Here is a 288,358-nt window from a genome sequence, read left to right on the forward strand (position 1 = left end):
TTGAAGGATTCTCGGAACTGAATCTGTAGATTGATATTTGCGCTGTTTAAGTGTGTGCTAAGCTGCACCTGGGGTTTCCGATTACTTGCTCTGCTTACTTTCCGATTACTTGAAGACTGTATGGTTTGTGTTTCAAAACAGCAAAGTTTTGATCCTGGCTGTTTCTATAAGCAGTTTGTACCAAAAGATCGGTTTCCGGATATCTTATAACTAAGAACTCCACAGTTCTAGAAGAGAGGAAAATTCAGTCTTTAGAACACGGGGTGCATTGCCAGCTGCGCACACTAGGGCAGGTGTCCCATTACTGCCCCACTGCACAGGGCTGTTTTCTCTGTGAAGAGAGAGACATAAGGGAGACGTAGCAGGCAGATCCATGAAGTTCTGTGATTCTGTTTGCCCCTGCATTACCTCCCTGCCAACACTAACCCAAATGCAAAGAGTTAGCACTCTAGATGACAGGCCCCTGCTCTAATACCCATCTCAACCTGATAAGCTGGCTTCTTCTTGGGAATTTAGTTTGGTTTTGTCAATTCCCAATATGTTTCCCTTGAGACTTTTATTATGAATATCTTTAAAGTTAAGTTAGTTGTAATCAATAGTTCTCATATTTTTTAAAATTTTTTATTTCAATAGTTGTGATTAATATTTATAGAAAGTCCACAGTGCTCACTTTCATATTTAAAGTTATATTAAAATTTATTCAAAGATAAGATCACCAAGTATTATTGGAGAAGACTACATAAATAGAACTGATGATTCAGACCCGCATTTAATAATTCTGTCCCCATATGATTTGCATAGGTTACAGAAATGCTTTTTCTTAACATAGTCTTTCTGCTCCTCCTCTCCACTTTGACATATTAACTTTTGCTCTTCCTGGAAATGTTTTCTATTGCAAAAGATAAAATTTCAGCCATTTCAACATTAAAAATAACCATAAAGTCAACCAAAAGTGATCACATTTAATCAAAGTACCTGGAATCAATGAAAACAGTTTTGTTTTATTTTGTTTCATGAATTAAAAACTGCCTTACTATTCTTAGGATCTTAGTGACATTTCCTCAGGCAATTTGAATGTGATTTGAAAATTACCAAAGTGGATTATACTCTATGTATCAATCTGTTCTTATCACTGCAGCTGAGACACTGAGATGACAGTCGAACCTTATATTTTTCAATAGTTGAGTAACACCATGCTTGTTTTTACTAAACTTGATGAAAGAGAACGTATGGTAAACTGGATGCATATCACAAACATGGGAGGTCGTAATGTTTCCAGCATATGGCATCTTGCCATTGACCACAGCCTCTTGGAACAAGATAAAGTCGTTGAAATAGTTAACAGATGTTAGCCATACTTGAAATATAAAAGTTCTATTGCTAAAAATTATGTACGGTCAGATGGAGATTTGGCGCTTGGTTCATAATTTAACTGACTTGGCAAATGGAAAGTTGAGATCCAGAGGCATAACGCATAGGACTGAGGCCACACACTTTGCACACTATGCAGAAGCTCATAAACCACTGACAATATGTATACTGTGCTAAGCCAGCTTGATTAAGTATTAACACAGTATTTGATACTTAGGGAAACCTGAAGTTAATTTTCACATCTACTAAATTAAAAAGTTATTTCTATTGGAGCAAAAGAGTAGACTTTTCTCCAAGTTCAAAAGCATATCTACAAATTGTAGTGTTTTACTTCAGCTTCCAATTTACCGATGACTGCATATTGCTTTCCACTGATTTCATAATTTGTCCAGTAATATACTTTAAAATTACATCTTTTTTTCCCCCACTCTTGTCTATTACTTCACATTTCAGAACAACTTGATAGTAATGATTTTCAGATGAGTATCTGTAGATGAAATGGATCTTCTCAGCCTTAAGTCACAAATTTATTCAAGTCAAGCATTGAAGGAGGCTTGTGCTACTTTAGAGTTTGTGGTTTTATTCACAGCTTTGCAAATAAAGTCACCAGCTTCCATCACTTTGTAAATATTGACACCCTGATAAAGAAAAGAAGGGAGACCAGTTGGATTAGGGAGAAAGAAGACAAAACAGATTTCCGTTTATTAGTAGTTAATTCACAATTTGAAAATTATTAAACAAAATGTTGTTCATTGTTGATCTGAAGACAACATTTGTCTCCATGAATCCTGCAGTCAGCATTTTAGTTTCTTATGTTTTAATAAAGCATATATTGAATCTGCCCTTTCTATAAAATCATAGGCTAGCCATACCTGAAAGACCTCAGTGTAATTCAAGGTTGTACCTAAACTCTAGGAAGGACAGTAACAAAACTAGAAACAATGTACAAAATACCAGTGAAGGGCAATTAAAATTAGAATGGTTTGGAGGAGTTCATAGATAAGGACTTAAGACAGAAAATCTTTTTACTATGTAAAGAAACAAACTTGATCAACCTATAGGAGATAGAAGAAAAGTGAATGCATGATTTTAACCATATTCAGAAACACTATCAGTGTGATATTGAAGGAAGTAGTTGTAGGTCAAATAAAATGAAGTAGTATTTAGTACACATCTGGAACTTGTTTGTGAGGTTGTACTGGCTGAAAGCATAAACAGGATCAACAAAGGCTTAGATAAATCCACGAATGACAGATAGGCAGTTGGGTATGAAGGCCAAGTTCGGGGCATACCCCTCATCTCTTGGGCTTGGTGTAACAAAAGGTCCCTATCAAGGTATCCACCCAGCACTTCTGCTGTCACTAGGGGAGACAGAGAATTAGGTAGATTACCCAGAGGTTGCCCTCAGGTAGCATTTCATAAACTCTCAAGTCCTCCCTTAACATGGACTAGAAACTGTATGGACTTAAAATCGAATAGACTCAGGCTTTCGTGCTATTAAGTAATTCTTTTTTTTTAATTTTTTAAATTGTTTTTATTTATTTTTGAGACAGAGACAGAGCATGAGCAGGGGAGGGGCAGAGAGAGAGGGAGACACAGAATCCGAAGGAGGCTCAAGCACACAGCCTGACACGGGGCTCGAACTCATGGACTGTGAGATCATGACTCGAGCCAAAGTCGGACGCTCAACTGACTGAGCCACCCATGCACCCCACTATTAAGTAATTCTTAATATTTATGTACAAGTCCCTCATTTTCTTAAAATAGACAAATATAAATATTCACAGGGCCTTCTCATAACAAGACTCATAAGGAGATCATCATTTTAATACAACCGATTCCTCTCTAGAAACTTGTAGAGCAATGTTTCCTTTGTAGTTTACTTGTTTGTTTTTGGGGAATGATCAAGAGAAATATTTTGTAAAGTGACACTTATAAATGATTTTAATTTTAATTTTGCTATAAAGTTGTTCTAGGGTACCAACATTTGCTTTGGTCTGAGTTTATTGGTTGCGTCCTGAGAATGGCTTTAGGTGGAACATGTTAGGCACATCTTAGTTGATATCCTAAATCCAGTGCTATTTAAGTTTTGTGAATAATTAGCTACATGTGTCTTTCATTTTTGAATTACACCCAGGAAGGAATAATAGAAAGATAACCAGTCTTCTTTGCTCCCCAAGAATTCCATTGATAACAAGTATGTACTGGAATTTGCTGACATTTTACCCAAAAATTTCATTTTGACCTTTCTCTCTCATTTTACTTAACAGAGACCATTATGAAATAACATTGCATGTTAAATATTGAGTCATTTGTCAGATGCTTAAATAGGTCTCATGTACTATGATATGTTCTGGGGTTTCAAGAACCTCATGGAGAATAAAGTTTCTGTCCTCAGGTTGTTTACAGTAAAGCAGGCAATATGGAGTCCTGTTGAGGGGAGGGGGGGACCCTGTATTATAATTAAAGACACTGACAGAGTAATGCCCAGCTGATTACGAGGGCAGAGGGTGAGTTAGTCAACCCACTGAGGATAAGAAAGTAGTGAGGAATGTGTCAGGAAAGTGTGTCAGGAAGGGTAAATCCTGACTTGAGTGTTACCTGGGGAGTATAAGTCTTTGAGAAGGAGGACCAATGGGGCACTGCAGGCAGAAGAACAGTACAAAGTACCTGAAAAATGGATACTATATATGTAGGATGATAGGCAGAGATGACTTGAAAAGTTATGACTAGGCGCTATGAGGTGACAGAACACAGCTTTGCTTTTCAGTAAATGAGAACCCACTTCTGGGTGCTCGAGAAGAAACCAGGCATATTCACATTTGTATTTTGGATGAAATCCTCTGATGGCAGCATGAAGACGGATTTAAAGGCAAGTCAGAAGCCTGCACACCAGTGTAGAGGATGAATACCCAGAAAAGAGATAAGGGATTGTGCTGACATAGTAAGGATATTAAGGAACAACCAAAGTAACTTACAAGTGGCTCTTGGTAATTGATTGGACATGGGAGCCATGGTGACACGGGAATTCTACAGAGAAGCTTGGCTTATTATCTGGGTAGCTGGTTGAATTGCAACTCCTACCCAGTGTAACAATCCTCTCCTTAAATTGTGAATTCTTCTGAATGAAGCTGCGGCTTATTTGCATTTCAGCTCCCAAGGTCTAGAACATGACCTGGTACATAATAAGCATGAAAGCATCAGCTAAGTTCAATTTGGTCATCTAAGTCATGGCCATACATTTTTACTGGAAATGATTAGGGAATTTTGTAAATGAAAGAGTTTCTCCTAACCAGGGAAGATAGGTTAAGTCCCAGGTGATATTACCTATCACCCAGTAAATGTCACTGGAGCATCTCTGTGTAAAAGGAACCGTTGTAATAATCATTCACTGGCTGCAGGGAGAGCTAGACACATTATACATTATACAACCTCAGGGTAGGTTTAGAGGTAGTAGCACACAGGTTGGCATGGAAACCCAAATGTGAGGAACCCAACAGTATGGACCTGGGGATCAAGCAGGGAGACACTAGAAGAGTTTTTGAAGATGGTAGCACTTCACTCTTCAGGTGAAATTGAGTATGGGGAGTAAGGCCAACCAAGTGGTGGTGGCAAATGGTGCTGCAGGACCTTTAACATAAGTAGTGTGAGGAGAGAGAAAAGATGAGAGAGAGGAGCAACATTCCATTTTGTAATCCAGATGATGCTTTCAAGTAATGTTAACAAGCATGTGGTGGGATGCCTGGGTGGGTGGCTCAGTCAGTTAAGTGTCCGACTTCAGCTCGGGTCATGGTCTCACCACTTGTGAGTTCTAGCCCCATGTCAGGTTCTGTGCTGACAGCTCAGAGCCTAGAGCCTGCTTCAGATTCTGTGTCTCCGTCTCTCTGTCTTTCAAAAATAAATAAAGTTAAAAAAAAAAAAAGCATGCGGCAAAACTAATCAGTAATTTAGGTGAATATTGTAGAGGATGTGACTTTCCAGGTACTTTTTTTTAAAGAGACTATTCTTGTTGTCCAGTGTCTCATGCCCTAAGTACTGTTAAGCTCTCCTTTTTCCTGACCATTTCAATAGTGCCCTGGGCCCTTTTCCAGAAGCCCTAGTTGTCAGTGCAAGAAAATCAAGATCTCCATTTCCTCCTAGGAAAACATCCATCCAAAACAAAACGGCAAAAATAACAATCCTAACAGCAAAGACACAGGCTCTGACTCACAGTGTGTGAAATCAAATCAGATGATACATGAAAAAGTACTTTGGAGGTCATGAAGCACCATAAAAATGTGACATGGTAGCATTATTGGTGATGGGGCTATAGCAATAAGTTACTTTATAAAGCCCCCTAAAGAGTTTTTATTGTGTTTTCCCACTGTGCATTTTAGCAGATAGCAAAAGTGTAGTAAAACTTTGACCTCAAAATTGCTTCCCAAATCTGAGACACATTCCCCTTTGTATCTGCAAGGCATGCATGAATATTAAAATATGTTAAATTACTTACTGTGTTGAGCCCCAAGCCATTAAGCATATATATCAAATCCTCAGTGGCTACATTCCCAGAGGCACCTTTTGCATACGGACAACCACCTAATCCTGATACTGCGGAGTCCACCACATTAATTCCCATCTGGAAAACAAACCAGAACACTCAGGGCTTGTCTATTTATGGCACGCAAATTGTTGAATTTCTATTTAACCTGTTCCAAAGAGCAAATAAGCGAAATCTAAACCCATTATGCAAACATACTCACTTACTCACCTGCTGCTAGAACAGTCCCTGGGGTGCTGATTTCTTTTCTATCTAATCTTGTCTGTTAGGCTAATGGAAATTCTAAGGATCTCAGGAAGGAGAATAATCTTAGATAAAAATTAAAATGGTGTTATTCAGAGGGGGTGAAGCTTGAGGTAAGATGAATTCACTCTCAGGTCATATATATTCTCCAACCAATTCTCTAGCTCTATCCTAGTAGTATTATATAAACACAAAGTATTTCCAACATCCCAGCTCAAAGTCAGTGTGCCTTGGCAGACTGGTCTTAGTGGTAGGGTCACTGTATTTGAAGTAGTATTTTAATGGACTCAATTCACCTATTCAATTCACTCGATCTTTATTGAGCCACTATTTTGCATACCCAAACCTGCTGCTTTGGGAGAACTGAAGAGACACTTGTAAGGCAAGCCATCCACCGCCAATGCTAGCTCCATCTCACAGTTATTGGGTCCTCATTAAGTGCTAGATGTTACTCCTAACATCTTAGGAGTATTAACTGCTAACCCTCACAAAAAAAAACCTCATAAGGAAGATATTCTTCTATCCTCGAATCACAGATGAAGAAACTCAAGTACAGCAGGACAACAGAATTTGCCCAAGGTCACCTCTGTCTCCAGAGAATTCGACACTGGGATTATGGTCTCTGGAAACATGCAAATTGGTACAGGTTATGCATGTAGGGACAGGAAAGTTAGAAGGTGTGTGTGCTGGAGGTGGTTTGGAAGACATGATCACAGTGGGGTCTGAAAGGGGTGTTGGAGATCGGGATTGGAGAAGACTGAGAAGACAGGGAGGCATGTATGCTTCTATAAAATGTGACAAGTGGATAATCACATGCTACCAAGAGGCCTAATCTGATTCTTCATCACCTGGGAATTGAAGAAAAAGTAACATGGTCTTAGCTAAAATGAGAAGCACCTGAAATCAGAGCTCTTGGGTGGCCAGCTGGCTTGATAATCTGAATGTTTCACAAGATCCCTGATGCTGCCCTTGCTGCTACTCTGGGGATCACACTTCCTTTTGCTTTTCTTTATCTTTTCTGATAAACTTTTTGTTTTAGAATGGTTTTAGATCTTCAGAAAACTTGTGAAGAACAGAGCATTCCCATATCTTATGCACCTAATTTCCTGTGTTATTACATTATCTTACACTATTAGGGTAAATTTGTCACAGCTGATGAACAAATATTGGTATGTTATTAAAGTCCATTCGTTCTTAGATTTCCTTAGTTTTGAACTTAATGGCCTTTTCTGTCCTTTCATTTGGGTTTGTCTGATTTTTTTTTTTTAATGGTTAGACTAAAATTCTGAAATATTTCAAGAAAGACAACAGAAGTAAAATGCCCTTCTCAATACATTGTATCAAGGGTACATATGATCAACATGTTTTATGACTCATATGCACCTTGATCACCTGGCTGAGGTTGTGTTTGTCAGGGTTCTTCTGCACCAGGAAGTCCCCACTCCCCACTTTCCAGATTATGCTCTTTGGAGGAAAGTCATTATGTGCAGCTCGCACTTAAGAGGTAGAGAGTATCTACAGAAATTATTTGGAATTCTCCCATTTGGGGGATTTGTATATTCTCCTCTATCTATTCAAACATTATTTTTTGTCAGTAGGGACTCATGGTATTTTTTTCAGTTTGGTGTACAATATTACTTTCTATATTTGTGGCTCAAGTTGCTTGAGATTTGGTTTTTAGCTCCTGGGTCCCTTTGTCATACCAAGGGGAGGGGACTGTGCTTTTTGAATCACTCTTCTAGATATCCTCTTAAGTGTTAAGAGGATATCTACCAAGGCCTACAAGTTTAAAAAAAAATTGTATGATAGACCAAAACGTTTAACAGTGGTCATCACTGGGTGGTGTGATTACAGGTAAATTCTGTTTGTCTTTGTTTTCCAGTTTCTCCACAATGAATGTTAATTATATATAAAGAAAAAAAAAAAGGCTCTGTAAACCGTAGTCTGTAGTAGAATGAGAATGAACATAAATGAATCTAAGATTCGTTTTCTTGATTAACATCATTATTTTGCAATTAACTGATCTTCCTAGCATGTGAGACTGCAGGGTTAATCTGCATACAAAATCATTGAATACAGACATGATCTGAGTGAAAGGTTACCTGAAAAATTGCCTTTACCTCTTTCCTAGCATCAGAATAGCTGTAGACATGGATTTTCTGTTAGTAAGCTCTATTCCCAAATTAATTGAATCAATCCTATGCAATATGTGACTTTAAAACAAAGTTGAAGAAATTATTAAAGTATACATTACCTGCGAAGGAGAACATTAAGATATTAGTGCCTTTTAAATTGTCTCTCCAAAATAAAAAAATCACAGTACTATTTTAAAAGTATTTTTTTACGCAGTATCTCTTACATTCTGGTCTCTATTAAATGTGCAGTTCTGTTCCCTAGAAATAACTCTTAATGAAAAATGTTGACCATATACTAAGATTTTTAAACAAGCTGCTTTGGAAACTTCTAGTCTTAGTCAACTAAGAAAATTTGGTTTTACTATGTATGTTTTCTTTACTTCCCTATTCCATTAGAAATGATACATACTATCATGTAAACAAGTTCTTGACCCAGTAGGAAGAAAAATATTTGATTCTTGATGGTAAATAGAAGGATGTTTTTGTACTTAATTATTGAAATCATGATATTATAGTAAATGTCACTACTTTTACTATATTACTATCATGTATTTGAAAATAATAGATAGGCTCTTAGATGAGTTTATCATAAAGAGATTCTTTGCATTAAAAGATCATTCTTAGAAACCCCCTTCCCAGGTCTCCAAACAGAAACCACTACTTTCTGGTTCTTTGAGGTGTGTGTGTGTGTGTGTGTGTGTGTGTGTGTGTGTGTGTATACACATGTGCGTTCCCGGGGTGTGTGCACAAGAGGTTTTCTTGCACCATAGATCACAAAACAAAGCATTTGTTTTTTGTTTTGGAGAAAAGGTTATCTTTAGATGAATAGCCACAAGGTGGCAATGCAGCTTCAAAATCCACCAAGTTAAAGTTAAGCATTTACAACCCTACTGGGTTCCAGCCCCCCAAAATGGCAAACATGTAAATAAATCACTTTATATTATACAAATAAATATTTTCTCTTTAAGAGAGGAAACTTACAAACTGTGGTTCAATATATTCAGTGTATGTTTTATTAGTCTTCCATTGAATAGAACATATTTATGAAGTGCATTCTATGTGCCAGGAACTTGGAATACATACAAAATCCTGTAGCTCATGGGGTTTAGCGTTAGAAATTAAAATTATTATATATTTTGTCACTGAGAAGTTATCAAACTAGAGGCCATTTTCTCTAGGGTAAGAGAACTAATTCTCCCTAAAATAAAACTCAGAACTCAAAGGGTGGAGGTGTGCTTGGCTCCCACATTTCTCCAAGCCTATGCTTAAAGCTATTAATCCAGTGACCAGGAAATGATAAACTTGTTGAGTTCAGTTACATGTGCTCTGTCTGCTTGAGCTCTGCAGTTACACGCTTGGACTTAAGGGCTGAGAAAAATGAATGAAATATTAGTACCCACTTTTTCTGGAAAATGGTAAATTATAGATCTACCATGAGCACATCACTCTGTGCTACAATCTTAGGTAAGCTCTATGGAGTAGTAATCTTGTGTACTGCTTAGATGCCCAAACCATGCTGATATTCTAACAAAAAGTACACCTTGACTTTTTCTTCGTGCTTGCTGTAAGAACTTACTTCCCAAACAAAACTGAAGAATACCTTAAGAGGTGTCAAATCATTTTGCAAAATTTACAATGTCCTATATGTTCATGATTTCAAAATATCTAATGGAATCTAAAATTTTAGGTATTGAGGATACTCAAATCTTAACATACCAAAATTCTGTATATTCCTTAAGGTTTGAAATGGCATTTAATTTCTTTACCCCCTGAGATCAACTTTCTCTTTAAAAACAACCGTTATGTTAGATTTAATTTAAAAATAAGGTAATTTCCGATGGTGTAAGCTACACATTTTGGATTTAAGTTACTCAGGGAAAAGGCAAATATTCATGTAGGATACCTATTAAAAATATACTCATTTTTCTAATATTTGTCTCCTTAGCCATTCCTCATAGCTAGTATCCCCTCTAACATAGGATTGCAATTTTCCATGCATGAGGGGCTACTTGTCTTCCAGGGGTCAGACCAGATAGCACTTATGGACCATGACATTCTTTCAAATAAGCCCAGATCTTGCCTTGAGATACTTCTCAACCAGTACTCTAAACAATTAGTATATATTGAGTTATGATACCATCTGAGAAATAGCACTCTATGCCATTCATGTGCACTGTGAATATATTACATAAATCACAGATAATGAACACTTAGCATACATGAATAAAGTCCAGTGTTTTAATTAAGTGACATATATACCAAAACTGGTATGTAAATGATAATAGGCATATAAATTGCTGTTGGGGGATAACTAAGCCATTGGTGATTGGTTATTAATACTTTCATATAATATCCTTTATCTTTGAACAGATTTTCTGACATCATTTTTTTTGCCTTACTATACATAATGAGATAGATTATATTCTTACCTTCATTTAGTATATTTCAAATGGAGATAGAAATGGGACTGTGTACATGGGAGGGGGTAAGGAAATGGAAAAAGAGATAACAAGGAAATTATCAATTGCGGTAAGACAAAATAATAAATACTATTAGTGAAAATTTATTGAATGTTTATTTCGTCACAGATATTGTGTCATATGCTTTACATATGATAAAGTCACACAAAGTTAGTGTGAAATGGGTGGTAACCCAGGCCCATTTTATTGATGAGGGAACTGAGCCTCCAAGAAGTCAAACACTATTTCTTGCTTTTTGCAGTAGCTGTGTGCTACTGCCAAATACTAATTGTTAACGTTTAATGAGCCTGGACTATATGCAGGGCCGATGACTAAACACTTTCCATGTAATCCTTGTAATAACTTCAGGAGGTGACGTGTGAATTAGGAAAAAAACACTGACAAATCAAAAGCCTTCCCGTTTCTTATGACGCTTTCTTCAACTTTCTAAAAAGTCTGTACACAATTTAGTAACGAGAGATTTGAGAAATTAAATGCTGTCCAAAGGTTTTTTTTCCCCTATGAAGCTAGCCCAAGAAAATAGCCAGAAATGTTAATATAGATTTATGTTCGAGTAGATATTCTTTGTAGCATGATTTGTAACAGGAGAAAGAAGGCCATAAGTTAAATGTCTGATAATAGTGAAGTAGTTAACACATTAGATAAGATGGACTATTTATTATGAAATCATTAGATACCCACTGAAAAAACACATTCAGTGAGGAACAAACCTCCATATGTTTGAGTCACTATTCATTTTGAGGTGTGCAGTAATGTTGGCACAGCCAATTAGAGCTGATATACCAGCTGATGAGATAGGTTAAAATCTACCATTTTGCAGCTAGTTTCTATTCTATCTTTTCTTTTGTTAATGGAGCATTTCTTAATGATTTTATTTTATCTCTTGAGATGATTTCTCTTGGCATCATCTACTTTTGCCTGTTCTTGAGTAGACGGTGCTACTATACCTCACTTCTCCAGTAACCTGTAGAAAAGGACAGAAAAATGTCCTTTGAAGTAGAGTGAGGAGAGGATGGACAGAGGTACAGAGATGTGTTAAAGCAACACAGACCTCGACGTTTTCAGGAAAATAAATGATCAGTAATCTACCTCTTTAAATTGTTTAGTAGTTACCCTATGGTTTACAATAGAAATATTTAATAAGTACCTTCAAATATCCATGCCACATATAATGAAAGACCTTAAGACAGTAGATTGTCTATTCCATCCAACCACCCTTTGTGCTGTAGTTTTCTTACGTTTACTTTTATAATCCCCTAATACATTTACATACCCATAACATGTTGCTACTCTTTTTGCTTTAGGCAATTATCTTTTAGAGCAATTAAAATAAGGAAAAGAATTCACTTTGATTTACTCCACTTTGAGTTCTCTGAAGAAACTTGACAAGAACATCAGAGATTCAGATCACAGTATTCAGTTAACACTTTTTGGAGGTGGATGAAGGAAGATGAGTTACTGAAAGAGACAAGGAGTTCAGGAGGAGGTCCAATGTCACAAGCCAGAGTGGGAAAATTTTCTCTAAATACTTACACCACAGTAATGAAGGCTTCACAGAAGGAGAAGTCTTTCTATTTAAGGAAAATAAGAGCCTAGAAAAACTACTGGATATGAAACTGACAAATTTTGAAATGGATTGTTGCAGCATAGACAGGACAGGGAGAGCTAGCAATTACTTGAAAAACAAATGGAGAGCATACAGCCTAGTACTTAAAAAACCAGTTTAGGGAGACCTGTATTTGAACCTGTTCTGCCACTTGTTAACTGCATGATGTTGATAATTTTACTTTACTTCTCTGTCCCACCAACTGTAGAATGAATATAATAGTACTAAATGATGGCTTGTTTACTATTTTGTGAGATCTTCCATGGGAAGTGCTTACCACATAGTTTGGCACATAACACTCTGCAAATGTTGGCTTTAACAAGAATAGGTCAAGAATATAGAGACAGAGGGCATGTGGTCTTAAAGAAAATTAGGGCATAATTGGGGGTATGTGAATGGAGAGATAAGGGGAATATCTGAGACCTATAACTTGGAAGCCTTAAGGGACAAATTAAATGAAGTAAAGAATGATACCAGGGGTGCCTGGGTGGCTCAGTGGGTTGAGTGTCCGACTTAGGCTTAGGTCATGATCTCACAGTTCGTGGGTTTGAGCCCAGTGTTGGGCTCTGCACTGGGATCCTCTCTTCCACCCCCAACCCCACCCCCATCTCTCTCTGTCCCTCTGCCACTTGCACTCTCTCTCAAAATAAATAAATAAACTTAAAAAAAAAAAGAATGATGCCATACATAGAAGAGAAAATTCACAGAGCAAAACCCTTAGGGGATGTGGATGAATTTGGGATTAAGGCAGAAACATGGAGTTGAGCTAGAAATTAGTGGAGAAAACTGTCCTTTGAAGTAGAGTGAGGAGAGGATGGACAGAGGTACAGAGATGTATTAAAGCAACATGGACCCTGAAGTTTTCAGGAAAACAAATGATCAATAATCTCAGAAACACAGTGACTGAGTTTATCTGCTGAGATTTCAGAAACGAGTTATGTCATTTCTGGCTCCCTGATACTAGCTTCTCTTAGACCCAGCCCTACCCTGCTCTTCCCACACTCTTTGATGTGTGCACAAATAGGTAGATAGATAATGGGGAGGAAGAAAAGTGGACAGATCAATAAATAACACTGGAAACAATAAAAATTGTACCTATACATTTTTCGTAAGAATCTGTAAACTATTTTTCATAAGGATCTATAAATTCAAGAGTTTTACAACAATACAATTTAGTCTATTTCCCCTGTGATTAATTGATTTAAAGGGAACTAAGCACCTGAGTTCTTTGTGGGGTTACCAAAAGTCACAGAGGTCATTAGTTCTTGAGGTGGATCTGGATTCTAGAGGTGGATCTTGTCTCTGGAATTTCACTAGTAGGAGGTAAATAAATTCTAGTTCCAAATGAATGTTAGTGGGAAGACTATCTAATGGTATAAATATGCAACTAAATATTAAGTTTTAAAAAAGTTAAAAGAATGAAAGCACAGTGATGCTGACAAGAATTAAGTGTCAATGTTATCAATACTCATAAAGCAAGAAGGGCTTGGGATAATAGGAGGACCAAATTTGGGGGGCAGTGGAGAGTCAAAACAGCAAGATATATATATTAAGTGTATGAGGACAAGAACGTTCCTCTATCTCACTTCATCATAGGCTCAGTATATGGCATAGCTCTTAGAACATAATAAGTTATTACTCAAATATTTTTGAAAGAATTGGACAAGTAATGTATCTAAAACAACAATACATGCAATACCAAGACCTGGTGTAAGTATAACTACACATGATAATAAATGAACTTGATACAATTCAATTGGAAACACAGAACTACATAAGGAGGACACTAAAATAAATGAAATGATTCAGTGGTTCACTACCTATGTTGTTTGTTCCCTAAACCTCCTTTTCTTAGAACCGTCTTCTCATAAAGATGGGTTCCTGGAACCTGTTTGTGTGTTCAGTGACTCCTTATTCAGTGCAGTTGATGGACCTCAATTGAGTCAATCACAGTCTCCTCTCCCAGAACTCATAACAGACACAAAGATAGAATTCACCTTTCTAAAAGGTCAGATGTACAGCATATAAACTATGGAGAAACAACTTTTTATATGAGCAATGGAAAAGCAGAGAAATTCAGTCTGCAGTAAGAGGGAACAGGAAGCATCACTGAATCAGAAATGTCACCTGAATTTCAGACAGCTTCTCAGTCTTTCTGAGGTCCAGTTTCACTTCTTCTTTACCTTTGTTTTTGAAATAACTTTTAATCAGAGCTATGTCAAGTGTCTTCAACCATATAATATTCCTAGGAAGTAGGTACTATCATCATTTTATAAATGAGAAAACTGAGTCACAGAATGTTTAATATGACCATGCATAGTGTTACATATTTGATAAGTGATTAAGCTGAGATGCAGGATTAGGTGAAAAAGTCTCCAAATGTCTGCTCTTGTGTGTGTACTTCTTTAGGAGGTTTTCATGAGACATCCCTGTATCCTCATAACAAAGGGTCCTTTTTGCTTAAGGTAGTTTGAGTTGGCTACTGTGGCTTGGAAACAAAGAGTAGTAACTAACACATCATTAAGTTAATGACCTGGCAGAGAAGATATTCATAAAAACAAAGAACTATAATACAAAGTATAGTGTGGTAGTTATTATGAGAATTACAAACAGAGCTATTCAGAAACACCAGTGAGACGGTTTCTATATTTTGTAAGGGAGCAAGGAAGGAGGGGCAGGGTGAAAAGGTTGATGAATAGTTTGGCTCAGCTTTGGGCCTTGAAGGATGTTGACAAGTGGGGGATGGTGAGGGAAAATATATTCTACAGAGAAAGAACAGCTTGAGAAAAGGCACATATGATGAACAGGCCAAGGATGTACTGAGAATATTTTAATGAGTCCTGTACTGTAGGGGCTGTTGAGGTGTGGAAGGAGTGCGGTTCCAGATCATGATAGGCCCTGAATGCCTTTCTCTGGGGTATGAGCTTTATTTCCTACAAAATAAAGAACTACTTAAGGTCCATGAATAATCATGGCATCATAAGCATTTGTTTCACTCAAAGTTTGTTATCAGGGGAGCAATAATGGAGATGGATAGAGGTTAAGAAATATGTAAGCAGAAGTACTTGTTAGAAAAATTAGGGCAGGGGCGCCTGGGTGGCGCAGTCGGTTAAGCGTCCGACTTCAGCCAGGTCACGATCTCACGGTCCGTGAGTTCGAGCCCCGTGTCAGGCTCTGGGCTGATGGCTCAGAGCCTGGAGCCTGTTTCCGATTCTGTGTCTCCCTCTCTCTGTCCCTCCCCCGTTCATGCTCTGTCTCTCTCTGTCCCAAAAATAAATAAACGTTGAAAAAAAAAAAAAAAAAAAAAAAGAAAAATTAGGGCAATGCATGAAGTCAATGGTGATGAGTATTTAAAATGAAGCTTTTGTCATTGACTTCTAGCTTAACAGCTAATAGAAGGATGATCCATTAGCTGGAATGGGATACAGAATCAACTCCAGTAAAAAGTAGAAAATCATTATAGATATTTAAAACAAAACTGGATATTTAACATGTCATTTCTTAAAGCATTCATGCTTGTTCAAAACTAGCATTAATTCTTCTTAATCTTTAATTGTATACCTATTTCTTCTTGCTCACTTATATCTGGGGTGATCAATGGCTTTGGTAATGTTCAAATTAATGGTTAAGCATTCTTATAATCCAAAGAATTGACCTCTCTTGGGCAGTGAAACAATTAAAAAAAGATATGGCATCGTGCTTCCTGGTTTGAAGATTTCGCCTCTCTGTTGAGTACTAGGGGTGTAGTTGGGGTAATGGGTGATAGAAATTTCAGATAGGTTAAGGGAAACCCTAGAATGCATGAGAGTGGTCCTGCTTATAAAAGTGTATTCTGGGAGTGTATAAGACTCAAAAGCTCCCATCCAACTGGCTGGAATGCCAGCTCAGCAAAGGTGAAGTGAGGAACCTGGCAAGTGGGACCCAAGGTAGCCTCAAGGACAATAGAGCACTCAATCCGGCCACAGAAAGCATACAACAGTTTTGTATATCCCTCACCAGAGGTAAGAGAGCACAAGCAAATGTGAGAGAACTAGGATAATGACCAGGAAGGAGCCAAGTATGAGCCAACATCTATACACCATGATTACCTATCACAAGGGGCAAGGCTGAACAGGATGGAGAGATGCATCAGAGGAGATGAGTGAGGACTGAGAATGCCATAAAACCAGGTAACCCCTGACTAATGGTGGATGGGTACTCAAACTCCCTTCAAGTGGACAAGCTCATAGGAACAAAAGGCAAAGAAGAGCAGGGGAAACTTGAAGCACTGAGTTTTAAATGGAAATGATTCAGCTGATTTGACTTCAGCCATTTATTAGGAGATATTTGGAGCATTTAAACTGGAGGGATTATTAAACTGAACATTGTCACTTATTTACATAGAAAGTTTAAAACATTTCACAATGTTATATCACTGTATGATTACCACTCACATCCTTATTGTTCATTTCAAATAGTTCAAGTTCATTCTGATTCCCAAATGACTTACCAAAAAACTTGCTTACTCTAGAGACACCATTGATCAGAATATCTCACAAGATATCTATGGTTATAATGGTGTTAAGTTTTCTAAGCAGTGAGTATAACTTGAAAAGAGAGAAAGCTGAATATACATGAAATCAAAATGGATTTTCCTCCAGTTGAAGCCAATTATTCAGAGAAGGTAGGAAAACAAAAGTATACACTTAAATATATAGCAGGTGAAGTGGGTTTGGAGCAAACCAACATATCTGGAAAACATGATAGGATCAATGGTTGAGGCAATTGTGAGCATTTTGGATAAGGCTCAGAGGTAGATAATAGTTGTAGTTACATAGTTCAAGATCATTATGTGGTCAAGAAAGTAGACATATTTTGTATGACTCCCCAGGAAAATGGACAGAAGTACATTTTGCTTGATTATGAGAGAGAACTCGGTAGCCATTTAAGGCTGCCCCAAATTAAATGGTTAACACTCAAAATAATTATCTCCATGCCACTGAAACTATTAAAAGACGGTCTAAAGATTGTAGAAAGAATCCCTTCTCCAGTGAGTGAAGCTATTGGCTTTGAGGCTCTCTAGGATTTTATCCAATCCTAAGGCTTTCTATAAATGCACATTTAACTTAGCTTGCTCAATACCATCTAATTTTGTCATAAAGTTATAAACGTAGATCACATTAAAATATTAAGTGTTTCTGCTATTGTGATTTGAGGTAACACATTCCTGTGGTAGGTCCATTCCTTGGCATCTGTACATGACAGGCAAATTCTAAGCAAAGACACAGTGACTTCTTGGGATGGTAACATTCAATAATCTTCTAGATGGCATACAACTGTGTGTCCAGTGCTAATAGCCAAGAAAAAAGACTTTTAACACACAGTTTAAGAAAAAAACTTGAAGAGTCTCCTAAAAGGTGTCAAAACCATACATACTTGGTGTATATGGCAAGCCTGCCAAATACCACTACAGTTACAAAAGCTTAGGATTTGTTTTAACTTTAATACTTACAAGCACCTAAGATTCAATGCTTAGTTAAGAGTTAAAATAGAGAAGCAGACAGGAATTTTTAGATATGAGTCCAAGTACTATTCCCTCTCTTGGCTAGATAACATTCAGAGAAAAAGAAATCACTTATGAAATAAGTAGGAAAATACAACATTAACCATGGGAAAAATGGATTGATATGGCCATATATCCTGTTTGGGTGAGAATAAAGTTAGACTCCTCAACTTTTACAACAGAACAAGAAACCTTCCACCTGCATCTCTGATTCCAAAGTGTGTAGCCCAGTGATACTCAAGTGTCTGCTTGTCTGCCCCTTTTTGGTTCCTGGTTTTGTTTTGTTTTGTTTTGTTTTATTTTGAGAGAGCGAGAGAGAACATGCACATTGGCAGGGGAGTGGAGGGGGGGAGAGAGTGAGAGAGGGAGAAAGAATGAGAGAATGAGAATCCCAAGCAGGCTCCATGCTGTCAGCACAGAGCCTGATGTGGGGCTTGACCTCATGAACCATGAGATCATGACCTGAGCCGAAATCAGGAGTCAGAGGCTCAACCAACTGAGCCACCCAGGCACCCCACCCTTTTTGGTTCCTTAACACAGGGGACTGAGATGTGTAGCCTGCATTCCCCCAACTTCCATGTCAGCTAGATTCCAACTGGTTCAGCCAACAGAAGGCTCTGATGGAGGAAGAAGCTAGAACATTTCCCCCTCTGTTTCAGGTGGTATTTTTAGCACAGCCTGTTTCCTCATTGTCTCTAAATGTTGACCATGGACAGGCCCATCATGGTTCCACTTCCGTCCTGGTGACTCTGGATGGTGGGCTTCTATAACAATGTCTTCTTTGTCCAGCCTCATGGCCTCACCGATGTTGCAGTGTGATTTCCTGTTGTTGCTAATCTCAGGAGTGCCACCTTAAAAGTGAGAGCACCAGGGTGCAAGATATAAGGAGATATCCACTCTCAGGGTGGAGCAAGTACAGTTAACACGTGAAAATGAGTGCACCCTGGGCACTGGGTTACCCTGCCCTAACCCAGATCTCACTCATCTTTGGTTGCTTTGCTGCCTAATGTTTAGTTTTATGGTTCTCCTTTCACCTGTACACAATTTCCTGGATTCAGTTGCTTATATGGCTCCTGCTTTCTGGCTGCACCCTGAGAGACTCAAGCATCCTTTTCATAGAGTTCAATCTGAATTTGTTTCCACTTAGCTGTTGTCAAAGGCAGATTGAGAAAATATTAAAGGAAGACCTTTTAAGAAATATACAGTCCCCCCTCTTCTAAGTATTTGAATTCTAGTCTTCAATGAATTTATCAGAAAGTTCTATACCAGGATCTCATCAGCTCAGACTCCTGCAGAGATAGCTTCCCTGAATCCTATTTTAAGGTTATTTTCTTTCATTTACTGATAGTCCTTATAAAACATAAAAAATAAGTCTCGTGATGGACAATTTTCCCCCACATATATCTTAAAACCTCCTGATGAATATACCATTCATTAATTTTACTATATTGTATCCTGTCTTAATCAGGATGATCAGGTTGAATTCCTTAAGGGAATAAAAATAGGGGAAATGTGTTGGTTCACTTAAGTGGACTGCGGAGAGTTTGGAGCTAATCTTGGGAAAGACTGGACCCTTTCTGTTTCTTTCTCTCTGTCTCTTTCCCTCACTTCCTCCCTTTGTCTTCACCCACCCCCCATCATTTATTTTCTGTGTTGGCTTTATTTTTTTTCATATATTCTATACCAAAGGTCACAGAATTTTATGTAAGAAAAGTGAGCACTTTTTCGTGAGCTCCAACCAGGAAACTACTGGGAAAAGGATATTCATTGAGCCCCCTTGAATCATATGTCCGTTTGTAACTAGTTATTGAAGCAAAGTGCACTAGAGTACAAAGATTTCTTGTAGGAGGGTCATGAGTGTACCATTTCCTATACTTAGGAGGGGTGGTGTGTGTGTGTGTGTGTGTGTGAGGATGGAGAAGGTGCTGTAATTTCTCTGCCCTCACAAGAAGTACATGGTCAGCCTGGTAGGGAAACGGTTTCTTAGAAGAAGGAAGGTGTTATTTTCACAGATCAAACAAGAACTCTTCAGTAAATTGCTTTTGTGGAAGCCACTCATTATATTCCATTTAAGTGTCAATACCATAACAAGATTTGTGTAACTCTTTAGGTCTTTGTTTTTAGAAAACTTGCAACATCATTTAATGCTCAGTAGTGGCAAGTGTTCATCACGTCATTTAACAAACATTTATTGAGTTCCTACATTGTTCTGGGTGTCAGCTCTAGAGTAGTGGAAAATAACATGTACATAACATGTACAAATATATGCTTTTATGGAGCCATCTTTCTGATGGAGGAGAAAACACTTAACATGGTTAAACCACAAGATAAGAACGATGCAGGAAGCAATTTACAGGGGAGAGATGCCAATGTACACCATTATTCTTCTACAGAACACTGCTTGAGAAAGGAGTATTTGAGCTGAGACCTGGGTGAAGTAGGAAAATGAACTAAAGAACTTATATGAAATAATTGCATGTAAGGCAAAATGAACAAAGTCAGAACAAAAGCCTTGAAAAGGGATGATGCTCCGTGTGTTCAGAGCAGTGAGCAGACCACAATGACAGAGTAGTAGGAAACAGGGAGACAGTGTTAGAAAATAACACCAGACACTTACCAGGGCCAGATATTGTAGACAAGTATATTTTAATAAGGTGTGTATCATTAGGATAGCAGATGGGAGTCTCAGCATTTTTTCAATGATAGGAATAGAATGGAAAACATCTTGGGGCATTATACTTTTTTTCCATATCACAAAACATTTTACTTTATGATAGGTTATGATGTTTTGGATTAATAAACTACAGTGGACTAGGGAGAATGTTACTGGCCAAAGCTGATGAAGCTATTAACAAATTAATTGAAGACATGTTTGTGCTTTCCTGTCAAATAAAACATGTTTACTTGAATAAAAGTCTCCTGTAATTGACTACAGGCTATGTAGTTTCTTACTTGGATGATACAATATGAATTTCATGAATATCCATTAGTTGAAATAGTTCTGATTTCACAAGGAGACCTCTTTGATCAAAATTACTATGAAATGATAGCTCTTATGAACATATTCAGTATTGTCAATCAACCAATACTTACCAAATACACACTTACAAAGGCTCGGCATACCAGTATATTTAAGATACAGTTCTTTATAGAAAAAAAAAAACAAAACCTTATAACCTAGTAGGGAAGATATGATGTACATATGAATACACAGAAGGACGACTGTGAGAAGTACTAATTCAAGTCAATTAGGAAAATATAAGAGTTCAAGGAGGAAGGAAATTATTTCAGGCCGTGTTAATCAGGGCAGGTTGCATGGAGGAAATGACATCTGAATCTGGCCTTGAAGAGTAGGATGATTTTACAGAGTATGGCACTTGGGAGTAGTCCTTCAAAAAGAACTGAAAACAACACCAATGACTGAACTTGTTAATAACAGTTTCCTGTTTATTGATATTTAACATGAGCTCGATTCTTCCCACGATGTAGCCCAATTTTGTAGAAGTATCCAAAATATTATTTACTATGAAAACATTTAAGTGGTTTCTATGTACAACTCACTAAAGGGGACAAAAATAAAGGTTATATGCAATATTATAAGTCTAGATGCTTAATGGAATGGGTTCTTAAAGGATTGTGATACGTACATACACATACTTTTTAAATTTCAGTCAAATGCTATGTTATTGAATATGTTTAAGATAGCTTATATATAAATATAGGAGATATACATATCCATATATAGCTATCAGTGTGTGTGTGTGTGTGTGTGTGTATTTCAACCATATTACATAGTTACTATTTAATTTAGAACCTCAGCATCTTCTTTACAGCTAATGTCCATGAGATATCTGTAAATACTATTGCATTTCTTAATAGAATTACATCTGTTCTTTCTCAGTATTTCAGGCCAGTGCCTAATCTTGTATCAATTACTCACATCATCTCACATGTCCAGAAGGAACCTATATCAAAGTTTGTAAGCCATCTAACAAACGCATGAATGCTTCTCTAAAGTATAGCTGTATTTGAAATTTTACAGAGGAGGAACTCTTCCAAGCATCATATCTCACTAAGGATAAAAGAAATCCAAAACTTTACACAAAATAAAGTACATCATATAGTTGTCTATGGAAAATGTGCTAGTTATTTATTGCGATATATGTAAAACTAAAAATATCATGTCAAGTTGGTATTTAACTCAAAACTGAACCAGGGGTGCCTGGGTGGCTCAGTCGGTTAAGCAGCCCACTTCGGCTCGGGTCATGATCTCGCGGTCCGTGAGTTCAAGCCCCGCGTCGGGCTCTGTGCTGACAGCTCAGAGCCTGGAGCCTGTTTCGGATTCTGTGTCTCCCTCTCTCTGACCCTCCCCCGTTCATGCTCTGTCTCTCCCTGTCTCAAAAATAAGTAAAACGTTAAAAAAAAATTTAAAAAACAAAACTGAACCAGTTACGTGAACAAATAACTCATTTTTTTCTTAACTGAAGATGAATGACAATTGAGAGTCATAGCACTGAGGTTTAATTTTACCCAAGTTTTTGTCCCTTTCACCAACCACATATTTATAAACGTCATTTGCTACCAGACAAGGTTTGGGGGAACACAATAGACAGGGGCTTTGGCTTTGCTTTCAGTTCTTCAGTTACTAGATATTTGACTTTGGAAGAGTTACTTTGCTTCTTTGGGTCTCACTTTCCATATTTGAAAAGTGAGTTGGTAAAATAGTTCCCTCTTGAGGTCTTACTTTTAGAGTATATAAAAATATTCTCTAAAAAAAGAGGAAGGATAGAGTTCATGGTTACTTTCCTAATTATAAAGGAAACGAGAGATGCTTAAGAGCTCCCTATAAAGTTTTAATAAAATGGCAATCAAGGTACTGATATTATACCTGCCAAATATCATACATTTATAGCAAAGGTTTGTACATGGTAGGCAGACAGTCTATATGTGTTAGGTGATTGGGTGAGCATATTTTGTGCTTCTAATATATTATTCTACTGATAAAATATGTTACAGTTAAAATGCATATTTAACATTAAGGGAATAACATGTTTATTGCACTATAAATCATCATGCTTCTCAATATATAAAAAAACTCTTCTTCTAAGTCACAGTTCCAAATGTTTTACAAGTCATAGATTCCTTAAGGAATCTGAGGAATCTGAAGAAAACATTATAACCTTTTGCTACAAAAACTCAAAGACACACATTCAAAACTGAATATACTGATCCAATCCATGGGCTGAACACTTTTCTAAAACAAATATATTGAACTCACTTGTCACTTTTATCCAAGGGAGAAAAAATACTCCATTGTTACTAGTGAGCTGTATAGCCCATGTATCTGCACATTTTTGTGTGTCACTGTTTAACCCAGAAATGTCTGAAATTTGGTATGAAGATAGGTTTTAATATCAACGTTTCTTATTTATTACTAAAACACTAGCAACATTTAAACATTTATCTGACCAAGTAACATTAAGTAGGAAATCTCTATGAGACATAAAATATAAGATGTAATATCTGCTCATGAGAAACAACTTAATGTGTTTTATTAAGACTTTTGCCCTTAGGGTGCTGCTACAGGACTTGGAACCAAAATCATTTAACTCTGTGCCCTGAATATGGAGGAAAAGAAAAAGAAACACAAAAATCTAATTTGTAAAATTATTCTGTTGTGCTTTGTTGGCAAGCAGTATAAACATCCTAAAGAATAATGATCTGTTGTATTTTTTAGTCATCTAGACATTCTTTAAGGTAGTAAAGATTTTTTTTTTTATTTTGAGAGTAAATTGTTTTTTTGGAGAGTCAAAAAAAAGAAACATGTGGAACACATTCCTTGGCTTTCCAAAACCTCCAACTGTGAGTGACACATGTACAGTATTTTAAAATTTGCAAAAAAAGAAAAGAAACAAGAAAGGAAAATCATATTATAATTCTCCAAATAACACTGTGTTTACCAAGCAGTACTGGTTTTGCAAAGGTTTAGCTAGTGTTTCAATGCCTCATAATCAGTAAGGTAGTGGGAAGGACTAAAACCAAATAGGCAGAGATTTGCTAAATTTGAAACACCCTTTGAGTAGAATACTTGGCACATAGTAAGAACAAGAACATAACTAATTTCTTCCTTCATGTTACTTTAGTAAATTTACTTAATGAAAATTAATGTATTTTGGTATTTCCCTTAAAACCATCCTTTGAATAAGAGAAACCAACCATCACTTTATCAGAATTTCAAAAAACCATCAAATTAGACCATCATTTTGCAAATTAATATTTTATATTTTAAATGTACTTGGACTCTGAACTTAAACTGAAGAAGTACTCAAGACAGTCAATAATGCCACTCTGGCAGCTGCAAAACTACCCTAAATACGTGAATAATGAAGTCATCCTATTTATAACTTAGAAACATTAAATAGTAGCAAAATTTAATAAGAATATAAATGGCTGTGGGGAGCCTGGATGGCTCAGTTGGTTAAGTGTCTGACTCTTGATTTCAGCTCAGGTCGTGATCTCAGGGTTCGTGAGACTGAGGCTCATGTTGGGCTCTGTGCTGACAACATGGAGCCTGCTTGGAATTCTCTCTCTTCCTCTCCCTCTCCCTCTGCCCCTCCCTCACTCCCCACTCCTCTCTTTTCTCTCAAAAACAAACATTAAATATATATATATATATATATATATATATATATATATGTGTGTGTGTGTGTGTGTGTGTGTGTGTGTGTGTATGTGTGTGTATACATATATATATGTGTGTGCATATATATGGCTCTTTACTAGTAGGGTATAAGAGGGGCACCTGGGTGGCTTAGTCTTAAGTGTCTGACTTCAGCTCAGGTCATGCATGATCTCATGGTTCATGAGTTCAAGCCCGGTATTGGGCTCTGTGCTGACAGCTCAGAGCCTGGAGACTGCTTCGGATTCTGTGTCTCCGTCTTTTTCTGTCTCTTCCCCATTCACACTCTGTATCTCTCTCTCTCAAAAATAAATAAACATTAAAAAAAAAAACTACAAGGTTAGAAAGTTTGTATGATTCATTGTGATCCATATGAATGACAAATACATCAAATCAAGACATTCAGTCCCATCAGATATGCAATATACGCATGTGATTATGGGGCCTTTGGGGCATAACTAATACAAATCTCTGCCATAATTAGAGTCAATACTTTAGAAACTTTAAAAAAGACATAATAGGTAGGGTGTTTTGTTTCTCTATGCTTACTTTTCTAAGAGAATTACTTCCTTTCTCAAAAGAGGCTATTTGCTCTCTTGGGACCTTGCCTTCCTCAAAACCTTCACCTTTATATATTGGAACTGTATACAAAATCATTTCCATTCTTCCTGTGCTAAACATGTATGCTCTCCTCTTAAACTTTGTTTTGTTCTCTTCTTCATTTATACGGCATCCTAGCTTTCTCCTCCCTGCCCACTCTCCCCCCATGACTTCCAAAACTCTCCTCTCTCCACACATCTGCCTTCATCCTCTTCAAGCTGGAATAACAACTATATGATTTTAATTTCATCTAGAGATTTAAGTTTCAAAATGTAATCCATAATATGCCAATATAGAATCTTATAAATTCTTTTGATCAGTTTAGATCAATTTAAAGTAGAGCATGCAAATGATCAATGAAAATGCTAGTCTTCTTTAGCTGTACTTGGATAAACTATTGTAAAATGGTCTAAGGATTATTTTGAATATCACCTAAGACCAAAACTGATTATGCAAAGTTCCCTTATTATAAGCATGCCTCAGATGCTTATCTCATATTGCTGCTATATATTTCATCTGGTAGACTTCTCAGAAGTAACGTGAAAAATGGGTACACCTAACACGACTATCACAATTAAAACATGGCTCGTGAAGGAAAATTGTGCATGGATGGTACAAAGAGTCTCTTCCCACATGGAACAATACATGTTGTCAAAAGTCACAAAGAGATTATGTTCGGGTTGGGTTGGGGTGTTGAGTCCATACAGTCTTTATCTGAGAAAAGAGATAAAGATATGTGGGAAAAAATGGCCTTTGCAATGTAAACAATTCTGTAACTCTTTTAAAGCAAATGAAAAGAAATGTTATAATTCCTAATTTAAATTACTTACTGTTAGGCCTTTCTTTTCATTGTTTCATTGTTTCTCTTTAATAGTTAGAGGGGTGTCTGGGTGGCTTAGTCAGTTGGGAGCCACTGACTTTGGCCCAGGTCATGATCTCACGGTTCACAAATTCAAGCCCCGCATCAGGCTCTGTGCTGACAGCTCAGAGCCGGGAGCCTGCTTCAGATTCTGTACTTCTCTCTTTCACTCTCTCTGCTCCTTCCCAGCTCATTCTCTCTCTCTCTCTCTCTCTCTCTCTCTCTCTCTCTCTCTCTCTCTCAAAAATAAATGAAAACATTAAAAATTTAAAAAAAAGAACTATTAAAAATTTCTAGAAAAGTTACACTAGAACATAGAACTTTCCAAAGTGCTCCTATGAGACAATAAAATATATTTTGATACAGGCATTTCAAAATATAATAATAGATACAAATTTTTGGTCTAAAACTGTAGGTCAACAGCAGATTTTCTAATATCTCAAAGTATCTACTTCTGTTACCTAAATGTAGTAACCCCCTGGCACTTCTCCAGATGGAATCATCGCTGAAAGAAAGGGAGCTTTGTCTTTTGTTCTGTTTCTGATTGAGCTGTTCATCTTTCTACTCCACATACTCTTGTGTTCCTGACAGAACACATGGGACATGCTTTCAGTATAAAATATTTCCAATCTCTTTTGAATGCCTTGAGTCTCACCTTTAGGGCCATACTGTGTATGTACAGGCTCATTAAAAAAAAAAAAAAAATGAGTATCCAAAACATGGGAATCAGGAACCACATAAAACTTATTAGATAAAATGTCTCATTTTATTTTTATTGTAGCTTGTTTTATTCCTTAATTTTTATTTACTTTAAATATTGGTAATGAGACTCTTATATAGTCTCCTAGGATTAAAATTTCTGTCAAGACACACATTTCTAGAAACAATGACTGTGAACAATATTAACACTAAATTCCAAGAGAAATTAATTCTCAATTGTTAATATGTGATAGCAACTGAAAAAACGTCTGTATCATTACAGTTTCATGAGGATGATTTGCTGATTTAAAAAAAAATTGAGATTATATAGGAAAAAATATTAGACTCCGAGCTGCAGAAATCAAATTTTAAAAAGACAAAGTAAGAGATGTAAAAGTCTTATTCTGCAGCCATAACAGTGATAATGTGACGTAGTGATTTAATGTTTTAAGAAAGCCCTCTACTGTCAGGCCTCTATATACCCACCTGGATATACATCTATAGGGTATTTTTAATAGATATAAGCTAAAACAAAGTTCTCCAAATATAAATAATATGGCAGTAGCTGAGCCTGACATTTGGTTCTGTGACTCAAATTCATTCAGATTAATAACCTAGTGAGGATTAAAGATAAAGTTTCCTCTGTGTGGATTACCATAGGTAAAACCAACAGCCTCTCCTACTTTGTAGCCTTTTAGAATTAATTAACTGTTGATCATTGTCTCAAGCATTCTGATCCTATCTAAGCTCCAGATAAAATCAGTCCTGAAGGCTTCTGTGTCATAAAGAAGTCTTTCCTGACTGGAATTTGATAAGGCAATTTCTCCTATCTTGTTCTAAAACTTTTCTTGTTTACTCTGCCTTTTGTTTTGTTTTTCTTATTACATTAGCTTTATTGAAAGATAATTGACATGTAACATTATGTAAGTTTAAGGTATACAACGTGCCAATTTCATACATTTATGTATTGCAAAATTATTACCACCATAGCATCACCTAATACCTCTATCCAGTCAATTACCATTTCTTTTTTGGGGTGACAATATTTAAGATCTACTCAAGTAACAACTTTCAAGTATATAATATAGTATTATCAGCTATGGTCACCATACTGTACATTAGATCCCCAGAACTTGTTAATCTTACAACTAGAAGTTTGTACCATTTGACCTGCCCATTTCCTCCACCTGCCAGTGTCTGGTAACCATTGCTCTACTCAGTTTCTCTGAGTACAGCTTTTTTAGCATTCACATATAAGTGCCATCATACAGAATTTGTCTTTCTCTGACTAACCTAACTAACGTACTATGATGCCCTCAAGGTGCACCTAAGTTGTCAAAATTGTCTTTGCCATCACTGAGTGTGTGTATCTACACCACATCTTCATCCATCAAAGGACACTGAGGTTGTTCCGTATCCTGGCTATTGTAAATAATGCTGTAATGAGCATGAGGTATAGGTAGGTCTTTTTTTTTTAAATCTTTTATCAGAAAAAAAAAATACTGCATAGGCCTTAATACCTGAACATCAAGTATATTCATGAATAGTGAGTATCTTCTCGTAAACAGTTTTAGGTATGAGACCCAGATGGTACCCCTTAGGGTAAGAGTTTTAGCCACTACCCCAATAAGCCCCATCCCCTCACAGCTCAACTCTGCAGTACACATTGGGGTGCAAACCAAAGGTAGCTCCCAGGAATATTTTTTCTTCAGGTGCCAAAGATCCCCAAGTGATCTCAACATCCACCCCTTCCTGTTTTTACATTCGCTTGTCTGCAAGATAGCTGCTTAGCACAGGTCAGTAGTGAAGCTCTGATCAAAAATACATAATATACAAAAACAAAGAAGAAACATATTTGGCCCCTTAAGACAAACCACCTCGATGACCTCCCCATCTCTCCAGGGCCACTCCTAGGAGCATAGATGTCTTGGAGAGGCCAATGCCACCCAGCTGCTTTCCTGGCTCTGTCACACCGCTGTCGTCTTAATTGTCTGTAACAATAAAAATAAGCATGTACAACATACACATCCACCCAGAAGTCTGGTTGGCCCCTAAGCCTTTGTTTCATGTTACAGTACTGGGGAGCATGTGCCCCCAAATGGTAGCCACCTGAACATCGCAGTAAGCTTCCTAGGAAACACAGTGTTACCCCCCCCCCCCATCGTCCTTCCCTCAGGTGGCTGTTGTCCGTTTTCTAACACACAGGCATCAATTCTTCAGGTCCTGTCTGTCCATGTCCACCCCAAAAGTTCAGTTATGTGTGTCATGGGGGTAAGGTCGGTCCCCAGATCCATGTTCAAATCTCCTCAATGAGCAGCTGTTGGGAGCTGTACAGATTTTTCTTGATGATTCAGAAGCCCATGCCCAGGGTCTGGGACTGGCTGAAGCCAGAGATGAAGGGAGAGTTGGCAGAGCTGAACAGCCCCTGGATCTTAGGCCAGAGGCATTAGTCCACATGCAGCACGAGGGTCAGCTGGAAGGTGGGTACCAGGATGGGGTTGAGGGCCATCTGACCAATGCTGTGGCAGCTCTTCCCCTATTTGACGCAGACATCCAGCAGTGCTCCTCACCAATCACTGGGTTTGTTTTAGGCCATGTGCAGTAGTTCCTTGCCCACCTGGCTCACCAGCTGGCTGGACATTGATGACAGCCATTTTAACAGGTATGAGGTAATATCTCATAGTTTTGATTTGCATTTCCCTGAAGATTAGTGATGTTGAGCACCTCTCTCTTTGTATCTGCTGGCCATCTGTGTGTCTTCTTTGGAAAAATACGTGTTCAGTTCTTTTGCCCACGTTTATTTGGGTTGTTTGCTGTTGAGTTGCATGAGTTCTTCATGTATTTTTCTTATCAATCCTTTATCAGATATATGATTTGAAGATATTTTCTCCTATTCCATAGGTTGCCTTTTTATTTTCCTGATTGTTTCTTTTGGTGTGCAGAAGCTTTTAAGTTTGATGAAGTCCCAAATAGCCTTATAGTTTATTTTCTGTTTTTGTAGCTTGTGCTTTTGATGTCATATCCAGAAAAATGCTTCCATGACCAATGTAAAGGAGTTTTTCCCTGTTTTCCTCTAGCAGTTTTAGGGTTTCAGGTCTTCTAAAGTTTCATCCATTTCAAGTTAATTTTTGTCAGTGGTGTACGATAGGAGTCCAATTTCATTCTTCTGCGTGTGGTTATCCAGTTCCCAACACCATTTGTTGAAGAGACCATCCTTTCCCCATTGAGTATTCTTGGCTCCCTTGCAAATAATAGTTGAACACATATGTGAGAATTTATTTCTGTGCTATGAATTCTGTTCCATTGGTCTATGTGTCTATTTTTATGCCAGAAACATACTGTTTAGCTTTGTAGTATAGCTGTATAGTAGAATTTGAAATCAGGCAGCATGATGCCTCCAGCTTTGTTCTTGCTTCTCGAAACTGCTTTGGCTATTTGGGACCTTTTCAGGTTTTTTTTTTTTTTCCTGTGAAAAATGCCACTGGAACTCTGATAGGGGTTACATCAAATCTGTAGACGGATTCAGTATGCACAGTGTGGACATCATAACCATATTAATTCTTTTTTTTGATTTAAAGATTTTTTTACTGTTTATTTACTTTTATATTAAATATAATTTGTTGTCAAATTGGCTTCCATACAACACCCAGTGCTCAACCCAACAGGTGCCCTCCTTAATGCCCATCACCCACTTTCCCCATTAATTCTTAAAATCCACAAATACAGGATATCTTTCCATTTGTTGAGTTTGTTCAATTTTGCTTATCAAAGTCTTAGAGTCAGAGTAGAGGCCTATTACCTCCATTATTGAATTTATTCTCAAGTATTTTATTGTTTTTGTTCATATGAATGGGTTTATTTTCTTTATTTTTTGGATGTTTTGTTGTTAGTGTATAGAAACACAATTGTTATCTTTTGATTTTGCATACTGCAACTTTGTTGAATTTAATAATTCTAGTCATGTTTTGATGGAGTCTAGGATTTTCTGTATGTAAGACAATAGCATCTGTAAACAAAGACAGTTTTCCTCCTTTCTTTATTTCTTATTTGATTGCTCTGGCTAGGACATCTAGAATTATGTTGGGGTGGTAAGGGGGCACTCCTGTCTTGTTCCTAATCTTAGAGGAAAAACTTTGAACTTTTCACCTTTGAGCATGATGTTGTTCGGGTATGTCATAAATGACATTTATAGATTTTGTTTTTAAGTTTCATGAACAAAGCTGTTACAATCATTTCAAAGAATATAAACTTAATAAATCAATATTGGGATACTTGTCATCTTTAAGACAGTGAATTCTCTCCCCCATGAACATTATATATCTAGCTGCTTATTCTGATTTCTTTGTATTTCTTAAATATAATTTTTAATTTGTGCAGGTTTTCATCAAAAGTTCAGTATATATTTGTTTTGAACACATATTTGGTTTCTTCTAGTATTCTATAGATTTTTTTAAATTTCTAACATGAATATTTTATTTAGTCTGTTATATCTTGATTGATAATTACTCTGTGTAGGAACACTACTATTTTGAATATTTTTTAGCCTGAAACTTTGCTGAATACTGTTAATACTATATATATTCCCATTCCCACAGCCACACAACGGTTACTACATATGATAGGACTGTCTACATGAAAATCCAAGAGAATATATATTCCATCACTATAAATAACCATTTGAAAATACATATGATTTTTAAAGTCCTAATTACTTTTTATTTCTTATTGTATTGGCTAAAATCTATACAGTGCTAAAACAGCAATAGACATCTATATTAGAAACAGGATCAATCAAAAAATAATCATTTTGTATAATATTCATTGTAAGGTTTTGGTAGATAATATTCATGAACTCCATCTAGGAAGGTATCCATCTACTCTTAGTTTAAAGAGGGTTTATCACGAGCAAGTATTTATCAATTTTTGTCTGCATTTCTTAAGAAATTGTTTTCTAATCTATATATGTTATATATGTTATGTTCACTTTCCTGTTATTGAAATAATCTTTCATTCATTTTTGGTATAAACGTTGGTGTCTTAGTTTGGGCTGTTACAATACTATCAACCATGTGGCTCATAAAACAACCATTTGTTTCTCACAATTTTGGACTCTGGGATATCCAAAATAAAGGTGCCAACAGATCTGATGTCTGGTGAGGTATCTCTTGCTGATTTTCAAATGGCTGTCTTCATTTTGTATTTTTACATGACCAAGACAGAAATCACCTCATTTCTTCTCCTAAGAGCCTAGTCTTTTTCATGAGAATTCTACTCTTGTGACCTAAGTACTTACCAAAAGTTCCTATCTTCTAAAAATATAACATGGGCTTTGTGATTTCAACATATGACTTGGCTGGGAGTGGGACACAAACATTGAGTTCATAAAAATTGGTCATGTTCTATTTATTCTTACTGCTTAATTTTGTAACAGTTTAAAATCTGTGGTGTTAAAAGTCTTCATGAGATTTTTTTCTTATTTTGTATTGGCATCTATACCCATGTATGTTTTCAGGTTGGTCTGGCTCCAAAACACTGCACTTAATCTCTATGCTGCACTATCATGAGTAATGGAAGTTGTTAAATAGCAAAAATTCAACAGAGTAAACTTTAAAGATCCAGTTTGCTTTATTAACGATTAATGAATCAGGCAGCATCCCATCTAGCAAGTAGATGGGAGCTCCAAAGAGTTACAGGGGGAAAGTTTTTAAAGGTAGGGAGCAGAAAAAATGAAATATTATTAGCAAAGAATCCACTGTTTTGGGCAAGGTCAGCCTCCTAAGGAGAATAGAAGGGGTCTATCAGTAAATTTCCCATGTTGACTGGTTAAAGGTTTTATTCCTCGGGGGTTGAAACTGCAGTTAAGTTAAGAATTAAATCTTGATTTACTGACTTGGGGCTTTAAACTAAGTGATGCCATTTTGGGCCTGTGGTTTCCTTTTTAACAGACTATAAGATTCTTAAGGGCAGAATCTATTTGTAGACCCTCTGAGCCTCAGTATTGAGCCCCAGAACCCTACTCCGTAAACCTCTGTGGTTAGTGGGCCAGACATTTGAGCAAAATTATGCCAGATGAGCCAAATTATTTTCACTAATCAAGAGGCAGTATCACCAGCCAAGCAGGAAGAAAACATAGTTTTGTAGGAAGCTGATAAGGGATGAACCTTTAGAATACTGGTAGCTGAAAGGAATGAAGTGCCAAGTTAAGAACAAGAGCTTTGTCAGTAAGTGCCTCAATAAACAAGGGGTGAGATTTCACTTTGTGAGCTAATATGACAACCTGAAATGATTCCTGTGCTTTAACTTGTCTCTTTCCACTGCCTCTTCCACAGTTCAGGCACAATAGTTCTCTGCTCTGAAGGAGAGCAATAGCAGTTTAAATGTATCTACATGACAATACATACGGTTTGATCATTGACCATCCCATCACTCCTGCAAAAAACATGGGGATCAATCAGCCTCCTCTCCCTTTTTCTCTCTTTCTTGCCTTCCTAATTTAGCCAATCATGAGGTCCTATTAATATTGGCTCCTAAATAAATTTCCAATAACCCCCTTCTCCTACTCTGCATTGTATATGCCCTAGACACAAACCCATCAATATCTCTTGCTTGATTCAGTAAAAGAGACTATCACCTGATCTGCTCGGTCCTATGTTCCTGGAATCAACCCTTTACAGATCTGCCAGAAAATTTTTTCTAAAGTACAAACTTAAAGTTCAAATATCATTTCCTTGTTTAAAATCCTTTGTGGCTTTCCATCACCTACTGGATGAAATCCAAGATTGTTACCATTGCTAGGGAGGCCCTTCATGTTTTGGCATCAGGATATGTTGTACTGCCCCATCTTTTATCATTGTCTTACATTATGTTTACATGACCATTTTCTTTGTTACCATTATCTTGAAGTTCATATTTCAACAACTTAAAACTTCTGGTAGATTCCCTCACAATATCTGTAACTTCCTTGTTCTTACCACAATATCTTTTCTGCCTGGAAATTTGCCTATATATGAACTAACTCTTCCTCATCTGAAATATTACTTATTCTAAGAAACTATGTTTTTGGAATAAAATTATGACTTCAACTAATAAAGATATCATTTTAAGGAGTTCTTAGACACATGTGAAAACATTTATTTCATGGATTTCCATGCCTGTAGTTTAAACTGTACAGCCTATATTCAATATAGAATATATTTCCTCTTTGTATTTTTTTCATATTTTCTTTGCAAATGTTTCAACAAGAGTCATATCAGATTTCTTTTGTATAGGCATCTATAATTAAGTTGTCATGTTACCTGAATGGATATTACCTAATTCCTGTTCCACCTTAGATCTAACACCAATTAAAATTGAATTAAATAATTCAACCAGAGCTCACTTAAGGAAAATTAGCAGACTTAAACAAACAAACAAACAAACCTCAGTTTCTGAATTGTTCACTGATTCACAGACTCCCCAAGTATCCTCACTGAATACAGGTGTTTTGTTCTTTTTGTACCCTTAGGTACTATAGTATCAGGTAGTTCTGTTTTCCACAAAGAAATCAAGAAAAAAATTCCTTTTTATATAAGAGATAGAGAGTTTCTATTGAAACTGTATATGTTTAGCAATATTTAGTCTCTATGACACACACAGTCTTTCTCCTAAAAAGTGGAACACTGACATGTAAATCAGCTGTGGATAATGCTGCAATAAACATGGGGGTGCAGATATCTCTTCAATACCCTGTTTTCAGTTCCTTTGTATATATACCCAAAAGGAGGATTACTGGATCATATGGTAGTTCTATTTTCAATTTTTTGAAGTACCTCCATACTATTTTCCACTGAGGCTAAACCAATTTACATTTCCACCAACAGTGCAGTAGATTTCCATTTGTTCCACATCCTCACCAGCATTTATTATCTCTTGTTTTTTTGATGGTAGCCATTATATCTCATTGTGGTTTTGACTTGCATTTTCCTGATAATAATGACATTGAACACTCATTATGCATAATAGTTAATATATAAACACCTGAATGTCCATGAACAGATTAATGCATAAACAAAATATGGAATAAATATGCAATGAAATATTCTTCAACTATGAGAAAGAAATCTCTCATTGCCAACAACATGGATGGACCTTGAGGTCATTATGCTAAGTGAAATAAGTCAAACAGAGAGGGGCACCTGGGTGGCTCAGTCAATTGAGCGTCTGACTTCAGCTCAGGTCATGATCTCACAGCTTATGAGTTCAAGCCCCGCGTCGGGCTCTGTGCTGACAGCTCAGAGCCTGGAACTTGCTTCAGATTCTGTGTCTCCCTGTCTCTCTGACCCTCCCCTGTTCATGCTCTCTCTCTCTCTCTGTCTCAACAATAAATAAATGTTAAAAAAATTTAAAAAAAAATAAACATTAAAAAAAATTAAAAAAAAAAGTCAAACAGAGAAAGACAAATACTGCATGGTATCACTTGTATGTAGAATCTTAAAGAAAGAAAAAGAATATGGGGCTCCTGGGTGGCTCAGTTGGTGGAGCATCCGACTTCAACTCAGGTCATGATCTCACAGTTTGTGGGTTCGAGTCCAGCATCGGGCTCTGTGCCGACAGCTTGTTCAGAGCCTGGAGCCTGCTTTGGATTCTGTGTCTTCTCTTTCTGCCCCTCCCCCACTCGAGCACTATCTCAATATGTCTCTCAAAAAAAATGTAGAAGAATTTTAAAAAATTAAAAAAAGAATAGAAAATGGTTAACAGAGATAGGGTGGGAGTGAGGGAAATAGGGAGAAGTTGGAAAAAGAGTACCAATTTCTAGCTATGAGTGAGTTCTGAGGATCTGATGTAAAACATGGTAACTATAGTTGATAATATTCTATTGTATAATTAAAATGTGTTACGGGCACCTGGGTGGCTCAGTCAGTTAAGCATCCAACTACTGATTTTTCCTCAGTTCATCATCTCACAGTTAGTGCATTTGAGCTTCAAATTGGGCTCCACTCTGACAGCATGGAGCCTGCTTTGGATTCTCTTACTGCCCTTTCTGCACTCATGCTCTCACTCTCACAATAAATAAATAAACTTTAAAAAAATGTGCTAAGACAGTAGAACTTACGTTCTCTCTGTCTCACACACACACACACACACACACACACACACACACACACACACAAAGTTATGTGAAGTGGTGGGTGTGTGGGGAATCCTTTCACAATGTATGCATATATCAAAACACAATGATGTACACTTTAAACATATATTTTTGTTATTTATATCTCAAATTTAAATTAAAAAGAAATAAGCAGTGGAAATACTGTGTGAGCAGCAGAACTGGGGATATGCCACGTGTGTGGTACAGGAACATAGTCCAGAAACACCTGTTAATGAAGTCTGTGTAAATTGATACTTAGGAGACAACTAGAGATTGTCCAGAGAAGGAGGCAGAAGTGTACCGTAAAGACCAGCCTGCCTATGTGAGGCCTCCAGCCCAGGGGATTTGAGTGAGGGGGAGCATGACAAGCAGTATGGTTGTGGTGGCAGGCCTAGGGCAGCCTAACAAGGGGTTGGAGATCTATTTTGAGAACTTAAGGCTACAGTGAAGTCACTAAAGACTTGAAGAAGAATGTGAGATCTTAGGTCTAATAATATACTCCATAAGGTAGCAATAGATTCAAGTTGAATGATTTTGAAATTATTGGAAAATTAATGATCAATTATCCTCTCACAATTACACAATTAAGTTCGATAGCAACCAATTTCACCACTTAGTAAAGTACAATATCTTTTTTCATTGCAGTATAATTAACGTACAATGTTATGTTAGTTTCAGGTGTATAACCTATTGATTCAACAACTCTGTACACTACTCAGTGCTCACCACAATAAGTACAGTCACCCTCTATCACCACACAACATTATTAAAACATTATTGACTATATTCCCTATATTGTACTTTTCATCTCCATGACTTACTAACTTTGTAACTAGAAGTCTGTACTTCTTAATCTCCTTTATCTCTTTTATCCATCCTCCCACTCCCCTCACCTCTGGTAACCACCAGTTCTCTGTATTTCAGAGATTGTTGTTTTCGGTTACTTTGTATTTTTAGGTTTCACATGTAAGTGAGATCATGATTATTTGTCTTCCTCTGACTTATTTCACTTGGCATAATACCCTACAGGTCTCATCCATGTTTTTGCAAATGGAAAGATTCCATTCTTTCTTATGGCTGAATAATATTCCTGTGTGTGTGTGTGTGTGTGTGTGTGTGTGTGTGTGTGTGTGTGTATGTACAACATCTTCTTTATCTGTTCATCTACTCATAGACACTTGGGTTGCTTCCATATCTTGACTATTATAAATAATGCTATAATGAACATGGGGACGCATATATCATTTCAAATTAGTGTTTTTGTTTTCTTTGGGTAAATACCCAGTAGTGGGATTACTGGACCATTTGATATTTCTATTTTTATTTTTCTGAGAAAACATGACTGCACCAATTTACATTCATACCAACAGTGTATAAAGGTTCTTTTTACGCTACAACATCACCAACACTTGTTATTTTTTGACTTTTTTCTTTTAGCCATTCTGACAGGTGTAAGTTGATGTGTTACTGTTGTTTACAGGTGAGGAAACATGGGGCATATGGAAGTTAAGTAATTTCCCCTAGGCCACAGGGTCAAACTTGGAACCTAAACATTTAGATTCCAGAAGCCCTGCTTGGAACTAGTGTTCTATATTCTCCCACTCAGGAGCTAAGATGCTATAGATTAAATCAGGAAAAACAATGAGTTGGCTTATCAGAAGCAATAGCTATGCTATATTTTTACATTAGGTATTTGTGTATTTGCATATTTATTTTGATTAGGGACCACATAGGATGTTTGAGGATAGAGAAAGCTAACCTCTTGTGTAGCATGGATTTATAGACCTATATTTAGTCATGTATATTTCTTTTATTTTCTAATTCATGTTATGAGTTTCAATCGAGGCCTTTTAGGATAGTATTTTGAAATTGGGACAAATATATTAATGCTGAAAAGAGGAACTTAGTGGAAGTAAAACACACACACACACACACAAAGATGTAAAATGACAAAAGCCCAAGCCACGAAATAGCAATTTTAAGCAAGGGTACATGACGTCAGGAGCAGTAAGCAGACTGAACCCACACTGAAGCTGAAGTGGGGAATAAGAAGTCCAAATCCTGGCTATGTTTTACTACTTTTCTGTATGCCCTATAGATACTGCAAGATATAGATGCAGCTATCGCCTAGTGATCTTGAAACCAGACATTCATGCAGTGACCCTAAAGGTGACCGATAACATGCAAATATATATTTGAAAGTAGTTGTGTTGTTTTATTCCATTGATTATTTGAAATATTTAAAGTAAGAGCAGGAGGGGTGCTTGACAGCTAGTTAGCAGAGAGGGAGGGACAGACAGAAAAGGGGAGAGCGGTGAAGGAAGGAGAGGAAGAGGAGCAAAAACTTGCTACTGTTTTTAATTTTCACTGGTCAAATGGCACCAGTGTAAAGGGGGCAAATTACTAAACCCAAGTATAAACAAAGAATCCAGGGGACTTCTTATATCACGGGATTGACACAGGTGCATATTCATCTTTCGGCACATTTGGGAAATGAAAGTTCGACTCTTTATTCAAATACCATGAGGTTATTTACAACTAGATCTGGAGGCTTCACATTTATTATCATGAAGTATAAAGCCAAATGTCCCTTTTTCAGGAGCACCAAAGATTAACAGATTAGAATGTTTTCCACATGTCCATTTTTACTGTCAAGAGAATTTTAAAGAAGTTTTCCAGCTTCCGCAGCTGAACCAGATGTCAGTGGATCCCACAGTGAAATAAAATTGGCAGAGTAGCCTTCTCATGACCCCGGTGTTGTTTTATCAGGGATCGGTTTTATGTCTAAGATCCATTCCTTGCTGAAGACTGTAAAGTTTTTGGGTCCAGTCTGCCACAATTACTGAAATCCGCTGATTTGTTTGAACCACTGAAACTAAGCAATATTTCTTGTAACTTTTCTCACATGATGCTATAATTGTTGTTTGTGTTGGCACAAGAAAAGTAAAGGGTCTTATTTCCACTGTGAGTTTCTGGTCTCTGGTTTCAGAAACATCAGTAGAGAATATTTTACCAGTCACATTTTTTGTTATGTAAATAAGTCCTAGGGATTTACACTATAGGCTCCTCCATTGTGTTCGCAAATGACCATGGGCTGAAAGACAGTGGATAGACACTTTGTAAGATAACTGTAGGAGGTAACGCAATACAAAAAAAGGTATTTTATTTTCATTGCTAGCTTTGGTTCAGGATTTCATGACCAGAAGTCCAAATGCAGTTATATGGATATATTTCATTCTTTTCTTTCTTTAATTTGTAATTTGTCACTGTTAATTTAAAAAGCATAAAGTAGACATGTAGTTTAAAACATAATAATATGAGGGGTGCCTGGGTGGCTCAGTCAGTTGGGCATCTGACCTTGCCCAGGTCATGATCCCGTGGTTTGTGTGTCTGAGCCCCATCGGGCTCTGTGATGACAACCCAGCCTGCTTTGGAGAGCCTGCTTTGGAGTCTGTAGCTCCCTCTCGCTCTCTGTCTCTGTCAAAAATACACAAACATAAAAAAAAATAATAAAATGAACATCCTGCTTACCTTACAGTTTAAGATAAAGCATCACTAATATTTTTTTTTAATTTTTTTGAGAGAGACAGAGAGAGACAGAGCGTGAGAGGGGGAGGGGCAGGGAAAGAGGGAGACAAAGATTCTGAAGCAGGCTCCAGGCTCCAAGCTGTCAGCACAGAGCCTTATGTGGGGCTTGAACCCACAAGCTGTGAGATCATCACTAATATTTTTGAATTCCCCTGCAAGCTCTACTTGATGACATGTGCCCTCTGCAAATCATGCTTTTGTTTTTCTTTATAGTGTTAAAATGATAGCTAATTTTGTCTATTTTCAAATCTCACATTTTTACATAACAAACATTACTTTAGGTATTCTTCAATAATTTGCTTTTTTCACCCATTATTAATTTTTGGAGACGAATCCTATGATTACACGTAGCTCTTAGATATTCCTTACCATAGCATATTTCATTATGTGAATATGCAATACTTTACCCAATTCATTTGAGATGGAAATTGGAGCTGATTCAGTTTTTATTATTAACATTTTTGCTATAAACTCACTGTATCTCCTGCTGTACATGTACAAGAGATTTTCTAAGTATATATCTCAATGAATTTCTGGATCATAGGGCAGGTACATGTTCAAAATTACTATAAAGAACCAACCTTATTCAAAAGTGGTTGTATCACTACATAGTCTCATTAGCAGGATGTGAGATTTTCTGTAAATCAACATTATTACCAGCACTGGATATTCTGGATATCCAACCCTGGATATGTCTGACTTTTAGCTGCTTGGCAATATACAAGGAATAAAATGGAATTGCTTATTTTCATCTGCATTTTTCTGATTAATAACACGGCATTTGTGTTCCCTTTTGTGTGTAATACCCAATGGAGTCCTTTGGCCATTTTCCTACTGGTTTCTTTCTTTCAAATATACATAGAGAAAAGAGCACAAATCATAACTGTACAGATCAACGAGTGTGCATAAGACCACCCACATCAGAAAACAGAATATCACCAGTCTAAGATGCCCTTCTCACATCACCCCCCCCCCATTATGCTATTCCCATCTTAGCATCTATCACTAATGGATGAGTTTTATATGTTTTCAAACGTTACATAATACAATATACACTTCATCATGTCTGTCTTCTCTTGATCAACAACTATTCTTGAAATTCAAACATGTTATATGTAGTAGGGTTTTGTTAATGATCATAAATGATAAATGCAGATACCACCATCTATATACATTCAATTGCTGACATGGATTTGAATTGCTTCCAATTTGGGGCTATTACAAAGAATACTAGTGTGAACATTCTTGAACATATTTTTTGGTGAACGTGTGTACATTTTGTTAGTATATATTTAGGAATGCAGTTGCTGAGTTTTAAGGTATGCATATGTTAAAAAGTGGTGGTATCAATTTAAACTCCCACCAGCACTGCTTAAGAATGTCATCTGTTCAAAATTCTTGCCAATACTTACCAGACTCTATAATTTTAGCAATTCTTGCAGTTATACAGTGGTATCTCACTGTGGCTTTAATTTACATTACTCTGACGATTAATGGAGTGAGTACCTCTTCATAGCTTATCAACATTAGTATACCTTCTGTTGTAAAATGTCTCTTCAACTCACTTGTTCATTATTCTATTGGGCTTTTAATCTTTATTTTTTTTCATAGATTAATAGGAGTTCTACATGTCGTCGGTATAGTATACCTTTGTCAAATATATAAAGTGCAAATATCTTTCCCCATGTCGTGGCTTGTTTTCTTTGTTGCTGTTGTTGTTTAGTTTCATAATGTATCTCTTTTTTGTTTTAATAAACTTAGTATTTTAGGGCAGCTTTAGATTTTCTGAAAAATGTGAAGATAGTACCGAGAATTACTATATTAACTGTACCCAATTACCATAACCAGTTAATCCTATTATTGATATATTTTATTAATATGTATCCTACTCTCTTTGGGTGGAAAATTCTACAAATATCACTTAGAATAAATGGGTTGATACTGCTATTCATATCAATTCTAATTTTACTGATTTTCTGCTTGCTTGTAATATCAATTACTGAAAGAGGTATGTCAAAGTCTTCAAATGTAATAGGCAATTGGTCTATTTCTTGTTTGACTACTGCCAGTTTTGCCTCATAAATTTTGATGCTGTGTTGTTAGACGCATACATATTTACAATTGTTATTTCTTCTTAATTATCCTTTTGTCATTATGTAATATGGAAATTTATCCCTAGTACTTTTCCTTGTTTTGAAGTCTGCTTTGTTGGAAATTAATATTGCTACCCCAGCTGTCATTTGATTAGTATGGGAGCCTTCATGTATAAAGCAGATTTCTGGTAGACAAAAAGTAGTTGGGTCTTATTTTTATCCACTCTGACAATCTCTGTCTTCAAAGCAGTGTAGTAATACTATTCACATTTGAAATGATTAGAGATTATACGTAGATTATATCCACCATGTTTGTAAATGTGTTTTTCATTACCTTTTTTCTTTTCCTACTCCCTTTTTTTTCAGGCTTCTCTGGTTTTAACTGAGCATTTTATGATTCTATTGTATCTCTTAGTAAATCAATCGTAGTTCTTTCAAGAGTTTTTAGTCATTTATCTAGACTTTCCAACATACCTTTTTAACTAGTCTAAATTCACCTTCAAGTAATACGATACCATTTCATGTGTAGTGTTGATACTTTATAACAGAGTATTCCCAATTTCTCCTCCCATCCCTTCTAACATTGCTGTCATTCACTTAATTTATCATTAGGCTAATATTACTCTATCCTTTGTAACTATTTCTACTTTGAACCAACAGCTGTCTATTAGAGGAATTAAGAATATTTTTAAATAAAAGATTGTATTTTACATTCATTTATTGCATCTCTGCTCTTCCTTTCTTATGTAGATCTGATTTTTTCTGTCATATATAATTTTCCTTATCTATGAAGAATGTCTTGAACATTTCTACAGGGCAACTTACTGATGATGAACTCCCTCAGGGTTTGTCTGAAAAAGCATCTGTTTCGAATGGGGGCCAAGATGGTGTAGCAGCATGGAAGTTCTTGGCTTTTTTCATCCCTGAAATGCAGCTAGATAAGTACCAAACCATTTTGCACACCTAGGAAATTGATCTTTGGAATAACACAAAAATCTGCATAATGCAAGACATAGAACTCAGCAGGTATGTAGTATGGAGAGGTGAGGTGGAAGAGAGAGGCCTCAGAGAAAAGGGAGATGTTTTTGTGGAGAGAGGACAAAGAAGAGGGAGAGAATGTGGCACATCGGAGAGTACAGGAAAAGGACTCCTCCCAAAAGTAGCTGGAGAGAAAGAGTGGAAACGCTCACAAGGGAATGAACAAGAAATCTGTTCCCCAACACCACTGATGGGGAGAAAGGAGAGGGTTGCAATACCATTAGGACCCTATAAACTGGGGAGCGCAGAGTTGGAAAATCTGGAGCTCAATACCTGGGGGTGCTCTGGTAGGAAGGGCGAATCCTTGGGAACAGGCAGTGTGAGGTCTGAGGGATCCATGGGCCACACAGGGAGAAGCGGTTTCCCTTTTTGGAGGGTATTTGGTAGAGGCCACATAGCCTCCTCACAGGCAAAAGTCCCAGCAGACCCCAGAGAGCAGCCATGTTTGCTGGTATTGGAGCAAAGGCACCAGAGTGTGGTGAAACCTGGTGCCAGCTGTGTGTTGTGATTTGACATAATCTCTGAACCACTGCTGCTATGCAATTGCACACACTTTTTTCTGGGTAAGCCAGCACCAACCACAATCTCTGAACCTCTGCCACAGCATGATCACAAAAATGTTCTCTGGGGCAATGTGGCCCCCAGCCATTGCTCTGTGAGATCCTCCCCCAGAGGGATGGAGTGGGTCCAAGCTGCAGTGTTGTCAGAAGTGAGGGGTTTGGAAGCATTGCCCATCTGAGATAAAATTCGGGAGGGAGGTGCCACTTGGCAGGCTGATGGCTTGGATATTGTGGGGAAGTGTGGATACAGTGTAGAAGTGAGGAATGGACAAAAGCCTGAGACAAAAGAGAGATGTTTAGTTGTGGGTCAGTGAGAAACTCACAACCAGTGAAGAAATTGAATCATTAATCAAAAATCTCCCAACAAATAAAAGTCCAGGGTGGATGGCATTCCAAAGGAATTCTACCAAACATTTAAAGGAGAGTTAACACCTATTCTTTTGAAGCTGTTCCAAAAATAGAAATGGAAGGAAAGCTTCAAACTCATTCTATGAGGCCAGCATTACCTTGATTCCAAAATGAAAGATCCCGCTAAACAGGGGGACTATAAAGAATTTCCCTGATGAACATGGATGCAAAAATTCTCAACAAGATACTAGCTAAGTGGATATAATAATACATTAAAAATTATTTACCATGATCAAGTGAGATTTATAACTGGGATTCAGGGCTGGTTCATATCCACATATCAATCAATGTGATACACCACATTTATAAAAGAAAGAATAACAACCAAGTGATCCTCTCAGTTGGTGCACAGAAAGTACTTGACAAAATACAGCATCCTTTCTTAATAAAAACCTTAAGAAAGTAGGGATAGAAGGATCATACCTCAAGATCATAAAAGTCATATATGAAAGACCCACAGCTAATATCATCCTCAATGGGGAAAAACTAAGAGTTTTTCCCCCTAAGGTCAGGAACACAATAGGGTTGTCCACTCTCACCACTGTTAATTCAAAATAGTATTGGAAGTTTTAGTCTCAGCAATCAGACAACACAAAAAAATAAAAGGCATCCAAATACACAAGGAGGAAGTCAATCTTAAAGTCTTTGCAGATGACATGATACTCTGTGGAAAACCCAAAAGATTCTGCCAAAAACTGCTAGAACTGATCCATGAATTCAGCAAAGTCGCAGGATATAAAATCAATGCATGGAAATTGGTTGCATTTCTATACATCAATAATGAAGCAGAAGAGTGCTGCTATAAACATTGGGGTACAAGTGCCCCTATGCATCAGTACTCCTGTATCCCTTGGATAAATTCCTAGCAGTGCTATTGCTGGGTCATAGGGTAGGTCTATTTTTAATTTTCTGAGGAACCTCCACACTGCTTTCCAGAGCGGCTGCACCAATGGTTTCACTCTTAAGTGGATCCTGAGAAACACCAGAAACCCATGGGGGAGGGGAAGGAAAAAAAAAAAAAAGAGGTTAGAGTAGGAGAGAGCCAAAGCATAAGAGACTGTTAAAAACTAAGAACAAACTGAGGGTTGATGGGGGGGTGGGAGGGAGGGGAGGGTGGGTGATGGGTATTGAGGAGGACACCTTTTGGGATGAGCACTGGGTGTTGTATGGAAACCAATTTGACAATAAATTTCATATATTAAAAAATAAATAAATAAAAAAATAATGAAGCAGAAAAAAGAAAAATCAAGGGATCCCATTTACAACTGCACCAAAACCAATAAAATACCTAGGAATAAGCCTAACCAAAGAGGTGAAAAATGTATACACTGAAAACTATAGAAAGCTTATGAAAGAAATTGAAGAAGACACAAAAAAATGGAAAAATATTCCAAGTTCGTGGATTAGAAAAACAAATATTGTTAAAATGCCTATACTACCCAAAGCATTCTACATATTCAATGCAATCCCTATCATAATAATAGCATTCTTCACAGAGCTAGAACAAACAATCCTAAAATTTGTACTGAACCAATCCCAGACTTTAGCCTCTATTACAAAGCTGTAATCATCAAGACAGCATGGTATTGGCACAAAAACAGACACATAGACCAATGGAATAGAATAGAAACCCCAGAACTAGACCCACAAAAGTATGGCCAATTCATCTTTGACAAAGCAGGAAAGAATATCCAATGGAAAAAAGACAGTCTCTTTAACAAATAGTGCTGGGAGAACTGGAGAGCAACATGCAGAAGAATGAAACTAGACCACTTTCTTACACCATTCACAAAAACTCAAAATGGACAAAGGACCTGAATGTGAGACAGGAGACCATCAAAACCCTAGAGGAGAAAGCAGGGAAAGATCTCTCTGACCTCAGCTGCAGCAATTTCTTACTTGACACATCCCCAAAGGCAAGGGAATTAAAAGCAAAAATGAACTATTGTGACCTCATGAAGATAAAAAGCTTCTGCACACCAAAGGAAACAATCCACAAAACTAAAAGGCAACCAACGGAATGGGAAAAGATATTTGCAAATGACATACTGGACAAAGGGCTAGCATCCAAAATCTATGAAGAGCTCACCAAACTCCACACCCGAAAAACAAATAATCCAATGAAGAAATGGGCAGAAAACATGAATAGACACTTCTCTAAAGAAGACATCCAGATGGCCAACAGGCACATGAAAAGATGCTCAACATCGCTCTTCATCAGGGAAATACAAATCAAAACCACACTCAGATATCACCTCATGCCAGTCAGAGTGGCCAAAATGAACAAATCAGGAGACCATAGATGCTGGCGAGGATGTGGAGAAACGGGAACCCTCTTGCACTGTTGGTGGGAATGCAAACTGGTGCAGCCACTCTGGAAAACAGTGTGGAGGTTCCTCAAAAAATTAAAAATAGACTTACCCTATGACCCAGCAATAGCACTGCTAGGAATTTACCCCAGGGATACAGGAGTACTGATGCATAGGGGCACTTGTACCCCAATGTTTATAGCAGCACTCTCAACAATAGCCAAATTATGGAAAGAGCCTAAATGTCCATCAACTGATGAATGGATAAAGAAATTGTGGTTTGTTTGTTTTTTTTAATTTTTTTTAACGTTTATTTATTTTTGAGACAGAGACAGAGCATGAATGGGGGAGGGTCAGAGAGAGGGAGACACAGAATCCGAAACAGGCTCCAGGCTCTGAGCTGTCAGCACAGGGCCCGACGCGGGGCTTGAACCCACGGACCGTGAGATCATGACCTGAGCCAAAGTCGGCCGCTCAACCGACTGAGCCACCCAGGCGCCCCAAGAAATTGTGGTTTATATACACAATGGAATACTACGTGGCAATGAGAAAGAATGAAATATGGCCTTTTGTAGCAACGTGGATGGAACTGGAGAGTGTGATGCTAAGTGAAATAAGTCATACAGAGAAAGACAGACACCATATGTTTTCACTCTTATGTGGATCCTGAGAAACTTAACAGGAACCCATGGGGGAGGGGAAGGGAAAAAAAAAAGAGGTTAGAGTGGGAGAGAGCCAAAGCATAAGAGACTCTTAAAAACTGAGAACAAACTGAGGGTTGATGGGGGGTGGGAGGGAGGGGAGGGTGGGTGATGGGTATTGAAGAGGGCATCTTTTGGGATGAGCACTGGGTGTTGTATGGAAACCAATTTGACAATAAATTTCATATATTAAAAAAAGAAAACCCATGAAAGAATTTCAAAGACTCTCTCTTCTTTCCTGGCTTTGGGAAATGTTAGAGTGCAAGTACTGTGTTGTTTGGTTTTGTTTTTCAAATTCAAGCTTGTTTATTATTTCAGGAAAAAATCCTATAATAAATATAAATTAAAAAATAATTTGTAGTGAACCAGAAGAGACCTCGAATAACCAAAGAAATCCTGGAAAAACAAAGAAACAAAAAGCCAAGGTTAGAGGCATCACAATTCCAGGCTTACAAAGCTGTAATCATCAACACATATGGTACTGGCACAAAAACAGACACATAGATCAATGGAACAGAATAGAGAACCCATAAATGAACCCACAAACGTATGGCCAACTAATCTTTGATGAAGCAGGAAGGAATATCCAGTGGAATAAAGGCAGTCCCTTCAGCAAACAGTGCTGGAAAAACTGGACAGCATCATACAGAAGAATGAAACTGGGCCACTTTCTTACACCATACACAATAATAAACTCAAAATGGATGAAAGACCTGTTAAGACAGGAAGCCATCAAAATCCTTGAGGAGAAAGCAGGCAAAAACCTCTTTGACCTCGACCATAGCAACTTCTTACTCACTATGTCACCAGAGGCAAGGTAAACAAAAGCAAAAATGAACTATTGGGACCTCATCAAGATAAAAAGCTTCTGCACAAAGAAGGAAACAATCAGTGAATCTAAAAGGCAACCAGTGGAATAGGAGAAGATATTTGCAAATGACATATCAGGTTAGTATCCAAAATCTATAAAGAATTTATCAAACTCAACACCCAAAAAACAAATAATCCAGTGAAGAATTGGGTAGAAGACATGAATAGACACTTTGCCAAATAAGACATCCAGATGGCCAACAGACCTATGAAAAGATGCTTAACATCACTCATCATCAAGGAAATACAAATAAACACTAAATTGAGATACCACCTCACACCAGTCAGAGTGGCTAAAATTAACAACTCAGGCAACAACAATGTTGGCAAGGATGTGGAGAAAGAGGAACACTTTTGTACTACTGGTGGGAATGTAAACTGGTGAAGCCAGTCTGGAAAACAGTATGGAGGTGCCTCAAAAACTTAAAAATAGAATTACCCTATGACCCAGGAATTGCACTACTAGGAATTTATCCAAAGTATCTAGGAGTGCTGATTCATAGCACATGAACCCCAATGTTTATAGCAGCGTTACCATAATTGCTGAAGTATGGAAAGAATCTGAATGTCCATAAACTGATAAATGGATAAAGAAGATGTGGTATATATATTGTATGTATACATGGTGTGCACACACATACACAATGAATATTACTTGGCAATCAAAAAGAATGAAATCTTGGCATTAGCAATAACATGTATAGAATTAAAGGGTATTATGCTAAGCAAAATTAGTCAGAGAAAGACAATTGTCATATGACTTCACTCATCTGTGGAACTTAAGATACAAAATATATGAACATAAAGGAAGGGAAGCAAAAATAATATGAAAACAGGGAGGGGGATAAAACATAAGAGACCCTTAAACACAGAAACCAAACTGAGGGTTCCTGAGGGGGTTTTGGGTGGGGGGATTGGCTAAATGGACAAGTGGCATTAAGGAAGATACTTGCTGGGATGAGCACTGGGTGTTATATGTAGGGGATGAATCACTGATTCTACTCCTTAAACCATTATTGTACTATATACTAACTAACTTGGATGTAATCATTCAATTAAATAAATAATAAATAAAATACAGCTAGATTCTCATATCTTCTTCTGTATCCAGTCTTTTTTGATGTGACATTTTATAGGAGCACATGAAGAAAAGCTAGCCTTATTTAAATATGTAGTTGGAAAAGTAAGACTCCTAATAACCTAAAGTTTATTTCAATGTTGAGTCCAAAATCATGTCAATAAGTTTTTTTAGTCTGTTACCTTTAAATATGTTGGAATATTTTTCACATTGAATGGATATTTTTACCCATGTGGAATTTTGGAACGTCATGCATTAGTCACTTGGTAAATGTTGGTTCACAGATACGTATAGATCTTGGCAGTGTTCACACAGTTATATAATATGAAAGATCAAAATGAAAATTAATATTTTTTAAAAAAGCATTTGTTTCTCCAATTCCTTTGAGGAATAATTCTGTTGAATACATAATTCTAGGATTCTTGGGTTTTTTCCTTCAACATTTTAAATGTTATTTTTTGAGAGAGAGCGAGAGAAAGTCCCTGTGCATGAGGCCAGGCTGGGAGACAGGGAGAGACAATTCCAAGCAGGATCCACATGGTGAGTGCAGAGTCCAACATGGTGCTCGATCCCATGGCTATGAGATGATGACCTGAGCCAAAATCAAGAGTTAAAAGCTTAACCAACTGAGCCATCCAAGTGCCCCTTTCCTTTATTTTTAATATTTCACCCTACATTCCTATTGGTGGCACGATTTCTAATGAGAAATCCAATGTGATTCTTATCTATGTTCCTATATAGGTAAGAAGTTTATTTTCCTTTGGCTTCTTTTAAGGTTTTCTCTGTCTCTAGTTTTCTATAACTTGAATATGATGTGCCTAGGTGTAGATATTTTTATATTTATCCTGATTGGTGTTCCCTGAGTTTCCCGGAGCTGTGATTTGGTGTCTGCCATTAATTTCAAAATGCCCTCTGATATTGCTTTAAATATTTCTTCTACTCTCCTTTTCTTCTCTTCTCTTACTCTAAGAACACATATGGTGTACCTTTCAAAATCATCCCACAGTCGTATAGTTTTTTTCTCTTTGCATTTCAGTTTTATGAAGTTTCTATTGACATATTTTTTAATGGTTATTTTTTGAGAGATCAAGAGATTGTGAGGGGGCAGAGAGTAAACGAGAGAATCTCAAGCAGGCTCCACATTGTCAGCACAGAGCCCAAAAAGGGGCTTAAACTCACAAACTGTGAGATCATAACCTGAGCCAAAATTGAGTACAATGCTTAAGCAACTGAGCCACCCAGGCACCCCTCTATTGACATATTTTTAAGCTCACTGATTATCTCTTTGGCCATGTGCAGTCCACTGATGAGTCCATTCTTCATTTCTGTTTCTTTTTCCCTCCTGCAATTCCTTTTAATATCTTCTTAGATTTTCCATCTCTATGCTATATTCACATCTCTTTTTTGCATGTTTCTACTTTTGCTGTTAAAGCCCTTAATATCATATTCATAGTTACTTTACATTCCCTCTCTGAATATTCTAACATCTGTATCATATCTGAGTCTAGTTCTGATGTTTTGTCTCTTTAGGCTTTTTTTTTTTTTTCCTGTTTTCTGCATGGCTCTTGGCTGGTTTTGTGATTTTTTGTTGTTGTTGAAAGCCAGACATTTTGACAGAAACTGAGGTAAATAAGCTGAACACATGTGAGAATTTGTGAGTTTAGCTAGGAGTTTGGCTATTTTGAATGTTGTAGCTGTAACAGCCAGAGGCTTTAGTTTCCTTGATTTGGTCTTACCTCTTTATGTAGAATTCCCTAAGTGTTCCTTCTCAGAGAGAGTTTACTTGATGGTGTGATGATAAGGTGTAGGGGAAGTGAAAGACTTTATAATCTTAAGACTCTTAGACTTTTAGTGGGCCTGTATCTGAGATGACCTTCACAAGTGTTTCTCCAGCATTATCAATTTTTTCTACTCTCTTAGTAAGGCATGAAGTCTAACAGGGAGTGCAGTGGGATGGATGTCCTTCCCCAGCTGGGATAAGTCTCTGGTAATGTCTTTTTCCCTAGAGAATAGGCTTTTGTAGGGAGAATGTTTTGGTAATATTGCACAGTGAATATTCTTCCTCTCTCCTTGCCTAAACCACAAGATCTTTCTCAGCTCCTCACTATTGGAACTTGGTGAAGTTCCTTGAAGTAAAACTCATGAAATTGTGATGACTCCTTCAAGTTTGGAGCTAGAGTTTCTCCCTCTCCTTCTTATCCATGCTTCCCCTCCAGCAGCTGGTCAAAATACCATTTACATGTTTCTACCGGATAAGGGGACCTCAGCTGTGCAACTCTGGATTTGTCTATCTATCTCCAGATTTCAGGATAGAGATTTGCCCTGAAATCTCAGTTCTCTGATGGTTTCAAGAAAAGTCATTTATTTTCAGTTAGATTTTTTTTCTTGTTTTAAGAATAAGGGTGATGATTTCCAAGCTCTTTACACCGGACACTGATAACAGAGTTTTATATCTTTTTTACAGACAGAAAATTCTAATTTTAATGTAATCTACTTACTGATCTTTTTCTATCTTGTTAGCTCTTTATTAAATAATATACCACTGTCTATGAAAATCATTTTCTCTCATGTTATTTGCTTCCATGCTTAGAGTTAGGAGGCATCAGGACTTGATACTATGTACAATGTAAGATAAGGATTAGGATTTTTTCCCCCATGTGGATATCTAGTTGAATAAGCACCATTTATTGAAAAGATCACACTTTTCCCAGTTTCAGACTTGCTTTTAAATTTAAGGCAAGAGAAAAAAAATTGAATAGTGAGAAACACTGAGCATCAAATGTATGGTATAGATACATTATACACTGAAATAACCATGTCTTTTTCTTTTTAAACTGTAAAGTAGTGATTTCTAATACATTTTCTAATGTTGAACCTAACTTGAATTCATAGAATAAAACAAAGTTCTCAGTTTATATGTTACCTTCTTATACATTATTGTATTTTGTTTATTAATTATTTAGGATATGGCATCAATGTTCATGAGTGAGACTGGCCGTTATTGTCCTTTTATATACTGTCCTTGATTGATTTGGGAGCCAGAAGTATATTACTTGTAAAATGAAATGGGATTTCATTTCTGTATTTCAGTATTGTCTGAAAATGTTTGTGTAATACAGAAACGGCTTCCTTTATGTTCAACATAACTCACCCATAAAACCATTTGTGTCTGATGTTTTCATTGTGGGAAAAAAAAACAAACTATTGTTTCAATACAGATCTATTTCTTTTTTTCCATTTCTGATCATTTATATCATTCCATGAATTTTCTTTTCACATTATTTTTCAAATATGTTGATGTAACAATTTCTTACATTTTGATCTATGCTACATCTATAATAGTGTACATTCCTTCCATCTTCTCATTTCTCCTTATGATATCAAAAGTGAGATAATTTAAGCCATTCAAAGTTTCACAGAAAACTAATAAACTCTTAACAGAAGTTAGGAAGAAACATAAATTTCCATATGAATTTAAAATAGAGAAGTGAAAAAAGAGTACATATGAATGAACGTAGGAATTTATCTGTCAGATAATGATAGAGAGGTCTTAAACATTTACAGACCAGCAACTTCTTTGGGTGAATGGATTATAAAAGAATAAATATGTGTTAAAAAGAGATTACCTAAATATTACATATAATCAAAATAGTTCTTAAAGATTAAAATATTATTTAAAGAAAATATGAAAACAGACATGAATCTAGGTTAGTAACCACACAGATGTTTAAACACTTTACATATATGTTTAGTTTTTTAATGACGTAGCAAAACTCTCAAGTCATTAGTGAGGCACCATTGCAGGTCAGTCTCCTGGTCTTATGCAGAGTCAAAATTTGCATTTGAAATGACATCTTGTTTAATTGTCATTAAATTAATGTTTTCTGGCTTTATTGAGAAATAACTAACATACATCACTGCATAAGCTTAAGGTGTACAGTATAATGACTTGACTCACATTTATTAGGAAATGATTACAGTAAGTGTAATTATCATCCATCATCTCATAGAGACACATTAAAAAGAAACAGCCAAAAAAAGAATACAACTTTTCTTGTGATGAGAACTCTAAGGTTTTACTCTTAATTCTGCTGTATGATACATAGGAAAGTTGTTAACTATAGTCCTCATGCTATACATCACCAGTACTTATTTATCTTATAACTTGAAGCTTGCACTTTTTGAAGATATTTTCCCAAGTTCCCTTCTCCTCTTCCCACACTTGTGATAACCATAAAACTGATGACTTTCGTCATGAGCTTGCTTCCTGCCCCCCCCCCCCCATGCCCCTGTGTCTTTTTTCTTTTTTTAGATTCCATATGTAAGTGAGTTTATACACTATTGTCTGTCTGCCTTATTTCACTTAATGTCCTCAAGGTCCATCCATGTTGTCACAAATGGTAGAATTTTTTTGTTTTTATGTTTGAGTAATATTCCATATTATATATTATAATATTCCACATTATATATTCCATTTTATATATAATATTTACATTATATATTCCATATTATATATTCCATAGCTTCTTTATCCACTTATCTGTTTTTTCCATGTCTTGACTATGGTGAATACTGTTACTATACATGTGGGGGTGCACATGAGAAGGTTATGCCAACATTTTTAAAAAGTTAGATGAAAGTAAAATTCACATAATGATATAAATGATCAGAAATGGAAAAAAAGAAATAGAACTCATTAAATGATAGTTTACATATTTAATTTCTTTGACTATATTCTCAGAAGTGGAACTGCTGGATTATAAAATAGTTCTATTTTTAATTTTTTGAGGATACTCCATTCTTTTTTCTATAGTGGCTGTATCACTTTACAATTCCAGCAACAAGACAAAAGGATTCACTTTTTCTCAACATCCTCACCAGTACTGGCTATCTCTTGTCTTTTTGGTGATGGCCATTCTAACAGGCATGAAGTAATCTCTCATTGTGGTTTAGATTTGTATTTCCCTAATGACTAGTATTCCCTAATGAACAGTGAGTATCTTTTCATGTACCTGTTGGCCATTTGTGTATTGCCTTTGGAAAAATATCTGTTCAGCTATGTTGCCCATTTTTAAAATAGGATATTTTTGTTAGTTTTTTGCTATTGAGTTGTAGTTCTTTATATATTTTGGTATTAACTCCTTATCAGATATGTTTTGCAATTATTTTTTCCCATTCCATAGGTTGTCCTTTTACTTTGTTGAAAGTTTATTGGGCTGTGCAGAAGCTTTTTAGTTTAATGTAGCCCAACTTATTTTTTATTTTGTTGCTTGTACTTTAGGTGTCATATCCAAAGTGTCAGTGCCAAGATCCATGTTAGGGAGATTTCTTTCCGGTTTTCTTTCATAAATTTCATGGTTTCAGATCTTATATTTCAGTCTTTAATCTGTTTCAAGTAAATTTTTGTGAATGGTATAAGACAAGTGTCTAGTTCTGTTCTTTGACATGTGCGTATCCAATTGTCACTGCACCATTTACTTCAGAGACTGTCTTTTCTCCAGTAAGTATTCTTGGAATCCTGATCCTATTAGTTGAACATATTTCTTGGGTTTACTTCTGGGCTCTCAATTATATTCCATTGATCTATATATCTTTTTTTAAGTTTATTTATTTTGAGAGACTAAGAGAGTAAGCAGGGGGTGGGGCAAAGAGAGAACAGGAGGATCCCAAGCAGTATCTGTCACAGCAGAGTCCAATGCAGGACTCAAATGCACAAAACTGTGAGATCAAGACCTGAGCCAACATCAAGAGTTGGAGGCTTAACCAACTGAGCCACCCAGGCACTCCATCTGTATGTCTTTTTTAATGCCAGTACTATACTCCTCCTTTTGCTGTTGTATTTATTTTTTTACTTGAAGTACGGCTGACAAACAATGTTACATTAGTTTCAAGTGTAGAACAGAGTGATTTGACATTATACATCATGCTCACCACAAGTATACCTACCATCTGTCATCATACAAGACCATTACAATACCACTGAATATATCCAGTGCTGTGCCTTTTATCCCCATGACTTATTCATCTCATAACTAGAAGCCTGTATCTCTCACTCCCTTTCACCAATTTTGCCCATCCTTCCACCCCCTCTCTCCTTTCACCATCATCAGTTCTATTTAGGAGGCTGTTTCTGCTTTTTGTTTTGTTTTTTAGATTCCACATATAAGTGAAGTCATATGGCATATTTCTTTGTCTGACTTATTTCACTTTACATAATTCCCTCTAGGTCCATACTTGTTGCAAATATACCTCATTCTTTTTAATTGCTAAATAATATTCCACATCTTATTTATCCATTCATCTATGGAAGAACCCTTGGATTGCTTCAATATCTTGGTTATTGTAAATAATGATGCTATAAACACAGGGTCCATATATCTTTTCAAACTAGTGTTTTCATTTTCTTTGGGTAAATAGTACTGGAATTACTGGATGATGTGGCATTTCTACTTTGTACTTTTTGGGAAACCTCCATAATTTTTTCCACAATGGTTGCACCAATTTGCATTCCTGCCAACAGTGCACCAGGGTTCCTTTGCCTCCACATTCTTGCCAACACTTATTTCATGCCCTTTTGATTCTGGCCTCTCTGAGAGGTGTAAGGTAATCTCTCATTGTGATTTCAATTTGAAATTCTCGGATGATTAGTCATGTTGATCATCTTTTTGTGTGTCTGTTGGCCATCTGTAGGTCTTCTTTGGAAAAAGGCCTATTCAGGTCCTCTGCCCATTTTTCATCTGGATGATTAGCATTTGGTTTCGAGTTTTATACGCTCTTTATTTTAATATTACTTTTTTATCAAATATTTATGAATATCTTCTCCTATTTAATAATTTCCTTATCAATTTTTATGATTTCTTTCGCTGTAAAAAAGCTTTTTATGTTGGTGTGGTCCCAATAGTTTATTTTTGGTTTTATTTCCCTTGCCTGAGGAGACAATCTAGAAAAATATTGCTAAGACTGATGTTAAAAAGATAACTGCCTTTTTTTTACTTCTAAGAGTTGTAAGGTTTCAGGTCTCACATTTAGCTCTTTAATCCATTTTGAGTTTATTTTTGTGTATAGTGTGAGAAAGTAGGCCAGTTTTGTTCCTTTGTGTGTATTTGTCCAGTTTTTCCAGAACCGTTATACAGATTGTATTTTCCCTATTGTATATTCTTGATTTCTTTGTTGTATATTACTTGACCATATAAATGTGGTTTTCTTTCTGGACTACTTTGTTCCACATATTTATGTGTCCATTTTTTGTGCGAGTACCATACTGTTTTGATTACTACATCTTTGTAGTTTATTTTCAAATCTGGCATTGTGATACCTCCAGCCTTGTTCTTTCTCAAGTTTGCTTTAGCTATTTGGGAACTTTTGTGATTTATAGAAATTTTACTATTATTCTAGTTCTACAAAAAATGCTGTTGGCATTTTGAAAAGGATTACACTGAACCCATAGACTGCTTTGGGTAGTGTGGACATTGTTACAATATTAATTTTTCAAGTCCATGAATACAGAATATCTTGACATTTGTTTGTGTTGCCTTCAAATTCTTTCATCAGTGTTTGAGTTGTCAGAGTATAGGTCTTTTACCTTCTTGGTTAAGTCTAATTACTTAGTACCACATTGTTTTGATTTCTATGGCATTGTTGTATAGTTTGAAATCAGGATGTCTGAACTCTCCTATTCTGGTCTTCTTTTTAGGATTGTTTTGGAAATTCAACATCTTTTGTGGTTCTGAATAAATTTTAGGATAGTTTTTGCTGATTTTGTAGAAAAAAATGCCATTAAGATCTCAATAGATCTTGATAGATCATGACAGGCATCACACTGAATCTATAGATCGCTTTTGGTAGTATTGACATTTTAACAATATTCGTCTAGTCTATGAACAGATGATACATTTCCATTCATATGCATATTTGCTTTCATTCATTAATGCATTTTGGTTTTAAGAGCAGAGATCTTTTTACTTCCTCAGTTAAATTTATTCCTAATTTTTTTGTCCTTTTTGATGCTATTATAAATGGGAAAATATTCTTTTTCAGATAATTTGCTGTTAGTGTATACAAATGCTAATGATGTTTGTTCAGTTTGTATCCTTTAACTTTACTGGATTTGTTTTTGTGTGTTCTTTGGGATTTTCAACATATAAAATCATGTCATCTACAAAGAGAGACAATTTTACTTCTTCCTTTTCAATTCTCATTAATTTTATTTCTTTTTCTTGACTAATTGCTCTGGCAAGGATTTCCAATACTGTGTCGAATACAAGTGGTAAGTGGGAACCCCTGTTTTGTTCATGATATTAGAGAAAAAGCTCTCAACTTTTCTGCATTGAGTATGTTATCTGGAAGTGTGTCATATAAGACCTTTTTACACTGAGGTTTGTTGTTTATATCCTAATTTAAGTGGTTTTAATCATGAATGGATGTTGAATTTTATCACTTTTTGAATTTCTCTTGTAATGGCCATATAGTTCTTCATTTATTTTGTTAATGTATCCCATTGATTGATTTGTGGTGGTTGAAACATCCTTGTATCCCAGGCATTGTACCTATTTGATTATGGTGAGTGATCCTTTAATGCCCTGCTGAATTCAATTTGTTAGTATTTTATTGGGAATTTTTGCATCCATATTGATCAAGAAAATTGGTCTGTAGTTTTCCAATAGAGACTGGTTCTGGCTTTGAAATTAGGGATATTTTGGCCTTATAAAATGAGTTTAGAAATGTTCTCTGCTTATTTTTTTAAATGTTGAGGATTGGTGTGAATTCTTACATAGTGTTTGATAAAATTCATCAGTGTAGCTTTCTGATCTTGGGTTTTCCTTTGTTGGGAGATTTTTGATTACTGATCCAATCTCCTTACTATTGACTCAATCTCTTATTAGATTTAAAAAATTCTTTCTGATTCATTCTTGTAGGCTGTATGTTTCTAAGAATTTTTCACTTCTGCTAGTTCAGGTTGTTGCATATGTTGATGATAGTGGACTCTTATGATCATTTATTATATATTTAAAGTTTATTATTTTGAGAGTGTGTTCATGTGAGTGGGGGAAGGGAAGAGAGAGAGGGAGAGAGAGAATCCCAAGTAGGACCTGAGCTACCAGTGCCTGGCCCATTGAAGGGCTTGACCCCACAAACTATGGGATCAGACCTGAGCCAAAATTAAGAGTTGGACGCTTAATCAACTGAGCCACCCAGGTGCACTGATCCTTTATGTTTTTATGTTAGCTGTTGTAATGTCTCCTTTCTCATTTTTAGTTTTGTTCGTATGGGTTCTGTCTTTTCTCCTTGGTTAGTCTAAATTAAAGTTTGCCAAGATGGTTTACATTTTCAAAGAAATGATTCTTGGTTTGGTCAAACTTTTCTTTTGTTTTCCTGTGTTCTTATTTTATTTTTATCTACTTTAATTTTGATTTTTTTTATCTCTTCCTAATTCTGGGCTCATTTTGTTCCATTTTTTAAGGGAAAGAGTTAGGTTGTTTACTTGGGATCTTTTTTTGTAATGTGGGTATTGTTAGGAACTTTCCTCTTGGAACTGCTTTGTTGGAACATATCCTATGTTTTGATATTTGGTGTTTCCATTTTTGTTTGTCTCAAGATACTTTTTTATTTGTCCTTTCATATTTTTTTTTTATCCATTGGTTGTTTAGGAGAAAGTTGCTTAACATACATGCATTCTAGAATTTTCTAGTTTTGGTCTTTTTATTTATTTCCAGTTTGATACCACTGTGGTTAGAGAAGACACCTGGTATGATTTCAGTCTTCCTGAATTTGCTAAGACTTGTTTAGTGGCCTAACATGGACACACCCAGTTAATGTTCAATGTGTACTTGAGAAAATGTGTATAGGCATACCTCATTTTATTGTTTGCTTTATTGTACTTCACAGGTAATATATCTATATCTATCTATCTATCTATCTATCTATCTATCTATCTATCTATCTTTCTATAGAAGGTTTGTGTAAACCCAGAGTCAAACCAGTCTACTGGCATCAGTTTTTCAACAGCAACATCACTTGGTATTTCTGTTATATTTTGGTAATTCTCTCAATATTTCAACTTTCATGTTAATACTTTACTTGCTATGGAGTCCTATCACCAGTGTTTATGACTCCCTGAAAGTTCAGAAATTTTAGTGATATTTTTTAACTAAGGTATGCATTTTTTAAGACAACATGCTATTGCACATTTATTAAACTACACTATAGTGTAAACACCACTTTCATATACACTGAGAAACCAAAAATTCATTTGACACATTTTTCAATATTCACTTTATTATGGTGATCTGGAACTGAACCCCAAATATCTCCAAGATATGTCTGTATTCTCCTGTTATCAGATGTATGTTCTGTATATGTCTGTTAGGTCCATTTGGTCTCTAGTGTTGTTCATATCTGCTATTTACTAATTGATTTTCTGTCTGGTTGTAATATTCATCATTGACAGTGGAGTATTAAAGTCTTTATTATTGTACTGTTATTTGATTTTCCTTTTAGCTAAGTTTATGCTTTATGTATTTAGGTGCTCTGATGTTCAGCACATAAATATTTAGTTGTTATATCTTGGTTGACACCATTAGCATTATTTAATGACTTTTATTGGATCTTTTACTATTTTTACAGTTTATTTGGTCTAATATAAGTATAGCTACATCTGCTTTTTCAGTGGTTAACATTGAAATGAGTTTTTCCATTACTTCGCTATGTTGGTCTTTAAAACTAAAATGAGTCTCTTGTTGGCCGCACCTTCTTGGATCCTGTTTTTTTGTTTTCCATTTAGTCATTCTATGTCATTTTAAAACAAGTTTATTTATTATTTTTGAGAGAGAGTGTGAGCTGGGGATGGGCAGAGAGAGAGGGAGACACAGAATCTGAAGCAGGCTTCAGGCTCTGAGCTGTTAGCACAGTGCCCAATGTGGGGCTTGAACTCATAAAACGTGAGACCATAACCTGAGCTGCAGTTGGAAGCTCAACCAACTGAGCCACCCACGCATCCCTCTATGCCTTTTGATTAAAAATTTTAATACATTTAGGTTGAAAGCGATTACTGAAAGGATTTACTATGAACAGTTTGTTTATTGTTTTGTGTTTTTTTGTGAGTCCATTGTTTATTTTTTTTATCCCACTCTTCTTGTGTTTTGATATCTTGTGGTATCAGTATGCTTTGACTTATCATATTCTTTTGTCTGATTATTACAGGTTTCTATGGTTATAGTGAGGCTTACATCATAACCTTCTATTTTAAACTAATAACTTAATTGCAATGGAATTTCTATACTTTTGAGTTTACTTTTACTTCCCTCACTTTTTTAGGTTAGTGATGTTAGAATTTACATATTTTTATATTGTCTAATAATATAATATTGTCATAAAAATAAACATAACTACATTTAATGTTATTTAAATAGAGTTGTAACTGAATTATATACCCTCATTACCATAATACAAAATTCAACTTTCACTACATATTTCCATTACCAGTAACTTTTATATTGCCTTCTAATGTTTTTTTATGACTCAATTAGCTTCCTTTTTATTTCCATTCAATTCTATAGCTTTTTTTATAGGCAGGATTAGAAGTGATGAATTCCCTCAACTTTTTTTTTTTTTTTTTGGTGAATACTTTCCTTCAGAAATTGAGACAGAAAGTTTTGACATGCATAGAATTCTTGGTTGTTATTTTTTTTTCTTTCAGTATTTTGAATATTGTCATCTTCTCTGGACTGAAAAGTTTCTGTTGAGACATCTGTTGACAGTCTTATTTTGAGGGTTCCCTCATAAGTAACCTCCCTCTTTTCTCTTGCTGTTTTGTCAGAAGTCAAAGAATTTTAAATTAATTATGTCTTGGTATAGCCTTATCCATGTCTCCATTGGGTTGTTTGGGCCTCATGAAACTCGATGTCTATTTCCCTCCTCAGCTTTGAGAAGGTTGTCAGCTAATACTGTTTAAAATATACTTTCTTTCCTTTTATCTTTTTCTTCACCTCCTGAAATTCCAATGATGCAAATATTGTTTCTTTTCATTGTGTTCATAAGTCCCTAAGCTTTCTTCACTTTTGTTTTGTTTTTCTTTTTACTGCTCTGATGATGGATAATTTCAAATGCTTTTTCAGGTCAGCACTTCTTTCTTCTGCATGATCAAATCAGCTTTTGAATCTCTCTAAGTAATAGATTAGTTCATTTACTGTATTTCCTAGCTCTAGATTTATATGTATGTATGTGTGTGGATAGCATCTCAAACTTCTAACTTTGTTCATGCATTATGTTCCCAATTTAGTTTGTGTTCTTATAGTTCACCGAAGATTTAAAAGAAGATTATTCTGAATTGAGACTTCATACATCTTCATTTTAGTATCAGTTATTACAGCTTTTTAAATTTCCTTTGGCAGTGTCATATTTATCTCATTTTTTCAATATCCTTGATCCCTTATGTTGTTATTTGAGCATCTGAGTAAGTGGTCTCCCTCTTCCAGACTTGGCAGGTTCTCTTTGTCAGAGACAATTCTCTACGAGATGGTTCAGTTTCGGTTCTAAATAGGTCTAATTGTAATGTCCTTGGCCAGGTGGCACCCATGACTACTGTCTATTTCAGGGCAATTCAAATGGTCACTCTTGAGGTAGAGTGTGAGAGAGTGTGTCACTGGCTGAAAAGAGTTGGATAGGACTGCTAGTTTGGTCCCTTGCCCAAATGAGGCTGTAGAATGGGTTCATCAGTTGCCTTAGTCATCTGTTCAAATTTATTAGATGGTCATGTCTGGGTAGTATAATCAACATTATGTGAAGCTTCCCTGAATGGGCAGAGCAGCAGCAGAAGACCTGGGGCCTGTATGGCTTGTTGTTTGTTGTTTCATGGCTCTGATCAGGCAACAGTGTATACTGAATTCCCTGATCAAGTGAGACCACCAGTTTTGCTCTGCAGGTGGGGAGAACCACAAGCTGTGTTCTCTGTTAAAGTGCCACTGTAAGCAGGGCTATTGGATGGGCCTTGCAGCTTTCCATTTGCTATGGTAAGGTTCCCTAGCTGGAAGGTCTGAAGCTGTACTCAGCAATAAGTTGGGCTAAAAATTAATTATCCAACCTGGGTACAGTAGAAGCAGCAGCTTCAAGGCCACTAATACTTTATGTAGGTGAATTTTTTAAGAAAATTATTTTGAAAGGATTACAGGTGCCATATTTTTAATATAAAGTATTCTATTTATTTAAACTTATAAAGACAAAACCCAAATATTCCAGTAATCTCCAACAATCACCCATATATTCCTGTATCTATGAGGGTTTCTTGTTTGTTTGTTTTTTTACATTCCACGGTATTTATCTCTACCTGACTTACTTCACTTGGCAAATGCCCTTGAAATCCATCCATGCCGCAAATGGCACATTTTAACTTTTCATGGCTAAATAATATCCTATCATATGTATAACATCTTTATCAACTAATCCATCAGTGGGCACTCAGGTTGTTTCCATATCTTGGCTATTGTAAATAATGATACAGTGAACATGGTGGTGCATATATAATCATTTCATGTTAATAATTTTATTTTTTTTTCAGATAACTTCCTTCCACTTCTTCAAAGTGGAATTGTTGGTTCACATGGTAGTTATATTTTTAATTTTGTTGAGGTACCTCCATACTGTTTTCTATAATGTATACACCAAATTACTTTCCCACCGACAGGAATGAAGGTTACCTTTTCTACACATCCTCATCAACACTTATTTCTTGTATTTTTAATAATAGCCATTCTTACAGGTCTGAGTAGATACCCCATTCTGGTTTGATTAGCATTTCCCGAATTAGTGATGGTGAGGATCTCTTCATTTACCTGGTGACCATCTATGTGTAGTCTTTGGAAAAATGTCTATTCAGATATTTTGCCCTTTGTTTAATCAGATTGTTTTTGTTGTTGAGATATGTTACATATTTTGTCTTATTAGTCCCCTATCTGATACATAACTTGTAAATATTTTTTCCTACTCAGTAGGCTGCCATTTCATGGATTTCTTTGCTGTGCAGCAGCTTTTTTTGTGTAATGAAATCTCACTTGTTCATTTTTGCTGTTGGATTCAAAAAATCATCACCAAGGTTCATGTCAAGAAGATAACTGCCTATGTTTTCTTCTAGAAATGTTACGGTGTCATGTCTTACATTAAGACTTTAATCAATTTTAAAATTTTGTTTTTTATATAAGATTGTAGTTTCATTCTGTGGTTTGTGGATATCTAATTTACTAATTTATCAGCTCCTGTGTCATAAATTATTTGACCCTACATTTGTGGGTTTATTTATGGATTCTCTTCCGTTCCATTGATCAATACATCTGTTTTTCTGCCAATACCGCTCTTTTAATTGGTATAAGCTTATAAGACAGTTTGAAATAAAGGAGTATTATACTTCTGCCTTTATTCTTCTTTCTCAAGATTACTTGGACTACTTGGGGCTTTAAAAAACTTATTTTTATGTTTTTAATATGAAATTTATTGTCAAATTGGTTTCCATACAACACCCAGTGCTGATCCCAACAGGTGCCCTCCTCAATACCCATCACCCACCCACCCCTCCCTCCCACCCCCCATCAACCCTCAGTTTGTTCTCAGTTTTTAAGAGTCTCTTATGCTTTGGCTCTCTCCCACTCTAACCTCTTTTTTTTTTTTTTTTCCTTCCCCTCCCCATGGGTTTCTGTTAAGTTTCTCAGGATCCACATAAGAGTAAAACCATATGGTATCTGTCTTTCTCTGTATGGCTTATTTCACTTAGCATCACACTCCAGTTCCATCCACGTTGCTACAAAAGGCCATATTTCATTCGTTCTCATTGCCACGTAGCATTCCATTGTGTATATAAACCATAATTTCTTTATCCATTCGTCAGTTGATGGACATTTAGGCTCTTTCCATAATTTAGCTATTGTTGAGAGTGCTGCTATAAACATCGGGGTACAAGTGCCCCTATGCGTCAGTACTCCTGTATCCCTTGGGTAAATTCCTAGCAGTGCTACTAGGTCATAGGTCATATGCTGGGTCATAGGGTAAGTCTATTTTTAATTTTTTGAGGAACCTCCACACTGTTTTCCAGAGCGGCTGCACCAGTTTGCATTCACACCAACAGTGCAAGAGGGTTCCCGTTTCTCCACATCCTCGCCAGCATCTATAGTCTCCTGATTTGTTCATTTTGGCCACTCTGACTGGCGTGAGGTGATATCTGAGTGTGGTTTTGATTTGCATTTCCCTGATGAGGAGTGATGTTGAGCATCTTTTCATGTGCCTGTTGGCCATCCGGATGTCTTCTTTAGAGAAGTGTCTATTCATGTTTTCTGCCCATTTCTTCATTGGATTATTTGTTTTTCGGGTGTGGAGTTTGGTGAGCTCTTCATAGATTTTGGATGCTAGCCCTTTGTCCAGTATGTCATTTGCAAATATCTTTTCCCATTCCGTTGGTTGCCTTTTAGTTTTGTGGATTGTTTCCTTTGGTGTGCAGAAGCTTTTTATCTTCATGAGGTCACAATAGTTCATTTTTGCTTTTAATTCCCTTGCCTTTGGGGATGTGTCAAGTAAGAAATTGCTGCAGCTGAGGTCAGAGAGGTTTTTCCCTGCTTTCTCCTCTAGAGTTTTGATGGTTTCTTGTCTCACATTCAGGTCCTTTATCAATTTTGAGTTTGTTTTTGTGAATGGTGAAAGAAAGTGGTCTAATTTCATCCTTCAGCATGTTGTCCAGTTCTCCCAGCACCATTTGTTAAAGACACTGTCTTTCTTCCATTGGATATTCTTTCCTGCTTTGTCAAAGATGAGTTGGCCATACGTTTGTGGGTCTAGTTCTGGGGTTTCTATTCTATTCCATTGGTCTATGTGTCTGTTTTTGTGCCAATACCATGCTGTCTTGATGATTACAGGTTTGCAGTAAGAGGCTAAAGTCTGGGATTGTGATACCTCCTGCTTTGGTCTTCTTCTTCAAAATTACTTTGGCTATTCAGGGCCTTTTGTGCTTCCATACAAATTTTAGGATTGCTTGTTCTAGCTTTGAGAAGAGTGCTGGTGCAATTTTGATTGGGATTGCATTGAATGTGTAGATAGCTTTGGGTAGTATTGACATTTTAACAATATTTATTCTTTCAATCCATGAGCACGGAATGTTTTTCCATTTCTTTATATCTTATTCACTTTCCTTCATAAACTTTCTATAGTTTTCAGCATACAGATATTTTACATGTTTGGTTAGGTTTATTTCTAGGTATTTTATGCTTGTTCGTGCAATTGTCAATGGGATCAGTTTCTTTATTTGTCTTTCTGTTGCTTCATTATTAGTGTAAAAGAATGCAAATGATTTCTGTACATTGATTTTGTATCCTGCAACTTTGCTGAATTCATGTATCAGTTTTAGCAGACTTTTGGTGGAGTCTGTCGGGTTTTCCATGTAATAATATCATGTCATCTGCAAAAAGTGAAAGCTTAACTTCATCTTTGCCAATTTTGATGCCTTTGATTTCCTTTTGTTGTCTGATTGCTGATGCTAGCACTTCCAACACTATGTTAAACAACAGCGGTGAGAGTGGGCATCCCTGTCGTGTTCCTGATCTCAGGGAGAAAGCTCTCAGTTTTTCCCCATTGAGGATGATGTTAGCTGTGGGCTTTTCATAAATGGCTTTTATGATGTTTAAGTATGTTCCTTCTATCCCGACTTTCTCAAGGGTTTTTATTAAGAAAGGATGCTGAATTTTGTCAAATGTTTTTTCTGCATCGATTGACAGGATCGTGTGGTTCTTTTATTAATGTGATGTATCACATTGATTGATTTACGAATGTTGAACCAGCCCTGCAGCCCAGGAATGAATCCCACTTGATCATGGTGAATAATTCTTTTTATATGCTGTTGAATTCAATTTGCTAGTATCTTATTGAGAATTTTTGCATCCATATTCATCAGGGATATTGGCCTGTAGTTCTCTTTTTTTACCGGGTCTCTGTCTGGTTTAGGAATCAAAGTAATGCTGGCTTCATAGAATAAGTCTGGAAGTTTTCCTTCCCTTTCTATTTTTTGGAACAGCTTGAGAAGGATAGGTATTATCTCTGCTTTAAATGTCTGGTAGAATTCCCCTGGGAAGCCATCTGGTCCTGGACTCTTATTTTGGGAGATTTTTGATAACTGATTCAATGTCTTCACTGGTTGTGGGTCTGTTCAAGCTTTCTATTTCCTCCTGTTTGAGTTTTGGAAGCGTGTGGGTGTTTAGGAATTTGTCCATTTCTTCCAGGTTGTCCATTTTGTTGGCATATAATTTTTCATAGTATTCCCTGATAATTGCTTGTATTTCTGAGGGATTGGTTGTAATAATTCCATTTTCATTCATGATTTTATCTATTTGGGTCATCTCCATTTTCTTTTTGAGAAGCCTGGCTAGAGGTTTATCAATTTTATTTGTTCAAACAACCAACTCTTGGTTTCATTGATCTGCTCTACAGTTTTTTTAGATTCTAAATTGTTTATTTCTGCTCTGATCTTTATTCTTTCTCTTCTGCTAGGTTTGGGGCGTCTCTGCTGTTCTGCTTCTATTTCCTTTAGGTGTGCAGTTAGATACTGTATTTGGGATTTTTCTTGTTTCTTGAAATAGGCCTGGATTGCAATGTATTTTCCCTTCAGGACTGCCTTTTCTGCACCCCAAAGCATTTGGATTGTTGTATTTTCATTTGTTTTCACATATTTTTTTTAATTTCTTCTCTAATTGCCTGGTTGACCCATTCATTATTTAGTATGGTGTTCTTTACCCTCCATGCTTTTGGAGGTTTTCCAGACTTTTTCCTAAAAAAAGTTTTTATTTTAATCCCAATATGTAAGTATTATATTGGTTTCAGGTGTACAGTATAGTGTTTCAACATTTGCATATATCACTCAGTGCTCATAAAGACAAGTGTGGCTCCTTAACCCCCATCACCTATTTAACCAAACCCTCCACCTACCTCCCCTTTGGTAACCATCAGTTCTCTATAATTAATAAGAATCTGTGTCTTGGTTTGTCTTTCTTTTTCCCCTTTGCTCATTTTTTTTTGTTTCTTAAATCCCATGTATGAGTGAAAGCATAGGTTATTTTTCTTTCTCTGACTTACTTCACTTAGCATTATGTTCTCTAGCTCCATCCATGTCATTGCAAATGGTAAGATTGCTTTCTTTTATATGGCTGAATAGTATTTTATGTGTGTATACCTACATACGTACATACATATTCCACATCTTTATCCACTCATTAATCGTTGGACGCTTGAGAGGCTTCCTTATCTTGGCTATTGTAAATAATGCTACTATAACATAAGGGTGCCTATATCCCTTTGAATTAGTGTTCTTGTATTCTTTTAGTAAATAAACTGTAATGTGATTGCTGGATTTTGGGTAGTTCTCTTTTTAACCTTTTGAATTACCTCCATATTGTTTCCCACAGTGGTTGCACGAGTTGTGGGTCCACACAAATTTTAAAATTGTTCTATGAAAAATGCCATTAGAATTTTAATAGGGATTAAAATGAGTCTGTAGATCACTTTGGGTAATACAGACATTTTAACAATATTAACTTCACAATCCATGAACATGGGATATCTTTCCAATTACATGTATCTTCTTTAATTTCTTTAATCACTATCTTATAGTTTTCAGTGTATAAGCCTTTAACTTCCTTGGTTAAATTTATTCCTAGCAAATTTTTATACTTTTTGATGTAATTGTAAATAAGATTTTCCTAATTTCTGTTATTCATGTGTAGATATGCAACATATTTTAGTACATTGATTTTGTATCCTGCAACTTTATTGAATTCATTATTTCTAAAAGTTTTTTTTTTGGTTGAGTCCTTGGTTTAATCTTTTTGGTTCTAACAGTTTTCAATATGTGTAGGTCATCTACAAATAGGGACACTTTTCCTTCTTCTTTTACACTTTGGATCCCTTTTATTTCTTTTTTCCTGCCTTACTACACTGGCTAGGACATCCAGTACTATGTTAAATATAAGTCAAGAGAGTGAGCATGTTTGTCTTATACCTAATCTTAGAGAAAAAGCTTTCAACTTTTCACCATTTAGTATAATGTTTGCTGTGGGGCTGTCATATGTGGTCTTTATGGACTTCTCTTTATTCTACACCTACTTTGTTGATAATTATTATGAATGGATGTTAAGTTCTGTAAAATGCTTTATCTGCATCTATTGAGATGATAAGATGTGTTTTATCATTCTTTGTGTATATATTTTATATCATGTTGACTGACTTGTGAAAGTTGAACCATCTTTGCATCCCTGGAATAAATCCCACTTGAATAGGTATGTGATCCTTTTGATGTGTTGTTAAATGTAGTTTGCTAATATTTTGTCGAGGATTTTTGCATTTCAGTTTACCAGGGATATGGCTTGTAATTTTCTTTGCTTGTAGCCTCTAATCTGGTTTTTATATAGGATACTGCTGGCCTCACATTATGAGTCTGGAATATTTCTTTCCTTTTATAGCTTTAGGAACACTTAGACAAGGGCTAGAATTCTTATTTCATTGTTTGATAAAACTCACCACTCAAGCAATCTGGTCCTGGACCTTTTTGTTTTAAAATTTTTTTTTAACATTTATTTTTGAGACAGAGAGAGACAGAGTGTGAACAGGGGAGGGGCAGAGAGGGAGGGACACACAGAATCTGAAACAGGCTCCAGGCTCTGAGCTGTCAGCACAGAGCCCGACGTGGGGCTCGAACTCACAGACTGTGAGATCATGACCCGAGCCGAAGTCAGCTGCTTAACCGACCGAGCCACCCAGGTGCCCCTGGACTTCTATTTGTTGAGAGGTTTCTAATTACTGGTTCATTCTCCTTAATAGTAATTAGTCTGTTCAGATTTTCTATTTCATTGTAACTAAGTCTTGGTAGGTTATGTATGTCTTTAGGAATTCATTTCTTCCAGGTTGTTCATTTTTTTGATATTCATAGTAGTCTCTAATCCTTTTTTTTAAAAATGTTTATTTTTGAGAGAGAGGAAAAGAGACAATGTGAGTGGGACAGAGGATCTGAAGCAGGCTCCACAGTGACAGCAGAGAGCCCAATGAGGAGCTCAAGCCCATGAAATGTGAGATCATGACCTGAGCTGAAGTCATATGCTCAACTGACTGAGCCACCCAGGTGCCCCTCTAATCCTTTGCATTTTTTGTAGTATTGGTGATTAGTATCTCCTCTTTCATTTCTGATTTTTAGTCTTTTTTTTTCCTTTCAGTCTAGCTAAAGGTCCATCAATTCATTTATCTTTTCAAAGAATCAGCTCTTAATTACATATATTTTTTCCTATTGTTTCTTCATTCCCTACTTAGGAGAGCTTAATTTGTTCTAGTTGCTTGAAGCTTAAAATTAGAATATTTATCATTATGAACCTCCTTGTTAGAACTGCTTTTCCTCTGTCACACAAATTTTGGTATGTTATCTTTGTACCTTTGAAATGTTGTCTTGACACAAGGAGACCTATACCATGTTCCATGGCTGAATAGAGCCACTGGCTGTGCTGGGCGTGCGATTAGCTCTGTCCACTTGCTTGCCTTATAGTTTGTAGGTGTTCTCATTTTTACTGTCATATGTTGTTTGTGCCACACTGGGTGGTCTGTGATGGCCCACTTCGGATTCTCAATTTCCTGAATATTCTTCCTAATTGTGAGGGGCCAGAAATCATAATCAGTAGGTAGTGAGGTTATGACTCAGCTCTTCTGCCTCGGCATGGGCAGACCAGGGTCTAGAGCAAGCAAAATTCTTCATTTGGGGGCTCAGAATAGTCAGACCTGCACCCCCACTGACTTCCCTGGTTAAAGCATATCACCAGCTTGGATCTGCAGATGAAGAAAACTTATTGGGACCAGTACTTGGACTATATGAATAGAAACTCGGCCTGCTAAGATCCATGTACTGTTTGTTGGAAGCCATTTCTTTCTAGCACAATTAGTTTCCCAGAGATTGATCCCTGAAGCATCCACTATGAGCTCTGTAAGGTGAAATCAGAGTAGAGGCTAGAGGCATTCACGATGCTGGGAGAAGGGTGACTGGAAGTGACACATAGGCTCTGTCTTCCCACTGGAGGAATGAGAGGCTGAGAGGAGACCTATTGCATGGTGTTGTGTTAGCCCTAGAAAGGGGAAATGTGCTCATCGTGTAGCTGTTCAGTTTACCCTTCTAATATAGTCTGTCTTTGGTCTCTCAAGTGGATGGTGGTGCCTCAGCCTAATTCCTGTGTTCTACAATTTTCTCAGTAGTGTCTTGCCCATAAATAGTTGTTAAGTGATTCCTGACTTTGCTTTCTTTCACAAGTAGAACTATGTCACCATTTTGACAATGACGACCCCTAAACCCACTCTTGTTCTGGTTATTCTCACATAGAACTATTTCTTTTTGTGGTAAATTCAAAATCTTCCTTTAGAAAGTTATTCTCCACTAATATGTTTCCATAAATTTTCAAAATATGAAGACAAATGTCCTTATGTGTTAATTTGTGATATTTCTTCCTTATCTTCTCTTTAACTTTAAACAAATCACCCAGGCCACTCTCCCATACTATAGCGCAAGACACTGAGTTTATGAATGTAGGGTTCATCCTCCACAGGCTTGGGCTTTGTATATATGCATCATTTTTACCAGCCTTTCCATATTTTCCGTGGGAGACTCTGCTGCAAACAATTTACCAGCCTGTTGTTCTTAATTAGCACTCTTTTCCTTGCATTATATTTGCATTTTGTGCTGTGTATGTGTTGAAATATGGACACGTAATTTCCTCAAAAGTTTTCATTGAATGTGAAATTACAAATCCCCTGCCTCTCTCACCCTTTTCATTTATAGAACCCCAAGTGATCCTCATATAATCTTACACTGTATATGCATACTCATTTTCCCCCAAGTTTTGTATTGGTATGGGATATCAGTACAATGTATAAGGACAGTTAAGATTTGTGTAAAAAGCCTGCAGGTTAAAACAGTATACAGAGAGGTAATTATAAATATACATGTGCAGATATACTGCTTTGATTCATTTTAACCCCCAATTTCAACTAATCTAATCTGCAATTCCCATACCTACTAAAGACCACAGACTCCATTAGAATTCTGGATTAGTAAGGAGTTTACTATTTCTTACCCCATGCAACTACAATCTATTTAAAACATTTAGAACAGGATTCTAAAACTTAAATTCTTCCCGGGGTTAAATAAGTAAGTGGGATACAAGATGCAAATCAGATTTTAGGGCATGTCTTCTTTCCAGAACTCAGTTCCAGCCTATTCTTGTCATGCAAGAATATAAAGTTAGCACTTGAAGAAGTTAGCTTCAATAAATCCACAGCAAGATTTTTTTTAAGAAGGTAAGTAAATCAACACATTTATCTGCTCATCTAACATTGTGCAACAAGATTGAAGGGAACAATAATGAACATATTTGTCAGATAGTTCCTTACAAATCTCCTCTTTTCAACTTCCTTTTCAGGCCAAATGGCCAAGAGAAGCTATTCTTCATCTGCCTCTCCCCTAATGTTGTTTTTACTTTTCAACTTCTTCCTAATTTAGTAACATCTTCCTACCCCTACCAAAAATGAAAACACTCACCTAGAATTTCAGATAGGAATACACTATTTGTTTCCATAGCTGCAGTAAATACCATGGTTTTCAATAAGCAAACACCATAACCACATTGGCAAACATAGTCTCAGACACAGTGGAGATCCTTAAGTGCCTTCAGATTTAAGCAAATGAGTCAAAAATAAAGTAGGATAAAATTAATAAAGTCACATTTAATTTTTTTAGTAGATTCAGCTATGGAAAACTGTTGGCCTTCTCATAGCTGATATGAATACTAATACATTTCACTTGAAGGTCTGTTATCCATAAAGTCTTGTGTATTTTCAAGGGGAAGTGTTCCAAAATGTCTATGTAGAAAAATAAATAGGATTTTCTTTTCTTACAGAATAGAAACAGTATTTTTTTAATTTAGACCTTCAATGAAAACAGTGGGTTTTGGTTATTGAAGTAAATGTTTCCTTTAAGAATGTTTACTGAACTGAAAACATTTACTAAGAAATGTGAGCTTTATTTAGTTATCTGTAGTTATTATGCGATCAAAGTAAAAGGAATCTAATTCTCAAAGCATCCTTTTCAAACTTCAACTTTTTACCTCAGGAAATTGATGTTGTAAACATTTTCCATATCCTGTAAGGAAAGTTTTTTCCCCAACACAACTAAATACTTATTAATGAGGAAATGAGCCTTGGGGAAAACTCAATTTGTGAATAAAGAGAGAAAAAGATTGATAAAATACAAGGAAGAATTCAAAATCAGGAAGAAAAAATAATTCTCATCCAGGGTAGAAATCTCAATTTGTAAGCCATAACAGAAAGAAAATAAGCAACTTTCATTTTAATACAATTTGTTAATGGAAATATGATATTCTTAAGTCAATCCTTTCTAAATTTTTGAGGATGAGGTTTTGGATAAATTCAGTTAAATATTTAAAAATAAGAATGGTTTGATAAAAAGACTAATATAGGGGTCATGACATATTTGTATTAGATTTAAAATCTAAGTCCCATTAACATATGACACTTGTATGAAATACACAGGTCAAAGTGACATGAAAAGCCAAGATAACCTAAGTTGTTATCCTGGTTCTACAATCTTTCAAACAGGCAGCTTTGTACAACTGATCTAACCCTGGTAAGCCACAGTTGTCTTTTGTGAGAGAAAAAAATGTAAAAATATAGCACTTGTCATAGCTGAACATTTGCTACTGGTGAGGAAAGAAATTATGCAATAAGTGGATAACAATGTGCTTATATGAAAATTATTACATCATAAGAGTACAGCTGGATTATAGATTTGAATATAAAAAATGAAGCCAAAGAAAAGATAAGTACGCAAGTAATAAAATTTTAGAGTAGTAAAGGTTCTTCTAAGCACAATTCCAAAGGCAGAAGCAATTAAGAGAAGACAATATGATCAATATGTGGTCTTCATCTTACTTTTCCCAGCATTTAACATAATCAATTACCTCTTCCTTCTTGATTTACTTCTTCCTTGAGATTCGAAGACTCAAGAATATCTTTTCTCCTACCCCATGAGAAACTCTTTCAGTTCATTCTGGTGCTCCATCTTTTTTTTTCTGGTTAAACAGTTTTATTTTTTTTCCCAATATATGAAATTGTCAAAATGGTTTCCATACAACACCCAGTGCCCATCCCAAAAGGTGCCCTCCTCAATACCCATCACCCACCCTCAGTTTGTTCTCAGTTTTTAACAGTCTCTTATGCTTTGGCTCTCTCCCACTCTAACCTCTTTTTTTTTTTCTTTCCCCTCCCCCATGGGTTTCTGTTAAGTTTCTCAGGATCCACAGAAGAGTGAAACCATATGGTATCTGTCTCTCTGTCTGACTTATTTCACTTAGCATCACACTCTCCAGTTCCATCCACGTTGCTACAAAAGGCCATATTTCATTCTTTCTCATTGCCACGTAGTATTCCATTGTGTATATAAACCACAATTTCTTTATCCATTCATCAGTTGATGGACATTTAGGCTCTTTCCATAATTTGGCTATTGTTGAGAGTGCTGCTATAAACATTGGGGTACAAGTGCCCCGATGCATCAGTACTCCTGTATCCCTTGGGTAAATTCCTAGCAGTGCTATTGCTGGGTCATAGGGTAGGTCTATTTTTAATTTTCTGAGGAACCTCCACACTGCTTTCCAGATGGTGCTCCATCTTTTATCCTCTTTTCCCTTGGACTTAAAAATAAATTCCAAATTTGCTTCTCACCCAAAACCAATTCTTAAACATACAGGTATGTGTACAGGTGGTAATAGTGAGGTACAGGTTTTTTAGCTTAATACACTATCAAAAGCATTCTTTAATTATGCATATATACATTATTATATATGTATGATTGAGGATGCCCTATTTTAATAATTAGTAATTTCCCCTGCAGGATGGGATTGTAGGTAAAAACAATTTTTTATTCATTGTTAGCTAGAGTGTTCAAATATTTAAAAATAAATGATTTTTTGGTTGTTAACACCCACCCAATAGTAGGAATGATATCACCCAGATGGTGACATCAGTTGTTTCTGACCTTGCTCTCCCTTACAAGAGTAACTACTCATGGACAAGACACTCCTAAGATAATCCTAGAACAGAGGAATGGGCCTGAAGTACCCTCATGCATCAAAGAGATGAGGGGATACTCTATTAGAAAGGTAAGAGAAGCAGCTACATGGTGACTCTATCATCTGTCTGCTAGTTCAGTGCAGTACCATGCTGAGAGGTCTGCCCTGAGCCTCTGGTCCTGCTAGAGGAAAAAATATAATAGCCTAGTGGTGACATCAGCCTGGGTAACATTCGACTGGGATCTTGCACTATATGGATTGAGGGGAATCTGCCTATGACTGAGGAAGGGGGAGTGGCTTGTAATAGCCACACTCGTTTCTTGGCAGAGTGAGTTCATTCAGGAAGTATCCCAACCAGCTAACTGCAGAACCAAGTTAATGGTGCACTCTGACCAGGGAAATCAGTGCAATCATTTCTGCCTGATTCAAATCCTCAAGGAATTTTACTGGCCCTAGAGCTTGGTTTGCCCATGCAAAGGTGCTAGATGATGGTCAAACCTGCTGCAGCCCAACCTTGCCCCAGCTGACCACAAGGGCTGACAAAAATACCTAGAAGCTACTCAAACTAGTCATGCTCTTGTCCTGTTGCCCAGGCCACCGCAGGGAAAATAAGCTTAGTGTACCACCACATGTTGGCTATAGTACCCAGGGACAACCATCCAGTAACCATATGAAAGAACCCCCCAAACCAGTGAGACCATCCTTCAGCCTCACTGGGGCAGGTAACCAAGCCAAATATCTAATCCAACTGCATTTTATCTTGAGGTCAAGGGTGGGAGTAAACAACTGGCTTGCATAAAAACAGACAATAGTAAGAGGCCCCCATGGCCAAGGACACTACCAGCAGATACTTCAAGAACCCAAACTGATTGGCACAGGACTATTTATGATAAAGCAAAGTTTGGAAGAGCAACCTTCTTATTAAGATACTTACATAAGGGATCAAGAACCCCCCAACAATAAGGTAAAGATGACACCACCAAAAGAAATGAATAAAGCTCCAATAACTGCAATGAAATGGAGATTGATGAATTGTCATAGGATTCCAAATAATGCTTTCAGGAAGTTTAGTGAACTACAAGAACATGAAGACACGTAATCAAAATTAGGAAAACAATGCCTAAGACAAAATGAGAAGTTCAACAAAGAAACAGAAACCATAAAGTCTCAGAACTGAAGAATCCATTAACTTCCAATAGGTTCAAAAGCAGACTTGACCATCTTTACTATGAGTAATTAATTCCAATAAAAATAGATGAAAAAGATATAAAATGAATGGATTAAAAGTAAGATACATCAATATGCTATCTACATGAAAACGCAATTACCTTAAAGACACATTGACTGAGATTGAAAAGATGGAAAAAGTATTTCAAGCAAAGCAAATGGTAATTAAAAACAAAACAAAAGAAAACAAAAAACCCCGGAACTTAGGTAAAGGTCATTACATAATGTAAAAGAAGTCATCCCATCATGTAGATATATTAAGCAAAAAGTAACAAAAGGCGACAACAGTAATGAAATAATATTTAGGGACTTCGATATTCCACTTCAACAATGGGTAGATATTCCAGAGAATCAAGATGAAAACAGAGGATTTGAGCAACACTATAAACCATAGGGACCTAACAATACATACAGAACCTTCTATACAATGACAGAATAAGATATACCATAGGTTAGGCCACAAAACAAGTCTTAGCAAATTCAAGAAGACTGAAATCATACCAAGTGTCTTCTCCGACTACAACGTTATGAAACTAGAACTCAATACAGGAATATTTATGAATAAGTTAAACAACACACTCCCAAACAGTTATTTGATCAAAGAAGAAGTATCTTAAAGATGGAAACACAAAATCCACAAACTGGATGCAACAAAATAAGTTCTAAGATGGAAGTTCATTGTAACAAATGCTTACATTAAGAAGAACAATCCCCAAGTAAATTCTACACCCTAAAGAACTAAAATAAAAGAACTAGGTCCTAAGTTAGCAAAAGGAAAGAAAAAAGATTGAAACAGAAAAAGACCAAACTCGGGATTCTTTGAGAAGATAAATTTGAGGAACTTTTATCTAGACAAGGGAAGAAAAAAATGAACAAGAAAGCCTTACAACTGATACCAACAAGAGGGGATAAGAGGCTACCATGATCAACTATATGCCAACAAACTGAGCAATGTAGAAGCAGTGAAATAATTTTTAGAAACATACCACCTATAAGACTGAATTAGCAAGAAATAAAAATCTCCCAACAAAACAAAGCCCAGGAGCAAAAGTCTTCAATGATGAAATTTATTAAATAAGAGTACTGCAAAGAACAGTAGACAGTCCCATTTTTTACAAGGCCAGTATTGCCCTGATAACACAGCCAGAAAAGGACACTACCAGAAAACTAGTTTCAATCTTGATGAATACAGATGCCAAAATTCTCAATAAAATATTAGATACTAAAAACTAAAATAAATTGAATTGAGAAGTCCATTAACAGGATCATCCACCACGATCAAGTGGGTATGATACCTGGGAGGCAAAGATGGTTCAACATCAATTACATCACACTGTAATGAAAGAAAAAAAATCCCATCATCTCAATAGATGAATGAAAAGTATCTGATGAAGCTTCATTTACAATTGTAAAAAATAGCAAGTTACATATAGAAGGAATGAATCTCAACATACTAAAATCCATATGTGATATCCTACAGCTACCATTGTACTCAGTGGAGAAAAATTGACAGCTTTTCCTTTAAAAAAACTTTTTTTTTAACGTTTATTTTTGAGACAGAGAGAGACAGAGCATGAACGGAGGAGGGTCAGAGAGAGAGGGAGACACAGAATCCGAAGCAGGCTCCAGGCTCTGAGCTGTCAGCACAGAGCCCAACGCGGGGCTCGAACTCACAAGCTGTGAGATCATGACCTGAGCCGAAGTCAGACGCTTAACTGACTGAGCCACCCAGGCGCCCCTTTTTTTTTTTAATTTTTTTTTAACGTTTATTTATTTTTGAGACAGAGAGAGACAGAGCATGACAGCTTTTCCTTTAAAATCAGAACTAAGACAAGGGTTCCCACTTTCCCCACTGCTATTCAGCATAGTACTAGAAATCCTTGCAAGAGAAATCAGGCAAGAGAAAGAAACAAAGTCACCAGAATTAAAAAGGAAGAAGTACAATAGTCTATATTTGTAGTTAATATGATTTTATATACTGAAAATCCTAAACCGTTAGGATTATTCATCAGTGAATTATATGAAAAAGAAATCAACCCCATTTATAATACCTTCAAATAAAAAAATACTTTAACGGAGAAGATAAAAGAGCTCTACACCCTGGAAACACAGATAAATGCAAAGTATCCTGTGTTCATATATTGGAAGAATATTGTTAAAATATCAACAGTACCAAAAGCCATCTTATGGATTTGATGCAATCCCTACCAAGAACCAATGGCATTTTTTACAGAGGTAGAAAAACAATCCTTAACTTTATATGGAACTGTGGGAGGCATCAGACTTCTAATTTCAAACTATTTTACAAAGCTACAGTCATCACAATAGTATGGTATTGACCTTAAAAAGATCAGGGGCACCTGCATGACTCAGTGGGTTCAGCATTGATTTTGGCTCAGGTCATGATCTCACATTTCTTTTTTTTTTATTATTCTTTAAAAAAAATTAACATTTATTTATTTTTTGAGACAGGGGGAGTCACAGATTCTGAAGCAGGCTCCAAGCTGTCAGTACAGAGCCCCACCCGGGGCTTGAACCCATGAATCATGAGATCATGACCTGAGCCAAAGTCGGCCGTCTAACTGACTGGGCCACTCAGGTGCCCCATGAGCTCATATTTCCTGAGTTTGAGACTGCATCAGACTCTCTGCTGTCAATGCAGAGCCTGCTTCAGATCCTCTGTCTCCCTCTCTCAAAAATAAACATTAAAAAAAAAAATCAATGCAACAGAATCCAAAGCCCAGAAATAACCTCGGGAAATAGGTTTAACATTTGACAGGTTATTCAAGAATATTCACTGGAAAAAAGATAGTCTTTAATAAACAGTGGCAAGAAAACTGGATATTCACCTGTAAAAGAATGTAACTAGACCACTATTTTACACTACTCACAAAAATTAATTTGAAATGAGTTTATGTCTTAAATGTAAGAGCATGAAACTTCCAGAAGTAAATAGTAAAAACTCCTGGACATGAGTCTAGCAATGATTATTTGCATATGATATCTAATGCATAAATAACAAAATAAGAAGTGTGGTTACATCAAACTAAAAAGCTCTGTAGCAAAAACAGTCAATAACATGAAAAAATAATCTACAGATTAAGAAAAAAAAGTTGCAGAACATCTTTGATAGCAGACTATGTATAGAACTCATATAACTCAATAGCCAAAAAATAAAAATCCTATTAAAAAATTCGCCAAAGATCAGAGTAGGCATTTTACCAAAGACAATATGCAAATGGTCAAGAAGAACATGAAAAGATCTTACCATCACTCATCAGTAGGGAAATGCAAATTAAAACCACAATGAGATATTACCTCCTGCCCTAGAATGGCTATCAGTGAAAGGACAAGAAAAAAATGTGAAAATGTAGTTAAAGGGGAAAACTTGTGCACTGCTGGTGGGATTGTAAATTGGTACAGCCCTTAAGGATAACAGAATGAGGGATCATAATTTAAAAAAAAAAACATACTAAAAATAGAACTATGCGATTCAGCAATACCACTTCTACAAATATATCCAAAGGAAACTGCACCTCATGTTCATTGAAGTATTATTTATAATAGTCAAGACCTAAGTTAAGTGACCATTGATGGATGAATAGGTAAAGAAGGTTTGGTATATATACACACAATGGAATACTAGTCAGCAGAAAAAAAAAAAAAACACAGGAAAATTGTGCCACTTGTAACAACATGGGTGGACCTTGAGGAAATTATACTAAGTGAAATAAGTTAGACAAAAACTTACATGCACTGAATTACATCATTTACATTTAAAACACACACAAAACCCCAGAGATATCAGATTTTTGGTTACCAGAAGTGGTGGAGAGAGAGGGAACTGGAGCAAGGTGGTCAAAGACCCCCACTGCTAGTTATAAACATGTACTCGTGCTGTAATATACATTTTGATACTGTTGTATGATATATATGAAAATTGTTAAGTCATAAATTCTGAGTTCTCATTACAAAAAAAGTTCCTTTTTTTCTAGTTCTTATTGTCTATATATGAGATTTGGATGGTAACTTATTACTGAAATAATTTCACAAAATATGTATGCTTTACACCTGAAACTCATAAAGTGATGTATTTCAATTGTATCTCAATAAAAATGGAAAACCCCCAATTAATATGCCCCTTTAAAACCTGCTTTAAACAATAAAAAAATGTAGAATTTAGTTTTGACTGCACTTTTAAATTATTTGGCAGAGAGGCCTTCCAAAAGTCTATTTGCCTTAGGGATTGAAGCAATCCTGAGGAATTATTTTGCTGTGGTCATGTTGAACCATGAGTTCATGAAATATGGATTACTATCATTAACAGGTGACTGCATTTGTTCTCATAAAACTGGCAATGTCTTGGAAAGATAAAATATCCTAATCACCTACTTTCTAAACTTGCAGTCTTGGAGTCATTATTCTGACTGCCTGAATCTACCCTTACTCTTTATTACCCTCACCTAGAAATACTCATGAGCAATTCCTAGTCCCACTGAGTCTGCATTGGAATAATATGTCCCATATGTATCCTTCATTCTCTTTTCCCTCCTATCATTTATCACCAGGAAGTGACTATTGCAGTAGTCTTCTCCCTAGTGTCTGTGTCTCTATAACTTTGCCTTTTCATCTCTGCATCACCCCAAATCCCACTAGTTCATCCTCCACATAGAATTTGGAGTGAGCTTCCTGAAACAAGGCATTAATCAAGCTGTCCTGATTTGCAAATATCAAATACTGTCAACTGCCAGTAAAGTGTAACAAAATAAAAAGCTCTCTCATTTTGGTGCATTCATGGTCTCCTGTGGGTTCCTGTGACACTTACCTGAAATTCCCTCTGCTCATACTGCAAACTCTACAAGGTCAATTAGTAACTGAGCTTACTCTTGCATGCATTCTTCCCACAACTAGAGTACTCACTGTTCAAATTTTATACACACACACACACACACATATATATAGACACAGACACACACATACACACATATATATAGTCAGCAATAGTCAATAACCGTCAGAGCAAAGCTAGTACCGAGTATGGTGGGTTGGTTTTCTTGCTACCTCCAGGCATGGAGTTAATTCATAGCATCATCCATCGCTGGGTGTAGCTCCTGGCCTTGCCTACCACTTCTCCCCAGGCAAGAAAGGTGTCATAGCCCTATTCACTATAGAGCATGCTTGTTAACCCCATTTTGACCAGAAAGTCTGATAAGAATACATAAATATTGTGTAACTGACCAATGCTTGAGCTGACAGCAGACAGAGCTGATCACCCACAAACTAAAGCCCATGGCACTACTGGGCCAAGGGAACATGGAATGTGCATCACCACAAAGAAGCTTAGTGGTCTTTGAGCCCTTTATCTCAGTAACCCTATGAAGAAAACTAATTCATAGTCCCTCTTACAATTGAATACAGCTTCAGCCCATCTGACAATTGTGAGAGTACTTCGGAAGCTGTGCGGCTCATCTAACAGCACTGCTTACAGTGGCACTTGAACAGACAGAACACCTAGCTTTTCCATATGCAGAACAAAACTAGTGGCCTCACCTGACCAGTATATCCAGTGCACACTCTTGCCTTACTGGGGTACCCAAACAACGAACTATGTATGCCTTGGATCCCACTGAGTTACCATCTCAGGGCAGGGAAGCAAATTCATACCCTCAGCTACCAGTGAATATAGTACCCAATCACAACCATTTAATAAGTCTAAGCAAAGAATCCCGGCAACCACAGAGCCCATTCTACAAAGTTATTTGGGAATGGAACCAAGCCTGAAGTAGTTTCCAACTATTCTCGACCAGTAGCATATCCCCAACCCTGACCTCTGAGCTCAAATAATTGCCTTTTCCAAAAATAAATCCTAATGGCAGGACCCACCTGCCCAAGGATGTTACCACAGAGACATTCAGAAACTCAAACTGAACTGACTGGTGAAGAACTTTGAAGCCAACCTTCAAAGTCCAGAAGAGGAGACTGTTTACTCAAATGTGCAGATAACCACGTAAGAATTCACAGATCTTGAAAAGTCTGGTAAATGTAACACTGCCAAAAGAAATTAATAAAGCTTCAATAACTGTAAACAAATGGATATCTACAAACATAATCCAGAGTAATCCTCTTGAAGAAGTTTAGTGAATTATAAGAACACAAAGACAACTAAACAAAATCAGGAAAATGAGAAGTTAAATAGAAACCACCAAACCAAACAACAAAAAAATTCTTAAGCTGAAAAATGAAATAAATGAATTCCAAAGAGAGTTATAAAAGGAGACTCAACCATGCAGATGAAAGGATCCACAACTTGTAGGATAGGACATTTGAAATTATCAGTCAGAGGAACAAAATGAAAAGGAGTGAAGAAAGCCAACAGAATTATGAGATACAATGAAAAAGCACCATGTTCTCATTATGGGAATTCCAGAGGGCATGAGAAAGACAAAAGAAAAGTATATGTACCACAATATTGGCTGAAAACTTCCCAAATATGGGGAGAAAATAGACATATATATCTAAGAAGCCCATGAGACCTAAATATTTTGAGCCCAAAAAATGCTTCATAGAGATACACAATAAATTGTCAAAACTTAACAACAAGAATGCCAGTCCAAGATGGTGACACGAGAAGACCATGAACTCCCCTCCTCCATGGACACAGAAAATCTATACCTCTTTGCAAAGCAATTCATCCTGAAGAAGAATGGAATGCTGACTCAAGAGCTTCTGCACAAGACAGAGATTATATAGAGAACCAACAAGAGAAATACAAACATGGTACCAAGGGCACCTTGATCCCCTACACTGCCAACTACAGTAGGGAGAGATGATACTGAGAGAAGGCAGATTTGTCTTATCTAGGGCACAGAGAAAAGCCAGGGTTTATAAAGGGCAACTGTAATAAAAAGAACTTGCCAAATGACAGGGGAAGTGCTGAAATTCTCTGGGTCTGAGGTCCTGAAAAGGTCCATGGTTTAAGTTCCCTCAACACTGCAATAGCATAGAAGGAAGCAAGGTTCCAGGTGCAATAGCTAGTCAGCCACCTCAGTGAGTCCTAGGTCCCTAACCAACACTAGTCCTGGACACATGGGGGCACAGGAAAAAAAAGTCATGGTTTAAAGAGCAACTAGAATATAAAGGGACGAGCACTGGAACCCTTCCAAATGACATAGAGCCACTGGAACTCTCTCCAGATTGAAGGGGTTAGTGGTTTAAGTTCCCCTCCACAATGACAGAATGGATGGGAAAAGGATACATACAGGCACCCTAGCTGGCCTACTACCTCAGTGAACCCTAAGCCCCTAGCCCACACCAGACCAGGGCATCCCACTGGACTGGCCTCAGCATGGCACACTGGGACACCCCTGGTTAGCACTCACTTGTATTCCCACCAAGGGAATACTGGCATCAATCACATTCCATGCCCACACCACTTTGTCTCCAGGTGGCTTGCTAGGATACTTTTGGTGCACAGTTCTCCAAGACCTGCTGGCTTAGGGTCTGCTCAACCAACCAACCAACCAACATGGCCTAGGCATGGAGAACCCTGGGAACTCCCAATTTGTGCCCATGTGGGTTTCAGGCCCCTATCTCTTCCATAAAGAAACTCAGGAGAATGGAGAGCATAGTGGAAGAACTGAGAACTTTGACAAAGAGACAGAAAAGAAACAATCAGAATTAAAAAAAAAATAAAGTGAAAAATACACTAAAGGAAATTAACAGATACAGAAAAACAGACCAGTTGAGCTGGAAGACACCACCTATGATGACCAGAAAGAAAAAGGACACCTTAAGGGTTGAGTTTGGTCAATGTCAAGCAAACCAACACTGCCATTACAACGGGTCTCAGAGGGAGATGAGAGAGAGAAAGGGGCATAAAACATCACTATAGACATAATAGTTGAAAATTTCCCTGACCTGGCAGAGGAAATACACATCCCTGTTTAGGAAGCAAAGACACTTCCAAACAAGATGAACCCAAGGAGGTCTAAATCACAACACATAATGATTAAAATGTCAAAGGTTAAAGATCAAGAGAGAATTAAAAAGTAAAAGGGAAACTTCATAAGGCTATCAGCTGATTTTCCAACAGAAACTTTGAAATATATCATGCCAGTCCCTGTGACCTGCAAAGAGCTGAAAAGAAAAAAAAAACAAAAAACATCTACCTGGTAAGGTTATCATTTAGAATTAAAGGTAGGTATAGTTTCCCTAACAAAAGTTAAAGGAATTTATCACTACTAAACCAGCCTTCCAGGAATGCTCAAGGGACTTCTCTAAGTGGAAAAGAAAAGGCCATAATTAAGAGAAAATTATGAAAAAATATGTAAAATAGGACAAGATATACATAAAACATGGACAAAGGAGTACAGAAAGTTCTTTTATTATTTATTCATTTTTATTATTTTTTTCTTTTTTTTTAATGTATATTTATTTTTAAGAGCAACAGAGCCTGAGTGAGAGAGGGGCAGAGACAGAAGGAGACACAGAATCCTAAGCAGGCTCCAGGCTCTGAGCTGTCGGCACAGAGCCCGACCTGGGGCTTGAACTCATAAGCTGTGAGATCATGAATTGAGCCAAAGTCAGATGCTTAACTGACTGAGCCACCCAGGTGCCCCTCATTTTTATTTTTTTAATGTTCATTTTTGAGAGAGAGAGAGAGAGAGAGAGAGAGAGAGGGATGGAGGGGCAGGGAGAGAGACGGAGACACAGCATCCCAGGAAGGCTCCAGGCACTGAGCTGTCATCACAGAGCCCAACACGGGGCTTGAGCCTAAGGACCACAGGATCATGACCTGAGCCAAAGTTGGATGTTTGACTGAGCCACCCAGGTGCCCCAAGAAAATTCTTTAGGAATATGTTTAAAGTTAAGTTACCACTGGGGCGCCTGGGTGGCTCAGTCGGTTGAGCGGCCGGCTTCGGCTCAGGTCATGATCTCACGGTCCGTGAGTTAGAGCCCCGCGTCGGGCTCTGTGCTGACAGCTTAGAGCCTGGAGCCTGTGTTGGATTCTGTGTCTCCCTCTCTCTGACCCTCCCCCATTCATGCTCTGTCTCCTTCTGTCTCAAAAATAAATAAATGTTAAAAAAAATTAAAAAAAAAAAGTTATCACTAACTTAATCTACATTGCTATGTACTTAGGGTGCAATAAATGACCTTCATGATAACCACAAACCTAAAACCTATAAAAGATACACAAAAAATAAGGAGAAAGAAATCCAAGAATAACACTACAGAAAGTCACAAAAGGAAAAGGCAAGAGAATAAAGGAAAAAAAGAGGTACTACAAAAACAACCAGACAATAATTAACAAAATGGAAGTATATACCTATCGATAATTACTTGAGGAGCACCTGGGTGGCTCAGTCAGTTGGGCCTCTCTTGATTTCCAGTTAGGCCATGATCTCTCATGGTGCATGATATCAAGGTCTGCATTGGGATTCTCTCCCCCTTCCTCTGCCCATTTGCATGCTCTCTCTCAAAGTTATAAAACAATTACTTTATATGTAAATAGTGTAAATGTTCCAATTAAAAGATACAGGGTGGCAGAATGGATTTTTAAAAAAAAGTCATCTATATGTTTCCTACAAGAAAATCAATTCAGACCTAAAGACACATACAGACTGAAAGTGAAGGGATTAAAAAAAATATACGCTAAAGGAAGGGGAAAAAAGCCAAGGTAGCAATACTTACAACACACAAAATAGGCTTTAAAGCAAAAACTGTAACAAGACTGGCAAAGGGATAAATCCAAGATGGTTACAACAATGTAAATATCTATGAACCCAACAATGGATCATGTAAATACATAAAGCAAATATTAACAGACATAAAGGGAGACATTGACAGTAATACACTAATAGTAGGCAACTTTAACACCCCACTTATATCAATGGATACATCGTCCTGAGAAAATTAATAAAGAAACAGTGTCTTTCAATGACACATTAGCAGGGATGGTCTTAACCAATAATACAGAACATTCCACACAAAAACAGAATACACACAAGTGTATTCTTTCAAGTGCGCATGCAACATTCTTCAATTTAGATAATATGTTAGGCCACAAAACAAGTCTCAATAAGTTTGAGATTGAAATCATAAGTATCTTTTCCAACCACAATGGTATGAAACTAGCAATCAATCACAAGAAAAAACAAAAAACATAAACACATGGAGGCTGAACAACATGCTACACATCCAATTGGTAAACGAACAAATTAAGAGAAAACCAAAAACTACATGGAGACAAATGAAAAGACAATGGTCCAAAAACTTTGGAATTTGGAAGAAGCAGTTTTAAGGAGGAAAGTTGTGATACAGGCCTACCTGAAGAAGTAAGAACAATTTCAAATAAACAAAATAACTTTATGCCTAAAGGAACTAGAAAAACAAAAAAGCCTAAAGTTAGTACAAGGAAGGAAAAAATAAAGATTAGAGAAGAAACAAATGAAACAAAGGTTAAACAAAACAAACCAAACAGACAAAAAACAATGGAAAAGACTGATGAAACCAAGAACTGAAAAGAGAAACAAAATTGATAAATCTTTAGCCAGACCCATCAAGAAAAAAGATATAATCTAAATAAAATCAGAAATAAAGAAGTAACAACTGACGCCACAAAAATACAAAGGATGATAAGGGAATACTATCAAAAATTATATGCCAATAAAATGGATAACCTAGAAGAAATGGTCAGATTTCTATAAATATGCATTCTTCCAAAACTGAATGAAAAAGAAACACAAAACCTCAACAGACCAATTAGTAGCAACAAAATTGAATTGATAGTCAAAAACTCTAAACAAGCTAACATCCAGGGCCAGAAGGCTTCTCAGGGGAATTTTACCAACATTTAAAGCAGAGTTCATATTTGTTCTCCTCAAATTATCCCAAAAAATAAAAAAGGAAGAAAAGCTTCCAAATACCTAATTACCCTGACACCAAAACCACATAAGGACTACAAAAACAGAAACCACAGGCCAATATTTCTGATGAATACTGATGCAAAATCGTCAACAAAATACTAGCACATCACATTCAACAATATAATATTCACCACAATTAAGTGGAATTTGTTTCAGGGATTCCAGGATGTTTCAATATTTGCAAATCAACCAATGTGATAAACATCAACAAGAGGAAGGATAACAATGAGATTATCATCTCAATATATACATAAAAAGCATTTGACAAAATTTAACATCGGTTCATGATAAACCTTTTAACAAATTGGTTTTAGAGGAGACACACCTCAACATAACAAAGGCCATACATGAAAAACCCACAGCTGATATTACACTCAATGGTTAAAAAATGAGAACTTTTTCAGTAATAATACAAGGATATCCACTCTCCAGTTTTCTCAACATAATAATGTAAGTTCTAACCACACTATTCAGACAAGAAAAAAGAAGCAACTAAATTGGCAAGGACATAAACTATTTGCTGACACTATATGTAGAAAACCCTAAACACTCCATCAAAAAACTATCACAAAATATGAATTCAGTAAAGTTGCAGGATACAAAGTCAATACACAAAAAGTGTTTATGTTTCTATACACTAATAAAGTAGTAGAGAAATTAAGCCAACAATTCTATTTGCAATTCCACTAAAAAGAATAAAAAAAAAAAAACAAGGAATAAACTTAATCAAGGAGGTGAAAGACAAGTACTCTAAAAACTATAAAATGTTGATGAAAGAAATTGAAGACTCCACAAAGAAATGTCAAGATATTCTATGCTCATGGACTGGAAAAACTAATACTGTTAAATGTCCCCACTACCCAAAGCAATCTACAGATTCAATGCAATCCCTGCCAAAATACTAATAGCATTTTTCACAGAACTAGAACAAATAATACTAAAATTTGTACAGAACCACAGAAGTACCCAAATAGCTAAAGCAGTCTTGAGAAAGAAGAACAAAGTTGGAAGTATCATAATCCCAAATTTCAAGATACTCTACAAAGCCATAGTAATCAAAACAGTATGGTGCTGGCACAAAAACAGACACACAAATCAGGGAAACTGAAGAGAGAGACCTGAAATAAACCCTCCTTTATATGATTAATTTATAACAAAGGAGGCAGGAATGTTACAATGGGAAAGGATAGTCTCCTTAACAAATGGTGCTGAGAAAACTGGATATCCATATGCAAAAAATGAAACAGGACCACTTTGGTATCATACACAAAAATAAAAAATAAATACCTAAATTTGAGAGCTGAAACAATGAAAATCCTCAAGAAAACAGTGATTTGACACTGGCCTTGCCACATTTTCTAGATATGTCTCCTTAAGCAAAAGACACAAAAGAAAAAAAAAATAGATTTAAATTACACCAAATTTAAAAAGCGTTTACAATGCAAAGAAAACCATCAATAAGACAATAAGGCAACCTACAGAATGGGAAAAAATATTCACAATGATATATCTGATAAGTGGTTAATATATACAATAAGGAACGCATACAACTCAAAACCAAATAATAATAATAATCCCACTAAAATGGGCATTTTTCCAAAGAAGACAAAGGTGGCCAATAGTCAAATCCAAGATGTTCAACGTTACAAATCATTAGGGAAAAGCAAATCAAAATCACAATGAGATACTACTTCATACCAGTCAGAATGGCTGGAATCAAAAAGACAAACAAACAAACAACAAAAAAAACTGTTGGTAAGGATATGGAGAAAAAGGAACCCCAGACCACTGTTGTTGAGGATGTAAACTTCTGTAGCCACTGTGGAAACAGTACGGCGTTTCCTCAAAAAGGTGAAAATAGAAATACTATATGATCCATCCACCTTGCTACAAATGGGCAGATTTCATTCTTTCTCGTATGTGGATCCTGAGAAACTTAACAGAAGACCATGGGGGAGTGGAAGGGGGAAAAAAAAGTTACAGAGAGGGAATGAAGCAAACCATAAGAGACTCTTAAATAGTGAGAACTGAGGGTTGATGGGGGGTGAGAAGGAGGGGAAAGTGGGTGATGGGCATTGTGGAGGGCACCTGTTGGGATGAGCACTGGGTGTTGTATGGAAACCAATTTGACAATAAATTTTATATATGTATATAAAATTAAAAAATAATACTATATGATCTAGTAATTTTACTAGTGGGTATTTACCTAAAGAAAATGAAAACACTAATTCAAGAAGATTTATGCACTCCTATATTAACTGCAGTATTATCTACAATAGCAAGATATGAAAGCCACCGAAGTGACCATCAGTAGATAAAGAGATAAAAAAGTGGTATGTATACACAATGAAATATTACACAGCCATAAAAATTGTTAAGATCTTGCCACTTGCAACATGATGTAACTAGAGGATATTATGCTAAGTGAAGTCAGAAAAGGTCAAATAAAATATAATTTCATGTACATGTGGAATATAAAAGAAGAAATGAATAAAAAGCAAATGAAAAGTAGAAACAGACTCATACAGAACAAGGTGATGGTTGCCAGAGGGGAGAGAGGTAGGGAGATGGGCAAAATGAGTGAAAGGGAATGGGAGATACAGAGGCCCATTAGTGGAATGAATAAGTCACAGGGACAAAAAGTAAACCACAGGGAATATGGTGTTATGGTAGCGTCTTATGGGACCAGCTGAAAGTCATACTTATGAACATAGCATAATGTATATACTTTGTATATGTTGTACTCCTGAAATTATGTAACACTGTATATCAAATATATTAAAAAAACAAGTCAAAGACCAAAAAACAAGTTTAAAATTAGCAAAGAAAAATAGAGAAGTACATGCAAGGGAACCCACAAAAGACTATCAGTGGATTTCTCTATAGAAACTTTTCATCAGGCCAGAAGACAATAAAATTATATACTCAAAATATTGAAAAAAAAAAACTCAACCAATATTTCTATACCAGCCAAGCTGTCCTTCAGAAACGAAGGAGGGATAAAACAGGTAAAAGCAGAAGGAGTTCATCACCACTGGACTTGCTATACAATAATCTAAAAGGGAGTTCTTTGATTGGAAATAAAAGATTTATTAACATCATAACATTTTAAAAATGCATTGTAAAACTCATGGGTAATGGTATACACATAGTTAATAATTCTGTAATTTGGTAATGGTAATGCATAATTCATTTACAATTCCACTTTAATATTTTTTAATATTTAGGTTTTTTTTGGGGGGGGATGGGGGGCAGAGAGAGACAGAGACATAGACAGAAGCAGGCTCCAAGCTGTCAGCACAGAGCCCAACACAGGGATTAAACTCAAAAACCATGAGACCATGACCTGAGCTGAAGTCAGATGCTTAACTGAGTGAGCCACCTAGGTGGACCTACAATTCTACTTTAAAAGTTAAAAAACGAATATAGTAAAATAACCATAACTTAAATTGTCTGTTATTACACAATATAAAAAATGTAAATTGTAACATCACTATCCTAAAATGTAAGGGGAAAGAGAAGTATAAACTGTAGAAATCCTATTGAAGTCATTAGTTGAATTAGTTTAATTCGTCTAACCAATGCATTCAGTAAAATTGTAGGATACAAAATTAACATTCAATAATCAGGATTTCTATACACTAACAACAAATTATCTGATGAAGAAAAACCAATTCAATTTACAATAGCATCAAAGAAAATAAAATACTTAGAAATAAATGTAACCAAGAAGGGGGAAAACCTCTATAAACTATGAGATATTGACAAAATAAATTGAAGAAAACACAAAAAAATGGTAAGTATCCTGTGTTCATACATTGGAAGAATATTGTTAAAATGTCAACACTACAAAAAGCCATCTATAGATTCAATGAATTCCCTATAAAGGTTCCAATGACATTTTTATAGAAGTAGGAAAAAAGCAATTCAAAATTTATAGTCCCTTAACAGCCAAAGCAATCCTGAGAAAGAACAAAGCAGAAGGCATCATACTTTCTGGTTTCAAAGTGTACTATAAATCTGCAGAAATCAAAACAGTATGGCCCTGGTATAAAAAGAGACACAGAGATTAGTGGAAAAGAATTGACAGCCCAAAAATAAACCAAGCATGTATCTTCTTCAACTAATATTTGACAAGGGATTCAAGAATACTCAATGAACAAATGATAGTCTTTTCTATAAATGATGCTGAGAAAACTGAGTATTTACATGTAAAAGAATAAAAGCTAGGGACACCTGGGTGGCTCAGTCAGTTGAGCATCTGATTTCAGCTCAGGTCATGATCTCACAGCTTGTGAGTTCAAGCCCCAGGTCAGGCTCTGTGCTGACAGCTCAGAGCCTGGAGCCTGCTTCAGATTCTGTGTCCCCCTCCCTCTCTGCCCCCTCCCACTTATGCTCTCTTTCTCTCAAAAATAAATAAACTTTAATTTTTTTTTAAAAAAAGACTAAAAGATAGATCTCTGTCTTACCTCACTCTCTCACAAAATTGACTCAAAATAGATTAAAGTTTGATATGTAAGATCTGAGACAAGGAAACTCCTGGAAGAAAATATAAGGGAAAAAAAGCTCCTATAAAAGCAAACGTTTTTTTGGGGGGAGGATGAAATGACACCTACAACACAAACAATAAAACCAAAAATAAATAAGTGGGACTATATCAAACTAAAAAGGGTTTTCACACAAAAGAAACAATTGACAATGTGAAAAGACAACATATGGAACAGGGAAAAAAATAGCAAAACATTATCTAATAAAAATATAAAAACCCATATAACTCAATAGTTAAAAATAAATGATTCAATTAAAAAAAGGACTAAAGACCTGAATAGACATTTTTCCAAAGATAATATACAAATAATCGACAGGTACAAGAAAAGATGCTCAACACCACTAGTCATTAGGGAATTGCAAATCAAACCCATAATGAGTTATCACCTCACACCTGTACAATGGCCATCGTCAAAAAAGACAAGAGATAACAAATGCTGGCAAGACTGGAGAAAAGGGAACTCTTATGTACTGTTGGGATTGTAAACAGGTATAGCCACTATGGAAAACAATATGGATAATCCTCAAAAAAATTAAAAACAAAACTACTGTAAGGCCCAAAAATTTCACTCTGGGAATATACCCAAAGGAAACCTAAAACACTATCTTGAACAGATATGTGCATTCCGTGTTCAGTGCAGCATTATTTACAATAGCCAAGATGTGGAAATAATGTAAATGTTCAATGACAGATAAATGGAAAAAGAAGTTGTGGCATACATACACATAATAGAATAATATTCAGCCATAAAACATGAGGAAATCCTGACAACCCTGCCAACATAGATGGATCTTGAGAGCACTATGCTAAGAGAAATAAGTCAGACAGAGAAAGACAAAATGCTGTATGATCTCACATATATGTGGACTCTAAAAACAAAACACCCCACGAAACTAAGAAAAAACAAGATTCTAATTTTGGTTACCAGAGGCCAGTGTAGAGGGAAGGGGAATGGATGCCTAGTGGTCAAAAGATACCAACTTCCAGCTGTAAGATAAACAAACACCAGGGAATGTAATTTACAACATGTAATATACAATATACCACTTCTGTATGATACATGGAAAATAATATAGTAATAAATCATAAAATTTAGAGTAAATCTCATAACAATGGAAATTTTTGTTTTCCTTTTTAGCTTGTTCTTATTATATCTGTACGAGATAGTTGTTAACTAAGCCTGTCATAGTAATAATTTCATAATAAATTTAAGTATAATCATTATGCTATATATCTGAAGCTTTGCAGTAATGTATGTCAATTATATCTCAACAAAATCATAAAAAGATAATCATAGAATATCTTTACTAAACTTGAGAAGTCTTTAGTAGAAATGTGTACCCATAACCTGATTCTTAATTATTGTAATTTATACAGATTTTTAAAAAATTAGGTCTGTAGAACTTAAATTTGTAACCTAGGTAAAAATAACATTACCTAAGCAATTTGACATGATTTCAGTATTTTGAGAGATGAAAACATTGAGTAAGGTGATGGTATTTTATACTACTTCCTATTATCTATCATACCTAATAGATTGTCACATACAAGGTAGATAAGTTTTTGGCTAAATGAGCATTTTAAAATTAATTATAAAATAATTCTAAATGGTCACAGTGGTACCCATAATTTCCATTTTATATTCTGCTCTACATTAAAGAAATTGATAAATAATGGGGGAAAAAAAACCTTTTATCTTCTTGTTTGGGATTCCATGTTTGACATGCACTTTATTAAGTTTCTCTTCCTACCCTGACTATTCTTGAATCTAACCTTTACAGAGAGTACCATTAACAAGTTTGGTATTCTAAAGTGAGTAGTTTTATAAAAATGAGACAATGTGATCTAACAACTATATTAGGAACATATATTACTCCCATTATGTTCAAACCCAGAACTAGAAATCTCTGTAACATATGAGACAGTTGATTGAACAACAAAGTGGAAGGATTCTTGACTTTGGCTATTGGTGTTATCAGTGGTTCCAATTTTCTGTGTGTGTGTGTGTGTGTATGCTTGTGTGTGTACTTGGTTTTGGTTTTGGTTTTAGTGCTGGGCATATAACCATCAACTGATTACATTCCAGTAGGCCAAAAACCAGTCAAGCGAATAATACTTCATGTTAATACCAAACTAATCAATTTCAAACCAATATTTCTAAAGGAAAATAAGTATTCACATTACATTCAGTGGCAAGAATATATATGTATATAAAGTTTCCTTGTAAACATGAGCTTCCATAAGACAACAAAAATTGAGAAAAAAAAACTTGGAAGAAATTAGAAAATGAAAATCTGAATGTGTTTTTATACAAACAGGGCAAAACAGCAAGATTTCCAAATTAAAACCATATGTGTTGAGAGAGAAGTGATGAGTACTTGGTTGAAAACAAGATATTGAAACAAAATTAAAACAATAAGATGAGACATTTACAGAATGAATAAGGGAGGTGCTTGAAAAGGTAGTGAGTTTTGAAATTTCCATCTGTTATGCCAAGAAAAGAATATCATATCATATCCTGGCCCAAACAGCCACCATAATAATATAAAAGCCAAAGTTAAGTACTAAAGAGAACAAAGACTAGACCGGGAAGAAGATAATTTTATGAACAGATGATGTTATTTTTTTCCCTGAAGGTGATAACAGCAACAAGGATTCATTTTAAACTAAAAATGGTTATTTTTTAAAAGCCGCTAAAATTTACCAGGGTGAGTCTGTCCTCCTGATTCAAAACTTGATTATGTGCAAAGAAAATGAAATCACAGCTACGGCCCAGGATTTCTGTCTTACTCGGTGCACTCAGATGCGAAGACAAAGAGACTTGCGTTAATCTCATTTTTGGAATAATATGATCATGCTAATAAAGTCAAAATATCCAAGAAGAGCAAACAAGATATTTTGATTAACTATATCTGCTACGAATTGATGAAAATTTTGTGAATGAGATACCTTCATAAAGAGAAACCCTCATAAAGAGATAGCTTCCAGGGTGACAGCTTTTTTTTTTTTTTTTAATGTATCAAGAATTGGGAATCTGGAAAAATAGGAGTCTTTCTCAATATCATATTTTATTGTTATGGGAAAAATGTGTGTCTCAGCATCATGTTGTTTTAAAGTCTTAAGTGAAAACAAGGAGTACCCACTGGGAGAACTCTAGGTAATTTTAAGAAAATGAAACAAACAGCACGACATTCAGGCTCATGGGCCGTGAAAAGACATCAAGCAGATCCACTCTCCACTTTCTACTCCAAGGTGCATGGTGTTTGAGTCTACCTTTCTGTTTACACCTGCTCTCCACCAGGGCTGCACCTCCAACCTACTCAGCCTCTGGGGCCCGAGAAAGATTGTCTAACTGACTAATAAGTATTAGGGATTTTCCTGGATCATCAAAGTTGTGACTTCTGGGAATGGAGATCTCAAGGATAAATGTGGTTCCCCACGAATACCCCTTTATCCCAGAGAGTCAATCAACTGTAAATTAAATGTTCTGATATAGTTGGGGAAACGTTGATTTTTTTTTTTTTTTTGGCAAAGCTAAACCATAATTAGAAACAAAATATTCTGATGAATTCAGTGTTCTTTTTACTGTCTCACAGAACGTTTCTAAGTTAAAAAAAAAAAAAAAAAAAAAAAAAAGGCACTGATAACCAATTTAATCAGCATGGACGCGTTGCTGTAGAAGAGGCAGACTATTTTTGGACATATTTTCCTTCTTGGTAAGCTTCAAGCTTATGATCTAAGCATAATCCATTGCATAAAGATTGAATACTTGCATTTTTAGCATATTACAGAATTTCATGTGTTATTTTTATGTATTAATTGAATGCCAGTTTAAAATGCCATCTAACTCCAGAAATATATAAAAATTATATTATCTCTGAAAATAAAAACTAATTGATCACCTATTGCTAAAACAACAGAGAAGTTTATATTAATAAAAAAAAATGGTGGGGGGCGCCTGGGTGGCTCAGTCGGTTAAGCGTCCGACTTAGGCTCAGGTCATGATATCACCGTCCATGAGTTCGAGCTCAGAGCCTGGAGCCTGCTTCAGATTCTGTGCCTCCCTCTCTCTCTGGAACTCCCCGTTCATGCTCTGTCTCTGTCTCAAAAATAAATGAACATTAAAAAAAATGTTTTTAAAAAGATGTTGATGGTAAACAAAAGCAAGCTACATTTTTTTCAAATATTTAATCATTTTCATCACTGATAAAAGCAATCCAACCAGCTGAAAAAAATATAGGAAGCTACTTTGTTCATCTTTTGCACACTGACTTTTATGGCCCAGGAGCCCTTCTTCTACACGTTGGAAATGTGGACATTAAACTTTTGCTGGAATTCTTGTCCTCTTTTATTTATGTATTTTTTGATAATTTATATATTATCTCACCTTCCAATAAGAATATTTTCCAGCAGAATACTGTGATGGAACAAGTTTATTGTGTAGAAAAAAAGATTATCATAAAAAAAATTTGAAAATACGAATTTAAGCTAAGACAATTTTCTTTATAGCAGTACTGTTCAGAGACTTTAACAACTAAATCTAACATCTACAAGAGTGTCTGATAAAATGAGTATCTATTAAAAATTAATGATACTTTTTTTTTTAATTTTCTTTTTACGTTTATTTATTTTTGAGACAGAGAGAGACAGAGAATGAATGGGGGAGGGTCAGAGAGAGAGGGAGGCACAGAATCTGAAACAGGATCCAGGCTCTGAGCTGTCAGCACAGAGCCCGACGCAGGGCTCGAACTCACGGACTGCGAGATCATGACCTGAGCTGAAGTTGGTCACCCAACCAACTGAGCCACCCAGGCGCCCCTAATGATACTTTTTTTTTTTTAACACCTCTGTAAGAGCATCAAATTTTCACTTTTTAAAATTTTCTTTCTAGCTCATTCTATTTAGTTCTTTATTTTTTTTTAATTTTGTAAATGTTTTTGTTTGTTTGTTTTTTGAGACACAGGGTAAGTTGGGGAGGGGCAGAGAGAGAGGGAGACACAGAATCCGAAGCAGACTTGAGGCACTGAGCCTTCAACACAGAGCCCAATGGGGGCTCAAACCCACGAACCTTGAGATCATGACCTGAGCCAAAGTCAGACATTTCACCGATTGAGCTACCCAGGTGCCCCTAGTTAGATCTTTATAGATGTTAAAAAATGAGTAACATGTATTTACATGTATTTGTAATGCAACTCTGTTTCCTGGCTCACAAATAAACTGAGTAAGAAGTTATTTTTACTGTTACTAGTTTTAATTGCAATGACTATAATAACTATTAAATGCAGTGTTACCAAGGCAATTGTTCTAGAAACTCTACATTGCATATCAAGTATGCCTAATTTCAGGAGGCAGACATCATTGTATGCATTGTATAGATACAGAACTGACAACAGAGAGACTCCTCTGGCTAGTGATTAGAATTTTCAGAAATTCTCCCTGAGAACGTCCAATACAAACTGCATAAAGAAATATTTGCTGTTTGGTAGCATTGAAATATGGTTTAGCAAAAGTTAATATAAAAAATGCTTTGATATAAACATTAGGAAAACAATTTGGTTTTTCTAAAAGAGAATAATAAACATATGGAAAACATTATGAAGAAAGGCACATTAACTAAAAGTCTATTAAGTTTAAGGAAAAGAGACACAAAGTATTTCTTTAGGAGAAAGCTAAATATTGCCTATTCTGTTTTGTCTCCATGCTACCAATTAACATGTACTGTTATTTGTGGTACTGGATCTCATTTGTTTTATTGTGTTTGTATCCAGTTATGAAGACAAATCATTTGAATGAAAAAAAATAGGCTCTCCAATTGTCTGATATTAAGTAGATTAAATAATTTGTTCATTGGCATTTTACTCGGGTACTTGGGAACATGAGAAAGGTGAAACTAAATTTTTTTATAGAAAAAATTAAGACAAGTATATTGGTCCATGTACATTTCTTCCATTACTAAAATGTTGCATGTTTTCTCACCTCATTTTCTTGCTCTTTCAATTTTGAGTGGTTATAAATATGCCACACTTAAAGCTATAGTCTCAGAATTATTTCTCTATGTTAAATATCTGATAATTACGAGTTCTTGACTTGCATACAATTATGTACACTTGAATAAGTCATATGTTCAAGTAATAAAAGCACACAATAAAACCTGGGAACCCAAGAAAGATCTTTCTACTACATGATTAGTATGTGCTTTCCAGACTGAGGGGGGATGTTCCATTTATAACTCATTTGTTTCCTACAATTGTGGCCAAGTTTCCACTTATTATATGTCTCCTTGCCTTAATATTAACTTCCAGTTTAGAACACTGTAAACTGTTTCTCAAGCCCCAAATTAAAGCAAATGATATCCACTCCACATCCACCACCAATTTTACTAGAAGCCACTTCAAAGATTCCATTTTTAAAAATGAAGTAGAGCCACTGCTTCCCGAAGCCAAGGTTAGTCCTGTTAATAATGAAGTGGAACTTTCTCTGATTTCCTGTCTATTTAAACACGGGCAGTTTTTTTTCCAAGACATTTTTTCTCCTCCACTAAAGGTAAAAGTGGTCAGTTTGTTGTGGCTACTGCTATTGGGGAGGGGATGTGAGATGAGAAAAGGAAAACATCCCTGGAGAACTCAGCCTTACTCAGTGTTGCTGGAGACCAGTATATGTGTGTTTGCAAGGACAGTCCAGAACCACATTCAGGTCGATTTATGAGCATAAAAGTTCCAAAACATTTAAACATTTTCTCAGCTACACTCAGTTTCAAAGAGAGCAATAGTGTAGACTGTCAGGGACATCAAACTGGATAAAAGTGGATGGCAAAAAAGACAAAACTTTACAACTTCAAATGTTAGATTCCCCAGCAGGTTTCTGCTTTTTGGCCACGTACTCACTTGTTCATTTCAACTAGCCTCTCCAGCTTTACATCATGTTGTTTCCTAGACAAGCCACTGTTACCCTCTTCTCTACCAATTTACATGGTGACAACAACTTATGATCTGGGGCAATGGAAGACCAGGCTGGAAATATACTATTGCTTTCCCAGGGCCCTGCCTCCATTCTACCCTCCTATCTCCCATACTTACCTGGTGCTTATGCACATAGTACAAGAATAGAACACATAGTTATAGAAAGTGGTAGATATATTTCCTACTAAGTGCCACAGGGGCTGCTGAAGACAACATCCACCACCTTTGCCCTTTTCCTCCCCTGACACACACAACACAACACAACACAACACACACACACCAAAAATAGTTCAGCTTAAGTTGAAGACGTGTTCTTTCAGAAAAAAATTTAAATCATTCCTGGCACCTCAAGGTGCCACTAACCCACAACCAGTTAAAAACAATTTATCGGCCTGGGTCTTTCACTGCACAGGTGATGTGAATTTGAACCCTAAGTCCACACAGGGATTGGCAAAAAGTTATGACGTATAAAGATGGACTTAGTATTTCTCCTGTATACGTAGCCAAAGCCATGAGAATGAATACCCTTGCCTTTTTCTCTCGTGAGGAGGAATTTTTGCTGGTTCACCTTTTGAGAGCATGGCATTTGGGAGGGGTCTCCATCTTATACACATTCTCATTCATGTTACCATCTTGCTTGGGACCAGGGTTATTTCCCAACCCTTTGTATGGCTGTTTCAGGATGGGAAAATGCCCCAAGATTTCAGTCCTCACCTCTTTGCAAGGAGATGCTCTTCAATTAATTCAGCCTATGTCATAAAGCTTAGCTTCTCTTATAAATTATTTGTCTTCTCTCAGTTCCTAGGACAAAATCTTCCCCCCTCCCAAGGCCTTTTGCCTAAGTGGTGTTTCATCTGCTTGAACTATTCTTTTCACACACTGGCATGTGCACATGCATGCACACACAGATACTTACACCCCTTATAGGGGTTAGTTCTCATGTTTTATATCTGATTTTAAACATTACTTTCTCAAATAGGCCTTGTTAACCATTAAAATCACATTAGGGTATCAGCAATATTTTGCATTTGGGCATTTTCAAGAGGTAGTTTCCAGAAGAAGTTTGGATTCTCAGATTTTGCACCATACTCCTAAATCCCAAAGAACTAAATTATCATTCATTATATAGTAACTGTGCTACACAAATAAACCACCACCCAAAGTGTCACCATGCTTAGAAGATATACCCATATAGTGGGATGAGAAAAGGAAGGGGAAGGGAAGGAGAGAAGTGAGGGGAAAGAGGGGGAGAGGGAGAGAGAAAGGGAATATCCACACAGAGAAGTCAGAGAGGGGTGGGGGAGGCAGATGTCTTCAGGAGCTGGCTGGTCAGGAACACTTAATAAGTTACAGTTGTAGCTGAACACAGAATCCTGAAGTGATCCCTACTTGTCTATTGTTTTAGAAGCTAGAATACCTAGGAAGGGAAAATTGTAAAAATTCCCACGCCCAAAAGTCCATGGGATATCATTTTCTGTTGTAATTCAATACAGTGTTCCTTGCCTGCTTCCAGAGGATAAACATGGATTTGTGCACATATGCTACAAAGTCAAAATAAGCCCTTTGTCGGGCTTGATCTTCACATAGTTTTTTAACTTCTGCCAAACAACTGTATACTTTAGGACTATGACATACAGTTTTACAATACGGATTTTCAGCCACACTAGAAAGTTTTGATACAGTCTTGTTTTGTCAAAATCATGGGTTCTATAAACATCACACAAACCTATTTTTAACTAAGGTTAACAAGCTACCACTAATTATAAGATATATCCATAAACACTATTTATATGTAGTGTTTTAAATAAATGCATTAAAAATAACTAAGTTATTAGAATTTAGTAAGTAATTTTTCATCACCTAGCTTTCCAAATATCTTCATTTTGACGACCTAAAATAATGTACTTGATAAAAAAAAGCCAAGAGTCTCTGAAGAGGATGCCTGCAACATCACAAAAACTTGTTAAACAAAATATAGGTACAAAAATCAGATAAAGGCACTATTAGAAAAGAAAATTACAGGCCAATGTCTCTGATGAACATAGACACAAAAATCCTCAACATTATCAAACCAAATAAATAATACATTAAGGATCATTCACCATAATTAATTATTACAGGGATGCAAGGATGGTTCCATATCCACCAATCAACATACATGATATACCACTTAATACCATGAAGAACAAAAATCTTATGATCATATCAACAAATGTAGATAAAGCTTTTGACAAAATTCAACGGCACTTAATAATAACTCTCAAAAAAGTGAGTTTAAAGGGAATATTCCTATACATATTAAAGGCCACATACGAAAAACCCACAGCTAACATCATACTCTATGGTGAAAAGAAGAAAGCTTCTCCACCAACATCAGGAACGAGACAAGTATATCCAATGTCGCCAGTTTTATCCAGCATAGTACTACAAATCTCAGCTTTAGCAATCAGACAAAAAAAATTATTATGGAGGAAGTAAAACTGTCACTCTTTGCAAATGACATGATCTATATAGAAGTCCCTGAAGTCCACACCAAAAGCACTGTTAGAACTACAAAATGAATTAAGTAATGTTGCAGGATAGAACATTACTAAAGAGAAATCTGTTGCATTTATATACAGTAATAACAAAGTGGAAGAAAGAAAAACTAAGAAAACAATTCTATTTACAATTGCATCAATAATAAAATACCTAACAATAAATTTAACCAATCAGGTGAAAGACCTGACATTTGAAATCTGTAAGTAATTAATGAAAGAAACTGAAAATGACAGAAAGAAATGGAAAGCTCTATCATGCTCATTGATTGAAAGAATATCATTAAAATGTCCATACAATCCCATAGTAATCTAAAGATTCAATCCAGTCCTTATCAAAATACCAACGGCATTTTTCACATAACTAGAACAATAATCCTAATATTTGTAGGGAGCAAAAAACACCCTGAATAGCCAAAGCAATCTTGACAAGGAAGAACAAAACCAGAGGTCTCACAATTCCAGATTTCAAAATATACTGCAAAGCTAAAGTAATTAAAAGAGAAAAAAAAAGACACATAGATCAAGAGAACAGGATACAGAGCCCAGAAATAAACCCATAGTTTTATGGTTAATTCATCTGTGACAAAGGACTTTGGAAAATACAAAAGAAGTGAAGAATATACATTAGTCAGTTTAATAATGATGTTGGGAAAAATGGACATCTACATGCAGAAGAATGAAACTGGATCACTCTGTTATGCTATACACAAAAAGAAACTCAAAATAGATTCAAAAACATAAATATGAGACCTGAAACCATGAAACTCTTAAAACAAAACATAGGCAGTAATCTCTTAGACACTGGCCTCAGAAACATTTTTCTATACATGTCTCCTCAGGCACAGGGAACAAAAACAAAATTAAAGTATTGGAACTATTCCAACATGAAAGGCTTTTGCACAGTGAAGAAAATCATCAACAAAACAAAAAGGCAGCCTACTAAGTGGGAGAAGACATTTGCAAATGATGTATCTGATAAGGGGATAATATCCAAAATATAGTAAGAATTCATACAATTTAACACCAAAAAAATCCAATAAAAATAGGAAGAGGACTTGAATATTTTTTAAAGGAGACTCCAGATGGCCAACAGACACATTAAAAGATCCTCAATATGACTAATCATCAGGGAAACGCAAATCAAAGCCATAATGAGATATTGGCTCACACCTGTCAGAATAGCTGGTCTCAGACAAGAAATAAGTGCTGGTGAGGATGTGGAGAAAAAGTAGCCCTCATGCACTGCCGGCAGAAATTCAAACTGGTACAGCCACTGTGCGCAATGGTACAGAATTTCCTCAAAGAATTAAATATACAAAGACCATACAACCCATATTTCAACTTTTGGGCATTTACCTGAAGACAACAAAAACACTAATTCAAAAAGATATATGTGTCTATCCATTCTGTGGCAGCATTATTTACAACAACCAAGATAGTGAAGCAATCAATGTGTCCATCAATAGATGAAAGGATGAAGAAGATGTGGTACATATATACACAATGCAGTATTACTCAGCCCTAAGAAAGAATGAAACCTTGCCATTTGCAACAACATGGATGGACCTAAACGGTATTCCACTAAGTGAAATAAGTCAGAGAGGAAAAAATAAATACTACATGATTTCTCTCATATGTGGAATCTAAAAACCAAAACAAGCAAAGAAAAAAGCAGAAATAGACTCATAAATACAGAGAACAAACTCTGGATTGTCAGAAGGGAGTAGGGTATGGAGAATGAGTGAAATAGATGAAGGGTATTAAGAGGTATAAACTGCCAGTTATAAAACAAAGTCATAAGCATGAAATGCTCATGGAATATAGTCAATATTGTAGTAAGTTTGTATGGTGCAGAGGGTGACTACACTGACTGTGGCGATCGTGCATATAATTACTGAATTACTATGTTGCACCTAAAACTAATATTGAACTACCCTTTAGTAAAAAAAAAAAAAAAAAAAGAGAAATTTTATCAAATAAAATTAACAGGAAAAGGAGACATCATTGCCCTAAAAATAAATGCGCAATTTGCAGATGTTTCCTGAGTACTTGTCATGGGGTGGGTAGTTTAAATATTATATTTGTAGCAATTTATAAATATTACCTCACTAAACCCTTTAACATGTTTATATTATCATTAAGGATACCCATTTTACACTTACACACAAATAACGCAAAATACCTGAAGGGCCGTAAGGATATTTGCTAAGGCTTGTCCATATGTGTCATGGCAGTGAACAGCAAGTGCACTGGGTGGGACTTCTTTCATGACACTCTCCAACATTCTTTTCATGCTTCCTGGAGTTCCCACTCCAATAGTGTCTCCTAGAGAGATCTCATAACAGCCCATGCCATACAATCTTTTAGATACCTGTTGGGAAAGGTGAGAAGCTAGTAAAAAAAAAAAAATAATAATAATAATGGAAATGAACAAATTCAAACCCTGTTACTCCTTAGCAGACATCATCTACAAGTAAAAGTCATACCTGAGATCAGTTATGTATTCATGGGAAACACATATTTTAATTTTCTGGTCCTTTTCCTTGGTTATTAAATCCCAACTATTATATAAAAGTTTTAAAGACATTACTATAATTATCTTTTTCTAATATTCAAGTTGGCCTTAGAATCATAACTGTCCATCTCCTGTTCAGTTATGCAATTATAAGCTACAATTTCAATTATGGGAGGCTTACTTTCTCAGCCCTTTAAACAAACAGAAGCATTACAAATTTACTTTGGAAGTAGTATTTCTCAAGGCATGAGATTTGAGGTCACGTGATATCAAAAATACTTTCAGCTTTGTCACTAAGTAGTTGTGTGATTGGTAGAGTCACTTAGTATTTCTAACTTAATACTTCTGGTTCATGAATGGTTGCCAAGTAACCTGCAAATTCCCTTTATGTTGGATAACTAAGGTTAAGTCTAGATGACTCACTTAAGGTTGCTGGTCATGCATTCTTAATGCTTCCAATCTGCCTGTTACGCAGTTCTCTTCAGCAACTCCTCAGACATCCTCAGACATGGAGAGCCTGAGGGTATGTGTGGTCCATCCATAGACCTCATCCATGAGGCAAAAGGCAGCAAAGCAAGGGGCTTGGTGGACAGGTAGATTTGCAGCCTAGTTTTTGTGGAGCCTGAAGTTCTATCGTTTTGGAAGTGTTTTTTAAGAAAATAATATGTAATTGTGAATGCAAATTTATAAGGAGTTTTAGAAGGGTACCATATAGGTGAAGGACTAAAATATTTAAGCTTCTTTATTTTACAGTATATCTGCCTCTGTGTGCAAAGGTCTTCCTTAAATAGACTGGGATAGCACGCATTTGAAAAATCTGCAGCAAATTTCAAAAGTTCAAATGAAGGCACAAAAGAGGAATGGCTTTAGCCACATCAAAGGTTTATCCTAAGTTCTGAATTTCTAACAATGTCATCTTTAAGGACTATTATCTATTCCTGCAAAACTGCTCTCTAATGAAAGGAACTGGAGTCTCAGGATGAAGTAGAGGATCTCAAAGGAATGAACAGTGTACAGAAAAAGCAGTGTATACACTCTGATACAAGTGCCCAAGTATGCAGGACAAGAACACGGGATGATACCTGAACAATCAAAGCAAAGTTTAAGTGTGCATGTACAAACTTCCCTGACATTCTGATGGAATGTGGAAAGGTCACCCACTAAGTTCCACCCATGTAAAAATGTTTCATCTATGAACCCCAACATGAGCAGACTCAAATGTTATTTAACTTTGAATAGTTGTAGCCAATATATACATCTTCAGTGTCAAAATGAAACTACTGGTTAAGTGATCGATCTTGTCTTCCATGGTTCTCCTGAAACTTGGTTGTGCAGATGCAATCAACAGTAAGGAGAACAGCCTGCTTTTAAAAATATTATACATCATTTTACCAAGAACCAGAAAACCACAGGTATATCTTACTTCTGTCACTTTTTGTGGTGTGATGTTTCCTTCATACGGACAGCCCAGGGTGCAAGACACATACCTAAATTTAAAATATAGAGCCATATAAATATATAGATGATTTAAGTCATTTCCTAATTTCCATTTTATAAAAATGAATAGCTAAAAAGTCACCAAAAATATTTTTTACCCTAGTCCATTATTATTCTTAGAACAAAGAAAAACAATTTTGGAACATTTTTAACTTAACTCATTTTTTTTCTAAGAATGACAATTTGATAAATGTTATTTGATGGCAGATGGAGTAACAGGTGTTTATCTTGTGGAATTATTTATACTATAGCAGCATATGAACATTCAAAGCAGAAAATACCAGTGAACTACATAGTTTTATTTAAGTAAGTACACACATCCAACTGTTAAATATCTAGTTCTTTGGAATCATAGAGAAATAGCGAGTAGATGACTAACTGAATTTCTCTTCACTCCCATCTGGATCTTTTGGCCTCATTTAGATAGAGTCATTAATCACCCCAAAACTCCTAGAGTTGGCCACAACCTCAAAGTTCATCTTGTTTATCTCTCGTGGGTATACCTAAATCATCCTATACAGAAGAGCGTCTAGTCTACGTTTTAAAGGCTCCATATAAAGATATTCTGTAAGCTTCTTCAACAATTTACTCTAATAGAAAAAGTCAAGCCTTTCCTGAAATGATAATGATACTTTTCCATCTTAAAGTATTAAGCTTTAGAAAAAGCCTGTTTTAGCTATTTTCAGCTCAACACCAATCCCATTTTATTAAACTTTCCTCAGAGATTTTTACAACACTTGTATTAAAATAATGCATCATGTGTCTGATTGTCAGGGATGAAGCAATTCACATGAGTGAGAGAGGGGTGGTAGGAAATGAGGCTGGAGATCCAATTCTGTGAGCCAGAATATAACAGGCTTTAGATAATAAGGCCCTTGGAATGCCATGCCAAGGAGTCTGAACTTTGAGATCACTCAAAATTATTAGGTAACGTAGTGACAAGATCAGAGTAGTTTTCCAGAAATGTTAATTCTCCGGGAACTCTGGAGGTGGTTGCCAACAGAAAGGTGGAAGCAAAAACAAGACAAAAGATAATACCATATTTCCTTGATTCTAAGATGTTGTCCATTATAAGATACACTATAAATTTTATAACAGGTTTTGGAGTAAAAAAAATATACATATTAAATATATACATATATATTCAATGATTCAATACATACTCATTGATTCTAAAACCATAATCTAATTTCAAAAGTATTAAAATGTGAATAAAAGTTGTGTTTTGGAATTAAATAAACAATTCAGTAAGTCAAGTAAGCAGTAAAGAAGACAGAGGGATAAATAGGATAATTCAAGTACAACTTGAAAGTTATGCAGGAAATCATTTCTCTGCTCTTGCAATTACTATAATTATCTTATTTGAATAACCTGTATAAATTTAAACAAAATATGTAGAAAGAAAATGTTCTATAAACCTAACACTTGGAAAAGGTGGCTAAAGATGGAAAAGAACATTTTCGATTCAGATATAATGATTACAGATAAATAAATGAATAATTACTTCATTCTGAACCCAAAATATCTAGATGTGGTTCAATACAAAATCCAAGCCATCCATTTACATGCCATCCCTCTAAATATGAAAAACAATGTAAGAAAAAAAACAACAAATTCAAAACGATATAAAGCAAACCAACCTTTCTTGCATTCTTTACTATCTGGCCGTAACTACCCTTTGGTAACATAACCTGCATTTTCATTCACTCAAGTTTTCCCTCAGACTCCTTCCCAGGCCTAAGGTTTGCCTGGTCTCCATTCTTCACTGCATTTCATCTTCCTATTTTCTATTCCATCCTTGTGAGCCACTTCTCTCACCTATTTACACATGAGGCTACTTTCCCCCCCAAAACAAATGTGATGGTTCTCTACTACGTTCATTAGCTTACTTTAACATCCTATAAGCACAGGTTGGCAAACGAAGACCCATAGGCCAAATCCTGCTCATTAGTCTTTTGCAAGTCAAATTTTATTGGAACAATGCCATGCCTATCTGTTTACCTATTAACCATGGCTATTTCTGCACCATAAGAGTTGAATAGGAGCACAGAGATTATCTGACCCACGAAACCTAAAATATTATTATCCAGTCTTTTACAGAAAAAGCTTGCTGCTGGTAAAAAGTGAAACATTTTCATGAGTATGAAATGGCCTCCCCCATGATAAAAATAGTCTATATTGTCCGCTTTGAATAGTAGCTAAAGTCAATTTCTATAGCAATCTATTAGAGTGGTTCTCAAACTTGCCTGCACAGAATCACCTGGGGAGTTTAAAAGCCAAAACTCTAATGGTTGACACACTCCAGGCCAATTAAATCACAAACCTGAGGAACTAAATTCAATCACCAATAACTCAAAATAATTTCTAAAGTTCCATTTAGAAACTTGCCAAAATTGAAAACCACTGAAACATCAGCAATACTACCTCCCCTTGAACGCCTGATTTATTCCCTTGTAAAAAGTGTTAATACACCGATTTTAGTCTCAAGAATCTCACTACTATGCCCCAGCACTTTTTATCTATTTTCAATTGGCTGGTAGTTCAACTTCTCACAGATCTATCTTGAATCATTTCTATTCTGCTGAAGCCCCAAACTGCAACCTCTCCATTTCTTATTTTATCCCATTTCTTACTTCTTTTTTACTGAACTACACCGTTTAGTTCTTTCAGTAATGGTAAAGTTTTGCAGACTATTTTGTCACCAAATAATTTTACTTCACCTTCATTAATGTTTAATAGTTTGGTTAGGTATAAAATTCTAGGTGAACAGTCATTCTGCTATTTTGAGCATATTTCACTAGCTCTGGTCTCAGTTTTGCTGACGAGAATTTTGCTATTTAATGGTAATTCTGTTATAGCAATTTTAAAGTAATTTGTTCTCTACTTTTTGGATTCTCTGTTTATATCTAATATTCTGCATTTTACTATGAGAATGTCAGGACTTATACTCCTTTAATATTAACACTGATGTTTTTCCTCAAATCTAGAAAATCCTCAAGGTACTAGTTCATCAAATCTATCTAACATTTACTTTCCCTGCTTTCTCCTTCTGAAAATTCTGTGAGGCACTCTCTCTTAACCTCACTTTGAAAAGTTCTATTACATTTTTCTGTGTTTTATTTTTGCAGTTTCCTTGAATACTACTTCTAGTCACCAATACCCCTTTCAACTGTATGTAATCTGCAGCTGAATGCAATCATTTCCTTTATAAATGTATTTGTCATTTCAGGAATTGTTCCTTTTTGTAAAATCTTCATCATTTTCATAAAGATCTATTATGTTCTTCCTTTGCCTCTGTATTTTAAGGGGTTAATTTAAATTCTTCAGATTGTTCTATTTCCTTCTTTTCTGTTAAAGTTTTCCTGCTTTTTCTTTTTGCTTCTTTCTCTCCTAGGGTAGTTTGTATCGTCATGTGGTTTGTAATTTTTACTGTATCTTTTCATGGTGATTTTAGTTTCTATGGGAGTTTCATGAGACTCTTGAGTTATTCAAGTGTCTCTATAAACAATATATGACTGCCTTTTGTCCTTGCCCAGTGGACTTTACCAATTCTTGGACAAATTTCTACCTTAATTTCTTATTTGGGGTTTCCATAATATTCCACAAATTCCACTGACTTTGCATTGGCAAAGAGGAGATTCCAGGCTCCAAGAATCATCACTTTAAAATGCATGTTTTAGTAGAACATCTATCTTAAATCATGTCGACGTTAAAATCCCATTTTCGAGCCACTAGGAATTTTATCTGAAATAGATACCTCCAGGTGCTAGTGGCATCAACCTGCAACCTCACCACACTTTCTTTGATGAATCCTGAGGACTTTCTTTTCTGAGTTTAGCTATATGTTTCAAAAATGGTTATTTTCATATGTTTGTAATGGGAACAGAAAAGGGAGTCTTTGCATCAGTTCAGTCCCCCATAGTCTCTGTCTTTCATCATTATGCAGATAGATAACTCAAGGAACAACTCCAAGTCTCAGGAACATTACAAATTGGTTTCCTGACACATTGACATGACATGTTAAGCTCAGCATGTCAAAAATGATGCTCATTCTTGCTTCCCCTGCATTTGCCATTAAAAAAAATGCAGTCATTTTCAGAGTCTGTCCTGCCAAATCACTTAAAGGTCACCTTTGAGAACATATTCAATAACCCAGATACCCTGGTTCTTCCCTTCCAGCCTCTGTTGCATGTGATGTCTGCTAGTGCCAGTCCAAACATACAGAACAGTCCCTGAGTATTTTCTTCAGGACAGCTGCATACATCTGCCAAGCGCTCTCCTTGCCTCTGGTCTCACACCACTCACTTGTACACTAATACCTATTGACAAAATACGAGGACTACAGCATAGATCTGATTAGTTTTACACTTCGAAAATCTATAGTGACTTGCCATCGTCTACCAAGTAAACTTGGTATTCAAGTTCAGCAGTTTGTGAAACCTCTTTCTACCCCTCTCCCACTATACACCCTGAAAAACTCCCCTCTCAGTGGAAGTAAGCTCTTTCCTGTTACCTAAATGCTTTTTGAGATTTCTCTTCACTATGCCTTTGCTCTTTGTACATTTCTTACCCTGCCTGAAAAGACCATTATTTCTGATTATGTTTCCCTATATTTACCTATCTTTAATGACTTCATTTTATTGACACCTTCTGCATTAAGTTTCTCCACATAACCCCCGAGAAATTTAATATAGTATTACTTTAAACTTGAATAGGATCTGTCTGTATGTCTCTTAATGTATTTGCCTTTTTTGACAGTTAAATAACAATTTCTATATATACTATTTTCTCAGTCTGCTAGAAACTCTTTGAAGTTTGGCTACTTTTTCATTTTCATATTCCATACATTATCACTAGACAGTACATTATATAAAACATTCAGCATTTCTTAAATGAATTCATGCACAAATTTGTTATTTAAGGTGCCATTTTCATTATTTAATTAGTTTTCTATGAAATTCCTGATCTTTACTCTAAATATGTAGCTACATCCAGGCTATTAATGCACTTACTTCTAAATCCTGTAGCTAATGATAGTATATGAGTTCAGACTTAGAACAAAACCTTAAACACTATATAGGATGACAGAATAAAAGAATGGCCAATCATACTGAAGCTAATTGTGCTAACATTAAAGGCATGGTGTTACAATAAATTCTGTGGATGGAAGGGTGAGTTATTTTTATTTGTGCTTGTGAAGGCCATTTATCAATATTGTGCAAAATCATGATAAAAGAGAAACTGAGGCAATCAAGTCTTAACAACTTTATCTGGTGAAACTGAGTCATGAAAAAGCACCTACATTGAGGCCTTACCCAAGGCCTTCCCACTATTATCCTCTGTCCTTTAAAATCATTCTGGCAAAAAGAAACAAAAACGATGAGCCTGGAATAAACGTCACAAATACTTGCAATGGAAACAATCAATGACTGCTATCCTCAGAAGAGAAAAACAATGCCAAGATTGAAGAGGTGACATGTAATGTCAATTAAACATAATTAAGACGTTTAAATGTAGGAGCTGTTTTGATGCAGTCATGCACAGTATGTCTGCCTATAAACAATACAAAATAGCATTCCATTACTAATAAGCCAACCGAAAACAGATTGTGAGAGCCTGCTAAGCACTTAACACTACAGATAATGTAAGAAATAAATACTGTCCCTGGGTCTCAAGGAGCAATTCTGCTAATTCTCTTTTTGCCCTGAAATGCTAATTTCATGAGAAATGACAAAACATGCTCTTCAAAGGCTCTATATGAAGGCTGTTTAGTGATGACTACACAACACAGCTTACACATATTAACTATTGCTGGGTAGGTGTTATTCTGATACACAGCAGTGCCAGATTAATATGTAAGGCTAAAAAAAAGTATACCTTCAAACAAACCATATGTATGACAGAAAATAGTTTTAACAGATGTCTCATTTTTAGAGTTTTATGTACCATGTTTTGGTAAATGAGGTTTTGAATTGCTCTTCAAATTTTTTCTTCCAGGCCAATAGAAAGTTCTCAGTCTAAGATATTGGAAAGGAACTTGGCCAATCAACTGTACACTTGAAAGATGGTGCCATATATGCAAGTGAATTCCCCTGGGGTAGACTGTCCAATGGAAGGTATTTGCTACATTAGTCATGAGAAACATGGTGTATTTAAAACACTGAGACTTAAATAAGGAAACTCACTATCACGCTCACCAATATTACTACTACCTTCAAGATCAGCATCAGAATCCATAATAGCATGTTGTATTATGCAGAGGAAAAATAAGAAATACATGTGCAACATAACGTAAATAGTTTGGCTAAGAAACAGGTTGCAAGTTCTTAAATAAGTTTGTGTTCAAAATTATCTCTTAACGGGAAAACCAATGAAAACTGGCCACTTTGAGGGAGAGGAATCTGCACTTACTTCATGACCATTTTATAGGTTAGAAATTATACAGAGCTAAGCAACTCATCAAAAAATAATTAAGCACAAGAATTTCCTAATATTAACATTAATTTCATCGAAGAAATTGGCCACTAATACACATAATACAATTTTATCCAGAAGCTGTTAAACCAGACTGGATTATTATTTCTATGGGATAAGCAGAAAGCAGGTGGTGATGGTCATAGATCAAGAGATGCATAAAATATGCACTTTAGAAAAACAAAAGTGAAAATGACCATTGAGACTATCCCAACATAAAAAGCTTTTTTCATTGTATAGTAAATCATCAACAAAACAAAAAGGCAAACTACCAAATGGGAGAAGGTATATGCAAATGATATAACTGATAAGGAGTTAATATCCAAAATATATAAAGGACTTATACACCTCAACATCAAAAAAAAATCCAATTAAAAATGGGCAAAACACCTGAATACCTTTATCCAAAGAAGACATACAGATGGCCAAGAGACTCATGAAAAGATGTTCAACATCACTCATTACCATCAGGGAAATGCAAATCAAACCACAAGGAGGTATCACCTCACACCTTTCAGAAGAGCTAGTATGAAAAAGATTTAAAAAATAGAAAGTGTAGATGCTGAAGTGGAAAAAAAAGACCCCTTGTGCACTGTTGGGGGGGAATGTAAATTGAGGGTCACTGGAAAAACAATATGGAGGTTCCTCAATAAATAGAAATTCCATACCATCCAGTCATTCCACTACTGGGTATTTACCCAGAGAAAACAAAAACACTAATATGCAATGTAAACCATTACCACATCCTAAAATGATCTTTGGTTTTTCTGTATCTAAAAGTTATATATGATTGTCTATATTAACTACTAATTTGTCTTTTATTCCTTGTTCTCATTATTTTGCACATTTTTTTCTGGGAATTTGAGGAATCCAGCAGTTACGGTTCATAGTTAAATATTTTTGCATTTTGTAGTTTTTTAAAACAAAGTATGGTAATTTTGTTTGGCTTCCAGGAAAAATGGTACAAAACTACCTTCTTTCAACTTTTAGTAGGCTCAACCTTTCAGAGTAATCATGGTTCAGATCATTTGAAGTCATTTTACAGAAGAGACCTAAGATATAATTATGTAAAAAGTTTTGCTTTGATATGCACAACTGCTGACCTTTTGAATTTGTAATGTATATTTCTAAGCCTTTTAGTAGTGAAGTTAATAATGGCTCCTTAGTGATAGTTTCCTTTTTAAAAATAATATTCTCACAAAGAGAGTATGTGATTCTTGTGACCTCATTTAAGGTAGGTCAATACTCAGACAAAAAGGAATAAAACTAAATGTCTCATATATTAGTGCACTACTTCATATCTTGAAGACGTTTCAATTTTGGAAGGATCTTGACAAACCAAGAGATAATAATTTCAGGAAATGCATTGATAAAAATAGAGAAAATCATTACATGTATCACAGACTTTTATTTTTCTTTGCCTTTTTAACTTTTTAAAAATTTTGATATTAGAAAAATAACCTAGATATTTTAAACATGTCATATGAATTACACATTAAAAATGAAGTCCAAAATGTAGACATTTCATTGCTCATTCATATATAATGTATATTCAGTGGTAGTTAGCTGACTTTGCATTTTATGTCAATGATCTGGCATGGTATGTTTTTGCAATGTGTCCCAGATGTTATGTAAAGTTCTGAGCACATATAAAAAATGTGTACACATGCATGTGTATATGTGTGTTACAGGATGGGGGGGAATCAAACCACAGCCTTAATAACCTTAATAAAAGCTGCTATTTAGACCATATGAAGGTTTACTATTTTTATTAAAATTTAAATGGTTTTAGTGAGCATTTATAAAATGTGTACTGCCTTATGGCCTTTAAATCTGACAGCTGATGACATAAATTTTCTGGACGGTGATCAAGTACATGTTGACGCAGCTGTTGCCATGTTGCCATAGTAAGATGCTGAGGTGTCTGCTTCAGTTTCAACTAGTTGAACATGATTCTTTTTCTTAACTGAGTACCAATGACCTATGACTTCTAATATTGCGTATCTAAATTCTAGATTGCCAGCAAAAATAAAATCTAATTTAAACTCTATTAACATTTGGGGGAGTAGGAAGATAATTCTCATCTGCACAAAGAGGGAACTCACATACTAAAAGGCCTATTTCTAAAAATGAATACTGTTTCAGAAGATCTAGGAGTTGTGCTCAAAGGAACAAAATCTGCATTGGAAAACACACATTTATTTATTGTATACTTCTGCAGTAAGTCTCTAAGGTACTCTGCTGATGGCATTGGACTGTGAGTCAGTTTTTGTCCATCTTGCACTTTGTACCCTTCTTATTAAGGCCTGGCAAACTTTTTAAGTTATAGCATGGTTAGAAGTTTCTTTATTGGGGTGCCTGGGTGGCTCAGTAGGTTTAGCATCCAACTCCTCATTTCAGATCAGGTCATGATCCCAGGGTGGTGAGATCAAGCCCTATGTCAGGCTCCATGTTGAGTGTGGAGCCTGCTTGAGATTCTCTCTCTCTCTCACCCCCTAACCCCCTCCCCAACTCACACACACTTTATTAAAAAAAAAAGTTTCTTTACTGATGGGACAATATTAGTTGCTCAAAACTCAGTATTCAAGAGGATTTAAGATTTCTATTAAATATATTACCTATTCTACTTTATAAGAGAAAAACAGATAATAAAGTATGATATTAAACAATTTATGTTTACATCCATCTTCTAACATTAAAAAAACTTCCTATTTGAAGTGCAAGCTGCACATGCACTTTACTTTGCACAGTTATGTGTTTTCAAATTTCCAATGAGTGACTTTACTGTAAAATCTATACTCCATATTTAAAGATGCATTAAAATACAGTAGCTTCTTCATTTTTCCCATTCTTTAAAAAGAAAGAGACAAAACAGCTTATATATGTTTGAATTTAGAAACTTGTAATACATGGTTTTGTAGTTATTCACTTTTTTTTTGCCTTAAGAATACACATCCTTTATTTTCTGTCTATGGATACACATTTCTTGGTTTATAAATTTTTCTTGCATGTGCTTTCCATGATGTGTATATTTTAATTACAAAAACAATTTTGTATCTTTAAAAACTCATGCTGAAAACTATTGCTATGGAGAGAGGAAAAATAAGCTAACAAAAGTAAGCAAACCAATAAGACAGTTCCCCATGGTGTGGTCTAATTCTATTTGCTCTCCAAAGGACCTTGGTTGAATTCTAACCCTTTTCTAATGTTGTCACTCAAAATTGGATCCACTTGTCTTTCTCATTAACCACTAAACCTCTCCCTGCCACTACGGATTTTTCTCTCCTCAACTGAAGGAAGTAAACCTGTATCCAAATCTAATTATAGCTATCAGACTTGTCTTATGAATGCTATACGTCTTAATTGATTTCCATGAGAAGACTATCATACCACTATAATTATAAAAAGCAATAGAAAATTAGCTAATGTCTTAGAAACAAATTCCTTCTTAAGTGATCATTTATTATACATTTCATAGAACATGGGTCTGGGAGTAGAGCCTGTTTGCAGTACATGCTCCAACTGCTGGTTCTGGAAGCAGGTAAGAATCAAAGCAGATCTTCTCTCTCTTCCTCTTCCCCATTTACCTTTGCTTTTGGGTCACACAGAGAAAACAGGGAAATCGACTGTTGAAAGGGATGTTGAATGAGGGGAAAGATGGGCCGAATTTCCTGGTGCAGCTTGAAGGTTCAATTTTATGTTTTAAATACTCAATTGAAGGTCTACATAAAATAATTTTGGAACAAAAAGTCATAGGTCTTAAAAATTTTTTAAAGATGTGGAAACCACATTAGAGGGTTCCTTTGCAAATGGTACTACGAGTATACACAAATTGATCAACCCAACAGTAGGCTGAGATGAAAAGATAGTTGCATTTGGGTAAGTGTTAATAAGATGAGTAACAATGTCAGGTTTGCAAAGTCAAGTTGGCCTCTGATCTTGGAGCACTATACCCTCTAGGCTAGATAAACTCTAATAATTATTAAGGTATTCACAAGACAGATCACTATACAGTGATGGCCTGATCATACAAGGTACAAAAGACACCCTACATATATTATGAATGCTAAAATAATAACTACATAGTTCATATACGAACTTAAACAATAGATAGTAACTAACTAGAATTTGTGGAATTTCATAAATACCCTCGTGCTGGAATATTCATGTGCCTTGCCGACTTAACAACCTCCTCAAACTTTTCCATGCTTTCTTCAATAGAACAGTTAATATTCTTCTTGCTAAAGGATTCAGATGCGGCACCAAAAACTGATATCTCGGTGGCTCCGGCAGCAACCTGAAAAAAGAGAATTATGGGCAAAAACAATTAACTTAAAATATGTAAATGATAGCAATAGAAGAAATATTAATTACTCAATAAAGGCATACATGTATTCATTAACATTTGCCTTGGAATTCACAATTAGAGTCTTCTCATCTTGCCACATAAGCTCTTTTCAAACTTAAAAGTATTTCGTGATAAAATAATTCCCCAAGCTGCAACACTCTATGAATCTATGAATCTATGAATCTATGAAGTACAGAATCTATGAAGTACAGAAAACAGTGATGATGTTCCAATTTAATTTCATCTTTCCTAAATTATGTGTAGGTATCAAAAATATTTTAACTGTAATTATGGAAAATACTGGCACCCCAATAAAGCCTTTTAATATCTATGGAAAACATTATTTTTAGACCAATTATTAAAGAGTAGTAAATGCTTTCTGTACTCCTCTTCCTATAACCTAACAGAAAAATGTTTTCCAATTCATCATTTAGAGTTTGCGCCAAATTTTTTTCCTGTCTCTTAAGCTAGCTTCCATTGTTTCATACCTTGACTGCTACAACATACTCTTGCATGTCTAATGTCTTAATCTTCTTGCCTAGTCTTTAAATCCAAAATATTAACCTAATATTTTTCCCTTTTGCCATCTTAAGTCCTTTCCCCAGACTTCTCCAGTGATCTGTTTTCAAATATCACATTTCCTCATTTTCCAGCTGGATTTTTTAAGACTTTCTATTAATGTATCTGTAGCGCTGTGCCTAGATTCTCCTCTCTTTCGGATACCCTATTAACGTATTAAGAAAAAAAAATCTTTTTTTTTAATCCAACATTTAAAAAACACCAATTGGCTTCCAGTCCTCCACCAAAAATAAATTTTTAACTTCTAAAATCAAAATTCTATTTTAATACTTACTGTGTGCCAGAATTTTAGTACTTTTGTGTGTTCTATCTGTAACCCACAATCTTACCCATTTTACAGATGAGAAAACTGTGGCTCAAAGAGGCTAAATAACTAGCACAAAGTCCCAAAGCTACTATAAGTTATCAAGTCATGCTTTGAGAACAGGCATGCCTCACTCCCAAGCCATGTGTTCCATCCCATTATTTGCCCTTCCAAGCTATTGTTGAGGGTGTACTCTCAGTTCTTGTCTTTTTCAAGGTGGAGACATTCGTTACTTTGTTAGGACCAACGACAGCAATATTTATAATTTCTTAAAATGCCTCTTTCTTTAGAGTAGAATAAAAAACTTACACCAAAATTAACAAAAGAAGAATGGTTTTAACAAAGATACACAACAGGTGATATATCAATGAGCATCTACAACCTCAACTTTATGCAACACAGTCCCAAATACAAAAGTGAAAAATAATAATTAACACCAGAAATAGCTGGTGAAAAACTTTTACGACAAAGCATTTAAGCACAACACCTCAAGCCTTCTTAATATTGCCTTGATTCCTCTTGTATGTGTCATTATCAAAGATTTTTTTTTCACATATAAATTCTTAAATCACATAGGATTGGGAGAAACAAGCCAGAAGGGGAGAATAGGGAAAGTTGTTAGAGGCAGTTGTAAGTAACAGTGGTTAGCTTCACCTACAGGGAGGGAACATCAGCAACAAAAAGCTGATCCAAAAAAGTTGGCAAAAATGATCCACTACAATAACACTAATATCGTACTGAGAAATGTTTAAGTTAAATTCTGTATTCCTTATTTACAAAGGAAACACAAAATATACTTTCGAAAGAACTTCAGCAAAATGGATAACTATTTTTGTGTTTTGATTCCTGAATGGTTAAAATGGAAGGGCCATTTATGTGGAACACTTTAGTCCATACCAATACCATGGAGTTACAGATCACCAGGTATTCGTGTGCATACATTAGCATTTATGCAGGGTAACAAGGGAACCACATTGGATACTGTTTTAACTTTGTAAAGATCCTTAAAACAGCAAGAAGCATTGATTTTAAAATAATTCGCAGCACACTTACAGCACGGTGAAAACCCTGAAGATTAGGAGTAAGGACAGGATATCGAACTCCTGGGTATTGATGAATGCCTTTCATCACTTCAGTGTGATCAGCCATCTGAAATATGTAATAGTTATATACAAATATTTAACTTTAAATATTTTGTCAAGCAAATGTTTCATTTTTCAAGAAGGTTATAATTACTCATGCAATTATATTCTAAAATTAATGTCAGAAATAATAAAGCTCTGTCAAGATAGCTAATGATAAGTAGTTCGTAAGGTCATAAATACATAAAAACTAGATCTGGGTTTAACTTATTCACATAAGAGGATCTGGTTAAATGAGTGATTATGAATAGTCAGCAACTCTCTACTATTTTCACTTGGCTGATCTTTGGTCTCCTGCTTTTATTTCACAGCCCAACCTTCAAATACTCCTGAGACTGGGGAAAATTTTAAAAGCAATATGCCATGCTTTTAACTTCCATGTGAAAATCTCACATCCAGATAATTTTCAGTGTATGAAATTTTACATTATTTAGTAAAAAATTACATATCTTTTAGAATACTTTAACAAGGCTGAAATCATAGTATATACGTTATTTGGCTAGCATGGATGTTTCAGTAAGAGTCATAGTGCTCTCTGAATTATCAGATTTACTATTTGTTCTTATAATGCAAACAAATGCATACAATGGAGTAACAAACAGGAAAATTTAACCCATCTCTCCAAGACTTTATTTTTCTATATTTTCTGTGATCCTATAAAAATCAACTTTATAGAATCAAAGTTACTAGTTTGCCACAAAGTCTATTATTTAGCCTCCTAGAGCAAATAACTGATGATCAAATCTCATAATCAGCACATAGACAAATTATCACTGACATACCATGAGCTTTATATAATTCAGAATAAATTATGGCATAAACAATAAATATAAGGAATAATACAGAAACAATGAAAAGTATGAAAAATGAGCATGGGGAAAGCTATAGAAACATACACCAAACCAAAATCTTTACCTTCAATATGGGAATGGATAATGAAAGACTTGTTTTTTACCTATATATCTTGGCTTGTTACAACAAGTATTTTTAATTTTAAAATGCAGTAAAAATTAATCAAAGTACAAATGCTTTTCTTAATAGAACTACACAGTTTAAATATATTAAATATTACAATATTTACTCCTATTAGCCCCTTAGTCTTACTCTCAGTGAAATGCCAGTGGAATTAAGTAAATGAGTTTTAAATACATTTTAAATTGAAAATTAAATATTTAAGATGCAAAAAAAGTGCCTCCCATTGACTGCCATCCTACCTTATTGACATTTAAGTCTCCAAGTTTCATACAATCCCAGCACATTTACTTCTGTCTAAAACATGATTCTTGCTTACTTATTTCTTAGAGATCACATCCACTGTCTGCCAACCAATAACTGCATTCTTTACAACGACTATCCCCGATGGTCATCTACAGTGCATAAAAGCCAATGCTCTAATTTCATGCTGAGACTATTTGACTTTAAACCAGATGTTTATTAAGCACCTACTGTGTCCAAACCCCTATGCTAGGCCTTGTGGTAAATATAAATACAGGAAAGTAAGGTCCTTGCACTAAATAATTTGCTTTATAGTTGGGGAGATAGCACAGATGCACACACAAACATAACCATTCAAAGGAATATAGTGGTTGCCAGTCAGAGCACAGGTTATAAGAGTTCAGAATGGGGAAAGGTTAGTAGGACCTTTAATAGCCTAGAAAAATTTTAAGAGGTATGGAATACAAACTGCAGAACATGACTATAGCATATTAAAATTTAAAAAGATATGGCCACAACAGTATTTGTAATTCCACATACTCTTCCAGAAGTTCAACAATTCCTATCAATAGGTGAACTATATTTACTTCCCACTTGAACCTGGGCAGATTTGTGATTACACCAAGCAATAGAATATAGCAGAAATGATAATATGTGACTTCAGAGCCTAGGTCATAGAAAAGTACACAGCTTCCACATGGCTTTCTCTTTGGGGGAAGCCACTGTGGGGAAATCAGCTAACAGGCTGTGAAAAAAAAAAAAATTAGCTCATGCAGAGAGGCCATGTGTGGCAGCTCATGTGGAAAGTAACATGTGAAAAGAAACTAAGGCCCCCAGACAACAACCAGCATCACCCCTAAATTTATTACTGAAGAAGCATTCAGATGACCTTAGCCTCCAGCATTCAAGTCACTCACATGAAGCCCCAGACCTTGTGGAACAAACAAGGTGTCCTCCTGGGCCCACCCTCAGATTTCATGAGCAAAGCAAATGCTTATTTACACCAGTAAGTTCTCAGGTAATTCATTACATAGCCATAGAAGCTGAAACACAGAAAAATCAATAGGGTTGGAAAGGAGGGAGGGGTGGGGCAGCGGTAGCAATACATAATCTGGCTAGAGAAGATTATGGGTAAATAATGTGGGAATGGATTATAAATGAAGATAGGGGACTATACACTGGGATGTGTCCTTGAGTTAGGTTCACATTATTCTAAAAATACAGCATTTATCATGAGGTCAACAGGAAAGCCATGGGGAGTGTGTGTTGAATTAGCCAAAGATTGGGATAAATGCAGTATTTTTGGAAAGATACATCCGGGAGAGATGCAAAGGGCAGTATGGAAAAGAAGTGACGCAATTGTCGGGCACTTGTGAGAATGCAGCATGCAACAAGTTCCAGAGAAATGGTACTGGGAATAGAAGTCCCAAGAAAAATTAATAGGATACAGTGCGATATTAGTGTAAGGAAGAGGACTTTACTCAAAAATGTAATCCTCATTATTATACAGCCTTCTTTTTATTTTAAAAAAAAATTTTTAATGCTTATTTATTTTTGAGAGAGAGAGACAGAGTGTGAGCAGAGGAGGTGAAGACAGAGAAGGGGACACAGAATCTGAAACAGGCTCCAGGCTCCGAGTTGTCAGCACAGAGCCCGATGCGGGGCTCGAACTCATGGACCGTGAGATCATGACCTGAGCTGAAGTAGGACGCTCAACCTACTGAGCCACCCAGGTGCCCCATATAGCCTTCTTTTTAAATTATTTAGCATTTGTGCATATTTCAACACAGTCCTTCACTACATATCTATGAATTTAGCCTTTAGGCCTGATGCTACAGGGTGAACTCTATCTGTATCTCTCTCTCTCCCTCTTTCTCTGTCACACACACACATACATAAATGCACATGCTAACATATACATACAATTTACAATAAAAAATTAGAGTACTACTAATTTCAATCAAAGAAAAGCAAAGTTACTACTAGTTCTAGGGAAGTGTAATGAAATCTGAAACAATACTCTTACTAGAGAGTAATATTAATCAATCCTACTAGTGCTTATGGTCTAGAATGTTTAAATGTTCATTAGAAACATTTATATTATATAACAGAAATGAATAAATTGTTTCTGTAACCAATATACAGATTTGGTTAACGTATGCATCATAAAGTAGCATAAAGAGCACAAAACAAATTTTAATCTTTAAGAAATACAGATCATATTGACCTGTATGCTAGTATTTCATTCTACATGTAAATTAACCAAAATATTGACTCACGATGAAAAAGCAATGATTTAACAGATGTTTTAATCACTAAAACTAGAAAGCAGAGATGATAGTATCAAAATTCCTATGTGATAAAAGTTAAGCTTTGATAATCACTGAAGATACCTTAGTAAAATTATAATACATGAATTTGAATCCAACAAATCAGTACTTTTTCCTTCTTTGAAATAGCCACAGTATAATGAGGTCATTCAAGAAGTAATAGCAGTCTATCTAAATTTGGTCAATAAAGACAGTTATATAAAGAGCTTTAGAAAATCCTGATGGGGTGTAATTTTATTACAATGAATAAAATAGAACAGGTTTCAGTTAAAGTATATACTTTCAGCTGAAGGTATAAAATTCTTGCCTTTTTTTTTCCCTCTTAGGAAGTTTATGCTATACTTCAATCTTGATGTTATTTTAATGTCTCAGATTTAACTGTTATTCAAGCAATAATGGAACGATTCCTTTACAGCACTATTTTGACAATTTAACGAAAACTTTCTACATCTGGTTTGATTTAACGTATTTTAAAGATTTTCCTATGACTTTTAAGATCATAAAAATCCCATAATTTGGTTGATAACATGCTTTGCTATCACCTGGCCACAGTCTGGAAATGGCAACACCTATGTCTATCTGGCCAACAAAACAGGTTATACCATGGTTAATCAATTTCTTAGGCATCCACATTTTTATATATGAATTGAAATAATATTTTGCAACATGTTGCAAGGGCATTATAGATATGAAAAAGTTCATAAAGATTAGAGTGTAATAGGCATATAGTTTAGAGATTGCATTTGCTACTGTCATGGGTTAATTAAATTTAGACACTCCACATAATATATGTTTAGATATCTTATTAATATTTTGTCATTATCTGAATTCTATAATCTCCCCAAAATACACAGTGCCCTCATCCAAATTCCCTGAGTTTACTGGGATTTCAAGATATTGCACATGTATATAGTCATAAACAATAACAAAGTTTCTCATAAACTTAGAAAAAAACAGAAGTTTCAATTATATCTTGTACACAAACTATTACATTTATATTGATGGCATACCAAAGTTAATTTTAAGAAATCCTAACACCTTAAAAATCATTTTTAAAATTTCATGATTTTTATATTGATTCAGAATTTCATACACTTACTACATATTTAACATGGCATAGATAAATGAAGCAGACAGTCCATACACACTTAATACACAGGCCAGTGGGGAAGGAAATGTGTGTATATGTGTACATAACAAATCACAAATGTCCTGTGATCTGGAGTTTTAAGTAGCACAGATAAGAAAGCATTTTTCTTGGTAAACTGAACTAAAATAATGACAAATAGTTAAGTGTTGTCTAGGCTAAATGTAAGTAATTCAGGGGTCTGGTTTTTAACAGAGGAAATTATTCATGAGAGTTTGATGAAGCAAAACTATTCATACAGCTTGAAACTATTCAAATATATTCATAGAATGAGACAATTCACATATATCTATTTACATATTTCCTATGATAAATTCAACTTTCTGTGTACTGTAAAAGGAAAGAGTTTAAAAAGCCTGAACTTAATTTTTTAATAAAATTCTTCAGATAATTATGGAGAGAAATATCATACAGAATTTCTTTTTTAAAATCACACAATTCTTTCATTTTTCAAGTCCAATGAAATGAAAGTAAAAATACCTATTACACTTTATCTCTCTTCCAAGTAACAGCTGACAGAGAAAACAGAATATTCACTAAGTAAATTTTGTTCAGTTCCAAATGAATATATGATGTCTGAGATGTTCAATCAATTGAAATAAATATAATTAATTTTAGATAAAACTGCAGAAAAATCAAGAAGTTCTATTCTTGTTTACAATAACTGATTCCTATTCACTTAGCAATGATTAACATCTTTTTTTCTTTTCCCAGAACAAATGCAATTATGAAGATAACATGTGGTACAGGTTTTTCAGTTCCAGAGCTGCATTATAAAATTTTATGTGAAAGTCTTTTATACATATTGATGACATATAAAACTGCTACATTTATTATTTTAAGTCAGTAACAGTTTAGTCACTAACAAGATTACAAAATAAATGACTTGAGTTGTTTTGTATCACCATAGAAACTATTCAATTCTTCACTGGCTCTGCTAAAGGTGAGGAAATTGTACCATGTTATGGGGTGGACATATTAAGAATTTAAGTTAGCATTGTGTTTTTAAATGGCAAAAGTGTGTAGAATAGAATCTAAAATTCATCTGAGGAAAAAAAAAAAGATGTTAAGAGATTCCATCTTTACAGTGCTATCTACAAAATGGTATCTGGTATCTGTAAAATTATATAATTTGACCACGTCTTATAACTAGATCTTGTAACCTAAATAAAGAACTCTGCTTTCACTCTTTTTTTTTTTCTTTGTCCTTCTCCAGTGGATATGACCAAGTCAAGCATCATTAAGGAGTGAGCATTGCCCATTGTCCCTTCTTTCATTTCATTCAACTGCTAAAGAAGTCAAATTGTTTCCTCCCCTTCACTCTAACAAGAATCCTGCACCTGATTTCTTCTCACAGTATTTTAAGAGGTCAACTGTTGAGTGCTAGAAGCAAGAGGACAAGAGAGTGAGAAAGTCTAAATAATCAAAATAGCAATAAAGTTGGACGAAAACAGGATGGGGGGTGAGAGGTATGTCTTGGTGGCAAGATGCTTGTACTGCTCTGGAGCAATGAACAAGTATGAGAAGAGAAGACAAATGGGAAATGATACAAAATATTGCTTTAATCTATAGAATGGGTCTGCTGTAATGGTCTCCAAATAATGCACATTAGGACTGGAACACCATTTAATCGCTTTAAATTGCTATTTTATATTTCTTTATGTATGAATTCAGGCACAAAGTTTGCCACTAGGGAGAGCTCATGATGGTTGCCTCTTCAATAATATTGGTGTAAATGTTCTCATATGTTTAAAACACATAAATATTATATTACATATAATACTCAATTACACCTCCTATTAAAACTGTCACTGTAGGGTTAAGCAAAGAGTCCATATTCACAATGTCCTACAATATCTGGGACCAGACGTATATAAATATTTAAGGAGAAACGAGTTTCAAAATGTATAGAGCCAGAAGTTAGTTTAGAAAATTCTTCTAAACATTGTATGTGTAAAATTCTAAGTGATAAACCAGTTTTCACCAATGTCAAATTAAATGAAGTCTTTTCTTAACAGAAATATATTCAAAACACAAGATATAAAATTTTAAATACATCATTCATATTGTTATCTTTTACAAAAATCACAGAATATATATCAAAATTATTCATTGTGAAGGGCACAAAACTGTAGTAATTCTTCTCAAGCAGTGTGTCTGTATATAAGATTACATATCACATACAAAAAAAAAAACAAAAACAAAAACAAAATGAAAAGCAAAAATAAAAAACAAAAACAAAAACAAAAAAACAAAAAACCCTAAACACCAGAAAAGACTGAATCATCTTTCTAGCTTCTCTAAAGAAAGTATTGTAAAGTGCTATTATGAGAAAGGCTTCAAAAAATGAAGAAAAGGAAAATCAGTTTCAATCAGTTTTGAACAAAACTACAACTAGTAATGAGACTGAATCAGTAATTTAAAAATCTCTGAACAAAGAAAAGCCTAGAACCAGAAGACTTCACTGGTGAATTCTACCAAACATTTAAAGAAATCTTAATGCCAATCCTCCTTCAAACTCTTCCAGAGTTTCAAGAGAAGGGAATACTTCCAAACTCATTTTATAAGACCATGCATTAGGAGCTGGTCTTATAAGACCTTGATACCAAAACCAGACAAGATGCTACAAGAAAACTATAGGCCAATATTCCTAATAAACACAGAATAAATAATCCTCCAAAGACTACTAGCAAACCAAATTCAATAGAACATGTAAAGGATTATACACCATGGCCAACTTAGATTTATCCCTGAGATGCTAGAAAGATTCACATGCACAAAGAAATTAATGTGATATGCTACAATGACAGAATTAGGGATGACCATGTCAATATATGTCAATATTTGACCAAAAATGCTTCATCAAAAAGCAGATGACAAAATTCAACACTATTTTATGCTAAAAACTCACCAACAGACAAAACTTTAGGAACAGAGTGAAACTACCTCAGCATAATAAGGACCATATATGAAACCCACAGCTATCATCATATTCAGCAGTGAAAAACATTTCCTCTGAATCAGGGATACAACAGTATGCCTACTTTTTCTGTTTATATTCAATATAAAATTAGAAGTCCTAGCCAAAGCAATTAGGCAAGAAAAAAAAATAAAGGCATGCAAAGAAGAAGAAGTTGTAAAAGTATTTATGTTCACAGATGACATGATCTTATATGTAAAAAAACTTTAAGGGCCACATTAACAAAAACAAAAGCCTCTTAGAACTAATAAAAAATTCAGTAAAGTTGCAGGATTCAAAGTCAGCATACAAAAATCAGTTGCATTTATATACAGTAACAACAAACCATCCAAAAAGGAAATTAAGAAAACAAGATCATTTACAATAGCATCAAAAAGAATAAAATACTTATGAACAAAGTTAACCAAGGAGGTGGAAGAACTGTGTACTGAAAACTATAAAACATCGATGTAAAAAATTAAAGCAGCTAGAAATAAACAGAAAGATATCCCATGTTCATGGATTCTAAGATTTTGTACTGTGAAAATATCCACATTTCCCAAAGTGATCTATAAATTAAACATGCAATCCCTACCAAAATATCAATGGCATTTTTTTTTTACCGAAATAGAAAAACAATCCCAAGATTTATATGGAACTATGAAGAAATTCAAATAGCCAAATTAATCATGAGAAAGAAGAATAAAGCTGGATATATCACAATTCCTGATTTCAAAATAATTTTCAAAGCTATAATAATTAAAACAGCATAGAAGACAGATATATAAACTAATGGAGAAGAATAGAGAGCTAAGAAATAAACTGATACATAAACGTTCAATTGATCTTTGACAAGGATGCCAAAAATACACAATGGAGAAAAGATAATCTCTTCAACAAATGGTACTAGAAAAACTAGATAACAACATGTAAAAGAATGAAATTGGATCCTAATCTTATGCCATATACAAAAATGAACCCAAAATGGACTGAAATGTAAGATCTGGAACTGTAAAACTCCTAGGGGAAAAAAAGAGAAAGAAAGAAAATAGTTTCATAGCATTCATCTTGGCAATGATTAATTGTGTATGACACCAAAAGGACAAAAAAAGCAAAAAAGACAAGAGGCACTATGCCAAAATAAAAAGCTTCTGCACAGCAAGGGAACAATTAATAGAGCAAAAAGGGAACCTCCATGTTGTAAGAAAATATTTATAAGTCATATATAACAGGTTAATATCCAAAATATGTAAGGAATACAGCCAACCTTATAGCAAAAATAACAACAAACCAATTAAAAAATGGACAAAGGATTTCCATAGACATATCTCTAAGGCAACAGACATATCTCATATGGCTAACAGACATATGAAAAGATATTCAACATCACTAATCATCAGGGAACACAAATCAAAAGTACAGTAAGATATCATTTTATACTTGTTAGGATGAAAAACAAAGAAGATAACAAGTATTGGCAATAATGTAGAGAAAATGGAACTCTTGTACACTGCTGGTAGAAATGTAAAATGGCACAGCCACTGTGGAACACATTATGGAGGTTATTCTACTAAAAATAGAAATACTGTATGTTGCAGCAAACCTACATCTAGGTATTTATCCATAATAATTAAAATCAGAATTTCAAATAGATATCTGCATTCCTGAGTCAGAGCAGCATTATCCACAATATCCAAGATGAAATAATCTAAATCTCCAAGGATGAATGGATAAAGAAAATGTGGCAAAACCCACCACGAAATATCATAAGCATTCATAAAATAATTCTGCCAAATGCAACAAAGATAAACCTTGAGTACATTATGCTAAATGAAGTAAGCCAATTACAGAATGATAAATACTGCATAATCCCACTTATATGAGGTAGCTAATATAATTAAACACATAGACCCAGAGAATACAATGGTGACTGTGAGGGGCTGAGGATAAGGGAAAAATGGGAAGTTGTTATTCAATGGGTACAGTTTCAGTTATGCAAGATGGTTAAGTTCTGAATGTGCTGTACGACATTTTGCCTATACTACATTGCACCTTGAAAAATTTGTTAAGACGATAGATTTCAATTGGAACAGTTAAGATGATGGAACAGCATGGAGACCCTGAGCTTGTCTCATCCCTGAAACACAGCTAGATCAGCACCAAACCATTGTGAACACCTAGGAAGTTGATCTAAGAATTAATACAACAATTGCATAACTCGAGCCACACAACTCAACAGGTACGTGGTGTGGAAAGGTGAACTGGGGGAAGAAAAGCTGTGAAGGGTAGGGAGCCATTTTCACAGGGAGAGGACACAGAGATAAAGATAAAGGGGAGAGGGGTGTGCATAGGGATTGTGCAAGAAAAGCATTCCTCCTGAAAGTGACTGGAAAGAGAAACAGTGAAAACACTCACAGGGGACTGAATAAGAAATGTCTTCCCCAAAACCACTGACAGGAAGAAAGGAGAGGGTTGCAAACCACGAGGTTTCTATAAACAGTGGAGCTCAGGGTCTGAAGTTTCAGACCTCGGTGCCTGGTGATGCTCTTGTGAGGAAGCAGGGCAAATCTCAAAGAGCAGGCAGCGGGATCTGAGGGGTCGGTGTGCCACACAGGGAGAAGTGGTTCCCCTGCTTGGAGTGCATTTGGTAGAGGCCATAGAACCTCCCTGTAGGCAAAGGTCCCAGCATCCCCTGGAGAGGAGTCATGTTTGCTAGTATTAGGACAAAGACACCAGAGTGAGGTGAAACTTGGCGCTGGCTGTGTAGTGTGACTGGCAATATTCTCTGAACCTCTGCTGCTGCATGATCACATGAATGTTTTCTTGGGCAAGCCAGGACCTGGCCATTGCTCAGGGAGACCCTCCCCCAGACAGTTGGCATGGATCCAGCCATGGAGGTCTCTGAAATGTGGGGTTTTGAAACACAACCCCATCTGAGATAAAATTCTGGAGGGAGGTGCCGCTTTGTAGGCAGACAGCTTGAACACAGGATAGAGGCAGGGAATGGACAGAGGCCTGAGACAAAGGAAGGGTGCTTGATCACAGGTGAGTGTGTGAAGTTCCTGTTCAGAGACTAAAGACCTGGGTGAAGCCATTTCCACTTCTCCCTTGCACACTCATTTTGCACAGGTACACTTATCCACCACAGTAATATAAGCAGTGCCACCTAATGGAGGTCAGAGCCAATTACATGAAGCCCCTCCCAAACACATCGACAGAAGACATAGCACAAGTCACTCCACCTGCTTAGTGTAGAGACTATAGAGTGCTTCAAAGTTTCAGTTCTATGGAAAAAGGGATATGGAAAAAGGGAAAAAAGCTCCTGTTTTTGCTTAAATTGTTTTATTCCTTCATTCTTTCTCTTTCTTAGATATAAAGAGAAAAATTTACTTTTTATTTTTAAAATTTTTATTCTACTGGATTTTATTCTATTTATTCTATTTTATTCTATCATTTTTTTAATTTTTAAATTTTTCTCAACTTTTTTCCATTCTTTTCTTTCTTTCCCTTTTTACTCTATTCTATAAAGCTGCTTTCAACAAGCAGACCAAAACATACCTAGGATCTAGCTTCATTTATTTTTTTGTGTTGTTTTTTTTAATTTTATTAATTCTTTTCTTCCTCCAAAATGACAAAATGAAGGAATTCACCACAAAAGAAAGAAAAGGAAGAAATGACAGCCAGGGACTTAATCAACACAGATGTAAGTAAGATGTGTGAACTAGAATTTAGAACCACGATAATAAGAATAATAGCTGGAGTTGAAAAAAAAAGCTTAGAAGAGAGCAGAGAACCCCTTTCTGTGGAGATAAAAGAAATAAATCTAGTCAGGCTGAAATTAAAAATGCCATAACTGAGATGCAATCTTAAATGGTGCCATGATGGCAAGGGTGGACAAAGCAGAGCAATGAATCAACAATACAGAAGATAAAATTACGGAAAATAATAAAACAGAAAAAGAAGGAATCAAAGGCAAAAGATAGTGATACAAGACTTAGTGAACTCAGTGACTTATTAAAAAAGGGTAACATTTCAATCATAGGAATACCAGAAAATGAAGATCAAGAAAAAGGGTCATAAGGTCTGTATCAACAAATTATAGCAGAAAACTTTCCTAATATGGGAAGGACACAGACATTAAAATCCAAGAAGCACAGAGAACTCTCTTTAGATTCAACAAAAAACGACCATCACCAAGGAATGAATTATGAAAGCAGCAAGGGAAAAAAAAAAGTCCTTAGCTTATAAGGGAAGACCGATCAGGTTTGCAACAGACCTATCCACAGAAACTTGGCAGGCCAGAAAGGAGTAGCAGTATATATTCAACGTGCTGAATTGGAAATATGCAGCTAAGAATTCTTTATCCAGCAGGTTGTCATTCAAAATAGAAAAAGAGATAAAGGGTTTCCCAGATAAACAAAAACCTAAAGGAGTTCATGACCACAAAACCAGCCCTGCAAGAAATTTTAAGGGAGACTTTTTCAAAGGATAAAGGACAAAACAAAACAAAAAAGACAAAAAGCAACAAAGACTAGAAAGTACCAAAGACCATCAATAGAAACACCAACTCAACAGGCAACACAATGGCACTTAATTCAGATCTTTCAGTATTCACTCTAAATGTAAATAGACTAAACATTCCAATCAAAAGACACGAGACATTAGAATGGATAAGAAAACAAGACACATCTATATGTTGTTTATAAAAGACTCATTTTAGACCTAAAGACACCTTCAGATTAAAAGTAAGGGATGGAGAACCATCTATCATGCTAATGGTCACCAAAAGAAAGCTGTAGTAGCCATACTTATATAAAACTAGATTTTAAAACAAAGACTGTAACAAGACGTGAAGAAGAACATTATATCATAATTAAGGGGTCTATCCACCAAGAAGATGGAACAATTGTAAATATTTATGCCCCCAATGTGAGGCAACCAAATATATAAATCAATCAATCACAAACATAAAGAAACTCATTGATAATAATACAACAGTAGGGGACTTCAACACCCCACTTCCAGCAATAGACAGATTAAGCAGAAAATGAACAAGGAAAAAATGGTTTGAATGACACACTTTATGTGAGCAAATTATAGCAGAAAACTTTCATAATCTTGGGAAGGATTATCTGTTATATTTATCAGATATATTCAGAACATTTCATCCTAAAGTGGAATACACATTCTTAACAAGTGTACATGGAACATTCTCCAGAAAAGATCACATACTGGGTCACATATCAGCACTCAACAAGTACAAAAAGATCAAGATCATACCATGCATATATTCAGATCACAACACTATGAAACTTGAAATCAACCACATGAAAACTGGGATGCAGCAAAGGAGATCCTAAGAGGGAAGTATGTAGCATTCCAGGCCTTCCTAAATAAGGAAGAAAGGTCTCAGATACATAACCTAACTTTCTACCTTAAAGAACTGGAAAAAGAACAGCAAATAAATCCTAAAAACAGCAGAAGAAGGAAAATAGCTAAGATTAGAGCAGAAATCAATGATATCAAAAACAAACAAAAAACAGTAAAATAGATCAACAAAACCAGGAGCTGGTTCTTTGAAAGAATTAACAAAAATCAATAACCCCTTAGCCAGATTTATTGTCAAAGAAAAAGCAAATGACCCAAATAAATAAAATCACAAATAAAATAGGAGAGATCACAACAAACACTGCAGAAATATAACAATAATAAGAATAAGAATAAACAATCGAATATTATGAGCAATTATATGCAACAAATTGGGCAATTTAGAAAAAACAGACAAATTTCTAGAAATATATCAACCACCAAAACCGAAACAGGAAGAAATAGAAAATTTGAACAGAACCATAACCAGTAAAGAAATTGAATCAGTAATCAAAAATCTCCCAACAAGTAAGAGTCAAGGACTAGATGGCTTTCCAGGGGAGTTCTGCCAAACATTTAAAGAAGAGTTAACACCTATTCTTTTGAAGTTGCTCCAAAAATAGAAATGGAAGGAAAACTTCTGAACTCATTCTACAAGGCCAGCAGTACCTGGATTCCAAAACCAGACAAAAACCCCAGGGAAAAGGAGAATTACAGACCAATTTTCCTGATGAACATGAATGCAAATATCCTCAACAAGATACTAGCAAACTGGATCCAACAACACACTAAAAAAATTATCCACCACAATCAAGTGTAATTTATTCCTGAGATGCAGTGCTGGTTCAATATCTGCAAATCAATTAATGTGATAAATCACATTTATAAAAGAAAGTATAAGAACCACATGATCCTCTCAATAGAAGCAGAAAAGGCTTTTTACAAAATACACCATACCTTCTTCATAAAAACCCTCAAGAAAGTAGGGACAGAAGGATCATACCTCAAGATCATTAAGGCCATATATAATAAAGACCCACCACTAATATCATCCTCATTGGGGAAAAACTGAAAACTTTCCCCCCTAAGGTCAGCAACACTATAGGGTTGTCCATGCTCACCAACAGTTATTCAACACAGTGTGGGAAGCCCTAGCCTGAGCAATCAGACAACACAAAGAACTAAATGCATCCAAATCAGCAAGGAGTAATTAAACTTTCATTCTTTTCAGATGACATGATACTCTATGTGGAAAAACCGAAAGACTCCACCAAAAAACTGCTAGAACTGATCCATGAATTCAGCAAAGTCACAGGGTACAAAATCAATGCACAGAAATCAGTTGCATTTCTATATACCAATAATGAAGAAAGAGAAATCAAGGAATCAATCCCATTTATGAGTGCACCAAAAACCATAAGATATCCAGGAATAATAAACCAAACCAAAGGGGTGAAAAATCTATACATTGAAAACTATAGAAAGCTTATGAAAGAACCTGAAGACGACACAAAAAAATGGAAAAACATTCCATGCTCATGGATTGGAAGAACAAATATTGTTAAAATGTCTATACTACCCAAAGAAATCTACATATTCAATTCAATCACATCAAAATAACACCAGCATTCTTCACAGAGCTGGAACAAAAAATTCCAAAATTTGTACGGAACTAGAAAAGACCTCAAATAGCCCAAGTAATGTTGAAAATGAAAACCAAAGCTGGAGGTATTACAATTCCAGACTTCAAGCTGTATTACAAAGCTGTGATCATCACAACAGTATGGTATTGGCACAAAAACAGACACACAAATCAACGGAACGGAATAGAGAAACGTACCCATAAACATATGGCCAACTAATCTTTAACAAAGCATGAAAAAATATCTAATGGAAAAAAGGCAGCCTCCTCAGCAAATGGTGTTTGAAAAACTGGACAGCAACATGCAGAAGAATGAACCTAGACCACTTTCATACACTAATCAGAAAAATAAACTCAAAAGGATGAAAGACCTAAATGTGAGACAGGAAGCCATCAAAATGCTGGAGTAGAAAACAGGTAACAACCTCTTTGACCTCAGTCACAGCAACTTCTTACTTGAGGTGTCTCCACAGGCAAGGGATACAAAATCAAAAATGAACTATTGGGACCTCATCAAGATAAAAAGTTTCTGAACAGCAAAGGAAACAATCAAGAAAACTAATAGGCAACTGATGGAATAGGAGAAGATATTTGCAAGTGACATATCAGATTAAGTGTTAATATCCAAAATCTACACAGAACTTATCAAACTCAATACCCAAAAAATATTCCAGTGAAGAAATAGATAAAAGACATGAATAGACACTTTTCCAGAGAAGACATCCAGATTGCTAACAGGTGTGTGTGTATGTGTAACATCACTCTCATCACATTTTGTATAATTTGTTTCATGTATCTCTCTCCTTGACTAAATTATTAGCTCCTTGAAAACTTTGCATAAAAGGAGCATTTAATAAATGGTTGTTAAAGGGCGCCTGGGTGCCCTAATCAGTTGAGCATTCAGCTCTTGATTTGGCTCATGTCATGATCTAAGGATCATGGAATTGAGCCCCACTTTGGGCTCCGCATTGAACATGGGGCTTACTTAAGATTATCTCTCTCTCCTTCTGCCTCCTCCCCCACTCACTGTAATACAAAATAAAATACAATAAATAAATGGTTGTTGAAATGAACTCAAATTTCTTTCCTGCCCTTTATTCTATTTTGAATTCGACCCATCTTGAACCATGATTCCTTTTCTCTACTAATTCTTCTAAGATTTTACTCTTACCAAGAATGGTAATACAAACATTTACTTTATGCTCATCTATATGTTATGTCTGTATGTGTTGAATTATTTATGCACATTATCTCTTTAAACATTTTTTTGTAATGTTTATTTTTTTTAGAGAGAGAGAGAGAGAGAGAATATGGAGGGGGGGGGGTGCAGAGAGAGAGGTAGACACAGAATCTGAAGGAGGCTCCAGGCTCTGAGCTGTCAGCACAGAGTCCGACGTGGGGCTTGAACTCACAGACCACGAGAGCATGACCCGAACCAAAGTCAGATGCTCAAATGACTGAGCCACCCAGGCGCCCCATCTCTTTAAACATTTTTAACAAACCAATGAGGGGGCAATTTTTGTAGAAGATGACTAGAGATACTAAGGATGAGGGAGATTATCCAACTAGTGACTGGGAGAGGTGAGATGGGGCCCAAGTCTACTTGCCTATACGCCCATTCTCTAATACCTCTTTGATAAGTATATCCCCTATAGCATCTATTTTCTACATCTTTATCTTAGCCATTGCTAAAGATTTTGTGTGTCACAATGTCAAGGGAGTAGCCCCTAGAAAGACTCCATCCTCAAGCTAAACAATTTGGGTGGGGAAGCATGGTTTAATTATCTAAACCAGGTTCTCCCACACTAGATTCACTATCAGAACGATTTGATATACTTTAAAAAATATATAGATTTTGGTACAGATTCTGATTCTGTTCTGCTGCGGGACCAAGGAATCTATAGTTTCAAAACTTCTCAGGAGATGCTAGACATCAACAAGACAGAATCACAGTGGATTTAAGTCACAAAGGCTGTTGCTGGCTTCTGCTCAAAGGAAGACAAATCTGTACACTTCAGGACCTCACTCCTGCTTCAGTAAAGAACATTAATTTCATTTTTATTCAGAGGTACATGCAGGCTATGTGGACCTAAAATGACTGCAATATGAGAGGAAGCTTCTATAAGATAAACAACACAAAAATATCTAACTTTTGTAAATTTCCCTGAACTGTATGGCCAGTTGAGTACATTGCTAGTGCCCTCCCAGGGCCTTGGGAGACAGCTATACAAACATTTTAAGGTAATTTCCTCTCTGTAGCACATATTGAGGTTCTAAAAATGTTTCGTCTAGGGTGGAAAAATCCCATGGATTAAAAAATAAAGTTTGGAAAGTACTAAACTTTCTAGTTTGCTCTTCACAGTTATCAAGATAGTTAAGGATCTTCCTGAAATACACATTTATGGTGTCTATAGTATTGCTTTTCCTTACCACTCCAGAAGAAAACTCTCAAGAAAATAGTGACATCAGTTTGGAATGTCTTATTCTTGATATATCATTATTTCTGGATCTATGTTTATACATTCTCTGCTTAATCAACCAATTTATAGTTTCTCAGGAATGAGATTTAAACTCATGGATTTATAACCCTCATTTTCCCGTGCTTGCTAGTATCATTTGCCAAATCATTTTAAAAAATATTTTTGAAGGATTCTTTTTGTTTGCCCCACCAGCACCACCATCGCCCAGGACAACATTCATTTAAGTTCAAAACAAGGAAATGTCAGAAGGCATTTCCCTACCATCTCCACTTGACAGATGAGACATAACTGATGGGATTACTTTTTATATGCAGGAGTACAGCAGGAAAGACAGATACAGAAGGTGCAATTTCTTCAACACATGCCATCTATTACTATAAACATGTAAATAATGTGGTTTCAGACACTAAAACTCAGAATTCAATTTGAGCAGTAACTCCTCTTAAATGTAATACTTTTGTAAATTCAGTAATGAGAAAAAATGGACTAGAGCTGTTCCTGACAATTCTGGGTGAAAATGCTCTAACCAGCTATGAACAGCATTGTAGCCTGGGTACTATAACCCTGTCTCATTCACAGACTCTTTGCACCAACCCCATATATCTCAGCCTCAGTAGCACAAAGGAAATCTTGATCTGCTTGAAGAAGTAAGACAGTTTTAATAAATCACCATCTTATAATAATAAACACAGGAAATCTCTGGAAAATTGAACATCTAGTGTTTTTTTTCTTTTTTTTTTTCCTACCCAATACCCTGTTTTGGCTGCACTACTAAAATGGTCTGACACCACACTTAAAAAACTTCTTAAGTCCAGAAGCCTTAAAACTAATTTGGTCTGGTGTATAATTTCCTGTACTTCCTTGTTTGGCATTGCCTTTGTGTTCTAAGGACTTTTGTGCTGCCCTGTATTGGATGGAACACACATGCTTATTAAGAGTGACCAAATCAAGTAACATATGACCCCTACTCTTTTACTACAAATGCAGGCAGGACATTTTAATCATAACCCATTAATGTGTATAAATATTAATTTTTAAATTACAAAACAAATCCAATCTACCCAATGGATTTGTGGGCTTTAGACTGGAAAACCAATGTTTCAGACAGAGAAACCAGTAATTTTATTTAATAGCATTTCCCAGTTTCCTAAGATAAACTTAACAAATACACATTAGTTATTCTTTGTTCAGGTCAATGCCTTTGTGACCACGCTCCTGGTCTTCCCAAGTCAAAACAATCATGTTCCCAACATCACTCTGAAGTAGGGGCAAGAAGTCTCAAAGCTCCCAGTATATAATTTTCTTTCCATTCAACTGTGCTACCTCTCATAGATCATGCCTCTGGGTTTGATAATAACACTGTCAACATTGTTATTTTCCATACATGGAAGAAGTCACTTTTAAAATACTAAATTTAATTGTACTCATTCTATACTGACAAACAGAGCTTCCCTTCTTCTTTATATTTCTTTCTAGAGGGCACCTCTGCCCACAGTGGATAGCCACACTGATGAGAAGAGGGTAAGCCTGAGTTGTTTGAGGGAGATCACCTTGCTGGCAATAAGGGCTGTAGCAAAAAGGGTCTTACTACTCTGACAAGGAATTCCATCATTGTTAAAGTTGTATGATCATATACAATGATTTGGCCATCACATGGATCAGAAGATCTATTTTTTAGTCAACAGTACAGAACACAGAACTTTAAAAAGTTAGAGCGACCAATGGCCAACTGCTTAATGTGTTCTGGTTACCAAGTTCCATTTTATTGTAACTAATTTACAGATATTCACTTGATTTTAAAACCTCTAAGTTTTAATTGTTTTTAGTAATTACATTCTTATTAACTCTACAATTGCCTTATTATGTCAATATCATGACTACTGTTAGTAAATATGCATTATTCAATTTTTAAGCTCAACAAAGAACTCAGTGAAGTTTTTAATAAACATAATAAAAGTAATGAATAGGACAATGAACAACTGGAAAATATACAAGGCATAAAAGGGATAAAAAAAAAATACTTTGCCAGGGGAGCCTGAGTGGCTCAGTTAAGCATCCAACTCTCGATTTTGGCTCAGGTCATGATCTCACGGTTCATGGGTTTGAGTCTCACATGAGGCTTTGTGCTGATGGTGTGAAGCCTGCTTGGGATGCTCTCTCTCCCCCCCTTTGCTGCTCCTTCCCCACTCACACTGTTTCTCTCTCTCAAAATAAATTAACATTTTAAAAAATACTTTGCCAACTCATACGTGAGTTAAAAGTCAGGTCTCAGATTTTCTATCATTCCTTAGAAAATGTATATGTCACTATATCTAGGCAGTAGATATAATAATGTCACTACAAGCTCAGGAAACCAGCAACCTGAAGGCTTGAGGGAAAATAACTATTTTGGGGTTACTAAGAAATACATTTCTTACTATACATTGTAAGCTGAATTCAATATAAAATTCACTAGCCTTAACTAAGAGTAGTGTTATAATTTATAATGGGTCTCACATCCCAGCAGTGCATGAAGGTAGGAAGTTGTATTAGTTTTCTCGAATTATTGGCATGAACCAGCTTTCACATGTTAGTATTTCAAAAATTACTTGATTTATGCAGTTAAATAGGGAAACATGAATGTGAATACCTAAAACAATTAAAACCATAACATATCAACCTTTTCAATTACAGATGGATGTTGTCTAAAACCTTTATAAAATGTATACAATGAACAGCATTCTTCAAAGAATTTTTACATATTAATAATGAATGTCTAAAATTCATAGAAATTGTAAAACATTCTCTTCTAAATTATAATTACAATCAGTGTATAATTTTATAAGTTATTTAACATAAATTAATTTGGGCAAAAATGTTTAAAGTAAATTAAAATTTGTTATAAAATATGCTTTCTATTGACAGGTATACAGTATGTGAAAATATAAATTTATGGTCCTTCATCAAATGTGGAAGAAGTGAAACACTAGCATACATATCTCAATGTGTATGTTTTCAAATATAAAACTTATTTATTGCTTAATGTGATTTTTTGAATCTAATATTAACTTCAGCATTCATACTTATCTAATTTCTCAATTACATATTTTTTTTACACCTGTAAAACTTTCAAAAAAATTAACCAGGTATTTTATTACTTTTTTATTTATTTATTTGTTTAGCTTTTAGAGAGGGAGAGAGAGTACGGGCACTTGGGGGAAAGACAGAGAGAGAGAGGGGGAGAGAGAGAGGGGGAGAGAGAGAATTTAAGCAGGCTCCACAATGGCAGCACAGAGCCTGACCACTGGGCTTGAACCCACCAACTGTGAGATCATGACTTGAGCAGAAACCAAGAGTTGGATGCTCAAACGACTGAGCCACCCAGGCTCCCACCAGGCATTTTAGATCAGAATTTGTGTGTGTGTGTGTGTGTGTGTGTGTGTGTGTGTGCGCGCGCGCGCGTGTGCATACAAATTTGGATAAAGATACTTTGCTTTTCTTTTTAAAAATTAACTAGAAAGCATAATTCTTCATAAACATATTAACAAAATATATATTTTACATCTATCTACTTAAAAATGAATGGTGTGATATTTTCATTTTCAATGCTCATTTTATAAGGATCATCAATTTTTCAAAGGAAATTTAGTTCATTGACATACTCTGCTTCTCTTAAAGTGGATTGCATTTAAGTGGCTTGGTCAGGAGACACACCAATGGAATGAGTCTACACTTAAGATTGACAATGTTTATCAATAAACTGATCATCAGAGTATTGCAGAAAAGACCGTTAATAAGTTAGGCTCACATCTTTCTTGTGCCAAAATGTACCCATATTCAGCTTTTATGCAATTATATGATGTGCAGACCTTTCAGCTGTCAATGCATATAGACAGTTCCACAAGACTAGATTTTAAGATTAGTTTAACCAAATACAAAAAAGTATTTTAATATAATCAAGCAGCTTTGAACAACTGTTCCTTTCTTTCAAAGGAAAACTTAGAAGAAAATACGCTAAATGCAATACATTCAATATTAGTGAATAAAAAATGATAAAGTGTTTTAACATTTTGTTATAGTTCTTTTTATAAATCTACAAAATAAAACCCAATTTGTTAGTCAACATGCAATTGATCCTATTAAGTGATCATAAAAGCAGTAAATTCTGAGAACAAATCTTTGAGCATAATTATAGTTTTTGGTCTCATGAGGAAAGACATCCAAATATACTGAATTATACCTTCAGCATGAAAAAAAGAAGAAAATCTGACCAGTAGAACTGGTGACATTATTGCTCTTAACTACAGGTTTACTTTTGCTTTGGATACAGTAATGAAAAACTCTATCTTAGCTGCAAAGTAAGTTGGTATTGAATGCTAAATAATATGAACAATGTTAGCAACTCATATTTGTTCCAATTTTATTGCAAACTATTACCTTAAACCAGTTCAAAAAGAAAAAAAAACAGTAATGTCCACTATTATAACTAAAACACCCATTTTCATATTTCCATGTTTGTTTCTGAGACAAAAGGTGTTTTAAAATTTTGTGCATATGCTTTAGGCAATTGTCTTGCCTTATGTGAGAACCATAGTGATAATTTAAGTGTGAATACTTTTAAAACACTTTAAAATTTTTCACTTCAGGTTAGTCCCTGCTTAAAAACATAGAAAATGATTAAGCAAAACAAAAGAAAACAATACAAAACAAGTTGGTAAACCCTGCCCTCTCCAAGGGGAGAAATACGAATTTACACCATCACTATTTGTAAAGCTATAGTAATACCTGCTGTTATACAAGCAACACTTGTAGAGGATATAAATCAAATTCACCACCATTATGTAGAGAGATCCTAGTATAGTACTCAGAACACATTTGATTATTCTTACTTAAAAGGAAAAAAATTTAACTGCAAACCTAGAGAAACATCTTAATACAGTAACTTAAAATAATGCAGGATGTTTCCTCATAACAAAGAGCAACAAAAATCTAATTGCGACTTTTCATTTCTAGAGTACATTGACATTTGCTTTTTATAAAAAGAAAAGAAAAGGACTTCCTACTCTCTACTCTCTCAAAAGGAGGCAGGCATTACCTAAACAGTTCAACACATTGAACTGAATCATGTGTACCTGCCAGGCATGCCAACTAGGTTACAAGAGACGATCTAGAAAGGTATTAGTCTAGAAGTTACGACTCTGCTGAGCAGGTCTGGACATGGAAGGCAGGGCTTCTAGGTCTACAGAAATCATATCCTCCACAGTGAAGACAGCGATTCCTGCATTTGCGTGGGCTCACCACCTTCACATGGATGGTGGAGATTTTGGGGGTATGAAGGCAAACTGCAAACTCTAACTTTTACGTTGTGTTTTCTGGCGTTTTCTTTTTCCTTCCATCCCCATCTTTGGGCAGGATGTGATTCTCCCCTCCCGTGGCCTCATCTTTCATCTTGGTGCATGTTTAGAAATTGGGATGCAGGAAAAAGCTGGCTTCGCTCCAGGGAAGAGGTGGTTCTGAAGGCAAAGGCCTAGGACTCCTGTTTCACCAGCTTCTACTTCATTTCTGTCTCTCTCCTTCATCTCTTATGCTGTCTGAGCAAAAACCCTCTCCTTCAAATGCCAACCTGAATCCCATTTGAGGCACACAAATTTATAAAGGGGTTGGGTAAGATTGATGTCATTATTAGCAGCCCTGATAATGCTAAAATATCTTTGTTTGTTTTTGTTTTGTTTTTGTAATTTAGGAGCTTCAGAATGCAGAGACTTTTTTTTTAAATCAACTATATTTATTCTCTAGTTATTAGTGAGAAAGAGTGTGAAGCTAGATTAATTACTGTATCATTTTTAAAAACCTAAGTGTCAAAAATATAAAACTGCTCCAATGAGATCTCTTCTCCCACTCCTCTAGTGCTCCTCTAGAAGGCCACTCTCCAATCAAGAGGTGACATCTTTGAAAATGGATGGCTTTTTAATTGCCTCAATTATTAATGGAAAATTAATGCTGTAACACTTATAAGACTTGGTTATGAAAGGCACACCATTTTTGCCTGCCTCTTGCAACACTCCCCTTTGCAACTCTAAGCCACCATTTTAGATGTCTTAGGCTGCCATGCCATGAGGAAATTCAAACTACATTCAGAGAGACCACCTACAGAGGTTCTAAGAACACACAGAGAAAGAGGTGCCCAGCCAGGCCCCAAAGGAGCCAGCAGCCAATCCCTGCTATTCCAGCTGGGACCACCATCTATGCAAAACCCCTAGCCAGAGCTGCCCAACTGAGCCATGTCAAAATTCTTGATCCATAGAAACCATAAGCAAAAACAAAGGCTGTTAAGGTTTCAGGAGGCTAAATTTGAGCATTTGTTATGCAGATAATCAAAAGGACCAGAATTCATTTTACTAGCTTTCAAGGACTAAGGCAATAGCAGATATGTGGATCTGTGAATACACTTGTGAACACACAGGTGTATACACATATGGGATATCTGGTACATGTTATACACTCAGTGGAAAATCGCTAGACTTATTGAAACAATCTGAAGAGGTTGTGGTTCATGCCATTAAATGCCGGGAAAAAAATGAGCTAGAATATCTGATATGCTAGTTTTGTTTTGTTTTGTTTTTATTTTCTTGAAGAGCTAAGGTACTTTACCATGTGAATACAGCTTTCATAGCACAATCTTATCCCCATTTACTTTTTTCTTCCAAATTTTTAAATTCTAGTTAGTTAACATACAATGCAATATTGGTTTCAGGCATTGAATTCAGTGATTCATCAATTACATACAACATCCAGTGCTCACACTAACAAGTGCCCTCCTTAATACTCATCACCCATCTAGCCACATGCCGAAGAATGAAAGTGGACCACTTCCTTACACCAAAAATAAATTCAAAATGTATGAAAGACCTAAATGTGAGACAGGAAACCATCAAAATCCTAGAGGAGAACACAGGCAGCAACCTCTTTGACCTTGGCTGCAGCAATTTCTTACTAGACACACCCCAAGAGACAAGGGAAACAAAAGCAAAAGTGAACTATTGGGACTTCATAAAAATATAAAAGCTTCTGCACAGCAAAGGAAACAATCGACAAAACTAAAAGGCGCCCATTTACTTATTTGTTATTTTTTAATGTTTATTTTTGAGACACACACACACACACACACACACACACACACACACGGCATGAGTGGGGAAGGGGCAGAGAGAGAGGGAGACACAGTATCTGAAGCAGGCTCCAGGCTCTGAGCTGTCAGCACAGAGCCCGAAGCACAGCTCCGACTCACAGACCGCAAGATCATGACCTGAGCCAAAGTCGGGCACTTAACTGACTGAGCCACCCAGGCACCCCTACTTTTTTGTTAATTTTTCAAGAAAGGGAGCACAAGCTGGGGAGAGGGACAGAGGGAAAAGAGAGCATCTTACGCAGGCTCCATACTGAGTATGGAGCCCGACACGGGGCTTGATCCCACAGCCCTGGGATCATAACCTGAGCCAAAATCAAGAGCCAGACACTCAGCTGCCTGAACCAACCAGGTGCCCTCCCTTTTAATGTTTATTTATTTGACAGAAAGAGACAGGAGCAGAGAGAGAGGGAGAGAGAATCCCAAGCAGGCTTTGTGCTGTCAGTGTGGAGCCCAACATGGGGCTCAATCCCACAAACTTTGAGATCATGATCTGAGCCAAAATCAAGAGGGAGATGCTTACCCCACTAAACCACCCAGGTAACCACCAAAGATTCCCTTTTTTAACCTTTTTTTTTTTAATTTTTGGAGAGAGAGTAAAAGGCACCCATTTACTTTTAATGACTATCAGAGCTCATTTACTGAAAACCTGTATGTCTATTTCTTCTGAGATCAACCATTGAACAAATATTAACCAATTATTATTTGACACGTAAGAAATTCAACATGCTCAAATAAGTTGAACAAGAAAAAAGAAAGCCTAATACAGTTAGAAGCTATTGTTAAAACAAACAAACAAACAAAAAACGACCTTTAAACTTCCTTAATATAAACCTTTTTAAAAGGAAGTCGCATTAGTGTGTGTACCACAACTACAAATTCAGGAGCTAAGGAAAGGAAATGAAGACATCACCAATGACTAGTCTGATGATCCAAACTGGCAGGTGCTTGATGCTGACTGTGGTAACTGACCAGACACATCTCTACTATAGAAATGACATGTGGAAAGCCTCAAAGTACCAAGAAGGACAGCAGTTAAGGACAAGTCAGTTAATCTTAGCGTGTAGTAGCGGCAAAGAGTATCTTAAAAAGAGAGTGAGCACACTCAGGCCACCTCCACTGAAGAGAGTTAAATGTTCCTCCTTTAGTTCACCCTCCCCCACCTATCTGGGTACTGGGACTTCTGTAATCATGAAATGGAACTGCTGTCTTGGTAAATTTATCCTCCATTTTCTGCGGAGACAGCAGAGGCCAAATCATGGGAGGTATAACGGATGGGACTTGCTTGCACTGCAACACTTCCCAGATGATGAAATTAACCTGTCAGTTAACTGTGCCTTATAAGCAAAATACTTGGGGGGGGGGGGGGCGGTGTGTGTGCGCATGTACTCTCTCAACCTCTGAGTGTCTCCCTCCCTCCCTCTCTCTCTCTCTCTCTCTCTCTCTCTGACACACACACACACTCACTCACTCTTCATCTATGCTAAAATACCCTCTTCCAAGCTTCTTCTCCACACACCCATCCTTTCAACAAGGGCAGAGCAAGGAAGAGAAGCAGAACACTCAGAAGCAGAAGCTACAGCGTCCTGCATCTCACCAACATAAATCTGAACCTGAAACTTCAATCCAGTAACTGTCTTCATTACTAATAAAGAATTCCATCATACACTAAAAGGAGGGCAGTGGAAAGTTTACGCATTCCTTGTTGCTCACATTGCGCTTAGGTCATATTTATAAGTGTTTAATGAATTTGTAAGTAATTGTTACAGTATTTTGAGGATTTTTTCCTACTTTTACAGAGAAAATCTCTGTCCATGTCATGACTTGGCACCCACCCTTTCCAACTGTTAAAAAATGAATTTGAAAGGGAGCATTTGCTGATACGTTGCGTATGATCTACATAAACATACGGTGTTGTGGACGTTCAATGTATTCTTATTTTTCCCTAAGTGATGTTCACTTTCATCACTCATGTGAATGAAAACATTTAAAACCAAATAGCTAAATAAGATGAATATAAAACACTAGTTTATTTTGAAATTATTGTCTTTATCATGATTTAAATAACTTACTACTAAGAGCCACATTCCAAAGTTGCAGTAAGCCTATCTATTTTTATAAACATGTTTTCTTTCTTCATTCCATAGAAGTGAGGGGCTATCTGGATTCTTTTCAAATGTTCTTATATTATATGTCACTCTAAGGAAGTCTTTTTTTCCAGATAAGTTGTAAAGAACATGTTGTGTTTTGTGTTTTTTTTTTTCTTTTAATGGCAGGTATTTTATCATCTCTGGCCATTTAGATGATAGGTGTGGGATCCTGTTTTATATGGCACCCTGCTACTGTGGAACTTTTCTTTTAGCTGCCTTAGAAAGCCGTTGCCAAACACAACAGTGGGCGGCAACTGTAAAAACGCTTTAAAACGCTAAAAAAAGAATAAGTGAACAAGCAGCAATCTAAACATAAACTAGACGACTATTCCCATGACCTATATTTAAGGAAAAGAAAAAGAAAATGCAGAGAATTAATAGAACACCGATTTAGAGCCACACTCCCAGTCTTTAGAAGTACAAATCACTTCACACAAATACCTGTAAGCAGTTGCACTAAAACTGTTCTGTCACATCTCAGATGTTATTTTAAGTTAGAAGAGTCTAATGTCATGACAGTTTCTTCAAAAGTCAGTGGTTACAAGATAAAATGTCCAAAGAGAAATTAGCATTATGAATTCGTTCTGATTTCCAGCTTTTCATTAGCATGACAATGCAATGCAATCGGCAGAATTATATGATAAGACAATCACCGATTACAACAATAAAAACTGCTCTGCACAGGCCATCTCAGTGAAATCTAAAACACAAGCACAACTATGGAAAATCGAATTGAAAAAATTGGACATTCTCGCAATCGCCCTTTGAAAAGACCTCGGTAGGTTGATAGGTCATCTAGAAAATGACTGGCATAACTTTGGAAGATTCAATCCAATAGTTTATTTGATTCAGACATGCTTCTTTTTTACAGATGTTTAACAATTTGAAACACTTTGTCATGCACGTGCCCACATGAGAATTAAAAGTGAAAAATGCAGAACATATATTTAGTATTTGAATAAGTATCTTCAATTATTCAGATCGGACCTGTCCGCTGCAGTATTTAAACACATACTTCCATCTCTAAGAAAAAGTCTTTTTATCAAAAAGAAGGAAGTTAACTGTGTGGAGTCCAGGGGTCAGTCAATGCATCTGTTAGGCAATCACTCAGGTAAGCCTGCTGAGAACTGGTCAGAGCCAGGTGCTCTGGACTCTGGGCACTCATATGCAGGAATCCACTCATGGCCCTTACTGCCCTAAATGCTCCCATGCTATTGGCAGCATTGCTGGGATTTCCAAGGTCCAAAGAGGTGAAGTCACTTACTCAAGCTCAAGGCAGAATGCGGACAGCAACACAGTCCCAGAGGTACTTCGGCCTCACCACAGTTGTCCTCAAGAGCCACAATGGGAATTTCATCATTTATTCAATAATAAAATACTTTGAGCCTAGGAAGTGTTCATTCAATCTCAATAGGTTAAGTCATGAATTTACCAAGCCTAGAATAAATCATCTTATTTTATGGCCCCATCACACATCTACTTACATTATGAGACCAAAAAGCAGTTTTTCATTACTGCATACAGAGGGACAGCCTTCCCTTTTGCTCTGACCATCTTTTCTCTAAGCTGGCTAAACAAGAAGGATGGTCCTGTAGAAGCATTCTAGCCTCATTTTTCTAAATGTCACTTAGATTAGTTTCAAGAGTAATCTATCAAACAATTTCCAGAGTTGTGTAATAATAGGATGTGACAATTGGTGACAATTTGCATCACTTCAGTAAAGAAGAGTATTTTGTAAGCAGCCTTACAAAATCATTGGAAAATAAAAAAATCTTGAAGTGAAACATTATCTTGGTAAATTTTCTGAAGTAAAATAATATCTTAGTAAAATATTATATCTGAAATACTACTGTGATTGGTCATCAATTAATATTCACAAGAACTCTTTTTTCTGACATTACCCTGAAGTTATACCTTTCTAGTTTTTCTTCAACAGTCATCAAATTTGTGAAATGAACACTAACTGAATCAAACAGAGGCAATTTCATGAAGACTTAAATATGATACAAGGGGCTCACATTCCCTTAAAATTAATGACAGCTCATAAAATAATGGTGAGCAATTTTACAAATGGCATTGTCAAGGAAATAGGTCTAGTCTCCTAAAGCTCTCTGTGCCTTCCTAAGGAGATCACCTGTGGTCTTCATTACATAGAACCAAATACATGAACAAAAGACTCAGCCGTCCATACCAAAAAATTCAAAGTGACATGTTATTATTATTTCAGGCTGATTGATTCTTTATTCATTTCACAATAACTACTTACTAGGCACTAAGCAGTGGGGGAAGAGTGACAGACAAGGTCACTACCTCTGTAACTCTTACAGTCTAGGAAGCAGATAATTAAAAAATGTTTGCCGAAATGAGCTATTAACATAAAGGAGGATGGTCAGTAGGGAGTTTGATTTCAACCCAAGTGAGTCTGAGGTAATGACTGCACATCTAGATGAAGCTTATCAGAGAAGGCAGGACCAAAAGTACAGATCTGTTATCCTTTTATTTATTTTTTAATGTTCGTTTATTTTTGAGAGAGAGACAGAGCATGAGCAGGGCCGGGGCAGGGAGAGAGGGAGACACAGAATCTGGAGCAGGCTTCAGGCTCTGAACTGTCAGCACAGAGACTGAAGCGGGGCTCTAACACAGGAAAGGTGAAATCATGACCTGAGCAGAAGATGGATGCTCAAATGATGGAGCCACCCAGGCACCCCTAGATTTGTCACCCTTTTAAAGTGACTGTTAATGTTGGAAGGACAGGCCAAAGAAGAGAGCACAGGCAAGGAAATTACTGAAGGCAGAATGTTAAGGGAACTTTAAACTTATATGATGTCAAGGATGACAGAAAAAGAGCAGTTGGGCAAGTAACTGAATGAGGATTACAGAGAATAACAACCAAGGGAATGAGATGAGAAGATAATCAGTGAACTTAAGTGCCAGGGAGAGATTGAAGGATCCCAGGAATGAGCACAGGTATTAGATAGGAAAGGGAGAGGGATTGGTTTAATGGCTACTAATCATGTTTCAAAGACCAGAGCCAAATCTCAGAAGGGATGATTGTTGCCACATGACTGTCAAATCTGGGTAGGCTTTATCTTAAGAGAAGATTGAGATGGCTCCCTTTGTCTTGCTATGATAGATAGATTTCTCTAGCAAATTTAAGTGCTAAAAAAAAAAAAAAAAGCGACGAGTATGTAATTTCTGTTTTTTTTTTTTTTTTTAACGTTTATTTTATTTTTGAGACAGAGAGAGACAGAGCATGAACGGGGGAGGGGCAGAGAGAGAGGGAGACACAGAATCAGAAACAGGCTCCGGGCTCCGAGCCATCAGCCCAGAGCCCGACGCGGGGCTCGAACTCACAGACCGTGAGATCATGACCTGAGCTGAAGTCGGACGCTTAACCGACTGAGCCACCCAGGCACCCGAGTATGTAATTTCTAATAGGAGATTTTATTTTTAAGGTATCAGGCAACTCATCAATACTTCATTCTAAGAGATAAGAAAGTGAAAGCACCTAAAGATATTCAGATAATTTATGAAGTCAGTAAGTAGTTAATGGACATCAGGCTCCTAAATTGCTATTTAAGAGCCTTATCTACTCATCATATTGGACCATTATACTCAGGTAGGCTTGGGATGGAGTTCCCAGTAACTTTTTAGGACTTAATGGATAGAAGATGTTTCATCAGAGGGATTTTTCCTTAATCGTGTCTCAGTGCATGGGCTAATATTTTGGAAAAAAAAAAAAAAAAACATAGTAAATTAGTAATTATATCAGGTTAATATTACAATTTACAGTATTTGCTAACTCTTGGCAAAGTTGAATTAAAGATTCAATTAAGGAATTATGGATTTACATACCTGTGGTACCCATCTGGAGGACACAAAGCTGGTCACTTCTATTACAGACAAGCCAGTTTGGGAAAGTTGATTGATAAATTCAATTTTTATGTCTGTAGGAACTATAACCTATGAAAGCATTAAAAATTATTTTATAAGTAATTTGCATAGTGTCTATTGAAGCATAAATAGAAAATTACTTCCTAACAGAAGCAAATCATATTTAAGATGCATAAATTCAAGTAGCAATTGAGGACAAACACAATCATATAATATATGAAAACCATCTAAGTCTTTAGAATCTTCATAAATATTTTGATTTAGCATTTGTAATAACTATGTTAAACTAGTATCAAACTACCTTTTCATTCTGCAATCCATCCCTAGGTCCAACTTCTACTATTTTAACATACTCAGGGAGTCCAGATAACTGGGATGTTTCCTGAAATGGAAAATACAAGGCAAGACAAATAGGTAACAGTTAGATCATCAAACCTGCTTACTTGAAAAATCAAACAATTACACTTTGTTATAGAAAGTTCTCACCCCAGAAAGCTAAATTCAACACAGTGCTATAATCCAAATATCAAGTTTGTATTATCAGCAACATGAGATCATTTTTTTCTTCTAGCTCAGTAATATCCAATCATTAGATGAAAACTGCAAAGATTAATTTCTAAAATATAACTGTGGAAAAGGTAATATACTTAGGATTTATACAGCAAATTTGTTGAGTGACTCTTTGTGTGTTGATAAAATTTACTATTGTTAGAATACATTACAAAAGTGTTTCTTTGTATTAACATACTTCTACCAAGCACAGTCTTAAAGATGCCACACTCCATACCTTGAACTTGAGGAATGTGGTTGTGGTTCTCTGGCCTGTGCCCAGAAAGCTGAGACTAGACAAAAAGGTATGCTGCTTATTTATTTTCTGTGTCACACAGCACAACCAGCACCTAAACATAGCTCCCGAAGTACAGAGCCACTCCAGTAGGGTCTAAACCCTCAATATTCCACTGGGAACACCTAGTTGTAACCCAGTGTAATACTGTTCCACCTTTTGCCCAAATCTGAAATGGCAGAAGGTCTAGACTCTAGAACCTCTGGCCCAAACCAAGTACTATGGACACATATTTAAAAAGACACTAGTTTATGGGGCACCTGGGGGGTTCAGTCAATTAAGTATCTGGCTCTTGATCTCTGCTCAGGCCATGATCTCACAGTTCATGAGACGGAGCCCCACATCGGGCTCTGTGCTGACAGTGCAGTGCAGAGCCTGCTTGGGATTCTCTCTCTCCCTTGCTCTCTCCCTCCCCCGTTCACACGTTCTGTTTCTCTCAAAATAAATACACTTTAAAAATAAATTTTAAAAAGACAGTTTAAAACAAAAATACGAACTGCCTTTCTCAATGTCATATCACAGTTAAAATGATAATAATTCCCTAGAATCTCTAAGCTATGTTAAGTGTGGGCAACTACCATCAATTTCTTCAATAGATAGCTGATAGAATCCATCAAAATCAGCAGGACCTGTACTTCAGAGTTGTTTTTGTCTTGCCTTTCAATAGGGATGATGGATGTGGGCCAACCAATGTGTATCGTCTCACTCCGTCCTTGTAGCAATCATCGACGTACATTGGTCAAGTGGTCTGGATGCAGAACCCAGTTTGTTTTCTGACACAGAAAATTGCTCGTTGGCCCTTTTAGGGCCATAGCCAATATGTTCTCTTATTGGCATTGTGTGTTAACTCAGCAAAAGAACCCAGAAAATCCCTGCCACAATGTTTACATACCACTCTCAACATTTCCATTAAACTGGGCAATTTAATGAGCAAAAATTAACTAAAAAGGAAAAGAATTCTCCTCTCTACATCCTCTGGGCAGGTTGTAAGGGAAGCATGGGGCTCCTCATCTTTAAGCTCAGTTTTGGAAGGCAACCATGAAACCAAGTCTCATTTACAGTGGCCATAATTTCAAGGCAATAAATGACAAGGATGGCATGGGAAAGTGGAATAACAGAAGCTCATTCTTTTTTGTTACCTTCAGTCCTTAAACAGCAGAAATAAAAAACAAACAAAACCGACCAATCTTAAGCCATGTTTTTTTCATTCCTGTTTTTTCCTGAACCTGCACCTTCAACAGCAATTAGCTTGGAGTATATATACATGGATGAAGAGTACTTCTTTATTCAACAGCAATGTTTTAACAACCACAAGGAACAGTCTTTTTTAAGGTGGTAACAACGTGCCAAATGCAATTAAAAAACTTAAAACACTCCTTTACAACACTGTGTAGCTAACAGAAGCAACAATCTGAAAAAACTGAAGTAGGAACCTCTACCAAGTACAGCCATTTCAGTGTTAGGTAGAAGCTAGATATGAGCAGTGGAGAGAATGCCCTGAGGCAGAGTCCCAATTCCTTGAAGAGGAATGATAGAGACAGGAGCTGGAGCCAAGAATGTTGACCAATAAACCACACATTTAAAGCTGGGGAGCACCACATCCTGATCTGATGGCTTCTAAGACCTCAGGAGTGACAGACCAAAGAGCCACAGGTACAAACTTGTCCTCTCCTCATGCAGCTCTGCCCCAGTAGAACCTCTACACTCATTATAATGCATTTGCACTGCACGTATACAGCCCTGCCTGACAAACAAATGTTATGATGATTCCACAAACCTCATAGGGTTAAAAATACCCCCTCCAAATGACTAGAAACAGCCTCCATTAGAGTCCATCCCACTGTACCTCACAGCACTCCCCTAGCCCAGAGAGCCCCCATAATATCCAATCCAATAACAACCTGGGGGCTGGTTCCACCTCCTGGAACCTGCCTGCTCTCCCACCTTAGGAATATGTTTTCCTTTAATAAAACTGCTTTGTGCTGGCTACTTTCCTTCTAGCTGCCTTTATTTGAGCATGAGCATGGATCCCCTTGTAAATCTTCTCATGGGGAATCCAAGACTGAGACCTCCTTTCCTACAAGGCAGACTTTCTCTATCCCATAACAAAAGCAGAACATGAGCTCACTTGATATTAGATTTCTTCTTGAATATAATATTGTTTTGTGTAAGCATGGATATGTATTCCCTCTATCAGTGAATCTGAGAAATCTGAACAAAATTAAAATGTGTTCTCCTTGTTAACAGCAAAATAAATTAAATAAATAAATAAATAAATAAAACCCATTAACACTTGAATATGTATGATGTGAGAGACCTCTCTCAATGATCTTTAGCCCTTTTCTAGTCATTACTATCTCTGTATTGATTTCTGTAAGGAGCTTAGGCTACACATAAACAATGTCTACTGGACAAACTCACCTAAGTGCTGTCCAAGTACATAGAAGTGATTCATGACTGATCTCATTATTTTCCCCACCTCACGCTTCTCTTCAGACATTCTCCCACCACATGCTATTCTTCACCTTCTTTCTTACCACTTATATCTAAGTGGCCCATTTATTAACTGTTTTATTTTGACATATACCCAGCACCCAGCACAATGCATAACACTTAGACTGTGCTCAGTAATTACTTGTTGATTATGCTGGTGAATCTCTTCTGTCACTGGCTTCATTAAAATTGTCATTTTTTTTTCTCATCCAATCTGTTGCTATAGCTTTCTAGGTAGTGTTTCTCATCTTGTTTTTCCATGACTAAAATCTTTCAGCATCCAGCAGTCACCTTCAGAGCAATCCATCAGTCTAAGGTAAAATGATTTATGACAAGCCTCTCATCTTCTATCACTGTCTCTACTTCATGCATCCTCTGATTTTAGCCAGGGCAAAATCATGTCTTCCACCCTTTCATGTCTGTATACATGAGGTTTCTGCTGCTTAGAAATACCTTCCATCTGTGGAAAACATTTTCCACCAAATCCGTTTCTCTTCTGTATGGATGAAGGAATGGACTACATTTCTCCCCTATGTAACAGTTATATCTGAACAAATTCCAATCAATTGGATGAAATATCCAATGTATATCCCTCCATGCTCCTTGCCTTTCAGCAAGCTTGATGCAGAGGAGCATGGCAAACTTGAAAACTCAAGACCAAACAAAACCAAAAGTAAATCAACAAAAATAATGAAGTAGCCTGTATCTTTCAATCACTGCTTAAATAACGACTCCATGCCAATAAGAAGCAATCATTTTATACTTTATATGGACAAAAATAAATTTCAACTCTTTAGACCATTTACATTACAGGTAAATATTTTATAGTTACTGATTGTGAAGGATAGTTAAGGATGTGAAATTTTAGCCTGCTTGTAAGCTATCTAATGAGGCAGCATGGATGCTGGTGGAAGGCACAAGACACCTGGGTCAGAGGAAAAATTTTAAAAAAGCTTACTACTCACAACACTCACAGCAAAAGCAACAGCTAGAGGATTAGCCTTTGTGCTGGTTCCTCAAGCTCCAAATCCTACAGGGAGAAGCAAAGAAGATGAAGTGACACTTGCACAAGCAATGGGTTGCACTACAGGAAAGGAACTCCAAGCACAGTGAACCTGAACCTTTAGTAATGGGCGGTAAGCATGATCTTTTCATGGCTATAGAGGTAAACATGTTTGTTATACTTAACTATGAGCATGCCTACCTTTTGCTCTGCAGGAAGACATTATCTCTATTTTCTAAGACTTTAAGGACACTTAGCCTTTGCTCCAGGAGACTTCTAGCATGTAACGCTGTTCCAAAAAAACAAAAAGGTGTTCCCAGTATAAAAATACTTTTTTCGAAAGAGAGAGAGTGCACGAAAGTGGGGGAGGGGCAGAAGGAGAGGGAGAATCTTGGGCAGACTCCATGCCCAGGGTCCCAGTGCAGAGCCCAATGTGGGGCTCAATTCCACGACCATGAGATCATGATCTGGGCCGAAAGCAAGAGTCAGGCACTTGACCGACAGAGCCACCCAAGCACCCCCTTCAATACAAAAATTCTTGAAAAGACAGGTTGGAATCAAGGCAATTGTAACTCTGCTTGTAGACATGAAGAAATTTAAGACATGTATAGAGAATTACTTCCCAATAGTAATCACTCTTCATTTTTATACCATCTTGATTTATGGCAAATTTTCCCAATAAGTAAGCCACTCTGTTGGCTTCTGCAGTTATGAACAGAGCCTGGGACCAAACCTGTTCAATTTATCTCATGAGACATTTAATTAAGGCTACTCTCAACAAAACTATAAATAGTAGGATAAAGCCAGCCAGCAGTATTGACTTCAGCCATGCCCCCTCCTCCTCTGAAGGGTCCTGGACCCAACCAGCTGTATAAATCTTATGCAGTAGAGACTCTGCACCAGAAGCTAAGAGTTGTTTACTTTCTGTCCATTTTATGATGGTGGATATGTTGCCATGCCCACTACTATGATCCATCCAGATAGCAATGATGGTAATGCAGGTGATGGGAGTTGATCAGCAACGTGATTCTAGGGGATATTAGAATGTGGGCCTCGTTTGATTCAATCAACACAATTCAGAGCACCTAAAGATCTTTGATTTTTCAGTCTATACATGTCCAAATGGCAAATAAGCTAGTGCACTGACCACACCCCAAAGTCAGTTAAAAAAAAAAAAAAAAAAGAAAAGGAATATCCTCAAGTTCTCCTGAGTGGGTAGGATGATCACACCCATTTTTAGTTCTGCACAACTGTTAGAGAGGTTGTGAAACCACTGCAGCCCTGTGCACATCATCAGGTTTCAGCTTAGCCAAAATATCATCCAACCAGGCCAAGGCCTCTGGAAAAGCACTGTAAATAGAAGGGTGCCACTGAATCAGTAGCTTTGCTTTAGGCAGCAGGGTGGGCAGCAGAGGGCAACTGCTACTTTTTGTGTGTAAAGCTGAGATTGCACTGGGGACAAGCTTACCACTTTCTTGAATATACCATTTGTATTTGATTAGTGAGGCCTGTTGAGGTTGTACTACCTTGTTAGTCATTTCCAAAATGAAAATAGGCCATAGAGTCACAATGCCCCATGACTCAGGTGTCCAATTTCAGCAAGAGCTCAATAGCAAGGTAATACCTGATTTTCAAAAGATACCTGGTAGCTCTGTCAGGGCAGTGAGAAGTACAAATTCCTAAGCAGCACCTCTAAGTGGATGCTGCCTGCCTTTGGTCAGAAGGATTCAGGGATTCCCAAGCGTATCTTCACTTCACTACATGCAGCTCTTCCTAACTGAGGTGATCCCCTCTGGCACTTATGGGACAGACAACTACAATCCCATCACATGTCAACTCTTACTATATGTTCAGATGTGGAATCAACAATACATTGCATTGGCCTCAACGGCCCCACCCAAAAGGTTACTTTGATTCTCTTTTCCCATTGGGAACACTGCCCAAACCTCATCAGTTGAAAACAGGACTCCCACCCATGGGATTGAGTAGGACGCTGACACCTTTAGATGACAGCCAAAAATGTTTGAGTCCTCCCTCTCCCCAAAGTTCCCCAGCATACTCAGATGGATGATCTCCATGAACTAATAATCATCTTTTTCCTTAAAGCACATGGAGGAAGAAGAGTGGAAATGATCCAGGGGCACAGAGGGAAAGTTCCATAGCAGTAAGGCACCTTTACTTTCTATTTTGGGCAGCATAGTAGCTGCTCACCAGCTCAATCAGATGAACTTGCAATGTTTGGAAACCACACGAAGTACATTACACATCAAAATCATCACTACTGGGGCACCTGGGTGGCTCAGTCGTTTTAAGCATCCTACTTCAGCTCAGGACATGATCTCATGGTTCGTGAGTTCGAGCCCCGTGTCGGGCTCTGTGCTGACAGCTCAGAGCCTGGAGCCTGCTTTGGATTCTGTGTCTCCCTCTCTCTCTGCCCCTCCCCCACTCATGCTCTGTCTCCCTCTCAAAAATAAATAAACATTAAAAAATTTTTAAAAAATCATCATTACTAACACCATGGATTTTAACCTAGGAAACCCCTGCACTCAGCATCCACAACTGCATTGGTTTCCAGCAGGATAATGAGGGGTTTGTTCCCACTGGCTGGCATGGGCTTGACTTGAACATGATCCACATATCCTAACTCTTTATCTAGTCACAATATATTGGCTAAGGGAGTTTTGCAAAGTGGCAAGGCTAATGATAAAATTTATCTAGAATTCTTTGGCTCCCTTCTCATTCTCCAATATGTTACCTTTCAGCACTATAAACACAATCTGGGACAGTAGGATTCCCCCATACTAGTCAATGACTGATTCATCTATGGTTCCTTATAGGAACCCCAGCCAAATCTCTCCAAGAGGGCCAAAGTTTCTGTAGAGCAGCCAGGACTCACAGACTCAGAGATCTTTTGCTGTCATCTCCAATTATATCTAAGTTTTCCATGACAGATTGCAGGACAGGCTAAGTTGTAAAAAGGTGCAGTTACTGCTATTCCTCTATCACAATCATTGCTTACCCCATACCCTCAACTCCCAACTGAACCGAAGTTCTTATGATTCACCCAATTTCTTTTCATAACATTGTCCCAATTTATTTCTTCTCTACTCCTAGTAACTGTTGATGGAAAGAGGGAAGAGAATCTTCAGCCCACACAGTGTTTATCTTAGTGCTAGCTGTTACAATGGGTGGACCTGAGACTGTCCACCAGGAAGGAAGTTCCTTCCTGCCCCTAAGAAAGTTAACATAATCAAGGCACCGCTCAACCCTTGAACCTGGTTCCTGGAAACCAGGCTGCAACCATCTTCCCAATTTCTCATCATTAACAAGCAATAAAACAGTAGACCCTATTTTGCTCAATTGAGTATAAAATCTGGTCACTTTTGTTCATTATTAACTTCCATTTTCTTCCCTCAAATCCCTTTAATTCATCAGAAAAGTTTTCATTCTTCCTCTTTCAGGAAGTTATGTCTTCCTCTAGACTCCATCCTCGTTAACAAACTGTCACAACCTTTGAAGAACTAAGATTTTACCCTACATACTAGCTCATAAGCAACTCTGTCAGTTTTATGGGTGCTGGCAGAAGATATTCAACTCTTGAATCTGAGACAAAAAATTTATTATTCACATTAATACCAGTCCGAGCATCAGAGCATCAACATTTTCTTTCACTGGTTCCCTGAGCATGACATGAGCGGTGCTTGGGGGAACCTGAGTATTTCACAGTTGGGCAGTTAGCACGCCTGCCCTTTGCTCTGTTTCCCAAGGTTGTTTGCCAGACAAACACCTTGAAAAGACATTTTCAAAGAAATTTAATAAATGCCTTGCTAATAATACATACAAAAATGCAAGAGACCCATGAGGAATTGCGTCTCAACATTCTTATTACTTCAATTAATACTCAGTTATTATTCTCAACAAAACCTCTTAGTCATTATCTAAGAATCTATTTGTCATCTACTCCAGACTCTTCTGACCTCCCCAAACTCAGTAATTTCATTTCTATTATCCTATACCACTCTGTAGAGACTTATCTTAAAATATATCTAGAAGTACCACTTTGCCTATTTCTAAGCCTATTTTGATTATAAATCTTCAGAGTCATTAGAATGGACACACACTAAACACTCAAACGCTCTTGTTAAATGAATAAATGAGCTTACATCTAACCAGAAAAGTTTGAAATTTCATCTATCCAATACCTATTAGCAGCATTATTATAGTTATCAGATATGTGGAAATAAACCAACCAAACAAAAATCTTCACCCATAGTAAGCTCACACTTTAGTGGCACAGGGAACCGCATGCTACTTTCTGAGAGCAGGGGGAGTGGGGGCACAGCAATTTTTTTTACAGTGAGTATCTAAGAGTTGATAAATGACGTATATGTTCCAAGGAACATATAAGTTTTTTTTTTTTTTAAGTAGTCTGCAGAAGTTAGCAACATAGTCTTTAAATAGGTCTATAGTTTGAATTTATTTTTATAGCATTAAAAAGTCTATGTTACTGAGCTCAGTGTATCCTGTTTAATGTGGACTCATGTATGATACTGGTGAAAACAAAAGATGTATTATCCAGAACAAGGCATTCAAAAAGCCATGTTATATGCTGAATGTATGCCCACATTTGGCATCAGATTTCTAATGGTTCGCTTTCATAGAACAACAACAAAAGGAATACTATCTTGCATTTATATGTTGCTTTATTATTCTAAAGCACTTTTCTATCCACATTTCATCTGTGAAGCTACACTGTGAGGTAGGCAGAACTGAAAGAGAGATTAAATGACATTCTAAGGTTACCCAACTAAGTTCCCTGGCTCCTTTTCTAGTTTTCTTTAGGATGAGATTAAATATACCACAAACTATTGAGCTTAAGGTTGTGAAATAATGAACCATTCTTTTATGTAGAACATAAATGGGCTGCTTTACTTACATTTTTCAATCTTACATAAAATTAAATGGAAGGCATATTTTGATGAGGGTTTCTCTGAAATCTTAATGGGGTGTGTTCATGTATTTATTTTATATATTTACACATAAAATATATATGGGAGACTTCTATATATACAGTCTATCCTCCTGATGGTGACAGATGATTCCTTATTATTCGCTCTACAAATCCTGCTTTTTTTTCCCCTCTAAGAAAACACCACCATCCACAGGAGAAATTTCCTGACAGATTTTTATATGTTGCACTCACTTCATTTCCTGAGGAGTAATTTTATGTGTAAATAAAGTCTTTATAATATTGACATATCCTGTTTCATAGTCAGTATTCTTCCCACAGAGAACTGCTACACCAGCCAAATCAAATGCTCCCACTACACAGATGAGAAGTATGAATCAGGAAATTGTAAGATTTTCTTTTGAAATTAAATTGAACTTTTTAAGGGAGCATAAATTAGATGTCCACTTTTACAAAGAATCTATTTTTTTTCATCCCATCTGAAATATGCACATGGTGCATTTTGTGGTAACATTAAACTCTCCACATTCTGCTATTTGTTATTTCTTAGATATTTCCCTGTTAACCTAACATAGTCAGAAACACATATAGCATTCTCACTGGTAGGATAGGTATCAACAGAAACCTTGGTCCTCTGGAACAATCTAAAGACATTTCTCTCTCGGGTGCTTTTCCAGGATGGACTGAATCAACAAAATTGATATTTGAAACCCTTCTTTCAGAATATCCATGCCCCAGTGCTCACTCAAAGGTGATCTCTGGCAGTTTAAGAAGAATTTAATTTCTAATATGGTACAAGTAAGTTTGTAATGTACCATTAAGTCACCTCCAACTTTATGAACAACATATCTTAATTTAAAAAGTCAAAAGGTAAAAGAAGGTCTCTACTTACCTTTTAATAATTTTTGACAGCCAAAAGGAAAAGGGGAATATATCCAGTACTTTGTTCCCAACTGCATTCAGTCAATGTTTAACAGAGATTAAGAACAAGATCTAAAAATGTAAACACTCTCCTGATGTATGCATGCTAATATTTGTCCTAGGTACTAAATGGAAAATTAATGCTGGGCATCAGTGCAGATATAAAGCATAATTCAACATGAATTCCTTCTTGAAATATGTAAATGTTATGAGCACTTAAATAAAAGTAGTTACAAAAAAGCATATGAACATTATATAAGATTATCTTCCATAACAGCAGATTGAAATATAGAATGATGAACAATATGAGATCTAAATTTATCAATTATTTTTTTTAATGAGGCTCTTAGCATCTCCATCACTGGAATTCATTTCCCCGTTAAATAAATTCCATTTTTAAATGTGTCTTAAGCAATAAATGTATACATACATACTTAATATTCATTCATGGATTGTTTCAATATAAATCCATAACTGTATTATAAATCCAATTGTGTATGAGGACTGAAAATACAGATTAACACAGATTGTGTGAACAGTTTATGAAACATGGATGGTAAAAGAAACAAAAGTGGGATGAAACACATGTAAGGAGAAAAACTGAAGAAATCAAGAAAAATAGTTTTTAATCCAAGAATTCTATAAACTGTCCAATAAAAGCATTAAGATAAATTTCAAAGAATTCAAAAAGAAAAACTTCTATGCATTGAGATAGCATGAGATCTTGTACACATAGTTATGCTTCTTTAAATGGTTGCTGTTACTTAGGCTATTTAGTTTGAAGAAATGAAATTATTTATTCCTACATTCATGGCAATTTAACAATAAAACAAAATAAACTTTATGAAAAATTAGCCAACATCATCTATAGATTTTTATTACTGTTATCATTATTACTGTATTAAAGATTAAGATAGTAATAAAAGTGTTAATTAGAAAACCCAAAAAAAGTTTAACTTGAAATATTTAAAGTATAGAAAGTTACCTTTTCCTTGGTGTCTTTGCCAATATATATTTTTTAACCACTACAATTGTTTTTGTCTTTTGCAGACACAATAAGCAGCCAGAATCTGTTTCTTGAGGAACCAGACCTAAGAAGATTGGAGCCAGAAGTGAGCTGAGGTAGTACACTCTAAGATGGGATTGAGGAGATAGAATACTTATTATTTATTTTTCAGTTAGTCCTCCTCCTTGGAAGACGATGAGACATTAATGGTCCCTGGTAACCTGTAGTAATGCCACTGTTGAAAGTTTCACTGGTTCTACAACAGGATAATCTTTGTCCCCCAGGGGACATTTGGCAATGTCTAGAGACATTTTTGGTGTCACAAGTGCTGGGAACTACTGGCATCTAGTGTGTCGAGATCAGGTATACTGCTAAACATCTTATGATGCACTAGACAGGCCTCCACAACCAAATGTAATCCCACATAAATGAAAAGAGTGTTGAGTGTCAGGCATCCTGATCTATACAACTGAAGTTATTGAAGGTTAAGGTTGTTCCGTCAATGATGTTAGCTGCTCCAATAAAAAGTCAAGATCCATCTCCTGGTTTACATAGCTGAGCCAATTTTCAGACCAAAAACCAAATACCTCAGGGAAAAAGAAAAAAAAAAAAAAAAGAAAGAAAACCAGATTCCCATGTGAAATAACCTGTACTACTACAGCAACTGTATGAGTCATTTAATTAATTACTCTTCCATGAAACGGAGATCATAAAGGGTTAATATTCAAAATATATCAAGAACTTGTATGGGGTACCTGGGTCGCTCAGTTGGTTAAGCATCAGACTGACTCACGTCACAATCTCATGGTTCATGGGTTCGGGCGCCGCTTCCGGCTTTGTGCTGACAGCTCGGATCTTGGAGCCTGCTTTGGATCCTCTGTCTCCCTCTCTCTCTGTCCCTCCCCCACTCATGTTCTGTCTCTCTGTCTCTCTCAAAAATAAACATAAAAAAAAAAAGAACTTATACAACTCAACACCAAAAATAATAAAATAATCCTATTAAAAATGGGCAGAGGACCTGAATAGACATTATTCCAAAGAAAACATACAAATGGCCACCAGATACATGAGATGATGCTCCATATCACTACCATCAGGAAAATGCAAATCTTAACCATAATGAGGTTAATCACCTTACACATATCAGAACGGGTAGAATCAAAGAGACAAGAAATAATAAGTGATGGTAAGGAAGTGAAGAAGAAGGAACACTCATGCTCTGTTGGTGGGAATATAAATTGGTGTAGCCACTGTGGAAAACAATACAGGGGTCCTCAAAAAGTTAGAAATACCATATGATCCAGTAATTTACTCAAAGAAAATAAAAACACTGGGGCGCCTGGGTGGCTCAGTCAGTTAAGCGTCCGACTTCAGCTCAGGGCATGATCTCGCAGTCCGTGAGTTCAAGCCCCGCATCCGGCTCTGTGCTGACAGCTCAGAGCCTGGAGCCTGTTTCGGATTCTGTGTCTCCCTCTCTCTCTGGCCCTCCCCTGTTTATGCTCTGTCTCTCTCTGTCTCAAAAATAAATAAATGTTAAAAAAAAATTAAAAAAAAAGAAAATAAAAACACTAATTCAAAAATATGTAAGTATCCCTACGTTTATTACAGCATTATTTACAGTAGCCACAATACTGAAGCAACCTAAGCATCCCTCAACAGACAAAGAAGATGTGGATAAAGAAGATGTGGTATACACACACGCACGCACACACACACACACACACACACACACACACACACACAGAAATATTACCCAGCCATAAACAAGTATGAGATGTTACCATATGCAAAGACATGGGTGGACCTAGAGGGTATTATGCTAAGTGAAATAAGTCAGACAAAGACAAATATATGATTTCACTTACATGTGGAATCTAAAAAACAAAAAGCAGAAACAGACTTATGAATACAGAGAAATAATGGCTGCCAGAGGGGAAGGGGGTGGGAGGATTGGCAACATGGGTGAAGGCAAGTGGGAGGTACAGGCTTCCAACTGTGCAATGAGTAAGTCATAGGGAAAAGTACAGCACAGGGAATATAGTCAATGGTACTGTAATAATGTTTATAATGACAGATGGCAACTTTGCTTGTGGTGAGGACAGTATAACATGCTAACTTGTTAAATCAGTAGGTTGTACACTCAAAACTAATGTAACATGTGTCAACTATACTTCAAATAAAAAATAAAACATTGGCAAAGCAATGAGAAAAAACCAAATGAAATAAAATGGAGATCAAAATAGCTATGAAGAATTTTGGCAAAGCCATGCATACTGCTGCACATATAGTGGTCATTAGACAAATAGGCCCAAACAGTATTTTTTATTCATTCATTTATTCATTCGTTCACTCACATGACTCTAGCTGCACAGCTGACATAGGCAAAACCCTATTCTATAAATTGCTCTAAGAAAGCCCATATGGATATGGAAATCAATTTTCAAGGAGTTACCCTAGTGAGAACATTCCTAAAATAAATCATTAGTAATTCTAGTAGCTTTGCATCTAATACTACTCCTGAAGCAACTCTTCGACATCTTTTAAAAACCATCATGCAAGGGCCCTTCAGTGTGGTAATGAAAAACTCTCAAAACAAACGACCTGGCTCTACCATATACACGATGCACAAAGCTGGTTCTACCATGTACTTTGAAGTACTAAGTTGAGGAAATGATTTGATTACTATTCCTCATTTTCCTCTGTCTGAAGTGGGAAGGTGACTCTCCTCTGAGCCAAGTGGTCCTTGGCTTATATGTGTATTGTGAAGATAGAATATGAATATATATCATTTAGCATTTAGCTCGGTGAGGAGTTAACACTTGATCGATGTTTGTCATGTGACATGAAGCTAACATGAAGACATGAAAAGCTTTTCTAACATTTTAAAGGAAGGATAGTTTAAAATTATTTCATTATCACTTTAAAATACACCTATTTGTTTAAAATTTACAATGAAAGGAGTCATTGCCGATAGCAGACCAGATTACCTTATAGAGTTCTAACCATAATCAAAGTAATACATGGAAATTATTCAAGGTCTTTCAACAAGGAACTCAAAACACTTTGGAGACAGTATCCTATTCTGGAAGCTGCCAACAATTTTATCCACCTCCAGTGCTGACACCATCAACTCCACCCATCCTGTTCCACTTGGCAATGTCAACCTCAGTTTGAACTTTTGAGAGGCGACAGAGGGGCACTCACTTCATTAAGAGGGTACGTAAGAGCTCATATTCAAAGCCTGGCTGAATAATGCCATGAATGAGCACAGGAGTCAGTTTTTTACTTGTTGGAAACGTTCTCCTGGAAAAAAAATGAATTTAACGGCAAATTAAATACATTAATAATTCTGATTGGCACGATGCTCAAGGCAAGACTATCTAAAAAATCCCTGCATCATACTCTTCACAAACTAGATTTTAATTTCTCTTCTTTCACCCCAGGGAGCTTCCTTTCAACTTCAAAGAGTAGTATTGGGGTATGGAAGATCTAAATTCAAACAGACAATATACATCTTTTTTGTAGAACACAGAGCCAGCAGATGAATGGTTGACATTCATACAACAGTATAAGGTTTAAGATGACCAACACCCTTGAGCAAAAAAAGACTTCACAATGCCTTAAAACAACCCAATTACTCATTTTGTCCTCATTCTTGAAGTACACTGATTATTCTAATTGTCCCTACAGGTAATGGAAGAGAAAAGCTTCCTGATCTCAAAATCAGAATTTTCAGAAATCTGATCATTTGGGACATTCAAAACATATGGGAAATAAAAAATACTGAAACACTCACAGCAGTGGAGGGAGGCTAGACAATTTTGAAAAAGTTATACCAATGCATATTGGCCCCTTGAGGCAGGACCAGACCAGGACCCTAAGGTGATTATGTCTATAACTGAGACTTTAGTGTGTCCCTCTCCAGCCTATCCTTCTGCAGGCTTTCACATTTCAGTAAATTGCATACTTTTGAGCTGCTGCTGCAGACTGCAGATTTGTGCCCCCCACAAATTTGTATGTTGAAACCTAATATCCAATGTGACAATATTTGGAGGTAGAGCCTTTGGCAGAGCCCTCATTAATGAGATTAGTGTCCTTATAAAAGAAACTCTGGGGTCCCCTAGGTGGCCCCAGAGGGTTAAACATCAGACTCTTGTTGATTTCAGCTCAGGTCATGATCTCACGGTTTCATGAGTTCAAGCACCACTCCAGGCTCTGTGCTGGCAACGCAGAGCCTGCTTGGGATTCTCTCTCTACCTCTCTCTCTGCCCCTCCCCATTCATGCTGTGTTAGTCTCTCTCAAATTAAATAATTTTTTAATGTAAACAAATTAAAAAATTCAAAAAAATTATTTTTAAAAAAGAGACTCTGAAGAGCCCCCACTATACTTCCACCATGTGAAGACACAGAGAAAAGACAGAAAGACAGCTTTCTGTGAACTAGGAAGCAAGTCCTCACCAGACACTGAATCAGTAAGCACCCTGATGTTGGACTTTCCAGTCTCAAGAAGTGAAAAATAAAGTAGTTGTTTATAAGCCATCTAGTTTATGGTACTCTAGATAGTAACTCCAATGGACTCAAGTAACAGCTAAAGCCTGCACATGGAACCATCCTCAAATCCTCTCTTCTTCATGTGCCCTCTCTCAGCCTGATCAACAAACTGTGTTCTATCTTTTCAATAATCATCTGTCACCCAGATTACTACAAGAGCCTTGTGAGCTGCTTCTCTGATTCTACTCTTGCCACCCCTTCTCCAAGGCAGCAACCTCATTAACACTGCAAAACTTACAATCAATCGCATCATTCCTCTGGTTCAATACCCTCCATGACCTTCCTTTTTTTGGAGAAAAATCCAAAGTTTTTACCATGGCTTTTGAGGCCTCCAAGATATTATACCTTATTACTTTTCAGAGCTGCTCTCCCACTCCTCCTTCATTCCTGCTCCAGCCACACTGATTTCCCCGCAGTGCCCTCAACCCCTGGGCACTTGCACTTCTCCCGCAGGACTGCTCTTCCCCCTTATATCTCTGTGTCTCACTCCCTCCCTTTCATCCTATCTCAGCTCTCTGTAGAGCCTATATAATATGGAAAAAAAGGAACAAAACAACAAAAATCCTCCTTACCATTTTATCACCCTTAATCTTCATTATTCTTCCAGTACTCATCACCACCTAGCACGTTATGAGTATGTCTATTTATCTATTGTCTGTCTCTTCCCATTAGACTAAGAGCCCCTTGAGCGTATGGACTTGTTTAAGTTCACTGCTATATCCCAGCTTTCTGAACTTAGTCTGGCATATGGAACATGCTCAGTAAACACTTATGGAACAAATAAATGGATATGATTTATTCAGAGTTCATAGAAGTTAGTCATATAATAGAAGATGTTCACAGTCATCATGGCTTAGAAATCTAACAAAAATTTACTCTACATAGTGCTCCCTGATACTCTGAGGAAGACACTTAGAATCATTATTTGCACATGAATGGTCTAAGGGAAGCTTTCAAAAACTCCAAAGGAGCTGCATGTGGTAAAGAAGCTTAAACAAAAGAAGTTAGGTCAAACATCTGGGCCGCTGCTTTTCTAAAAAATAGAATGTCCTGTGGTCTAAAGGAATATACGTGTTTTTGTTATCAGTTCTCCTCAGCAGGGTGGGATACAGTTGAAATCTTCCACTGGTATTACTGGCTATGATAGATCAAAATATATCCAGAGTCTTGGTCCTGAAGCTCTAAATACCTACTAGAGTACAGGCGTGGGGTGGGAGGGGGGAGGTTCCCTATATTAGAGGAGGAGGAGTTGTGATCCTTGTCATTAGCGTCAACTTACAAAGGGCTCCTTGGAGTTCTGTGACTATTAGTTAGCTGAGCTTTCTATATCCATTCATTTCATCAGCCCTGGCATACTGCAGTGAACAAAGGACCCCTTTTTTGTGAAGTTTACAGACAACAGCAAAAAATAAAATAAATGTGCAAGTGTCATAAAGAAATCAATGAGGGAAAGGGAAGAGGAAGTCGAAGGACAGGAGACATGTTTCAAGTTTACATAAGAAGGCATACTTTGAGAAAAGAATAGAAGGAGGTGGATGATGGGATTGAGTGCCAAGTTATACAGATGTCTTGGGTAAGTTATACAGATGTCTAGAAAGGGCCTTCTAACAGCCACGTTCTCCAAGTTGATTGGGGGAAACACAGTGTGTTAACTGCTATAGGAGGGGCCACGTGGCCAGTGTAAAATGGAGAAGAGTGAGCAAGAAGTCAATTAAAGTAATACAATGAAATAAAGAATTTGAAGTATAGAGAGGACCCAGGTAAAGACTTATTCCCAGGCTGATAGAAAGCCACTGGAGCACTTTAGAGAAGAATGACACAATAGGAAGTGTATTTTACTAAGCTCACTCTGGCTGCTGTATCAGTAACAGACTGGTGGAGGCCAGAGTAGAAACATGAGATGAACAGAAGGTTACAGTAATAATGCAGATGAGAGAGAATGGTGGCTTGGTTAGAATGGTTTAGAAGTAGAGGAAGCCAAAGGAGACCCTGAAGGTACAACTTTTCACCCTAACAAAGGGTCTCTTGATTTCCAGGCTAGGCAGGACAGATGAAAAACTTATATCCTGATGTTCCCTGGAAGTCTGACAATGTAAAATGCAAAAGAAGTCAGAATACTTAGAAGAGGGAAATAGTCCCAAGTGTTTTAAAAAAGGAAAATAAATTGTTAAATTTATTCAAAATCTGCTTCCCCATTAAACTCCTTCCCACCTCCATCCATTGAGAAGACTACTGCTATCTTCCTGCCTGGAGCTTCTAACCTCAGGCCAGCCTGAAGCAAAACAACTACATTAGGTTGCCTGGCAACACCAGCTGTATCCTGACAGTTCTTGCCCCACAGCAACCCCAGCCCTGCATTCGGTAATTTCTAGACTGCTTCTCTGACTTCTCACCTGTCTCTGCGTTCTAACACGCTGACCTCTCCTGGCCCTAATTCTAATTAAAACTTATGTTTTGTTTCCTTAGGGCTCTGAATCCAACTGATGAGGTTGCTACCGGCTTTATTACACTTTGCTTTCCAGGTGGCCGATTTCATTTTAGAGACACTGTACCTCAAACCCCAGAGGTGTCTCTAATGTTGGAAATGTGAGCAGGCTGGTGAGGGGTGGTCTGGGGCCGCTGAATTTCTGATCCTTCTTAAATCACATCACGTGAGTGTTTGTTCATTCCATGTAAGCCAAAATCTAGCCCTGCTTAAATGTTCTTCATATACTGAGAAGTCGGGGCGGGGGGAGGGGGGCAATACTCAATAAATTATGTTGCCTAAATAGAGCACAGCTGGTACCCACACTGTACTTAAAAATGCTCCATGTACTTCAGACTATGCCTAATTCATTCCACAACCTCCTATTCTCAAGTAGGACAAGTGCGCAACAGGGTACTTTGATAAAAGTTTAACCTGGTGGGGTCAGTCTAAAACAGCCCTGTTTTTCCAGGATTCAGTTGGAACATATCTGGAGAAGCCAGTCCTGCTTCAGGCTCCATTTAAAGAGACAAGAAACTTAGGAAAGGTCTGCATAAGAATTAAAGTTGCAGGTATAGCAAAGGTGAGAGGATAAAAAGTACTAGAGCTATTTAGACTGTGGTATAGGGAATAGGCAACTACATAACTTAACATGTAAAGGATTACCCTACAAAGGGAGCTTCTGACAATGTTTATTTAACACAGGAATACAAACAGCAGGTGGAGTATGAGGATTAAATTTTCTTCAAGTGAGGGCTATTAAATATTTTGAAGAGTTGTTGTTACAGATGGTTGACTGTAATAACATAGTCTGAAAAATAAGGTAGCCATACATCCCTTTCTGTTTGAAGTCATCCTGGTTTATACCTGTTGTCCAAGGTCATTAATATTTTGCCCGTTTCCCTCAAAGTACCCACACTGGAGGAGAGCCTGAGTGGCTCAGTCCATTAAGCGTCCGAGTTTGTCTCAGGTCATCACCTCACTATGAGTTCGAGCCCCACGTCGGGCTCTGTGCTGACAGCTCTGAGCCTGAAGCCTGCTTCGGATTCTGTGTCCTCCTCTCTGTCTCTGTTCCTTCCCTGCTTGCACTCTCTTAAAAATAAATAAAACATTAAAAAAAATTAAAGTACCGACACTGGAACCATAAATTTTATGATCACTGCACTTAAATTTCCTACATAAATTTACTTTGAAGGAATACAGACTTAATTTCACATCCATTCCTTCTACCCCTACCAGAATACAGAGCTTTCATAGTGACAGGCAAGATTCCTGTCTCTGTCCCTGCATACCACTCTCACAGTCTATCCATGTGATTATGATGACCAAGGATAATCACAAATAAGCAAAGCTATCCTTCTAAGAATGCTTTAAACCCAATATGTGGAATGCCCTAGAAATTGAGCCTTTTCCAGTCCCTACATTTGTGTAGAAATATCTGGGCAATGTGAAAAAGGAGATGTGTTTTCAACCCTACTTCCTCCAAGATGCTTCTTGACTTTTTGTTCTCTCAAATTTTCTATCTCCCAGTGGATCCACCATCCTCCAAACTATCCAAACATCCAAATCTCATCAAACATTTTCTGACCATGTCCATAATCTGTCAGGACTATGGTCTTGGTGATCAAAGTGCTATCTTCACCCTGAGGTAGTCCAGAACCAAATTTGGGTAAGCAGACATTCCCATACCTTTCACCTAGCAATGGAATCAACCCCAAGGCACATTTTAGCATCGGAGTCCCTTATGTTGTGACTTCTCAGAGCCACTTGATGAAATAATCATTCTAAGGGAACATCAGTCTAAAGAGCTAATTGTGCAGGATGGGAGGAGAGGCCAGAGAGATATTTTAGTAGAATTAAATGGGGCCTTTTCATTTTGGGAGCAAATACTATGTACACAGCCCTCAATTTAATTTGCCCATTTCTTTTGTTTTTGAATATGCCCAGTTAGATTTAATACTCTCTTATAATCCAGATAAAAAGAGCCTGACTAGAGATTTGGCAGAAAGGTTAAGTCTATATGGTAGGAACTGCTATACATACTCTCCTGCCACCCTCACATGGTATGACCATTCAAGTGAGATCTGGACAATGGAGTATAACAAAAGCGTGTCACTTTCAGAGTGAAGGATGTGGTTTAGTCAGTGGAGGATCTGACTTCGACTCAAGTCATGATCTCACTGCTCGTGAGTTTGAGCCCCACACAGGGCTCTGTGCTGACAGCTCAAAACCTGGAGCCTGCTTTAGATTCTTGGTCTCCCTCTCTCTCTCTGCCCTTCCCCCACTCTCACTCACTCTCTCAAAAATAAACATAAAAAATAATTTAAAAATAATAAAGGACCTTTAATGACCACTAGGAGGGATGACTGGTATGAGAGCAGGTCATAAACTTCTATAAAGCTACCTTATCTCTAACTGTTCCAGATGCTCAAATAGCTGGCATCAAGAAGGAAAGCTTCCATTCAGAGATAAACTTGATTTTGTCTTTAATGATAAATATGAGCCTTTTGTGGAAAAATAAACCATTCCCTACCAACAGAAGGGGTACAGAACAAGCCTCCCCAAAATGCAGCATGTTGATTATTTTGAGCTGAAAACAAACAAGGCCCTTAAAGACTCACCGAGGACTTTTTACTTCTCCATTATCTGCCTCTAAGATTTCACAAAGAGGGCCTGGTCCAGGAAGAGAGCTATCACCAAAGATAACTTTTGTAGAGTATAAGCTAAGTGTGGTAAGCTGAGGGGAGCTTGGCAGGATGTCTGTTCACATTTCAACATCCCACTGTCTCTGTACATCACAACTAATATTTGTTTACCAACTTTTTGCTCTTCCCATCTTCCTGTGAATTATCTTCCTTCCCTTTTAAACTTCAGACCCCTACCCTCTTCTCTTTGGCTCAGGATAACCTGCAAGCCTAACTGCTGTCTTTGAGCCTCTTGTGTCTTTGAAATTAAATTTGGTTACTCTGTCTTGTGTCAGTTTAATTAATAGACCAGTCCCCCCACCCCCAACCTCAAAAAAACCTAGAAAGAGAAGGAAAATTTTTCTATTCCTGCAATTGGTGACCATGAGGGGCCCTTCAGCAACTGGACACTGTTCACTCTGGGACTTCTGCAGCTGGGAGATCCTAGGACCTCTGATAAACACCAGCAGAAGGAAAGAATTCTTAACATGTCAGTCTCCCAGAGCTCTAGCTGCAGGGTCCAATGGAAACAAGAGTAGCAAGAGTCCTTTTTCCTTTTCTAATTTGTGAGGTGGCATTCCTTTTGTCCAACTGTGGCAGCTCTCAGGGGAGTTTGTCAGAGAGGGTCCGGGTCCATAAAGGATAATCTCAATCTTCATTTGTCTTGTTAGTGCGGGCAAAGTCCTATTCCAGGAGCACCTGACCAGTGTCAACGACTAGCCAGTTTATGACTGGAGGCAACACACATTCTCAAGAGTAACTAAAGATGCCATTTGCACTATACCATTCTTCCCAACTGTGACCATGAAGATTTTTTGCTTTCTTAGGCTAATACTGGAAGTCAACTTTCTGGACTTTGCGAGGGCTGCATTCTCTGAACTCTCCTTTGGGATGCCTCTTACAGAAAAAAAGGCTTATTGGTTTGAGTCACTATTAAGAATTTATGATCCTACTCATCAATGGCCAGATTATGGATCCTCTGAATTAGCTATATTTGAAAAAGAATTTTCTAGAGTGCTCATCCTAAATAATTGTCTTACTGGTACCTATAGAAAGACCAAACTACAAAAAAGAATACAAAGGATTATAATGGCTAGCCTTAGGGACTCTTAACAGAAATCAGATTTATAAGAAAAATTAAGGTCCACACCCAATGTTAATTACCCTTCTTAAAAACCACCCCATCTCCTCAGCAAATTCCCAGGCCCTCCTGCAAATAATCAGGAAATGGATCAGCTAAAGGCCAATGTTCAGGGGCTAATGAAACCAATAGTAGAGGTTTTCACCCTACAGTGAACTGGTGTAAGGTTGAATTGGTCACTCAGAAAGGAGAGTCGTTAAATATTTTATACAGACTTTCCTAACCTCCTGCGGTTGACGAGATTCTAAGGAATTTTCTGGTAAAATGCTACATTATTCCCTTACATAGTTAAGGGAAATTAAAATAAATGAAAAATCATGCCAAATTCTGGCAAATCCTGGAGTCTATAGAGGAGACCCTAGGAAAACTGGCAGAAGCCAGCTAAGAGCAAATACTCACGCCAGATTCAGCTCTCTTGCATCTTTGTCTGTAGGGCCCGTTAAGAGAGGAAAATAAAATTTCACATCCCTTCCTTTCCAAACCTAGACCCATTGGTTATTGATCCTTTCTCTCCCAAGGATAGGTACTGCCTTCTAGCTTGTGTGTCATTTCGTGCCCTGAGAATGTGGCTTGGTATTCCCTCTTTCTTTTGGTTATCTTTAGAAGTGACTCCAGATTTTGTGAAGATTGTATCTCCTGTGCTCTCCTTGAGGGCACCACTTGGGTCCATAGAGTTGTTTAATTCTGCCAGAAATACTTAGTTTGTCCCAGATGAAACCTGAGGAGATATTTGAAAACACTTAATAACTCTATAGTTAGAAATCTGACTACATTTGAATCTGATGCCCACAGCCTCATAGGAGATATCTATATCTATATCTATCTATATAGATAGATAGATATAGATATATATATAGATATATATAGATATATATATATTTTTTTGACCTTCTGCTCTGAGCTAAATGCCCAGAGGAAAAGAAAAATATTCCAATGTACTTGGATGGATAGGTCAGTCCTTTATCATCCAGAATTCACTCTAGTTCTTTAAGAATTAAAAGCAACCGAGGGTGCCTGGGTGGCTCAGTCAGTTAACACCCAACTTCATCTCAGTTCAGGATCTAGCAGTTTGTGAGTTCGAGCCCCCCATCTGGCTCTGTGCAGACAGCTTAGAGCCTGGAGCTTGTTTCAGATTCTATCTCCTCCTCCCTCTGCCCCTCCCCCACTTGAGCTCTCTCTCTTTCAAAAATAAATAAACATTAAAAATGTTTAAGAAATATTAAAAGCAAAGATCTTTACCTTAAAAATCTTTGCAAAACCAGAAATGCAACTCCAGGCACAACACAAAGACCACTTAGCCTTTTCACCACTCCCCAAACCTCCTCCATTTATCTCAAAATGCTTTTAAGTATTGTAAAAATTCTAGCCTTAAGGGAGTAAGAGTTCTTCTGGGAAGAACTTGGATTCTTTCACTGTGCCTCTGAAAGGTAAACCTTTTACCTCGCCCTCCCTAGAATTCTTATTTAGGTCATCACTTTAAAATACCAACTTCAGAAAGGTATTTTTTTTTTTATCAAAAGATAAACAAAACCACAAAAGATTATTTGAAACTTAGAATAAAAAAAATCACCTAATGTGCCTTCTCCACAAATACCCATCTCCTGGTTAAAATTTTAAAGTGGAAACTTTAATATCTGTGTTTATATGTTCATGACTGTCTATATGTGTGTGCTGTTGATGTATGGTATTTTCTAACCCTGGATGGTACTGCCCAATTTATTAGAAAATTGTCTTAAAATTTTGCCCTGTATTATCAAGCAGCTAAAATTGAATTGTTATTATACATATTTTAACAATAAGGTTTAGTATCAATAGTGTACTTATGTATAACTGGAACTTGATTTTATCTCCTAAAAGTTAAAAAGTTAAAGAGAAAACTAAAAGTTTTCTTGAACTACCGGTCTGACTTTGATAAGAGATAATAAAGTGTTTTCTTTATTTTTTAAGCAATATGCCTAGAAAACAAAAATTTTGATAATTTGTCCTGTAAAAATAACTTTGTGTTTCATTTATTTATCAAGTCTTTGATTACTTAAGAAAACTGAGTCTTCTCTATTAAGAGAGCTAATAGGGTTTATGGGTTTGTGTTTTAAACTATTTCATTTTTTGTATGTGCTCTAAAATTTTTTTTAATGTTTATTTATTTTTGAGAGAGAGAAAAAGAGAGACAGGGTTTGAGTAGGGGAGGGGCAGAGAGAGAGGGAGACACATAATCTAAAGCAGGCTCCAGGCTCTGAGCTGTCAGCACAGAGCCTGACATGGAGCTAGAACTCAGGAACCATAAGACCATGACCTGAGCCAAAGTCCAAGATCATGACCTCAGGGAACCACAGTCAGAAGCTTAACCAACTGATCCACTCAGGCACCCCTTCTGTATTTGACTGAGCTGAAGTTGGTTACTTAACCCACTGAGCCACCCAGGCACCCATGTTTTAAAAACTGATATTTTTGACAAATTTCCCCAAATCGAATTCTAAATGAAATCTTTGACCTTGAACCAACTTTGGGATTTTTTTAGAGGGTCCCTAGAACATATCAAAAGATTTGGTCTTTTTAAAAAAAGAGATGCTAAACTAATCAAGCTAGGAACCATTGTCAAAAAAGAATACTAAGCATTATTTACATTGTCTTTGTAGGTATATATGATAAATGTTCCAGAAATTGTACAACATTCCTAGAAATCTGGTATGTCCTAATAATGTTATCACTTGTAATTCTGATTACAATTACAATACTGTGTGTGTCACAGAAATAACCAAATTCCTTGTCAGCTACATTATAATGAATTTTCATCTGACCTTTAACATTGCCACTTTTAAGCCTTTGTCACTCACAGTTATTGTTTTACTTTGATGTTTTTGTAAAAGTGTTTCTGCAAAAGTGTTTCCACTTCAAAGAAATTCATGGAAAGGATTCTGTGTAAGTATTGTAAAAATTCTGGCCTTAAGGGAATAAGAGTCCTGCTGGGAAGAATTTGCATGCTTTCACTGTGCCTCTGAAAGGTAAACCTAGAATACATTTTCTGATAACTTGCAGATTATGCCACTGAAGTAACCAATTATAGAACTTCAATGGGGGAAAAAACTGATGGCTTTGTAACATTGCTAACAAAAGATCAAAATAAACAAGAATTGATTACATAGGACTGATAAACTGATGAAGAGGACTTTAATTTTGACTCTGTTTAAATTACTGGTTCCTTACTCATGAGTTTTCCAGATCTCGGAAAAATTGTCCTCCTAAGCTATGACTGAGAGCACTTTAAGCAGAATATATCCTTATAAGCAAGGATGAAATGTTTATCTTTTTCTCCCTACCTGAACCCTCAAGAATTTGGAAACCCTCAGGGAGTTTTCTTAGTTTCATGGCAGAATACTTACTTGCCCAAGTTCTATAAGAATCTGTTGTCCTTGTAACAACAGGACACAACTGGAAACATCAGTTATATTACCAAGGCTTTGAATGAAATATCCTATTTGGAGAATGATGTGCACAGACTCAGATAGGACCAGATAGCTTTAAGGAACTAAGGTTTATGTTATAGAGCTAATAAAACCTCTTAGAAAAATCAGTTTGGCACCTTGCTTACAAGGTTCCTAGCAGTCTTGCCAGGTGAATACAGTCACTTCCTGGCAGGTATAGAAACCTCAATATATTTGGAAAACCTTAGAAGAGAATAATTAACCTGAATCTACAGGTATTGCTGGTGAAGACAATGGCAAGTCACTGCCTTGATTTCCTTGCCTTGAGAGGCTTTTAAAAGTTCAATCTGAGATTTTTTATGAAAAGTTCCAGGGGTGCCTGGGCAGCTCAGTTGGGTGAGCATTCAACTCTTGATTTCAGCTCAGGTCATGATCTTACAGTCCCTGGGTTCAAGCCCCACATCAGGTTCTGCACTGTTAGTGCTTGGAATCCTCTGTCTCTAACCCTCCCCCCCCCCCACACACACACACTCTCTCTCTCTCTGAAAATAAACTTTTAAAAGTTCGAGCAAAGCATATTTAAAAGAGCCTATATGATCAATCACCATTCTTGCTCCAATTGCATAAGTAATCGTGCCAAATTTATTAAAACCAGACTTAACCTGTGAACAAATTAGTCTTCCTATGTACTTAAATAAATTATTTTAATTTTTTTTTTAACGTTTTTATTCATTTTTGAGACAGAGAGAGACAGAGCATGAATGGGGGAGGGTCAGAGAGAGGGAGACACAGAATCTGAAACAGGTTCCGGGCTCTGAGCTATCAGCACAGGGGCCCGATGCGGGGCTCGAACTCACAGACCACGAGATCGTGACCTGAGCCGAAGTCGGCGCTCAACCGACTAAGCCACCCAGGCGCCCCTTAAATAAATTATTTTAATAAAAATGGAATGATTGTAGAGACAAAAACTATGTTTGAGCAAAATACACCTTTGTGGATATCAAATTCTGGTGCTGGTAATTGTCTCTGAGATTTGGTCTTCTACCTATAAATTGGATTAGATTCTGAATTCTTCCACTTTTTCCATTATTTGGCTACAACTCTCCAAATTTACATTTCAAGTTTCTCCTATCTTTTGACTTGCAATCACTGAGAACTAAAATTTCCCTTTTCCCTAAACCATGCAAGCTAGAGTTGGACAATTTGATACGAACTTCAGAGAAATCACAACAGTTTACATATGGACAGTTTTCATGCAGGTTGCTCAGTGACCACTTAGATCACCAAAGACATTCAAACTACAAACCAGGAATATCCATCAGATTGTCTCTGCCAGCCCTCATGCCATCTGATGATGCTTCAAACTAGTCATCTAGAAATTTTCTCAACTACCTGGCTTCAGAACTCAGAAACTGGAATCATAGTCTGTCCCATTATTAACCATTTTCTTCTTTTGTTTCCATAAACATGTCTCTTATTAAATACCCGATTACACCATAAAATTAACTTTGGGAGTCCACCTGTATCACCACCTCCTGAAAGGAAACACAAGTGCTTAAATGAACTCGTCTATTCTCAGGACTAAGAGACTGCTCAAGTGAGATGGAGCAATCTATAACTCAACTTCTGGACAGTGAGCCTTCTTGGTGAAGTTTTACACATGACACTGAAGGGATTCAGAATGAGTCTTCCCAAAATGTGCCACTGTGGCACGTAGATTATTTTGAGCTTAAGACAATCAAGGCCCAAAAGACTGAGAAAGGGCTTTTCACCTCCCTATTAACTGCCTCTAAAAATTTAGATTCAGAGCCTGATCCAGGAAGAGAGCTATCAGAAAAGATAACTATAAAAATTATAGGCTAGGTGTGGTCAGCTGGGGGGAGCTCCACAGAGGCTGTATATTCAAATTCCTCTCTGTGTCCCACTGTCTGTGTGTGACATGACAAACTTGTTTACTTAACTTTTGCCCTTCCCATCTTCCTATGAACTGTCCTTTTCCTCTGAAGACCCAGATCCCTACTTCCCTTCTCCTTGGTTAAGAATGGTGCTTAAGCCTCAATTGCTTGGCTATCCTTGAGCTTCTCATGCTTTTGTTGGTTTCCCTTTTGTACAATTTTTTTTTTTTTTTCATTTAACTACTAGACTCGCCAAAAGAACCAGGGCAGGGGGATTTTTCCAACCCCTGCACACCTAAACATAGCTTTATATATTCCTTTCTTCCTCTGTTCAACAATTCATTCATTCATCCACAGTTTGGAGTGGAAATAGTAAGGAAGAGAAATGGACAGGAAGATATGCTCATTTACAAGAAGAGTAAAAAAAAAAATCTATAGAAAGCAATGTAAAGTAAGACTGTCATTCTGTATTATGAACAAGGTAGTATCAAACTGCTAAAGCAAAACCGCTCACTTGATCAAAGACTTGGATTTCTATTTACAAATCCCAGAGCTTTCTTAGGACTTTAAAGTAGGGCCAATATAATCAGAGTAAGACTATAAAGGTGTAATGCAGGATGTCTTTCCAACTCTAAGAAATGATTTCCAGTGGCTCTGAATAGCTAGACATCATCACTGTCCCTTGCTATTTCAAAAAAAAATTATGTTCCAGTATGTTCTGTATTATGTGAATTTCATGTTCTGTTTCATGTGATACCTATAAGCTATTCTGTCCAAATTCCAATTCCAGCTTTTTATAATTTCAGCTGTGATCTACGGTTCATTCTGTTAAGACTTCTCCATAATCCCTCTGTTCCATATTATATATACACCTTCAGTGCTTCCTTCCCGCCCTCACATCCTAACACCTTCATTTAATCACTCCTTAATCATTTGCCTGAAAAGTAAACCCTCCAGTCACTTATTGTTTCCTTCCAGATGCTGCTGTGGAATGACTCCCCAAAGGCTTCACCTAACATTCCATCCATGTTCATCTGGCTGTGCAGACTGTGATTCCAGGACTCTAAAGCTTTTAAGCTCTTTCTTTCCAAGAAAACTCATAGCTAACACCATTATTTCCTCACAAAAACAGCTAACATCTGCAGTCTGAAACAACAAAGAAAAAAAATTGCACAGTTCTGCTAAAGTTGGATGCAAACTTTATCAGCCATTTTAGGCAATAAATCAATGTTCTCTTTTTTTCACTTTCCATTAAAAAATAAACCATGGTGGCTGATTTTCAATTTCCCCTCAGAGGAACAATTAACAAACAGGTTACATGCAATGACTAATTAGTCTTTATGCCCCCTAGCTAAGCAAACTAAGCTTCTATTTAAAAACCTAATCTCTAACAAAATTTATCAGGTTGCTCAATAAAGTTTAATTTTATTCTGTACGTAAATAGTTCACTTTAGCAGCATTATTTATTCAATTTATTCAGGAAGCAAATACCCCAGCAAACTGCTTATTCTAAACTGATAGCATTCAATTTTTGTTAAAGTTATTCATCACAACTCTCATATTAATAAACTTGCATATAATTAAACTGTATTCTTAGAAAACAATTTTTAAGACTTTGATCTTTCTTGTTTTACAATCTTAATGTAGATTCTTTTTTAGAAATAAGGTCCCTAGAAGACTGAGACAAACTTCAAGCCTCCTCATTCCAGCTGTTTCCTGTATAGATCATAATGGCCTTTAGTTATGGGCAATTCCTTTACATCAGTATTTCTCAAATTTTAACGTGCATGTGAATCCCCTGTGGAGCTTATTAAAGACAGTTTCTTGGGACCATCTCCAGAGATCATGATTCATTAGGTCAGGTTGGGTCCATGAATTTGCCTTTCTAACCAGTTCACAGATAATGGTGATGCTATTGATCCAAGGACCACAAGTTGAGAGCCATGGGTCTAGTTTAAGACAACTTAAAAGAAAATCTGTATGATTATGCTTAAGAGCCCATCACCATCAACTACAAAATCCATAAAATCCCTCTACCAATATAAAAATGATAAAAATTAAAATCACAATCTGTATACTAATATCCATTCTAACCCCATAGTTTGAATAGCACTTTCTTAACCCCTTCCTTTCAAATACCATTATTTAATGTCTAAGTGGAAATGCTTTATCTTCCCTCATCTGGACCATTACAAATCGGTCTTTTCAGAATATGACAGAGTAATATATGAAATTTTAAACCATAACACCACAATCTCAAACAATTCTATAAATTCTCTTTATAAAGTGTGCAAGATATTTAAACATTTTTCTACCTGTCTTTAAAATTTTCAGTGATATTTAAAAATACCAATGATGATAGCATCTATGTATATTAGAGCACACTAAAAGAAACACACACATGCACACACAGTCATTTTTATGCTGAACAGCTTGAGAGAATGGGAGAAAGTTGTTCAGGAAAGACCTCAGGATTTGCTGCCCCCCACCACCAGGCCATCTGCCCTCTAGGGCATCTTTTTAGTCTTCGTGGAGGGAAACAGTTGGAACATCAATGGCCTGATTTACACAGGTTGATGTAGCAAGAGTATGTCCTACTGTCCAAAGTGATACAACAGATGCAATAACTTATGGTAGTCATTTCAAAGTTTCAAATAATATCCTGAAATCTCAAGGATACTCAAACATATCAGTAGAATAAGCCAAGAAATCAACTACAAGGTAGGCAGGGTAAACAAGCAGACACTATAGGAGATTCTATCCTATTTGACGCCTTCTCCCAGATGCCCACTTTTTAAGTGGCTTCTCCCAGTTCTTCTTATATCAATCTCAAATACAATATTCTTAATTGGTCCTTAATTCTCTTTGCCCAGCTCATCATTTCCATCCTCCCTAGAGTGTTCTAATTCAAAAAAAAAAAAAAATCAAAGTTTTGATATACCACAATTTACCCAATATTAATAAATATGAACTTACATACATCCATAGCCTTAAACCTACATACATGGGGACGTACATTCATACACTCGCAAACACGTTTGGACATGGATGGGATGATTTTCAGTGAGTAGGTATACAAGCCCATGATTGATAAACCTATTCACAGGAACAAGCTCATGAGCTATGTTTGTCTTCATGAAAATTAGAGCAACTAAAGTGTATTGATACTTGGAAAACATTCAAATGTTTAGCTAATTACAATGAACAAATTATAAACTAGGGTTCTAATAAAGTATTTTATGTGTTGATGGGGATGTTAAAGCCAAAATGTGAAAAATAAAACACACACCCCATAGACCAAATTTAATTATACCCTGCCACAACTGAAATACAAATATCAAAACTATCTAACAATAGGATCAGTTTTTCTGATTTCCAGCTTTTGTAGTTTTTATAGTATATGAGAATTGTGTAGTTCATTAAAGATTAGGCACAAATTTAATTTTGCACACGGTGTTTCCTTCCTGGGAATTAATGACATATCTATATTCTAGCATGTCCCAGAGCATTTTAATTATTCCAGACTCTCTAAAAGAGTTCTTGGCATTCACTTTCTACTATCCATGTTGGTTTAACAGATTAGGTCTCCAACTACATTATGAATCAGAAAACAGAAGAAAGTTATTACATGTAGCTTGAGTAATTAATTCATCTGATACCAAGGTTTACCTGTGGCTTCATCAAAACTAGCTGACCAGGACTTCCTACAAAATGTATGACAAGAATCATTTTTATTTTCCTTTTCCAACAGGTGAAAAAGAAGCTCCTGGTCTTCTCTCGCTTTTCTTTTTTAGTAAAAGAACAAGTGGCATCAAAACTCATAGGGCTTATGGCTTCCTCAGAAGTGGATGGCGCAGCATCACAGCTCAATGTTCCCAAGGAGCCAAGTCCGCCCAGTGGCAAGAAGAAATGAGGAAATACAGACACAGGCCACCCCACGTTCTGCACTTCAGCATGGGTTTTAGAATTGCTGAGCAGAAATTGAGGACAGAAAAGCCACTTGAAACAAGTGCAATCTTTAACGGTGTAAATTCAACTCAAATGTCCAGTCACAACATGACTGGTTCCTGAGCTCTTCATTTCTCAAATGGAAGTATACTGAAGTTCTCTTAGGGACACATTGTAGAGCTACAACTGCGTTGTCATTATTTTTTTTATCACCCCATTATCTTTTTTATTCTGTGATCAGTTATATACAATTTGTTTCATTATCTTTACATTTGTATTTGTTTGTGTCCAATAGAAAATTCTTGTTTCCCATGCTTCCAACAACCCAGGTCTTATTAATAAAGCTTTTATTAACCTCACAATAGCACTTTAGCGCATATTAGGGGATTGAGTTTTTTGTTTTTTTTTTTAATTTCACTTATTGTATTATAGTGTGGTTTTACTCTACACACTGTGGTTTAGATGACCACTTAGAACAAAGAATAAAGACGCCAATGGTTGAAGGAAATAGATTTTTTTTTTCCAACAGAACTTACTCAGAAATTTTCAATAGGTGTGTGAGGTCTGCATACATAATATTTGGTATGTATACAATGCCTTTTGTATAAATCTGACCTTTTTGGTAGGACTTTAAGTCAACTGTACCTGTCCCAAGTTTAAGGCACTTATTAAGAAACTAAGAAAGGATCTATTTCTCAGAAATATCCTATAATACCATTTACCCAAGTACAGAGGTAAAAGAAGGTCTGCTGTGAGGTACAGAGTGAAAGAGGGTTGTCAAAGTTTAACAAAGAACAGTGGCATCATTTTAAAGAGTCTGAATAACTTCTCCCTAAAATAACAGTGATTCATTCACATTCATCTACCTCAGATTTTCAAAATTGGGTCTCAAAATGAATAAGGCAGGGTAAGCTATATCATCCTAAGTCATTTGTAACCAAGTGCAGTTTCCTTCCTTAAAGTAAATAATTCATCTAGAACATTACCTAGTCTGTTAAACAAAAAGAAGTTACAGTAAATGAGTACAAAATAATTTTCTTGTAATTCAAGTTCCTACTGGTCTTAATATGCTTAATACTGGTCTTAATACACTGGCATGATGTAGCATAAGTAACTCTGGCTTTGGAACCTGTTACAGGTTCAAGTCCAGTGCTGCTACGAGTTATGTGACCCGCAGAGATTTTTATTAACTCTATGAGCCTCCCTTTCCTCACATTAAAAGTAAGCAAAACAGGATCTTCTTCATGCAAATATGAGTTCAGAAGTTAAGTAAAGCCTTTAGCAAAGTCATTGGCATAAATTCTGTATGTGGTAGGAATGGTTGCTATTATTATTGTTGTGTAAATTCCCAAACTCTTGTCAATAATACTCTATTAACAGTTAATGCAGCACTTTATAGCTCATGTGTTCTTCCATTTGTTCCATTCAATAAGTTAGTTGCAAATCTAGAGCAGGTATGCTAAAATACTATTGACCCTAAATCATACTTTTTGATTAAGGGAAATGATTGGCATTCTATTTAACAAGTTATCACTATTTTTTTCTCCCCAAAAGGTCAGTATCTGTATATATTCTTCAAAAAGCAAATAGATACTTAAGAGATCTAGCTCTCTAGAGATGAATATTTACACAGGCTTATGTTCCATTTCCTTTAGCTCAAGTTTTTCTTTCAATATTTTCTAGAGCATACATTTAGCAGAATTATATTAAATATTAAAATCTTGTCATAAGGGAACGGGGACTAAGTGATAGCAGACATTCATGAGTGAAAGTCTGAATAACTACATCTGTTTCTCCACAGGTCTTGCAAATTTCTTTTAAACACAGCCCTAAAACCTAGGCAAACAGAACTCCAAATTGCCCTAAGCTTTTATGTTTGACCAGGTCCACAGCTTTCTATAAAATGTAAGGTTTGAACTATGCCATAGGCAGTTTTAAAAATCTGAGAATTCTCAGTCCTTAAATCAAAATTCTCAGAAAGTAGAAATTGTGTCTAAGTAAAATAAGATTCATATTTTGACTTCAACATTAACCTATGTGATCAGCTTCTATTTCACAGTGAAATAAATACAGATTGAGGAAAGAATTTAAAAAGTGAATGCCAGACTCTGTACACTCAGTGGGTTACAGATGTATGAAAGTGGTGGCAGAGAGCCACTCCACTTCCTTCAAGATCCAAAAACATTTGGAAGGAAGCCCCAGAAGGAAAGACGTCTGACAGACATGTTCTCTTTGGGGTTTCCTGCCTCCTTTTTTGCCAAGCTTCCTAGACCCCTTTGCTTGTTAATAAAGTTCACCAAAAAGACTTTATGAAATGCTGATTTCATAGAGTGAAACTTATATTAAAGGCGTTTTTATGTAGTCGAAGTTTCCTGCCATCTGCATTTCCGTACTTCACAAATCCAAGGAAGCGTGACTTGGAAAGTTAACGAGCCTAAGGTGACATTTGATGCGCTTACTATCAGTGGGATATTCAGCCCAAACACTGAATCCAAAACCAGAGACCATGGCTTAGACACTGCAATAGAGAAGCTGCTTCACCCTAAGGGTATCATTATACCCCTCAATGTTTCTACTCCTTTTCCCATAAAATGGAATCCTGAGAAGATTCATATTGTACACCGTGTGAATTAACTCAGTAAAAACAGATATGGAAAGTAAATGAAAAGCTAGATTCTACTTTCTCTGACCTTCACAGTGATAGGAGAGAAAACACAGGTTTTTCAAAACTTCCAAATTTAGCACCTGGATTTAAAAATACACATTATAGTCCAATATGGAAAATACAGAACTAAAACTACTAATTCTAGTCTGCAAAAATAACATCTTTTATATAATTAAACACATACTCTTGCCCATCAGAAGGTCAGTTAATTTGGCTGAAAGCAGCTGAAGTTTGTATTATGGATATTTGCTGTATTTAACATATAGAAACTATTTTGGTCTATAGACATTTTTAAAGGATCTGAGTATTTAGATCTCCTGAATAACAGAAAGGTAAATAAAACATAGCTTCATCTCTTGAGAAGATCTCACTCTAGCACTAAAAAAATATTACATGTTTAATGCCTCGATATTTTAATCATTTCAAACATATTTGGTAGGGAACTCTACTTCAATGAGGAAAACAAACATGAGTCCACTAAGTACTATACAGAAATTGGGTCTGGCAGAAAGAGAGGCAAGAGACACAAGCCAAACACTCAAAAGAGTCACCACTTGCAAAGGTGAGCATCCATTTTCAAATCAAACATGAAAAAAAAAAAAAAAACTAATAAGTAAATTTTCAAGATTAGGGGCCTGTCAATTATTTTTTTCCTATAAGAGACAATAGATAAGATAGATGGTACAGATACAGGTTGATATGTATACATTCACACACATCACTATTCATACCTTAATGAATAACTCTCCATGAATTAATGATATTAATTCTGCCAGTATATTTTCAACCATCTTATTCTGACCAGGAAGTTCTTCCATCTATCCGAATCCCATTTGACCTTCCATCTACCTCCAACACAAAGACTATTATCATCATCACTGACTCCCCCTGTGCTGCATTAGAACATATTTACAGGCTTGTGTTTTTAACTGAGTTGTAAGAAAGGAATGCAGGAAAAAGAGTGATTCAAATAAAAAGCAGGAGGAAGAAATGAGCTTTCAGAAGAAGACAGCAATGAAAAATGAAAATGTGGCCTGAATAGTGCCCTTGGGACAGAAGCTCTAGTGGTTCTACTTCCCCTTCCTGCCCACCATGGTCCTTACCGCCTTGCCAGCATCAGAGAGCCAGAGCACAGCCCTTCCTCTCTCTGAATCAGGGAAGGAAATACCGGCTTCTCTCATCAAAATCATGTTCAGAACTCACAGCTCTGGTCCCTTCATCACTGTGTAGAAACAATAGTTTTGTTTATACTTTATATTTTTCAGAGAGCCTTTCTACTAGTGGGCTTTCCATTACATTATTACTAGGCTTTCCTATAAACTATACGAAAAAGGTTTAAAAATATCAACATCTATAAACTTGAATAATGTTCTAAGTTATCTTTATATAAAGAGACAAAAGTCTCTTTATATAAAGTCTGATTTTAGAATGAATGTTTTGGGAACAGGATATGCCAGCCAGTATTATTTTCTGAAGAAAATACAAAAATGTCCCCATCAACATGGGCAGATGTGGAATAAATGCAACAACACCTGAGTGTTCACTGAGGAATGAATTCTGATTACTCAGAAAATATCATCCAAAGGGGAAGATAGCAAATTTCTGGTAATTTAAAGACAGCTCCTTCTTACTGCTAATTACTACTAGGTTCTATATTGTTCAAAATATGCCAATGTTCAGAAACGTCCTAGGTGATCTCATTAAAACATCCCCATGTAATTGTCCATCAAGAATTTAAAATACATATTTATATCCATCAGCACAGTAAGATAATCTGGACGCCCAAGGCAGCGACATAGACAAATAAAGAGTGCACATCGTGCTTAAGCCATTTCTATGTCCTTAACTTTTAAATGTAGCCTTGACCCAACAAAATACTTCCAGAGAATAAAGTCTGCTCACCTGTGCAGAAGCCAATCTGCATCTCCCACTTAGACTAACAATAGAGAGACCTGCGGGAGGAAACCAGAATTCTGCATGTTGCTTTTATTATTAGGGCTTTAAGCAGGCTGGACGATCACTTTCAAATCAGAATTACTGTTAAAAACAATATTCCCCAAATATATGACTTTGCTTTATCTCCTTTAATATGATCTGCTACATGAAAGTGACCCATAAAGTTACAGTGCTGCACAGTCTAGCCCCTTAGTTGATTAGGAAAACTAAAAAGAAACAAAAATAAAAGCTAAACTTGGAAAGGGATGGTCAAGGAGAGAAGAAAGGGTCAGGGAAAGTTACAGCACAGAGTGAATAAGCATAAAGAAAGCCAGAAGACTTGGAGGAGCTCACAGCTAATGAAAAAAACAAGAACACAGAGTGGGGGGAGGGAAGGATGTGAAAGCCAGCTGGAATAAGAGAAAGCAAGAAATACAGGAGCCAACAGAAATCCAAGGACAGAAAGTATTGGAGATTGAAGGGAACAGGAAATTTATTGGAAACCAAGTTGTTTTTCCTTTTGTATCCAATGCAATTCTATTCCAGGCAGAACTCTAGTCTCAACCTCAAAGAGGGCAGAAGGGAAGTTGAAACTCATAGGAGTCTTTCATGGACAGGAGCCAGGAGCTCTGGAAAGATAGACCAGAGAAAACATGATATGACAGCAGACCCTCTGAAAGCAGATGCAGGGATACAGCGGTGGCAGCCTCACCCAGCCACAGTATTTGCAAAAATAAACCAACATCAACAATAACAACAAAAGAATGTAAAAACAGTGATGGTGTGGCTCCACCTCAGAGCTACGGAATCAGAATTTCTGGGACATTTGATAAACACCTCAGGTGACTCCTATCACCAGAAAAGTTTAGGAAACACTGATATAGGAGGAAAAATCAGGGGCTATGCAACCACAGCTGCCTGAATTCAATTCCCAGCTCTGCTATTCACTAGTTGTGGACCACGAACAACTTATTTTACCCTTCTGCATCCTAATGATTCAGTTCATAAAATGGATTGTTGGAAGGATTAAAGGAGTTATTGTACGCAAAGCAGTTAGTACCTAGTACATATTGAATACTCCACAGTAGTATATAACTTAAAAAGCGTTCTGAATACAGAACTCATACAAAATATTGTATCTTAATTAAAAAAATATGAGAAATATATATAAAAGCTGCATCTCAGATGTGGGATGTATGGAATGAAGTATCCATAGGAGCATCCTTTCCAATGGTACAGAGACCAAGCCACAACCATCAGGGTTTCTGTTCTTGATCTCAGCATTCATTCACCAGCCAGGCATTTCCCTTCAGGAATCAACATGTGAACAACCTTAACAAAAAGGTTTTTGTTTTTGTTTTTTTTTTCAAAACCACATGTAAGTCAATTCAAACTAAAGGGGACTCCAAGATGTGCAGTCTCCATGCTCAAGAGATGAGGACTCTCTCAAAATGCAATAAATCCAGGTCCTGACGGATGCCAAGATACCCAAAGAGAACCACATCCATCAAGACTGTTGAGGATCAAACACGTGATGACCCACTTTATTTTACAATACTGTTTCTTGGGTCATTCCCCAAAAAATTATTCCCAACAATCATCTACTTCTTCTATAGAACCCCACATAGTTCTCTGCCTTTCTCGTTATGTGAAGACTCAAGACTCCTAAGTTTTCCATCTGGAAACAGCTCTGTAATAACAAACTCCACTATAATCATAACCTCTGAACTGAACATTCCCATCATCTTATGGCCTCAAAAGAAGACTTGATCACTAGTGTGGAAAGCATCAGACCTAGAACCCTCTCACATAGAGACTGCTTAGTTTCCTACACCTTGCTAGTGACCAAAAGTATGGATGGCATCTTTGGTTTCTATTACTTCCTGAAAATTGTTGCACTTTTTTACTCATATAAAAACTCCTGCTCCTTTGAGATCCATGTGATTTGGCTATACTGTCCTTCATCTCTGTTTGAAGACTTGTATCCCTTATCTACCAAAGCCAGGAGAACTTAGTTTTCTACTGTTCCCTTATCCCCACATTTTGAGATTGTTCTGCAGTGTGTTCAAGGTCCTGGTGAACCTGCCATCCACTATTCGACTTCCACTGAAATTTACTCAGTTAACTTCATCTGAGCCATTAAATCGCATGGCCATACAAAGGGCTCGTCACTGCTTGTGACTGTTCACTTTATAAGCTTCTGATCACAAATATGTGTATTTTCAACTTTCTAATTTTGTTGTGTCCATGAGTAAAGTCTTTGGACTCTACTTTCACCTACCTGTCAGAGATCTTATGTTAACAAAAACAGTCTTGAGAATGGCCATATACCTGGTAACGTGCTATGCAAGGAGCCATGGTGTAATAATGAAACAGACTTTTGCTAAAGATGAATGAGTTCACTCTGTGAAGTACATATTTTGTTCCAAACAATCATACTGATTTAAATATCAAGTAATAATACTAAAAAGTATAAACAGCCTCAGAGATAAAAACTATAAAGTGGTGAGGCTGGCAGACGTGGCAGACAGGATAAACACATCAACAGTCACAGAAAGTCAGTTACTGAAAGGTACAGACTATCAGGTAAGCAGCTTATAAGAGACATTTAAAGCAAAATGATAGAGAAATGAGAGTGCCTTAAGACACTTCACATGTTTTGAAAAAGACTAACATTACATGAGCTAAACATTCAAATAAGGAAAATGAAAATGTTAATTCAAAAACACAGAAGTAGACTTTTTTTTTCAAGAAATAGAAATTAGTTTTTGGCACATCATACATATGCACAAAGATACAAACATATACATGTACACAAGAGGATCAACAAACCTACAAAATACTTTTCAAATGAACTAATAAAATACATGGATTTCCAGAAAGGCTTAAGAATTGACAAAAAGAATGAAACAGAAATAATGCAATGCAAAGGATTAAAAAGAAAAGGTTCATGACAAAAATATGTTTACAAACCTCACGCCCATAAAATCAAAGATTTGAGATAAACATATCAATAGAGACAAAATATTATAAAGGGATTATCCATATAATCATTCATTGATTTATTCAAAAATTTTACTGAACTATGTCACACATAAGTAAGTAGTATATTGTTTCTCTAAAGCCAGATACTTAAGTTGAGCATAATTTTCTTCTTTTAAAATCTTTCAGGGGCGCCTGGGTGGCTCAGTCAGTTAAGTGGCCGACTTCAGCTCAGGTCATGATCTCACGGTCTGTGAGTTCGAGCCCCATGTCAGGCTCTGTGCTGACAGCACAGAGCCTGGAGCCTGCTTCAGATTCTGTGTCTCCCTCTCTCTCTGACCCTCCCCCGTTCATGCTCTGTCTCTGTTTCAAAAATAAAATCTTTCATAATTTTTATTTATAGTGAAAACCATTGGAATAGTCTATTTTTCCATAAAGTATGATTTTTTCCTGAAGCATCCAATCATCTATTTATTCCTTTTTTTTTCTTTTTGAACTTTAAGTTGTTACTCTATACAAATATCCATCTATAAGTAAGTTCTGTGAATCTAATGTAAGCATAGCAACTATAGTTAATAATACTGTATTGGGGCACCTGGGTGGCTCAGTCGGCTGAGCATACGACCTTAGCTCAGGTCATGATCTCACCGTTTGTGGGTTCAAGCCCCACATTGGGCTCTGTGCTGAAAGCTCAGAGCCTGGAGCCTGCTTCGGACTCTGTGTCTCCCTCTCTCTCTCTGCCCCTCCCCTGCTCACGCTCTGTCTCTCCCTCTCTCTCAAAAATAAACATAAAAAAAAATTTAATAATCCCAGGATGTGTGTTGGTATCTTATAGATAGCAGCTAAGAGTATAGTAAAAACAGTATATAATTAACAAGCTATTGGAGGGGGAAAATTAATAATAATAGGTCATTTCAAAAGAAGCTATAAGAGGAGAAAAAGGGGGAAGGAGTCAAAATGGAAGGGAAAAAAGAGGGAAAAAACACTTGAGACAAATAAAAGAAAAAAAATTGAAATGGTATTTTTTTCTCTTCTGAAAATTCCTCCCTAGTCCTAAGATATTTAGTAAATGTGCTACCAACTGCATAGATGCAAACTAAAAAGCATGCAGTCACATTATCCTCTGATTAAATTTAAGCAGAAATATATTCAGTTTAAAATTCTAGAGAAATTTGAACACCAAATCCTTTCTTTGAATCACAATTTTTGCAGAGAGCCAATGTAACTTAAAGGAATCAGGATATGATGTACAATAACTATAAAGTTAATGTCACATAATCTACAATTTTGCTTTTATGCATCTAATACATTTAAAATCATTTGAATTAGAATTTAGATTGTTCAGAATTTTATTGTCACATGGGTTATTAACATATGAAGAAACTGAGGCACCTGGGTGGCTCAGTGTTAAGGGTCTGACTTCAGCGCAGGTCATGATCTCACCCTTTGGGAGTTCGAGCCCTGCATCGGGCTCTGCACTGACATTGCAGAGCTTCTTGGGATTCTCTCTCCCTCCCTCTCTCTCTGCCCCACCACGCCCGACTCTCTGACTCTCTCTCTCTCTCTCAAATAAACTTTCAAAAAAAATAATATAAGAAGAAATTTAGATACTGCTTATGTAGCACTTGGAAACCAAAAAGGAATTGCTTTCCCAGGTTACATTTGATTTGATCACATTGAATCAAAACCTTGAAACATACCAATTAAGCCAGTTGCTTCATACCCATTTTAAGAGACACACATAGGAAATCAAACAGGCCTTAAGAGATACCTTGAACCATAGAATGATCTATTTTAACAGCCTCGTCTATTGACAGTCTTCTGTAAAACCAGCGCCATTAGCAAAGTATTAGAAACTCAAAGAATTTAATTAGTGGAGCTGTGGTACAGTAAGCCTTTCATTTACAATGACCCATTTTGTATTTGATAATAAATTGTGAAACTTCCAATGTATGTATACTTACACATACACACACTCAATATTTATTTTTAATCCTAATAATGTATCAGGGATACATTATTACCACTCATGTGTAAATGGAAATTTTAAGATCTAGCCAGGATATCGCCTACACAAAATCACAGAATGACTTGGTAGCAGAAAAAGATCTATGTTTCCAATCTTCTATTGATTGCCTAGCCAGGATTCTTTCAAAATACAACATTCTATGTGTCCCAACTGTTACCAAATTGTTTCAAATCACAGGGGACCTGCTCATCATTCTCTCTGCCAGATTTTATGGTGAACAAATGATTAAGCATTCTGCTGTCTCTGCACAAACCCCAGAATCCATTTTCAAATCTCCTCCCCATCAAACCTGAGTAGCCTCTACGAGATGAAGAGGTAAGACCCAAACAGAGTAATATCCATCTTCTATCACTAAGACCAAACTGTATTGACACCAAGTATTCATTCTCCTAACATTAGCATTCATTTAACTAATATTTATCATTGAACTGTGATGTATCCATCATTGATCTGGCAAGTGCTAACAAGTATTTCATGGTCCGCATAAGCATAAGAAAAACATCCATTCATTTGTTCATTCAAGAAGTATTTACTGGCCATTAAAAACTAACCAGACATTCTGTTACTTGCTGAGAATGGTATATGTTTCCCTTACTTTTATGATGCTTTGAATCTGGTAGGGAACTAAACATCAAATAATCACAGAAATAAATATATAATTCATATTATATATGATGAATTGTGCACTAAGCAATATAGGATAGCAAGGGTTGCCTATCTTAAGGGTCTTGGCAAGATTTCATGGGAACACAATATTTGAGTGAAGATCTGAAGGGTGAAGAGAAGTTAATTCGCTGAAAAGAATCTTCCCAGCAGAAGAGAGAACGATCAAAGATCGTGGTTCCAGAAGAAACATTATTAAGAATTCACAGAAGGCCACTGTGGCAAGAACAAAAGGATACCTCTAGATGGTGTTGCAGAGAGATGCAAAGAAAATACCATTTGAAGCTTCAGAGACACTTTAAAAGTTGTGGTATTCATTCCTAATAGTAATGGACATTCATAGAAGGCTGTAAAATTGGGGAACAGCAGGATTCTATTTGAAGTAGAGAAAGTCTCCCAACTAGCCATACAAACAGTGGATTGAAGAAACCTCACTTGTTAATAGTCCACGAGAGATAATGCCATTTTAAAATTGGTAGCAGCAGTAAAGTTGGAAAAATATAGATGGATTTGAGAGAAAGTCAAGATGTAAAATTGCAGGACTTAGTGATACTTTGGATGTAGGAAATGAAAATAAAGAGCTCTTGGTTTGTGGTTTATAGAAAGGAATGAACTGTGATGGGGTTCTTAGGAAATACTGGAGAAGTTCTGGAGATTAGGGAGGGAGAACACAAATCTAGTTTTGGAAATGCTGAGTCTGAATTGCTTTTCCAATTTGAAAATGATGATGTCAAATGAGCAGTTGAACGTGAGGACTGGAGTCTAAGAGGGAGATGGGAAAATAAATCTGGATAAATAAATACACTGTATACACACACACACACACACACACACACACACACACACACACACACACAATATAAATAGTAACTGAAACTGTGAGTGTGGTAAGAAGTCATGAGGAACTGATGATTTCCCAGACTGGTAGAGGCCACTAAGTCAGGCTGGTTCCAGATTTAGGAACCACAGAGGTAGGCCTTAAAGCAGTTACAGGTGTTGTTAAACAGATGCCAAGGGAGGAGATCAATTGCAATGAGTGAAGTGTCAGGTGTCAGGTACCAGGTGTCAATGGTGCTGTGAGTTCAAATAAGATTTAAAAATTACAATTCAACAAGATTGGGACTAAAACATAATTATACATAAAGTGCCATGAGAGCACAGAAATGGGGCTTCAACTGTAGACAGGGCAAAGAGTTGGTCAAAGGAAGTGACATTTAAGCTGTGTTTGAAAAATGAATAGGAGTTTCCCAGGCAAAGCAGTCAGGGGATAAAAGGGCAGTATTTAGAGAACATATAGCTGTTTCTCATACTGCTAGTCATTTTCAATTACCTGCTTCCACATATTAACAGGGCAAAGTAGACATGCGCAGGTAGCAGCCTAGCCTCCATCATTGCCCCCACAGAATTAGAACGTAAGGGAGAGAAATACAATGTTAACACAGCAACAAAAGTCATGTAAAGTCTCAGAGTTAGGGAATAAAAATTAAGGATTCCTTATTATATAACAGACTGAATATGAAAGTTAACAGTTACAATAAAAATCGAATTAGAATGCAAAAAAATTAAATAGACATGTAAACATACAAGAATAACTTTCTCTTTTGTGAATTCTCAGCAACAGGCTTTGAACCAGATGACCATGGCCATCTTTTAAGTAATCAGAAGCAATGTATCTTCTGATTGATTTTGAAGGAATCCACAAATGCTGAATTCTGATTTGTAGAAACAAGATTACAATTTCACATAAGGATACACTAAATGGAGAATACACTAAATGTAAAACTACAGGAAAAGGGATACCCAGTATTAGAATAGTTGATTTAAAGCCACATAGTAAAATGTTTACCTACTAAAATAATTAACACAAGTTATTATTTTGTTTACAAGAATAAACATTTTGCATTCAGCAAAACAAAAAAGAGCTAAACCTTTATACTATTCCTTCCTTTGTCCATGGTTTAACGTTCATATAAACAATGATCAATGTCACTGCTTGCAAAATTTTACATTTTGACTCTTTTAAAGGAAAAGCAAATATATATTTCTTTTTTACCTGCCATTTGAGAATGCATTAGGCTGCAAACATGTGGATACTATTAAGTTGCCTGTTGTCTCAAAATGGGTATTCAGGAATCACATAGAAATAAATTTTGGTTTGAAATTGCTGTTATTTACAATGTTTTTTTCAAGCTTATTCAAGTGTGTTCCAGCATAAATTGGGGGATAACTACTGGTACCACATTAGGGATAATTACTGGTACGACAGATAATTTCATTCTACCATTTTATCCTAGCCTTATATGTTGGCTTCATTCCTTTTTCTGCCACAATTTTGACAAATGTGTCCTCTTTGTTCCACAGTACAGGAAAGGAAGTGAAAACAAAGGCACTGTCCCTGGAGGAATGCCTGCAGATAAGATTATATAATGGGTCCCCTCCAAGGGGAAAAACAGAAAAGAAACAGTTTCTTTTGGGGGACCAGGAGAAGGCCACAGGTAGGGATCTTGCTGGATCTGAGCTATAGAGGCGGGTCTACATGTTCGCAGCACAGAGATGAAGGGGAATCTTTTAAGAGGTGAGGCCTAACAAAACGGAACCGCTGTTGGAAGGGGCCTAGGGTGCGGTGGCTACATAACAGGGACAGAGACCAGCTGGCAGTGTGCAAAAGGGTGGGGACACCCTGGGCCGCGAGGTAGTACCTGCGCAGGGTCAAGTGCCCCAGCCACTGAATCCCCGATCCACAGATGCTCCCGGAGAAGCTGCTGGTAGCTGAGGCAGTGCTTCACCGCTGATGGCACATTCCCCATGGCGGGGCCTGGGACTGCAGACGGCGATGGGAGTGCTCCAGGAGCCTGGAGGAGAGGGATGCGGAGCGAGCGGCGCTGGCCCGGAGCGCGCCCCTCCGAGCCACGGGCGGAGAGCACCAGCCCTGCTCCGCGCACTGCGGCGGCGCCGAGAGGGTGGGGAGCGGACGGCAGCGGCGGCTGCGCCCGGGGCAGGGAGCTCGGGAGGCACCTGCGGCGGACGCCCCCAGCACTCGCAACCGGAGAAGAAAAGGAACTGTACCCACGGCTCCTCAAGTGTGGCGCGTTTTCCTTACTGCGCTCAGCGTGCGGGGCTGTCTGCACACGCCCCACTTACCGGCTTCTCACCTGGTTCAGATCCTAAGAGAAAGAAAGGGTGTAAATAAAAGGAAGGGCGCATGCGTTTTTGTGCCGGTGAGTTTGCTCAGTCCCAGCTGCAGACTTTCGTGCTTAATGTGGGTTTCTCCAGCCTTGAACTCATTTGAGTTTCTGTTTGATGATAGTAAGCTCGATTTTAAAATATTTTGAGGGCATCTGCAAAGTAAAAACACCGTGTAATAAAGAAGAGAATATACAAAGTACAAAATTGGGGGAAATATCACAGATAACTTGGTAGGTCACCACACTGTCAGTAAATTGGCACTACAAGTTAAGCACTGAGATAGAATTGAGTAAGAGATACATGGCTCAAAATTATTCAAGCCCTAAAGGCTAAATTCGTTCGAACCGACTATGCTGTACAAATACCTTGGGACAATACCTTGAGACAGTGAATAGGAGTACTCTTTGGTGTGGAGGGGATTGGGAAGATGGTCCTGGAACAGACCATTTCTCTACCTCCTCTCCTTTCACAAGCACACTTACATCACCTGGACCCACTCTAAATCTTTTCAGAGTGGGTTCAGCAGCTTGAGAGTGACTAGACATTCATCAAGAACAGTCTTGTGCAGCCAAGCGTGCATGGCCAGGCACACCAGTCAGCTGGACTGGTTGCTGTAGCAAATAGAAATCAGAAGCTGGCTGATGTTGCACTACCAGATGAAAGGATACAAAGATTATCTTGTGAAACAGCATAAACACACTTAGAAGGAATTTAACACGCAGAATAAGGACATAATCATTATTACTTGTGAGAATGGTAAAATTTCCATTGGTAATAGAAATAAAACACTAAAGACCAAAAAAGGCATAGAATGGAGAGGTATCACGTAGATCCTTACTGGAACAGCCTTGGAAAAGGCAGAGGATGAGGGGATCTTAGACCCCACGGCTTTGACCAAGGAGATTAACTTGGAGAACATGCTCTGAGCAGCCAAACTGAACTCATGCAATTATTGGATGCCTTTAATTCTCTAAAGCACAAAAAAATTCCAATTGTTATTTACCGGATAGTGACTATTTTATAGGCATATATTCATAGTGCTAAATCGATACTATGTCATTTTTAGCAGAGCTCAACTGTTAATTATTTTCCACACAACTGAAATGCATTTAGGTTGCAACAATGCCTATTACCATTTTTTTCTCACTGTTGTCATACTATAACAGGGAACATAAGATTTGAAAATTTTTTAAAGGACCAATTTGAACAATAGTAATATAGCAAGGTAACCTTCATAATGGAGTCAGTCCTTCAAAACTTGAAACAGTTTTGATAATTATTAGTGAAGCCTAAGCTTTTGGAAAATATGACTTCTGAGATAAGCCAAATATTGTATGTCCCTTGGTACTAAGAACACCAAGAAGTAAATTTTAGTGCTTACTAGTTTTCTAAATAGGATAGGTCTTCAGAAAATGTCATTTCCCAATGAGTTCACGAGAGTAATATAGCATTTGTTTTGTTTACAGAAAAGCCTTATAAATATGAAAATATTTGTTGGCACAGATTAACATCATGCATTTCATATGGGAAATGCTATATCAAAAATTTAAACTATAAATACCAAAATCATTAGCAATAATAAGGACCAAATATCTTAAGAATGTATAATCTCACAAGTGAAAGGGAGTGAAAATAGATGGGCTTTTGCTGGAAGGTACAGTTTGACGTTAAAGCTAATTATGAATGAGGAAAATTTATAAATTTGAACAGTTACCTTATTGTACATCTTTCTTTTTTACTATTAGAATGAAATTCTCAATATGTACCCCTATTATTACAAATCTAAAAAGCTCTAGACGAAATGAGAATAGATAACAGCTAATCACTGTGGTAGGCAATGTAGCTCTTTCTCCCCATATGCAGGTAAAGAAACGTGGGTTCCATCAGGGCAGTAAAAGAAATATTTGTTCAATATCACAAAGTGGGACACCTGGATGGCTCAGTTGGTTAAGCATCCAACTCTTGATTTCAGCTCAGGTCATGATTTCATGGTTCCTGGGATCGACCCCAGAGCTGGGCTCTCCCTCAGAGCACAGAGCCTGCTTGGGATTCTCTCTCTTCCTCTCTCTCTCTCTCTGCCCCTCCTCTGATCATGCATCCTTGCACTTGTGCACACATTCATTCTCTCTCTCTCTCTCAAAATAAAAAAAAAAATAAATAAACATTAAAAAAATCACAAAGTGTGTGGCATACATGATCTGCACTCTATACTACTCTCATTATGCATCAGAACTAAACTATTTCTGCTTCATTGCATTTCAACATTCAAATAATGAGAAGACACAAAAATTCATTGCAAATTTAAAAAATGAATTTCCTGTTTTCTCTACGGAATATAAGTAACTTTTAAATCATGTATATAACTTTCAATTACCTGTCTTTCCTGGATTGTTCTTAACTCCCTTCCCTCCTTAAGCTCCTACTCAAAATCCAATCTCTCAAGCAGAGATGTTAATTAATATCTTGGACCCATCCATTGTCTCTTTTTGTTCTGTTGCCTTCTCTCTGCCACATTTCTCTTTGAAAGGCACCACCTATAGCATAGTGAGGGAGAGCCCAAGAACTGGTTTTAGAGTATCTGAGATGGGAGACTGATTCCACCACTTAGGAACTGAGTGATCTTCAGCAAGTTCTTTAGCCTCTGTTTCATTACATGTAGATGGGTGATGATAAAGTTTCTCACCTGAGAGAGCTGTTGCAAAGATGATATGGGCTAGACTATATAAAGTCATCAACACATGGTCTCTGGCACATAGTAGGCACCCAATAAAATTTAACTATTACTGTAGCCTGGTTTTCTGGTTTATTTTACCTTAAAAAAGCTACAGTGTACAGCCTGAGAAGTTTTTGAAAGTACATACCTGATCAGTATTTCTAAGCTTAGAATTCTTAGAGATTTCTCATAGAAATCTCAAAGAAGTTTATTAAAACTTCACTCAATTTTTCTTGAGATTCTGAATTATCTTTACAGTCTCATCTCCTGCCCATTTTCTAAACTTATTCTTAACTCCAGAAATATCAAAGTTTGTGCAATTCTCAAAGTTATAGGGCTCTCCTATGCTGTATTATCATTTGAATATTTTTTCCATATTGTAGACATTTTGGGAAATACAAAAGATGCATGAAGATATCAATGAAATCACCTAACATTCTAAAGCTAGAAATATTTTAATATATCTTAGAAAATAAATTGATATTTTCCATCTATGCTTTTCATTCTGACCATTTCATTTAACATTGAATTAAATTCTTTCAAACTATGATGACAATGGCTATGCAATATTCATATACACATTTATAATCAAAAGCATTTTTCAATAATCTTCTAAAGTACAGCCTTGGGGCGCCTGGGTGGCTCAGTCGGTTAAGCGTCCGACTTCAACTCAGGTCACGATCTTGCATTCTGTGAGTTCGAGCCCCGCATTGGGCTCTGGGCTGATGGCTCAGAGCCTGGAGCCTGCTTCGGATTCTGTGTCTCCCTCTCTCTCTGACCCTCCCCCATTCATGCTCTGTCTCTCTCTGTCTCAAAAATAAATAAACGTTAAAAAAAATTTTTAAAAAAATTTAAAAAATAAAGTACAGCCTTTCACTTATTTTTGAACGGGAGATGGGTAGCTAGAATATGATCATGTGAATGTTTCTATAAATTATTGTCTAATTAATCTCCAAAACACAACATCTTCCATGATAGTTGTGTTTCTGTCAATTTCTGTTTCTATTTATAACAAAGTTTGTTTTCATATAGACAGTATTTTCTCATGTGGTTCATAATTTACTAATATAAGTTTTATCCTTGGTGAAAGGTTTTTGTTTTTGTTTTTGTTTTTTGTTTTTGTTTCTGTTTTTGTTTTTGTTTCCCCCCCATGGGAATCTTCTATGGGTTATTGGTACATCCCTAAAGAATGACTTCACTTTGGCTTGGCTGGAATTTCCAATGAGTTTGGTTTAACAGCGCTAGGATTTATTTTTGTTGTCGTTAACATCTTAGCTTGAGGTACCATAAGGATATTATGAATCTTTAAAACCATGCACAATGGAATTTGGCTTCAGTTTTCTTGCAGGGATTTCATCTCTCACTCACACACTCACAGATGAACCTTCACCATCTTGTACACACGAAACTGCCTCTGGAGACCTAATGGTTTATGATCTTGGCTCAATTAGCTCCCTTTCTCAGATGGCTATTGGATATCCCATTCCCATGTGATAAAAACACCAGTCTCTGGCTATACAGACTTTTACTCTCTTGTGGGCTTTTTGGCAATATTTAGTACCTGGGTGTGTCCTTGATATCAGTGTTTGAGGGGAAGGAAATGCATCTTTCAAATCAGCATGGGGCGCCTGGGTGGCTCAGTAGGTTCAGCCTCCAACTTCGGCTAAGGTTATGATCTCATGGCTCATGAGTTCGAGTCCTGCATTGGGCTCTGTGCTGACATCTCAGAGCCTGGAGTCTGCTTTGGATTCTGTGCCTCCCTCTCTCTCTGCCCCTCCCCTGTTCACACTCTGTCTGTCTCTGTCTCTCTCTCTCTCTCTCTCTCAAAAAAATAAAAATAAACATTTATTTTTTTTTTTAAATCAGCTTAGTTGTCTATGTTTATCAGAATTCTAACTTGAATTTTTTTATATAATTCCTGTGTTTGCACATACTTTTCAATGCATTCTGGGGTTCCTATCACCTCTAGGAAAGTAAAGGAAGAATCCAAGAGATGGTGAAGTGAACTAAGAATATTAAGTTTAAGTAGGAGAAACTGAGAAACTTACAGTAGAGTTCTAATATTTTGATGAATCCACAAGAAAGAAAACTAGACTGAAGTCACATATTTTCTATAACCCCTCCCATCCTTCTTCCTACTTCTTCTCCATATAAAATGACAACAATAAATTACATAGTTGGGCATTATCTATATCCTAAACAAAGGCTCTCAAATACATAATGAGGAGGGGTTTGTATTCCAGAGACCAGTTGACCCAAAACTTCGTGGACTGACCATATCAATCCTCTCAAGTGCCAAGTTCTTGGGGGAGAAGGGTCCAGTTAAAACAGATCATTTCGTGAGTCCCTTTGGTCCCAAAGATGGCTTTTTAAGGGTTTGTATGATGACAGAATGGATAAAATCAGAAGCAAGTGAAAAAATCAAAATAGTAATAGTAATAAGTGCCAAACTGGCATGTAGCCAAGGTACCTACTGGGCAGGGATCAAAGACACATATGGTGAGTCTCAAACAATGATGCTATAGAACTTTGGCAAGTATCACAAGACTAATGTGCACCAGCCTTAAACAATAAAAAAGAAAGAATGAAAACAACTTGGTTACCAATACTGCATGATACCTAAGGGGAAGCAAAGCTTTCATCATCTCAGTTTTATTACTGAAAAATTTAGATAACTTCTCACATATGTTATGTCTGGCTGATCTAAATTGATGGGAAGGATAACAGAATGTTTAAAAACATTCTTGGCATTTGGTCCCTAAAAGTAAAGTTCCATTAACAATAGCATTGTTCTGAAATAGAGCATTCTTTTGAGAGTAAGTAATGAGATCTATTTTACCAAAATAACACCCCACCCAGGTGATGGATACCTGGCACTGGAAACAGAAATCAGAACAAAGCTGCAAACCACACTGCTCCAGATGTAGGAGTCCATTTCTTCTTTCACTAATTCAGAAGGATCCGAAAACATTAGATTTGCCAGCTGTGTTATAAAATAAAAGATACAAACATTGACCATTCACTAACTATTTTTAGCTCATTAGATGGCTGCAGTGCACATAATTTTTGGCAACACATCTAAAAGCATCTTTCCATTCCATTACCTACAAACTCAGACTCTATTTGGCAAATGTTTTATCAATAAGTTAATATATTTTGATGGTTTACAGTAAATGTGACCTTAACAGGTAAACTATAGTCACTCTTACCCATGGACAGGATCATTCTTTGAATCTGTATAAAGCACTATTAAATCAGAAAACAAGTCAATATCAATTACAAATACAAAGAACTTGGTATTTTGCTTTGCACATAGCAAGCGCTCAATAATACATCTTAGCTTTCTATCCCTTCTCCTCTTTCAAATCAAATCAGTTCACTGTTAAGAATATATATATATATATGACATATATATATGTCATATATATATATGGCATTGCCCCAGTTGGAGAGACTTTATAAAGCCCAAATTTAATGACGTCTATAGAACATTAGTTTAATTCACTAAAGAAATTTTTTTGATGTTCAATAGTTAATGGGAAAATAAATATGAACAGATATGTAAGACATACCTTCTTGACTTTAAAGGTCTCACATTGTAGTGGTGACATCCAAAGATAACTAAAATTTAAATTTAAATATATATACTAATAAATAAATACTAATATATATATATATATAGTAGCAGATGCATTTTAGTCAGATGACTATAAAACACTAAATCCTAAAATATAGAATCTAGATTAAAAAAACATTATTTATAGCATAATTTGCATGTTCCTTAAATGTGTATTGAATATTTAAATGCGTAATAAGTATAGGGCACTATACCACCCTGTGAGGAGTAATAATGAACAAGCAGCCTTTCACACAAAAACACTTCTAATTTAGTAGTGAAACATGCCACTCAAATATCTACAACAAAGCAGGATGTTGATGAGTGCCAAGTGATAACATGAAAACCACAGGGGCAGAGCACACTCCATTTTGAGTTAGGGACATAAGAGAAGGCACCGGAAGGAGGGCATATTTGAGAAGATTGGACAAACCAAGCCCATCACGTGAAGGGGAACAACAGGGAAAGGAAGAGAAAGAACAATTGATAACAGGCTACATTACCACCAAGAACTATCAAGACATGGAAATAATTTCAAATAAAAGTGTTCATAAAAGTACCTGATCTAATGATATTTTTATGTTCGTGATTATTTCACGGTGGAAATTACAAGTACAATGATCCTTTTCAGTTTTGCCACAGATGAACATAAACACATAAATCCACGGGAGGTGCTAAAACGAGGCTAATTTTAAAGTATTTACTTTGCAAGTCAGACTTTTATATACAGCCTTAGATTTTCTTTAAAGTGTGTCATACCTGTTCTTATAAGCTGGGGAGGAAAGATTGGATTTATTAAGTGACAAGACCTATGAAGCACTCCACTGGAGGTTTTAACTATGTGACTGAATTATCATCTCCATTTAATAGCTGAAGAAACTGAGGCTCAGAGACCTTGGACAACTACACCAAAACCAACAGGAAGTGTTAGTGGGTTCAAATTTGTGTATCTCAAAGACTTTGCTCTACCTTTTTTTTATCTCATGTTTTTCAAGAATAAATGATAAACAGGCATTATTCACACACATACAGCCATTTGTTCCTTATAATACTTTCTAGAAAAGGAAACCTTTGTTCGCAAAGGTTAAAATGTTTATTCTAGACCTCAGTCTTCTGATTCTTCATTCCGTGAGATTTCCACAATGTAGGGAGGAACAAATCTTGTCCTAAGTCTGAAATTCAAAGACTTTCAGGCTTGATGACAAAGACTTTCAGCCTTTTCAGGCTTGATTACATTTAAAGTACTGTCCATGGGAACAACATAAGATTAAAGAATTCTCTTTATAACTTCAGCATTTATATATGCTCTGTCTTACTGAGGGTTTAAGACTAAGGTCTAGGTCCTCAAAGAAAATTTGTAGAGAGGAGGTCATCTTGATAATAGTGTGTAGTGGTGGTGGTGATATTACTCTTTCTGTAAGTAATTCGAGCCATGAGTTCACGCCCATGCTATAAGCTTATCAAAATATCTAATAGGAATTATGAGTTGTGAATTTCCAATGATTTTTTACTTTTCATTTTTTCTTTCTCTGTCACCTGGGATACTCATTAGTATATTTCTCCACATATCACATTTTTTTTTCCTGACCTAATGAAGTTCTACTCTACCACTTACAGAAGTTTTTCCATCATGGAAAAAGTAGTTGCCATGGCAACAGCTTCCTAGTGTTCTCTTGGAAGTACAATTCTCTAAAGAATTCAAAACAACTGATTGGATAATGGAGTCCCTTTCAAACTGGAATGCCATCACTCTGAGAATATTTTAGTTAAAAATTGTAAGGGCAGAAAGTCATAAGAGTGCATTAATAAGTGGCATTACTCAATGCTCTGCATTTTACCAGCCTCAAATCTCCTCTAAATTCACAAATGGAAATGCATCAATATGGAATCATATGAATTTTCAAGGCAATGATCTATAGCTGTTGTGTAATGCAATATTAATTTTGACAACTTTCAAAACTCATACACGATGTTTGGATAAGTTTTCACTCACTCATTTAAAGTTTGACATCAGCTAAAAAATTATAAACCCACTAGATAGGTAGGGGTGAGCAGGAGAGCAAGGAAACAGGTTCTGGAGATTCCCTTCTTCCCACTCAGTCCCTGCTCTCATTATTTTTTTCCAGTATCTTCTATTTCACTTTCTCACTCTATATTGTACAAACATACTTGTTAGTTTATTTTATTATGCCCTCAGAAACATTTCCTTTTCTCATAGTTATATATTATTCATAGAGATTTCTGATTCTTGGTAACTCATAGTTTGCTTAACAAAAGCTTAAAGGTATAGACTTAATGTTAGGATTAATCAGCATTATTTGCAACACTGTGAAAATGTTTTTTGACCTTTAAACTTCATTTTCAAGGGAGCTTGGAAGCTCATTCAGATAAGCATCCAACTCTTGATCTCAGCTCAGATCATGGTCTCATGGTTCCTGAGATCAAGCCCCTCATCAGTTTCTGTACTGTCAGGGTTGAGCCTGAAGGTGAAGAGATTCTCTCTCTTCCTCTCTTTCTTTCCCCCTCCAGCTCACAGGCACACTCTTGCTCTCTCTCTCTTCCTCAAAACAAATGAGCATTAAAAAAAAAAAACCTGTAAAAAAAGAAAAAGAAACCAACAAAATCATCTTAACAGAATAACTTAAAATCAGTATTTCTCAACCTCAACAGTATTGATATTTTGGGCCTGCTAATTCTTTGCGTGGGGGCTGTCCTTTGAATTTTAATAATTTTAGCAGAATTCTGGCCTCTAACTCAGCAGATGCCAGTAGCCTCCCCTAACTCATGACAACCAAAATTATCCCCAGGCACTACCAAATGCCCCCTGGGAGGCAATAACCACCACTGATTGAACATGACTGGTATGCTAGATGATGATGGCAGTGACCTTACCTGTGACAGGAACTATGGTAAGTACTCTGCTATGCACATTATCTAATTAATGAGAAAGGTTCTCTGATTCTTACCTCACAATTGAGACAGTTTGAGCACAGAGAAGTTAACTAAGTCGCATAACATGACATGGCTAGTTAGCAAGACAGCTGAGTTCAAACCCAAGTGGTCTGACTACAGAGCCTACATTTTTTTTTTTTATCATCAGGCTATAGCTACTTTTGCTGAAATCACACTAAGCAAGAATGAAATCCATCAGAAATATGGATCATTTTAGATTTGCTTTTTTTTTTTCTTTTCCCATAATTTCAAATGTTTAACCTATGGAAAATAGACTTCTTACAAATGTAAAACCTCTTCCAGTAAGTAGTTCCCTTATTCCCTTTGTCTTGCTCATTGAGTTGTTGAAATCCCATCAAAGACCAGATTTCCCAGGCAGAGATTTAAAGTTCAGCTCAAAAATTATATTCCTGGGATCATATCCTGACAAAACCATAGTTATGAGTATGAGACCCATAAATATCATAAAACTGATTACATGTTATCTCACTTTATAATCATTCAAATATAAAGAGGATCAATATATTTTTATTATCATTAGTTCAAAACAAACTCATTAAAATTAGTTTATAAATCCTTTAACTCTTAGCATTCAAATATTACCTTCTTACAAATGATAGCCAGCAAAGCTTAGATTTCTCTTGCCACCCCTCTTTTTTGTTTAACTTTTTTTTTTTTTTTAATTTACATCCAAGTTAGCTTACACATAGCACAGTAATGATTTCAGGAATAGAATTTAGTGATTCATCACTTACATATAATACCCAGTGCTCATCCCAACAGGTGCCCTTCTTAATGCCCATCACCCACTTAGCCCATCCCCCCACCTACCACCCCTCCAGCAACCCTCAGTTTGTTCTCTGTATTTAATAGTCTCTTATGGTTTGTCTCCCTCTCTGTTTTATCTTATTTTTGTTTCCCTTACCTTATGTTCTTCTGTTTTGTATCTTAAATTCCACATATGAGTGAAGACATATGATATTTATCTTTCTCTGAATGATTTATTTCCCTTAGCATAATGCACTCTAGTTTCATCCACATTGTTGCAAATGACAAGATTTCATTCCTTTTGATACCTGAGTAATATTCCATTGTATATACCACATATTCTTTATCCATTCATCAGTCGATGGACATTTGTTGCCACTACTCTATCTTAACTCTGTGTGGCAGAAGTGATATTTTGCAGAAAATACACACTATCATACAGCATAATTTATAAAGATTTTGCCTTTGTAAGTATTGTGTCTTCAAAAATTATGATTTCTCTCTTGATCTAAAACCTTGTTCTACTTTGTTTCACGCTGACTATAAAATGTTAAAAGGAATATAGTCTAACAATCAACATTTTATCCGATCAAGAACAGTTAATTTATATCATATTAAATGCATGGTGCGTACTATCTCCTTCCAAGCTTCTAGGAGAGTTGATTGAAATGATAGCAACCTATAGCTGGCTTGAATTGATTGACTGATTTCTATGTGCCACACACTATATTAGCAGTTCTTCATATATTAATTCATTTAGCCCTCAGAACAACTCTTTTACATAGGTATCTTTAATATCCACCTTTTGGAAGCAAAAAATTGGAACCATAGAGAGATTAAATAATTTGACCAAAGTCACATTGCTAAGAAATGAGTTAGTTGGTTTATAAACCCAAGCCATTTGGCGCCAAAGCTATACTGGAGTCACTTATGTATACTTCCTTACTACAGTGGGGGAATTATCACCACATATTATATTAGTCATCATTTTAATAGATAAATTAAATTAGAAAGTGTATCTTACACTGACACAGTAGGAACAATGTACTCAGCTTCTTACAAATTGTGCCATCCATATAAAATTCTTGGCAGGAGAGGGTAAGAATTTTATCTTATGAAGAAATGAATTAATAACGATAAAGATGGTTTTGAATCCAATGATTCTAAATTGTTACTTAGACAATTTACTTTCTTCCCTTCTCGTTAGTTCGACTATCTGAATCCTCCATATCTCAGTGAGACCAAGTTTTCCATGTGCTTGGGTTAGTCCCAGATTCTACTTGTCTCGCTATCCTATACTATACAGAATTTCATGAATTTCTCGTTTTTAGCAAAGAATTTTATTTAATAATTATATGAAAATAATCCAGGATGGGCTAAGTCAACCTTCAGCTTCTGCCATAATCTCATCTTGCAGAGTGTGAGACATTTGTTCTGAGAATGGAGTTCTCACTTTAACACGTGGTTAAATCTGTAAGAGGACCAGCAGCAAGCCTCTTTCTTTATTTGATCTTTTCCAGATGCAACATGTAACTACTATCTCCTTTTCAAGGACAGCATGCAGGGTGCCAGCTGATCAAATAAAATGGGCTTTGTGAGAAACAGCTAGGGACAGCTAATTCCATGTGGTCTTGGGTGATGATGGTCAGAAAAGAAATCTATCCATCAATTCCTGCTGATCCCTTGGTCTTACTAGCTGGTTAGTTGTTCCATGACCCCTTCTTAGTCCTGTGAAATGTCTGAAGCTGACAAAATACCAATGCTCTGAATAGAAGGAAATATTGAAAATCATAAGCTAAACATGCATGAATCATGTAAAGAAATAGAGGCTGAGCAGTCTTGCGATGGAGTATGGAGAGTAGTGGACACTCTGGATATTGTGAGGTTTTTGAAGACTTTACTATACAATGTAAATCTACAACTGTTCATTGGATTTTTACTTATGCTCACACTTTTCATTTTGGAATAAAATATTTGGATAGCAATCTCAGGAGAAAACAAATGTGCATTTAAAGTACTAAGTTCTGAATTTCCATTTCTCAAGAAAGTTGATGAGGCACTTGTAATTTAAACAAAATGTATTTCAGTATTTACCATCCACCCTGGGAGTTGTACCGATCACATTAAAATCAAAAGACAAATCTACAACAGAAGGACCAGCATTTTAAGAAGACTATACCGAAAGACAACATGTACAGGCAGAGGTGGAATATCTATCAATCTATAAAGCATGACCTTTGGTTTAGTTATTATTCTAACTTAATATTCCTATTTATATTCTAAGACACTGTGTGTGTGTATTTGTGTGTTTGTGTGTGTGTGCATGCATGTGCACAGGTGAATAGCAAAAATAGGGCTGTTAATACACTGGCTCCATGAGAAAGAGAACTTGTAAGTAATACCTTTTTTATTACATTGTTCAGAGATTTCAATAGAAAAGCAGCTTAGTTAATTACTACAAAAGTTTGATATGGTTTCTCATCTGATTCATGGAATAAAAGTCAAGCTGTTGAAATATATTCAAGGGAAAGATCTGACTTGACTGTGAATGCTATTATAAGTTCAGTTAAAAGTTTAACATTGAAGATAATTTTTGTTGTTATTGCGATATTACAAATAAGGTCTTTTGTGTAACGCAGCAGTATAACAAAAGTGTGTTCCTACTAAAAAGCCTATGAAGAAAAAATGTAGCTGAGATTGGTTGTGATACACAAATAACTCATGAATGTTGCTAAACTAGGGAAATATTCTACTAATCAAACGGAAAATATGGATGTCAAAATTTACACATATCAGGAAATATATCATTGAATCACAATCTTTTGAGATGAACTGATGTTGAAAAAAATACTATAGCATAAAAGCATATATAACATTCCTTTTTTAAATGTTTACTTACTTATTTGGAGAGGTGAGGGGAGCAGAGAGAGAGAGAGAGAGACAGAGAAAGAATCCCAGGCAGGCTTCACACTCAGCATGTCGAGCCCAATGTGAGGCTCAATTCCATGACCCTGAGATCATGACCTGGGCTGAAATCAAGAGTTGGATGTTTAACAGACTGAGCCACCCAGGCAACCCATGAGATTTCTTCTTCAATGCTTATCTTTGATCTGATTTTAGACTATTAGGGCCCTTGTGAACAACTTTGCAAATCAATCTCAGTTTCTAATATATTCTAAATGTTTTGTTTTTGTTTTTGTAAAAGATTCCTCTGAATTGTTATGACATTTTCAAAACGAGTTGGAGATCTTTAATACATATGATCAATTAATAGAGTGCCCAAGACTTCAAATTTTGAAAATTTTAGGAAATTGTACTTAAAGAAAACACAGTTTGCAAAGAGAAGTTGCTAATATTTATCTTTACTACTTTAAGCTAACTGGTAAAAGTTAAATGATACATAAGATTTAAGTCTGAAATTGTATAATTGAGTTGTGTGTTATCTTGAATTTGGGGAAGAAACTTTTGATAAAAATCTTATGTGTTCTTGGATAGATTCATATTCTGTATGGTAATGAAATGAAGTAAGAAGGTTGATTCTTTCACAACACCTTATTTGGAAAATATTCAACAAAGTAAATATTAAATAGGATATTGATATTTACATTAAAAGAGAAATATTGAATTGAATAGAATAACAAATATTCATGGGGAGTTTGCTTGATGAATTTTATCTTACAAATGATTTTGTCAAAGCAAAAATATTATAAATGCAGTTTAAAAGACAGTATAGGGATGCCTGGGTTGCTCAGCTGGTTAAGTGTCCAACTCTTGATCTCAGCTCAGGTCATAATCTCATGGTTCAGGAGATTGAACCCCATCTTGAGCTCTGCATTGTCAGTGGGATTTTTCTCTCTCTCTTTTTCTGCTCTCTCTCTCTCTCTCTCTCAAAATAAATAAATAAACTTAAAAAAATAGTATAGTTACTTGGACTAAAATATTGGAATAAAATATAGAAATTGAGATACCCTCTATTTAGAAGATTTTTTTTCTGAGGGTACCAGGAAACTCAGCTACTGTATAAAAATATTTTCTCAATTAAAAACTATTATTTTTCATAGGAAAGAGTTCAATACAGTGGTAAAATTTCAATTTTATTGAATAAAATACATAACTTTAGGAAAGAATGTAGATATATGGAAATTTTTGATATTAAGTCTGATAGTTAATAGTTAAAAGTGATGAACTATTAAAGACATGACTAACAAATAGACTAAGCTCATAAATGTAGTGCTAAGATTTTTTTTTAATGTTCAGGTAATTGCTACAATAATATCTATTTTCTTTTTATATGTGCGTATTTTTTTTAATTTTTTAAGAAAATTAAAAATATTGTTTTAAAAGAACTATTTTATAGGTTCACCAATATATTTTCCATAAATAAGTATTTCAAAATACACAATTTCAATTACTTTGGTACATTTTTTGAAATTCAAAAGAGTCAATTTAGACAATAAAATGATGTGATCACTCTATATGATTAAAACCACAGCACATAAGACTGTATTGGGTGCCCCTGGGTGTCTCAACTGGTTTCAGCTCAAGTTATGATCTCACAGTTCATGAGTTCAAGCCCCACATAGGGCTCCATGCTGACAGTGCAGATCCTGCTTGGGATTCCCTCTGTCTCCCTCTCTATCTGCCCTTCCCCTGCTCATGCTCTCTCTCTCAAAATAAACACATAAACTTAAAAAAAATGTTGTATTGGTATTTTGTCACTGTGTAACCAAGCAGCTTAAGGTAACACACATTTATCATCTCACAGCTCTATGTGAAGAAATCTGGGCATAACTTAACAGGGTCCTCTCCTCAGGGTCTTACAAGGCTGCAATCAAAGTAAATGGACTATATTCCCAACAAAAAGCTCAGCAGGGGAAGAATTCCCTCCCCAGTTCATTTGAGTTGTTAGTGGAATCCATTTTTCTGTGGCTCTATGATTCTAAGTCCTCACATTTGCTGGCTGGAGGCTGGAGGCTGCTGTCAGGTCCTAGTGACCACCCATAATTCAGTGCCATGTGGGCACTTCTCCAACATGGCTACATCCTTCACTGAGCCCACAGGAGACTCTCTAGCTCCAGTCGGCTAAGATAGCACCTTATGTAATATGATATAATTGCAGGAATGACAGTCTATCACATTATTTTATCAGTTAAATGCAAGTTCACAAATTCTGCCCATACTCACAAAAGGGGTATTTACACAAAGATGTAAACCCCCGGAGGTGAGAATCATTGGCTGTCAACTTAGGATTTGTCTGTGACAAAGATAATATTCGATATTTCAAAATGTAAAAAAAAAAAAAATGAACATGCTGATGTGTGATCACATATTACTCATACAGTACACTGGTTTTAAGATATGTCCATAAGTTCTTTGATACCCCTACCCTCAGAGATGGTCTTTATGTCCTCTCTCCTTGACTCAGAGCCAACCTTAGTTGACTATTTTTTTGCCAATAGAACCCAATGGAAGTGATATGTTGTGACTTTTGAGACTAGGTCAGAAATGGCCTTGCAGCATCCGTTTCTATCACTCTTTAGAGGCCTCTCTTGGGACACATCCTTTCAGAACCCAGCCACCATGCACTGAGAAGTCTTTACCACATGGAGAGGGCCTGTGTAGGTGTTCCAGTCAAAAGACCCAGCTCAGATGCCAGAAAAGAAAAAAAACAAAAAAACATCTTGGAAGCAAATTCCTCAGTTCCAGTTGTTCAAGGCCACAGCCATTGCATGTCTTCCCAGCTAAGGCTCCAGACATGGTGGAACAGGAAATATTTGTCCTCTGTGCTGTTTTCTAATTCTGGATCCACAGAGTCAGTGAGTGTAATAAAATGGTTGTCACTTATAACTCCAAGTTTGAGGTGGTTCGTTACACAGCAACAGTAACTAGAATACATATTGAGAATTTATGTGCAATTTTTATTTAGTTATAAGCTCAGAAAACTCAGATATAACACAAATTGTCTTTATCAAAAGTATGAAAAAAAACACAGTGGAAGTTTAGGAACTTCACAGATTTGAATTGTAAAATCTCAAATGCATTTCACTATGTATTTAAATTATATCTATACTTAAATTTTTGTCTTTCAAATCAGTTATTAACCATTAGTTCATGAATTTGTCACTAAGTGCTGAATTTTAAATTACTATCTGCCAAGTTAAGCATTTGACATTTAAAACAGCTGTGGCAATTCTATTTACTACTTAGATATTGAAAATCAATGACAAATACTAAAATACATATAACTTGTAACTAAAGCCAGTTGTTGGATTATAAACATGGAAAAATATTTAAATTATATACTATCAACTGAATGAAAAATATATTAAAATAACATGTTATATATAAAAAGTAAAATGTTATGTGTAAAATTCAATGATTCTTGATCAGCAAGAAAATATGGGTACCATTTACTTTTTCCACATTGCATTTGAGTTTTATTTCAAGGTCAAGTTGCAGCTTTTAGATGTTATGAATAAAGTAAGATCTTCTTTGGAACCTAACATAAAATATTGTGACTTTTGGCTTTAATTACAAACACCATGTCGATAAAGTTAATAATACTTTAATAAATTCTAAAAAAATTGTAATTATACATACTTCTATTTTATAAAGTTCAAAATACACTGCCTCTATGAGACTTTTCCTTTCATCACAAGACTACTAAACGCATATTAAATCTTTAAATATGATTTATAGCCTCTTTCTATCTATGAAGACATGGTTTCTTCCATAACAAAACAGTACTTATGTACGAATTAATCCCAGATTTTCAAAGCTGCGATTGAAAAGGATACAGAAGTTGTTAAGAGGGAATTGAAATACAAGACATATTAAGAAGTTGTAAAAGGAAGAAGTTGTAAGAGCTCAGGACTCATGGCCCAGAAAATTACATGTCTGGAGTCTATGGAAATTAAAAACGAACAAACAAACAAACAAACAAAAACCTCCCTGCACTTACTCCATTATCTGTGAGAAATGACATAAAGGAACTACCAATGACAATGGTAAAATGAAGTAATTATTTTCAAAATAAAGAGCTTAAATATTAATTCTGGGTGAGATGCTAGCTAAAATTATAGATGGAACAGTCTGTAAGTACAGAAAATAGAAATGTTAATCATAATGGCCAGTAAAACTTAGAAAAATAAATCATTTTAAACTAAACACAACTTTTTTTAACAGACTTAACCTTGTAAGACAGAGAAATGGAGTTAAGGTCTGGGTACTTCACCTCCATAAGGCACAATTCAGAAAGGGGCATGATAACTACAGGAAAATGTCTGAGGAAAGCCATTGAGGAAGAAGGATTAGACTGGTTTTGCATGATTACAAAGATTAGGATTTGGATCAGTGGATGCAGATAAAGGTGCGGTGTACTGAAGGGCAGGTTTCCCACAATGAGAGCATGGTCAACTAAACTGTACAAATTCAGGACATGTAAGGTCCTCATCCCTGGATATGTTCAAATAAAGGGCTAAAAACAACAAATACCATCCCAAAACAAAACAAAACCCCAGGGTCTTTTATCTACTAAAATTATGGTTTCCAAGTGTCCTCTATGCACAGAACATGTCCTGTATTTCATGATTTTGTTCTGTGTCCTCTACTAACTTTGATAACATACTTTAAGTGTCCTTTATTTAGCTTTTGTCAAAAAACTACAAAAACACACCAGACCTATTTTTCTGCCATACTAACTGGTACTTAAACAGTAGGTGAGGCCATACCTTCACTAATAAAGATCTGAGTAATCCCTTATGGTTTCTCCTGCAGGTTTGACTAAGGGAAAATGAACAGGGAGGACTGAGAATTAAAAGTACTTATTTTCCTATACTCACAGAAAGGAAAGAAAAACACTATTTGGGCCAGAGTTCTAAGTTGTGACTAGTAATCACCAATAAGTAGAGATAACGTCTAATCTGTATACGTGCTCAGAAATCAGCCAGTCAACAGTTTCATTTTAGAAAGTTAGCAAATGCATAACAGCCCCAAGCATTTGAAGGTCAGCAGCTTAATCAGTGACCCATCTAGACAATGGCCAATCAGCCAGTGCCTCACTCTAGTCAATTTGAATGTCAGACAGTCAACAACAGACTTATTTCTACAACCCACAAGAGCACACCTGAAAGTCCATCAAAAACACATCCATTTATGGAAGTGCACTAGTACTTGAACTCCAGGCTTTCCTAAATCTTATGGAAGATCAACTCTAGCTTTGTATTTGTATCTTAAAATACAACTCTCTTTTGCAGGCAAATGGCAACTTAACCATTTTTTACATCAGATATAAAAGTCACTTGTTAGTTTACAATTCTTTCAATGATTCAAACTGATTATAGTTAGTTACAAGTTTGCACTTGTGAAATAACACACCTACTGGTATGGCTGTGAGGTTATTAAACGGAAGTTTTTTGATTTTTGCAGTGGTTTCTATGATCTTTTTTTTTTTTTTTTTTTCATCTAAGACAACAGAAAGTATGGTGTATTGTACACGTTACACTCAGACACAAATGAAAATGGAGTTAGTCCCAAAAGTCATAGGTCCAGGGCAAAAGACCAAAAGGAACTATTTTGGTATGAGCAAAGTGGGTGTCTCAAAGGTGGTCCTTGCAATTGGATGGCGATAGATGTCCTAGGTCCATGGAATGCAGTCCGATTCCTAACAGCATCCCTGGCCTCCAGCTTTCCGTATTTCTGCTCCTATGGCTTCCATGTGAGCATAAGCTTCGATGTGGTGGTTTACATGGACGTCTGCCTCATCCATCTTTTTAGCTTCAGCCTACACATTAGCTTCTTCCTCCCTTTGGCTTTCACAGTGTTTGGGTTTGCAAGAAGATGGCGCGAAGGCTGAGAACTCTATTATCTATTTTTACGTGTATATATTGTAGCCCAAATGAAAGAGTAAATTTTGTGATACATTTTATGAATAGCGGGCATTTATTAAACAAAGAAAAGGAACTCTTAATGCTCTTTGAACAGTATGAATTTATTAATTCAATTGATAATGATGGAAAACAGATACAAATCAGTATTTTCCAGCTAAGATCTTCAACTAGTATCAAAGAAAGACATATATATGAAGAGAAATTCATATAAATAAAACAAGTTGAAATGGTCTTCTGCACTGAAGATTTTCTTCAAATGACTGAACATACTCATACCAGAAGTATATTCTGATTTCAAAATTGCAAGCAAATCTTCAAGTGCCAGAACAAATCTATTACAATAATTTTTAAAAAGTGCGAACTCCATTTACTAACAGAGATTATAAAAATATAAATGTCTCACTTTGTAAATCGTAACTTGTGGTTTATACAAACCACAGGGAAGAAATCACGTTGCAGAAAAAAAAAAAATTCCCTTAGTTTATGTAATACTTTTTGGGGAAAATGTCTTCTTATAAAATGAGATTTGAGAAACAATAGAAAAATTTGCAGAGATTCCCTTACTTAGTAGTGAATAAAAAAAAGTACTGCTTTAAATGGAGGTCATACAAATATAAATTTGGTAAATGTTTGCATAAAGGCGAAGAGAGTGTTTATCTGAAATTGAAGCAAAACATGAATGGTCTGGGTGGTTCAGTTGGTTGGGTGTTGAACTGCTGATATCGGCTCAGGTTATAATCTCGAAGTTAGGATCCAGCAGTCCTGAGATAGAGCCTGGTGTCAGGCTGGTGCTGACAGCAAGGACCCTGCTGAGCATTCTCTCTCCGTCTTCTCTCTCTGCCCTTCCCCTGCTCATTCTTTCTCTCTCTCTCTCTTTCGTCTCTCAAAATAAATAAATAAATAAATAAGCATTAAAACAAAACAAAACATGAGTGGTCTTGTAGAAGGTGTGGCGGTCTTGCCCATATTCTAATAACGCTCCTCAAGCATCATTGGTTGTCTGTTCTATTGAAGTAAATATTATACAATTATTCTTTTACTTCAGCATTTGTTCTGTTCAAACTGAAAGATTAAAGAATTTTTGTGATTCTTTTGGCATTCAGCATTCTTTCATTTTCTTCACATTCAAAACCTGGTATCTCTCTTTAACAAATGCAGATAAGAGAATCCTCAATTTATGTCAAGCTCTGAAATCTGTTTTAATTCTAAAGAAAAGTTCCCCCCAAATTCTTGTTGACAAGAATGTTGATAATACATTACCTGAAGCCTATACATTAACAATAGGATTATGCAGATTGAAAGAAGAGTTAACGGTGTTCTTGAAATACTCTCTGGCGTAAAGGAACTTTTCAAAAAGTGCTAAAGAAATCAATAAAAAATGTAGCCCATTAGGTGCCAAGGCTCTAATGGCTTGGCTTTTAGGCTCTTCTTAAAAGAGGGACATCACTCATAAATTGAAATAAATTCTGATTTGAGGTATATAGTTGTCAGGGTGCCTGGGTGGCTCAGCTGGTTAAGTATCTGACTTCGGCTCAGGTCATGATCTCACGGTCTGTGAATTCAAGCCCCATGTCAGGCTGTGTGCTGAGAGCTCAGAGCCTGGAGCCTGCTTTGGATTCTGTGCCTCCCTCTCTCTCTGCCCCTCCTTTGCTCACTCATACTCTGTCTCTCTCTCACTCTCAAAAAAAATGAGTAAACATTTAATTTTTTTTTTTAAAAATGAGGTGTATAATTATTAAGGAACTTGTTATGACTGTCTTTTAAAATGGACTTTACCCTTTAAAGAATCTGAATCTTCTATATGGATGTTAGTAAATATTCATTCAGAATGAGAATATGAAATCATTATGTGTAGGGTTGATGATGAATGGAATAAAAGTTGATAAGAATGCTTTCTTTCATTAGTGGAAAAAATTTTTAAAGTAGCTGGTCAAGATATGCAACATCATCCTGAAGAATTCAAAAGCAAGTTATGCCATTAAAATAGTATTATGTGTTGGGGCATGTAGGTGGCTCAGGCTGTTGAACATCCAACTCTTGGTTTCCGCTCAGGTCATGATCTCATGGTTTCGTGGGCTCAAGTTCTGCGCTGACAGCAAGGACCTTGCTTGGAATTTTCTCTCTCTCTCTCTGTCCCTCTTCTGCTCACACCCCAGCTGTCTCAAAATAAATAAATAAACTTAAAAAAAAATAGTATTATGTGTCATATAGTACCTACATTTGTGGTGAGCATAGCATAACATATAGACTAGTTTAATTGCTATATATATTTGAAACTAATGTAACATTGTATGTCAACTGTTTCACAAAAAAGCATAGTATTATATGCTTCAACAAATGAAGTTGAAAGTCAATTCTGAGTTAACTTTATGCTAGTAAGTGTTCAGTATACCAGTGTATAATTCTAATGCTCAGTGTGTTTTCTTATTAATGAATGTTCAATGGACCAAAGAACAAAAGACGTTGGCTCTGATGATTGTAGAGGCTGTGTTACAATAGAATCTGTTAAGCAAATCATGCAAAACAAGAAACTGCTAAGCAAGGCCAAATCATCAGGGAAATATAGTTAAAGAAAGAAGCATATAATTTAAATACTTGTAGTTTATTGCAGATAAGTCAGAAATAATTTCTCTTTCAGATATATCTCATACAAATTTTCTTTTATCTCAATGCAATATACAAAGCCAATTAGAAATAACTCAATATTTAAGTGACATCTTGTTTTTTTTTTTATTTATTAGCTAAATCTGGCAACTCAAGCAGCCACAAATAGCAAAATCTCAGTGCCATTCATTCATGAATGTGAATTGTGTTGTGAAATGTGAGTTTGTAAGTCCGTTGAATGGTGCTTCTGATCTTGGCCAGAGTTGGCTAATCGAAGGTGGGCTTTCTCCAGCATCTATATGCAATTGATGGGAAGGCTGAGGCCTGGCTGTTAGAGGATGACCTCACTCATTTTTCTAGTTAGTGGTTTGCTAACTGTTGACTCAGGTTATTGGGGTGACTGTGACATATGACTCTTATCATTCTGTAGGATAGCCTTGGCCTTTTCTCAGTAGCTGCAAAGATTTCAAAGAGAAACAGTGGAAACACAAGGTCTCTTAACTGGCACATTATCAAGTTCTACTACATTGCCAAACCAAGTACTAAGTTTAATCCAAACTCAAAGAGGAAGGATATAGACTTTATTCCTTGAACCCATATGAATCACATTGTAAAAGGAGCTAAATACAGGAATAAGTGGAGAATTGTGGCCATTTTTGCGATAAATTTACCACATAGGAATTCAAGCAGTGTACCTCTAAAAACTATTGTTTTTTTATTAGTAAATAAGCACATTCGCTAATTGTAAAATGTTCTTGTTAAGAAGTGAATAGTGTATAAGGTAATGTTTAAGAAAATCAACTTGGCTCTCTTAATTAGCTTGTTTTATATTATTAATATCTTATATTAGGTAAAGGCTAAATAATATAAATATTTAAACCATAGGTAATATAATTTAAGCTTAGTATTTTTCTTATTCTTTCATCAATTGTTTTCCCACAGATTTGATTCTATCTAAATAAATCCGATCTGTCAAATCCTAATGCTTTCCCTTTATAGACCCTTACTTATAGCTTCCATGAAAGTTTCTCCATTTTAAGATAGGATAAATAAGAGTAATCATATTTTGTTAACAAAATAACTATCATCTATGTAAAATGTTTCATTTGGCTCTAGACCTCTTGGCTTGCTAAATAAAATACATAGAAACTACAAGAAGATAACACACTCATCAAATGATGAAATCAGCAAAACGGCAGGATGCAGACCATGGATTAGCATAGAGCTGGCATTTTATATTTGACTCTCTGGCGCCAAAAGAAATTGCATAGATCTTTTAGTTTGAGAACAGTTGATTGAATATTGTTCACATGCATGCAAAAATAAAATTATAAGGAAGATAAGATTTTTCTACACACGTTATGAGTATTTCCATTCCAAGAGAGCCAAAAAGGTGTTACACAACCTGTAATTACATTTTCCTTTAAATCATAATCTGATGATACATTTCCAGCTTTTCATGCATTCTCTTAACTTGTTTGTATTTCCTTCCACAATTAAACACAAAATCGATAAGATTAGGTCCCATAAGTATCCAAGTCTGGCTAAAAACCTGCAGTTTCTGGTGCACACAGTTTCAGGTGTTATTTTACTTACATAAAATTATGAGAATTCTGTTTTAATAAGTAGTATCAGTACTTTGGTATTTTTGTTTGGCAATCTTTCTATATAAAAACAAGTAAAAAAAAGATCAATTGACCAGGCAAATCCTTCTATGCAGTTTAGGAACTGATCCTGAAGAAGGTGAACTGTTGGCATCACCATGTGATGAAACCAGTTGGTAATGAGTCAGCTAATATCTAAAGTACATTTTATCTGAAAAACAAACATGAAAATTGAGATATACAAGTAATTTATTAGAGTAACATTTCTTTAAAAAGGCATGTAATTTCCTCTAAAACAATGTTTCTCAATCTTTACCTTGAATTAGAAGCACCTGAAGGGCCTGTTAAACCCCTGTTTTTCATACTATTGGTAAGTCTGGGATGTGCTTAAGAATTTGCATTTTTAACAAATTTCCAGGTAATGTTGATACTGTTGGTCCAAAAGCCAAACTTTGAAAATTACTGATTTCAGAGGGACTGAAGAAACAGTTTAAAAATTAATCATTATTCTTGGGTCTCTAATCTACTGCTCTCTTCTCTAGGCATCTTAATAAAACTGGTTATCAACTGGTGCTAATCTAAAGGCAAATCCTGCGACTAAAAATTATATAACTGGACACCTGGGTGGCTCTATCAGTTAAGTGTCCAACTCTTGATTCCGGCTCAGGTCATGATCTTACAGTTCATGAATTCAGGCCCCACGTCAGGTTCCGTGCTGACAGTGTGGAGCCTACTTGGGATTCTCTCTCTCTCTCTCTCTCTCTCTCTCTCTCTCTCTCTGTCCCTCCCCTGCTCATACTCTGTCTCCCTCAAAATAAATAAACTTAAGAGAATTATATAACTAAGAAAAGTTTTAAATTTTCTCTCTATGGAGTGTTGAAATCATATCCTAACTCATTCCTACTTGACGGTTTCACACACTTAGACTGCCCTTTGAACTGCTTTAAAGTTTAGGTTGGTTATACTTTATTTTAGGTTTTATTTCTAATTTGCAAACTCTATTTCTTTTTTTAAAAGTTTATTTATTTTGAGAGAGAGAGAAAGAGGGTGGGAGGGTCAGAGAGAGAAGGAGAGAGAGAACCCAAGCAGACTCCACCGTGTCTGTGCAGAGTGCAATTCGGGGCTCAAGCACACAAACCACGAGATAATGACCTGAGTAGAAACCAAGAGTCAGACGCTTAACTGACTGACCCACCCAGACACCCCAACAAATCCTATTTCTAAATACAGTACAGAGAGATATTTGTGAGTTCTCTTGCTACCTGTGCATATCTATTCATCTCAGAGGTTTTCATTGCTCAATTTGGGACAAGTTTGACTATTTGCTATTTTAGCTGATATAATATCTTGTGATTACTCAACACAGAAATGTGCAGTTTCTAAATACTAAACTCTTCTCAGTGGTCTCAGTATTTGCCTCATTCACTTCATGATTTGGGGGACAGAAAGTGCCCGTGCCACCAGCTTAGTCTAATTTGTGTCACCATGAAAGTTCTTCTTGCATAAAAATTGGTGGTGTCCTTCCTAAGGCCCCTCATTAACTTTTGTCTTTTATTACATCTCACTAGTCTGAAAGCTCTTAGGACACTGTGCTTGCTTAACTTCAAAAAATCAGAAGTTATATAGCATGTTATGTTTCTCTGAAATTTATTTTTTTAAATCAGTAATTTCTTTTGTAGTTTATGATTTCTCCAACAAGAATGTTCTTTTTTTTTTTTTTTTTTTTTTTTTTTTCTTAATAGGAGCAAACTAAAGAGCTGAAGCATAAGAAACCCCTTGGTCCTATCATATATCAAAGTCAGATTGTTTTCTCAGTGAAAACACTCAATAAAAAAAAAGTAAGTTGCTTTTATTCCATAAGTGCATACAGAAGTTACATTGATTCAATATCTGTTTCCATAGAGAAGTAGTTTGTTGGGTGTCTAGAGAGTTTGATGAGGAGAAGGTCATTCATAAAAATGTCTCATCCGAAATTTTCCTTCTGCCTCCCCCCCCCCCCTTTTTGTAAGGAGAACAAAAGTCAAGGGTAGCAAGGAGCTGACCCAGCTGTCAGGCTCCACCACCAGCAAATGTTTTATCTGCACAGCTCTTTGCCAAGTTTTCTACTGACAAAGAAGCCCTGAAATGTGAAACTTTAAGTCAGTTCATCAGAAAACAAATATTACATATAAATTAGTTTGAGGAAAAGAAAATCATACACATTCTTTAACTTCTGTAGTTGTTTTGAAACAAAACAAACCCCTCTTACCTCTGCCAAAGAATGTGGCAAACCCGTGTAACCAGTTACATTTTTATCCTTAGGATTGAGTTTATGTTTGTAGAGTAGTTTCACTTAACTTTTGTGTTGCTCAAGTTTTCTAGGCTTATATTTTGTAATTTTAAAATTATATTTTCAAAGATTGTACATTTAGTTTCCTAAAGCTTTTTATTAAGACAAAGGAAATTTTAAAAATGTTAGTGTAGAAATAGTGATACTTGTACCAGAGGGACACATTAAAAACATAATGAAAAACCAATGAAGTTTTCAAGGGCTACTGGCATATAAAGCTTGCAGCTTTAAGGTTTTCTTTTCAGCTTTTAAATTAATACTAAATGAAGTATTTTCCTTGAAAACATCCCACGTGGCAGAAATACAACCTGAATGTACAGAACAATTATTAGGATGATACAAGCTATGAAGATTTTACCCTCTCTGAATGCAGGGGTTACTTCTATTACTGTTTTATAATCATGAATATTCATGCAGTGGGCACCATAATACAGTGAGTATTCAAGCACTTTTACATGTATTAATTTTCAACAATCCTGTATTGATGTGACCATCTTAAAAAATGAAGAAACCGAAGTACATGGGGATCAACTGGCCAAAGATCATACACTATTGTTTATATTATTTAGTGTGTTGATATTTAAATTCATAACATGCTATGTATGTGGTAGTCAAGGAGATGTGCCATCCAAATTCTCCCAAATGAAGAGTTTATAGCCTCAGCTGCTAGAAATGCTGATGGCAGAAAGTCTTCAGCTGGCAGTGCTTGTAAAGACTGCCTCAGATGCAGAGAGCTGACATCCACTCTCATCCCCACCGCCTCCAATGGTCTCCAATGGCCAAATGGAGATGGCATTAAAAGACTTCGCCATTGTAACCAAGATGGATCATTTCTGGCTGGCCATGTTGGCTCCAGAGGCTATTGTCAGGCTTACTTTGTGCCTTGGCTACCCTTTCTCCCCAAACCTGCTTCTCTTCCTTTCCTTCCACAGACAGTGATCACAAGGACACTTACTAAAAAATACCTAGTGCACTAAACTTCATCTCAGGATCCACTTCTCAGAGAGCCTAACATGGAATACTTTATCTGCATAATAATAAAATACATTTGTGGGGTGCCTGGGTGCCTAAATAGGTTAAGCATCTGACTCTTGATTTCGGCTCCGGTTATGATCTCGCAGTTCTTGAGTTCAAGCTCCACATCAGGATCTGTGCTGGCAGTGCAGAGCCTGCTTGGGATTCTCTCTCTCCCTCTCTCTCAAAATAAATAAATGGGCTTTAAAAAATAATAATAACAAAACACATTTGTGTCTATGATACGTACAACTAAATATTCAACATACTATTTCATAAAGCATCCTTGTACGCTTATTTGTATTGGCAAAAATTCATATTCAAATGGATATGATTTTTTTTATCTTATCACTAATTTTGCTTCATTTAGTATTCCATATTCTATCCTAAACAGTTATTATACTATCTTGATTTGGAAAAGTCATAATTACTCTCTAATTGTAAGTCTTCCCACCTACTCTAACGGTAAATCTTTTAAGATAGTGCCAGTTTCTGCAGTATGAGTGATCCTTGCCATCACTATGACAATCCTCTGAATCAGATTCCCAAACCCTTGATTTAAACCATTCCAAACATTACACTATTGGGTTTTTTTTCCCATAAATCAATCCTGTTATATAAACCTTGGAATTACGTTTTCATCTATGTCATAGGTACTTTGCCATTTTCCTCTAGCAAAATGACAATACAGCACCACTTTTACTGCTTACATTTTTGAAATAGATGAAATTATATAGTCTTAATTTTATAATTTTCCCATTGGGTAGATTGAAAAGGTACATGTTATTGAAGGGCTAATCATCCAGTACAAAAGTCATCTGTCTATGTACTTTTATTGCTGGTTTTTGAATATTTCATTTCTGTCTAAAGCCTAGATTTCATGGTAAGTGAAGACAGGGGTAAGGAAAATAAGAAACTAGAATTCAAGCTACTGAATGAAGTTTATCTCTCTGACTAAAACTTTGGTTGAAGGATATTACAATTAGAAAAATATGAGATATCCAGGTGATCTTTTCATACATATATCTCCCTAATTGTGACAAATAACCCATTAACGTTATTTTTACATTTTATATCTCTAATGGACCATCTCACATTTAGAAAAAGAAACTAAGGGTCACGGCAGAGGCAAGATGTGACCCTAGGTATCTTGAATTTCTGGTCCAATATTCTTCCACTGCCCAATCAGTGTTTCATGGACTACCTAACCATAGTCCTTCATTTAATCTTCTGTACAGTACAAACTAATTGCTACACAATTTTGTCCAGGATTTTTTTTCACAAGTGTGATCTATATTTCTATGATCTATATTTCTATGTCAAAATACGAGTATAAAGGCCTCTCATCTCAGCCCATTTTGGGGCAATGTCAAAGGACATTCTAACACCAGAAAGCTTCCTGTGAGGTTAGCTGCGACTGTCACCATTGCTGATTTTTCCCTCTACTCACTCTTGCTTTCTCCCCCTTTCTTTCTCAGGTATTGATCCCAAGAACATTTCTTAAAAAATGCGTTGCATGCTCAACTCCACTTCGAAAATCTGCTTTTTTTCAGTACCTAACCTGCAGAGATAAGATTCTTTGAAATCTAGTTCTATCTCTGCCATTAAATATTTGGAATATGAAGATGAAGTAAGTCTTCCTGCCCCTCTAACTCAGACTTCTACTTTCATATGAAAAATAATATTGAAAAAAATCCTTTTTTGCTTTTCTTTCATTGCAGTTAATACCAGTCCCTCTTCCTGCTAGGCTAAGACAATTTTCTATCTTCCTAGTACACATTAATTTACTTTTATTTTAGTAAACATCTGAGGATATAAGTCTTGGCATTCTCCCTAGTTTTGTCAATTACTGTGCTGAGTTGGTTCCACTCTGCACCATTTCCTGGGTCCACTAGGATCTACTGCTACCACTTCTCATCTTCCTTCAAAAGACTTACAGCATATCTTGTAATATTTCTTTCATGGGACACCATTATATGTACAGTTACATATGTCATCCTTAAGGAAAGCCAACAGCCTGCACTTGTCTCTGTCAGAAGTAAATTCTAAATTTACTAATGAATAAGTCAGAGAAGTTTGTGGATGTTTAGTTTGTCCCTTGTCCTATTCCACACTGAAAGGAAACCCTACTGACTCACGTATTTCTGCTAGAGATTCAAACATTCTTTAGATAAAGGTACTGACAATGAAAAAAAAATTAAAGAGAACACCAAGCTATCTTAGATCCAAAGAAAGTTTATTTTAGGACAGCCAAGAAGACCAGTCAGAGTCATTGCACTGAAATAAAGAAGAAAAAGAAAAAGCCCAATTCATTATGGTAAGATAATGCCTCTTTTTCTATTTTTTTAAAATATTCAATGCATGTGTATAAATAAAGGAAAAATAACTGTCTTCTTTCCAGTCTCACCTAAAATAATTTCTAAAACTTACACTGTGGAAACCCTAGAAGTTAAAAATCTGCTTCTTAAACTTGTATTTAAGCATTTCAAAAAGTACTAATATTTCTGTTTTAGCAAGTAAAAAGATACTCTATTCTGACAAATAGCAAGTATTGATAAATACTGATATGACTTCAATAAGTCACCATTTTTCAAATATCCAAATATTCTCCATGCTATTTTTAAATTATATATGTGATGATATTGGTGCCCTTATAAGAAGAGACAAGATATCTTCTCCCCTCTCTGCCTCTCTCTCCCCCTCTTTATGATATTCATAGGGTCTAGTAAGAGGCAGCTGTGTGCAAACCAGGTAAATGGTCTTCACCAGATACCAGATCTGCTGGCACCTTGATCTTGGACTTACCAGCCTCCAGAACTATGAAAATAACTGCCTGTTGCTGAAGCCTAAGTTATTTTATTATAGCAGCCCAAGCTAAGATACCATAATTTTAAAATATTTTATTATATGAGCTAATTCTAATCATATGCAATCCAATAATTTTTCTAGTTTGTTAAAGTTCTTTCTTCTGATTAGTTTGAGATTTGGAGAGATCTATGGGTTTTTTATTTTTGTGTTGTTAAACCATCTTTGACTAAAGACAGTTTGGGTTTTCATTACTTTCAGGTTCTATAGAGTACTTAGTATATAACTTTCTAACATTTAATCTTAAAATTATAATTATGAAACTTCAAGAATTTTTATAATAAAAAACATATCCTTCAGTCTAAGCAGTAGCAAAAAATATCCCCACATATGGTCATTTTCTCTATTAAATGTTAGATGGAAAAATTTATTCCATATTCTAATGAATAAACTTACCAATAGAAATAATCATCATGAACTGTATTTTGTTGCCATTTGCCAAGACCCCATTTCATCTTTGATTGGCTTTTGGTGTGAACAGATGGTGATTTTCGAACATCAAGTTATATGTAAATGTTTGGTTTTATATACATGTTTGGTTATTGCATGATTATAAAACCAAAAAAGAAAAAGAGAACCATGTCTACCTTCTCCACTTCCTCCTAAAAGAGTACAGTACAGTTAATTAAAACCCTCAAAAACCAAACAGGAAAGGAGATGATAACAACAAAGCATTGAAATCTGGAAAGCATACAGGTGAAGGATAATGGCCTCACCACACCAGTGAAAAGCAAATCCAAAACTAGCAGTGGGAGCAGCCTTGCCAAAACTAGTAAGGGTCAATCAAGGATTGCAGGCATCTGGCTCCTCTAGAAAGTGTGCATACAGTTGGAGATGAGGGGAGGTTTAGGAAGAAATCTTTTTAAGATTCCCCAACTCAATTACCTGATCTAGTGTACTAATGATGGCAAGACTTTTGTGGAATATCTTAGATTTATTAAGATGTATTAACTTCAAAATTTGGTAAATGAAATGTACAACATTTGAAATATGTCATTGGGGGAAGATTTATCCACAGACTATTTCCAGATAATAGCACCAGGTAAGTCCTGCTTAAAAGCCACTTTGTTGCTGACCATAACTACAGCATCATAGGTACATTTTTTTTTTCCCATTTAAATATTTGTCTACAGACTCTACCACCAGACAACTCCTTCCCCAACACACAAACAAAGAGTGAAAGCTTACTTTCTTAGGAGGATTTCTTGATCCAGGGCCAATAGGCAAAAATGAGTGTGGGGTATTAAAGTGACAGGAAATTTAAGACAAAATTGGCATTGTGACTGTGAAGACACTTTTGGCACATCCCCCTACTTGAAACAGCAGCAGTTAGACTGTATTCCCTTGAAAACATCTTTCTGGGTAAAATTTTAAGAGAAAAGATTTATAGAACTCGAGATTTGAAAATACCCAATAAAACAGCTGAGAAGCATTCCATTGTAGATTATCAAAGTGTCCACTTATTATTTTTATTTTTGCATTGAGCATGCTCTCACGATGTACTGAGAATCCTGAGATCACCTGTCAACCCACTCATTCCAGCCTGTTGGAAGATGAGAGGAAGAGAGCAAACATTACCCAGCCAACAGTCCACCAACCATCACATGTGAGATCCTAGATCATTCAGGTGCCAGTCAACATAGCACTTAACCAAAAAGTGTGAGCTTGCCAAGAAAGGTCAATGAGCCAGTCCAGACTCCACCTGAACCACAGAATCACGAGCTAAATAAATGGTTATCAGTTTAAGTTGTCCATTTTGAGGTTGATTTGTTTCACAGCAAAAACTAACTGGTACAACTAGCCAACCAAGCTATTATAATTCCTACTATAGAATAAGACCCATTTTTGAATGTGGAACTTCCTAGTAGCTTTACAGGACTAATTGTTAGCTAGGAAAAAGAAAGTCAAGTACAGTCCTAACCCACACATGGAGAAAACACTTCATCAGAAAACTGAGGCCAAAACAGAAACAATGTTAATTTTTAAGAACTATGAGAAAACATAACCAGTAAAAATAAAAGAATAAAGCATCACAAAAAACTTATTTAATGTCTTTGGAGAGATGAACAATGACATTTCACCATGTAATAAGAAGCTAAGTTTATAAAAGCAGCTCTTTAAGAACAAAAAGGTGCTTTTGGAAATTTAAAATATGAGAGCAGAAATAGAGAACTGAATAGAAATGCTGGACAATAAATTGAGAAAATCTGCCAGAATAAAAGACAGTAAGATAAATAAAGAAAATAGGAGGAAAAGATAACAAAATGTGAATGTTTCAGAATTTTAATATGAATAATAGACACTTAAGAGAGAGTAGAAAAAATAGAGAATAAATTATAAAAGAAATAATTTAAGTTTTGTTTTTACAAGTTAAGAACATTAATATTCCAGATTACTGTATAATAAATTTTAAAAAGACAGACATAGGGCATATAATTTGAAACCTTACAACTCTAGAAATACTGTGCAGAAATACAGATGAGAGAAAAGGAAAAGTTCATAAGCAAAGGATTTGAAGTAAGAATGTTACAGGATTGCTAAATCAGTAAGTTTTTAGTTGCCATTTTACCATTTTAGTAACTAAAGGAGCTTTTTAACTAGAGACTAAAAAACTAAAGATCACTGGAAGTTAAAATGCACTGAAGTCCAAACCCCTTAAAAATGCTGAAAGGGACTTAATTCTTAACTAGAATGATACACCCAACAAATTTATGTCCAGTGTGAGAAGAAGCTAATGACATTATCAGGCATGCAAGGTTTTAAAGTTTCTGCTGCCCATGCAACTTTGCTCAGGAAATTACCAGAGGAGGTGTTTCCTCCAAAGAGAAGATAAAGCAAAAAATGGGAAAATATGGATTCCAGGCTCGAATGCAAACTGGCAGAACTGTAGCAGGACGATGGAGAACGTGAAGAGGGATGTGACAAGAAGAGAGAACTGGCAGAACACTGGATGTATTTAGAAGGCGTGGAAGGTCATGATAAAGACCTTTCATGCCTGCTACTGCAGTCATGTTTTATGAGGTTGAATATACATAAGTGTTCATAATGAAAAATGTTTTCGTATAGAAGGATGGTGCTCCAATGCATTAAATTCATACTTCCTGTAAAATGGTTATCTCTAAAAATATGACTTGGTGTCCAACATCAAATGCAAATTATATTTCTGACAAGTTCATTCAAGGTTACTGATGTTAATGGCTTTTCATATATTTCAAGTTCAAAACAGAATTAAAAGAGTGGGGGTTTCTGTAAGCTACCAGTGTTCAAATCTGGTAAATTACAGGCACTTGATTCCTCCCCAAATCATAGACTTAATAATTTATAGTGAATTATTCATACCAGTAAAACCATGAGCATTTTCCCCAGGAAAATATAATGCTATAAGGACATTAAGATCATACTTGTCTGCCCAAAGACAAGATATTGGGGCAGACTTTCAGAAGCGGTGCTTTTCCAGGGACAGCCGGCACCCTGCTTGGGTGACCACCCCTTTCCAACTCCTCAGCGTAGTGCATTGCCCATGAAGTCCCTGATTTAAAGTAGAAGTTAAGGATACAGTTGTCAGAACAACTTTTAACATGTAACAATTTACTGATTTCCAGTAACTGGGCACCATCTCCCAATTTCCTCTGGGATTGATTCATGTGGTCTAAGTATAACATGATACACAAACATGATACACAAATACATTTAAAAATATATATAAATTACATTGGATATAACAATGTTTATTTGCCCCACACTTCTATGTCAGGTCTGATCCTGACTGTGTAATTTAGAAACTCTGAAAGAGTAGCAAAAGAAGAAGGCAGGACACTTTAAAGACAAATATTCTGCTGGCCTTACCTATTTTCTCATACCTCAGAAGGTACACTGAGATTAGCCTGTATGAACACTTCTGTTTCCAACGCTTTGAGGTTTTGTTTGTTTTTCAAACTTATAACCAAAGCCATGACTAAAATAGATCAATACCTCAAAGAGACCTTCAGATAAAGAAGCAGTGAAAGCCTAACAACATTTGAGCCAAAATGAAGATTAAAGCATGCATTTTAAATAAAACAGTATTTTTCTAAAAGCCTAGAGGACCATTTCTACTTGCCTCAAATTTCACCTTAGTAAAAACATACAATATATTGCAAATTCAAAACAGACTAAATAAAGTTCTAGTCAGTCATTTCTAAGAATTCCGATAATGAGAGAAAATGGAGAATAATATGACTAATCAAAATAATGATACAAAATAATCTAGGCATGGTCATGGCATCTTTATTAATTGAATGAACACATTTTAATAGGTGATTGTTATAATATAGTTGATTATTAATTAATGTTAATAAGTATATTTAAATTTCATATAAACTTATATGTAATTTATTATATATACTTTATAGTTGAAAATTTATCATTCTTGTATGTGAAAATATGAAAAATGAGCAAGGCTAGCATTTTGACTCAACCTGAATTTCTTTTTCTTTAGATTTTTATAATCAAATTTCCATATTAGTTCAACTTTTTTGGAAATACATAGATTTTTAAGGAACCCCTTCATCACATCAGTTGAGAGGCAGTGAATTTTGCATATATTTATATTATAGCATATATCATATTATAATGAAGAATGAGCTCCTAAGAGGGAGTAAGAAATTCACAATAACAGATAGTACACCTGATTGACAATCAACATACAGTACTTTGATTCAGTAATGGCATAACGTTCTCTTCCTTGGACTGTGCTAGGAAATTTCTAGGATAGAGAATTTCAGTGCACAGTTCTCCTGTGAATTTTAATGACTGGCTGGAAAGACCACATAGCAATACATAAAGTACAGAGGCTCTTGACATCTCTGAGAGTCATCTAGAGTCCTGTGTGATGTTTCATATTGGCAAGGATTTGCATGTGTGGTGAGTGTTATTTTTCACACGAAATACAAATTGTACTACTTTACAAAAGACTGCAAGAGTAAAATGTAAAGTAAGGGACCACAGTGTTGGCCAGTGTACTTACTGTTATGTGACTCACTAGCCCAAGTCAGCCTCAAGGAATGTGGGATTCAAATTTATGCCTCACCAAATTACATGGAGTTTTGTGATCTTGCAAAGGTCAAAACCAAAATGGAAATATGAAAATGCCTATGGTCTAATATATGGTCAAGGGTGTCCTTTAGTTACAGGAATCATAAAAAGGAGTAAGCCAATATTGGTTGGTCTAGTCATTAATTGCTCATGGAAGAGATATATGTTGAATATCCTCAGAAAAAGAGTGTGTTTGAATAGGCAAAGAGAGTATTTCAAATAAACAAAGTAGCATAATTTGGGAATAAAGACTGAGGGGAGAATGCTGTATTCATGGAACGATGGAGAAATGGATTTAATGCAAGTAGGAAGTAGATGTATGAAAAAATGGAAAATAAGGTCAGAAAGTTTTAAAGGAACTATATTGTTCAAAAACAAAAACAGAAACCATTAAAGTTCATGCGAGAAATTCAACCTTGATACAGCAGGCATCAGGGAGCAACTGGTAGTTTTCCAGCAGGATAAAGTGATTTAAGCAAATATTTCCAAAACGAGTAAGTCAATGTTGGTGGGCAGCACAGACTAACCATTAAAAATGTACAGCAACAATAATCTTAAAAAGCTCAGAAGTGACTAATTAAACAGTGGAGAGTAACAAGCGAAGAGGAGTGCACAAATCTAAATGATACTGGAATTATATTAGTGCCAAAACTTGGTGACCGAATATGGAGAAGGATAGATCAAAGTGCCAAAAACAATGTTTTGTTTTTGAGCTAGTTTCCTCAGGTGTTAGAAATATCTTCTGAATAAGTTTGCACATATCAACACATCTCACTTTAAGAACTGCGTCACCCTTGTGTTTTAGCAACTCAATTATATATTCGCATATCTTATTACTGTCAACCCTTTCATGCTTATTAAAAAAATTATATTTGAAATTTTTCGGTCCTACTTTCGCCATCTTTGTTTTTTTTTAGCTGAAAGGTGAAATCGTTGTTGAAAATAACACCAAAGCCCCATCTCAGGATAGAAAGCAAACTTATCAGGAATAGGAGTGATACAACATGGCACCATTGATTTAACGTGACATCTAGCAGTTGAGATTAGGGAGACAGATTTTAACAAAATTGATAGATTTAGACCATTACCAGAAATGTGTGTGTTTGTGTGCATGTGCATGTGTGTGTAATGTTTGCTAAAACATCTGCTCAGCTACCTCTAGCAAGGGTAACAGGAATAATGAAAAGGAAAGGGACATAGAAGAGAAACTGTGTGTCTGAAACCTCAGAACGTTTGAGTAAGCTTTTGCTACTTGACTTTAGCACTCTGCCTTTAAGATTACTACTGTGAACCCAGCAGGAATGTAAGACAAAGAGGAACTGGAGAAATGACTTGGAACATCTCAATTCGTGTAGCCAGAAGTAATAAATGACATTTCTAAAGTAACTAAAATGCTTCTTCCCAGCATTCCTGCAGTTGAATGCCCATGATGATGAATGTAAACATGTCACATCTCTTTTCCAGGTAGATCAATCTGTTGATACCTTTCCCAAATTCTAAAACCTTACTTGGTTGAAATAATGAGAACCCTCATGGCACATTGAGTAAATTACTCATCCATATGTGGTACATTATTCATATCCTGGAAAGGGAAGAGTCCTCAGAGGAGAATTTTAGTCCCTGGAATATGTTTTACTTCCCTTGCTCACCACCTAATTGGGCCTTTAGTGAATAAAATCAAACACTGCTTAATGTGAGGGTGGAAAAACGCATTCTGCATAGGCAAATTGAAGATGAGGATTTCTAAATATGCTAAAAACAATGGAGACAGTTTATTATCTGTTAAAGCACACACATCCTGAGTCTCCAAGTAAACAAACCTCTGAATATAAAAACTCAAAACTTCCCCAAGGGAGAGTTGGATGTGCCCACAAACTGGAAATAAAGTGGCCTAGACAAAACACTTAAACCTATATTGTCTGGATAGACAAAATAATCTGATTCTAATAGATGTGTTTCCACGTCATACTCAAGACCTATGAGTCACTTACAGAAAAAAAAAGTCATATGCCTATGACAACAAAAATAGAAAAATTGAAATACCTATGGATTTTTTTCTTGTAAAGTTTATCTCTCTGTCCACGTCTAATAGTAAAGTAAATAGACAACAGAGACCTAGCTTTGAACCACACGTAATTATATAGCTAAGGAAAATGTTGACTAGGTAAAGCCAACCTGTAACTTAGCCTGAAACATCACAGAACGAGAGACTGTCAAGTTAGACAGACAAGTTAGACAAAGACCTGACTGTTATGAGGCCCAGCCAAGAGTCCTGGGTGAGAAAAAAAATCTCTTAATTTTAGTGAAATATACAGCTGAAAACAAAGAATTAAATTTTATATATTATATTATGTTTAATTTCTGTGGTTGAATTGGTTACTGTGTCAAGTTACTAACACTATGTACCTTCTCCCCCACCCCCACCCCCCCCGCTAAAATGCATGCTAGTTGTCACTTAGATGTCATCCCTACAGAGGGTCAGTTTTCACTTCTGCTTAAGTTCATGGAGAAGGCACATCATTTCAAATTTTTTTGCCAGGCATCTACAGCAGGATTTCTTCTTTATGACATCAGTAGAGGAATGGAACAGTGAAGAGTAAAGGGAGCTCAAGAGCTAGGAAACAAACTCTGAAAAAAAATTCTTTGCCCTAGCGTTATTGACCCTGCCCGTTGCTGAACACAAAGAATGGCGATGTTTAGTAAAAACCAGAGAAGTCAAGTTAAAGGTCTGGGGAATTGCTAACAGTCAAGAGAAGTGATCACAGGAGCTGCTGTAGGAACTCTGCTTGTTTGCTAGCACTGTCCACATCTAACCCAAACACTGGTCTGATAGGAAGCAATCAGAAGTCCCCCAACAGTGAATTGAACTCCCAGACAGAACACGACTCCATTCTGAGACACTGAAACTATAAATCTCATGGTCCCGTACAGCACTAGCCTTTAGGACACTTGTTTCTTTTTCACACCTGATCAGTTATGTGACTCAGGATATCACACAGAGCCTACTCACACACACATTGACAAAACCTAGATCATCTCAAAGGGGACTATAAGTGAAGAATGAGCGAAAACGTTTTAAATTAAAAACAATTTTAAGCATTTTAAAAGTGGATGAGTCAATAATTCTATAAATATTGTACATAGGATATACATAAGCATCCAGATAGAAACCATGATAGAATTTAGTGCAACTTTGAGGGATAATAATACAACTAATGAGTAAAACGCACAGTAACGTGTTCTCTCTAAGAACAAAAGGTCTCAGTTTCCTGGCTGTGCCAGTGATAGCTCATTCATATTTCCACATGTCCTTATTACTGTAAATGCTTTCTTTCCAGTGTTACAGCTGTACTCACAACCTAAATCTTTTAAATTCAATTGCTGGTAAGCTAAATAGCTTATGGCTTTGTGCAAGGATTCATATTTCTTAACTTTAAGCAATGAGTTGTTGCCTGTGGGGATGTGTTAAACTAACATGTGAGTAATATATGTCTAGAGAGTCCAAACAAAGGAGGTGTCTTGCTTTCACACCAGGTCCCCCATATATTTTTGTCATTACAATTACAGACAGAATAGTCTCATTTTTAAATCTGGACAATAATAAGGAAAAGAAGTTTCGAGACCAAAGTAATGAGGTATTTAACAAATCTAATAAAAGGAAGCAAGGCCTGCAAAAGAAGTGGATTGGACCAGTGGTTCCTGGTATCATGATTTATTTCCAACAGATCCACGAGGGGTGAAGGACAATGGAAGGAGTTTCCTGCAGTGATACAAACTTAAAAACCCTGAGTCAATTGTTCCTCAAAAGTTGAAACAAGTGTGATAATAAAATGACTTCCACAGAAACACATTTGAAAATTGCCTTTAAAAAAGTCCATTGAGAAATTTTAAAAAGATAATTCTTTTTAAAATATGCATATTTAAGGAATTTCTTCTATTCTCTGAACATCCTTGGTAGTATTCATTTACATGTTTCAGCCAAAGAACTAGTATACATCCCTCTGAATAGAGACCACATATGAACATACAGCCCTCCTGTACTCTTCCTAGAATAATGAGTGGATGGGATGAGTATCAAAAAGACACATATGTCCCCTTCTCTTTCTTCTACAATTTGATGTGCACGTATGTGTGTGTGCACTCACACATACATATGCATACAGCATGATCAATGTCATTGTCTAGTAGAGAACTGAGACTAAACCACTTGTCACAATAGTGGCTTTGTGAATCCAAGGCAAAGGGCAGACAAAAGGCACAAAGGGAAGAGTACACAGTGGTTTATGTCTGCAAGGCATGATTTGCTTTATGCATACTACTGCCAAATGTTGAAACTATAAAATTCCCCTTAAACACGCTCTAACTTTGACCCTAGAATTCAATGCTTAAAACTGACACAATTCTGTCACTACTGCTATCTTGATAACTTTACTACATTTTTGCTAGGACTGTGGACAAAAACATCAGAGTAGGGCAAAGTGATATTAGAAATTAGAAATAAAATGTAATTTAGAATTAGGGATTTTTCCACAGTGAAAAATAGTGCATCAATATTTTGTTTCCCAAACTCCCTTAAATGACAAAAAGCAGTTCAATACTAGAAGAGTGAACCCCAAAACAAAACAACAAAGTAAAAAAAATTGATCTTCATGGTTCATGGGTTCAAGCTCTGTGTCAGACTCTGCTGACAGCTCAGAGCCTGGAGCCTGCTTCGGATTCTGTGTCTCCCTCTCTCTGCTCCTCCCCTGCTCACGTTCTGTCTGTCTCCCTCTGTCAAAAATAAATAAACATTAAAAAAATTTAAAAGAAAATTGATCTGAATAGAGTTCTGGATTTTTCGTTTCCACTCTTTATTATCTTGTAAAAGTCACATTAACTTCTTGAAATCTCAATTCCTTCATTTGTAAAATGTAGATGATAAGCCTGCCTAATCTGCAGGGTTCTTGTACAAATCCCAGGAAATAGTACAAGAGAAAAATTAATTTTGATGTGTTCCTGACTTTGTTCTGTTTTAGGTAGCTTGGTGGCTTTCAAAAATACATACAATAAAAGAGATAAAGCAAATAGCTTAGAGAATTAGGATAAATGGAAAGTAGGAACAGAGAAATAAAGCCAGGAGAATAATAAACACTAAATTTATACCATATGGTCCTAAATATTGTTAAGGTAAGTTGTGATGTTAAACCTATGTTTTCCAGCAGCCCAAGCAAAATGACAATATGTACGACACCTGAAAGACCCATTTTTTAAGTTTATATGTAAATATTTATATTTGTAAATTCTAATTTGAATTAGTGACCATTATTTGAGCTTTCTTTGCTTCAGTTTTCTTATGTGTGAAAAGATAATTACATCTATGGCAAAAATGGTCCAGTGATAGAATTAAATAATCCATGTGTGTGAATATAGTACAGTTTCGATAAGTGTTAGCTACGTTATTCCTAATAGCAACATCGCCATCATTAACACAAGCACTACCACCACCGCCACTTTTACTGATATGATTTTTAATGTTTTGTGTTTTTTTTGTTTTGTTTTTTTTTTTTTTTGAGAGAGAGAGAGAGAGAGAGAGAGAGAGAGAGAGTGAGTCAGAGAGAGGGCGGCACAGAATCCGAAGCAGGCTCCAGGCTCCGAGCTGTCAGCACAGAGCACGACTCCGGGCTCGAACTCAACCAACCACCAATCACGTCCTGAGCCAGAGTCACACGCTTAACTGGCTGAGCCAGCCAGGTACCCCGATCATATTTTTACTGCTACTGCTGCCTCTACTGCTAATAGCAGCAGCGGGACAATGACTTACTAGCAAACATTTAATAGGCATTTACTTTGTGCCAGGCACCCTGCTTAGATCTTTCCAGTTGCTATAATGTTTAATTATTTAATTCATTCAGTAAATATTTATTGAGTAACTACTAGATGACAGCACTCTTCTAGATATGAAAAATATAGTGGTGAACCAACACACATATTCTGGGTTTTGTTTTGTTTTGTTTGTGTTTGCGTTTTTTGTGTGTTTTGTTTTGTTTTGTTTTGTTTTGTTTTGTTTTGTTTGAGCTAAAATTCTACTGGAGCAGATAGGCATAATTCTATTTTCCTAATTTACTGATACAGAAATGGAGATCAATAACCCATGCAAGAACACACAGCAAGAACTGGCAGAGCCTAACTCAAGCTCACATCTATTGCTTTCCACACATAAGGCCATAGAATTCACAGTCTCTATTTTTTTAATTTTAGAGAGAAAGAGAGAGAGCATACAAGTAGGGGAGAGGGACAGAGGTAAAGAGAGCAACTCCCAAGCAGCCTCCATGCTCTGTGAGGAGCCTGAAGTAGGGTTCGATCCCACAGCCCTGGGATCTTAATCTGAAATCAAGAGTTGGTCACTCAACAGATTAAGCCATCCAGGTGCCCTCACACTCATTTTTAAGAATGGTTTTAAATGTCTTAAGATTAAGACCTCAAAGGAATTGTGAAGTACAAATTCAGTGGAGCTAAGTATTATGACGAAATCTTTCCCTGCTCTATATTTTCTTCCAGTTTTCCTTGACCAGTTGTATAAGCCAGGTTAAAGGAAAATGATGACAACGTTCATGACTATGGAGAAGGAAGAGGAAGAGAAGGAGAGGAAGGAAGGAAGAGAAGTTGCACAATATCTCACAAAGCTAAAGATGCTCACACCATATATTCTGGCAATTTCACTCTTTGCTACATATATATAGTGAAGAATATAAATTTGCATCATTAGGAGAGTGAGTCAATTTATCACACTTTATTACTCAAAGGAACACTATGCCAAAAAAACACAAAAATTAATAAACTAAAGACTTGCCTATCAACATGAATTGTATAAGTGCAATGCATAATAAAAAGGCAAGGTGTAGGGGTGCCTGGGTGGCTCAGTTGGTTAAGCACCTGAATTTGGCTCAGATCATGATCTCCTGTTTCGTGAGTTCAAACCCCACGTAGGGCTCTGTGCTGATAGTTCGGAACCTGGAGCCTGCTTTGGATTCTGTGTCTCCCTCTCTCTCTGCCCCTACCCAGCTCATGCTCTGTTTCTCTAAAAGTAAATAAACATTAAAAAAAAGAAGGTATAGAATAGTACATAGAGCACTATTATATAAAGCTGTAAATCTTGTGTTATTTAAACATATACGTTAATTGATTAATTAAAATGAAAAACTTATATTCAAGATTATATCTATCACTGGAACCATAAGGAGGTGGAAGAAAGAAAGGCATAAACTGCAATCAAGAATAGGGAAGAGCTTTTTCCATTGGTGATTTGTATCACTACAGTAGACACATGACTACTCTTTATATCTTTATCACATCATATGTGTATATTATATATACATTATGTGTTATATATTTCATAATATGTTATATGCCATATCACATAATTTACATTTCCTATGTTGTACACACTGTAATAAAATATTTTTATATTTTACTTCCATGAAACAAACTTTGTTTACCTTTTAGCAGTATAATAGGAATTCTAATCCAAAGTTATGACTAAGCGAAAAAACATGTTTTTAAAAGCACAGTTAACTAATGTTAACAAAGTCCGTTATACTATAGTTTATAAAGCAGAACTTAAGAATAAATGAATTTTCACTAGTGGAGGAATGGTTGGAAGAATTGAAGAATATTTACATCATGAAATATCATAAAGCCATTAAAAATAAATTAGAGTCATACCAATTTATTTGGAGGGCTTTTCATGAGATATTATTGAGCAAGAAAATAAGATAGAAGGAAAACATGAGAGTCTTTGGTTAGCAAACAGTGCAGCATCTATACATTTATAGTGGTATATATTTTAAGTTACTGAGAAGGATAGGAAGGAAGAGAGGAGAAGCAAACAATAAAGCAAAAGACTGAACATGTTTTTAAAGCCATCATGCATGGTATAACCCCTTAAGTATAATGATTTTGTATATTTATATGCATTAATAAATTAGAGCATCAAAACAATAAAGTTAGATCTATTTATACACCAGAAGGACCAATATACTGAGTGAAAAGCAAGTGGCAAAGTAATAGGTATATTAAAGGTAAATATATAACAAATAATAACAAATGCTGTAAATAATAACAAATGATGAAAATGCTTTGTATATGTGCATAATACACCATATATATGTGTGTATATATATGTATATATGTGTGTGTGTATGTATATATATATGTATATACGTATATATATATAATTTGCACACTCATAGTGCATATTCTTTTGGTCCAGGAGAATGTAACTTCTGTGGTTAATCTTGGTTACCTAAGAAAAACAGAAAAATGGGGTAGAGATTAGAGTGGAAGAGGGGAGATGGCTAAATGCATTTTTGTACATCTTTGAATAATTTAACCTATTATAATAAATATGCACAATTCTATAACTTAAAAGCAACCAAATGGAAAAAAAATATGATTTTTCTAAGAAAATTTGTTTCACTTGCAAATACATTTCTGTTATGATGACTAAAACAATCCATTGTAATTGTAATAAAAATAAATTACTTTCAAATTCTACTATCATTTTCTTTTTTTATTAAAAAATTTTTTCAATGTTTATTTATTTTTGAGCGAGACAGAGACAGAGTGTGAGTGGGGCGGGGGTGGGGGGCAGAGAGAAAGAGAGACAGAATCCAGAGCAGGCTCCAGGCTCTGAGCTGTCAGCACAGAGACCGACGCGAGACTCGAACTCACAAACCGCGAGGTCATGACCTGAGCTGACGTCGGGCGCTTAACTGATTGAGCCACCCAGGTGCCCCTCTAGTATCATTTTCTTGAGAAAAGGAAATGATATGAGAACAAGGAAAAGAGGCAGCTTTCTTAATGAATTGGTTAACAATAGGTAATATAAAATTATGGATCAATGAATAAATTTTTGATCAGCCAGGTTTCTGTTGCTTCCAACAGAACATCTATTTTGTGTGACATTTGACATTCTTCCACCTATTTCTTAAGAAATCTCTATTTTAGAAAAGAAGCCCTCCATGTTCTTATACCAGTATTGGGACATCATTGTCAAAACTCAGTGGAGAACTAGTAGGCATTTGAAGGTAAGTAAAAACTGATTTTGAATTTATCATGCCTTGACACTGAAGATTCTGGGTTTACACAAAATTTAGACACTTCAGTTAATTATGCAGAAAAAAAATTAAGAAAAGACAATTTAAGAGAATAAGCTGTTATAAGAATAAAGAATACAATGCTCTTCACCAGACAGAAAACAGATATAAGTGTTTATAATAAGGGATTCTTGAATGTTTCTGCAGGTGTTTCTGCAATTAGGTTTGTCAAGGATGACCACGGTCTGCAGTTTGTCTGTCACTTTTTTTGTCTTACAAAGCTTGAACTCACAGAGCTGATGGTCAGGGGAATTTTTTAGCCTTCAGAAATTGTATTCAAATCAGTCTTTTCTGCAAACCCTGTCTACTTGGGGAAACACAGAATGCCCCTTTCTTTCTAAACATTCTATAACTATTCTAAACACAAGGAAATACCTATGAGCAAATGATTATGGGGGCAAAAATGAAGAGTAGATCTTGGAGTGTGACATTATAGGACAGATTTTACACATATCTTCTTAAATAGCTTCTTTCATTTACCTGCATGAAAATTTGTTATTGCTGTCCATCTAATAAAACAACTAGCTCATTCCTTATTTTTTTAACTTACTTGCTTTAAGTAATTATGGGCTTATTCTGGAATTTCCATTTTCTCAACAAGTCTCTTGTGGAGGAAATCTCATGATTCTATGGGAAAGAACTAAATTCATATCCAATTTGGTTTCTGAAGTTCATTCTATACCATCATTCTTCCATCCCTGTCTTAGAAGGAAAGGAAAGGAAAGGAAAGGAAAGGAAAGGAAAGGAAAGGAAAGGAAAGGAAAGGAAAGGAAGAAAGCAAGAAAGGAGAGAAGGAGGGAGAAAGGGAAGGAAGGAAGGAGGGGAGAGGAGAGGAGAGTACAGGAAAGGAAGAGAAGAGAAGAGAAGAGAAGAGAAGAGAAGAGAAGAGAAGAGAAAAGAGAAGAGAAAAGAAAAGGAAAAGAAAGGAAAGCAAAAAGAAAAATCTGTCTTTCTCAAGTTCACAGCATTTAGCTTTTTCATTTCTATTATGGAAAAATAAATTTCTTAGCTAATAAAGATTTTTCTCCCCTGAATTTTTCTTGTTAAATAGGAATATCTACCCCTGAGCTAAAGGTCTTCATTACTCTAGGGTAAGAACAAACAAAGGAATGCAAAGAATTTTAATAAACCAACTGAATTTTTAAATACACTTTATTACATCCAGAGAAGAAACAATCTTTTTGATATCCACAAGATTTGGACTTTTAAGAGCCAGATCTTGGAGAGGAAATGATTTTTTCTTATTACCAAAAAAATATATCTTAAAATAATGATGAAAAGCTCAGAGAGGTCTCTCTCTATAGGTGGGATTTAGATTATGAAAAAAGAACTGCAAAAACAAACAAACATGTGACATGCAAGGTATAAACAGTAGGAATCAGGATAGGCTGAAGGAAACTCAGAGCATAGTGAACCTTCCCAGTGTGTATTCTGGGACGCCCATTAGGAAGACTTGACCTCTTAGAGGAGCTCCATTTCCCACATGGCACAAAAGTATATGATTAGAAATTAAATACGACATATTTAGGCAAAGAGACATGTATCAACTGAGTCCCCTGGGGACTTATTATAAAGGAACATTTGAGATTTTTTTCATATCTCAAAATAAATATGTCAAGTTTGACAGAGATGGCCAGCAGGCATGGAGATTCTTCATAGGAAGAAGAAGGAGGTCAGTATCTTAATGGTGAGCATGGCAGGCCTAAGGCCAGTTATTTGAGTAAAAACTAGAGAGGACAAATGCCAAGAACACAACAACTTAAAGCTACTCACTCAGGTTGTACATTTCAACAAAACCCTGCATGAAAAAGACCTAAGACCAAGTACCAGAAATGTCTTTCCCAGATACCAAACAATACATAAACCTGTGATGGCGGAGAGGAAGGGAAGAGGCAGAACTTCGAATTTGACTTAGTTGAAAATAAATTTTTTTTGAATACTCACCAATTTAACTGTGTTTGTCTCATAATAATTCTAATATTGTATAAATATATATCATATTAATTATAATAAATTCTATGTTCAGTAGAGAATTTAAGTTAAAATTTAAAGTTATTTATAAATATGAATTATGTTTTATACAACAGAATAAGTTGTCTATGAGCATGTGTTCACTATAATGTCATCTACTGACTTGAAGACTTTAGCATGTCTTTTTCTCCACTAAATGTTCTGCCATCTCTAGGTAATTTCAGTGCCAATGAGGATGATACACCCAACAACACAGCTTCCTACTTCTGACTCCCACATTGCCAGAAATCTTGACCATATCCTACTTCAATTTTACTGTCAAAATTGACATCTCAGAAATACCCAAGACAGCTCCATCTCTGAAATATTAAATTTCAATATCTAATTTGGTGCTCCTGGGTGGCTCAGTCAGTTAAGTGTCTGACTTCGGCTCAGGTCCTGATCTCACAGTTTGTGGGTTCGAGCTCCGATCGGGCTCTGTGCTGACAGCTCGGAGCCTGGTGCCTGCTTCAGATTGTCTCCTTCTCTCTCTGCCTCTCCCCCACTCATGCAGTCTCTCTCTGTCTCTCAAACATAAATGTTAAAAAAAATAAAAAATTAAGTATCTAATTTGATCATCACAACTTTCCATCTTCTGGTTTGCTCATATCACTTTGTTTTAAAATTCCTTGTGATCTCAAGTATTTGAACACCTCAAATTTCTTCCTCTCTGTCAACTCATCTCAGGATTCATTTCCTACAATATCAACTGCAGATTCTATGGTTAATCACATCAACTCCCCTTGTCCTCTTAACCCTTAAATCAGGCATTCTATAGCCTCATATTGGTCCAATGTGCAAACCCCAATCTTGAATCTAATGGTTCATCTTTTTTATGCCTGCACACACAACTGCTGAGCACTGTTAGAGGAATTTTCAAAACTACATATATTGGGTATAATATAAATCTAAGTTTTCCAGCCTAAATAGAATTATCTATTGTGCTAATTGATATTTCTATATTTTCCAAATAAGCTATGTTTTCAATTCTCTATGACATGTTTTCAACCTACTATAATTTTATTAGTGTATTTTTACTTTTATTTCATTGCATTAGTTGATATGCTTTTCTCCTACTTATCAGAGAAAATATAATTTGTCAATCAGAGGTTTAAACAATTTACTCATAAAGCCTATATGATTTACCTTAATAAGTACGCATCCTTTCTCCTTCCTCAGGTTATGATTAGAGAAAATTTCTCATTCTAAGGTAAATCCCTTCACCCAAACTCTGGATCTCATGTTCTCTCTTTCATAGTCTGTTTCTACTGGCTTCTTTCCACTAACATTTATATATGCTGCAGTGTTTTTTCACCAAAATAGATAGGTGATCCATATGGTGATAGACTAATAGATAATTTCCTCCCTAGACCTCAAGTTTCCCTTCAAATATCACCCCAGCATATTGAAAGAAATTTATCATAATGTTTTGTTCACATACCTCAATTTCTTCCTCAGTTCATTAAAATCTGCTATCTACTTTAAGAATCACCAATACTTATCCACAATAGGCTCTTAACAGTTATCAGCAGCCTATGTTGCTAATTGTATTGAATTACTCAGTTATTATTATAGGTGACCTCTCAACCACATTTGAAAATTTTAACTGTTTCTTCTTTTCAGATCTATTCCTATATCACCCTCTCCTGGTTTAACTCCTGATTTAATCTTCTCCACATTATTCTTTGGCCACCCCTTAAAATTTGCTGTTACTTTAGTTCAGTTCTATACATTATTTCTCTTCTTTTTTAAATAAATGTTTATTGACTTATTTGGAGAGAGAGAGAGAGAGCACTCACGAGTTGGGAAGGACAGAGGGGGAGGGAAACAGAGAGATAGAATCTTAAGCAGATTCCACTCACAACCCTGGGATCAGGACCTGAGCCAAAATCAAGTGTTGGAAACTCAAGTCAAAGGTGGACTGAGCCACCCAGGCACCCCATAGGCATCATTTCTTCTTAATCTTCTTAATCTCATATATACTCTTCCTTTCAATTCCTATCCACATACTAATAAATTCCAAATAAATGAATATCCACACTGGGAAGAATGGGATTGCATCCTTATCTCACTTCATTTATAAAACCCAATTGAAAATGTGTGGGGAATATGTTTGGGACTTCCCTGAGCTTGCACCAATGGGTTAACAAGGCTTAGGACAAAAGCGGCACAAAGAGGACAAAAGTGCCCCCAGCATAGAACAAAAGTGTAAGAGCAGGAAGCCACTTCCATAGGACAGAAGCATCCAGAATAGGTAACGAGGTAAACAGGGCAATAGACTGCTGCAGCCGGGTGAAATTGCCTGGGGCTAATTAGCAAAAGAAAGGTGCCTTGCTGACCCTGAGGTAGCATGTTCTGTCTGTCTTATCCCCTAGGGAAGTTTAGATAAACATAGATGGTGCCTGGTGTCTGCTGTAATCAACCATCTGTTTGGTGCCAGGATTTTGTTTTGTATTGACCCAAACCACTAACACCGCACCGCTTTGAAACCCCCTTTCTCTCACACACATGAGATAATGATCAGTGTTTCATTGTCTCTTTCTGCACATTCATCATGTGCAGAAAGAGATGTACATGAAAGGCATGTAAGCCTTCTGATGCTAATAAAAACAGGGCAGGGACTCATACTCAGGGCTCTTGACTCCTTCCGGACATTAGCCTCTCTCATATTTAGTTCTGCGTTCTCTCTCTTGCTGGACAAGAAAGACTCCAGTCTCAAAGTCTGCGACAAAAATGAATTAAAGACTTAAATGCAGGACTTGAAACTATAAAAATAATACAGGAAAATTTAGGGAAAAAGTTCCTTGACAGTGGTGTGGGCAATGATTTTTTGGAAATGACCCCTGAAGCACAGGCAACCAAAAGAAAAATAGACAAGTGGAATTGCAACAAACTAAAAGACTTCTGCACAGCAGAGGAATCAACAGAGTTCAGAGACAACCCATGGAACTGGAGAAAATATTTGCAGATCTCGTATCTGATAGAGGTTAATATCCAAAATATACAAAGAAGTTGAATGACTTAATAGCAATGAAACAAATAATCTGATTTAAAAATGGGCAAAGGACTTGAATAGACATTTCAAAAAAAAAAAAAAAAGACACACAGAGGGCCAACATGTATATGAAAAGTTATACAGTGTCACTAATGATCAGAGGAAGGCAAACCAAGACCACAATAAGACATCACCTCACATATGTTAGAATGACTATTACCCAAGAAGGAAATGGTAAGCATTGATAAGGATGTGGCAAAAGGGCAACGCTTTTACACTGTTGGTAGAAATGTAAATTGGTAAGCCAGTATGGAAAAAAAAAGTATGGATTTTCCTAAAAACATTAACAGTAGAACTGCCAAATGATCCAGCAATCTCAGTTCTGGGTATATATACAAAGGAAATTGAGTCAGTATTTTGAAGAGATATTTGCATTCCTATATTCATTGCAGAATTATTCACAATAGCCAAGCTATGGAATATGGATATATGTGACAGAGTAAGCAGAAGTTAATGGCAGCATGATCTTGAGTGATGCCAAGAGAAATAAAGAGAAGTGGACAAATGCAAAAGATATTTAGAAGAAATCTATCACACGTGGGTGTACATAAGTTGTGTGAGAGATGTCAAGGGTTAATTTTAGATTTCTGGTTTATGTAATTGAGTAGATAGAGATGTCATTCCTTGAGAGAGAAAATACAGGGAAAAAAGTCAAAAAAGAACAAATGACTATTTGTTAAATGATTAATACAATAGGATTATACGACACAGCCCTAAATTAAACAGATACTGACTTCATTGGGTATTGTTTCAAGTATAGTTTTCAATTGCCCTCAAGGTGGAAAATGGTAAGTTTATCTCCTCTTTCTCTCTTTCCCTTCAATTCCCTTCCCTTCCCTTCCCTTCCCTTCCCTTCCTTTCCCTTCCCTTCCCTCCCTTTTCTCTTCTCTTCTCTTCTCTTCTCTTCTCTTCTCTTCTCTTCTCTTCCCTTGTCTCTTCCCTTCCCTTTCTTTCCCTCCTTCCCCTCTTCTCTTCTCTTCTCTTCTCATCTCTCTTCCCTTGAATTCCCTTGTCTTCCCTTCCCTTCCCTTCCCCTCTCCTCCTCTCCCCTTAATCCCCAGCTACTTGCCTGCCTGAGCACTCTCCCCCCACCCCTCTTAGCAATCCACTGTACAGAGATAGAATCAGAAACATATGTCTTAAATGTCAAAATGAATGCTGAAGAAAATAACTAGTGTAATTGCTTAATTGGTGGTTGTCAAGTAATTGAAGAGAGAAGGAAATACAATTAAGAACAGGTGATTTTTCCAGACCTCTCAAATATCTATATTATTCTTTCTTTTTTGTGTGCAAGAGGTGTACATGAAGTATAATGTTTCATCGACTGGTTTACTTGTATCTTTAAATTTTTCATATTTTCTGAGATTTTGATTCCTTTGTACAACAATGATTATCCTGAAGTTCTACAGGCATATATTTTTATTCTTCATTTTATGCTAGATAATTCCTTCCTCAGTGTCTCTGGGAAGTAAATTTCCCTACAGTACCCTCCAAACATAAAGCTACCAAAGCATTTCTCCCTAGAGGTTGCAGTTTATAATGTAGCTGCAAGACCAAAGAGTTACTAATCTCCTTCACATTTTGGAAATACCACTCTCTGACCACATGTCAGAGGGTTGCAGAATTAGTAACCCATTTAATCCACACTTTCATAGGGTATTCTAGTGCCCAATGGCACAGAAGGGCAATTCTACTTCAAAAATAAATGCAAGTTTAGTTACATAGTTAACAAGCAGTTCAGGATTCTCTGCCATTTCAGAAAGTCAGGGACAAAGCCAAGGATAGTTAATGCACTCTCACTTAGCTTTTTCTTTTTTTCTATTTTTTAATGTGCTTTCAGCTTCCTTTCCTTACCCCTCACACTCCACTGAATATTTTCATCTTTATAATGGTTGTGGTTATTCCTTAAAATTAAACACTAACTACAGCACTTGCATGAAGCCTTTCCTAAGGCTTTACACAGTGATATTACCAAAGTAAACAATCCTCCTTCATTGCTTTGTCTCTTTTGGAAACACCTTGTATGTGGTACTTAACTTCCATTAACTAATTTTTCATGACTGATCTAGTTCCCTCAATATTCTAATTCTATATGCCCATAAAAATGTAAAAACAAATTACCAACTTGGGTAAAGAAATTTGAACATATATAATAGAGAAAATGTTATTTTTCCTATCTGTGAAAATGCTTCTATAACTCATAAAGAAAAAGATCAGTGATCCAATAAAACTAAATGGGTAAAGAGTATGTATACACTATTTATAGGAAAGGAAATACAAATGGCTTTTAAATATCCAAGGAAATGGCCAACCTCACTTCTAATTAACTGAGACCTAAGGAATATCCAGGCCAAAATGAGCTATTTATTTGCTAGACTATGAGATTAACAAAGAAATCATAGTTTGAGGGGTGCCTGCGTGGCTTAGTCAGTTAGGCATCCGGCTTTGGCTCAAGTCATGATCTCACAGTTTGTGGGTTCAAGCTCCATTTTGGGCTCTGTGCTGACAGCTCAGAACCTGAAGCCTGCTACAGTTTCTTTGTCTTCCTTTCTCTCTACCCCTCCCCACTCATGCCCTGTCTCTCTCTCTCTGAAAAATGAATAAACATTAAAAAAAAATATTTAAAAAAATGAAATCAGGGGCGCCTGGGTGACTCAGTCGGTTGAGCGTCCAACTTCGGCTCAGGTCATGATCTCACAGCTCCTGAGTTCCAGCCCCGAGTTGGGCTCTGTGCTGACAGATCAGAGCCTGGAGCCTGCTTTGGGTTCTGTGTCTCCCTCTCTCTGCCCCTAACCCACTCGCATTCTGTCTCCATCTGTCTCATAAAATAAATAAACTTAAAAAAAAAGAAATCAAAGTTTGAAAACCATGTTAATAAATGTATGGGAAAGTGAACACTGTCTTAAATTGTTTCTGGGAGTGTAAGTTGAAACAATGTTTATGGAGGAAAACTGGGCAAAAATTAATTAAAAATTCCAAATAAAAATTGGACATAGTATATCCATCAAAAGTTATCCTACAAGCATAGATACAAGACATTCATTTTAGCACAGTTTGTGGTGGCAAAATATTGTAAATCAAAACATTCAACAGTTGAGAATTTGATGGATAATTATTGTGTGTAGGTAGTAAAAACTACAAGGCACCCAATGACTTGATTCAAAAACATGTCAGTGTGTTAAAAAGCCACGTGTATAATGGTTATGTGGATGGCTACCAAGTGTTTTTTAGAGGTGTATAATCATACTTGTATATGTAGTGACTATCTATGAATAGATACATGAAGCAGTAACAGTGGTTACCTATGGGAAAGGGCACAGGACAATGGGAGCATGGATAAGAAAGAAACTTATTTTTCAAATATATACAGAGATAAATAAATTATATGTAATTATCCACAATTATGTATATATGCATTAGTGAATATATGATTAAAAATGTATCTATAAAATAAAATGTTCTCTCTTCAAACAACCAACTTAAGTATTTTGATTTAGCCATACATTGCCATGTAACAAATTACCTCAAAAGTTAGGGCTTTAAAATAAGACCTATTTATTTAATAATTTCCGTGGGTCAGGAATCTAGATGAGGCTGAGCTAAGTTCGTCTGGTCCAAGGTGTTTTATGAGATGTATTCAAACTGTAGCCAGCCTGAAGTCATCCCACAATTCCATTAGGGTGAAAGGATCCACTTCCAAGCTCCCTCACATAGTTGTTGGCAGCCCTCAGCCCTTCGCTATATTGGCTTCTCCACACATGTGGCAACTCCTCACTGAGTAAGTGATCAGAGGTAGAGCAAGAGTGAGAGAGAGAGGGAGAGACCAAGAAAAACCCATGGTCTTTTTATATGATAAACTTGGGAGTGATATCTATCACTTCTACCATATACAATTCTCTAGAATGAGTTAATAGGTTTAAACCACACTCAAGGGTCTATGGAGGGCGTGAGGGGGACGTCGGGGTGGTATATAAAAGTGTGAATACAAAGAAATGGAAATCATTGGGGGCCCCTTAGAAGCTGCCTGATACATATTTTTAAATGTTTACGTTAAGAGAATAGACATATATCTCAGTCAACAGGAAAATTTTAATTTTGCCATCATGGGCAATCTTTTCGATGTTTTCGGTCTGATTTTTGAAAGCAGGTAAGTATCTTTTTAAGTAGAATCTGAAGAATATGGTGTCTAATCAAGTTAGGTAATGCGATTTATGACAAATAAGGGTGTGACTGTGAAGTAAGAATACACTCCCCTTTTGAGTCATTTATGAGATTTCATTCATCAGAGCAGCCACAAGATAATATTTAAGTACTCCCATTTTCTTAATTAGGTTGTCCCTTTATATTTTGGACAGAAAAACTTAGTCAGATTATGGTTGACTGGGGAATATAAGATTCAGGAGGAGATTCCAACATTAAAACAAGTGGTGCCCCCTCTCTTGTTAATTTCTCTAGCACATTATCTGCTTCCTTCCCCCACGCGACAACTTTGCAGCTGTAGAAGTTGCTTCCTCATCCAAGGGCAGCTCAAACGCTTTCCTTTTATTTTGGTTGGGAAATCCTCTTGGGCTTTTAACTGGAATTAAAACATTATTGAAAAGTCATCTGTCTCAAATCTCAGCTGCGGTGCAAAAGATCTGCATGTAACTGAACTAGTTACATGAGGAAATTATTTAAATCACCGTTAAAAAAATCCTCATTGCAGCCTGTTCTAAAATTTCTTAAGGCAAATAGGTGCATCTCACTGAGATGTTTATTTTCTGGGCCGTAAGTTATATCTTATTATAAAGACAGAATAATAGAATATACCTATTACAAAGTTGGACAAATCAGTAAATTATTAGTTATACAATTGAAACCTACAGGAAGGGCCACATTTTGCTTCACAACAACCATTCGAGAAACTACTGCTCCCTTGACTAGAGCATAAGCTTCTGAGAATAAAGTAACATAAAGAGGCAGAGGGAAAATAATCCCTGTGCTCATAACTTTTCAGCTCACAAGCTTTTCCCCTAAAGGAATGCACTTTTATAAACCCTCTGTTTTGGTTCTGAATCAAGCGTAGACTACGCAGTCCCAATTGTACGCTAAAAAAGTAATGGAACCAACATGACCTAGCCATGCAAATAACTTTTTACAAATAGGGCCTTAAAACAGCATTCACTGAAAATGTACAATATGCCAGAAATAGGATCCCCTTTCAAGAATTAACCCACAGGGTACTCGGTAATAAGTTAACCCTCTTCATGGAAAACCACATTTTTATCCACTCAAAGTATCAGAAATCAGTTATTGTACTTTGTGAAGTGCCTGAATTACTCAGGGCAGGCACTTTTTCTAAGACCATAAGCAAAAGCAATTCCATTCTCTTTTCTCACTCCTTGCCATGTGAAAGAAAGAAGAAGAAGAAAAAAACCTACATGTTATTACACCTAATATTACATGTTAAAGCCTTGTAAGGAGTCAAGTTCTTATTTTTTATTGTGGGGGACCAAGCCACAAATTATCATAGATGCATAACAGGACTCATTCATTTTACTTTAATATTTTCTAACTAATGGAGCATGAAGAACTCACACAGATATTCTTTCCAAAGCAATAAAACGCAAATTATTTTCTCTGAGCTATCATCTTAAATGTTTGATTTATACCAAAAGGAAACAAATCCTACTGCATGGGTAGCAGCCAATTGCAAAAACTGCACCAGTTAAACATTTCAAAATTTTTGGAAACATCATCTGCCAAAACTACATGGAACACCCATCCCTACAACAGACATGGAGGGGAGTACCAGAAGACATTGCATTCTGGTGTCTTTTATAACATACACGGAAGCCAAGAAACATTCACAATTTTTTTTCAAAGTTTTGGACTTCTGTATATTATGTGTTTATATACACTAGGTTATAAAAATCAGGAGCTGGATTTCCATTGACCTTTGCCCTTTCTTCTTAACTTTGAAGAACACTGTGACTTGTGTTTGAAGATACACATTAAGTGGGCTTCCAGTAGAGATATTCTAATCTCTAGTTATCTGCTAAGACCGCCACATACAAGAAAGTGGGCATGTTCAACATTGGGAAGCCTTTAAATTTTGTTAACCGCTTATCAGAGTGCATCATAAATAAGAAAATATTCCCTAGCTGTAAGCAGGTAGTTTTCATATTACTCAACATTGAGGATATTTTTGAGTGTCTTCAAAGATAACATGAATACATGTTATTACTATAGTAACAAAAGAACATAAATAATACTAACCATAACTGAAATTTACTGAGCATTTACTATGTACCAAGCTTTACATTTACTTTGTACAATTCTCTCAGTAAGTCTATGAGCTTGGAACCCATAGCATCAATCTCATGTTATGGATAGGAAGCCTGAGGGCAGAGAAGCCAAGTCACTTGTTCAAGGCTACATAGGTCGTAAGTGACAGAAAAGGGTACAGAGCAGGCTTTTTTACTTGGGAGTTTGTGCTCTTAACCACTACATGTTAAGACATAAAAACTTCAGAGGGGAAAAACCCAGTCTGCATTTTGTTCTTGTAGCTTGTCGGCATGTTTGTAACAGAATCCTAAAAAAGAAAATATCTATGGTATTACGAATTCTAAGAGCAAGTATAGACACCAGTGTATGTATGTTTTCCTTATCCACCTTTGTTCATGCCATAATAAAAACACTTAAAAATAGCAGTTGATTTCATTTTTTACTAACATAATTAGTATTTTTACTAGCATAATTAGTATTTTTACTAGCATAATTGATTATACATTATTAGTAAATAAAACAAGGCCATTTATTTTGTCTCTCCCCAGTGTACTCCGGGTGCAATAAACATGGTCTTATTTCCAGGTTGTCCAGCACCTTTTGAGTATCCTGGATATGCTTGAGGGTTTTCCCTCAATGAGGTAAAACCAATACAACTCACTTCTATGGCCTTTCAATGTTAAAAATACAGGCAGGTGACTTGATTTGCATAAATTAGATCCACTTCTGAGAGACTCTGATTTAGAAGTAACTTGAGCAAGAAAGCTCAGTTGGTGCTAAGATGAATACCAGTGGGTTGGTTTGAGTGGGATTTGGAGATAGACTCCCTATTGACAGCAGTAGCAGTCATGGAAAATTTGAGTTTCTGGTAAGTGCTAACTCTTGTGGTTATGGCAGCTACTTCTGATCAAGAAGGTTCTATGACAGGATTTGTGGCATTGTTCCTCAAACATGGCTTCCAGCCTGATTCAACATTCTCAACAATTCTGTAACTTATCCAATAACTTTAAGAACAAAAACAAAAACTTTTTTCTTCTTTATCAGCCAGAGTCAGCCTCTATTGCTTATGTTTAAGAACTCCAACGTGGGGTTTTCTGGTTCTGGATAAAGTGGAAGTAAATACATACCACTCTGTCTTATACACTGCTCCAAACTATAAAATCTGGACAGATTGTATATACCACACTTTGAGGATACTGAAAAGTAGGTGGCAACAGGTGGGTAGAGGAAATGCACGAAAATTCAAAATATCACCAAGCCTGTGGCCAATTACAATTGTTTTCCTTCCCTTTTGAACCCACTGGAGCTCTCCTAGACTCCTGACCTACAGAACTATGAGGTAACAAATGGAGGTTGATTTAAGCTACTAAGTCTGTGGTAATCTGTAGTACAGCAATAGAAAACTAATACAAACACATAAAAAAAAAGAGAGCTTCAGCATAAAGCAAAAATTGACAGAACCAAAAGGAGAATTAGAGACTTTAATCTCTAGTTGAAAACCTCAACACTCTTCTCTCAGTAAAAGATAAAACTAGTAGACAGAAAACCAGCAAAGATATACAAGACCTTGACCTTGAGATTTTTCACTCATTTGTATTTAAATGGCGGAAGCTTTCAACTTGAGTCTTTGAGGAAGGACCATATGGAGTCAGGTACCCAGATCTCTGACACAGTGGACACAGAGCATGAGTGAAAATTAAACTTTTGTTACATAAGCAGCTGAGACCTCGGATTGTCGTTGCTGTGATTACCACAGCAATATCTAGCTTCTTCTGGCCAACATGGTCCATCAACAGGGTATATGTAATTACAAAACATTCATGTAATAAAATTCAGTATTAACATTACATAAATAAGAAAGCTTTCAGTATACCAATAAGGATTGATCTCTAAGATAATCATTAGCTGAAAAAGATATGGTGCAGAAGAAAGTGCAATATTTGCTAGCGTGTAAAGGCATATGTTTGTGTGGATGTATGCTTGTGTGTGCATATGCTGTTGATTAGCCTGGGAGGGTACACAACCTTATAATACTGGTTACTTGAACTGACAGGGGATAGAGTTGAGGGGGAGATTATCACTGTATATATACCCTTTTGTACATTTTGGATTTCAAACGTTAACAATGTATTACCTTTCCATATACCAATAATTAATCTCAAATTTTAAAAAATCTACATGATCCCAGTCATGTTTAAAAATATGCTTATACAAAAAGTAAAGAGAAATAAATATACTACTTTCCAAATTTTCTGATTCTTTAAAATTTAGTCTCCATATTTTTTGTCTTCCATGTGTTTTAGAATAAACATAACTTAATTTTATCAATTTGTTTTATAAAATAAAATATATTTATTGTTCTCAAATTCTTAGCCTAAAGAATAAACTTTAATTCTTTGTTTTGGCATTCCAGATCGCCCATCACTTACACTTAATCTACCTTCCTAACCCATACTATTGTCCTCCTTAATATTCCTATCATAATCACATTGAACAACTTTCTTTCCTTGAACACATTTTGCATTCTATTGCCAAAGGGATCAAATACATTGTTCCTCATGAAGAATCCTGTTTCATTCAGAGTTCAAGGGTACGTAATAGAAAAAAAAAAAAAAAGAGCAACAAAGCCATGTTGTGAAGTAGATACCTTGCAGTTAACTTTTACTTAAATGTCTTGTTATTGAACATCAGCCTTGAATGTAAGAAATACTATTCAAACATGTAAATACCACACTGAAATTACTATTATGCTTAATTGTATAATACCACAACAATCTGTAAAACCTAATCTTAATAGGAGCCTATATCAGGGGCGCCTGGGTGGCGCAGTCGGTTAAGCGTCCGACTTCAGCCAGGTCACGATCTCGCGGTCCGTGAGTTCGAGCCCCGCGTCAGGCTCTGGGCTGATGGCTCGGAGCCTGGAGCCTGTTTCCGATTCTGTGTCTCCCTCTCTCTCTGCCCCTCCCCCGTTCATGCTCTGTCTCTCTCTGTCCCAAAAATAAAAATAAAAAACGTTGAAAAAAAAAAATTAAAAAAATAGGAGCCTATATCAGTTTTCCAGTTGGTGTTAATAATTAGTATTTTTGCATATTAAAAGTAAAATAATAATTGGCTTAGCTATAAGAGCTATCTGATCACAAGTGGACATTACACAATAGCCTGGAACACTTTTGGGCACACTACATTGGAATTCAAAAAAATTTCTGCAGGACTAACATTTCCAATTTTCCTAATTGAGACCATCGTTATTGACAATTGAGTTTATCTACTGGATGACTAACCAGCTCTTCTTCAAGAGATCTGGAGAAACGAAGGAGTAGCAGTGTGGGCTTTAAGGTCCTCCGCTGATATAAATGCTAATATGCAAACTACCTAGGGAGTAGGTGTCCAAATACAAAGTGATTCTCATGACAGCAAGACCTTAAAGTCAATTTAGAAGTCCAGAATTTTCCAACTTGGTTGGGTGAGGATCTGACTCCTCACAGTTCCTATATAAATATCAAAGAAGGCAGGAAACTGGGTACCTCTCTTAGTGGGGAATCTAGCCACCTGCAGGCCCGGTGTATTGTTTATTTTTATTTATTTATTTTTGAGGAAGTGCTGGCTGGGCAGGGGCAGAGGGGGTCCAAAACAGGCTTTGCGCTGACATCAGTGAGACAACTCACGAACCATGAGATCTTGACCTGAGCCAAAGCTGGATTCTCAACTGATTGAACCACCCAAATGACCCTCCTCCACCATATTGTTTAGTGAAGTAGACATATTGTGGAGAGCTGTGTGTATCCTGCCAGCCTCTGCCTGCGAGCTTCATTGAGCCTGTATTACATGTTTATATGGTGATTGTCTTCTACCAATGTTCCACAATTATAAAACCTAAAGAAAAAAAAAGGAGGAAACAAAGCCAAAACAATCCACATAAAGATAAATATACAGTATAGCAAAAAAAAAAAAAAATGTTCAAACAAGCCAGACGTAATGATTTAAACTAGTGCAAGTGCAAATAAATAGCTGTGAGACAATAGGAAACAACCATTAACATAATTAAACAAGCAAATAAGTGACAACAACAAATAGGATTGGAAAGCAGTAATTTTAAACATTCCTAAGGTTAATAGTATGCTACAAATTAGATAGGACTAAAATGTACCAAAAAACTCTATTTTGATGGTGATACCACTTAAGAGATGATGAAAATAATAAAAATCATAATGTAATTTCAGGGCTAGTAATATTTAATGTATGCTCATTGTGGGTCACACGCTTTACAAACTATTTCAAATGTATCATCCCGTTTAACTTTCACAGTCACCCTATGATGATGTGGTCAGTTTGGGGCATATTTTTTATTTGTTTGGTTGGTTTTTTTGGTTTCAAGTTTTTATTTGAATTCTATTTAGTTAACATATAGTATAATATTGGTTTCAGGAGTAAAGTTTAGTGATTCATCACTTACAAATAACACTCATTGCTCATCCCATCAAGTGCCTTCCTTAATGCCCATCACCCATTTAGCCCATCTTCACCCACCTCCCCTCTGGTAACCCTCATTTGTTCTCTATCGTTAAGAGTTTCTTATGGTTTGTTTGTACTCTCTTTTTCCCCCTTCCCAATGCTCATCTGTGTTGTTTCTTAAATTCCACATATGAGTGAAATCATATGATATTTGTCTTTCTCTGACTGACTTATTTCACTTAGCATAATACACTCTAGCTCCATCCACGTCATTGTAAATGGCAAGATTTCATTCTTTTTGATGGCTGAGTAATATTCCATTGTATATATTTAGACATGGTCACTTCCGTCTTTGCCATTACATAGATGAGAAACTGGAGTTTAAAAGTATTTAGAGCTTTCACATGTATCAGAGAGGGAATACATGCCAAAGGTAAAACTCAAAACCCATGCTCTTAATGACTGTACCATGTCCACCTATATAGCTAATCTATTTACATCTGTAAATACAAATAGAATAGGAGCGGGATCCTGAAGTTGGAGAGTAAGGAGGGATAAAGAGAGTGCTTTAGGAGTTACTAGCATTTCACAGTGTTTGTAGATGAAAATGCTCTAGCTCCATGTGATCACCATCAAATTATTCTCTAAATGCCATTTTTTATATATCCTGACTCCTACCATGAATTTCATGAATCAATAAAGTATGATGTTATGTTATAAAAAGGAAAAGCAAGATAGTTCCATGACTAACCCTGGCCTCAGAAGAGAGATACCTAATCTAAAATAGGATGAATGCTTTGAAAAATATTGAAGATAATTCAGGAAAGAATAACTAATTTTAAGAATATGCAATACAAAATTAATTATGAAAAAGAAAGGACCACATGGCACCTATAAATTTACTTGTACTCCGTGTTATTATCATAATTACCTGAAATGTTAGGCAGATGAGCTAGGCAACCATACCTTTGCAATAGAGTATGGTCTTTCTAAGATCACTCTTTCCAAGCTAAGGCTCCACACATGTGGGGCAGTGCTGTGTGACTACAGGATTGCATCCAACAATTTTAGCAAGGATAATAGGACCTATGAGGAAAATTTCAGGGCTTGGGGTTTTAAAATGAACTGGAAAAAGAGAAGGTTAAGGAGGGACTTATTATTGTAGGGGGATGACGTCCAACAGGTGTTCTCTTTTTCTAGTTGTTCAAGTGGAAGAGGAGACAGGCTTCAATTGTGGCAAGAGAAATTTAGATTTGACATCTGCTGAGTTGACAAAATGACCTCTTTTTTTTTTTGGAAATGGGAAAAAAAAGAAGAAATCCATGAGTTAATGTTTCAGAGTATTATGAAAACAATTTCATAAAAGCTGAAAATCCAGGCACACCAGTACATTCTGCAAGAAAGAAACGAAAATATTGCCTTCTGCCTAACAGGTATTTTTTCTTACATCATCTGATAGTACGCTAAATAAATATTTTTGATCAAAGTATTAAAAATCAAAAGTTCCGTGTAAACATAGGCATAAGGTCCAACTTAATCACTGGAGTTAGCACAAATGTACTTAATACTATTTAGAGGGAGTTTCAACAATAAGTTTTTGGCCAAAAAAAAAAAAAAAACATTCTAGAGAAACTCATACATTTTTATCTCGCCTATCCTTATCTTTTCTGCGTATGCTAATGCTGCCTATAACAATAAAATGTTTTCCATTCTTAGAATAAATTATGAATCTTTTCAGGCGTCAGTGACTAGGTACAAATTGACTAAAATATCCAAAGCCACTTATTTTCTAAGGGCTCTAATGATTAGCTATCTTATCTTGGAATCCTGGATTCCTAAGGCATTTGAAAGAGCAACTGTATGAAATAATGAGCACTAAATGAATTAAAGCAGGAAACATAATAGCAATGGTCACTGGCTCTTCTGTCATGCGTTACTTTGTTTGAAACTCTTAATGGGGCGCCTGGGTGGCGCAGTCGGTTAAGCGTCCGACTTCAGCCAGGTCACGATCTCACGGTCCGTGAGTTCGAGCCCCGCGTCAGGCTCTGGGCTGATGGCTCGGAGCCTGGAGCCTGTTTCCGATTCTGTGTCTCCCTCTCTCTCTGTCCCTCCCCCGTTCATGCTCTGTCTCTCTCTGTCCCAAAAATAAATAAAACGTTGAAAAAAAAAAAATTAAAAAAAAAAAAAAAAAAAGAAACTCTTAAGACCCTTTAACTGATATAACTATGTCATTCTTGTGTGTGTGTGTGTGTGTGTGTGTGTGTGTGTCCTGTTATTTTATCTGAATAAAAACTAAAATGTTTTCATTTTATTGGTCAATTTTAGAACTGTTAGTAATACAATCATTCCCATTTACATATCAAAGTCTCCAACTCCTGAAATGCAATCCTTGGAATCAAGGACTGCATGCTTATGCCCCTTACAGCCAATTTGCCTAAAGGTTGGTCTTCTGTGTTTGATTACTTCTACATATTTAAGGCACATGCGTTTTGAGAAGGCACACTACATATTTTTAGAATTTCATCACTCAAGGCCACAGCTGGTTAATACCAAACACCACTCATTTCCAAACTTTTAATGACCATCAAAGTACAATTCTGCACATCACAGAAACAATATTCTTCTGCTCAGTTAATGTGCAACAGGCAAAGATAAACAGGCATAAGCAGGACTGAAACCAGGCAAAAATAAACAAAAACAAAACAAAACAAAACAAAACAAGGTGCTACATCTCAGCTACTGGAAAGTGCTAGCAATAGGGGTGCAGCAACTATTCCTTCAATTGTCTTCTTCCTACCCTTTTATAAGAAACAGCATAGCAAAACAGTGTGAATAGTCAAACATCTGCCTTCCAAAATTTCAACACTACTAAAAATCTGTGGAGGCTAAAATTCATTAAATAGCCTTGCACTGAGGAAGTGCTGATAGCAACAGTGTAGCCTAAATTCCACTCTTTTCCTCACCCCTTCTCCACGGCCCATTTCCCCCACTAGTACACATTTGCCCAAATGTAATAATGTCTGTGCAGGGACAGCATTGGAACTAATGTTGAGACTAATATTTACAGCCCTTGAAATAACCAAAGTAGTAACAAACCCCATATACTTTCTTTAAAAGGTTTGGAACAAACACCGTGCACTAAAACTCTCCAGTTTGCAAATGTCTTAGCTGTCCACGGTTTTCATACAAGAACCAAAAGCAAAGGCTTGGTTCTAAGAATAAAAATAGTTTCTTAACAAAGGAAGTATAGAAGCAATTCAAACTGCCTATCTAGGTCGAAGTTAAGTTCCTAAGAGATGGTTCCCATATGCAGGGGAAAATGCTTTGCCTGCTTTTGCATTTGCTTGGAACTTGGGGCCTATATATTACTTCATATACCTGGATGCAATGGCAGTTAGCACATAGTTATAATGGTGGAGAGAGGTGGTATTGTAATAGGTATAATCTGAGTGTTAGCAAATGTCATATAATCATTATTTTCTAGGATTTACCAAGCCAAGATAAGAAGAAAGTTAAAGGGTATGACTTTACAAAGTATGTCCTATATAATACTCTCTACAGCCTGAGATATATTGGGAGGAAAGGAAAATTCATTCCATTAAAATTCACACTTCTAACAGTCAAGACTGTTTTTCTTATAATACTAAAAGTTGCTTCATACACATGGGCTCCTATCTTAGAGTCAAAGGAATTTTGAAATTTCTCTGGTTGGAGATTCTGCTACACTAATTTTTCAATTAAAATATGCCTTCAATGTCACAAAATGCTATAATTCCTACTTTAGACTATATCTGTTATCAAATGATTACATGAAAATAAGATAACTTAGTCACATCTACTTACAGCTCAATCTCATAGTCCATTGAGAGTAAGTGTGAAGTAAAACACAACCTTCAAATGATATCACAGTGGCATATGTTCTCTTTTGAAAGACCATTCACATCTATCTTATTTCATTTTCACATTTATTCAGTGAGGTAACTGTTTTTTATGGCATCATATTTTATGCATTTTGGCTGACTCATGCCATCTGTCATGTGTAAAAACTTAGAATCTGACAATGATGGCTATACCGACACTGATGATGGCTGACCCTTAAGCACTCATTAAGACTGTGTCCTTGTATGAACTAAATTCATGGACATACTCTAGCCTTCAGACTTTTCCCATAATACCATGCTGACTACACTTACGGGGTAGGTAAATAGCCAAAAAGCTACCACATGAGAATTATTATCCAGTCTAGGTCAGGGTAACAGTTCATGGATGACTGGTATTTCAAGAAACCAGAGCTATGGTGGAGGTAATATTAAATACGGATTTAAACACCTGAAATCTCCAAGATGATAAAAGATTATTCCGAGTCTATCTTGCCTTTCTCTTCCAAATTATATACCATTCCTCATTATTTGAATTAAAAATGGAGATATAGCTGCAAGGACTGAATTTACTAGGGACAGCGAAAGGTCAATAGCATAACATTTAGAGTCTCAATGCATATTATTCTACATACAAAATAACCAAGAAATGGAATAAAAGGAAATAGAGGGAATAAATTAAAAAAAAAGTTACTAATAAGTCTGATTTATGCTCTTACAGGGACCAAAAATGGCTGGAAATGACATAATAGTAAAATGGCACCTAGGTTGTCAGGCACAGTGCCTATGAAATCTGATACATCTAATGATACTGAGCAAGTAGGAAGAGAAGCCATGAAGAGAAGGTGGCTGCTTTTATACTAGGCTATCTCATTAACTCAGTGATTTTGCTTAGAAAGGAAAAAAAAAACCCTAGTTTTATATCATTTAGAAAAACAATAATCTTATTGACCTTCCAATCTGTTACTGTCATTGGATATAGCCTGAGAAAAGAAACAAAGCTTTAACAGAATTATCTTTATTAACCAGTTAAAAAAAACAAATAGGAGTGAGGAGAAAGGGGGAAAGGAACAGTGCAGACTGATCCCCAACACATTAGCATTATTCAATACTTATTGGTATTTTCCAACAATAAGCTGAATGTAATGTAAGCTGTTAATACCAATATGCTCAGTGCCTGTCCATAAATCTTACTCCTTGGACTCAGGTGCCCATGTGCTCTCAGGAGAGTGTCTATCAGACCATCACAAGCACATGATCGTGGGGTCATCATGTTTCCATGCAGGTTCTGATGCAGGAGGTCCGGGCTGTATGCCTATGCTGCTGATCAAGGGACTATACTGAGTAGTAGCACTTCAGGCAAACCTGTATTAACTTTACTGACTTAACTTCCTTTCTCATAATAGGTTTAAATGAAGAGATTAAATATTTTTCTTAAGCTTCTAATGAAGACTTACATTCTCAAAGAGGAAGATCCCCAATCTAAGCAGATAATATCAAAATGATTTATGCCACAATGAAACCATGCTATAAAAAACCTGTGTCTCTGCAGTATCTTCAGGATAGACCATAAGCAGAATGAAAGGCTGTTTCACAATGGACTCTTCAAACAAAAGTAATGAAATCATGGAACTGAAGGCTTTCTTCCTGTGCACTGCAGGGCCACAGAAGTACAATTTTTTCAAGTAAGTTTTAGTGGTAACTAGTTTTCCAATGAAACCTCTTATCCCTCTCTATAGTCAATATCTAAATATGTGAAACATTTAAGTGGGAAAGAGAACCACTTTTCTCAGACATGGTGCATTCATAATGATGGTAAGAACCCTCTAAGTACCTCTGGGGAAGCCCTCTGGTTCAAAAGCAACTTTTTCTGGAGAAATGTCCTGTTGCCTTAAACCAGATCTGAGACTAAGCCTAATACATAAAGCAAACCACAAAATGAGTCTTTGTTCATCAATACTGGTTTTCAGCTCAATTAACTCTGTCCCTTCCAGCCCATTGACTACATTGCCAACAGTGATTTTGCTTAAATATCGCATTTCTGATGTTACCCTCCTGCCCAATAAAACCTTAAGTGCTTTCTACTGCTTTAGAAAACAGCATTTTTATTAATGCAACATTCAAGATGTGAAATTAAGCACACATTCTAATTTGCTCTCTGATACAAATCTCTTGACAATTCCATTTTATTTTCTCCAACTCCAAAATAAGGACATACAATTAAGTTGAAAGAACTTTAGAAGAAACCAGTTAAGCAAGACGAGGTTTTTGTCAAAATGATGATTTGGTAAGAAACGAACTGTAAGTCACTTTTTTTTCTCATAAACTAGTTACCTAGAACCATCACTGAGAAATTTTATAATCTCTGTCACCTTCTTAGTTTGGATATTTTGGTGGATTTTATACTTGTTTGATTTCTCAATTTTATTTTTATTCAAATATTATTAATTTCCTTATACTAGTCATATTGTTAGTTTATAAGTCAATAATTTGCTATATGCAAGAGTTATAAAATTCATTAATAATAATAACATAAAAATGCATACACTTAAAAAATATTAATGCATTATTGGAGCATGTAGGTTGAAAAAAATTGTAGAAAATGGAGGGAAGTGTTGTGTAAGATGATCCTTCCAAATAACAGACGCTTTAATCTTATTTTTTATTACTTGGTTTATTGATTCAATTCCAATATTGTTATCATTGCAATTGAAAACTATAAAATAAATAAAATAAAATACCATGGTTATGTTATAAGGAAATTGGCAAATATAATAAAAATATTACAAGTTATAAAGCTCTTCATATAAACTCAACCATAATCTTTACCTACTCACATTATACACTCCCAAATTTGTTTCTATGCACACACATGCGAGTTTACAAAATGGAGTTTGCTTTGTCCCAGGCACTGTGCTAAATACTTTACTTATAGAAACTCAGATAACCTTCACAGTAACTTCAAGGGGTAGGTATTATCTCCATTTTTCAGATGAAACAACTGAGGTTTAAAGAAGCTGCAAATTATCCCATTGCATTTTGTCATCATTTATATAGCTAATTCCCTATTTTTTGGAGATTCATATCTTAAAATAAATCTTCATTACTATAAACAGTTCAGAATAATAATTGTCCCCCAAATAATTTTAAATAAAATATTAGCAAAACACCCCAAAAAACTTATTATTACAGTTTTACCAGTTCTTGGATCAATGCTCACATTTCTACCTCTTTAGCCTCATTTTATCCAGCACAATATTGCCCCTTTAATATTATAGCTAAGCACCCTGTTTTCTTATTTAGTTGCCACAATTCTGTAAAGCAGCCATATTATCCCCATTTTACAGAGGAGAAAAACCACGGGTCAGTGAGGTTGAGTAGTATGTCCAAGGTCATAGTGCCAGTATAAAGTGCACTCAGAATACAAACTCAGGTCTGCCTCACTGAACATGCTGTCAGCTAGCATATCGAATTACTTCTCACTCTACTGAAATCTTTAAATAACAGAGACAGCAAATATCAGCAAAGTGACACTCTGCCTCCTTCATTTTGAACTCCAATCCCTCTAAAGCCCCTACCGAGACAATGTCTGTGTCCTCTAAACCCTTAAGGAAACCTATCACCTATAACTATTAATTGAACTGGGTTATTAAGTTTGTTTTAATTTTTCTCTCATCCATAGGCTCAGTAATTATTCAAGTAGCTATGAAGATGAAGGAATTAATGAAATTCACTATTACCCTTAGATTATTTTGATCATAAAAATGCAGATTTCGGGGCGCCTGGGTGGCGCAGTCGGTTAAGCGTCCGACTTTAGCCAGGTCACGATCTCGCGGTCCGTGAGTTCGAGCCCCGCGTCAGGCTCTGGGCTGATGGCTCGGAGCCTGGAGCCTGTTTCCGATTCTGTGTCTCCCTCTCTCTCTGCCCCTCCCCCATTCATGCTCTGTCTCTCTCTGTGCCAAAAATAAAAAAAAATTAAAAAATTAAAAAAAAAAAAAGGTTCAAATTATCTTTAAAAAACAAAATGCAGATTTCATGCCTTTAAGAATTTCATTTTCTTTTAAGTAAAAACACTGCTATAAGGCAATTTCATTAATAAAATTTATTTTCTATTGAATTTTATGTTACTTAAGTAGCAACTCCTTCATGCTTTTTAAAAAAGTCTTTTTTCTCAAAAATTAATTTTTCCACAGCCCTTGCTTGATATTTTTTCTTTCTTACAATTTACAAACAACCTGTAAAGTGCCTTCTGGAGGTGCCTCTGTACAAAGAACATAACAAGAATTTTTTAAGAGCCAATATATTTATTGTTTATAGTTTTGAATTTTAAAAGTTCATTGTAAAATTTTATAAAAGGAAATTTTTTATTCTTTTACATTTTTATTTTGGGAAATTTCAACCACATATAAAAATAGAGAATAATATAATTTAATTATTTTTCATTTATCTATCACTCAGTTTCAACTAGTATCAACAATGGGTTAAAGTTTCTCCATGTATATCCCAATCCATTTTTTTTTGAGACATTATTATTTAATCTACAATTTTTGCAGTTGATAGACATGAGTGAACTATTTATGTCCATTTCTCTCTATTTTTTCCCTTTCCTACTTTTTATTGAATTGAATTTTCCAGTTCCTTATCATGTATATTTTGTATATTATATTTTATATTACCATTCTTTCAGTAATTGCTACAAAAATGTATCATTTTTTTAAGAAATTAACAAAGCCTACAACTAACAATATTTCTATTCTGCTATTGAGTACAAGGACCTTTAAAAGCTTTAACTCCTGGGGCACCTGGGTCGCTCAGTCGGCTAAGTATCCAACTTCGGCTCAGGTCATAATCTCGCAGTTTGTGGGTTTGAGCCCCACATTGAGCTCTGTGCTGATAGCTCAGCCCTGGATCCTGCTTTGGATTTTGTGTCTCCCTGTCTCTCTGCCTCTTCTCTGCTCATACTCTGTCTTTCTCTCTCTCAAAAATAAATAAACATAAAAACGAATTTTAAAAAAATGTTTAATTCCTGTATCCTAACGCAGATGCTATTGTTGTCTAGTATTGTATTTTCACTTTATTTCATACCACAGGTAATTATTATTTTTAATGTTCAGACTCAATGGCTATATTATATTGATAGCTTGTTGTTTCTTCCTTTTTTTCTATCCCTTCCTTCTTAGTACAATTACTACCTGAAAGTAGTGCTTTGTTCATGTTCTGAGTCATGATCTGGGAGTGATAACTTCTTGCATTTTTACTTTGAAAATCCTTCTACGTCACACTCACTCTTAAATGATAGCTTCACTGGGCATAGAGTTCTATGTTTCCAGTTTCGTTGCCTTTTTAAAATATGAAGGTAGGGACACCTGGGTGACTTAGTCGGCGTAAGTGTCTGACTCTTGGTTTCGGCTCAGGTCACAATCTCATGGCTTCGTGGGTTGAGCCCCGCATTGGGCTCTGCACTGGCAGCATAGAGCCTGCTTGGGATTCTCTCTCTCTCTCTCTCTCTCTCTCTCTCTCTCTCTCTCTCTCTCGCTGTCTCTGACACTCTCCTGCTCATGCTGTCTTTGTCTCTTTCAAAATAAATAAAATAAGGGCACTTGTACCCCAATGTTTATAGCAGCACTGTCAACAATAGCCAAATTATGGAAACAGCCTAAATGTCCATCAACTGATGAATGGATAAAGAAATTGTGGTTTAGGGGCGCCTGGGTGGCTCAGTCGGTTAAGCGGCCGACCTTCGGCTCAGGTCATGATCTCGCGGTCCGTGAGTTCAAGTCCCACGTCAGGCTCTGTGCTGACAGCTCAGAGCCTGGAGCCTGTTTCAGATTCTGTGTCTCCCTCTCTCTGACCCTCCCCCATTCATGCTCTGGATCTCTCTGTCTCAAAAATAAAAATAAACGTTAAAAAAAATTAAAAAAAAAAAAGAAATTGTGGTTTATATGCACAATGGAGTACTACGTGGCAAGAGAAAGAGTGAAATATGGCCCTTTGTAGCAACATGGATAGAACTGGAGAGTGTGATGCTAAGTGAAATAAGCCATACAGAGAAAGACAGATACCATATGTTTTCACTCTTATGTGGATCCTGAGAAACTTAACAGAAACCCATGGGGGAGGGAAAGGAAAAAAAAAAAAAAAAGAGGTTAGAGTGGGAGAGAGCCAAAGCATAAGAGACTCTTAAAAACTGAGAACAAACTGAGGGTTGATGGGGGGTGGGAGGGAGGGGAGGGTGGGAGGGAGGGCAGGGTGGGTGATGGGTATTGAGGAGGGCACCTTTTGGGATGAGCACTGGGTGTTGTATGGAAACCAATTTGACAATAAACTTCATATATTGGAAAAAAAAGGGAAAAACACGCACAAAAAAAAAAAACCAAAAAAATTAAACTCTAAAAAATAAGTAAAATATGATGATATAATAATACTGTGCTCTGGACTGTGAAAGTATCACTACAAAATTATTTGAGGCTTGCTTTTACCAAAAGCCTCAAGGATTTCCATGGTGCAGAAAGAGATTTTATAGTAAATTCTTAAGGTTTTGATTCTATGCAATTGAACAATGTCAGACTCTACAGTTTCACATAACACAGCCTGTAATTTTGATTTCTTACAGGTGACGCTTCAATGACCAGAGTTCCAATATGCTTTCCTGCTTTTCTCTAGTGGGTGGCCCAAATGCCACACCACAAAAAGGCCCAGAGTGAGTCTCCTGTACTGGAATGGCTACCAGAACCTCCATCCCAATGGCCTTATCTGATTCGAAGCCATGAGGGGCTACTGCATTCTGACAGGTTTCCCTGAGCACTCCAGCCTTAATTTCTCTGCACTTTTGGCATACAGAGATTTATTTTCTTTCCTTATTCCTTTAGCTATGGACCTTCTAATTTTTTAAAGTTTATTTAGTTGTTTTGAGAGAGAGAGAGAGAGTGAGAAGGGGAGGGGCAGAGAGAGAGAGAGAGAGAAACAGGATCCCAAGCAGGCTCTGTTCTGCCAGCGCAGAGTCTGACCCAAGGCTTGAACTCATGAACCTTGAGATCATGACTTGAGTTAAAATCAAGAGTCAGATGCTTAACCAACTGAGCCACCCAGCATTTAGCTATGAATTTTTTAACAGCTTTATTGAGATATGACCGAAATACTACATATTGCATATATTTAAAGCATATAGTTTGATATGCATTTATGACTGCGCATGTTTGTGTGCATTTGTATGTGTGTATAGTGGTATCTTGTTGTGGGATTATTTTTTAATTATTATTTTTTTAATAGCTTAAGACAGGGGCACCTGGGTAGCTCAGTCGGTTAAGCATCGGACTCTTGATTTCAGCTCAGGTCATGATCTCATGATTCATGAGATTGACCCCAGCAGCGGGCTCTGGGCTAAGCATGGAGCCTGTTTGGGATTGTCTCTCTCGGCTTCTCTCTCTCATTCTCAAAATAATAAATAAGTGTTTTAAAAGAAATAAATAAGATATGATTGACATATAATAAACTGCACATATTTAGAGTATACATTTAAAAAGCCTTGATATATACATATACTCATGAAAATATCATCACCATCAAAATAATGAACATATCCATCCTCCCCCAAATTTCTTCTTTCCCTTTGTAATTACTCCCGCCAGGGCTCTAAGCAATCACTGATCTGTTCTGTCAGTTGAGGTCAGTTTGAATGTTGTAGAATTTTATATAAATGTAGTGATATACAATGTATTCTTTTCTGTCTGGATTCTTTTATTCAGCATAATTGTTTTGAGATTCATTCTTATTGTTGCCTGGATAATTCAACAGCTTATTATTTTTTATTGCTTAGTAGTATTATATTATTACGATATACTGTAATTTGTTTATCCAGTTACCTGCTGATGGATGTTTGAGTTGTTTCCAATTTTTTACCTATTACCAATAAAGCTTATAGGAACATCCATGGAGAAGTCTTTGTATCCTTTCTTTATTCCTAGGTAGATACCTAGGAATGGAATAACTCTGTCATAGAGTATTTGCATATTTATAAGTGAATGTATAACTTTTTAAGAAACTGTCAAACTGTCTTCCAAAGTGCCTATATCTATTTTATATTTCTACCAGGAGTATCTGAGAAATTCGGTAGTTAACATCATTGCCTACAGGAGGTATGGTCAAATTTTACCATTTCATAAGTTTAGTTCCCAACCATATGTCTTCTTTGGTGAAGTGTCACTTCAAATCTTTTGCCAATTTCTTTATTGGGTTTTAGTTTTCTTATTATTGATCTTATTTATCTGGACATAAGTCCTTTATCAGAAATTTTCTCTCAGTTCACAACAAGTCTTTTTATTCTTTTCAACAGTGTTTTGGAAGAACAAAGCTTTTAATTTTGATAAACTATAACATCAATTTTTTCTTTTATGGATCATATTTTTGGTGTCATATTTAAGAAATAAATGCCTAACTCAAGCTTCCAAAGATTTTTGCCTAATAAATTTATATTATTTTAGGTATTTAAATATACAATGGATTTTTTTTTTTTTTTACATAGGAGTATACAATTGTTCACTTGTTGAAAAGACTCTCATTTCTTCACTGAATTTCTTGTGCATTGCCCCAGATCAGTTGTCTGTATATGTATGGATGTATTTCTGAACGGTGTTCTCTTTTATTGATCCATTTGCCTACCTTGATGCCATTACCACCTGTCTGATTACTATAGCTTTATAAATCTTGAAATCAGAAAATGCTAACCCTCAAACTTTGTTCTTTTTCAAAGTTGTTTTGTCAATTTCTATTAAAAAGACTGCAGAGATTTGGATAGGTCTCGCTTTGAATCTGTATATCAATTTGGGAAAAACTGAAATTTTAACAATATTGAGTCTTTCAAGACAGGAACAAGGTATATCTTTCCATTGTAACTTTAAATTTCTCTCTACAATGTTTTGTAGTTTTCAGTTTACAGATACTGCTTTCTTATAACTATTTTTGTTCTATTTTGATATTAGGTTAATGTTGGCTTTATTAAGTGAATTAGGGAAAAGTCTGTGTAGAATTGTTATTATTTTGTCCTTAAATGTTGACAGAATTCTCCTCTGAAGCCACCTTGGATTGAAATTATCCTGTGGAAATTAATTTCTTGAATAGATATAGTACTATTCAAATGATCTATTTTTTCTTGAGTCAACATTTGTAGTTTGTGTCATCCAAACAATTCATCTGAACAAATAATCATAATATTGTTCTTCAATATCTGTAAAATCTCTGGTGTTCAACCTCTCCATTCCAGATGTGAATACTTTGTGTTCTCTCTCTCTCTCTCTCTCTCTCTCTCTCTCTCTCTCTCTCGTAGTCTGGCTAGAAGTTTAACAATTTTAATGATATTCTCAAATATTTTATACTCTCAAAGAAGTTTTTGGTTGCACTGATTTACGCTATTGCTTTTGTTTTCTATTACATTAATATTGGCTGCATCATTTCCTCTCTCATCTTTTGTTTGTGTCTTCAGGTGGAAACTGAGGTGATTAATTTGAAACTTCAGTGCTATAAATTTCCCTTTTGTATTGCTTTCCATTTTGTAGTGGTATTCCATAAATGTGAGATCTTTCTTATGTTTTCATTTTCTTAGTTAAAAATAATTGCTAATCATCTTGGGTTTTCACTTTTTCGTTAAAAATAATTTCTAATTTTTCATTCCGTTTCTTTGACACATCAGTTATTTAGAAGTGTGTTATTTAATTTCCTCACATTTGGGGATTTGTCAGATGTATTTCCAACTTAACTCATTCTAATTTGTTTCTAATTTAATTCTACCATGGTCAGAGAATGTTCTTTGTGTCACCCTGGTACTTTTGTATTTATTGAGAATTGTTTTATATAGTAGATATGGTCTATATTAGGAAGTATCCCATGTTCACAGAAAATGTGTATTCTGTTGTTATCAGGTAAAGTGTTTTATAAATATCAATTAAGTCAGGTTGGTGATGGTGTTATTCCAGTTCCCTATATACTTGCTGATTTTCTGATTATTTGTTCTGTCAATTATTCAGGAGGGATATTAAAATATCCAACAATTATTATGGATCCTTTATTTGTTGCAGTTCCATTAGTTGTTGTTTCATGTATTTTGAAGCTCTATTTTAGGAACATAAACCCTAGGATTATGTTATGTCTTCTTCATGAGTTGACCACTTTATAAAATAGCTTCTTAACCCCAGCAATACTCTCTGCTCTAAAATTTATTTTATTTAATACTAACATGGACTCCAGCTTTATTTTTACTAATGTTCATAATAATAAATTTCCCCCATCCTTTTACTTGCTTGTTTTTTTTTTATGCTTGCAGCTTGTTTCTTGTAGCAGCATGTAGATGGGCCTTCTTTTTTGTCCAATCTGACAAAGTCTATCTTTTAATTGGGGTGTTTAGATCATTTTTGATATGGTTAATTTCACTCTATGATCTAGCTATTTCTTTTCTATTTGTTCTCTTCATTCTTTACCCTCTTTTCTGCCTTATTTTTTTAATAGCTGGATTATTTTTATAATTTCAATTTATCTCCTTTATTGACTTATTGGCCATAACTATTATTTCTGCGGTTATTTTAGGATTTATAGAACTTACTGCAGTATACATTTTAGAAATTTCATACTCCTCATAAAGATAAAAACCTTAAAATTATATTCTATTTCTCTCCTCCCACAGTATGTTGTTTCATATATTTTATTTATATGCTATACCTTCATATTATACTGTTGTTATTTTTGTTTAAACAATTATCTTTAAAGAGACTTTTTTCAATCTTATATATTTAGTCATGTAGTTTCCATGTCTGATAATTTTCATTCCCTTGTATATATCTGTATCTTCATCTGGAGTAATTTTCTTTCTGTCTGGAGAATTTCTTTGAACATTTCTTATAGCGTGAACCTCCTGGTAATTAATTCTTTCAGGTTTGGATACCAAAAATAGTCTTCATTTCACCTTTGCTTTTGAAAGCTATTTTAGCTAGATATAAATTTCTAGGTTCCTAGTCCCTGAATAGTAACTTGGACATTCTTTCAAGGCAGTGTCCTTGGGCTATCATATGACTCACCTCATTTGTGTTCTATATCTCACTGATCACTCTCCTTTGACTGATGTCTACTGTCAAAAAAAGTTTCTTTTCTCGGGCACCTGGGTGGCTCAGTCAGTTAAGCGGCCAACTTCACCTCAGGTCATGATCTCACCATTGGACCCCCGCGTCAGGCTCTGCACTGACAGCTCAGAGCCTGGAGCCTGCTTCGGATTCTGTGTCTCCCTCTCTCTCTCTGCCCCTCCCCTGCTCATGCTCTGTCTCTCTCTGTCTCTCAAAAATAAATAAATATTAAAAATTTTAAAAATACATAAAATAAAAAGTAAAGTTTCTTTTCTTTCTTCCTTTTTTTTTTCATTTTTGGTGGTTTTACATTGGAGCATAAATCAAATCTTTATTATGCCATCTTGGCTGTGAGTGAAAATTTCAGCTATGTATTCTTCTATTTGTTAACTTTTTAAAAATATTTCATTTATTTTTGAGAGGGAGAGAGAGAAACAAAGTGTGAGCGAGACTGAAAGAGAGGGAGACAGAATCTGAAGCAGGCTCCAGGCTCTTGATGCAGGGGCTCAAACGCACAAACTATGAGATCATGACCTAAGCTGAAGCTAGTCACTTAACCCACTAAGCCACCCAGGTGCCTCTCAGCCACGTGTTCTTATCAGCTTTACTTCATCCAGTATTTCTTGTGGGAAAGCTACCTGCCTCAGTTATTTCAGCAAGTTACCAGAATTCAGTTTGGTTTCCTATGTGACACTGTAAATCAAAAACAAACTCCCATAAAGAAATAAGTTCAAGACACAGAATTAGGGGCGCCTGGGTGGCGCAGTCGGTTAAGCGTCCGACTTCAGCCAGGTCACGATCTCGCGGTCCGTGAGTTCGAGCCCCGCGTCGGGCTCTGGGCTGATGGCTCGGAGCCTGGAGCCTGTTTCCGATTCTGTGTCTCCCTCTCTCTCTGCCCCTCCCCCGTTCATGCTCTGTCTCTCTCTGTCCCAAAAATAAATAAAAAACGTTGAAAAAAAATTAAAAAAAAAAAAAAAAGACACAGAATTAAACTAGAGAAGATTTTTTTTTTCTCAGCCTTACTTGAAAATACCTCTTACAAGTTCAGAATTATTGTAAAAAAGGGAGAGGAAAGAAGAAGAAAACAAGTAAACCACTAGTGTTTCGAAGTTATTCAGACCAAAAACTTTAAAAACAATTTTTAATCAAAAGAAATGTAGAGTCTCTTGAAAAATAATGTGACTGTTAAAAATAACATAGCAGTCTATGTGATTAATAATAACACGGATTTTTAAATTACAAAATATTCTTTTGTTTTAAATTATGCCATTACTGGTAAAGTTCAAAATGGGTTGTCTTTGGAATAAAATGTCAGTGATTAGTTTTTAAACAATATTACAAAAACATGTTTTGAAGTATTACATTTATTATACCATTTTTCTATTCACACACTCATGTTTATTTAGGCCACAGATGACATTATTTAAAAGCAAGGTCTAAATAGGTTCAATCATTGCACGCAAATACCATCTTCTATTACCCATAGATATTCCATCTGTGACTATTGGTTTGTGTCTGGAGAACTTTTAGCATTTTATAAGCCCCCCGAATAGTGATATTGTTTCTTTATGAATTGCTTATAGCATCTTAAATAATGTGGGTTCCATTTAGAACAACTGTACCTCAAACTCATACAGATATATGCAGATGCTTCAGGTGTTTTATTAATCAAACATATTTTATTTCAGCATATATAAATAATATATTGATTTTCTATTTTAATATGAAGACTGAACTGTTTTCGAAAAAAAAAAAAAAAACGAGGCACTTTATGCATGTCAATACTTCTGATAGTGTTTGGATAAGCTGTTGTTTCAATTTCTGACGGGCAATGCTCCAAGTCTACCTACATACATCCCCATTAGTTTTGCTTCTCTTAAAATAATTTAAAATCAAGTGTTTGGCAAGTTCCTTCAATAACACCCTTCCCTTTGTGCTCTTAACATGTTCTAGATTACAGTATTATGAGTCATTCCTTTCGTTTCTATTGCTACCTCCAATATCTCTTTTCAGAAACATAAAATTGCCCAGATTTTATTTTACTTTATTTTTTAAATTCCTTAGGTTTATAGACTGATACCATCTCAGCCTCTGCAGTCTTCACACACTTGGGTGCCTGACTGTTGCAAAAAAGTTGAAGAAACAAAATGGAAACAGTCTGTGGATATTAATAATGTCAAGATTTATATACTTGGCCTAACTCATCCTATTTGCCAATTAAAATGAGGAGCATTATCTTCATGAAAGAACAAACGTTCTGTTAATGATTTTAGGCAAGAAGAAATTTATTTTATCTTAATCCAGAATTTCCTTTTCTTTTATGTGGCCTGCATTAAGTAAAAACATCATACTGCGAGGAGAGATATCAGGGAACGAGCCCCTTGCTATTGTGTGCTGATGTTAATATAGAAGAGGGACCTCATGACTGGAAGGCATCCATGATATTAAACAGGCCATGGGGCTGCGAAGTGCTGAGAGTGGTCATGCCGAGCAACAGGCCACAGGAATGCAAATCATCCACAAAGCCAAAAGTGGAGCTAGCAGGTGGCCTTGCCCATTCATCTGATGTCAACACACTGTTCAACTCAGGCCCCTTTCACATCTGGGAAGGCCCTCAATGGCTTTTAATTAAGTAGAACCCAGGCCACACAGTGTTCCTTCATACAAGAAAACCACAGTCAAAAAAAAGAGGCATCTTCTATACGCTAAGGGTCACACTCATTATATAAATAAATATGGGCATTTAATTTACATTGTGTGGTGGTTTCTGTTTCACATATTTTCCAGACATTATTTCAGCATTTTGCAGAATATATTCCTTTGGTTTTTTTTTTTATGCTTCACCAAAATTTTCATAGGGAAGAAATGTGTTCTTAGAGTTCTTTTATGATTAACATGTTATACTTTTGAAATATTTCTACTTAAAGGAGTTTTAAAATAACCATAACACATCTTTTCAAAATAAGTTTATAAAAGATTAACCTATAACACTGGAAAGTGTCAGGGTATGGAACTGAGTCATATTCCGAGGTCTGAATCTGAAGCCAAAACCATTTGTAACTATAATTCTGCCTGAAAGTATATACATACACATATACATATTCCCACCCACATACTGAATATATCAAGTTATGCAAAAACTGTCAAAAACTACTTCAACCACCACTGTTTAAGAGCCTACTAAGAGTGAAATTTCTTCAAGGCAGTCATTATGAATAGTAAACATTTAAATTAGAAAGGCCAACCAGTATAATGAGATGTCACTTCACACCTGTCAGAATGGCTAAAATCAACAACACAGGAAACAACAGGTGTTGGTGAAGATGTGGAGAAAGGGGAACCCTCTTAAACCATTGATGGGAATGCAAACTGGGTATAGTCACTCTGGAAAACAGTATGGAGGTCCCTCAAAAGTTAAAATTAGAACCACCCTACGATCCAGCAATTGCACAACTGGGTATTTAGCCAAAAGATTAAAAAATACTGAATCAAAGGGATGCATGAACTCCAATGTTTCTAGCAGCACTATCAATAAGAGGCAAATTAAGGAAAGAGCCCAAACATCCATGTCCATTGACTGATGACTGGATAAAGAAGAGGTAGGCCATATATATATGTGTGTGTGTGTGTGTGTATATATATATATATATATATATATATATATATATATATGTATATATATTGTATATATACATGTATTATATATATATACACATACACACATATATATGGAATATTATATATATGGAATATTATATATATGGAATATTACTCAGCCATCAAAAAGAAATCTTGCCACTTACAATGACGTGGATGAAGCTAGAGTGTATTGTGCTAAGCGAATTAAGTCAATCAGAGGAAGACAAATACCATATTATTTCACTCATATGTGTAATTTAAGAAACAAAACAGGTGAACACGGGGAGAAAAGAGACAAGTAAACCACAAGAAAAACTCTTAAGTATAGAGAACAAACTGAGGTTTGCTGAAGGAGGGGTGGTTAGGGGATGGGTTAAATGGGTGATGTGTATAAAGAGGGGCACTTGTTGAAATGAGCCCTGGTGTTGTATGTAAGTGATGAATCACAAAATTCTATTACTGAAACTGTATGCTAACTAACAGGAATTTAAATGAAAATTTAAAAAAGAAAAATAAGAACAACAAAAAGACCAACAAAGTTAATAAGTGTTTCAGAAAATTCATTTAGATTTTCATTACGATGATATTCCAATTTAATTAGATTAGAACTTTCCTCCTTTTAGATATTTTGAAAGGCAGATTTTTGCCTTTAGAGGTAAAAGTGTTCAATATCTTTGCAGAAAAGTATTGTTTTCTTATTGGAAATGGCCTAAGCTTCCCTATAGAAGTAACTGGTTGATATAAATTCTAAATTGATACCCAATGGTAACATTTTTACCAAGAGTGTAATTAAGTATTAAGAGAACCATACTAAGTAAGCACTTCTTGAAATCAGGGAATATATCTATTACATCCATATCTATACATCTTTCTCTCTCACATAAACAATGTTCAATATGTGCTTATTAAATGAATGAACGAATGGAGGAAGGAAAGGGAGGTGTGGGACACTTTTGATAAATGCTAAATGTGAGAAACACATAATGCACAAAAATGGCGCATACCCACATAATAAAATATAATGTAGTATATAGAGAAAGATGGAACTCCCTCCATACAAAGTTCAAACTTCTCAGCAAGTGGTTGAATATCCTCCAAAACCCAGTTCTCTCTAGATTTTGGCTAAAGTCCCATTAGTCTTTCCTGCTACATCATCCCTCTATCCTTATGTTTCTCACCCCTTTGAGTGCATCAGACACACATGCAGAACTATTTCATACTCTGCTTAATGGAATCCCATCCCAGACCTATTGAATCAGATTATCTAAGGTCCCAGAGTATAGTATTTGTACCACATATGCAAATATTGTAGATGAGCCCCATGTCCCCAGAAATATTGGTAAGCAATGCTTTAGCCACACCAAAGTAAGTGTTTTCCTTGGAACACACATTTTCTTACTTCCATACACTTGCTTATTCTCTTCCTTCTTCCTCAAATGCTTTTCTTCTGCCCCTAATTCTAGTCAAAGTTAAAATATTTCTTCTAAGTTTCATAACCCTCCATCCTATACTAAAGTCCCTGGGAAAAAAATCAGTTGTTCTCTGACCTCTTCCATATCAATGAGTGTACAGTTAATTAGCTTGATTTATTACAGGACACTTTGCAGCACATTAAATTTGGTTCCTAGCCCTCCACTGCCAGGATATCCCAATATAAACCATTACCAGAGAGCTTCTGAGGTTATTAAGGGCTTATAGGAACTAAAACTGGGCAGACAAGGTCATCTTGTCTTCACCGAGAATGTCCAGGCTCTCAGAACCACTCAAATAGCTCTCTCCCTCCACATTGAGAAGTCTTGAGCTCTCAACCACAGCAGAGTGTCCAGCCTCCTGAGGCACACAGTACACAGCTCTCCCTCCCATAGCCCTGAGACGGAAGAGTCGAAGTCTTGCCCTCTTGGATCAAGCATCTTCCACTTCATCAGTTCTTAGAATGAGTTTCTCAATAGCTTTAAACCTCCAAGATGCAGGCTGTGTAGGAATTATTATCAATAAGTTCCAAGAAACACAAAGGAACTCTTATTTCTCACCCCACTAAAAAGGAGCCTAGAACTCAGAACACAGGTCTTGTACACTCTAGAACTTTTTCATGAAGGCAAATGTACCTCTCATGCTTTTCTGTCCTATGGCAACAAAAATAAACTACAAGATAACCATTCCATGTATTATCCTACCACATAATTTTTAATCAGTTACATAGGTATGTTTCTCTCTCTAATATGTCAAATATCTTGTTATGAGATTTATAACTCATTCACTCAAAAATGCATTAAGAAGCTACTCTAAATGTTCCAATGATGTGCATGTAATGTACACTGGGCTAAATACTGGTGACAGGAGACAAAAAAGAACCTTTATAAAGTCCCACCCATATGATGCATATAATCTGATGGAAGATTCATGCAAGTAAACAGGCAATGTGGCCTCTTAAGGGCTGTCCTGAGAAGCGCAGGAGGCTGTGGTGTATATGGTTAGATTCTCTAACCAAGGTTTCACCTTTAGAACACCATGTTGGTAGACAACTGGTGCTTAAAAAATATTTGTTTCCTAAACTAAATACTCTTTCAAAGGCTTAAAGGTTTACATTATAAATGTCCATCATAACCCATTTCTCAAGGTGAGTAGACTCCTACTGAGAGAGACATTTTAAAAATTATGAAGCATGGGGCGCTGGGGTGGCTCAGTCGGTTGAGCAGCCAACTTTGGTTCAGGTCATGATCTTGCGGTTCATGGGTTCGAGCCCCATGTCAGGCTCTGTGCTGACAGCTCAGAGCCTGGAGCCTACTTCGGATTCTGTGTCTCCCTCTCTTTCTGCCCCCCCCCCATGCACTGTCTCTCAAAAATTAATAAATGTTAAAAAATTTTTAAATAAAAATTATGAAGCAGTTACAAAGATAATTCTCTTCTTCATTGTGGAATTTAACTCTACTGCTTTGAAAATTAATACTTATCTTTAGGAGAAGGGACTGTAGAGAGGGTCTACAGTTATTTTCAAGACTTTGGGGAGAATAAACACACAGGTATTAGACTTATGTCTAGGTCTCCTGGTGAGATTTAGAAGGACAAAGCCCTGCATGGCCAACACCATTTAGGAGGATTTGACTTTTTAATGACTAATCACATGGAGCTTTGAAATCATTAATATCTAGATTGATTAGGGTTTGGCTGGGAAGACAGTGAATTCTGAGGCAAATCATTCCTGGGAATAAAAGGTAGTATCCTAAAACATAGTAGATATTTGCATTTTAGAGTTTAGAAGAAAACAACATTAGGTCAGGTTGGGAAGGGGGTGATTGGTTGGCAATGGAGAAAACATAATTTAAAAAAATCGGCACCCCTCAAAGCAGACTCACTGGTGTATGTAGAATACAACTTACCAGTAAAGTTAAATTCTATGTTTTCTTTCTTTCCTATGTATCTATTCCCTATAATTACCACCAAATTTTGAGAAAAGTCTGATTAAAGTATAGATTGATTGGTAGTGATGTGGAAGAAAAGGTGAGGTAGCAGATTAAAGACAGTGTACCCACAACAAATTCTCTACTGGTTCTGCTGGGGGAGAGTACTATCTGTTTAGGGAAGTAGGTCTAGAACTTCCAGGCAGTAGCCAGTAACAAAGTGAAAAGTTTCCCATCATGCATCTAAAAACAGTATGGTTGGGCCTATGAGACTGAGGAGTGGCTTCATACTACACAACTCAGCAGGGAAATGAAATAGCCAGATCCCATCCACTCCTAATACACCCTAGAAGAAAGAAGAGAGAGGCAGATGATTGGTTATTCTAATCTACCTTAATCAAAATTCACTTTCTGTCTCTCTGCTTCCTATTTATTGTTACAAATGACTCTGTGTCTGTTTAACTCCTACATTAGGCATGAGTGGTTACTCATACGTACTTCTGAAAGATAATATTCATTAAGGGTATTAGAGAACATAAAGACTTGAGGGTATTAAAGATGATATTCATAAAAGGTATGACAGATTCTGTTCTGAATAAGTCTAGCAATAAATATCCTCAAATTTATTATTATAGAAAGAACGTTTCTACTTCATATTTAAAGCATTTCTTCTGAAATATTTTCTAGCTAATTAACTGAAAGTACGAGTGGAATTTCTTCACTTCCTTTCACTGAAAGTTGGAATCTATGTCATTTATTTACCAGTTTATATTAATACTGTTCAGACAAAATAAGAAGTTTGGCACTCGACTACATCTTTAACTAGAAATTTATCTTGTGTGCTAAAAATTTATTATATTATTCCAACACTAACAAAAACTTCACTAAGCAAAATAGAAAAAAGAAAATTTGACTCAAGCTTTGTAAAAAAGGTATGATGTATCTTTTCATTTACATAGTTTTTAATGGATCACTCAGACTCTTGGGGGAAAAGCAATCTTTTCAAATACTGTCTTCCACCCTTGACTTCTCTCCAGTTTTTTGTCTGAGTCTATAAAAGAGCTGAGGGGCTTGTGTCATCTCAATATGGTAAAGAATCAAGCCTTGTGACCATGTAGTACCCTTTGAATCCACGATGGTTTCTGTCACAAATTTACAGGTCTGATCTGGTTCCTGGACGATGACCACACTTAGATACAATTAAAATACAGTACCAAAAGGGATGATTGGTTATTCTAACCAACCAGAAAGGGAACCATTTCTGAAATTAAGTAATGACCTGGGGAAGAGGGACTGAGATTGAGTGGATAACTGTAACATTTGATTTTCATAGAACAAAAACAGGACATCCATAGGAACAGAGGTTTGGCAAAGTGCCCCTTGCAATATACACAGATTGACAGGTTGTGACAGTGGGGAATGTGGACCCTCTGCAGGTTACTTCCATCTCTTTAGTGAGATAATGGTGAAGACCATTAGCTGATAGTTTGGAGAAGAGAAGGATGTTAACAGTTTAAGGAACTGTGATGTGACTGAAGCAAAAAGGGTCAGTTGTGGTTAGTGGTCATTGGTTTACTGGGAAACCAGATAACATGGCTGGTTTTTTCTTCCATTACAATGAATCATATGGTAAACAGTCTAGAGCTGAATCTGATCAGGATTGAATTTTTATTGAATGGGCAAAGGTAAAATAAGAGGGATAAGGGATTTATGATATTCCAGAGATTTATTATCTTGATGGGTTTTTTGTTGGGTCATAAGGGAAATCAAGACTTGAAGGAGACCAAATGGTAATGGGTTGATGAGTGCAGAGTCCTGAGGTGAGGAGAGTTACTGAACTTGGCATATTATAGGGAGGAAGCTAGAAAGTTGAAAAAGGAAAGTATGTTTGAAATTAGATTTATGCAGATACTGTAGTTATAATAATAGTGTTTAAATATGACAATAGGTATTGGTGATTGGACTGAGTGAAGAGGAAAAAAAGTGAAATTTTGACTAAATATGAATCCAAAGTTATTATATATCAAAAACACAAAATTATAATGTAAGGGACACATTGACAAATGTGCTTGTGGCATATATGATAAAAAGTTAATAAATTGACCACATAAATATCTCCTTTAAATCAATAAGGGAGGGGCACCTGGGTGGCTCAATTGGTTGTGCCTGACTTTGGCTCAGGTCATGATCTCACGGTTTGTGAGTTTTGAGTCCTGCATCTGGCTCTCTGCTGTCAGTGCAGAGCCCACTTCCAGATCCTCTGTCTCCCTCTCTCTGTCCCACTTCTACCTCACACATGCTCTCTTTCTGTCTCTCTCAAAAATAAATGAACATTAAGAAATAAAAATAAATCAATAAGGTAAAGAAAAGCATCCCAATAAATGCTAATAAACACTTAAATGGTTCTCAAAATAAGATGGGCAAATAATAAATACATGAAGAATGATTCAAACAAATTAAAGCACCTGTCCAACTTACAAAGACATTTGTAAACTAGAATATCCATTAGCAGATTTATAGGAATAAAATGGAAATACACACACTGTTGAAATTTTATTTATTTATTTATTTATTTATTTATTTATTTATTTATTTTTAATGTTTGTTTTTGAGAGAGAGGCCAAGTGTGCATAGGGGATGGGCAGGGAGGGAGAGAGAGAGAGAGAGAGAGAGAGAGAGAATCTGAAGCAGGGTGCAGGCTCTGAGCTGTCAGCACAGAGCCTGATGCAGGGCTCAAACTCACTAAAGGTGAGATCATAACCTGATCCAAAGTCTGAGGCTCAACTGACTGAGCCACCCCACGCCACCTACTGTTGAAATTTTAAATCAGGACAATATTCTCAAAGTCACTTTGGCAATTATTTTTAAGATTCTCAGAAAGATACATATTCTTTGACTCACCAATTCTATAATTTATCCTAGGACAGAATAACAAATTTGTGTTTTTGATTATTTTACTTGAGATTTCATTTAGCATTATATCAGTGGGAAACTGAAAGCATCTTAAATGTTGGAAACATCTTGCAGGAAATGGTTATATAAAGGTAGACATGAATGAAACAGTGGGCAATCTTTGAACATCATTTTCAAATAAAATTTAGTAACAAGGAAATCTTCATCAAAAAAGTGCTAAGTAAACAGCAAAAAACAAAAGTGCTAAGTAACTAAAGCAAGCTATAAAATTATATATATCTAGTTTGTTCCCCAAATAATTGTGTGTGTGTGTGTGTGTGTGTGTGTGTGTGTGTGTGTGTGTATTCGGGGATGTTATGCATGCATAACAATTACATGCATAAAGCATGGAAGAAAATCTGTTGGTAGGGCTTATCATTGTTGTTTTTGTTTTGGTTTGGTTTTAATGTTTATTTTTTGAGAGAGAGAGACACAGCGCAAGCAGGGGAGGGGCAGAGAGAGAAGGAGACACGGAATCTGAAGCAGGTTCCAGGCTCTGAGCTGTCAGCACAGAGCCTGATGCGAGACCTGAACTCACAACTGTGAGATCATGACCTGAGCCGAAGTCAGACGCTTCACCAATTGAGCCACCCAGGCGCCCTGGTAGTGCTTATCTTTGGATGCTGGAGGACTTAAAAATACTCTTTAACACTATTCATGCTTACCCTATATGGGAATGCTCAGCTACCATTTGAGATAAGTCAACGTAGAAAAGCAAGGATGAGATATAGAGATAAAACAAGGGAGTCTTGACATAATTTGGGTTTCTGGATGCAGTCATGTGTAAATCCAGTTACTCGGTATCCTCACAATCTTGTTGAATATACAAATATATTACTTGTACTCTTTTTTTTATTGTTTTGTTTTCTTTGGCTTTTCCTTATGTAGGTTTAATTGGGTTTGATCATTTGAATCAGAATGGTAGAAAGAATTTAATATAATCATTTGTCAAAGTACATAGCAATGAACTCTCTGTACATAATCTTTGTCCTAATTTCTGTTTCTTCATAACAGATTCCTAGAAGGGACTGAATGTGTCAAAATCTTACTGGCTGTTATTACAGTTGCAAAGGACTTTGGCATAGTGATGTTATCCATGAAGACCAGCCAGTCATAGGGTAGCATTTCAAAAAGTGACCATATGTGGATGTGTTCACCACTTCTAGGTTCTGGCCCATTTTGGAAGTCAAGAAACTGGACTTTCATTAGTGCATATGAGGTTCAGAGAGAATGATATCAACTCTAGTAGGACTGCCAATTTACAGAATCAGAACTATTACCTTCACGTCAAATGAAATATTGATGACATTCATCAGTGAACTTTCTCTATAGGGGGTCCAACTTCTTCCCCTTCCCATTTGGCATTTGGCAACATGTCAAGACATCTCTGGTTGTCACAAGTAAGTGCTCCTCACATCTGGGCAGTAGAGACCAGGGATGAGGCTAACCATGCTACACTGTACAAGACATAGTCCCCCATGACAATTATTCAGCCCCAAATGTCCACAAAGCCAAGAATGAAAAAGCCTACAATAGAGGCATATACTAGCCCAGAGATTCAGACAATTTATCCCAACTGATCATCTATCGTTTTTCATAGGGAGCAATAGAGTTACATTAATTTTTTAAGCTTTGTATGTCCTATGTCTAGCCTCCATCCTAACCATTTACCTTTCCTTAGTTCAGAAGCCCCCAAAGAGCCAACAACACAGTTAATTAGAGTTCAGTTTCTTGGTTCCAAACATGTTCCATTTCTGTCTCCCTAGGATTATAACAAAGTCAGTTTAATTGGAGATTTAAGGTGTGGCCACAGCGTTTCACTGGCACAGACAAACTGGATCATAGGATATGTGTATTTCAGCTTTACTAGAAATTGTCAAATTGGTTGTATCAATTTATACTCCCTCCAACAATGTTTTACTCCATATCTTAACCAACACTTGGCATTTCCAGTCTTTAATTATTTGTCGGTGTGGAGGTCAAGTGGCATTTAATTATTGATTTAATAAGCATTTTTCTGAGTTCTAAGGCAGTGAGGATCTATTCATACTTTATTAGCTGTTCTGGTTTCTTCTACTATTTGCGTATCATATTCAGTTTTCTGTTAGCTTTTTTTTTAGTGTTTCTTAGTGATTGCAACAATCTTTATATTTCTTAGAACCTGTTCTTTTTTCTGTCTCACATATTATAATATCATGCAATAACATTTATTTATGATAGTAATTCTTATGATTGATTGAGACATTTCAGATCATTTTTACTCTAAAAAAAAGTGTACTCAAGTGTTTGCTCCAAAAAATGCTTCCTCCTAACAGTTTACTAATTTCATAGAAGTAAATAGAATTATGGTGTCTTATGTTTCAAAATATTTTTCACTTTTAACAAATGTGAAATTATAATTATACCATTCCTATTTTTATAACACTGTTATTATAACTGTAAATGATAATACTATTATAATACCATCTCTATCTTTACACATACATTTCAAAGTAACTTAATCTATTATTTCACGTCTGAATTTCCTTCAAAATACAAACCCTTTGCAATAAGATTAATGATTATTACTTCTATTTTTGCCATTTAAGATAGTCATAAATGTTTCACCTAATGATCTTAAAATAGACTATGATGTAATTTTCTGGTGTTTATCTTTACTATATGAAAACTAAAACAGAGATTTATTTTATTTTATAAGGAGCTGAATGATATCTCTCTCATTTGCTTATTCAATATTTATTGCATTCCCACTGGGTGACAAGTGCTGTTTTAAGCACAGAGAATATACTAGTATACAAAATAAACTTAATTCCTGCCCTTATGGAGCTAACATTGTGGAGAGGACAAAGAACCTAAATAAATATGTAAAATATGTTACCTAGTGATAAGTGCCCAGGACAAAATTTAAGTCCAAAAAGTGAATATCTGTGTGCAAGGTAGGGGAGGGAGGCATGATATTCCATAGAATAGCCCCCCAAAATCCTCACTGATATGGCATTCAGGGAAGGATTGAAGTATGTGGATATATGAAAAAAGAGCATTTCAACTAAAAGGCAGAACAAGAACAAAGTCGCTGAAGCATGAGAGTTCAGGCATGAAGTCTGGAGAGCTGGAGGTAAAGGAACTAGAGCCAAAGGAGTAGGGGATAAAGTCAGAAAGATAATGGAAGAGCCAGATAAGGAATTTGGCTTTTATTCTCAGTAAGATGGGAAAGTTTGTAGTAGAGAGTAACCACATCCGACTTCAGTTTTAAAGGGATCACACTAGCTTCCATCTTGAGGAAAGTCTGCCAGGAGACACAGGCATAAACAAAATCAGTTAAAGGACGGAATTGTTTACACTTGTCTCTCTTCCAATTTGTTTTGAAATCCACTGCATTCGAGTATTTTTGGCTTTTTCCTGTTATGAGTAATATGACTTTCACATAGGTAAAAATCCAGTGGTCAGTTCTAGGTCCTCATCTTAATTGACCTCTCAGGACCATTTGGTCTCCCGGATGCACTTTTTTCACTTGAATTCCAAGATAGAACAATCTCTTTGTGTGCCTCCTAATTTACAGGCTCTTCCTTCTCAGTTTCCTTTGCTGGTTTCACCTCATATCCCCAGACACTTAGTACAGAAACCCAGGGCTCATTCTTCCTTTTCTCTCCTCCATGTACACTGACGCCCTTGATGATCTCATCTAGTCGCCTGGCTATAAATATCATGCAAATGCTGACAGCTCCCCGTTGCTATTTCTACTGAGACTTTGCTATTGAATTCAACCTCATATATCTAATGATCTGTGATGTTCTTCCTAAGTATCACCCTATCGGCAGCCTTCTTCACTTCAATTATAGTAAATCCATTCTTCCAGTTGCTTAGGCCTAAAACACTGGAATCTGAAATTCAGGCTAGAAGGCTAGGCTAGAGATGTAAATGTTAGAGTTATCAGCATGTAGATGATTTTCAAGAATTTCCCTAGAAATTGTGTTTTTCTTTGTATTTAACAGGATAGTTACATATGGGATCCCTTTTGTTTGTAAAAGGTACTCTTCAGTACAAATGTATTTCTTACCTACATCTTAACTACAACTTGCAATAATTACTTAATTAGGTAATAATAATTATAAACAATAATATTTAACAAATTAGTAATTAATGAGAGACTGAGCTAAACAATGAATACCAATTACCAGATTTCTGAAGTGTTAAACACAGATTTTCTGAAGTGGTTTGACTTGCTGGTAGGGTTTGAAAGTAACTAAACTAACCGTGTTTGTTTGCCTTTCTCCTGCTTTCTTCCAAGCCATGTAATCAATCTCTTGATAATCTCTTTTAAAGGGTAATTTTCCAAAAAGAAGAAAAATCCAAACTCTCCAGAAGACATATAATGAACATCTGTAATATATTTTTTTAACTCTGCATTAATGAGGCAAATGGGCAATGTTAAACTTATTCAGAGGAGAAGCCAAAGAACACATGCATTTATATATTAGGAATAGTTAAAATGATTTTGTGAATTGATGCATTACCTACAGGCACACAGCATCTACGGAAATAGAATCAGATATCCTAAAAGAGGATGCTGTGCTGTGAACAATGCATAATTTTTCATTGAAATTATCTAGTAATATTTGTTGCTTATTCTAAATTTCCTTATTAATGTGAGTATTTATATGTACTACCTGTCATGTAGGAGAAGAATTAAAAAACTGGAGAATAGTAAATAACATGGAAAGGGGAAATTACTTTTTTCACTAATCCAACCAAACATATTTAGATTTCCATATTTTCTGTAAGGCAATGTTAAATACAATAAACATGTTCTAGTGACACCAATTCTGCAATTATTTTTGCTATATGACACAAAATTAGGTTTCTAGTTCTCAAAGTTGTATTCAAATTCCTATTTTATTATCATGATAATTCAATTATAATAATTCTAGAAGACTCACTAGAAAACATTATTCTGTTTTCGTAACAAATAAACACTTGAGAAAAAAATTGTCTTGAAGAGCATCAATCAAATAACTTTCAACTAAACTTACATATGTGTGTTATAATGAATTTGTCCTTGGTTCCTGTAATAGAATTTCAAAAACCCTGGAGTTTCCGGGGTAATAGTTTCTGGAGTAGGCTTGTTTTTGTTTTGTTAATTAGGTGACTCAGGGTGGATCCCTGGATATGTTCAGGATGGGGACTGGTCTCTGGAATGACCAACCATAGCATTAGAGCACTGGACTTTGGGTTAGCCAAATCTGGCAAGGGGAAGAGAGCTGGACTTTTGAGTTCTTTGCCTGATCAATGACTTAATCAACCATGCCTACATAATAAAACCTCCATAAAAACTCTGGACAATGCCCTCTGTGTTGGTAAACCCACTGATGTCCTGGGAGGGTGACATGCCTTGATTCCAAAAAAAGAGGGCTTAGAAACTCTGAATTTCCCACTTTCTACCCTAAACCATGCCTATGTATCTCTTCCACTTAGCTGTTACTGATCTGTACACTATGTAAAATCATAGGCATAAATATAGTGCTTTTCATAAGTTCTGTTAGTCATTCCAGCAAATTATCTAACTCAAATGAGGGTCCTAGAAACGTCTGACATTTTAGTTGGTCGGTCAGAAATCCTGGCGTCTCTGAGTCTTAAAAATAGTGTGTGCAGTGGGAGCAACCTTGGGGAGGATTTTGTCCTTAACCTGGGGGATCTACACTAACCATGGGTAGTCAGCATCAGAATTAAATTGAATTGCAGGACACCTAGTTGCCAGAGAACTGATGTCAGGGCAGAATATGTAAATATTGGTCAGTGTAAAATAATATGTGTCAGAAATAAAAGGGAAATATGCTTAAGTGAAACACCTAAGGGATGGCCAGATTTGTTACTGGTCTGCCCGTGTGATACTTAGCTGTCAGCTCAATTCAGTTTCAAATCATTTCCTAAAATAAATTTAAATTTTCTGTGAGTATTAGATTTTTCTATCTATGAGTACTGAGAAATCACAATAACTTTTACCAAAGTAAGTATTCCAGGGGATTTCCTTTCCCAACCACGTAAATATATAAAGAGGAAACTTCTGGGCCAGTTCTTCCTACTGCAAAGTAGGAATATGGCAGATATCCAATGTATGTGAACAGTGTAAGTGGTAAGCCTGGATGATGTAGAAACAAAACCTACTTTTTAAGTCATCATATTTCATTGCTTACACGTCTTTTTGGCATCAGTGCATCTTGATTTCATTTAACCAATTTTTTTCAGCCACTTACAAAATAAAAATGTAAGGCTTTTACCAAAAATACTGGGAAAAAATAAATCCAGATATAAACATTACTTCTACAGGATTGTTATAGCAGCTTCTATTACAATGAAAGCAATGTTTTTAAGTTTTCTTGCATTATGAACATAATGCTCCCAGTATTTCAGAAGCCAGGGGTTTATTTATAATGGTCTTGGCTTCACTATGCCAAATGCTTAGCATACAAACCGAAGCCAGAAAATCAAGGATCCAAATTACACCAAGTAGAATGCCAATGCAAGTTTTTTTTTTCTATTTCCCAAAGAATAACAAGACTAAGAATTCAGAACGTCCAGCTAAAAATACGCTTACTCTTGAATCTTCCCATGTTTGAAGTAAAAAAGCATTTGACCTCTGTTTCTTGATTCAAATCTACATAAGGCAGCATTAAAATTATTTGAAACTGATTTTACAGCCAGGAGAAAGCATTACAAAAAATTTAAACTGTACAAAGAAATTAAGTCAACATTAGACCTCCCCTCTTTCAAGACACAATCAAAGAAAGCTTACTGGTTTCAGAAGAAGATGCCGCTATTATGTTGAAAAGATGTGGGGATAAAACTGCCAGAAAACAAAGTACTGTGATTATACCTGCTATCTGTAAATCTCAGGTAGTGAAGGAAATAGATGGGTTGATGATAATCACTGGAAAATTGTGCTTTGTTATTGAGTAAAATTAGTTCACTGAGAACCTTCATTTCCACAAAAATCATGAGAGTATTGGTTTTTATATCTACATGGTATTAAACCATTCTACAAACCCAAATACCCAAACTCTGGAGCTTGAGCTATTTTTATCCTGTTTTCCATTTCAACTACTGAGGTAGTACCAAACCATTGCAAATTATGTTTATTATTACCCAGGTTAAGAGCTATGAAGCTCCGAGTATTTCCATCATAAAAATATCTTTCTTGCTAACAGTACTAAAATTTTCCTTAGCCTGGATATTTCCAAAGCATGTTCTAATCCAAAAATGAATTTTAAATTCTTGGATTCCATATTTTCAATTTGGAAATAATAAATTAATTAATATTCTCTTTAGCAGACATTGGCTTTTTTTTAAATTATAATTCAAGGGATACACCAATGTACCATCTTCTCCGACTCAGTAGGCATAGAAATTGTAAAATGTAACACCCAGGCAGGCTCACAACTAGTTCCTGATTTCCCATACGGGCAAGCAGTGGGGAACCTAGTCAAAACTTCAAGACAAATAAAAGGTCTCCTTGGAACTCCCATGGTGCGCTCAGACTTCACCACTTTGGAATCCCTTGTGTTGCTTCAGGAACCCCTCCTTACCAATGGCTTGTCAGGATTATTTATAACTTAAAGGGCAGTTTCTTCTTCTTCTTCTTCTTCTTCTTCTTCTTCTTCTTCTTCTTCTTCTTTTTAATATTTATTCATTTTTGAGAGAGAGACAGAGACAGGGACAGAGAAAGAGACAGAGTATGAACAGGGGAGGGGCAGAAAGAGAGGGAGACGCAGAATCCAAAGAAGGCCTCAGGCTCCGAGCTGTCAGCACAGAGCCCGGCGCAGGGCTTACACTCAGGAACCGTGAGATCATGACCTCAGCCTAAACGACTGAGCCACCCAGGTACCCCAAGAGCAATTTCTAAAGAGGCTAATGCTTAAGAACAAGATGTAAACTATATTAGTGGTGTTTCAAGTATTTCACATTGCTTGTTCAGCTTTCACATTAGACTGTTCCTATTGTATGCAATGATGGGAGATTATAAATATCCTCAATAACAGTGAAATGAATTTGATTTAAAAATAGTTAGGATTGGGGCACCTGGGTGGCTCAGTCAGTTGGGTGTCCAACTCTTGGTTTCAGCTCAGATATAGTTCTTGGGTTCAAGTTCCACATCTGGCTTCGTGCTGATGGTGCAGAGCCTGCCTGGGATTCTCTCTCTCCGTCTCTCTCTACCCCTCCCCTGCTCCCTCTCTCCCTCTCTCTCTCTCTCTCAAAAACTCAAAAACAAACTTTAAAAACATAATAATAAAAATAAAAAATAAAAATACTTAGGATTAATCATTGAGCTCAGAAATATTTATATGACATGGAAATGCTATCTCTCAGTGGATGGCATTCATTCTTTACAAAAGCCTTCTTTCTGAGCTAGAGCGTTTAAATTTTTTCCTTCTTCAAATTTTCTCTTATCTATTTTCCTTGCCCTTCATATAATCTTTTCTCTACAATTCCATCCTGATATTAATACTTAACCAAAATCCCTACTTTTCTTCAAGTTATTTTTTGTATTTTTATAAATCTAAAAACCTTCATGAAGTTACATCACAATACAATATAGGCATTCTTATAAAATGAGAACTTCAAAAATTACTTATTTTAGAAGCCACAATAAACACTACACCAAATTCTTGATCTTTTCTTATTATAGCACTCAACTTGGCCTAGTCTCAGTAAATTCAGAAGTCTCAAAAGGATCTGATATATTCTATCCATTTGAATGTTATTTTACTGCTAATTACAAAAGAGTTTTTTAATCTATTAAATAATCTGTTATTTTTTAATTTAACATTCTTTAAGCATTTTTATAGCATACTTCCATGTAATTCATTTCCTAAGTAAATAAAATTTATTTTAACAAACAGCATTATTTTAATCATTTGAAATATTTACAATGTGTTTAAAAACAGGAATGCAGTCTAGATTTTAAAATATACTTTTTAAAAAACCTTATTTATTTATTTTGAGAGAGAGAACAAGAGCAAGTGAGCAGGGGAGGGGCAGAGAGAAAGGGAGAGAGAGAATCTCAAGCAGCTCCACACTGTCAGCGCAGAGCCCAGTGCAGGGTTGAACTCATGAACTGTGAGATCATGGCTTGAACCGAGATTAAGAGTTGGACACTCAACTGACTGAGCCACCCAGGTGGCCCTGCAGCCTGGATTTTCAAAATAAAGAGAAAATAAAGGAAGTGCTTGCGTCATAGCCTTAAAATTTTGAAGTGGTTACCTCAGCAAGATGGTGGTAAAAAGCTCATGAAATAAGAGACAAGGTTTTTCCCTGTCATAAAAGTATAATAGAAAGAAACTGTCTTCACATCTTTTCCATTTCTAGAGGTATATTCATTGTGTTTTATGTAGAATTTATGAAGTCGTGCCATAAAATGAATTTAAAAAATTCACTACCATGTTCAGAGGAGTTGGAAAACATAACATGTGAAATTACCCATCTTCTCTTTTGAGGGAAGAAACATACATGGATTCTTTTGAAAAGTGCCACAGTTAAAGTGCCTGTGGCAAGGACTTTCTGTAATCTAGATATAGGTCTACATTCATAAGTCCTTGCACTGGGCCCTAAGTTCCCAGTGCTGCTTCAACGTCAAACCGTTCTGTTCAACAGCAATGACACAGCCAAGTTCATGCTTATTTTGGAAGTGCTGTGTTATTAAGGAGTTTGATCAATGCCTTCTGCCCATTAAGTCAAGCAATAATTATTTTACTGAGATCAGTTAAAGAAATGAGGTAAAAATAAGAAGTGAGGGGAGTCAGAGTTGGGGGTAGGTGGGAGGTGTCCTGCAAATTGGAGAAAAAAGTGAGAAAGTACTCCCACAGCAACTCAGAGAAAAACACACAAGACTAGGCTCAGGTTAGCTGAAAAAGGAAGTCAAAGAGGTAAAGATGGACATGTGTGCTTTTAGTTCCCAGAATGTCAGGCAGTTGTCAAGAGCACACACACACATGCACAAATGTGCGCGCGCGCACACACACACACACACACACACACACACACACACAATCATCATATGATTTTAACTCACAAGCTGATTGGAAAGATTTCTTAAGGATGGTTTTAGTCGCCTTTGAAATGAGTTTATATTGATGCTGAATTATGCAACAATTTTTATGGCCCTTTCTTAGGATGCTTGTTTGAACTTTGCCTTTATGCTATACCCCAGGTATATATGCATTTCTCTAAGAAGCACTCAACTTAAACTCATGAGTGCACATGAGCCTCTTTTTAGTAGGTAGAGTTGTTTGTAACTGGGCCTTTTTTTAAACTACAGAATGAGATAGTATCTTTCAGATTCCCTGATACTTAGGGAACTGTGCCTATTTTTTCAGATATGGTAAACATTGGTCCAGGAGGAAGCTTAAATACATTATATGGTATGAAGTTTGGGTATGATAGTGTACTATCCGTTTGAAAAATGCTTAGCACATTTCTGGAAGGAAATGATGACAATACTTAAGAGTATTCTTCAAATGTGCCTGGAACCATCACCAAACTTGGCCTGATGACTCTTGGATCCAGAAGCTTGTGGCAATAAAAGCTTTTGATTTTATCTACCTTTAGATACATATGTGATTAAAAAAACTAGACAGTGAAAAAATAAATCAAGTATCTTTTTGTCTAGTGCCTTAAACATACAGTGTGACCTATTTTTGCTTTATCTTGTTTTCTTTCGATTTTTCTAGAGGAGTGTGATGTGTAGGAGATTTTGGCGTTCCTGGTAAAGAAAGGAATGCTTGGGTAGAGATTAATTTTCACAACGTGTAGAATATGCAAAATGCCTAATATAGCTCCCTGCATATCACAGGCTTTCAAGAAATGATAATAGTTTAAAATACTTAGTTCCTATTACATGGCCACCTACACATTTTCTTCTATAATCCTTATACTATGAAGTAAATAGGGGTTTCATTATCCCCATTTTGCAGACAGGAAACTGAAGCACAGAGAAGTCGGGCAACTTGCGCAGGGACAAACAGCTGATAGAGTAGAAAGGGCTTTGAATCTAACAATCTGCTGGAATGATAAATACAGTGGATTGAAAGGCATGTACGCCAACTGCAGAAGGCATGGTTCCACATAGGACTAGAGAGATTGGAAGGGAGAAGATCACAGGGGTTTAGCCATCTAAAGGAGTTTTGTCTTTATCCTAAGGACAATGGCAAGTCGTGGAAAGGTTTTTATTTTTTTTATTTTTAATTTTTAATTTTTTTTACTTTTGTCAATATATGAAGTTTATTGTCAAATTGGTTTCCATACAACACCCAGTGCTCATCCCAAAATGAACAAATCAGAAGACTATAGATGCTGGAGAGGATGTGGAGAAACGGGGACCCTCTTGCACTGTTAGTGGGAATGCAAATTGGTGCAGCCACTCTGGAAAACAGTGTGGAGGTTCCTCAAAAAATTAAAAATAGACCTACCCTATGACCCAGCAATAGCACTGCGTGGAAAAGTTTTTAAGCAGGGAAGTACATGAACAGATCTGCCAGATTATTACTTAACTGCAGTGTGGAAAACAGATATCGGGAGGCAAAAGTAGATTTCAAACAACCAGCTAGAATGCTATCACAGTGTGTAGGCAGGAGAGATGTTATCTGGGTCTAGGAAGGTGGCATGGGGATGAAGACATTCTTTGGAGAGGCATTTTGTATCCTAAAAACATTTACTTTCCTCTAATTAAAATCTCCAATTCACTAAAGTTCTATCTGCTGAGGCTACTTAAAGCAACAGGACCCTGTAGTATAAACAACAAATTCAACCAGGTTCAAATTTCAGCATTGACACTACTTTCTCCAAGGAGTCTTCCTTCAATGACAATACTGGGTTAGATATTCTTGCTAAATACTCCAATTATCACCTCTGTTAGACATTTAAACCGAGTATCTTCTAATAGTTGCATTCTACTCTGTCTCCTCTGTGTGACCACAAGCTCTTTGAGAGCTATGCACCAGTCTCCGTGGAATCCCCAGGATTTGACACAGAACCCCTCAGTACTTACTCAATAAATGTTCAGTGAATTTTGAATGGAAAAGGAGAGGGAAAATAGCTGCTTCCCACAAGAGCACATAATTAGCACAAGTAAATTTGTATCTGGGAAAATCTGTGGTATATATGCATTCAGAGAAGGAGATTTGT

At 36.1% G+C, this 288,358-nt stretch overlaps 1 protein-coding gene across 3 annotated transcripts; it reads right to left on the reverse strand.

The window, feature by feature from the left end:
- Window positions 1-677: 677 nt before the first annotated feature.
- Window positions 678-192,230, reverse strand: HMGCLL1 (3-hydroxy-3-methylglutaryl-CoA lyase like 1). 3 transcript variants are annotated; one of them, XM_078447022.2, is made up of 9 exons: window positions 191,382-192,225; window positions 147,369-147,449; window positions 147,029-147,136; window positions 116,630-116,725; window positions 114,494-114,642; window positions 103,798-103,861; window positions 102,042-102,230; window positions 5,864-5,989; window positions 678-2,009 (listed from the first exon to the last, which is right to left on the reverse strand). In XM_078447022.2, exons 1-9 carry the CDS (start codon window positions 191,487-191,489, stop codon window positions 1,908-1,910), a joined length of 1,023 nt encoding a protein of 340 aa, XP_078303148.1. In that variant the 5' UTR covers window positions 191,490-192,225; the 3' UTR covers window positions 678-1,907. The 3 variants fall into 3 exon arrangements, with proteins under 3 accessions (XP_078303148.1, XP_078303149.1, XP_060471766.1); XM_060615783.3 differs by lacking the exons at window positions 678-2,009; window positions 5,864-5,989 and adding an exon at window positions 35,947-38,975 and having other exon boundaries at window positions 191,382-192,230; XM_078447023.2 differs by lacking the exons at window positions 147,029-147,136; window positions 147,369-147,449 and having other exon boundaries at window positions 191,382-192,223.
- Between the last annotated feature and the right edge of the window lie 96,128 nt (window positions 192,231-288,358).

The sequence above is a fragment of the Panthera onca genome, chromosome B2 (assembly GCF_046562875.1).
Source record: "Panthera onca isolate mPanOnc1 chromosome B2, mPanOnc1 haplotype 2, whole genome shotgun sequence".
In the NCBI taxonomy this organism is placed as follows: Eukaryota; Metazoa; Chordata; class Mammalia; order Carnivora; family Felidae; genus Panthera; species Panthera onca.

Excerpts from the sequence above, each read along its gene's own strand:
- HMGCLL1 (XM_078447022.2), bottom strand. The coding sequence starts at position 191,489 with ATGGGGAATGTGCCATCAGCGGTGAAGCACTGCCTCAGCTACCAGCAG. Across the intron at positions 147,450-191,381 it reads GGGCACTTGACCCTGCGCAG|GAAACATCCCAGTTATCTGG; the intron begins GTACTACCTCGC and ends TTTCCATTTCAG. Across the intron at positions 114,643-116,629 it reads TTCAGGGTTTTCACCGTGCT|GTTGCTGCCGGAGCCACCGA; the intron begins GTAAGTGTGCTG and ends CTCTTTTTTCAG.